The sequence below is a fragment of the Chiroxiphia lanceolata genome, chromosome 4, assembly GCF_009829145.1.
Source record: "Chiroxiphia lanceolata isolate bChiLan1 chromosome 4, bChiLan1.pri, whole genome shotgun sequence".
In the NCBI taxonomy this organism is placed as follows: domain Eukaryota; kingdom Metazoa; phylum Chordata; class Aves; order Passeriformes; family Pipridae; genus Chiroxiphia; species Chiroxiphia lanceolata.
The window spans coordinates 72,406,412-72,694,769 of NC_045640.1; the positions used below are offsets into that span (position 1 = coordinate 72,406,412).

Consider the following 288,358-nt stretch of genomic DNA (forward strand, 5'->3'; position numbering starts at 1 on the left):
GTATATGGGGAAAAAAATTACACTCATTCTTTTACAGTAGCAGAAAAGACAACAACTCTTCTTGGGCATGAATTATTGCAATTTAGTTTTAATGGTGTCTGAGTTATCATAATTTGAAGTGATAAAATCTTTGTTTACATCAGTAGTTTTCTCCTAACGTTGATTGAGGTTAAAAGAAGAAAAAAAAGAGAAAGTAATTGAACAGATTTTTATTTTATTTTTCTTTAATCTAAAAGTCTAAATATGTCTTAAAGCACTTTTTAAAAGACTAAACCATGAGGAAGTTTACAATTTAACCTAAAATAATAAAGTTCTAGAAATTAATTATTAACTTTAACTGCTTAATTATTAACACTTTTTTTCCCCCAAAGCTTCAGAGAGGTAATTTGTTATTCTGACACTACCAGAGTGTTTTCTTGAGACCCTCTAATAAATATAATGATATTGTGAGCTCGGCTGCTAAGATAGTTTGGAGCTACTTTTTCCCATATCTTACTCCAAATCTTTTGTAGCTGGATAAAATTGGCATAACACATCACAGATAACTTCACTGCTTTAACAAATGCTTTAAATTGCATTTAAAAGTTTCTGCAACAGAAAATGTTTAGACAAACCTTTTGGTGAAGAATTTTTTCCCGGTGTCCAGTCTTTAATGATCTAAAGAGCCAGGATATAATTAGAAAACAAAGCAATCTGAACACTGAATATTCTGTTATGACGTGGGGTCTCGACCAAAAGCCAGTACTGATATTTTTAAAGTTAATAGTCATAGAATAATAAAAGCTGGAGCTGCATTTATTTCTCAAGACATTACAGTGCAAAGGCAGAAGGGAGGGATTTTAAAGGACCACCTCTCATTAAGAATATTCCAGTCTCAATGTTAATCAGCACCTCTTTCTTTGAGAGCTTAGTTGTGAAGAGGAACATCTCGATGTCCCTACACACCCAGTGGCTTCGGAATTAACAGAGGCTCTGCTGAGCAAGACCTGCAGGGTCTGTGAGATCTTTATTCTGTTTTCATACAGGAGCCTGTGTTTATATTGCCTGGATTGCTGACTCCAAGAAGTAACTGGTTTTATGCAGCTCCACACCTAAAACCGGGGAGTGGGACAGAGGGTTTTTTGCTTTTGTTTGGCCATTTAAAAGGGCTGATTAAAAATGAATGATCCCAGAGGCAGCTTTTATAGCCTTTCCTCTTGCATTTTTAATGTTAATTGACCAATTTCAATATGAATGAAAAGTTACTCCTAAATAAATACAAGGTCACGTTTTCTGCAAGGAAAAAGTTCCTCGTGTAATCTTTCCTACCTCTGTGGGGAGAAGGTAGGTCAAGTTTTCTACTTGCTTATTCTGCCCAGTTTGTGTGAGGGGATGCAGCCTCCTCCTCTCAATTGCCTTTGGTTCTCTGTTAGGGATCATATTTAATCACGTGTTCTCCTCCTTGCTCTTTTAAACTGGCTCCCTTGTGGTATCATGCATCAGAAAGGGCTTTGTCTGCTTTTCCTGGGGACTTTTGTGGCTTAGCTCTATTTTAATTCTCATTAAAATGTTGATTCCATCTCCAGTGGACCTGTGACACCAGCCTTCAGCACCCACTTATTAATTGCTGAAAATAAATATGCTGTTTCCACCATTACCTTTCTACATGTCTGCAAACTGCTCTAATTACCTTCTGTCAAATCCTTCCCTGTAACTCATCTCTGATGTCATGTCCAAAAGAAGCCATCCAAAGGCTCAGGTGGCTTATGTTTGAGACTGCATCCCAGCCCTGGGACCACTGGTGTCCTATTGTTTCCTTGTGCTTCCTAATGCTTATTTAATCCTTGGCTTTAATTTCAGTAAACTCTGCAGTGGGGACTAATTTTTTTGTGGGTTTTTACAGCAGAGTCCAGTTAGGTACTGGGGATAGACTAAAGCAATCCCCACAGTAAAACAAAACAGGTGAACTGGAGAACTCTTACAGCTGTATTAGAGGGATTATTAGGGATATAACTGCAGACCTGCCTGTTAAGATTTGTTTGTGTGGTTGTGAAAATTCAGTGTCTTTCAGCCCAGATACAATGTGTTATAGAACTACTATTTAAATATCGTGGAATTAGTTCAGAATGTTTACTAAATCAAAGGGAAAATTCCTAATATCATGTCATAAAGCAGTTAACTCCTTATGCCACAGTCGTGTATTATTTGGAAGTCAAATCATACACACAGTCCTCTTTGCATCCACAGACTTCTTGGGAAGTCTTATTGGAATCTAAGGACTCTTGAGGGTCTCCTGAGAGTTGTGCAGTTGCTCTGTTTGGTATTTCAGCATATTTCCCTTTTTTTTCCCCAAACTCATATGTTGTGACTTATTGCTCCAAACGTTTCTGATTGCTGTGCTTTGACTGAACACTGTAACTATAGCACTTGGTATGTTAGAGCAGACTTAGAAAACTTGAGGATGTTGGTAGGATGCAATTCCTCTGTGTAAATTCTCGTTAAGGTTAATGTCATATAAGCTCCACTGTCATCCTTTCGAAGTCATGAGCCATGCAGTGAAGACTATTAGCAAAAGCTTCATTTGGTCTTGGCTGTTGAGTCTTTGGGGAGAACAAATAACAGGGGATTGAAAGGAAAAAGTGTGTTGTAAGAATTTGGCAGGAAAATTTGCGTCCAAAGGCTTAAGTAACTTTTCCTGGTGAAAGAGAAGCAACAGAATGTGTCTTTGTGATTGAAAGACAGAAGAGGTAATTTTATTCTTTGGTAACTAAAAAGTCAGTACTCAGGTTGAACACCAAATACAGTGTGACTGGAAAGTGATAACACTTGGATAGAATAGGTTCAAATGCTGTTGCAGTGGTTCTATTTCTCGACCCATTACTTCTTGCTTTTAGCTTGGTAATTGCAAGAGAATTTGGACTTTCTCATCTCTGTCTCAGGCTAAATGCAGTGAGACACCCAAACTGCCTGGCTTTCTGAAGTATCTGAGCTTTCCTGGATATCTGTGTTTGCAGTTCACTGTTGCCTGCAGAGAAGGATTTCTTAAACCTGTCAGCAAGAAAACATAGAAACACTCTGTATTTAGCAAAATGGTAAATGCCTCTAATTGAAAGGGATGACTGTGAACGGCCAGTGAGGTAGGAACCTGCACATCAAAGTATTCAGACTAGTTAAAAATATTTGCTGTCCCAGTGTGTTGATAATGCAGCATGAAGCTGAGTTACATCCCAGCTGGCAAAGCGTGGGGCTGCACTGTCAGCTGGAAAAATCATCAGGGGAGTTACTCAGCCATTATCCTGGGATCTTCAAATAGTCTCTTAAATTAAAAACTTTTGGAATATGTTAATAACTATTTTGTATTTTAAGCAGTATTCTGATTATTTACTGTCAACTAATGATGACTTTGAAGTCACTTGGGACATGGCAGAGCTAATCATTGCATGGGGCTATGAAAGTGTAACACAGGAAATGATTGTTGAAATGGAGTTTATATGTGTCTCCGTCTGTCTCTAACTCTGCCTTACCAAAGCGCATCACAACCCCCTTTAAGTTGTAATGGAAGGTATGGCTTGATTTGCTTCTAAAAAGTGCTGATTTCTAAATTTATTATTGCCATTGAATGCAAGTCTTATTCTATATCACAGTCTTGTAGCTGTGTGTTGTAGTGAATGACAGTGTTGTCAATGCAGTGCAGTGCAAGAAAGTTGTGTGAGTGCTTCTTCAAGTTTGTAAATGGATATTCTTAGTGCAAGTTTCTGTGCTTCTGATCTGTAAATAATGGTCTCACAGGTTTTAAATACAGTTTTGAAGCTGGCTACTAAAAACCTGATTCCATGAGCTTTGCTAATCTAATCAAGGAGCAGATTTTACCTTGTAATCTGTGTCACTTTAACATTAAAGAAACTCGGTTTTTACATACGACAAGTTCAAAAGAAATAATTTCTGTTTAATATACAGAGGAAAATGAGTTAAGAGATTTTTACCACAGGATTTGTAGCAGGTAATTTTGAGAGTTACTTTTGTTGTGAGCTATTTGTAAGCAGCCCACAGTCTTGAATGTGTCCCTGGGTTCATGTATCCATCATAAAGTCTCCAACTGTGTATAACTTCTGTCAGCTTTATATCTACTTCTGTGGTAAATCAATACCTGAGGATCACTCAGATCCTCAAGGAGATTGCCACATCTCACCCCTTGTCTTGGATGCTCTATTTCCATCTGTAATTCAACTCATTGGAGTGTCTCTAGACCACCAAGGATGGTAAACAACAATTTCACTATATACAGTAAAATATGTCTTGGATCCCTTGTTCCAGAGCCTTGTTTTCTTTGGTGTGTTTTTTTCCCCTCTGCCTTCTCTGGTATCTCTTTTCTGGGAAATTCTCTGGACAAGTTTGGCCCAGAGTCAGGAAAACTCACCAGAGCCATTCAAGAGGATTTCTTTTCTTTTTTTTTTCTGTTGAGATGTTCACGTTAATACACTTGAGATTCTACTCCTGACTAAAGAGTTGAGAGATCACACAGCTATGACCCAAACTTTGCTATCTTACTTTGACCTGGAAGAAATCCACTTTTGTCTTGTTTCATACTGTCTTGGACCAAGACAAGGCCCTTCATGAGTGGTAGATACAGGGCAGTGAATTTATTATTAACTAAGCCCTAGGGAAGTCAAACTGCTTGTCAAGAAGTTTAACAGTCTGTCCTGTGGTCAGTTCTAAATTGTTTTGAAAGTGCCACCCGAAAGGCCACGAAGCACAAGCCGTGTCAGAAGGAACTCCCAAAGTAGCTGTGGTGAGAGCATTTTGTCCTCAGCCATGTAACACTGCCCTGTGAAAACATCCCTACATCCCAGCCTGTCCTTCCCAATCAGGGAACGAGGCTGCTTCCTCAGCACACTTACGGAGCTGACCTGGATATGGCATCGTGACTTGTTGAGATGATGGATTGATTCTGGTGTTTCTGCTCTCCTCTGAATTTTCCCCAGACACTACTTCAAGCCTTGGGGGTAATCATGTGAAAGGAAAATCTTCCTGAGTGATTATGGATCCTGAGCAATCTGCACAGCCAGCAGAAGGTGACGGTAACGTGGCTGAGATTTGATTTGCACAACCCGCTGCAATACAAGGGTTAATTGTCTGTGGAACTGCAGCAGGAGGGTTAATTTGAACAGATTAGATTACCATGATTAGCAGTGCCTGGGGAGCAGCATCAAATGATTCCCCATTTAGGCTGGTTTGCTGCTGCTAGAGTGAAAAGGACCTGTTCAGAAAAATGAAATTATCATTGCTGAGGACACAGAACATGAGTGCCAAGTTTGAGGGGCTCAGTGTGTGCTTCTCACATGTCTAACTCAACCCGGCTAAAACGATTTACACATTTCTTCTGTATTCAGAAAATACACCTAAAAAATAGCCTCGAGGTGTTGCACAGAGCTGAATTATCTGGAATATCACATTTTAAAATGAGAGGTTTAAAGCATTCAAGTTAGTTTACTTTTTTTAGAAATGTGCCCAAATTCACTGGATATTCATTTAAAATAATAATAATGGCAATAATTTCTTAGAATAACAAATGTTGAAACCTAATGGAAGTCTTATTCTTACCATATATTCTTCTAAAACTCTAACTAGAAACAGAATAATATTTCTGAGAATACGGACTGTTTCCAGTCTGTATTTTCAGACAGAACTCTGGTCATACACAGTAGAATTTTCCACAATTTTCAATTTTTACCTGAAATGAGTTTATTGAAAATGGATGTGTATAGTATGAACATACATTCTATTTATTTCTATGTATACTCTGTTTTCCTACTTGTCAACAGTAAATTTCTGTCTTTCAAAGCTAATACTAGCTATGAATTTTAGCTCTTAGTCATGCCCACTGCATATTATGTTATACAAAGATTTAATCAGACAAATTATTTTGTGTTATTTAGAAAGTAATGCTTGGACATTACAATTAGATAAACTCTTTGAGCTCATAACATTTGTAATTGCTGTACATATATATTACTGTTAATCTGATTATATAAATTAATTGCTAGTCATTTAACTGTCTATAATGCCTTACTATTTATTAGCGTGATTTTTTAAAGTAATTTTCCTAGAAATTATGTTTTTCATTTTAGGTTTAAAATTGCTCTTATTAAACTTTGTTTATTAGAAGTTGGGTAATGTATATTTTACAATTAGGAGTCTTCTGTAACATTAATTATCAACCAGGATTCTCTTAACATCACCAAATAACCTGACAAATTTCAAGTTTGGAGCCAGTTGTCTAATGCTCAGAGCAAAGCATTGGGAAATAGGCTACATGTACCTGGTACTCAAAAATATGTATTTTTTTTTTTTAATGAAGATGTAGACAGGTTTTGTTCTTCTACTTTAAATGTTTCATTTTGCTTCTTAAAGACAGACAAAGTTACCAGCTTATTATTCTAACAAAACCCTGTACAAAGCAACTAGTTTTATTAATATTGTATGCGTCTAAACCTTGCAGTCAATCAAACAAAAGGAGTGTTCATTGTCTCTCTCCACCACTGATGTTATGAGCTGGAGTTATTTACAAGATGCAGACATGAAGCAATACTTTAGAATATTTTTTTATCTCTCTAAATATGCTGGAATAGTGAAGGATTATAAGAAAATACTTTTTTCACAAGGTATTTCTTATTAAAAGAGACTGTGTTGCTGTTTTGTTTGCTCTTGACACCATTTGGAGTAAATCTGAGCTTCCAAGACGTGCTCGAGACAATTAAATATTTATGCTCCCCAAACTGAATTTTTGAAGAACATTTTCTGTTTGCAGGAATCAGGTTTGCTTTGTTTTTATGGCTTTCCTCACAGCTTATAAGACACTTTTTCTTCTTCATGGGGAAAAAAAATATGTATTTATGTGTTTGCAAAGTCTCTGCTCTGCTGAAAAAGCAATAGGCAACCTGACCATAACATTTTCGTGTTCTTCCATATTTCTATTTCTAAGTCCAAATACCTATGATATTTTCCATTTTGTTTTCTATTAGGCCTGAAATTGGAAACTGTTTAAAACCTAACAAACCCCAGAGTTTTTCCCTGTTCTTGGAACAGCAACAGCAGTGTGGCTATTGTGGTTTGACATATACATGAAGTACAACCTCTACTTTTCAGCAGGTACTCAGCTGGAACTTTTGCAAGTGAAATATCCTAAGAAGTGAAACAGCTGCTGACTCTGCTGCTTTTGGCCACAGACTGCTGCTTTTTTGACTCATGTTTGTCCTTCTGCCTCTTTTGTGGTTTCTACAGACTTGATGGAAAACAAAGCACTTTTCCTGTTACCTTGGAGTTCCAGCAGGTCAGTTGGAGCAGGAGTAACCTGGAAAACTGGCCACTGGTATGTGCAGATCCATTACAGGGTGTTCATCCAGTGATTCAGACACATGCAGGGTACAAAGAGTGTTGCATTACCCTCCACGTGCAGTGCCCAACCAACCTTCCAAAATCCACAAGCAGAAATACCAACACCTAATGAACCATGGAGACCAAGGTGTTAAAATGGATAGAGGTAAGATTAGGGTTTACCATGCACTCAATGGTCCTGAACAGCTACAGCACAAATATTCTTTATTTACTTGTGCTAAAAACTTTTTCCTGCATTATTATTATGCTTTGTTTCCAAGGAAGAGGAAGGATGTTATTGCAAGTTTCTGCATCAATTACTGGTAATTAGCAGTCAAGGTACTATTTTTCAGATCAAAATCTCCAAGGGAAGTTCAGACTAGATACCAGAAAAATTCTTTTCACTTGAAAGAGTGGTCAGGCATTGGAATAAGTTGCCCAGGGAGATGGTGGAGTCATCATCCCTGAAAGTATTCAAGAGGCATCTGGATGTGGCACTTGGGGATATGGTTTAGGGGTGATTATGGTGGTGCTGGATTGGTAGTTGGATTAGATGATCTTGAAGGTCTCTTCCAACCTTGGTGATCCTGTGAATACCCATGACTTCAGCTGACTCCCCTCAGCCAGCTCTTCTCTTTTCCTTCTCAGATCCCATTTTTGCGTGGGATGTTGAAGAAAACAAGCTCTGAACTTTTACAAAATCATTACACAATTGTTTATTTCTTTCAAATTAACACTTCTAACATTCACTGCTTTGAGTAATAAAGCCTATAAATGAGAAGCTCATAAAAATAGGAATTTTGAAGCAGAACTTCAGTATTTTATAGCTTTATCCTCTGCCTTATGATTTACACCCATGCAAAGATGTGTGTGAAACTCTTACCCTGTCAGAAGGACAGAGTTTTCATATCACTGTAGCTTCACTGACATGAGCTAAAACTTCTTGAGTAGTCCATGAATGGTAGGTCTAAAAGGCACTGAGATGGTGAAGATCCTGTATAATATGATTTTTCCAACCAGCTTTTAATGCATTTCTCCTGCAAACCAATTAATGTATCACAGACCTGCCCATGAAATGGGAGTTGTTGCTCATAACTGTGAAATTATGGAATGATACAGTAGATTAATACTGTTGTAATACTCTCTCAGCTTTATCAGGGTATTTTAAACTTGCAGCAAGTCTTATTAAAGATGATAATGTGCTGGTGTACATAAAAAAAAATGGAGGCTGGAGAAATTAGCCTTGCAGTACTCTTCTTTTCAGACTCAACATTGCCAATGACCACATGTGGCAGTGAAAGTGCTGGTTTGTATCTGTAAAGAACAAACTGCCATCAATTAGCCAAACTGCCAAGTGTTCAGTGATTTCTGTAAGTCACTTCCTTCAGCAATTCTTCCTTACAAAGAGGCCTGTTCCAAATCTACTCTGTCTTCTTAAAAAAAAAAACCCTAACCATAGTAGCTTTATTTATTTCTTTACAGTCTGAAGGATGAGTCAAGCAGCTGTCGCAGTACCATCAGCAAGGAAAAATGCGATTGCTTAAATATTCTTAATTAAGGTTCCAATTTTAATGAGCTTGCAGCCTAGTGAAGGAGATTAGACGATTCCAGGTACTGGGTGAGGGGAAAAATAATTAGAAAGGCACTAACCACTGACATCACAGTAAATTTTATGTCAGCTATCTCTTCAGGGATGAGTTTAAATCCCAGAATGTTAGAGGAATCACTGCACAAACAAGTTCCAACTGAATGAAACCAGAAGTAAGGGACATGGCAAATTCCCCGATCAAAGCAAAGGTACAAAAATAATTTAAATTAGTTGGGGCTCTGAATCCTCATTTCAAAATATCATTGTTTAAATATAGGGAGAAGGTTGGGATTTTACTTTTCTGTTGTGTTTTTTTGTTTTACAAGACTGCATTCAAACACGTAATATTTAATATATGACTAAAATCTTGTAAAAAACATGCAATTTTTTAACAGTCAAAAGTATATTGGTCACCTCACTGGATAATAATTGAGGTCTTCTGTGTTCCTCAAACAAATATTTTCCTCAGAATGCCTTTTTGTGTGATTTGTATCTTACCTTGTGAAGGTGTAAGAGACTTTCTCATTTTAATATAACCCACCATTTACATGGACCATTCCGTGTTTTTCCAGCCGTTTGAATCTCCAGGATTTGTTGGGCAAAGAAAAATGGTGATGAAATCAAATTTTTACTGTAAAAATTAGGACCTTCCCATTTGTAAACACATACATAAACTTCCCATGCTTTCACTGGTCATAAAGGACAAAATTTTAATAAAGATGCAATTTATATAGAAAATTACATTAATTCCTCATTCATTTTTTATTTTTCTGAAGAATGGAATTCCTGAGAGGCAGTTGAAATCATTCCAGGTTATCCTGGAACAGCTTAAAAATCTGATGAAGTCACAGCTAAACAAGTATCAGGATAATCCACTGGATATGTCAAACTGTATGAAATTCTCTTATGGTTGATTATGGTCAATTAAATTAAAAATTGTTAAAGTTAAATTATAGTTAAGTCAGCATCCAGCTGTTAATAATTACAACATTCTTCCACAATCCAAGTCCATCCAAGTACTTGAAAAGTTGTAATGAGACTGCTTAGGAGTTAAAAGCTGCAAATTTGGTGTGACTGCAATGTACAGGTTAGAAGACAATTTTTAAAAGTTCTGTTTCTTTAAGTTCTATTGAAGGATTTATCTCACTCTTTAGTGTGTTTTTATTACTATCCTCCATGAGTTTTCCTCAGTGTGTTTTTTTTTTTTTTTAGATTGAAAGTGGTTTACTGTGGTACCTTTTCCATTGCAAGACAGTAAGAAACCATCATTAGAAAAGCATAATTTTTTTTGTACTTTGCAGGTAATGGGAGCTATATTCAAATAGAAACTTTTCTCAGCTTCCCCTCTTCCTTCCCCCCCTTCAAATACTCTTTTAAAAATTACGGAACCCTGCATTCTCTATTACAGACAAATGTCCTCCCCCAAGAAAGTGTAGATCATCTACCTGGATGAATCTGGAAAGCACTATTCCTTCAAGGATCTTCAAGGATGTTCTTCACCCAAGAACCCCAAAGCACAAATAATTTCAGTAAGGTGGGTAAGGAGGCTACTTCCATCTTCTCTTACAGTTTGGCAGCTGTTTGATTAGCTCACATGAGGTTATAAGGATTTGGGCAGGAAAATAAGAATTGAAACCATGGAATAAACTTTTCTTCATGTTTCAAGTGTCTCTCCCTGTGCATTTTTGAGGACTCTCAATACCAAATGGTGTAACTCAACACAGTTGATAATGGAATATTGCAATATTATGAATAATTTTTAATATCACAGATAAATAAAATCACTAACAAAAGTCTAAAATCCCAAGTTAACCTCCAAGATTGCAATTAGTAAGAATTCAAATTTTCCACTCTCTGAAAAATCTGAGATTTAATGTTTCCTCTAGTTTTGTGTCAGAAAGCCACACACAGTGGAACAGTTTGTGTGCTGAGGGCAACCTCCTTTATGGTTTTTTGGGAGCTCAAGGTCTTCAAATAGTATTAGTGAGAAAAGTAGCTGCTTAAAATACTTCTTAATCTTAAAGGAAGCATAAGTAACACACTGCTTTAAGAAGGTGTTTTGGAAGCAGCTTTAGCAAAGTGATTTGCCTTTTCCTGTGTTTCACTTAGATTTTTGCCTTAACACTGAATTGGTTTAGCACTGGAACAGTTCAGAATATTCAGCACCTACATATATGGTTTACCAGAGGAAGCAAGAATAAGGTTTCCAGAGGTTTATTCATGGTGCTCGTTATGAAGTGAGTTATGTGGCTAAACCCATAGTAATCTTGGGAAATTTTAAATTCTGAGGAGTCAAGGATTAGGTTTTGAGCTGGTTCTGTTCCTCTGGTGCAGACTAGAACAGCTCATGTGCAAATACCGTGCACATGTTATATAACATCTGCAATAAGTGAATCCCAGAAGATGTTAGGATTTATTTTGAGTCTGTTTCAATCTTGAATATAAACCCAAAATGATTTTTATCTAGTCCCTGTAGATTAAAGCATCTTTGAGAACTAATTACACTATGTTTTGGGGATTAGAAGAAATGTGAGAATTGGGCAGAGAAAATTATTTTCTTTCATTCAAGTAACTACCAGCCCAGATCTTCTCATATATTATAAATGATAAGCTCATTTTTGCTGGAATCCCTTTCAGATATTCAAGACATTATGGCTGGTTAAAATCAGCTGCTGAAGTACTTTTAGGTACTTTTGTACCAGAAGGTGGAGCTGGAGAACCTGGATTCAAGATCTCATCAGGATCAGTTTCTTTTAGTAGTGTTGACCCGAGTTTTGTAATGTCCAGAGATGAGATCAAAAAAGGGAAGTTGTGATCGCAGCTATTTCACCATTTTATAGCTCTGCAGCCTTTGCAACTTAGTAAATCTGAGAATAAAACCAGAATCTAAGTAAATTCAACCTAGAACAGTTAAAGAGCAAGTAAAAATTTCAATGGGAAATATCCACAAGATAATATATAGAATCTTTTTTTCTAAGAAACACATAGAGATTAATTTTAAATCCCAGTGGGAGAAGTCTCAAAGGTTAAGCTGAGTGGAGTTATATTTATACAGGATTATTCATACCTAATTCTTGACAGGACATGTATTAAATTATAAAAAGCAAGGGATATGATTCTGCAAACTTTTTACAGGCTGACCTCCTACAGGAACTGATGCTGTGGAATTTTTAAGCAAGATGCCTAAAACCACTAAGTAAGAAGAGCTAATCCTCTGATGGATGGATGGCACTAATGGTCAGTATTTTGCACACTATTTTATACCTTACAGAGCCAGAGTCATGAAACGTGCCCACACGAATGCCACATAAATACCATTTTCAGAGTTTCTCAGCAAAATAAAGAAGTGTACGTTTTATTAACGCAGATGGCAATATTTTTAGCAAGAATCCTAATTATTGAACATAGCAACCTCCCCCTTTCCCTCCCACTGATATTTCAGTCACCAAGGATCTAACTAACCCTGCAAAAATAATCTTAGAGAAGGATCGAAATAAAATTCATAATTTTGTTTTTCTGATAGCAACACACCACCAATGTGTACATAATGTTGCTGCCACTTTATGTACTTATTGTAAATATCACATACAAATCAACAGCTTTTTTCTTTTCTGTTTTCAAAACAAATCTTAAATGTTTGAGAAGCACTCGGAAGATGAGTACTATTTTGATATTTAACTTAAAAAGTAGTATATTCTCTACTTTTACACAAAATTCCTATTGACTTATTAAGAACTCCTCAGGGAGTTTTGCATTGCTGGGCATTAATTCATTGGAAATGACCAGAAAAAAATGTGCAGTGGGAGACTTTCAGTGGTTTTATATAGTCTTCCTTGATCTATTCTGTCTTCTAAAGCTTGATAGACTTGAAGTTGCTGTTAGAATAACAGACAGCTATTTGGTCTCTCACAGGTAATACCTTCCATGTTTGGCCATCCTTGCCTTTCATTATTTTCCTTGCACTCATTTGTGCTTTGAAACCCATGACCAAATAATACCAGTAGTTTTAGTGCCATTGTTTGGTTTCTGTTTTGTTGTGACACGGCACGGTGTGGGTGTGATTAACTGGTATGTTATTGCAGATTTTTGAAACAAGTGCTTAGAAATCAGTAGAATCAGAGGTAATGTAGTGATGAATCACCACAAAGCTGGAGTAGCAAGGCTGGAATCAGCCTGCACATAATTGTTAAACAATTTGTGATTATAAAAATTAATCCATTTCTTGCAGAATTATTAAATAAATGGACATGCCTGGGGAAGGGACTGAAAAAAGGACTCTCAGCTGTCACCATTGTGAGTATAAGTTGTGTTGAATAAGAACAAAACATGGAAACTTTATCCATGGAACTTTGTTGTAGTAATCTTTTGTATATCAGCTGTTTCACAGTGCATTGAAAGTTCTCCAAGAAGCAAAGAGGTGCACCATACTAAAGGACAAATCATATTTATGCTGGTCATATTCAAAAAGCAGTAATTTTATGAAATAATTACAGTCTTTGAGTCACTTTGCCAAGTGACTTGAGTGACACGTTCTGTTACACTGAGTGTTTCACTCAGTTATTTCATGGGGTGCCTAAATGTTTCAAGCATTTCTTCAAATGACTGTTACATGGCTATTACACAGAATCTATTGCTGTGAGTGCTCTATTGCACTGGGTTTTGTGAATAGTAAATGCTTCCACAGAGAAGCAAGAACCTCAGGAACTTCTATACAAAAAGGATATTAAGTGACAGAGCTTATTAGCGTAGATTCTTTCTACATTATTAGAATTCTATATTAAGCCCAAAGTGTGATTATTAAAAAATAACAATAGCAAGTAATCAATCATGACCAGCTGTAAACCAGCGGACTGGAAAATTTGGGAAAACAAGCTTCTCTTAATTTTCTGAACTGTAAATCTTGACCATGGAGTGTTTTTATGGCATGAACTCTCAGGTAAATCAGAAGAAGAAGCAGAGCACTGCAGATTTACCCAATAGGTCTGTAATTTACATCTGGTTCTACCTGACTCGCTCTCCTAACTGTGTAATGTCAAAACCATCCAGTTCTCCATCCTCCTGCTTGGTAAAGATGACTAATAAGCCAAATATAGGGTCAAGAAAGGCAGAAGTCATCTTTTTAATCTAAACCCCCAATACTCAAAGCCATACCTGCTTCTTTTTGATGTAGATTTTTAAATCTTCTAGTTGTGCATAAAATTGCTGGGTAATTTCTAATGGCTTTGCTATTACATTAATTCCATTTAAAATTGGTGGGGAGGTCTCAAGTGACTCTTCTCATGGGTTTAGTTTCAGAACCTTGCACACAGAGAGCAGTAATACTGCTCAGCCACGTGACCAAATGAGTGACTGCTGGAGTGAAACGTTATCTATGCTATTTTTCCTTGGGGAAAAAAATCATTGCGGTAATGGAATCTGCTTAGGCCTACTAAAGGGAATTTTTCCCAGATCATTAATACCTCTGGTGGGATTGAGGTCCTCAGAACAAAGGTTTATGTTTGCCTTTTATGCAAAACTGTGAAAGATGAGAATCTGGTGATGGTTTTCCAGTTTATAGCTTCAACTTGTTGAGCTAGTGTTTATTGTAAGACGTTATATTCCTAGGGCTATTACTCTAAAATTCGAAATAAGAACACAATTAACTTGTGACCTCATTAGAACCAACAGTTGCATTGACTGTTTTGCATTTTTGCAGCTGAGACTCAGTTGGGGGGGGGGGAAGCTAATCTCAAAGGTGAATGGATAATAAATCTTGCAGACCATTAATAATCTGCTAAAGCCCGCGGTGCTTTATCTTATGTACTTTTTGTCAAATGGTTATACTCTCCCAGACATTTCCTAATTAGCCCCTTTCAATCTCCTTCTATCAGTTCCATCAGCTTCATTTCCCTGTACTACACTTAACACATTTCAAAGCTTGCATTTTTATGCTAAATGCTCCTGCTGCATAATTAATTTGTCTTAAAAGAGAGTGTGTATGAATCAAACAGATTAATATTCTTCCCAGTCTTTCACAGTCTACACTTATTTTGAAAAATTCTTACGAGAGATTTTTCTCACTCTATTTCTGTCCTTGAATATAATTCCCCAGGCAATATTGAATCTTTTCTACACAGAGGAGGGCAAAGATTTCAGTTGTTGCTGCAAATTCTCCTTGAGCATCTCTACTGATACTGTATAATTCAGTGTAACCTGACTCTATGTTTAAAGTACAAAGGTTATAAATAACATTTCTGCAAGAGAAGAAGCAGCATAGTATTTCTTTGGTCTGGACTCAGTAGTTGTGTGATTCACTCAAAGGACTGTAATCATATAACAAAAGAGGAGTAATTAAATATCAAAATTATTCAGTGCCTCTTAATGTGGGGATTTAGATGTGTTTTGTTGCATTGTAATGCTTTGGAATATTTTATGACGCTTGCACAGGCATAAAGTCTGTAACCCATAAAGCAGGGAAAAGGCCTAATTGCTCTATGCATGGATTATTTATAACTAAGTGGTCTATGAAGGAACAGGAGTCCATAAAAAGAATGCCACTGAGTGTTAAAACCAATCTGTTTGCTGCATTTTAATTGGGAGGAGAATATTGGCTCCGTGGTTGCAGAATCGTTGCATTATGAATATGGTGCTCGCATTCCAATTTTAAAATGGAAATACGAGAAGTAAATATTGATTAAGAAATCTTATGTATCGGGGTATAGTCACTGTATGACAGATGAAGGCACCAAGCCCTGGGAGATTTATATTTGTCTTATTTCCTCAGAAGTTGAGATTTACTGATTCATTTGAGAGGAGCAGGGAGGACCCTGGGTTTGTTCCTGGAATAACTGTCTCTGCATACGGATTCACGGGGGCATAACCAGGCATAACTCGAGTATGCAAACAGTGTTTATGTCAGCCTACCTCTCTCTGTTCTAATTTTTTTCCTTGGTTCCTTTGTCCTCTCCCCTGTCTTACTGATCCCATGGATTTTGACCTCTTAGGACACATGATTAGACTTCTTTTTCTGGAAGACACCAGCATAGGTTATACCAGTACACGGGTTTTGTAGAATAAGCCTGGGACAGAACTGGCTTAAATTTGGTGAGTGGGGATGTCAGGAATGCAAAATATATTTAATTTTGTTGAATGTGTCAAATAATTTCCTCCTGGATTCCCTGAAGTGCCACAATTCAGCCCAGAGTCAAGTTTTACATCCAAGTGGCTAGAGAAATGGTAATAATTCAGTCATATAATGGCTCAAACAGCACTGTTACAGTGCACAATTAAAATCTGTCCCTACAGTGATACTAAAATCCATTATCACCCTTGAAAGCTCCTATGGACACTTGGCACTTAAATTGATGTATCGATCCATTAATGCTCACCTTTTGCTAACCTATAGGTTAGTTAGTCTCCTTTAATTCTCCCCTGTAGTGAAGCAATTCTGCTGCTCTACATGTAATTATGGTCCAACATGTGTATGCCTCTCAAAAAGTGCACTTTGGGAAGCTTGTGATGGTCTTTGTGTTGGACAAGTGGGGAAATTGGTATTAATCATATTCTCCGTGGGTGCTATCCAGAAAAGGAAAAAAGAAACCAACCCAACAAATCCAAAATTGATGTACTAGATCTGCCTGGTTTATATTTCGTAGAGACTAACATTTGCTACCTATGACTGAAAAGAAACAACCAAAACTTACCAATGAATAAAGCTGAATAATGGAAATAATGGAGAGAGCTGTACGTTGTGAAAATCAACAGGAAAAAATGGTACTTGCAGTTGAATTAAGTGCAGCAGGACAAGGCTTGCTCTGTTTTGACAAACTGGAGGTAGATTAATATAAGAGATTAAGAGTAACATTAACACTCAAGGCTCAAGAAACAAAGTATTTTAATTATTTTAGCAGCATATTTTGATTCTAATTTTTCTCTGATAATTGGCAGCATAGCAGAATCTATTTTCATTAAACTATTTATATTTATCTTTATTAGCAGTGAAAACAGTGTGTGCCACATTCAGTTTAAGAATTTTACTCATACACTGGGAAAGCAATGCTGTTTAATAAGGGTAAAGGAGGTCTGAATTGTTGTTGGAAACACTTTTCTTTCATAGAGTATTCTGTTGAAATATCTTAAAAAATAAAATAACGCTGTAGCAGCCTGCTCTAAAAATTATATATGTATTTGCTAAATACATACATTCAAATAACTGTAACTTTATTAAGCTAATAGTGCTCTCTCTGGAGACACTAGGGAACATAAAGAGGAAAAATGATTATTTTTCTTGGAAGAAATAATTTATCTTCAGCAAATTGTCTGCTGATGTTGGGGATTATCAGACAACACACACCTTCCCATACCTTGATTACCACCTGCCTTGCAATCCTGTTTTCAATGCTTTTCATTATCCTATACTTAAATAAGAAAACCTGAAAGCCCAGAAAGGATGTAACACTAATATTATGTATTCATATCTGTATGAAGAGTGGTTATTTTTCTTCTATTTTTAATAGAACCTAAGTAGACATTATATGACTCCTGGGAAATCCAGCTATTTAATTGTACATCACTGACACTATGGCAGAATTCAAATTACTAAAAACAAGCCAAAAATCTATTAAGCAAAAGTCCTATTTCATTTACACTGTGTTGCAATCTTATTTTTGACCTATGACCGTGGCGCATTGCAGATGTTCATGGTAAAATTTCTATATAGGTAACAAAAGACACTTAAATTTTCATAAGTCTTCATGTAAAAGCCAGATCTGAAGCTGATTGACTGTTGTGATTCACACTCAGCCACTGGAGCTCAGAGCAGAGAATATATTCTAGCAATGCCATGTTATCAGTGGATTGTCAAGTCATTTCTGATTTAGCCCATGGCTCTAACCAGACTTGTCCTGCTTTCTGGGAGAGTAATAAAAAGATAAGCCTTGAGAGATATGCAGGGAAAAAAGCTCATTTGCATTCAGATGAGCTATTCTTGTGGCATCTCTATTTTATCTTATAAAAATTATCATAGATTTGATCAAAAGCAGAGAAAAGAAGCATAAATCCAAAGGCAGGTTAACAGAAGTTTCTTCAGTAGATAACTGCTGCACACAAACCCATCTTTCCACTCACTAAAATCCAGTGTACAGTGTATTACATTATTGATCAGGAGTATTAGTTGTGACACTGAAATGTCAAATTACTTCACTGTGAGCTGAAATACAGAATTTCATCTTAACAAGGCTTCTCTTAAAATGCTGATATGGTCCCTTAGATTTGGTGATGTTTAATAAGTTTCATTTTGACCACCATTGCATATAGCATGCAAAACATTTTATTGCTGCACACTGTATTTAAGGGATATAGGAGTGTGTTCATAATATAGACACTGCACACTATATCTTCAGCCACATTATCTAAAAATGCCTCTAAAATAAAGCCTGTAATAGAAACCTATAGGCCAATCTGTTTGTAATTTTACATTTATAATCTTCTGATGTCAACATCCTTATGTTTGTTTAGCACAAATGAGTGAAGACCCTCAAGTAGTATAAAGTCATTTTGATCCACTAACCCAAGAACATTTTACAGCCTTATTTACCAGGGTGAAATCTTGGTAGGATTCTCAAATGTAGACCTCTCTCGTGCAGAGCAGACCTTTTTCCAAGGATCCCTTTGCCTGTGCAAGTGAGTTTACAGGTAGGGATTAAAATCTGGTGGCAGAGAGTGAGCACTGGGAGGGGAAGTGTGTTTGTGATAACATTTTTTTTGACCCAAGACATAAAAGTAAAATTTAGAAAGTGAGTACCTTTGAGCACACATAAGGTAAGAACATGGTTTAAATCAGCAGATTTATACAAGATATTTTTCTTTCAAATATTTTTTTATGAATTGGAACATGGAGAAAAGGTCTTACATACTCATTCTCAAGACATTTCCTTTCTTTTCCCAAACTGGGGAGGAGTGGATGCAAAAAAGGGGTCAGGGAGGGAGGAGGACTATATACTCTTCATATTTGGCTTTGGAGGATCAAAGTGTTGACTGAAACCCACCTCAACTGAGTATACTTGTTATGTTATGAATATTTGTCTCTTGGCTGGATACTCAACACCTGTATTTGCAGAATCCTTCATGGTACCCTTTGTCCTCACCTTGCCCCTTTGCGTTGCCACTAAAATATTTTCCTTTCATTGTAAATTTAATGAGATTTTACTCAGGTGGAAATTTGCAGTGTTAGGAAACGTAGTTTTTTATGCAGCTTCTGAGTGAGCCTTTCATAAGGGCTTCTGTGTTATGCAGAGGCTACAGATATTTGGGTGTAAAGGCTGATACAGTCCTAATCACTTTGATTTTTATAAAAGGCAGCTATTCTCCTTATTACTGACTTTACAGAATAGTTCACTCAGGTTGAAGAAAATAAATGTCTGTTGGGGGTAGTTGAGAAAGTGCATAATGATGATGATCACAGGGATGGGTAAGAACTTCATAAAAACACCATCCACTTCTTCATACCATCAGACTAGAGATCGATATTCAGACTTGCAGTAACAGTTTCATTTTAAGCTACAGTGATCTATAGTAAATCTTTAAATATTTAAAAAAGTAAATGTTACAAATTACAACTTAATTTGGAGACAAGTTAAACAAAGCGAGGAGGAGTTGGGGTTTTTTAAATACTCTTGTTTACAGCCTGATTGGAGAGGTTTTGCCTGTTATGAAAGTACCTTTTAATTTCTGGGCAATAGTGACCTAGGAAATAAAACTTGGTGGTTACATGGTCTCACTTGCAGCAGCTGCATTACGTCAAAGCGAGTAAAAGTACATTGTTCTGACTTCTGGAAGCATTGGCTATAATTGCCAGAAGGAAGTGGTGTAATGGCAGGACATATGTTGTGTGCTATTAGTCCACAGGCTGAAAGGATTTGAAAATAGCAGTCAAACCCACATGATAGGTGCATGTATGTAATTAAAAATCAGTTCCTTGCACCATCTGTGCCAACCTATTCTGTATCAGTTTGGTGACTGGGTAGGTGAAACTGTGGGGGGGAAATACTTAAATCTAAAGCAAAGTAGTTGATCTATTGTAAGTTAAGGAGATAAACCTGAGGTAACCAAATAAATCTTTCTGTGGCCTCTAGCAATAATTTAAAACTGCTAGTAAATATATGCTGCATAACTTGTTTTTAAAATATTTACTTTGAAACATCTACATATGACTGTATGACATTACTGCAATTTCTTTACATGTGCAACTTCACCCCTAAATGGCCACAGGAAATGTGAGAGCTTTGGTTTTCTGTTGCTTCTGTTTATTAATTCTTCAAGGTGTTGCTTTATATTTGTACACAGCTGCTGTGGCACTAGAATTAGAATGTTCCAAAAATAGGAGTAAAAAACCAGAGCTTATCCTGCAGCAGGCACAGACAACATTTGATCCTAATTGTTTTTCAAAGCACCTTAATTGAGAGACATCCAGAATGTCAGGGTTAACCTAACTAATATATATATCAGGCTAAGGCAAAACCAGGCCCATCTGCTAAAAATGCAAGTTAGAGCTTTAGCAGCCAAATGATTTGCAAATAAATGGCTTACAGGTATTGTGGAGTATTAAGCATAAAGTTTCTGTTTCATACAGTTGTTTGAAAGCAATGGGGGGCTGCAGAGCTCAGGGTTTGAATTGCAACTTTAATTTTCTTATTTGCTGTAATTTAGACTTAAAACGTTCTGAAGTAATAATGAGAAAAAAAAATGAAAGGAAATGTTATTTGACAGGGACCAGGCTTTTTTTCACAGGCTTGAAATGGTTTTAATCCATTAAAATCTCCAGGTGAAGGGAAGATTGTAGCAGCTCCTCTCTTTTTAAGCTAGATTTTCAAAGAAGGTTCTAAAATTGCATTTGAAGGTTGGGGTGGCTTTTTTTATTCCCTCCTTTCATGACTAGTCTAAGAAGTCCAATTTTACAAGCCTATTTAACATTTGATCTGAAAAAAAGCGCAGTCCTCTGCTTTGTATTTTGGGAACTACTTAACCTTGGGAATTTCTTAATCTCCTCAGGCCATTGAAGGTCAGTCAAATGCTGCAGGTTTCATTCTTCCTTTAATATGATTTGTTTATTTGGGCTTTGAGTTTTAGTCAAAGAAATAGATTTTTTCTGTTAGCAGCTTAGCAGTTGCATGGTGGAACTCTGTGCAAGTAAATTCACTCAGGAAAGACAGGTAAATTAACTCCTCTGAAGATGTGTACTGCCTCACCCTGATGCTTCAGTTTGGTTGTCTCTGACTGTCTAAAAATAACCTATAATATGATTAAATATTCTTTTGATTTGGCAATAAATTAATTTTTTCAAGTTAAGTCTGTTTGATCAGTGACCTCCCTGACTTTATCTTGAAGCAGCTTTCTAGTTCCTGCTTTTTTTATTGACTGGGTGGAAGGTTGGTTGCCAGAAAGGGCCAGGCCACCCCAATAACCACATAGGCTAAACCTTGGAGACCTGGTCAAGAATCTGCTGTTTGTTCTTGGTTAATGTTTGTCAGGAACGTGTGGCATGGTAAGAGGCAGATGATAAACCCATGCTCAACACCCACTTTTTGTGTCATAAATGGTGCTTTGAAAACAATGAATGAAGTTATGAAGAAAAAAGTTTGAGAGCATTTGAGTATTTTCTCAGAGGAATTTGGGTCTCACAAAAAGCTCTTCGGGAAGAGTCTCTGAACACTTTAGCCACTGATTTATTACACCAAGGGAGAAAACTTTTATCATCCCCTTCTCATCCTACACATCCAGACATAAAATTGGTATGCACCATCTGCTCCATATTTGAAAGGAGGTATGTACACAGCACCCACTCTGGAGTAGGTTTCCCTGGATTTGACTTGCTGTAGTTAGTTCACAGGGTCAGAATTTAAAACATGTTTTGGTCACCGTGCGAGACAAAGCTGTACTTGGCTCTAATCCAGGATTACTGATGTTGTTTTCCCAGCCACTCTTGCTTCAGCTCCTTAGTGAATAGGAGAAATCGTCACTAACTTGTAAAACTATCTTTGAGGTGATCACAGACTTCAGAATTATCAAAGAGTAATTCTTAAAATGGATTTATTCTGAAGACTGACCATGCTGCCATTCTTGTGTTTTAAGAGAATTTTCATCTGTTTGATCAAACTCAAGAGCATACTTAATTTTAAAGTAGAATTCTTTGTGGATGAGAGTATGAGGAATATGATGTTTATACCCACAGCAATAGAGTAGAACAACTTATAACCAATCTGGCAATAAAACCTTATTTTTCCATCACTAAACCTGTATTGACACAATTCCTAAACTGGTGATATCTACCTCTATAGTGGAAAATATTTATTGACTTTATTGACAACTTAATATACTTTGTCAAGTTCTGTTGCTTAGTTCCTATTGATCCTCAGGCACATGGGGTTACTTTTGTTTCTGAAGAGAATGAATGTGCAAGCACTTAGAATTAGATTTTGGGAAGATCAGTGCATATGATTTTGTAATTCACTTCTGAAAAGCATCATAATGATGAATATTTCAGCTAGAAATGATAATATTTGGCATAAGAATATGTGAAAGGTTATTATGTGAATTTGTTTTTTAAATCCTGGATAAATTAAATGAGGCTTTTGGGGAAAGTCTGAGCTGGATTTTATATTGAGTTTGGTAATCTCTGATTCTTCCCTCCTTTCTCTTTCCACTAGAACTTCTAATGGATTTATTATGCCCGAGTATAATTTTGTAATTATTTTCTTTCAAATCAAAACCTTCTTTTTTGGTGTTGATATGTTTTTTGGAGCGGGGGTGGTGGGGGGAGAGAAAAAAATACCCACTTTTGTGAATACAATTTAAATTTCAGATTGCTGATTTGACCCTTTCCAAGATTCCACTGAGCAGGTTAAAACTGAGGGGATAATTCATTGTCATTTAGGAATAAAAAACTGCATTTCATTCCCTGTATTATGAGCTTTCAGTTGCCTGAGCTTTTCAGTTTACTTGCAAGAAAGTAAAAAAAAAAGTTCTGCTGAAAATCCAGAGAAATAGATGTAAAATCTTCTGTGCTATTTTTAGTCTACTCCCCTTTCTGCACATGTTTTACCAACTGTAGAACATCTGCAAAACTTTTAACTACATCTTCTTTATTCTTGGGACTATATTTAACATCATGTATTACCACGTTCTTGTGTCACTGAATTTATCCAAGGACTCTTAGTATCAATAATGACTGATAAAGCTATGCCTTCCTAATTAATAATGCATTTTTAATGATTCAAAGCATATATTTCCTCATATATTTAATCATCTAATGACTATAAGTCTGTCTTGAATGAAGTAAATACCAAGCAGATTTAAAGAAAGAGAAGGGTTTAGTGTGTTTTAATAATATAGATTACGTACAGGCAAATATGCATTTATTTTGAAATTTCAGCTACCTTTAACTTCATACCCTGTTCATATTGAATTTCAGATTGATGAATCAAAAGCAGACATAAAATAGTTCCTCTACATTTCCTAATTCAGAGGCAAACTTTTTATAGCTTTTTTTTTTTTTCCTGCTCAGGAAATGGCAAGTATTTATTTATCCAGCTACATCCACATTTTCCACCGTCACTATTCCCAGTGATGCCTGCAGGGATAAATGGTCGGTGACCACTTAGGGGGAACTAACTCAGGCTCACAGACTTGCCCATTATTCATCACAGAGGTAGAACCACTGCAGCAGCATGGTGACATTTTGCTAAAAGCTCACATTTTTTCCCAATAGGTTGTTATACAGGCAGAATAAAATGTCTTCTTAAAGACCAAACCACGCCTTTTCTCTGCCTGAAAGGTGGCTTTGGTTTGCTCTGTTTCATTTTGGTGAAAGTCAAAGTTATGAAACAAGGAGAAGACTCAGAGGAAATGGTAGAACTACCAACTGGTGTTACTTTTGTGTAAATGTCTCCATTTGCACACTCAAACTTGCTTTTAGAGACCTTAAAACTGGATTTAAAAATTGGCTTGGTGGGTGGTGTTGGCTGCTGGTTATCTAATTGAAATGAACGTTTCTTCTTCCATCTGTTTTCTGTCTGGTTTGGCGTCACTTCTGAATGTTGCCAGCAGTGAAACTGCCGTATAACGGCTGAGGGAGTAGCTTTTGCATCTTTGAATTTGTGAAGCTAATTTGTAATTTTTTGTCCTACTGGATTTGTATGAGCAGGTAACTTTTTGGATAGAGCACTGAGAAGTTAGTTATAGGTCTCTGTTAATTAACAGATGTTTGATGGTGATGTAAGGGAGCAAGATACAGAATAAGTCACAGAGGAGTCATTTAAGCAGGGAGCATGCATGGTTAATTCTTCAAACTAAAATAAACTGGTTTTTTTATTCTGAAGGAGAGTGATTCCTAATGCCATTTTGAGTGTTGCAAAAAGATAATTAAAAAGAAACAAGTGTATTTCTTGTGTCTGCTATGGGCAGGAACATTTGTCCATATTGCCATTTCTTACAGGTGTTCCCCCAGATTTTCACTAGTTGAGCAGATGTCCTAGTGAAAGCAAATCTGTTCTAATAAGTATTTGAAAGGCAATAGAGCACAGAGCCATCTCAGAAAAACCATAGTTTTAGTTTTATTGAAGTTTGGAGGTGGTCATCTGGAGCGTATCTGTTAAATTATTATGCTAATATTGTGGTAATTGTGATGTCTGAGTAATGAACAAGCCAACACCTGATTTGTAGTTGATTTTCTATCTTTAATGTAGTGAACAGATTTTTAAGAACTATGCCTTCTCTCATAGCTGAGGAAAGCGTGGTTCATGCTAACAGGATGATTATTCACATCCCTTTGCTTTTGTAGAAGAGCAGTTTCACCTCAAGATGATTTTCCTTGCCCTCATTTTCATTTTTATTTTAGGTATTATGGCCTGGCAGGTTGACCTTTTCAAGTTGCATGGTGTGAAATGTTGCTACTAAGGACAGTTGATGTCAAAGTGGGTTCTTTTCTAGCTCTTATTAAAATTATTGAAAGATGAAAGGCTTCTAATTAAGCCCCAGAACTGTGCAATATTAGGAACTTGTACTTAAAAAAAGAACAGATACTTCTTCTCTGCCTGTATCTAGAAAGACAGTTAGTGTCAACTGAACTCCTGAAATAATATGTAGAGCTCATGAGTGGCCACCACAAATGGTATTCAATTCCGGAAAACACCATTTTTGTTGGAAAAAAATAACCACCCCACCCCCAAAAAGTTCAGCTGCATCAAAGTGTGCCAGTTTAAAAGACTGATATGTTCAGAAACACCTGTGCTTCAGCTGAAATATCCACTACTGTAGTCTAGTGGTGCTGGAGTGTTTTGTTCTGTCAGACTGTGAGCCCATATTCTACGCAGTATCGTTTGTCAGAAGTCCATTTCACTTTTACAGTCCCTCTGTTTTCCCACTTCTGAGTTATTATTTTCTCCAGTCCTTTTATATGGGAATTCTTGGTGATAAAAATAATACATGGTACATAATGTTTTATGGTTCTGATTGAATTTTTTTCAAGTTTTAAAATAATTACCTTTTGTTTCCACCCTGTGGAGAAATGCATTTACAGTTTCAGTGGGTTTTTCCTATTGCTAATCTTACTTATGCACTAAATTAGGTAAAAAAACCCCCCTTGTTTCAGGGAAAATATTGTGTTCTTGGTTACCCTTAAATTAATTAAAACATGGTTATATTGTTCTCTGTTTAGTTTCTTAATTCAATTTTGTAGAGTTTGGAAATCTCTTAATTTGAAATATGTAGTGAAGAGTGGCTGTTTTCCTGTGTTTAACTGCTAGGTGAGAATCACAGGCTTAGTTTAGAGATTTGCTTTTAAACATCTCTTATTCCTTATAATTTTTTTTTGTTTGTTTGTGGTTGTGTTAGAACATAAATAGGAAGGGGATCCTTGTGGAAAAATTTTCATCTGAACTGAATTTGTGTCCTGGAGCCCAACAATGAATTCCTTAATTTTCTAAAGGCATGAAGGACACTGGGAATTCCTCAACAGACTGTTATTTTGGGACAGCAGTCATTCCTGTTTGGCATCATGAAATGCTCTGCACGGTACAGCTGGAGCTCTGAAGGGCAGGGACGTTCCAGGAGGATGAATAATACATAATTTATATAACTTGAACTGTTTCAAACCTGGCATGGAGATTAAAATCAGAAACAAATTTATCGCTAATTCTAAGTATAATGACACTCTTCAAAGTTTTGCTGTTCAAGGAGCACCAGTCCAAAATTGTGTATGTGGGGGGGTGTTCTGTGGGGGAAAAGCAGTTTGTGAGACACAGCCTTGGTCCTGTGGGCAGCCCTAGGGTTTTATGCAGGAGTCTTAAGAGGTAGAGGAATCTGGAATTTAATAAGGATTTGGAAGATTAGTAGATTTGTTGCTAGAGGGAGGGGAAAAAAAAGTGTTCTAAGTCATGGAGCAATTATTAGATAAGATACTGGAACAGCCTCTGAGAAAAGGTGCTGCTGCAGCATATGGTTTTTCTGGAACTCCGTGGATGCACACAAGACTTGTTATGACTAATAGGATTGCATCTAAACAGAATACAGCCATTTTTCTTGTAATTTAGTGAGGCATCTTTTGATCCACGGTGAGCTGAGGGCTCACTGTGCAAGGCTGAAAGTAAACGATATGCTCTGAAAAGATTTTGGTCTTTGTGACTTATGAAAGGTGGACTTATGGAGCAAATTCCTGTGCTCATTGGGACTGTGTATTTTAGTTTTATCTCCTATGATCCTAGGCAGTGTTAAAAAGGTATTATTGATGGCAGCGTAGACTCAGCTGATTAATATGGATCCATGTAAGGTTTGTAAAACAAAATAAAATTGTCTGGCAAACTTTTAGGCAACCCAGTAATCAATCTTAATAGAAGGGGAAGAAACTAAACTTCCATCTTAATTTCAGAGATGATTGCTCTGTTTTGCCTGTTTTCTTATACTGGATGTGTAACCACCACACTTCATTTTGATTCTCACCACTGACTGCACTACGTTACCTGCCCTCTGCTGCACACCTTGACTTTCTTGTCAGGTGGGATCACTGAAATAGAAAAGATGGTCTTATTTCATTTACATCATTAAAATGTCTTGGCATTTTTTTATATCTTATGCCAGGCTGAATGTTAGTGCTGGCACATATCTAAGGCAGCAAATAGAGATGGAGATGCTGAACACAATTCAGTTAAGAACAGTCATTGCTGCACTGCTAGGAAAAAAACTAAATTGAGCCTATGAAACAATATGCTTGATTATGCTAATTGGTACCTGTGTTTGTAAAGCTTAGTAACTTTTCTTCCCTCTAAACTGTGAGAGAACACTTGGCTGTGTAATGTGGCTACGCAATCACTGCAGCCTCACGTTGCCCTGCTGGGACGTGCACAAATGATCAGTCCAGCACTTAACCCTCCATTTATGCATGTGGCTGTTACATTCCATGGTTATGGTGATGACAATTTGGTAGGAGAGCTCTTCTATTTCAAAAAATCATTAGCAGAGTTGTCACGGTTCTCAGAAAGCTTGTTTTAATTTGGTACTTTCGTGAAATCTAACTGTGAGCTACCTTTGGTGTGAAAGAATTTCTTACACTGGATAGCGAAAGGTTTAGTGTCTCTCTCACACACACATGATCATTCACTGTGATAAATTCATTGTTTCTATATTCCTCTGGTAGATTATGAACCCTAGAAAAATACTGGTGGGTTTTGATTTTCCTGGAGCAGAAACACAGCTTACAGAAAGACAGAACTATGAATCATTCTTTTTACCCCCAAATATTGACAGGAAAATCTTCCACAGCTTGTATCTCATTTTCTAATGTGGATCAAACCAGCCTTGTCTCATCACAACAAATGTTTTCTTCATCAAAATCCCAGAGATGACCAAACAAAGCCTCTTTTCTTCCATGCTTGGTAAGTACCAAGGTCAGCATCTGCTTTTTCACCATTGTTTTAGCTCAGGGTTACTTCTGACTTTCAGGTGGCTAAGCCTTGCTCCACTTACAGTGTATCTGTCTCACTTGCTCCCTTAAAACTTGATTATTTATTTGTTAAAATTAGCAAAGTCCATTTGTGTAACTGGTGCCTTGCTTTTGCAACACACGAAGAGGTTTATTGTAAGAAGTTTATCCACACAGGGTATAGTAAGTTATTAAGATAAAATTTTGATTGTGTTAGTTTTGTATTCTTTTATCTCTGATTGGGCATCCAAGTGGCCAAAATTACTAGAAATCTATAAATCATTACCAGTTATTTATATGATTCAATGCTGAACAACTGGTCAACAAAATCACGTTACCTCAGTCCTCCACTTCTTAGTATTGGTCTTTATTTCCTTTAGTGAACTTTACCCAGGCAAGCAGAGCTAGTTTCCTGGGACTGACATCATCTGTCTCTTGACATTTGTTACCTTCTCAGGTCATGTAAAGAGGCACTATGGTAACTCCAGTCTGCTTTAGGCCTCTCTTTATTGATTTTCTGTGCATTTTAACGATAAAAATTCTCAAATTGCTAGTCTGACTTATAAAGGGAAGTGAGATGATCTGCTTGAATTAACACAGCATCTTCAGTTTCCCATTAGTTGCTGACAGGTTCGTGTTGAAAATTCCTCTTCATTTGGGACACAAAGCACAAAACATAATTTTCATTCCAAACCCCAAGAAAAGGACATGTGGCATAGAGGAAAAGAGCTCTTTTCTTGGACTAAGCCAGAAAAGTTATCACCTAGTGAGGCCAGTTATTAATCCCCTCACTGCAGCCCTAATGCTTTAGCAGGCCAAAGAAAACTTAACTTCTTGTTGTGTTTTTCCTTCTCCTCCCTGCCTTTCAAAACAATTTCCCAGCTGGTTGCCTTTAAAACTTCTGTCATCCTGGGCATCTGGCTTTGTATGTATTTATATCTAGTTGCTCTAAATCATCAGAAGTCATTCCAGCTACAACGTGGCTGGATAGCTGGAAAACAAGACCATAAGACATCTAGAATAACTCTTGTGCAGCAGGATGCCAACCTTTTTTCCAAGTATGTTCTTATTTCTTTCCCTCCCTGCATACATTATGGAAGGCGCCCATTAGAAAAGGTTGCCTTTTAAAAATAAACACCTCTCCCCTAAAAAAGCCATACAAACAAAAAAAAAAACAAAGCCCAAAACCAAACTAACCAACACCCTGGAAACCTCAGAGGAAGATATTCTGAGAACGTGTTGAAATGCTACCTTTCCACTTAAAAATTAAGGAAATAAGATGAACCCTCCTCAAAAACAGGAAGCCTCTGGACTTTATTATATCTTTGACTAGAAACAGAGAGGGTAAGTGGATGAGGAAAGATGTTCAGAAAGGTTAAATGAAAATAATAGGAAAGAGCTTTAGCAGACGAAGATTTGGATTATTGTAGTGGTGTTACTAAAATCTTTACTGTGTTATTAACAGACAAGTCTGTTAATCGCCCTGGGACTTTATTTCTCATATATACAATTGAATATTTAATCGCTTTTTCATCATAACTCATTGTTAAGACAGGCTTAAAGGATGGGAAACTGGGTATATAAATATACATATCCTTCCTTAAGACTTGTAATGTATTTACTAGGTCTTTTTTCCTCCTCATTCATGATACAAGGATCACAATATAGGTTCATTGTACTTAAATTATAAGTGAAGCAGAGAAGCAAGGGATTTTTTTTGAGCAGTCTGTAGTGTTTTTTGCAGAACAGAAATGAAATTGAGGGAAAGTTGTGTTATTAGATAGTGTTTGCAATCTGTGGCTACACCAGTGTCCAGCGTTTGGGGCAGATTGTTTGCAAGCAGTTAATTTTCTACTCGAGTGAATGCTCAAGAACAATCAGGCTGATTATGTTCAAGTAGTTGAAAGTTCAATGTAGAGTGAGAAATAGGATAGCAATTATCTTCTAAATTCCTTTACATGAACCACAGGATGTGCTTTTGCTCAGGACTGGAATCCTGGATAATTTGTATCATCTACACAGTTCTGGTTTTAGTTCCTAATATGTTTTGGGAAAAATCAGCATGAGGATGATTGAAGTTGATTTTTGTTAATCTTCAGGCAGCCCTGAGAGGGAGATATGTGTGATTTCAGACTTCTAAACCAAAGGAAAGTCAAGTAGTTAAAATTCTGAAAATACAAGACAACTGCTTATTTCAGGTATTCGTTAAAACCAGATCCTGCTATAGCCCAAAGATTGGAAATGAGCCTTGGCCGAGAAAATTAATTTGCAGCTAAGACACAGAAAAAAAAGCATAGTGACTGTAGTATATTTAGGACCTCATTCTTAATTAGGGAAGACTAAATTCTTGCCTCATGTATCACACCATACTCCTGTTAAACTTCTTACTACATATTGAAGGTGTTACTCTCCAAAAATTTTTGTCTGTGGAGTGATGGGGAGATGGGGAAATATCTCCTGTATCTGAAACAGAGAGCCTGGCAAAGAGGCAGCCTGTGAATTCCCATATGAAAAGCTTGGAAGGTGCCTGTGCAGTTAAAGTCTAGGATTACATTAGGCTTTTTAAGCACTTTGTTTCATTGGCCTTTGAATATATGCGATATTTCAATATCTGGTATGTGTATCTTTTAAATCTTTAGAGTTTTGTGTTTTAAATGTATGTTCTTACCGAGACTCTTTCGTAACATTTGTATTTGATGCAAGGAATGTGCTATCAGAATCAGTGATTTGACTTTAAAAGTTATTATCTTTGTTTTCTAGAAGTTGTGTGCAGGCAGAAGAGGTAAACCCTTGCAGGCCTCATCAGGCTGAGCTGTTCATGTTAGCAGAGAAGTGGCCTGAGTAAGGACTGAAGGAAAGAACTGCCAAATTGGTATGAAAATTAATTTCACAGGATTGTCTGATGACAGAGGTGCAAATTTGTTTGTTGTTCCTTCACTGCAGTTTGTCTTCTAGGTGGAGAATTGTTTTTCGAGTGATTATTAAAGGAATAGGCTTAAACTTAACAAAGGCTTAATACATTAAAGCAATAATATGGGTGTAAACATTGCTTATTTTTCTTATTCAATTTCAATTCTCTGTTTTCCAGTAGAAGAAAAAAAACCTTATTGTTTTCAGGGAGTTAAAATGTGATTTTTTTTTTCTAATTAGAACTTTAAAAAGTTATAACTTTTATGGTTTTATTGCAGAGAAATATTGTCTTCTACAGGTCACACCCGAAAGCTATTAAGCACTGAGGTCCCAAATGCATTTAAATGAGTATCCTGGCATTCCCATTTAATATCATAGCTATGTGTTATTTTTATTTTTTTACTTGTTTCATTAAAAAGGAAAGCAAAAAAGTTGTTCCACTCAGACATGCTCACATTACAAACCCTGCTGGATGCTACTGCTGAGAAAGAAATTTGACCCTACCTGGTTTGAACCACCTTGACTTGGTTCACTCAAAATCTGATGAAATTCAGTTTTGACACAAAGCTCGGATAAATTTAAAAGAAAACAAAAAATCTAACCTGCTTTTTGTCAATACATCTTTATGATTTATCCTCCACAAGAGGCTCATGCTCCTTTAATAGATAGTGGAGGAATTGTTCTGCTTCCAAACTGATCGCACAAACAATAAAAGATTAATGAAGTCTTGTAACAGGTTTAAAAGCAGCTTTTATTTCACAGCACTTTTAAGATCGTGCCTCAGAAAAACTGCGAAGTTTTTCTGATGATGCTGAAAAAGTAGATTGCTTGAGAAGTTTGAACCAAGCCCTTATTCCCTGCTTTCCAGACCATTCTTCATGTGTTCTTCTGATCCTTCCTGTTGATGGCAAGTTGCTTGGTAACAGTTGGTGATGATCGGTAGTATGGAATTTTTCCTGGAAATATGTAATTTAAAACATTATCTTTTAGTAGACACAGACTCTTGCTGCTAAATATTAGTTGAAATATTAGTAGAGATTTAAGAACACAAAAAAGTTAAATATAGCAGCATGCTATGATTCCTTCCATACCATATCATGGATTACAGTGAGGATTCTATGCTGCTCTGCTTAATGATCATCATGCAAATATGAAAAATCAAGTGCATATGTATTATTTCTTTTGCAAAAACTTTTTCAAGCAAGTGATATACAAATTCTCACCCAAACAATGATGTTTTCTGAACAATGACATTTGAAGGCATTTGTCTGAAATGTTTCTTCCTAAATTTCATTGTGCATTAACTCTTTTTGGTCTTAGTTCCCTAAAATACCTGATATTCACCATCCAGCCCAAGACAAAATATACAATGCACTATAATAAAGTCAGCTTTCACAGCAAAGGTGTTTGATGCCTGAGAGGAGAAGTGTTCCCTTTCTCTACCTATTGATTGAAAACCCTTTTTGTAATTGACTGTGTTTAACATTTGTGAATCCATAGATGCCACTAGGAATGTGTGAAAGTCACTGTTTTGAATGAGCTGAAGATTTCAAAAGAAATTACCAGGAACAGACCTGATTTAGTGTTGTCCAAAAAACCTGAAGTGACCTCAGAACAATTTGCATATGGTTTTTGGGGTTTTCTTTAGCTTGTACCTATAATCAACTGCTTTTACTTGTTTTAATTGGACGTTTTTCTGCAGCTTCACGCCTTGCTTCCTCTTTCCTCACCTATTTCAGATGGGTCACCTCTCTTCCTAAAAATCAATTTCTCACACTCCTCTTATTATTTCTCCAACTTAGGGATCTCCTGAGCGTAAATGACTGCTCTGACATGGGGGTTCCCACCTGCTCCAAAGCCTTTTTGGTTTTGCTTTCAGCGCAGGTTTTATTCGCTGAGGAGGAAATGCCTTCCCAGAATTGTTCAGTGGGTACCCCGACACCTCTAGGAAGAGCACTCCACTGCTGAATGTGAAGAATCCCCCTTCCTTTGGAGAAAGCACCATCTGAAGTTGTTTCCCCACACAAACCTTGCTGGTACATTCCCCATCTTGCTCGACAGCTTCCAGCACTCACCACAAACGTGGTGAGAATACCAAGTACCCCGTGTTCTCAGGCAGAGAGACACTGTCAAAGCCCAAATTGTCAGAAGAAAATTTGCTAAAACACGTCGATAAGTAAAATAGCAACAATCACGACGGGCAGATGGTGCTCACCGAAAACTTGAAAGAATTAATCATTATGTTCCGCAGGCTGGTAGCAGAAATATGTTTGCTATATTTAAATGGAGATACTTTACTGAAGAGTGTCAGAGTAATTGGAATTTTCTTAAAACTCTCTGTCAAAATTACACTGAAAGACCTGTGGGCCAGATGATTCAGTTCTAGGTAACTTGATTCAAGCAAGATGGTAACATAGAGGTAGAGGAGAACACAGACATAGCTGGGAAAACAGTCACTCACAGCTCAATGTTTACTCCAAACTTTACTCCCTTCCTTGTCTTTCCTGTTGAATATTTTAGCCCTGGTGGCATCATATGGTGAAGTATTTGATAGAAAATTTTAATGTAAGTATGAAATCTAGACTCTGCAGTATGTTTGAAACTAATATATATTTTAGTATTTTATAAATTACTGCTCTGAACCCTGATCTCAGTGATACCCTCATTAGTTTCAGTTGAGCCGTGATTTTTTAGCTTTAAGAATCCTATTTGTTCACTGTTGTTTAACTATCAGATTACAGTTTAAATGGCTGTAAAATAATTCTTTGTGCTTTTCGGACAGTTTTCTGTGTTTTCACCTTAAAATGTATTTAAAGATTCGCGCAACAAGTTGTGAAGAGTTCTGCTGAAATAATTTGGATACTTACATGTTAAAGTTTATCTGTTCCTGGGCTTTATACTGTCTGCTAGGGCTTTATCAGAGCCACTGCTATTACTTTGAATTTACGCTTTGCTTTTCAGCCATTTGTATTTCTGGTCCCTGTTTGACGGAGAAACATATATTCTCCTCCTCAGAAATGAAAACAAATCTATGCTTCCTGAGCAAAGGACTAGGAATCATTCTGTGGTCTCCTCTGGATTTTCCTCATGATGTCTGGATGAGTTCAGCCTGGAATGTGTAAGATGTGCTCATTGCCATGTGGTGCTTCTGCTTGCTGCGTTCACAAATGTGATTCTCCAGTGGTAAATTCATCTTTTTCAGTCTTGTATTGCCTGCTAGAGCCAAAGGAAACAAAAGGTATGATTTCCTACCATTATAGACAGGCAGCTCTCTTTATTTGCTCACATAAATGCAGTTTGTCTCCCAAGAAAACCCAACATTACAAGCTGTGGGCCTCGAGTACTCGGAGAAAGAATTATTTTCATCTGCAAGAGTGATTCATTCTGAGTGCTGTAAGAAGAAACATTTTTAAAGATATTATCAAAAAAGAGAAGTATTAACAGAAGTTTGTTGGGATTGCTACTCTCTAGTCAGAGTAATATTTTTAATGATGTTGTGTGTAATGAAGCCTCTCATGCTTGTCAACAGTAATAGAGTCTCTAAAGGTCATTTTGTCAGTCCTTTGTTTAATTATGGGGACAAATTTATTACTACTTTTACTTATTTGTGGATTTAGGAAGAAATGTGTGCCTTATGCTCACTATTCCTTAATGACAGCAAGGGATTATTGAAGGCAGATAAACCCCAATTAAGATAAAACCTCCCAGAAATATAAATAAAAATGGTATGTCGTTTGTCTAATTACAGTTATGCTGAAGTATAAATTTATGTAACCAGTGAGATTATATCAGAATATAACTAGGCCAAAGCAATCAGCTTAGGGAGAAAGACATATTTTTTCCTTACATTTAGCCTTTTCTACACTTCCAGTTTCTCTTTTTGTGCCTCTTTTGCTCTTACCACGTTTCTTTCTTTTTTTGTAATTTTTCTTTCATTCTTCCATTGTCACATTTTCCACTGAAATCAGTGAACTCTGCAATGAACTGCACATTTCTCTCAATTAAAAAATCCCAAAGAAACCACTCCCAGGCAGCTTCAGCAATGTCACACCTTCCTTTCCATAATGAGCAGGAGTTTCTCTAATTTGCTTTTGCCCAACTTACAGGGGGAAAGGATGGGGGAAAAAAGGTATTTGTTGATCTTCCTTCCTTCTTCCTTTGCCTCAAAGGAGAGGACAACAATGTTTCTGATAGATTTCCCCTTGGAAGACAAATGGGAACATCCAGAGCTTTGTGGATTGGAAATCAATGTGCATAAAGCAAGAGAAATGGGCAATGTTATCAAGCTCAGAGTTTGCACAGTCAGTGAACTTCAGAAAAAATAGCCCATTTTCCTACCCCTGGCTAAGCTGGCAAGCTCCAGCAAACAATTCCAGCTGTTTCCCAACCTCTCTTTAAAAACATTCACCTTCCTGCCCCAACACACAGTGTTTGTGCTGCCATCTGTATCCTGAGAAAAGTTAGTGCATTTTTTGGTGCTATCTAGGGGGGTTTTTTTAAAGGGTGGTCAGCAGTTTTCCCTCCGGATCTGAAGTGGTTACCCACACCTTATGTGTCAAATCTTTAATCTTTCTTTTTTAAAACCTACTCTGAAATTCTCTCTCTTTGCTACACTGAAGTTCCATAATGGGAACGGTATTGGGGAAAATACTTGTAGCTTAGTGCATTCACCTAAATCCAGTAGAGCTCTTTGGTGATGATTAAGTCCCACAACCAATTTTAGGACAGAGTATCAGCTGTTCTTTTGCATCAGGGATGTGACTTTTGCAGCAGTAAGGCTTTGTACCAGCTTTTTTTGTGCTTTTTAGGTATGAAAGTGGCCATTCTAATTCTTAACTATTCTGTCCTGGCGTGTTGCATGTGTAGAACATAACTGGGTTTATTTGGAGGACTCTACAGAATGTCTGTTAAGTGAAAATGTGTAGGTGGAATCTTGGCCCTATTGAAAGAGATGAAAAGTTTCCATTGCCTGGAATGAAGTTACAGTTTCTAACTGTGGTTTTGTACAAAACCAGCTAAGAAGCAGCAGGCAAAGTCCATCAGCTGTGGGTGTTTTTTACCTCAAAAGTAAGTTGTCTTAAGAAACAGCCTGAGCTGCACAGTTTCCAAGCCTTGGAATCTTCTGACCTCTAAGTAGCAAAAAATCTCAAAGGAACAAAAAAGATACCATTAGAGCCAGTGAAAAATATGGATATTTGTAGGAAAAATAAAGTGTACATTTTTAGAAAATATTCTTTTCAGTCAAATTGAGTGAGATTTCTTGGCAGCAGAGCTCTCATTCAGTATTGGAAAATGTTTTTCTTCACTTATGCAGCTAAGAAATTCTTTCATTAATACAGAAGCAACTAGGTTAATTTTAAAGGTTTTTGCAGTCAAATTATTTTAATCTACTAGAAAATTTACCAGGATCTATACAAAGATATTACCTATTCACATTCACTTGAATGATAGAAATTCATGCTATTTTCTTATTTAATCTATGAAGCAGTATTAGGCTTAAATCCCTAAAAGCACACTGCTGGCTTTAGATTTGTACTTTATACAGGAAGCTACCACAGAGGAAAGTTCTGGACTGTTCTCCATGGAAACAGCATTGGTCATTATCCATGGGACATGGAAGATTTTAAAGCTAAACCAAACAAACTCTGCCTTCTTTCAGTGTTTTTTCTTGAAGTAGGTATCCCAATTAGGTTGAAAAATTTATGGGATAATACATAGATAACCTGTTAACATTATTCCTTTGCTTGTAAATAATGCTCCAATCAGCTTCCCAAATTGAGTTCTATTCTCAGCTTCTCTGCTGTTGTCAAAAGAATTTAAAATCTACCAAATGGAAAACAAGCAAGTAAAGCACACTTGGCTTATTTTGCCTTGAGTATATAATAACTTTCCTCAGTCTGCTGGCTGTGCCACTCTGAAATAAATTATCCTTATTTTTGCAATATAGGAGAGTATCTGTTGATAGTATACCATCTTGTCATCCATTTCAAAAACATTCATGGCTGCTGACAGCTCTAGAGTCTTGAATTTTGATTAAGGAATTAAATTTTGAAATGACTGCCTTCTACTTCTCTGAAATGTTCCATTACAAATGCCTTCACTGTACTTTGATTTTTGCTTCCTTTAATCACACTCACTGAACAAGGTAAGAATGAAAATCAAACACTAAAGGCTATTAGGAAAGGAATCAAGAATATGAAAACACATGTCCACATCTAGAACAAGGTGTGCAATTCCAGTTTTTTTTATCTGAAGAAGTGGATCAGGAGTATGAGAACAGAGTTCCATCAAATCATGTGTGTTCTTTCAGGAACCTGAGATTCTACCACATCTCCTGTTTCTTCCTGTTTGCTTCTTTGGTCAGTTTTGTATATTTTGTGTCTCTAGAGATGGAAATAATCAGTAGAGATGAATAATGCAAAGATGAGCATTAGACTGGGCACTTGTAACAGAGCTCAGGGACAGTATATGGGAATGAAAAAGAAGCTGAGTAACCAATGAGGAGAGAAAGAAAAAGTAACAGAGAAAAATACCGGTACACATGGTTCAAACCCATGAGTACACCAAGGAGGAAAGCAAATTTTTGGATGTTTTCCAGCTGTTGCTGTTCTAATCTCATTTGATTCTCTTCATCCATGTATATGTGAAAATACAGTACCTAGCACTGGTCGAAATTTTCTTTGCATGTGTTAAACACTTCTGTAAAAATAGTCTGGATTTTGTCTGAATTGACTCGTAGAAAATTTTAAAAAATTATCTTTCTGTTGTCCTTAAAGGGGAAGAGTAAGGTATTAATGTGTAATCAGACCAGACTATTATCAGCATCACTAAGAAAAGAGTCAGTGTAAGTTGAATTCAGTGGTAAAGGAGCTTAGCAGCATTGTTTCCCTGATAGTGCAATAATTATGTAAACAGATCACGGGATTCACAGGAAAGGCTGTTGTATTGTCTTTTTGTAGTAGAGTTTTGCTTTCTTGCTGATAGCTTTTTCTCTTCTTGCGGGCTTTCCAAATTCTAGTGAAAACCAAATTATTTTTTTTTTTCTTTCACGGATAAAATTATTTTTCAGCTCCAAACTAAACCAAGAGAAATAAAATTACTTTCATGTGTTGTATTAATTTTATCTCTGTTTTCTCTTTATAGTACTAGTGTTGTGACAAGAACTAAGTGGAATTAGCTTTTAAATGAGCACTATTTTTGACTATTGTTGTTCTTATTTTTTGGAAATGTCAATAAGAAATATTTAGTGCTTGTGGAAATGCATAAAAACACGGAGAAAGCTAATTGGGCTGTTGGAAGAAGCACTAGAGAAATGATCTGTCCTTGCATATGGGCTGAGAGGTACAGGCCGTGTTTGGAGGCTTGTCACTGGCAGGATATTCAGGATATAAAGGCTGATGATTGTGGAAAGTTTTTCTTAATTTCTGTATCTCTTGATGACAATAGAAAATGAAATATTACTGGATGGGAGAAGGAACGACATGGAAACAGCACCAATTATTAATAAGGAGAATGGCAGTCAGATAAATAGTCCCACTGATGTCAGCAGGAATAAGAGACTGCTTTTTCATTCAAGGACCCTGTGCAACAAAACAGAGGCACTTAGTCAATTCATTAAAATATACAGTATTATACCACTGGAAAAAAAGTAAAATGATGGAATAACATCTGTAACAGGAGCGTCGAAGGTTTTACATGGCTCAGGAAAATGGGAGAGATAAAAGTATACAGAATTCAGATTAAGTATGAGTTGGCTCATTTTAAGTGAGAAGAATTATGGGCAGGAGCATAACTGTGATTGAAGTTGTCAGCTTTAACAGGACATATTTTGGTTCACAGGAGCTCTTAGTGTGAAGTCAATTGGGCGGATATAAATGGGGAAAGACCGGAATTTCTTTGAGTCAAAAGAGGAAAATCTATTACAAATGTATATAAAAAGTGTGGGAACGGGGAGGGGAAATGTTCGAAGAGCTCTAAAAATAATGAGATGATCGTTTCCGGAGGAGTGTAGGATTCAAGAAGAAGAAGAATCCCCAAAGAGCAGAAAGAATGGATTGATGAAGAAAACAGTTACAGTTTGGAGATCAACAAATACAGGGGTAAAAACAGGTTTGACAAAAGTTAAAGTTAGATTTGTCAAAGATTATTAAAACAATTTTTCAGGTATATTTTAATCTAATAAATAAACAGTATATAAAAAGGGAATAAAATCAGGGGTGTGGTCAATCAAATAGAAAATTGGAATTTCATTCATAGAGAACTGAAATGTCTTCAAAACTGAAATAATGGCATTTATAAAACTAGGCAATATTTTCTTGTTGACAGGTAACAAGAATTTATATCAGAAACTGAACAGATGATCTGGAGGAAATGACAGAGAAGGAGAAGGACCTGCTACAAATGCCAGAAGGGATATGAGAGGCCAACAAGACACAACAGTGAAGAAAAGGCAGATGTGGTTGTAGAATGTGTCCAGCAAGGTAATTCCAACAGAAAAATATTCATACTATTGCACAGGGTGGATGAGATCTCACTTGGGGAGCCATATACAGTCTGAGTGCCCCATAGAGGAAAGGTGGGGCTGGGGAGATGCAAAGGACATTAAAGGGAATGCAAAATGTGTTGACAGGCTTAGACATGGGGGAGACTGACATACAATATTTTGTACATATTAAAAGTGCATCAGAAGGGTGGACACTAGAGGCAGAAGACACATACAAACATGTTTCAACAAGCCATAGATACTACTCTGAATCTACTCTGAAAATTAGAAGTGGATTTCTAATTGTTAAACAGGGCAAAGTTTGCAGCAGTCTTCAAATAAGAGCAGTGAAATAATTGCAAGAATTGTCCCAGTCTGAAGTCACAGAGCATCTAAAAGATTTTATATTTTGCTAAGTAATTGTCAATTTCCTGGTTTAGGTTTTCCTACTATATATATTTAACCTTTTACGAGTAGCGACTTAAAAATTAAGGTTTTCATCTTCTGAGACTCATTTTCAGGCCCTGCAGTCAGGCATTTATTCATTAAACTCTGTGATGCATTAGAGCTACTTGTCTGCTCTCGGATATTATGAATACAAACATTCCCCATCAGGTTGTTTACAGTGCCAGCGCTGAATAAACACACAGGAATTACCAGGTGGTTACATTGTTTTACGTATGACAGATCTATGGCATGCCATTCCTGCTTTATTATCTGTTTATTTTAAACCACTTAATTTAGTGCTGGGGGAGTAGGCTCCTCAGAAGCAATAAACATCTGTTGCTGCTGTTAGTCTGAGCATTTGCAGTCCATAATGTTCTTGTCCCCTCTGGTAGCCGAAGGTAAATAAGGGAGCATCACACAAGTTGTCAGCATGGAGGAAGCAGGGTGGGGAGGGGACAATGCGTGAGTACAGAATTAGGGATGGATTTCTTTTCCCCCGTCTGAAAACCTCTCACACGTAATATGAAAATCAAAATTTAAATGACAGTCTAATATTAAAAAAAAAAAAAAAAGGATTTCTAAATGTATAAATTAGTCTTGCATACATATATTTCTAAAAAAAAAAAATACCACCCCAAACAACCCTTGTCAAAACCCAGTAGTGAACATTGCTAACTTTGGGTCAATGTTTTCTAACCTGAAGTTAGATTTCCACTCAGACTGCTTCCTTTCGGCCTTTAAGCCTGAAAAGTCTCTAAATGGTTATATTTACCTCAGGTAATTGGTATTCCATAAATAGGAATGGAAGAGTTTTTAGTACTCCTTATTGGTACAGTCCTCTATCACTTTTTACCGTAAGACCTTATTTTCAGGTACTTTTGTAGCTTTAAAATGCATGTGACCTTTTCTCCTTCTCTCTACCGTATACAAACTGTCCCCTTTGAGATATCTTTTTCCTGCTATTTCAGCTAAAATAGCCATTTTCTGAATTAAGGAAAAATTCTTATTACCCATGCTAATAAAATCATATAAGCATTTAATCCAAATGGTCTCATATCCTCTGTATGGTGGAGCAGAGGCTTAGGATCAGAGGAACAATCTTTTGCCTGGGATGAGTTTTCTCTATCTTTATGAAATTTGCCTATCAAGTCACTAGTCTCTGAAAAATCCCATTTTACGGACATTTACCAGAAACATATGAAGTTTGGGAGCTGAAACCCCTGAAAGTGCCCTCGGCACTAAGCCTTCTCCAGAAATCCAGCTTCTGAGTGAACTGTTGCTGTTATCACTCCTCCCCACTGCAATTAATTTTCCTGCAGGGAGCGGGACCATGGAGACCTCACAGCCTGAATTCCTCACTAGCTCTGTTAAACATCACCTGCAAATGGTCCCTGGGGTGCCAGAGGAGAAGAGCTCATTCCATCTTGACCAGAACGACTGACCTTGGTTGTTCATGCTGTTTTCAGTTTTTTACTACAAGATGAAACGTTCAGGGTCTAATTTTGATAGCACTGGATACCTTTTTTTTTTAATTTTATTTTTCTTCTGGGAAATATTTGTAGGGAAAGGAGGGAAGTTAACAGAAAAAAGTGTTCTGGCTTTATTTTTTATTTTGTGGGGGGAGGTTATTTTTCTTTAAAATGTTAATCGTGATGTTGATCACTATGCAAGAACTTGGAAATACTAGAAAAGAAATAGTGCCCTTTCAGGAAACACAAGACCTTTATTCAGCCCTATGTTTAGCTGTATAGGGAGGGTAGATAATTAATTAGTGAATAGGTGCTCCCTTACAACCACAGACTATAGAGACCTCCCCACCGCATCCCCATGAAAATACTCAAGCATTCAGATCTCCTTTAGTGTGTACCTCTTCACATCCCATACTTACGACACCTTTATATGATGTTGTGTCATAACAAATGGGAAGATAACCTCACTTTTCTTCTTGTTCATTTTTCTTTTCTTCTGTCAAATTATTAAACAGAAAGTGATAAACACAGCAACTTTAGCATTGGAGGAAACTGCCATTTTTTTTTTCACTCCATCTTTCTTTCAGTGATATTTCTCAAGTTCAATTTTCTTTATGCATGTGAAAAGAATACAAAGCATAAACCCTCCTGAATCATATTTTCTAAGCCTTTTTTGTCATCTTTGTTGTTCTCATCTTCTTGGTTTTCAGTTTGTCTTTTTAAAATATCATGTCCCAAACTGAATCCAATCAGTCCTGCTGCTGAAGCCCAAGCAGAAGGATTATTGTGCTGGTTTGACACATGCTCTTACTGTTAATATAATCAAGCATAGCATTTGTCCTTTTTCAGTGTGAGTATCTTATATTTGATTCTCAGGAAGTTTATGATTTAACATATAATAACCATGTCTGTAGGAGTGTTCCTTGAGCCACATTTCTCATAAATGTTTACTTGGGGTTCAACATTCACTAGCACTGCAGTTTTTTGGACTGTAAAAATATATATCTAAAAAAAATACATCTAAGATGCATTAGGCAATGGAAGAATGGAACAAAGTGAGTCTGTGTGGCAGAGAATATGCAGAGAACGTGTTACCGATTAAAGCAGAGTTTTAAAAATGGCAAATGAAATACATTCTGAATGTCTCACTGGAGGTATGGTTTCAAGGTCCCCACCAGAGTGAGCTGTTTATTCAGAGTGCCAGAAGCAGTGACGAGGTTGTTGTAAGTGGATGCAGAAAACTGAAGAGTTTTGTATCTGAGGAAACTGCAGGCAGGGCATTAAGCAAGAAAACGGCCGATATTTTGTAGAACAGCCACTATTTTGTGTTTGGGGAAGTGGACACCATTTTGTAGAACAGCTGCCATTTTGTGGAATGGCCACTATTTTGTGTTTGGGGAAATGGCTGCCATTTTTTGTTAGGGGAAGCGGCTGCCATTTTGTGGAACAGCTGCCATTTTGTGGAATGGTCACCATTTTGTGTTTGGGGAAATGGCTGCCATTTTGTAGAACAGCTGCCATTTTGTGGAATGGCCACCATTTTGTGTTTGGGGAAATGGCTGCCATTTTGTGCAAAGGAGTTGTTTTTTTTTAATAGAGTTCAGATAAGAGACTCCAGAAAAAAAAGGCACAACCAGATTAGGTCAACTAGCAGGCAAGTTACAAGATAGTTGTACTGAGGTGAAAAGATGCTTCACAGAAATAAGTTTAGCAAGTGCTTATGACTGAAAAGAATGATCTGCTTAGGAAAGCTGTGGCCTGGCAATAGGGAAGTGGGTAAGATCAGGAATGCAAATAACTGGATGCTAAATCAAAATAATAAGGGTAAGTTCTTATCCATTCACTTGTATATGTAAAGAACTAGTGAGTCTTGGTCCATCAATGTAGATTAGTTACAGTTTTTTATGGCAGATTGGCACTCCAAAGGTATTTTTTCACTGTTGTTTAATGAATCTGCAGTAACTTGATTGTCATGGAGAACACAACCACAAGTGCTGCATTTTAATAATTTCTGACATACTGAAGAAAATCATAGTGCTATTGCTGTTAATTCAGGGAATATGAGCACAGTAATGGTGACATTTGAAACAGAAGGGACAGTAGGTACTTTCTGGTAGGGTGCAAAAATGTGCTACCAGGATGTCTTAGCTACAGATACCACCTCCTAAGTGTTGAAATGGATGTTGAAATCAATACTTGAAATAAATTGAAACTACTACTCTAGACCATTTTGCTTTTTCACTACCAAATATTTTGCCGTCTTAATATGTAACTTCTAAGGATGTGATGGTCAGTTTTCTGTGACCACATTGACCAACCTTCACATCTTCCCAGAGGAAAAGAAATTGTAATATTAGAGCTCTTCAAGTCCTCTTACCTCTTAGAGCAAATTATATACAATTTTAGTAATTCCTCCACAGATCAGAGAAAAAAAAAAATCAGTCTTTTCTGAGATCCTTGGAGTTCAAAGTGGTAAAGTAAGAGTATGTGCTTGGCAGGGCAAGGCTGTAAGACAGGCAAAGCTCACAGTTAAAAATATCAGACCAGAGATATGAGATAACCACTCATAGACTGTCATCAATGAAAAAACCCCTAACATATACTTTGAGATTAAACATGTTAAAGAAAGACGTTATCTAGAATATGATGTAATTACACAGATCCAGTTGTAAAACACACTGAGCAGCCCCAGTTCCCACTGTGTGCAAAATTCTTACACTTGTTTTTTAAAATAATGAAGAACAGCAATTCTGCAGTAGCTCCCCTGTGGGCACTGCAATTTCCACACCAGGAATATTTTTGTATGGACTAAATGTGGCCTCATATGGGGGTAGTGGAGAACAACCACTAGACCTGAAATTTCCTCCCTAATTTATCCCATAGTGGCTTCCACCTGCAAACAATCTGGTATCATTCCTTATGCCTCATTTCTGCAAGCTCCTTCTGCGAGAGAAGTCAAAAGAAGGATAAAAGCAGGTTAAAATTTCAGCAGGTAGATGATTTCTCTGAGAGTTGTGGGCATTTAGCACCTGCAGGATTGAGCCTCAAGGTACTTATTTTTCCTTCACATCCAGACAAGTTTTCAGTTCCTGAAATGAGACCGCATAGTGTATAAAAATGAATGTTCAGTGTCTCTGTTGCTGTAATTCTATTAGAGAAAGTATCTGGCATATGAGGGAAGCCAAATGTTACATTAACACCTTAACTGGTTCTAACGCTGTCAAACTTCCGCTACTTTTCATTAAAAGTGGTGAAGTCAGCTTTTTATGGCCCTTATCAGCATTGTGGAATGAGGGGTAAGACATCCACTAAATTCTCTATTGGGCCATTTTCTCTAGGTGAAATTCAGCATAATGATTTCAGCAGAGGAAGAGAATTCTTGAGAGCAAAACCTCTGCATAACAGTTTGATTTTAGTGTGGAAGAAAGCGCACGTGGACAAGAAAAATGGGCAAGTACAGGGGATTTGAGAGTTGGACTTTATTCACTTGTATGCAGACATGTAGCACAGTGGAGTTTTGACCTCTGCAGTGGCAGGAGAAACCAGGGGGAACCATATAAAATCAGATGAATTATTCTGAAATATATGCAAAAAAAGTAATTAAAATTGTTTATCAGAAATTATATGTATAACTTATATATTTTATATATATAAACCCAAATTAAGGTTTTATAATTTTAGGTGTGGTATGCCCAATCAAAATTTTGCCTTTTGATTACAGTAAAAGGTAAAATTTTATAATAAATACAAAAAACCCTATATAGATTGATCTATTTTGATAAGAATGCAAATATTCTGACTTTGGTTATGTTACCAATTTAAACCTCCAGTTTTTTAAGGAAATCTAAAGTTTAAAAAAATGACCCAAACACCTCAATGGCAGTTAGGAGTTTAAAAGTTATGCTGAGCCTGGACATACTGGTCAGGCTCTGTACTGTTCACTTGTATTATTCAAGATGAAGAGCAAAATGACTTGCTTGTGGCACTGTGAATTTGTATTTTAGTCAGGTACAGGCTAAATATGCTTTAAGTATCCCATGCAAGCTTGAAACAGGCTGACCTGTCTTGCTCTCAGAGGGAAAATCTGATACTTTCACATGTCCTCTTTGAAAATACATGTCGTTATGGGATACATTTTAAATTCTACTTACATTGGATGTTGCTGTAAGGCTTTACCTGCAGAATAATTCCTGCACACGTTTTTAAATGAGGATATTATGAAAGACACTATAAAACACATATTTTTTTCTGTCAGTAAACCTTCAGTTACATATAGTGAAAATTTGAGTTACAAACTATGAGCTGAAATGTTTTTTTTAGATTATGATTTAAATAAATCTTTCACCAATAAACTCAGTGTACTTTGAGGAGGGATTATAAAGAAATGGGAGAAAGTTATAAAATAGAAATTGATAAAAGGCTTATTTGGTCTTTGGGAGTCCTGTGCAAGCAGCTAAAAAAGTCTTTGGAACAGAACCAATCTCTCTGTGAAAGCTTTATTGATTACACAGAGAAAAGTCCATTTTAAACACTTTCATAGCACTGTGTTGCCTGAGGAAGCAAAATCTATTACACTTAGATTATGAACTTTTTGTTTATGAACTCAGCTGTCTTAGTGGACAGCTGGAAGAAACCAGCACTATTATTTCTTCTGTCTATAAAGCGGAGTTATTAAAAAGCCCATATTTTCCCCATGTTTGTACTGCTGCTGTTTTCAAAACCATCTGTAGTGTGAAGCCCTGTGCTCTGGGTGGACCCAGAGTGTGCTGCTGTCTTTTGGAATGGTTTTCCAGGTCCAGAGCCTCAGTACAGAGTCGCTGCTACACACCTCTGATGGATCCCATCTGGGTTGTACTCCCTGATTAGTATTTCTGTAATTTCTCCAGTTGCTTTAGGCATTTTTCAGGCTCCGGGTTGTTTAGTTGTGTTAGGAGAATGACTCAGATCTATCTATGGTTAAATAAGCTGTGAAATAAGCTGCCCAAACAACTATCCCTCATCAGGGTGAATGCTGCTTTATAGGAAGACTTCTCTTTGACCTAAGAAAAAGTCTAAGCCAGAAAAATAATGGGGAAAAAAGTGATTGCTTCTCTTCCCCTTTACTTAAGAGGGGTGAATGTGGGGCTGCAGCCGGGGATGGCGTGAATTTGGAAGGTGCAAGACATTTCCACCTCCTGGGGAGAGTGACAGATGCTGCTGGAGGGATAGGAAAAGAGCAGGGAAGGGCATGGCGAGAGGCTCAGAAAGACAACAGGGTCTCAGCTGAAAGCAGCAGTGGCCGTGAAACTCGTGGGCTGTGCAGGTCATCTCTGCCCGTGGTGTCTGAGATTGGAGCCAGTGGGACTGAAAGAGCTCGTGGAGAGCGGGAAAGGGGAAGCACATGTATGCTGTGTGGTCACGTATTTCTTCTTGTCTCCAGTGATGGGCCTGACATTTGGCATCTCATTGAGGGTGACATGATGTGACCTGCTTGTTCTAGCTCTGGGTTTTTATCAATTTGTGCTCGTATCATCAATCCAGCCAAAGCTGATACCTGTAAGTTCTTAAAGTCCCAGGTACTGTGCAGTTGATTAAACTGACTCTGAAACAGCATCTTCAAACCCTTTTTTCCCCCCAAAGGCTCAAAGCATGTAGAGAAAAGGGTGAAAATGATAAAACACCTTACTTACTTCCACCGAAATTTTTCCTTGGAGCTTACAGATCTTTTCATTCCAACTGACCCTCATTTCTGATGGTGAGAAACAGACTGTGCTGTGCACAGCATGTTTTCCCTCTCCTCTTGTAATACCTTACCAGCCTGACAAGTTTTAATGACTCCTTGGAAATTTTTTTAACAACAAAACAGAAAAGGATGGGAGAAAGATTTCTCGCCTGCAATATCAAAAGTTAGAATCTGCTCATTTGTACAATAGCACTAGGTGGTTGCTCTTTTACCAGAGATTTAAGTCTCATAGAAGTTGTGGATAAACATAGAAATACTGGGAAAATGCCTCAAAACATTTGCAGTCCTTTTCTCTTTTACTCAGTTTCTCTTTTCAATATAACTCAGAATGGAAGCTTCAGCAGGAGAATTAGAGAACAGTACAATGAAACGATAGAATGCTTACAAAATTAACAAACTCTCTACGTTTTAGATCTAGGAATACCAGCTTTAATTTCTGTTAGCTGTGAACTTGCAGGGTTAAGATTATGGTGTGGCAGAAGTATGTTTAAAATGGGTGTTTATGACTTAAAACTTTACAAAAATAGTGCATTAGAATCCTTTAGCCCTTTTCTCTGCACAAGTATTAGTCAAAATTAATGCAAATGTTTGCTCTTTGTATGAGCAATAAGGACTTGTAAAAATTGCTACAAATGTAGCTAAGTGTGTGATTGGATGAGTGGGAACTGATTTTGGGGAAAAGAATGGATTTCTGTGGATATCCCATTTTTCTTACATGATAGAAACTGAACAAGATCTCAGAGCTACCCCTTACTAAAGCATCTTCTTTTAGGTTCCTCTCTCTTTTGGATTCTTTAATCATTTTTCTTAAAGATCACTGCACCAGTGTTCTACTCCTGATCTAAAGGCCCCTGAAGTTAATGGGAAAGTCTTCCCTGGATGGGTTTGATTTTCACCCCTTACATTAAGTCATTTTTGAAAGCATTCTCAGTGGTGCTGGTGGTAATCTGGGAGCAGTGGTATACAGGAACACAGTCAGTTCAGTTTGGAAATACCTGAGAAGCTCTTATATTCAAGTGCTGCCATTCCTATAACTTTCTTTCTGAATAAGAAAACACTGCAATGTCACATTTTTGGGATCCAACTGCTTTTTTACCATTAGCAATACCAACTTCTACTACTTTATGTCATTTTCTAAAGCTCCAAGAAATCGACCTTTCCTTTAAAGATGTTTTACCTCAATTTAGAACTTGCCAAGTACTTTACTGCTGCTGAAACAGAGCTCTGTGATTAAATAAGGGCCTCTAAGTAAATGTTTGTGATCTTTAAACAAATTACCTTAATTCAAGGTTTCTGTCTCACGATACCTGATGTATCTGTGTTGTCTAAAACTGCACTACCTGAAAGGAGAGATGGTATTGACAAGCTTTAAATTGGGCTGTTTGGTTTTACTGAAGTTTAATTAAAAAAGAATTGGACTTCTCCAAAGCACTCAGTGGGAAGGGAGATTGTATTGGTGAAAAATCATGTGGTTAATTTACAAATGTGCCTACAAATACCAGCCAGACATTTTAAATGCAAATAGACTTATCAGGCTACATTCGTCATATTTAATTAATTTGCCTTCATGTATCTTTTGGCATAAAGTTAATCTTCTTAGGCTTAAACAGACCTTAACAGCCAGCCCAGAAACAGGTATATGAACAGGTGCTATGGGCTTGCTACAGCTTTGAACAACAGGTGTGTGATGACAGGAAATGATAATGGCTCAAATTACTTTTCTGAGCTTTCCTGCTCGGCAAACATATAGTTCTAAAAAAACCCACCCCCCTTCCTCCCCAGTGCCTGCAACGGAAAGGAGCAGAAAGGGGTTTTACTCATTGTCACTCCCTTTCTGCTCCTTGTAACTCAGTTGCCTCATTCATGTAACTACATGCATTAATCTTGTGCTTTTGCCCCAAAAATATGGGAGCAGAACATGGCATCCCCTGCAGCCACTCCCTGCAGCAGAACTGATTCCATTTTGTATTCTGTGCAGACGTGAGCCTCAGACTTTGGTGGTCTGGGAACCAGTATCTTTCAGGTTTCTAAGTCTTCTCTATATCAATTTTTATCAAGAAACGCTTCAAGATAATTACCTTTTTTGTTCCATTTGTAATATTAAGACTTCAGGTTAGAGTTTGGTTTAGTGAGGAAGGAATGGTATGTGTGCTGTTATTTAAAAAACTGCATCAGATTCAAGACATGAAGAGCAGCAGTGCAAACAGTGAGGTAAAAGAGAAAAATCGGTTCTCCATTTCTCTCTGAAAGTTTACTTAGCTTCTTTTGCCTGGACAGACTTTTGATAGATTGTAAACATGGAACTGTAAAAATAAAACTTACAGGCAGACAAAATGCTATTAGCAATGTGGTGGTAAAACCTTGCTTGTCCCTCCTCACCTACCATATCACCACACTCAATTATTATCCACACATAGCAGCCTAGGTCTTCCTAGTGAGTATCAAGCTTGTGCAGCCATGCCAGTTTATGCAAACTCTTAAAAAACAATTTCAAAATTAAGTACATGCCTTATCAGTCTGATCTGCAGGAAATGGAGAATTATCAATCATGAATAGAATTCTGTAAATAAAGCTTAATTCCATGTCTGAATGCATTACCTAAATATGGTTCTGCTATTATAAAAATAGTGCTTTAGATAAGCTAAATGTTTCAGCTTCCCTTTCAAATTGGCATCTTTATACATCGTCTCTGATACCTTTGAAGCTGGACTTCACTCAGTGACTTCATTCCCTTGCTACTGGGTGCAAGGTAATCTTTTGAAAACTGAGCTCCTGACTTTTAGTTGCACACATGGTGGCACGTTTACTCAGTTTGGCTAAATCTGGTGTCTTTGAGACACCTTCATCTCATACAGCTTATTAATGTTTCAAAAGATCTGCCTTGGGGTCACAGGTATCATCATCTGTGGGAGAAAAACCTGGACTTTGTAGGAAGGTTGTTGTTTTCTCTGCTCTGAAGCTGTAACATGTTTCCTCCGAACCAACAGCTTGGTTTCCAAATTTCAAGTTCAGTGATTCATTTTGAAGATCAAAACCAAACCCCATGAATTATAACAGAATTTACACCCTTGTGCAAATCTTTGGACAAACTGAGTACAGGTGCAGTTGGTATGAAAAGGGAAGATTGAGCCTAATGAGGCACCTTAGTGAAAGCTGGAGGGGCAATAAGACAGGTTCTGCAAAGGGAGAGTTAAGAGAACAGTCAGGTTACGGACAGAATAACAAGCAAAAGGTGGGGTGAGAGAAGTCAGGCTAGTGAAAGAATGAAAAGAAGTATAAATAAGGTAGAAAAACGTTAAGGGTGACTGACAGGTTGGAGGGTACGAAAATGCAGCAGTGGATCGGAAAGTGCAAAGGAGAAGGTCATTGCAGACTGTCGAGAGGAGTTTCTATTAACAGCTGGATTTCGGCTGGTGTTGAGGGAAAGGGACCTCAGGCAGCTCCTGTAAACAATGAGCTTAGAGGTGAGAGGGAGAAGAGTGATATTTAGTCCATGAAGTGGGGTTGAAGGCCAGCGAAATGGTACTGGGTCAGAGAGGAGGTGCAGATTTGAGGGGAAAAGCTGATTCTGGTGTACTAGTTCATCTTCATTGCATTTTAAGCCAAAGCAAATAGGAAGTTGACAGGAAGTTTACAAAATATGGCTGGAGGAGTACAGGGGTGGGGTGCATTTACCAACTTGTTCAGTGTCCCTGAGACACCAGCACGGCGTCAGCTTCAGTTCCACACTTAAGGGAAGATGAAGCATAGAATTTGGTCATTTTGAAGAAAGAGTTTGAGGCTTATAATTGTTGGATCCTGTAATCCATGGACATACACTTTATGTAAGTGTTATGAATATATTAATTACATTTAAAGACTAAACTACTTTGACTCTGAAGGAATGGTTAGGATAACATGCCAATGTTTCTGTATGAAGCAGGTTTTTATCTTTGAAATTCACATCTCAACTACTATGAAAATAATGTTTTTTCTTGTTTCTTCTTAGGGATAGATTCTTTTTTATTGTTTTTTTTCTTGTGAAGTTCTCAGATACTGAATTAGACTTACAGAGAGCTGTATTATTGTCCTTCATTGTCTGGACTTTTCAATGAAGGTACTAGGCAGTAAGGACAATCATATCTATACTGTATTCTCTTTTAACCAGATCACATTAATCTCTCGAGTTTTCTTTATATAATTTAGTAATGTGATTAGAGAAGTAAAATGCCAGAGCTTTATTCGTCCTTTTAGAAGACACTAGATACTAAAAGAAAGCCCTCCTGTTAAATGAATTTTTATAATGTAAGCTGGGCATGAATTCAAAGCACTATTACACTTGGACCATAAATGTGTTAAACTGAAATAACAAAATTAGAGGGGACAATAAATAAAACTTTGGGGGTGTGCTTTTATGCCTTAACAAAGTGAATTCCTTATAATCATGGAAATTATCACATCACTAATGGAAGAATTTTTCTGGGAAACAGCCCAGACTATCTGTCTCATTCCAGCATGTTCAGACATTATCCATAGGGTTCAGTCAGTGCTGTTCCTTTATCTGTTGCCAATTGCCATATACAGTTGTGCTGAAAGCATTAGGTAATAGTAGCAAACCCCAAAAAAGATGCCTCCAGAGCAATTCCTTCCCAGTTTATTGATGCCACTGAAGAATGGCACACTCTTCTGAACAGATGGAGAGGATTTAATGTTATAGCACAATAAAAAAAATCCTTAATCAAAGAACAGTACATTAAAGGAATTAAAAGGGGGTTAATATTGGTTGCTTAATGCACGGGAACAGCTTTTTTATTGAATTACGCTGGAACAAATTTTGCCTTTCTGCACACTTCAGCACACAGCATTTAGCAGAAGAAAGTGGTGTTGAGTACAGGACAAGGACAAGAGAAGCAGAAGATAAAGAAAGAACGGATGTAAATAGAAATCCAAGCTTAATTTCCTAAGTCTCAGACTTGGATGTGTTGTTTGATACTTAATTTTAGAGCTCTTAATTGAGAGGATTCTCCCATATCTTTAAATACTTCTGTTTGCAAAGGAGGATGTTTAAACTCATGTGATTCTGGTTGAAACCATAGAGGCCTCCTGATACCAGAAGGGTCATTTGCTACATTTGCTGTTGTGTATTGTTGCAAAATCAGAGTATATATGGATACGAATTCTTAGCAACTCTATTTAGAAATGACCAGGAAATTGGAATATATATCTAAGTCTCTTAAATCTGAAAAATTGGTTGGTAAAGTCAAGAGGCTGTATGTGAGTGTAGATTCAAGAAGTGCATTTCCACTAAGTTCCTGGCACCTAATCTGAGCTTCTGTAATGTTCCTGCTAAATCACATCAAGCAAAAATATTCCTTAAATTGTTTCTCTTATTTCAGCACTAATTTATACTTTTTCAGCCTCCTGTGGCAATACAATTGTACTCTATTTTTAGATTCTGCAAACCAATCTCTACTATTTCTTGTTTTCAGGATTTGGATGCTAATGGCAAAACATTACGAATATCAGTCCTTAAAATGAATTTAATTCTCGTGTTTTAATTTTGCTTATGACTTTTATTCTGCATTAGTGCTAAGTTTCCTTAGATACTGTCCCCACTTGGAACTGAGCCCAGAACCTCACATATACCTCTTGAATGGTCTCATTTGAAACATTTGCAACAATCACAGGGGCAAGACATTATTAAGTCTCATAGCCGTACAGCCTCCCTTTGGAACCCAGTCTTTTTAATTACTGACCAGAGTGTTTAGAAATTAGGAACTTAAATCCAGGAGTTTGGGTTGGACAATTTTATGTTTGGTTTTTAATGTGAGAGAGAAGTTCATCTTAAGCTTTCCTTGATTGGCTTTATCTGAGTTAACTGTGGCCAGACATTTTCTTGAAATTTCCCCAGAGAGCATACATACAAAGCTTTGTGTAAAATGTATTTTTAATAGCTATATAATCCTAATAATACTGGTCAGGAGAAATGTTGTGTAATGTCCCACAGAGAACCTTTCCATAAATTGTTTAAGAGTGATTGCAGACATATACAACTAATTACCTGTGCCTATTTGAACAGCAGGGATTAGATCAGGATGTATGTATCTCTTTCCCATCCCTTCCTCTGATTTTCAGAAATAAGAGGCAAAATACTCTCAGTGGTGTCCACTGATATTAAATTGCTGTATTTTGCAGCTCAAAATTGAAATTCAGGGAGCTAATTTTAATATTATTCACCCTGTAGGGCTCTTTGCATCTGATATTGAGGTCTGTGTTTGTACCGAGTCACACTGATAAAGGCTCTGTAGCAGGGTTTCCATAGTGCTCTTGTTTGCTCCATGTTGGCATCTGTGAGCTCTCGAATACATTGAAAAAACCAACCAAAAAACCAAAAGGCCAAGCAACAACCCCCAACACCAACCACCAACAAAATAAATGATGTTTACAATCTGTGCTTCTACCCATTCCTCTCTGATGATCATTAATTTCATGATCTAGTCTATGTAAAATCTCTGGACTGTAATCAAGTTCTGAAGTCCTATCTGGGTGCCTACTTTGCAGAAGACTTTTGGCTCAGTCTTCTCTGCTGAGATGCAGTTTGTACCAGAATCATGTCTAGTTTCTTGCATTGCCTGTGTGGTTTTTTTCAATCACCTGCTTTATCCAGGACTGGGATGGTCAGGAGTTGATTAATACCGTCCACACTGTATCATCTGCAAGTCTGGGGGAAGTAATTTGGAATTAAGACCGACTAACTAATCTGCAATCCTACCCATAACAGATGCCAACTCCATTGAAATAAACTCTGTAACAGTCTGGGGGGAACTGACATACCTGTGCTACTCCAAAAATTAAAAATCTTACATGCAGTTACTTAAAAACCATTCAATACTCTGATTTTGACTTTAAAAGCGTATGAAGTTAAGCATATTTCCTGATAAACAAATAGAAAGAACCCTGATGAAGGGACACTGACATCTGAAATTTTGGCTAAGGCTGAGATTTAAGGTGCTACGTAAGATTGATGTTTCAGAGAAGTAGGAGATTCAATACATGTGCCTGATTGATGCAAGTTTGGGTCTTTTTTTTCTCTGTGTCAGGAGAGCCTGAAATCTCAGTAATCCATCTCTTGCTTAAAATAACATTCTGAAAACAAAGTCAGTACAGCACAAATTGCTTTACTTGACCTGTAGTAGAAGAGGCCTTTCTAACAATATGCTCTGGCACCACTGCAGCCTTAGGAGCTGAATTTGCAGCCTACATCTGTATTTCCAAAAAAAAAAAACCCAAAAAATGAATTCAAGCTGTTTGGCACCCAGAAGCCAAAAGGTAGGATATCACACAAGTTCATGGAGCTGAACTCTCTTAACCTCATGAATAGGAGGCTGCATCCAGGCTGCCTGAGGGGAGCAATCCCTGGGCTCTGCTAATGCCTGATGCACATCAGGAGCACCAAAATCTGGCTGTGGGCATTGCCCGGTGTAAGAATAGAGGTGAGGGTGTGCCAGGGGCTCTGCACATGCCCCTGACCTGGCACTGTTTGGATTCCAGCACAATCCTTAAGGAGAACGGAAAATGTTCCTCCTTGCATTGCAACTCTAAAGCTTTATTTCCCCTTTATCACAATGATGTCTCTCACCATTAAATGAACTCCTTCTCACACGTTTTCTCACTCCTCAGTTGCTGGTGGGGAGAAAAAAAAAGTACTTGTGATATTTATTCTTTCTTCTGTGAAACAGAAAATAACACCACCCAGCTGCCTCCCAGCAGTTCATTAAGCTGTACAGCTACGCCCTTCTCACAGGGGAAGGATAAGTCTTGATATTTATGTTTTGAGAGGCTTTTTAGCGTGGTTTCTTAGGGAAACTAAGCTTGTACCATCACATGGGAAGTGGCAGAGGAGATGGAGGAAAGGAAGGAGTGAGTCTGTCTGTGTGTGTGACCCCAGTGTTGAGCCACTGGCTGTTCTTTCCCTCTTGGTTGAGAGAGATCCCTTTTGACACTTTAATAGATGGCAAGATGCTAGCTAGACCTTCTCTGGCACTGACATAAGCAACCAGCAGACTAAACCTATAAGCAAGTAGAATTCATTAATTCACGTGATAGCAGAACTGCTTCTTTCACTCTTTCATATTTTTTTTTCCATGGGAATGACAACAAAACCCATATGAACGTGAAAAAAGCCAGTTTTGCTAAAATAATTTTCTCAAATGGAAAACCTTCGACTGTTGTACTACACACAGACATACACATGTGAACACAGACGTGCCATTTTTTTCTGTGAAACATATGCACACACATATAGACACAACAGATGTTTTTATCTATGGAGAAACTTCCATAGCTTAAAGTTACATAATAGTCCCATTATTTTCTTGCTAGGGTTTTCTTTCTCCATCTGGTAGATTGGCATTTTGCAAAGCAGTTAAAATAGCCCAGCTCTTAAAAATGTTTTAAATTGTCTGGTCTGATAGACTTCAGCTGAAGGTAGAATTATTTTTGTGATAATAATTGTTGTGCTGAAACACAACTGAAATTCAGTCCAACTATCTGAAAGTCCAAATCTCTATAGATCATCTTGTTGATTATAAACAAATCAAAATGAGAACAGCTTTTTCTTCTCATAAATCTACATTATTTTTATGCACAAAAGAAGAGAAAAACAGCCAAGTTTAAAACTGTTAGTGTTGGAAATATTCTGCCTTTTCCCCAAACTAGATCCAAATTCAGTCATGTAGATGGCACTAAAACATGGAGAGAGTCTAGATGCAATACCATGTACCACAGCTACTGTGCTGTGCTTTTGAAACATTACACTCTTGTTTAAACTGCAAAGATAATATATAGAAATGGAAAAAGAAAAGCAAATGTCTCAGCCTCTCTTCTATTCTTGCTAAGGAAACTAGCATAACATGAATCTCAGATATCAGTAAACCAATTTTTTTAGAAGCTGTAGTCCAGCACTATATGTTATTTCTGTTAGAAAAAAAAAAGTTAAACTCATATTGTTTACCTACTGCAGTTATCAGTCTATAGGAAGTAAAAGTAGAAAATATTTTTGTAAAATAGCTTTGAAGTAAGTATTGAATGTCTGATAGAATGAAAAATGACATACATTAGTTACATCAGGTTTGTAGGTGACTGGATGGATGGACCTGCAAACATATAAAGGTTCATAATACAGCAGAGATACTGCAAATGTTTCTCTGACTCATTGGTAGCACTGAAGCAACATCTCATATTGGACATAAACCCAGGAGCATTTTAAGTAGAAAAATAAAAATGTTGAAACATTTGCAAACATCTAGTAAATCCAGTTTGTGATACAAATTGAACCTCTTTGTTTGGTAGAATTTTTACATGCTTTGTGCTTTGCACCTCTGTAAAGAAGGATGGTGTGAAAGCACTAAAACGAGTCCCTGAAGTTTTGGAATAGCAGAATTGTGTGGGGTTTAGGACCCACATGCATGTTGGCAAATATTATGGGAATGCGTAGATCCCTTGTACTAGAGTTCCCAAAGAAACAAAAAATAAACAAGGTTAAAAACGTCCCTCTTGCACACAAAAGACAGGTAACTTTGTTATCCTAAAATAGGAAAAAATTTTTTGAAGCAATTCATTTTTCAGTGAAGCTTCCCCTTTTAAAACCCATGAGCTAAAATTATGAGGGACACTTGTGAGGGTTTTTCCCCCAGATGTCAATATGCAACTCCTTGTTTGTTTAACCGGCTAAATGGACATGAATCACGCTGACATTTGGGATGGGTATTCAGAGCGGAATAGTGCTTAGCAAAGGGAGCCCGAGGCCACACATTAAACAAAGGGAAGCAAACTGAGCGCTGCCTGCCCATTTATCTGAGCATTGACTGCCCCGCGAGAGGAGCTGAGCACAAGCTCTCGAAGAGAATTTGTCCCCGGGCACTTACATTTGTATTTAGAGTAGCACGGGCTGCCCACATTTTGCATTTCCCAGTGTTTCACTGCTTGTGTTTGCTTTGAGTTTAACACCTTGTTAATGCTTGTCGGAGGGAAAAAGGGATGGGAACTTGGTTGTGGTACTTCGTTGCAGTCTGTTATTAATTCTATGAGAGACTTAGACCTTATGCAGCATAAGATAAAAGGGGACACCTCTGTCTTGCAGGAGACCCCTTTGCAAGGAGGGGTCTAGCTGGAGGACATAGTGCTAATGCAAATTTGCTGGCAAACTAAAAGACTGTGAGTTTTCTCCTGAAACTTCATAATACTTGAAGGAATAGTCACCTCAGGAAATCTTAACAGGCTCTGTGACAGCTCGCTGACCTTTGTCCATACAGCAGAATTCATGGAGTGATGGGTTTATGATGGAATTACGAGTAAGGCTGGACCATATGATGAAACAAGCATCAGAGTTTTGATCCATCAGCATCCACATTCCTTGTGGAGCTGGAAATGGTATTTTCACAGCAGTACATGCCTGTGCCTAAGATAATAAGTGCCTTTTGGTCTGATGAGAAATATGATGTGTCCTTTCTGCTCTGTGGTGTTCCAGCTGGGTATATACCAGAAGGGAAACAGTGTCTGGGTTCTCTGCACTGCATAGGGTAGACAAGTCATTAATTTATCAATACTGGTACTGATTTTCCTCAAGGATCTAAATTTCTCAAATATGACAAGAAAATGGTGATGCTGACTTTTAGGTTTTTTTTCAGATGCAAGGCTTCCCAAATGCTATAAGAACACAGGACCTGATTCTATCATAACTACCTAGCACCACGGCTGAGATTTTGGCAGGCCTTCCCAAAGTCCCTGGGAAAGTCCTTCAGGGTTATCTTGGTGCTGCTGGGTAACTCTTCGTTGTGATGCTCAGACATAAAACCTGGGGCATATATAGCAATAGGTAAGAGATCACAAATATCTCTAGAATTCATGGACTTCAGAGCCTGTGCCATTTTGGGATGCAGAGTTGCCTGGAGTACATCATTCTATTATTAAAATCCACTACACTGACATAATCTCTTACATAACTGGTGAAATACACATATATATCATGGTCTAATCGCACTTGCAGGTATCTAAGAATGACTCTAACATTACTTTAAAAGCACACCAATGATTTTTTTTTTACTTTTCTACTGATTCATTCTCCTTTCTTGTGCATGGCAGAGTATGATTTATAAGAATTGGTATGTCTGCTGGTGATATGTAGTAACATGCCACTCAGCAAGGAAAAAGAAGTTTCATCTTGTTAATATTCCATATTTCATTTTGTTGGCTCAGTGAACCTTTACATATGTATTCATGAGACTGTGCCTGTAGATGAATGTGGAGATAGAATTAGCAACAGAACCAAATGCAGAATGTTAGAAATGATCTGTAAAAGGTTTCAAATTCTTCATTTCTGAGACAAGGATTACAACTAGACTGGAAAAATGGCACCAGGTAAAAGAATTGCAGTGATACTTTACTGTAACAATTGAGAAGAAAGGTAGAAATCCTAGATATTATATTTAGAACTTCAAGGTCATAATATTTTAGTTGTTCTCAGATGTTGCAACATGGAGAATTAAATAATTGTACCAGAAATACATATAAATTAGTTAATTTTATATGATTTTTCCATTAGGGTTTCAATTCTCTTTATTAGAATTGAACTCTTAAAATAAATTCCTTCTACTAATTACCTTTTTAAGACTATAACGCAAATAGATTACATTGAACAATAATAATTTATTTTCATTCTTTCTTGCTCTGTCTTCATTTGAATGACAGAAATCATAACTAAAGTAGAAAATAGTGCAGATGTAATCCATTCTAGTGTCACGAAACATAAAAAGAAAAAAGTAAGGCAGCAATATATAATTTTGGCATGCCTAAATTACTCACAGGAGTTAATACTTATTTTTCCCTGTCAAATTCTTGCCTGAATTTCACGGTGGATTAGAAGTAATTTATGTGCAAAACATTGTAGCAGGCATATGAGATGGGATCTAATTATTCCATTCAGAGAAATTTTAAAGCTGCAAATTTTAGGCCTTCAAACATGCCACATGTCATGGTCTGAATGCAGGGTATAACAAAAATGTTAGGGATACTGACTTTATAAGTTCAGGTTTTCCAACACAAAAGTGTTGCAGGATACATGGAGTAAAATCCTGTTAAATTTACAGGACTGACCACGAGGAGGTTTGGGACATTTGCTATGCGCCAATCAGAAAGAGGGAATTTATCAAGCCACTACTGTAGCTTGAATTAAAGTACCACAGAACATGCATTTTAAACAACTTGATATTAAAATGTTTTAAAATGTTTAAATGTTTCACTTCAAACAGCAGAGAGGATCTATTAGGCTGATGTTGAGCTCTGTCATTGCAGTCAGCTTGGCATTGTTCAGTTTTACATGGGGTAAGTGCTAGCTGCTCTTTAATCCTGATTTCTCCATGAGTGCTGTTTTTAGTGGAGCCTTTTTTGCATTTCCAGTAACATGCAGGAGGTAGGGAATAGAGCCATTTTTAGGTCAGTTAAATCCTAAAAGTGCTGTCAGACACAGCAGAGGGGGAGAGCAGATTTATGGAACCAGGCTCTGGTAGTTCGTGCCATGCCAGAAATGCCATCAGTAATCAGGAGGTGGGGAGCACTCCCTAAAATACATCCCTAAAACACATAGACTCTGAGAAGTGACTCTATTGTTCACTATTTTTGTGTTTCAGTGCTTCATCTCAAACTGTGATTCTACCTTTATATGTAACAAAAATGGGATGTGCTTGCATGTATATTGCTTACAGTGACTTTGTTTTAAATATTTTTAATTGTCAGAAACGAAAGAGAGGAGAAGATGTCAGCAAACCCTTGGAAGCTTTGTCTGCAGTCTGAAAGCCAAAGCTCTGCTTTTTCTGGTTTATGCCTCATCAGTCATGAAGATTTTGCAGTGAGAGCTGAGTTGATGCCAATGCTGGTAAGCCAAAATTGAACCCAGCTCACTTTTCTAGGACTCTATTAACTTTGCAGCACTAGCAGGACTAAAAATGAATAACCATTTATTTCAGTTACTAGGGGAATCAACCATGTCTTCGAATTTACACCGGTAGGAGCTCAGTTAAATAAAAAAGGCATTGAATGCAGAGTAGAATTGTCCTTTAATGGTGAAGGAATGCTGTTCTGGGGTTGTTGGCTCTTAGTTCCATTTCTGTATGTACATGCATCCATCACAGAGACAAGATGGCCATGGGGCTCCTTCACATCATGTGATACAGTATTTGGCAATGTACTGATTGTGCCTAACTCAGAAATGTGTGCACAGTGGTACCTACCAGCACTATTTACAAAGCTCCCATTGCCAGAATGTACCTTCTCAGCCTTACTTGCATTACCTTCTTTAAAACACCTGCTTTGCAGCCATGGGAAACACTACACTAAAAATCAGAGGTTTAATCAAAAATATCTTGCACTGATTCAGCCTCTCCAAAGTGCATGGTCTGCTGTTCATACTACAAACAAATATTTGAGGATGTCTAAATTAAGTCTGAAATATTTAGTCAAGGTTATTAAGAGAGTAATATCAAATTAGGTTCGTGCTCCTCCAATATTAAACTATTCTGATTTCAGTGAGGTTTTTCAATGATTGCTGCAGGTTTCATCCATTATCTCCCTGTCCCATATGCATATTGGCAGATTGCATTTGAACACAACAGGGTGAGGAATTCCATTCTGAAAGAAATACATGATTCTTTCTTTCTGACATACATGTTTGAATTCTTGTATCTTCTCAAAAGTTTACCTTATGTTCACAATACCCTTAGTCTATAAAGGCCTGATTTTAGTAACTGTAAAAACAGGTCAGGATATGTGAAGAGATCCTAATTTCTGAAAGCTTTATTTCCCCCCACATTTACATTATAAATGGGTACCTTCCTCTTCTCAGTCTTAAAGATCGGTCAAAGAAGTATCAATTTATACAGTTATGTTAAGCTACTTAAAGAATGAAAAGAAAATAAGAAGAAATTTAAATTGGTTTTCCACACTCTTCTTTTATTTGCAGTATAAAGTACTGTTTGCTAAAGTAATCAAATAAATATTCTGATTTAATCTCCTCAGATAAAGAGAATTTTGCTCCCATTCAGCAAACTGGTGAGTGTTGTCTGGGTTAACAGGGGAGCAAGGTTTGTATCTGACCCACTCTTACTTGGCATGCACGTGTAACTCATGCACAGAGCTTCTAAAGGCAATAAAAGCACCATCAGCTGACAGTGCCCTTCATTTTACAGATGGGGAACCTGAGCAGGAGGTGCTACAAGACAAAAGGATGCAAGAATTCTGGCAAGATCCACGAGAAAAAGGTAATTGGAAAATACTGTAGTGAGATCTGTCGAAATACTCAGCAGTGTTTAATCCTGGACCTCTAGAAAGCTCTACTACAGAGACTTTGGAATAGAAGTTTCACAGGTTCTGAAAGCCTGTTTTGGGGCCTGCCCAGATGTCTTTCTTACCTTAAATTGATAGCTCTGTCCAGGTATGTTAGGGTCCCTTTTGGAGCTGCACTGCTGCTGTGCAGTGTTCCTACACTCACTGAACCTCTCTGCATCTCCCTAAAGTAAAAAACACAATCCAGTGTGTCCCTGTGTGTGCTGTTGAACAGAGAAAGTACCAGGAGTTCAAGCATTCAGCTATTGGTAACAGTATGAAAATCCAGCTCAGTAACCCACAGTGCCAAAACAGATATTAAATCAAAGCTGCATCTGAAGAGTACAAGTTTCTCGCAATAAAAGATGTATTTCTCTGTTTTCTGGCATCACATTTGGATTATCTATTATACCATTACACATATAAGAACAGGGCTCAAAATATTTTTGTGTCTGAATAAGTTACATTTCTTCCATAATAAACATTAAAGATATGCTGCTATATTTAATTTCTGGAGAAAATGAAAGGCAAGAAAGTAGTGAAGTGGTTTCAATAGGTTGTTAAAAACTGCTCATGCTGTGCAGAATTGGACAGCAAACAAATGAAGTTTTATGGAAAATCAGTTAATATTCAGTGATGCAAATTTGGCTTTGTCAAGGACATTTCATAACTCACAAATATTCTACAATATATTTGTTTAATTATTGCATGATGAAAATATGGAGGCTTGTAACCTATATAATGTCTAAGCGGGAAACAAGTAAGGCTGGTCTTGAGTTACACTTGGGTCAGTTCATCCTTTCCAGCCTAAAGTTCAGTACCGTGGAAAAAGGTTCAGATGCTCTTTCCTGTCTACTCCAACAAGATCCTCTTCACATTAGGAAGCCTGACCAGGTAGATTGGGTATCAGATTGACCTTTTCTCAGATAGCAGGAGGCAGGTTTTGGGATCAGCTGCCACTCTCAGTGACTGAGAACTAAATTCTCTGGTGGTGGGGGGGAAAGCCATTTCTTTCAAGTTGAGCTTCAAGGGAAAGAAACTAAAAAGAATTGGATCAAAGGCCAATAAATGCTGAAGAGACTTCTCTGAGGATCACGGTGCTGTGCCAGTTTTTGGATGCCTGTGGACAGTTAAATAAAGCAAGACACAAAATTGCTCCACAATGTCTTCTTCTGCCTTGTGCATACCTTGAATCCCTCTCCAAGTGAATTCTTCACTGACCCGCTCAGGCTCTGATAGCTCAAACAAGGTGACTCTGCATGAGAGCAGAACAGAGAACTGGCTGCCAGCTCGGTGTCTTTGGTGCTATTTACAAATGAAAAGAGGACGATATGAAGCTTGCATAGTCTGCTCATGATTTTCTCTGTTCAGAAATATTGTATTATTGAATAATATAACAAAGAAACTGAAAAAAATACCCAGGGCACATATTACCCTCTTTTCCCCCCTACTAGATCAGATAGGGAAAACCTAGCAAGGCTGGAAGAAGGCACAGAGAAATGAAAGAAGGCAGGAGTCCCCTTGCAGGCTTTTGTCACACAAACTTTCTAAAATTGTCCTCACTTCTGGAAGGGACAGATGAGTTGTAAAGGCTGGAGGCTGAGTGCTCACAGAGACCCAGTAGCTTATTTAAACCCAGAGCTTCTGCTTTGCTGAGCACACCTCCAAGGGAGACTCTCCAAACAACAGCTCTTCTAAAGTGAATTATGTTCTCTGACAATTTCCTACATGGAAATCTGGCCACAGGAAAAGGTAACACTTCCAGCTGCCCAGGCCCCAAACTCTTCCAAAACTCCGAGAATCTGTCTTTGTGTGGGGCTGGTGCTTTAATCCCTCCTGTTGTAAAGGCAGCAGCTAAATACATCCTTCCTTAAAATCTGTACATCACATGGAGATCAAAACAGACCTTTGAAATAGGGGTGATAAACTCAGGTATTTCTTCACTATGTTGCAGGTTGCAGGGTGCTGCCCCTCCTGTTGTGGTTTTCCTGTGATAGGAAAAGCTCCTCCTTTTATGACTCTTTTGCTTCTGCCTCTTTTTTTGCAAGCTTGTAGAGCTGGTCATGGCAACCTGTCCCTAGGTTTTCAGACAGGTCAGATTTGTTACCAATTATTTTGCTGAATGATGGTCTGTTTATGATTTCTTAGAAGATGTCAAAGTGTGGAAAAAAATAGTACAGGCATATTTAAAAACAAGTGTTAAAGGTTCAATTTATAGAAGACCAAACCTATGAATTGTGTAAAGCTCGAATTTGACAAAGAATTTATTATGAAAAGATTTTAATGAAAACCTACCTTCACCAATATTGTCTCAATTTCTTCTTTATTTTGAGGCTTAGGATATCATTAGCTGATTTAGCATCATTTTGGAGTCTTCCCAAAGGCAGTGCTGACTTAGAAGGTGAGGTTTGATGTAAGTCATTAGGAAGGCAAAGCATTGTGTGTGTAATTAGGTTGGTCAGTATTTCCAGGGCCTAGCATAGGTTAACTCATTTGTGAACATTCTACAGCGCTCTCTGCAACAATGACCCCACAAAGCACAGAACAGGAGTTACAAAACTAGTTAAAGGTTCCTGAGGAAATGGGTATTAACCTGGTGAACTAATGTTTTTCTCCCAATCATAGATATAAACCCAGTTCTGATTACTTCTTTTGTTGTTGTTGATTTTAGTGAGATTGTGACATGGATGGCATTTACTGCTAAAGATTTCATTAAAATCTATGATCACTCATGCATATATATAAAATTTGAATTAATACAAGCCATAGAGATGAGTCAGCATTGTAGATTTATGTCTGGTTTAATGTAGTGAGAAGGATCTTCTGAGAAGACAGAAAAAAGCGATTTATATTCCCATAATTTAAGAAGTGAAGCCCCTCTGAGCAACCCCTGAATACCTTGAAGGATATACAGGAGGACTTTTCATAAATTACCTGGTGCATGTAAAAGAAAGGTTATTCAGAGTAATTGTGTAGGACAGTCTAATATAGTAGGGCAGGAATTTATTTGAGTCCATTAAAATCATTTGTGTCCTGCCAGAGAAAAATCAATGAGATGTGTACACCAGGGGATTGCACTGGGCTCAGAAAAGGTGGAGCATGTGTAAGATCCCCTTGGATGTGTGGGTAAGTTCCTCCAGATCACTGTTTGCTTGGGGCACTAATAGAACTGAGCTAACTGGGTACTGAAATTTTGGTCCTGGATATTTAAATCTCAGCCACGAATCAGTTTATGTATGTAACACTTACTCTGGATTTCATCCTAGATGGACTAGCAGCAAAAATCACACCAGAAGTCTGTGGAAAAACAGGGGTTATATTCACTAGGAGATCTGCTGGTTTTGTTAAGGGAACAAGCAAAATATGTCACTTCCTTTCTCACCATCTTTCTCACCATCTCAACCCGTTCACGTCTATCTACAAATTCTTTGGGAATAATCTTCTCTGTAACTGCATCTCTGAAAATCTAAGCAAATAATAAACTGTTAGTGCATCTTCAGATCATGTGGCAACAAAACAAAAAAAGGAAAACAGAGTCAAAAAATGTCTGTTCTGTGCTGCATGCCCCGGGTTGTGCCACTAAGGAATTGTGGGAGGATTTGACACTGAGTGCCTATTGGCACAGTGTTGCAAGAGAGAGAGAGAGAACCAAGCTTTTCTTTCTTAGGGATTCTTCCTGGAGTGGCTCCAGAGAGAAGCTGCATATAGATATGAGGGAATTTTGATAACCTGCTACTGTAGGAGTCACCAACATATGCCATAAATCACATCCTTCTTTTGCCCTGCCTGTTGATGCTTCCACACTCCAGACAACCACGTTCGTTCTCCACTCCTATCAGCTCCAACATTTCTGTCACAGCTGAATATTTGTGAATAGCCAAGTGCTTCTGTTTGCTTTGCTGCCCACAGTTATGTAAGAGCCTATACATACCCAGAGTGGAGGTTTTTTTAATTCCTGGCTCAAGGTGCCAAAATCTTGGAGGTGTCTGCAAGCTAATAATTGAGAAAGTTTTAGGAGTTACGTCAACTGTGATATCTCATTTCGATGCTGACCTTTCTGAAAAATACTAGTCTAAAAATACTATTATTGATTTAACTCTCTGAGCAAAAAAGTAATCTCAGGCCAAAACTTGGAACCTGTCATTCAGAAAGTGTCTTGTTGTGACAACTGGGAAACTTCTTTTCCTTTAGATGGAAAAAAAAAAAAGCATTGAAATCATTCAGATACAGGGAAATTTTGAGTGTTACAGTTTTGATCTTACTGAGGGAAGGTTCTTGTCACACATATGTGGGGTTTCCTTGACGTTGCACTACGTTGTGTCCTACACAGGGTACCTGTGTGTGGGAAGAGCTGCTGGTTTCTATTTTTAATGTACAGGACTGTGTGTGGCAAATATGTCAGCAGGAATCCCTTTCTCTGTGGTGTGTGAGCTTAACACAGGTAAATGGGGAGATCAAGAACCCTGCAGTCTTATTGTGTGGATCAATCCACCTGTAATTTTTCTGTGGTTTTTTTTTTCATAGGTAATTTTTTATGTTTTATGTGTTGTAATATTTTGTGGGTTCAAATAAGTTAGCAGAATAACAAACAAGCTAAATAAAACAATGCTGTTCTCTGACCTGCCATTGAGAAAGCCCATTAAGACTACAATTGATTTCATAATATGTATTTTCTCATCTTAATTCCATTTTCCAAGAGTCTCTAATGGAAAAGAAACACCTGAATGAGAAAATAAGCTTGAGATAATGATATGACAAGAAGAAAGAGCATCCACATACCCCAGTGGAAAATTCCTTTTGTTCCAATTCTGAAGCTACAGAGGAAAACTCTATAAAAAATAACTGTCTTTCTCACTCTTATATATCATAGCAGAAATGAGTGCCTCTTTTTTCCCTAAGCCATGAAGTTCTTTCACTTGTTTATCTACAGAAACTTTTTACATTTTACATGTCCTCTTAGAGAATTAAAATATTTCACATCACACAAAGGGCTGGAGTTTTTCATGGGGAGTTTCAGGCAAGCGTCTCTTGTTAAGAGTGTTTTAGATTTTGGGGCTTTGTTGTGGTTCCAGGGGCTTCACAGAAAACCATGGGGGTTGAAAAATGTCATGGCAGGTTGTATTTGAAATCCTCAAAGGGGTTTTGTCTCAGGGAATTTCTCAGTTATGTCCTTTGCTGCTGTTGGAAAACCAACTCCATTTTCCCCGTGACATCTCTGTGAATGAATAACTTCTGTCAGTTTAGCGTGTTCCACTTCCTAATTTTGCAAGGTAATATTTTCAGTTAAGTTTTTCTACTGTTTTCTAAACAATTTCCAGTTCTTCAGCTTCTTCTTGAGAAATAATAAGTTGTCTTAGCAGCGCACTGGCTTGTACCCTTTTAATGTTTAATGAAGCCTGCAAAGCACTTCTACAATTTTTCTAATCTGGCATTATTCTTGTAAGCTTCTATATAGTCCTGTTATAGACATAGTTACTGAACAGTAGTTTAGCTGAGTTCTTATTAGAATATTAAATGAGTGATGAAATCAACAAACATTTTTTACTGAGCTTTCTTCAGCTTGGTTAGTGGCAGCTGCCCTGCTAATAAATAGATGGTGGCATAGCAGACAGTGAATATCACCACACCTTGAAGCTGCATTTTAAATTCCTTACAAGTCTGCCTCTCATTTTAGCAGCACAATTTTTATCTTCATTACAAAGAAAAAAAAATTAAGTGTATTTTTAAAGTCTCATTTACATATTCCTGAGGAAAGCAGAATCAAAGAAGTGTTTAGGAATTACTGAAGCATCTGATTAATTGCAGGCCTTTTTCTCACTTAGTTGCACATTAATCTTGAATTGCTGCTTCAGTCTTTCCGGTGACTGAAGGCTCCCCATTATTCAGGGGACATTTCCAGCTGTCTGTGTTGGTAGCAGCAAATGACACTCATAGGTCTTTGCTAAGAAGCTGCCTAAATCTGAAAGCAAACAGCACAACAGCACCACGACAGAGCCAGAACATCCTTTGGGGCTGTCTAATCCATCACTTGCCTGTGAGAGGAATGCAATATTTTCCCAAATTTGTCTCCAGCAAAAGGAATTTGTGTGTAAAATCCCAGTGGGAGAAATTTTGTTGTAACTAACAACACTGGTAGGACTTGACTGTGCAGTTACTGCTGATTTACCCTGTTGTAAATAAAAGGGGAATACGAGCTGATGTCTTGATATAACAGAGCATAACATTGTCTGTAGCATGTTCAGCCACCTCCTCTCTGCCAGGGAAAAGTCTCACCTGGTTCTTGGATAGGAACATTCTGGGGATGCCTGTGTGGGGACACAGGGAACAAGAATGAATGCCAGGGATGTGCAGGGAAGAGGGCGATTGTGCGAACATGTGTAATTTTAATTACCAGGTTTTACCAGGTGATTCCTTTTTTACTGCTTTCGTGATAGTGCTCAGCAGCAGCACATATTGTTATCGTGTTTGTGAACTCCTGGTTATAAATTCAGACAATATGTACTGAGATAAAGGGAAAAGATCAAGTCTTCAAATGAAGAGATGTCTCTTCATACTAGTTCAGGCCTGACCTACTTTTACCTAGTTAAATTTAGATTAAAAGCAGTGTATTTGTGATCATTTTGTTTCAAACATACCAGTAAACTATTGAAAAATGTAGTGTTAAATATAATTCCTGACCCTTATCATTAGCAGCATGAATTCATTATTTAGACCTGCTTCAGTGAAATCCACTGAAATTTAGTTTCTGAACTCACTGAGGCTGGGATTGAAAGAATCCATATTGATGTGGGAAACTAAGGTAGCCAAATTTTTGAATGTGATTGAATATGTGTAATAAGGCATAATGCCATCATTCATCTTAATAGGCAAGATTAAAAAAAATAGTTTTCATACAGCCTTCAAGTAATACAAATGAATTAAAGTAATTCAATTGCAAAATATTTTAAAAGTCACGATGATAGCTAAAAAATAACTGCTATGCCTAATTTTAATAAGAGAATGACAACTTCATTAGCTTTAAAAATGTGTATAATTTACAGGAATGTTGTATTAGCATTGAGGTGACATTTTCTATTTTATCCAGATTAAAATTGTGTAAATAGTCCATTTGAAATGCTCCTATTGTATATTAAAATTAACTGTCAAGGAATTAATTCTTCAACTTCATGAGAGTTATCCTTATTCACACCAGAAGTCCCATTGACTAATGGCATTTTTCAAGCATAATCAGATGACAGTGGGACAAGTATAATAATTACTCATGTGAAAAATACCAGCTCCATCATTCTTTGTTAAAATATTTGCTGATAATGGTTCTTTTCCTGCAATTTGCTGTTTCAGTGTTCAGTGCTGTGCAGCAGACAGAGGGAAATTCTTTGGTGTTCTCTGTGGATGACCAGTTTCTTCCCTGACAGAGAACAGGAATTAAAATGCTGTATAGACAGCACAGAGGTGTGGTGGGGCCCAGGGTAGTGGAAAGGTTGTATTGTACCTAAATAGATAAGGGATCTCACCTTCCACTTTGATTTAAGATTTATTCTTATAAAATAGTCTTAAACAGTTAATACTTCGGGTTTGGTTTTGCAGAGGGGAGGAAAATGTAGCAAGTATATGCTGGAGTGAAGCAAATTAATTCAGTGATGAGGACAAAACATGATCAAGAATATAAATTTTTAATATTAGTATTTTCTGCTTGCTTTCAGGTAATAACATCTTTTCTGAACAGTATGGGGCTTTATGCACTTTTTTGGCCTTGACTGAGGACAACAGTGGAAACTCAAGAGTAGATGTCTGTCCACATGGCTGGCCGAAAATTCAGCTTTATGGTGTAAGTGCTGTCATGCTGTTAGTTCTGGAAACATGCAGGTCATCAATACCTGAGATAACTAAGCAGTTGGCCAATTTAGTAATTCATTCATTCTTGCTTTTATAAGCAAAGCCTTTCTTGGGACTCCAAAATCAATTCATGGGACTCCAAAATCAACCCATGGACATCAAAGAGTCTCCGGACCACAGACTGGAAAATAGTGGTTCAACTGTTGCATTGTACCAGTTAATTTCAAAATAATTTGTATTCCTAAATCATGTGGCAATGTTTCGATAAACTTATTGGTGACCTAAATACGAGCCTTAGCTTTTATTACGTATTTCTGATGTTTCCTAGTTTTTCTAACCATGCTTTCTTGCAGCTGTGGCTCTTTGAACTGCTCTTCATCATGTGCAATATCCTGCCTGTGTCAGTGTTTCTGTGGCTCATTAAAAGACACACATTTGAAATGAAAACTCTCTCAAGCATTTAAAAATCATCATCCGGTAGTATATTGAAAAGGATTCCTTGGGATTTACAAGAAGCACTTGTTAAAATATGGCAGCTACTCATCCTGTAATTTATAAACAGATAATCCTCATCAACAAGAGAGATGGAAATGCTTCCTAAAGCAATTTTGGTGCCTTTGTAATAGATCAGATTTGTGCAATATGGTACATAATTCAAGAGAATATTCGAAGAGTAAAGCCATAGATCCTCTTAAATGACTCTTTCTTCTTCGTAATTCTGGCTTGAAGACTACTATCTGTCTCATATCCTACTATATTGATATTCAGAATACATTAAAATACTTTCTGAAGTTTTTTTTTCCAAACAGCAACTTGCTGCTCTAAACCTATTTGTTCAGCCTTCATAGTTAATCATGAAAAAAAGTCTTGTTTTTAGTATTTGCGTTTTTTTTTCAGAAAGACTTATCTCTTAGTACTCCCCAGCCTTTCTTTTTGTTTGCATGAGGTATAAATAAAAAATAAATTATTAGCAGCTATTACTACCTCTTAATGCTGGATCCAGAATCTCATATCAAGAGATTAGAAAAATAATATCCAGAAATTTAAATGTTCTGGATTAATTGTGTAGCTTCTTTTGTATATTCAGCTGCTTAAATAGCACAATCTTTCATTCACCATTAAAAAAAAAAAAAATAAAGATTTGGGTTGAGTTATTCCACTGAAGGGCAATAACAATGTTAATTCATGGGAACTTTATTGATAGACAGTCCTGGTGTGAAGTGTTTGAAAGGAGGCAGCACTTTTCCAGGAGCTGAAGTCAGAAGACTTTCAGAGATTCCTAAGGAGATGATGCATTCTTTTCAAACACGGTTTTGATGATTATCCCTTCAAGCAGGAAAAGAGAGGGAGTTGTAAGAGAATGAAAATGGCATTGGGGATCAATGTGAAGAAATATCAAAGTCAGAGTACAGGGCCTTGTAAGGAGGCCAAAACTTTTTATTAGTATGTGAATTTTTTACAAACAGGATGGAATATCTCTAAGGAGAGTTGAAATCACTTTTGTCACCTATATTAATTTACCCCTGTGTCCTGTAAATCATTTCATGCCACAAATAATTGATCAGAGAGAACAATTCAGGCTGTGATTTAAAGGGAATTAACTCTTAATTAAGTTGGCTTACTCTGGATTTTCATCTTTAGGGAGAACGAGTTGCTAAGCATTCCCAATGCCAACACTTAATTTAATATTGGGAAAATGCTTCATGAGAGATTAAGGAACTCTTCATATTAAGGACATGGGATTGAAGTGCCCAAATTCAAGACTCCTGGAAGTGTGTAGGGGTCTGATGTCATCTACTGAGTGAGCTTCAGATTACCCTGAGAAGCGAGGCAAAATGGGAAGCTCAGAATCCTGTGTTTGCAAGGGAAGCAGGCAGTTAATCCAGAAATCTTTACATGATGATCTTCCCTCTGCTGCCTTTCTCTGATATGGCTTTACCAGGAATTTCCAGTAAGAACAATCCCTTCTTTGTCACCTAATTGCAGCTTCTTATGGGTACTTATGGGTTCTTAGGTGTAAGAATACTGATCTTCCTCCTGAATATTTCTAGAACTGTATATATTGTTTCAAAAGCTCTGCTTCCTCGTGTCTGTGGTCTTTCTCTTCTATGCCAATTGTTATTTATACTATCCTGCTCCTGGGTTATTTACTCTCAGATGGAGAAGTGTTTTCACAGTTTGGAACATTAGTTGAGGCAATCAGTATGAGGAAACTTCCTTATTTATTTCTAGGGACTGAATCGTTAACAATAGTCATTCTGTATACATAGAGAAGGTGCTGAAAACAATATTTAGGTAGTTAACATGCATTTAAAAAACTATTTGAATTGTTAGTTAAAATATTTTGTCTGAGTTACTTACATTGTAACAGACCATTATGAGGAAGCTATTTTAACATTTTAAGGTTTTTCAGAAGCCTAAATGTTGAGATGGCTTCCAAGTAGGTTCTTCAAAAATGTGTTGGTGTTTAACCTCCACTGTTTGGAACTCTGCCTCTTAATTTCTCGTTGATAAAAAACCTGAGCTTTGCTTGCAAATTGTTGAAATCAAATCAATTTATAAGTTGAGATGTTTGTAAGCCAAAAGCAATGCTTCACTTTTTAAAATGGGGGGATCTTTTTTCCCTGAAAAGCAATTTAAAAAAAAAATTGGGTTCTCCAGTGTTTAGTCTTCATAAATGAAATGAATATCATAATGAACCTTCAAGGAGCACTGTGTTTTAGAATGCTGAAGTGTAGACTGTTCTTTTTTGGGGCTCTGAAGAGATGGGACCAATTTGTCAGTGATTTTGAAAATCCGTCAAGCACCAATTAGAAATAACTTCAAGTGGGGCAGAAGGAGAGGGGAGCTGTGTGTTGTGGCAACATTTGTCACTGGATTCCTGTATCCCTGTCATTGGTGGCTTGATACCATTTTATTTATATGTTGTCTTGTGAGGCCTCTTTCCAAAACTGAGTCTCTGCTTCTACCAGTGGAACAAGTTACAATTGATTGCCTTTGTATGTGTGTTGGTAAGATCAGTGGGATGCTGTTCCTTCTCCAGAACAAGAAACACTGTTTCTACCTGATGACTTGATCTATTTTAGAATGTTACTTGATTAATTGCTTAAATTGCTCACACAATTCAGGAAGTGAAACCCTGTGGTCAGCACTACTGATTTTATTGCAGTGGCTGTGAAGTCATGTAATTAGATGAATTTCTGCTGCTATGTTTGTAGCCCTTGAAGCTACAGAGAAAAGGCAGGAGATGTGATTCAGAAGACTGAGGGGAACAGAAAGCATGAGGAAGACAGAATACACACATCCCTTATGACTTTAGGATGGTCTTACTGGTTTTTAGGGTCTTGCTTGCAATTTGTCAGTCTGAGGGCAGGCAGCATTGCTGAAGATACAAACCCAAGTGTGGCTATTTTTAAAGATTAGTTGGTCACAAGGCAGGAAAAAAAAAGGAGAAAACTAAGAGAAGGAAAAAAAATGGGGGAGGAAAGTAGAGAAGCCCCCGCCCTTGAAGATAAGAGAGTGAGCTGTGCTATTTTTTTGTGCTGTTCTTTTGGCAAGGATGTTGTCCTCTTGACTGACAAAGTTCTTGTGTTTCCCTTGGAGTGTATCTGTTCATTAGTGTCTCCAGACAGAGGTAGTTTAGCTTTTAATTAAAATACAATTTTCAGGTGTTTTAGTGTGTTAATGAGACAGCAAAAATGAATTCACTGAAAGAGGAACAGATATCTAGGCCTTACAGCAGTGAAAGTTAGAGCCTCATTAGTAGCTAATTATGCAGAACATAGTATATAAATAGAGCTGTTATGGCATTAAAAACAGCCTCAGTGCATTACCTAATGACATAAAATGTTTACAGTCTGTTCGGAGTATGGTATAATGTCTTCCTGAAGTAATTAATGGCATATTTAACAGTGACACAACTGGAATCACAATTGCTTTGCAGGTACAAGTCGAGGGCAAGGGAAAGCAAAAAAGTCTTGAGGAACAGATTATTTGCTCGCTAATAAACATGAGAGTATGAGAAGGTGCAGGAGGAACACATGATTTATGCAGGAGGTGGGATAATGTCTCTTTCTGATAAGGACAGAGTACACTGGCCTTTATTTTCAGGTTTTGCAAAAGTGAGAAGTGAGATGCCAGAGGTCCAAACTGATGCTTCCAAAAAGGGCTGGTTCCCTGAGAGGACCAAGACCCTTCTTCTGATAACTAAAAGGTGGAAAGTATTTTGGAAATCTCGCCTTTTCAGTATAAAAATGGCAGATAATACACACAAAGTGAAAATGGAGGGTTTTGTTCCACTATGAGGGCCCATGTAATCAGACAGATGCACTCAAAATAATGCTTTAATACCAACTTAAATGACGTTTTTAATAAACTAAAGCATACATATGATTTTTTGCTCTGCCTAACAAGGACTGCATATGTAGCTTAACAATTCTCTTAATACTGCACTAGGGGAAACATCCTGGCCTGGCACATCAGAGGTGAGACGAGGAGATGTTTATGTAAATAGGAAAGGCCTGTAAAATGATCTGTGCATTAGTCATGATGATTCCAATTACTGTTGTATCGACGAGCAACCACAGAGCCACAGAATCAATTAATTGTTTAAAAACACAGAAAGCTATTTCCTGGCTCAATTTGTTCAGCAGTCAAGACATGCAGAGGTTTTTTTTCTGGGAAATTATTTTGGTATGATGACCAAGTTAGAGACTGATGAATGTTTAGCTGGGAGTAGGTGAATTGAAATGATTTTGCTATCAGTTCAGTGTTTTATTTTTGAGTTGTGATGCTCAGTGAAATAACACAGAGCGATGGAAAACCTCCTTCTGCTGTGTTTCAGCATCACCACTGCTGTGTATGTTAATGGCCTTATCAGCTCTAGCGGGAGAGGAGTTAATGACCTGCAAGTTTGTGCTAAGGCAGGTAGGAAAAAAAGCTACTTATTAACTGTGGTGGGATTCTTTTAGTTCATTAATGAAAATAATAATAAGGAGGTCTAGGTGGGCCAGTGCTGAAGGCCTGAGAAATCTGTTACATGTACAATGGGTGCAGGTAAATAAATGTCAGTGCCAGCATTGCCGAGATCCCACCAATTTGCCTGATTCCTAACTGGCAAAGGAAAGACATTTGTGTGTGTGCACACACGTGCATTAATCATTTTTGCTGATCACTGAGGCTGATTTTTTCATTACTGTGGTTAGTGTGAATTTATCAGATTTGCTGTGGTCAAAAAAAATTTAAATTTGTCTGTGGTTATTCTTTGATAGAAAACTGTGAGCCTTGTCACCAGCCCAGCTCAGAGTCACCAGCTCACACCCACAGAAGCCAAGGACCCATGTCCACAGAGTCATCCAAAAAGGAACACTTTCCTGGATTTTAAAGTTTGCATTTCATATCTATAACCAGGAGGGCAAGCGACTCAGAAACTTTCCAGATTAATAGTATTTCTTACAGTGTTACAGATGGTTTTTTATCTTAGAACCCTGGGATACTACTTGTACCTGTATAAACAAGATTTGGAAGATGTTATTACAAAAGGAGCTATTAAATTAGGGGAATAGCAAATGCAGAGGAATTTAAGAAATGGGTATGATTTTGGATGTTTTTAGGTCATTAACTGGCTGTATAGTGCAATAATCAGGAAAGAATAGTTAAAATGACCTGTTTGGTGGAAAAAAAAGAGATGAGGGAGGGAACTTAATGTATTTAAAATAGAATATAAGGCAGAAGTGTGCCTAGTGGACAATTTTTCAGCAAGGAATAGATAATCCTGTATGGACACATACAGGCCAAGTGGAAATAAAGAAACTAAAAGTAGTTCCAAGGGGCCCAGGGGTCCCTCTGTTACTAAAATATCCATAATCCCTATGAAAATCTGTGTGCAGAACCTCTTCTTAGATAATAAAATACAGCTTCAAAGCAAAGCAACACAAGATTTCACATTAGATCTCATCAGAGGGACATGTGAAAACAGATGTTCTGTGCCTAAATTAATCCTTAGAATGTTAATTAGTTCATTCTCTTTTTAATTTTTTTTCTTTTATCTTATTCTTTAGTTGTTTCCTTTATCTTACAAGTTTTCTCTACTGGTTCCACTGTTTTCACTTTGTACTTTTTTTTTTTTTTTTTACTATCATCCAGCAACTAGATTTTAACAGAGCCTGGGCATATGGTCCATGAAGGTGTACAGTGCTATGACATAAAAATTCAGCAGAAGAAAGTGATGGTATATGTTCTTTCCTTTGTTTATTTTTTCCCTACCAGTTAAGAGAAGTATCCTCACAAATTCTAATCATGCAGGGGGGGGAAAGAACATTTTATTATTAGATTTCATAGTCCTGGCTTACTTTACAGAACCTGAGAATCCCTCTGAAGGCTTTAGATTTGTATTACCAAATAGGTATAGTTAAACTACTTTACAGCTGTTTAAATGTGATGCTTTAGAAACCTTTTAATATCAATATCTGCCAAGGTTTTGATATTTTTCTGCTTTCATTGTAAAATAAATAATGTGTATAATATTGTGGTTATGAATGTAAATGGCTTCATGTATCAGATCAATGATGGAATCAGTTAGTGGAAAAAAGCCCTGGTAGATTAATCTCGGTTATAGCATTTATGGATCAGAATGGTTTGAGAGACTGTAATGTAGTGGGGCAAATCTCGCCTTTATTTTTATAGCTACTTTTTAATTGAAAATCCTACCTAAGTTGTAATTCAAAGGCTTTTTTTTATTCCTTTATTCATTCATATGTTTACTAAGAAAAACATGCCTCTTATATGGCTATGAAAAGTATTGAATTAATTCTTTCCCACCCCAGCAAAAAATGACACACAAAAATTGAGATTTCTTGCAATTGTCTCAGTTACCCACTGGAGCAGTGGCTGGTATTTTCATTCCTTAAATGTCTGCTTCCTTTGGAAGTGTTGCTAAACATTGCTAGTAATTGCCTGAAGACACAAAACACTGTGGAAAATAAACATTCATCTAAATTTGCATTATTTCACGGAGTTCACCTTCTGAAACATCCCAGTCCTCTCCCAGCTGGTTCTTCCTGTACCCAGACTCTTCCAGGTCTGCCCTAATCAATTTATTCTCCTTCTCTGTCATCTCTTCTGTTTTGACAACTGTGTGCCCATAGCCTGATGGAGGAGAACTGAAGTAGAGAAACCTCAGGCAGACATGGAAAATAAAATTATGTTGCTGATGGATGGACAGAACTGAATTCAGTTATCATCAGGAGCAGCCACAATTAATTTATAACTTCTGTTTTGTTAGTGATACAAACAAACCTGCTCTTGGCTCACAACCACAGCTCTGAGCAAGTGTTCCTTAGCTATTGATGGTTCAATTGGTTGGAGTGTCTGTTGTACGTGTGTGAAAGGTTTCTGCTGCCTTTCTCTTTGCTTATAAATTGATTTGGTGCAACAGCTGTTATATGAAATCTGTTGATGTCTTTTCTAGGTGGGCTTTTAGATCTTAAATTTGTGTCTTCCCCTCTTCCCTTTTTTTTCCCCCTGTTGTTTTGCTGTTAAATCCATGAAAAAATTTCTCTTTGTGGTGGCTCAGGGACACCAGTAGAGCTGTGACAGATCCATATCTCACCTGCCTTTGGTTTGGTTTCTATATAGCTCTGAGTGAGTCACTTCAGACAGATGAGCATTTTTTACACACTTTGACAGTAATGCAGAGCTGAATTGCTCCTTTGAGGTGAAGGTTATCACAGAGAAGTCAGATGCATCCCAGCTTCCTGCACTAAGTGGAAGGTGATCTGTAGCACCAGTATAAATGCAGTCCAGTTCCTGTGCTTTCTGGCTAGAATTGAGTTAGGATTGTCAGCATCCTCTTTATCTCCACTCCCCCTGGAGGAATTGCACGAAAAAATAGTGCAGTGGGAGACTGATATAAAAACAGGTGCCCATGTTGTCGCCACAGTTAGATGTGAGTAGATCCCATCAACTCTGTGTCCAGAACGGAGGACAATGCAGAATTTAAAGTGGAAGGGCAAGAAGAGAATAATTAAGAGGTCATCTACTTTTAGTGAAAAGATGCCCAATTGGAATAAAGCGAACTATAAAAAAAAAAAAAAAGAAAATATACGTAAGTATATTACTAAACTTCTCAGAGTTTCTTCATCTTGTAAATATTCCTTACACTTTCCCTCTTCAGCAGAGAAAATTCTGGAAAACAAAGTGCATGATGCCCTGAATGACAGTGCTGCTAAACCGTGGTGACAGCCTGGGGCTCGTGCAAGCAAGAAGTGAAGGGGGCAAAACTGCAACCATTTCCATTTTCTCTGAGGCGAAATATCAAATATTAAAGCAATAATTGTGTAGAGGGTTTATACAGTGTAACAATGTAAACCAAACGAGCTAAGCTATTCCAGCACTGTGACTTTTCCTGCTGGGCACCCTGTAGGAGGACAAGGCTTGTCAAGGGCTTCCAAACACTGCAACCTGCACGTGTTGGCCACTTGGAAAATGCTCTTATACTCCGAAACAGCACCTTCCATCCCCTGCGCTGTGGCAAACATAGGAGAGACTTTGTGACATACATAGAAGAGTCTTCATCTGCTTTATGAGCCATATAAAACTGTGATTAAATGTGCTGTCCCCTAAATGGGAGCAGCACCAGGATTTCAGCTAAAGAATAATAGGATTAATCTCAAGAACATAAAATGTGATACTTTAGTGAAATGTGAGTCCTTCCTCTCAAATAATTGCAAGAGGTGTTCAGTTTTTCCTTTTTTCCATCATATGTGCTTAGGCCACTCTGGCAAACACTTGATTTATTCCTGTATATATATAAAATAAATTAGTATATTTATTTTTGCTGGCTGGGTCACCTGTAAATAAATTGGCATGTCATACTTTCCAGTAAGCATAGCACTGACTCCAGCATTTTGTCAGCATTCTTGACTTTTATAAGCAAAAAGAGCAACGGGAAAAAGCCCTACAAAAACTGCAGCAGTGGGGTAGAAAGCTCTGAGATAAAATAGAAGTTAATTTCCTATTAAATCTACCTGGATGTTTCAATTATTAATTGCCATCTATAGTTATTTAATTCTTGGGTGCCCCAGGAGCACGATAAATGGGAGTGTGAATGATAAATGGGTTTTTGAGAGAAATTAGATAGAGCTGATTTCTTGCTTCATTTTCAGCAACATATGTCCGGGGAAAGTCCATGAATTCAAAGAAGACTTTGACCCACTGAGGGAATGGGAATCAGCTTGGAGAATTTAGAAAAATCCAAAGATTTTGCATAAATAGATACTTCATAGTTGGTATGACTAAGCTAAAGAGACCAGTGCCTTGCTTAGTAAAAGAATCATGTTTTATGGGGTATAGATTCCAGTTGCAATAAATACACCTCTTTTTTTTTTAACATAAAACAGAGTGCTATCCAGTCATTATTAGAATTAAATCCATTATGATACAGCCAATAGTGTAATTCCTGCAGTGATATATTATCTGAAATAGTTGGTTTTGTCTTTATCAAAATTCTGTCCCTTTTTAGGGGAAAATTGTTCTCACAGTCCTCCTTTTTGCTTCTTCTAAAATTGTGAGTTAGTAATAGTATTGATAGTATTTAATGGTGCTGTCAACTGCTGATGTTTCACTTAGAAATAAGGCTTGAAGTAATTTATTTTAATGTGTACTATGAACCTCTTTGTTTAGCTGTATCCAGGTTGTCCCCAAATATGTCTAAGTTTCATTTAAGAAGGAATTATAAACAAAGAGGTATGTTCACTTCTGCTGTTGAGCCAGTAAATTTATTCAAAAGAAACAAATATGTGTATGACAAGTTGGGCAACAAAAGCATTAACGGGCATTAATCCTAAGGCAGCTTTTTCTCCTTCATTTAAGATCAGATTTATTGGGTCTGTCTTGCTTTCAGGGTGGTTTCCATTAGCATGGAATGCAGGTTACATGACAGAGCCCTCCCTCCAGGATTTGTGTTTCTATTGTAGGCATTGCTTCCTTCACGCCCGCATTTATTGTGTTAAATTCTATTTTATGTGCCTGTAATAACAGAGAATGTGGGCTATAATGTGACCCTTCTTTCTGCATTACAGCACATCAAACACCACTGTCTGCACAGAATGCACAAACACAGTGGATTGGCATTTATTTCAGCGTGGATTTGTGGAACTTGGGGGTACATTCTTTGGAACAGTGTTGCTGAGATGCTGTGATCTGGTATGGGCTAGGATGTCATAAAGCTTTATCACAAAAGGGGTATTGATTTAACTTTTGGATTTGGGCTTAATATACACATGCAGATCCATTTTGGAGGCTGTAAGGTAGTTTGAGCAGAGAAGGCACAAAGCCACAGTCGGGCCAAGGCAGCGCTTCAAATCAAACCAAACTGGATATTCTCCATCAAATATGGTGTGTGCTCACACTTCTTAAACTTGGGACAGAAATTCTCTTGTTATTTGTAAGATTTATAGAGATATTCTACATAAAAAATAGAATTGCAGCCAAACTCAGGACAGCAAACTGGAGAAAGCAAAGCTGGTGGCTCCCATTCGTAGGTAACCCACTGTATTTCAGAGGATGCACATACTCCTCTTATCCATGTAGGGAGGGAAAAATAAAAGTTGATGTTTGGTTCAGAACAATGTTAGACCTTTAAATTGTTCCCAGCCACGAATCACATCTGCTGCAGTGTTCCCTGCAGCATTGCAGAGAATGGACTGCAGAAATACTCTGTGGCTGTTGGAAGAGGTTGCTAAAGCAAACAACAGTATAACCACTGGGATCAATTTTTACAATGCACAGGGATATTCAATAAGTCATTAACAAGATTAATGAACTCTAATAAAAAATGCAAGCTCACATTTTACTCAGTTCACTGTAGCTTAAAATTGCATTTTATGATTTTATTAGACATATTACTTAATTTTTCTCAAACTGGTATTTTTATTCAGGTTAAAACATAATAAATAGATTTTTTTTTCCACAGAGAAATAGATTTTTTTTTAGAAAAGACTTTATACAGTAAAATACCTTTATAACATAAATAGGTGTGTGATCAATAGACTCAATCTTAAATTGTAGCCCATGAGAAGATGTCACTCTAAAAGGGCATCCATAGAAACATAGCTCAGTGTGCTCCAGGATGGAGAGGACTAGCTTTCCACTGAAGGCAAACCTGTGTGATAAGACCTTCAGTACAAGTTGTCTGGGTGATGTTATATGACACAGAGAAGTATATTTGTTTCTCTTGGTAGCAGCAATGAGATTCTAAACTAATGAATGAGAAGTGACTCACCAGGAATCAATAACAGAATACCAGAAGCAAGTTCTTCTTTGCCAGTGATTAAGAGTGAAAAAGGCTTAATAACCATCCTCTTGCATTTGTTTTCTCTCTGACCTTATTACTTCTCATCTGATCCATTTTTGGGAGTGTTTTATCTGGTCTAAATAATTCAAGCTTTGTGCAGCATCTGAGAAGCTGCCTGTCTTTCATGTCCTGCTGCTTAGTGCTCTTCCACAGAGAAATTTCTCCTAAGGATTTATTGTAGCCCTACTCCTTTGTAGTATGATGTCTCTGAAGACTATCGTTCTTTCAAAAACACCAAAAAACTCAGAAGCTGAAGAACTCCAGGTAGGAGTAAAAAAGTTGAGTGGAGATAGTGGCCATTCTTTCAAAATGTAGTTTTCAATGAGTCAATGGCCTGGGAGTTTGTGCTGCATCCTTGTGTACTCCACCATGATTCTTCTGAGCAAACTTGACGTAGGGAAAGTGGCCTGTGTCAAAAATTTCTCCTGTTGTGCAAGTTTTACTTAATAACTACCTTGAGTCTTCTTTTATACAGCTTTGCTCTGGAGACCAGATCCAAGATAGAGTATTTTTGTGATTTAAAAGTTAATTTAAAGGACATATAGGGTGCTGCAGCACGCAGGAAACAAAGCTTATTTTTGATTCATTGAAGTCTTAGTTCCTGGATTGATTGGTTAATAACATTTCTTAATAAAGTAAACCAAATGCATCTTATTCCTGTGGGCTCATGGGATGGAAAGTAGGAAGTTTCAGTCTCTTATACTTGTTAGCTTTGATTTCACAAAGGATATTAGAGTGCTATGCTCTGCAATTATTGTTTATACACCCAGGCCTTGTTTGAAAAGACATCTCCATTACACTGGAAAATGCATATATTTACAGGACTGTGAGCTCTCAAGTTTAGCTCTGAAGTATCATCTGGGTATGTATTAAATGATCCATTTACAGCAGTTCTTTGTACTTCCAGTGTTTTTTCTCTGGAATTGCTGGTCCTGAGGCAGTACTTAAGGAAAGCAATCTTACTGGGAGGAGAAGATTAATAGCACACTCAGTGGTTCCTCAGTTATCAGTCAAGTTAATGTTTGCTTCTTAGTAAAATCTCACCCCCAAAAAATTTCTTTCAACAAATACTTATATTCTTCATCTGAACTCCATTCCACTATTTTGCCTTATGTGGGACAAGGGAGACTTGCTGCAATGATTAAATATTGTGATAAGCCATCTGGGAAAGTACGGACTTGTACCAAGTGTTAACTTATTGTATTCTTCTCAGAAAATATCTAGGAAAGCTTCCATTTTATGGTTTATGGGAAGGCCTTTAAGAGGTGATAAATGTGGGCAGTGACCTTCAAAAACTACAGCTGGTTTTGGAACTTAAAACTCGTTCATTTTCAGCAGAACACATGCTTCCAAATGTGATGAGCTGCTGAAAATCTCTTATCCACTTGAAATCTGGACATGAGAGAAACACATATTTCATCTTACTGAGGAACAAGTTCCTCCTTTAAAAAACCAAAAATCATTAGACAGCATTTGTTAAGTTTAAAGGGACAGTTGTTTCTCAGTTTCTAGAATTCACATTTGTATATCTTTTTGTATATCAGAGGCTGAATGGAGAGGGAAAAACCCATACAACCTGTAACTCAATACACTTCTTTAAAACTTTTCTATGCAGATATATTAAATTCTCTCATTACAAGATTCAGGAGAATTTATTTCATATTGTACTGAGATGGAATGAAGGTAAAATGTAGACAGGATAACATACAATTTTGGTTGATTCTTAATATGATCTTATGTATTCAGGAAGAAAAGGTTCTGTTGTTTATGAACAAAATTGTTCTCCAGTGGTGCTATGGTTTGAGAACAGAAATCATTCAGAGTTTTTTGTAATTTAGAGAAGGAGAATTTAGGGCTCCCTTTCTTGAAATCCTCTGGAAGACCTTTGGAGAATTCAGAGACAAGCTAAAATGTAAGATTTCAAAATACAGAAACAAAGAAGTGAACAGAAAAGTAGAAAGCAGAATGAAAATCCAAGTTGAAAGTGATGCAAAAAACCCTTTGCGTTCTTGTTGTTTGAGGTCAAGCCCATTGTATGTCTTGTTTTGCAGAAATTTCCCAAAGAAAGGTTTGTTCTATCAAATATGTCTCCAAATCACAGTTAGAATCTATGAAGAATAGAAAAGCCTGTGTGTAGAAATCATCTTGCATTTAGCTTTAGCTTAATCAGCTTTATATCTAAAAAGACTTGGAAGCTTTTTTAGGTAGAAATAATGTTCCTTCCTCCTTGCTTCTTCCCTGATTTAAGCACGTGATGTCTCCCCTCTGCCAGCCTGACAAGCCTTGGAGAGAAGATGATCACTTTGCCTCCAGGTGTTGCCTTCTCATTCCTCCTGTGCAAAAGCTGAATACACGGGGCAGAACAGCAGTGTAATGCCGAGAGCCCTCAGGAGGAGGGTTGTTTTGCTTGGAATTTATTCACCAGAAAGGTCAACTCCAGACACAACATCTGTTTTCCACTGTGATTCTGATTTCACTACATAATTTGGTATGCTGCTGAAGTTTTCAGGGGATAAAAAAAAAAAAAAAAAAAAAAAAAAGAGATTAATTAGCTCTTTCAGGAGACTTTCAGAAATATTCTGAAATGCTGTTACCATTATGGGCACATTGTGAAATTGTTCCAGATGAGATTGAGTTTGGTGTCTTACAGGAAGAAGCTTGGATGAGGTGAGAAAACAGCTAGCTGGAAGGAGAACCATTATGGAATAGGATGTATACAGTTATTAAGTTGGAGAATAAATCCTTCAGTAAGAGAAGGATACAAAGTGAGTTTATAGCCTAAAAATGTGTTAGTTAATATTTATGATGTGCATCCATCTTTCTCTGTTTCTTGGCTGTGTGCTCGATATTGGCTGGTCTCGTATCAAGTGCAAATGATAATATCAAACAAAGTGATTAATGTCTGTTTGAGACAATTGGAAGGTTATTTTCAGCTTTTACGGTGCTGGTTTATGTACAGCATATAAGAACAGTACATGAGGTACTCTGCTAACAACACAGATAGGTGTTCTATTGATCTCCTCCTGTTCCACTTCACTAAATGTGCCCATTTTCAGCACCAGGATAATCAAGCAAACATTTAGTGTTAGGAGTGCATGTAACTATCTGCAGAAGTGAGGTCTGGTGAATTCAGAGAAATTCTAAAACTTTCTGTAAAGAGAGGAAGAACAGGGGAAAAAAACCCCCACTTCTGAGGTAGTGAGGTTAAAATGATTTAAAGCAAACTGGAGGCCTAAAAATAGGAGCCGTCTTTTAAAATGGCAAATGCGAGTCGTGCTCTGAAATTAAAAGACAGGTTTTGAAATGAGAGTTGTATGTTCCAAGCCATATATATGCTCTTGAAAATGCTCACCCAAACCGACAGATTTTATGTGATGCAAAAATAAAGTAAGAAGGGAGAATTATTGAGTAGAATGGTGAGAAACGAAGGGCTTGTGTCTCTATACATTTTCTACACATTTTTCTACTGGAAAAAAAAGTGCTTTCTGTATAAAAATATAACTACTTCGTAAATATTGAAAAACCATAAATGTTCGAGATGGCTGGAGACGCAAAAAACTGTGATTAATATCTGATTAATTATTAAATAACAACTTTAGTAATATATTTTCCCTGTAGACACAGTTGGTATAACACATATTAAGATAATTGAACAGAGCGTGTCTATGTACAAGAATATACATATTATCCAAATGGATTCAATTAAATCCATATCAACAGTCAGTGCCTCAAAAATTAGGAAATAGTTGATATTAGCAGTTTGAGGGCATATTTAATTTATCCCCATTTGGATTTTGGTAATACTAATTTATTCTGTAGAAAATATCATAAGTGCACAGTAATTTTACAGTAAGTTGAAATGTACAAAGGCGAATGAAACTAATTAAATGAGCAAAAGAGTAAAACAAAAGGTAATGATGAACACTTTGCTCAGGAAGTGGCCTCGTTCTAGTATGTCATGATCAACTGTTAGATTCTGTATTTATATTTTTCTTAACAATCCCAAGGAAAAAGCAAAGGGAATATTAATTAAATTATTAATTAAATTCAGAGTTCATGCTGCATTGTGAAGCACTAAGATAACAGTGCGAAGAGAAATAAATCCATTAAATGAGATGCAATGAAACTAACAATACTGAAGTGAAACGCATTATAATCCATGATTTTCCTTATTATTATCACATCATGGAAACCACTTATGGAAATGTGGCTGATGTATCTGATCAACTGACAAAATAACAGTTCCTGGGAAGCATTTTTACCCCCTTTTTACAGAAGGAGTGCTTAAGACATGGAAATACAAAGTTATTAGCCTTTGTTGGATTACTGCAGGAGGAATTTCTTAGTAGTGTGCATGTTTTGATAAGAATAAGCCAAATTTACTCTAAAACTTACATTCTGATAAAGCCTCTCATAGAATGATGCATGATACTCAACACCAATTCAATGCTTCCAAGATTAAAATATGCCATTCCTTTAGTTGATATAAAAATATAAGTTAGAAGTTTAACATCTTGTTCATGCTAATTGGCAGTAAAATATTGACATAGGTTTGTCTGTTCAGACCGTAGATTTTTCTATCATGACTGTCAGAACACTCAAATATAAGGAAAAACAGAATAAACGTATTGTTCTTGTTTCTTGAGACTGACTTGTTTTGTTTTTTGTTTTCGTAAGGTGCTGCTGCTGCTCTGGCCTGGTTCTAATGACCCCTTCTTCAATTGCTGGTAATATTCATGGATCAAGACCCTTTGGAAAACCACAGGTTTTTTTCATACAGATAACTAATGTAAGGGCACTGGCTGGTAAGAAAATTACACTAATGTAACAAACTGATAAACACTGCACATCTACTCTTCCTTTAGATCCTGCAGTACTGACTGAGACAGCTTTTCTTTCCCATTTAACTCCCACCATTAGGCTCAAGAGTTTAGATTTTTCCTGCCATAGTAACCAGGTGAGGTTATGATGTGTTTTGTCAATACCTTAAATAGTGGGTGCTATTGTGTCAAAGGCATTGAAAGTCTTTGGTGTTTTCACAGGAAAAAGCAGTGCTTAATCACAAAGCTATCAGGAAAATTACTTTAAAAGGTGTGTTCTGCAAGATCCAGAGGTTCTCGCAGAAGGTCACCAAAACGTGCAAAATGAATCAATCACATATTGAAAATTATGCACTTATGAAAAGTCCTAGATCTGAGAATTACTGAAGTAAACTGGTGTGAGGGGAGAATTTTTGTACAGAATCAAAATATTGTAAGTCGATATATGAAGGAAAAAATTTACTAAATTATATTGCAAAATTGCAATTAAGACTGTAGTAATGAATCAGTAAGTAAAACTGCTCCAGTAGAAATTGATAAGTTAAAGGAAAAAATGTTTGAGAGTCAATTTTTTTCAGGCACTTTACACAATCAGACAGCCTTAAGTGCATTTTTTCAGCAGCTATACAGTCCATGGGTGGTAATGGTTTCTAGGCAGGTGCATATTTTTTTGAGATATGTGTACTTTGCTTTTTTTTAATGTGTTGTGTAAATACTCAATTTAATAGTTAGTTAATAATGACAAAAAGAGTGATTAAATAAAGGTGCTGGTTTGGTATAATTGGCACAGCTGTTCATGGCTCTATTTCAGATAATGTTTATTTCATGACAAACATACAGGGCAGAATGGAGCTGTTGGGATTAGCTTGAGAATCTGAATCAAAGGAACTGCCTCACCAGCAATTTCTTGTCAGAAGTAAACCAGGAAGGACATATTCCTTAAACAAAGCAAACCACTGCAGCATCCAAAGATGCTTCTTAGCAGCAACAAGCCTTGATGTATGTATTTTTTTTTTTTGGTCTGGGAGAGGCAGGCTTAGTCTGTGATTGGAACCCCTAGCTCGAGTTTTGAAGCTTGACAGATTGGACTTGTCTAGTTGCAGTACCCTGCAGATAAGAGACATCCTTCAGCCAGCCCAGTCTCCAATAATTAGTACCTGAGCTCCATAAATATCTCATTTTATCAGTGCTGCTGTGACCATCCATGCGTGAAGCCATAAGCTACTCCTGGTGTAGATCATAAATGAACTGATAATATTAACTGGATGTGATGTAAATCAGGGCCCTTCAGAGCTCATCAGTGAGCAGGAATCAGTATTAAGGAAATTGTAAAATTTCAGATATTTTTTGCTCTGGTAAATAAATTGATTACTTTGGGCTCTTAGGGGAGGAAGTGTAGCACAGCAGTTCCACTAGCACTGGAATGGAAACCTGGATATCTGCTTTTCACCTTACTCTGCTATAAAATAGTCACAATACCAGTAACATACATTTGCCTGAAACTTTCTCTATAAACACAGTCCAGGTTTTAGATCCTTACGGTCTAATTTCACTTCATGTTCATCATTTACAGGCACAGATAAGTATCTCCTGGAGATACATCCTAGCTATAATAAATAAATAGAAATATTTATAGTTAATAGTTTGGGGATTAGAATAGCTCTGCTTTTTAATCCATATTTCTCTCTCCACTCACTGCTGAAAAGCCTAACAAGATTAGACTCCTAATTTAGGGAGCCATGCTAGACATCTTAGGCTTGATAGAGCAAATACTCCTAATAATGGAATTTGAATATATGATAAAAATAACAACAACTAAAGAAACATCCTTAGTCTGGTGGTAAAACCTGCTCTCAACAAGTCTCATCAATGCACACCATAACTGGAATCCTGCACCACCTATGCTAAGGCTCCCAATATTTTTCATATCCAAGTGGCTGAAGTTTTGTCAGCAATATTAGGAATTACTGCAAAAAATTCAAAGGCAAGGAAGAAGAGCATTGGGAAAAGTAAAACCTTGTTTACAATGTTTAAGTAACAGCTGTAAAGACTTGAATTTTGTTAAGGTTTACCTTCTTTCCCCATCTGTTCTACCCTTTTCACTACATATTTTCTTTTTTCATTTTGTATTCAAGTTCTGATTGTAATGGAGTCTTCTGAAAGGCTTTGGAGAAAACATTTGTGTTGATAAAATGAGGAAACTTGCGAAAATAAAAGTTTTGAAAGTAGAAGTGAGTTTTCAGTCAGAATGTAAAAAAAAGAGCAATAAAATAATCCCAAAATACAAAGACATTGGTTTAAAGGCAATTTTGATTTCTTTAAGAAAATTCTTCAGACTTAGTGATTCCTCTTGAAAGCAAGGAAAATCAGACTTTTCTATTCAGAATAATTATATAATGAGGAGGTTGAATATACATTCAAATCACTGTTACATACTACTTTTAAGACATGAAGACTTTCTTTATTCATTTATTGAAAAAGCCTGTCTTTTTTTTCAGGACTTGACCCAAACCTAACTACAATCAATTACTCCATCTGCTATGGGGTGCTACTGATTTAAGTTAAAATGAGTACTGGAAAGAAGATTTCAGACAAAAGGATGTGAGAAAATTTCAGCTAAGAAGAAATTTTGGAACTCTGTGGTTCAGAAATGTCTGCTTACCAGCACTTCATTATTGCTGGCAACATTTTCACATCTTAGGCATGTGAACCCCTTTTTAAATGTGTATTCCCTGAACAGTGGATTTTGAAAGCCTGTCAGAAAAATCAACCCTTTTAACAGCATTTAAATCTGTACTCAGCCTTTAATATTACTGAAATCTCTGTGGGACTTAAACTTATCCTTAAATGCTACCCCTAGGAGAAATTTTCCTGAGGAACTAATTTTCTGAAACATGGCCTATAATGTGCCGAAAACAGCAAAGCGTCTTTGTCTTCCCATTTCCCGACCCTCAGACCAATTATAAAAACATTGATTTTTAAAAGTTCTTCAAACGAGCTCTTTTCCTGTCAGAGCGTGTCACACGTGTCAGTCACATTTCAAGCCACGGATTTGAAAACCGACCTGCAGAAGCAGCTACCTTTGTCATAAATTTAACTTGACAGCTTCTCTGCAGGGTTTTCAATTAGGATCCTTTTTTTTAATGAAAAAAGAAAAGAAGAATGAAATGTCAGCCCAAATGCACTGAGCAAATGCTGCTGTATGGGAGGCCTACATATACTGTTTTCTTCTTCAGACTCCAGAATGATCGGGAACATAAAATGCCAAGTTTGGGATGAAAAGAACTCTAAACCCCCTCATTTCAGGCACATAAAATAGCTGGTTTTGCTGTCTGAGGGGTCAGGCGGCTCTGAGGGCCTGGTGGGCTTAGCTGAGGGTTGAGGGCCGGAGGCTGAGGGTTGGATCTGTGACACTGCCCATAATCCCAGGTTTTTCATTTAAGACTCGGTACTCCTGATGGAGGAATTTTAAAAAAAACCATCATAATTCAGTGCTGGTTGCTAGAAGCTTGGATTCTGAGGCGGCAGGAGCTGGTGTGCCTGGAAAAAGGTGAAACTCAGGCTGGGTAAAAGGTGCCTTTGCCTCACAGCGTCCATTTGATAATTGTATCGGCTTGTGGGAGCTGCAGTCCCTGGAAGCTCTCCTCCCCCAGCTGCCTTCCAGGGAAACCAAATTCCTATGGATTCGGGGAATCCCAGAAGTCTGTGATTCTGTGAAAACCCTGGCTAGTTTTTAAGCCAAAAGAGAGCCCATCTGACCCTGCCTCAGGATTGCCGCCATGACGGGACATGTCAGCTGTGGTAAATGCTATTGTCCAGGCTCCAGAACTCCGGAAAGTTTCCTCATGAACTGTGGAGAGAAAATGTGTAATTGAGTGTATAGCTCAAGAAGTGGTAAAACTACCCTTGAAGTAGTCATTAAATGTGAATTGATTAAATGATTTCTGCCTGAATCTTCAGCAAGTATTAAGCACAAACAGTGTGTGTGTGTGTGAGGGGGAGGCAGGAGCCCCACATCCAGGCCAGTTTATGAAATCACGCTGACTTTGTCATTGGAACATGACTGGAAAACTGATAAAAACACTTTGGATAGACACAAGGGATGAATGTGCAAAGGAGGCCCATGTAACATCCCATACAGACTGTCTTCAAATATGTCCCACACCAACATTCCTCATCCACTGCCTCTGGGTCTTCTGTTGAAGCTGTAACTGTGACACCATAACAAGGTATGTGCTGCATTTTTTAAAGATATTTTCTTTTTTAATAGCTGTTAATTATAGATGGGAAACAACTGAGAAATGGGGATGAAATTCAAAAGTTTGTCGGAATTTCTCTGACCTGCAATTATTCCGATGCTTTTGTGTCATATCTATCATGACTATTTTGTGGGGGGAACAAAAAAAGGGTATATGAAAATGTTTCAGTTTTATAAACGTCTCCCATTCAGTATGGGAGTGGTTTGGAGGGCTGAAGCTGAGGTAACTTGCAGGCATCAGATCCTCTTAGCAACTATTTCTCTAAGTGCAGGTATTTTTCTAATTCATGAATTCTGAGCTCCAGGTCCTGGGTAGCCAGAAAATGTCTCTGACTTTAATTGCCAAATTGTCTCTCAGCACTAAACCCCCAGCAAACAACCAGCGTAAGCTACAATTTTAGAAGAGTTAGACTAAGAAATTACCATCCCCTTTTGAAAATATCAAGAGACCCTTTTATTTTTTTCAGAATTGATGTTAATTTTTAAACCAACTGTTTCCAGATAGTATTTACATTTCAAGAGAGAAAGATTTTAAATTAAGCTTTATTTTTTAAATTCTTGTTAGGCTCTTAGTATTTCACTATTTTGAAAACCATGGTACCTGGTGAGAGCCAGTAGTTATGAGATTGGTACCTGGTGAGAGCCACCATCTTCTGTGGAAAGGCTGAGAATCAGAGGCTGAAAAAATATGGGAAATGTCATTCACTTATCAAAATGATTGGTATATAGGTATAGTTCTGAGAACATGATACAAAGGTAGAAAAAAAGGAAGGGATCATTTTCCTCTAAAGAGATTAGTCTCACAGAGTGAAATCTTACCCTTTTGGAATTAAGGTTATATGTAGTGGTGCCAGCAAATAGTTGGCAAAAAGAGATGAACACAGGTAAGTAGTTTTATTTTAAAATAAACTAGAAAGACATCAAAGGATTCAAGTCTCAAGGAGGACTTCTAAAAGCACCAAGGCATCTACTTTTGTGACTCTGCACATCTTTCAGGTAAGAAACCCACTGGTTTCATGTCCTCAGTAACACTTTTGTGGACTTGTTAATTCGGTTGAAAGGAAAATAACCAAAGAAATACTCATGATTATTTGCTTTTGCTGTTGCATTTTGTGACTTTTTGTTAGATATCTTTATAAAAGAGATTTTTAGCTGAACCGGGTAATCAGCTAAGTGATGTTTTTCTGTTTGTCTCTAAAACTCTTTAAAAAGTCTGAATTAGCAGAGCTGAGATTTTCCGAGTCACAGAATTCCAGTTTCACTTGTTGATACAGAGAACTTAGTGGCATTTTCTGAAAATGAAAGAAAATGAAAAATTAGGGACTTGGTTCTAATTCTTGTTAACAAAGTCAACAGATTTACAACTGCCTGTAGATACAGGAACCAGTAGCCAGCCAGTAAACCAGTTTCCTGAGAACTGCCATTCCTCAAAACTTGGCCTTGGTGTTTTGATGCTGTCAATGAGTTAACTCATAGAAAAGAGGGAGGAAAAAAGGTGAAGGGGAGGGAGGAGGTGGAAGCAGGAGTTACTGAGTGGCTTGAAAGGTGGTTCTCAGGTTCCTGGAGGAGTGGAAAGGTGGTTTCTAAAAGTATGAGGGAGTACAGAGAGCCCTGGGTAGATGCACTGAGCTGGCACAGCAGAGGAAGAAAAGAATTTTCCTGGTAAAGAGAGTTATTATGGAAATGCGTTTATAAGCTCTCCCCTGTTATACACGTGTAAGATCTGCTTTTGCCAACCATCCCAGACATGCTTTTCCATTCTCATTAACTTTAGGCCTTAAGCCAGTTAAGAGTGCCTTTAAAAGCTCCCTTGAGTTGCTCTCTGGAACAAAGCTGATTATATGAGTTTTGACCCTCTCATACTGAGCCAGTTGTGTCTGAAGGCAGCAGGAGGAAGTGGCTCCATGCCTTTCCCACTGTCACTCCCCATCAGGTTGGTCACATTTCACTAATAGTGCTGTAATTGCCTACTGTAGTTCTGCAAATTGCTGATATTCTGAGACCTAAAAAGGAAAATGAGGCACGAGAAAGAAGCAGCTGACAAAGTCTGATGTTCACCAAGCAGTGCTTTGTTAAACCAGGCATCAATATTTATTGTGCATCTATCTGGGATGTAAAGCTGAGAGAGCACAGTCACACTACTATCAGATTGCCATTCTGGATTCAGTTCACTTGTGTCAACGTTTTCCTGCTGCTCCACACCTCATCTTCAGCTGTTCATCACCCCTTCCCTGAAATCAGCAGGCTCTCTGATCTGTCAGTGTAACTGCATTTGTAATCTCTCCACGGGCCAGTTTTGCCGAGCTGAGCTGTGTTAGATAACTCCTGTTATTAGAAGTGTTTTAGCTGTTGGATTAATTTAGACAGAACTGGGTTAGAAGCAATTACACATGCCATTAGTTGACAGTTTGGAGAAGCCTGTAACCTCCAGTAGTGATGAAATGGACGATAGGATCAGCAAAAAGTAGAGTGATAACCCCTTAATCTGGCACAATTGCTGCCTAAACAGCCTTGCTTAGCATCATGGACCCTACATGGGCAAGCTGCATTCATTAATACTAGAAAGCAGTGCAGTTAGTACACTTGAAGGACTGATGCTGTTGCTTTTCTACCTGCTGCTCCTCAGAAGTGGTAGCACCAGATTTTTTTCCCCATTCTTAAGAACCTCTTAATATGTGAACTGAAAAGTGTCCGTGGTTTTGTGCATGACATTATTTTCAGTTTGGACTGTGAGCAGGGGTTTTGGTGTCGTCTGCTGGAAGCGCACAGGAGAGTGTGAAGACCAAACACATGTGTCCTTAAATCAGGAGGCAGCCTTTAAAAAACTACAGCAATTTTAAACTTTGGATTCTATGATCCTGTTTAGGGCACTGCAGTGCTAATGCACGCAGAGGATGGGATTATAGATGCAAATACTATCTAGTACAGCATAGTAAAGTTTAGAAAAAGTCTAAATTCCTGTTAAAAATAAACCAGATTTCCACTGCAAAACTGTATTTGCACTTTTAACTTGATGAATTCTACGAACAGTTGTGTGAGGGTGAATGTTTTTCCTGATTTTATACCTTTAATTTTCTCAGTCCAGATCCTTTTTATCCGACCTGTGTTGTTGCACAGATTGAGGCAGCCTCTCCCATCCTAAATGGGACAGGAGCTGTAGAAGGTGAGATGGCGTTGAACATGGAAAGGAAATTAAGTGCTCCTGTCACATGGGAGACTTTCATACAGGCTGAAAGATAAATATAAAACAAAACCTAATTAATTAGGTGCAGGCACTCGGAAGCATATTAGCATTTTCGTGTTTACTTAGACTCGTGCCTAATTTGTTTAGTTGCTATAAACTTGTCTCAAGAGAATAAATTACTGAAAAAAATCCCCTCCCAAATACTGTACTTAGTGAGGTAAAACAACAGATCTTAAAGTAACTGCAGCATTCTCGTGTAAAGGATTATCCCATTTTTTTCTGGTAGGAAAACAGTTTTGTAACAGAAAAAAAGGATCAGAACTCCAAGAAAAAGAGGTCGCTTCTAACATTTTAAATCAGTATTTAAGTGTTGATGTGGTAAGGCATTGGTTTGCCTCTGAAGGTGGCTAAAGGACATATGAGAACTAGACAAAGATACTGATTTCACAGTACAGTTTCTTCTAAGTAACAGAATCCTATGTAAATCCCACTGGCAATATGCAGTGTCTTGCACATGTCCAGATTGATTAAAATGGAATTCTGGGCACTAAGTATGGTACATTCCAGAAGGATAAGAACAGTGAAACATCTGATTCTGGGGAACTTGAAAAAAAACTTGTATATGTTTCTGACTGACAGTTTTGCCTTGAGGAATATAAGTTTTAAAAGTAGCACCTCCCTCCCATTTTAAGAAACGTAATTAAACACAAACCTAGTCCTGGACTAACTGAGCAGAGCACCTGAGCACATATTTAAACCCAGCGACAAGGACATGTTTTAGCACATGTGTTGAAGTTTATATGCTTTGGAGGGTACAAGAACTGTTCCTTGGGCTGACAGCAATGGTAGGAGAATGGAAAATAAAAATGTTTATGGGAGGGCTGAGTTTCTTTGTACTTCCACGTACTGCATTTTGTAGCTGTGTCCGAGTTCCATGAACAGATGTTTTGTATAAACCTAAACAAACAATGCAGAGAGCACAGGAACACCTGGGATGGTGAGCAGACGGGTGGTCATCTGTTTGAGCCTTCCATTGCATTTTCTCTGTAATTACTTGTCTAATTGCTTGTCCAGAGCTGTTGCTGCTGCTAATGTATTTACACACGTAATTAATTGTTCTTTAAAAAAAAAAAAAGGAAACAACCATTTTAGGTTGTTTGTCCTTTTTTCTTCATTTGTGGAGTGTCTAACTATCACACTAGTGAAATATTACCAGTTTTATTCATGGACTAGACTATGACTCCATTCTGGATGTGTCTGTAGAATTATTTCTCAGGCTAAATAAGGAAATAAAGAATATCAATTGCAACTAAGTTCAGCATTGTAGGCAGGGCAGGAGTACCTCCAGAGTACCTCCAAGGCACATGTTAGCAAGCCATAATTTTTATTCTATTTTTTTAATTAAGAAATGGGACCCCATTGACATGTAACATTATGTCCAACTTTCTGAAAGCTGAAATTGCAGAGGGAGCTCAGGCTCAGTAGATTTGTGAGACCCTTGGTAAACTTTTGTTAGTGGGTAAAGTTTTACTATTTGCTGTGAGAGAGCTCTGATGTTCTGAGGTGTCCAAAGAACAGCTTTGCAATCGTGCCTTTGTGTGGTGCAGATGAAGGTGTTCACTGAGACCGTGGGACAGGGCAGTCCATGCTGCCTGATCCCCAGGAAGCACACCCTTGTGTTTCTGGAGCCAGGGTTGCTCAGGGCTGTGTCTGAGCTGTTGTTTTTTCCTCTTCTCAAGTTGTCTTCTCTCATCCATGTTTAAAGCTGTTTGTGCTTTCATTTTTGCTCAGCTCCAGGATCCCCGGGGACATGCCCTTTTCCCCTTCCTCCCCATGCTAGAATGTGGATATCACTCACTGCTTATTCCTCCCACGTTTCCTCCTATTTCCTCTTTTGTCAGGAACCCGTGAAACAGCCACAAGTCCCACCTTTCCTTCCCTTTGTCTAGGATATGTCATCCTGTGGCCAGCACTTTTAACTGCAGTGTTAGAGAACAGAGAGACCAGGCAAGCTGCTGCTCTGTTATTCAAGCTTCTCATCAAAATCAAAGGCACATAAAAGAGAAAAGAATCACTAACCATTTTTTCAAATCTGTCCAATGTTAATGTAACTTGAAAAGAACTGTAATTTTGTTTTGAAGACCACTTCAAATGTAGATCAGTTTTTTTCAGAATTAACCGAACTTTGGGGAGAACTAACAGGGTTCACAGATTTTGGTTTTGCCTTTAAAATGGTAAGTCACATTCAATTTGTTTTTCACTCCAACTCACCAGTGACTAGAATACAAAGACTGAGGAAGGAACATCATAATAATTAAGAAATATTTACAGCTGTTGAAAATGGGGATTAAGTTAAAAACGGAGCCAGAAGTAAAACCAGCAGGACTAACTCACTGAACTACTAAAAACGAGGACTTAAACTCTGTTCAGTTAATTCCTCCAGGTAGACTTATCAAAATTAAAACCACTTCATTGCCAGTTGATTGTCTCCATTAAGTTTGGAACTTTAGTGACACATTAAGTGGTATGTTTCAGAGTTTAGCAGGTGTATCAAAAGATCAGCACTCACAGACTGTGAGCCTGGTAATTACAGTAGAATTAATTTTTCATATCTTTAAAAAGTGATATCTATATCAAAATGTTCCTAACCACTAGTTAATTAGTACAGCCCCACTTTGAGAAGGAAATGGATAAATTACAAGGGAAATGACTCCTTTAACTTGTATTGCTCTGGACTAAATCTTATAGTTGTATCTAATAATAGAAATAATGAAATATGGAAGTCTGTTCTTCAGAAAACTTCCGAAGAAAATTCAAAAAATGAACCTGCCCATCAGCAGACAAAAAGTAACAATGGGCAGGCTGTGAATACAGCCAAAGGAAATGGGCTCAGGGGCAGAGCTGGGCTACGAGATCACTGGTGATGACCAGAATTAGATCGTTTGGGAAGAGCCACAGAAATCCTGCAGTAGGCAATTACAGATTCACAATTCAAGAGGATGAATTTCTTTCAAACCTTTGTTACCTAGAGACTGCAATTCTGTAGTATGAGACCTTTATATTCTTTCTAAAGCTGTTTAATGATAGTTAAGAGTTAACTCTGGAGGCTCCTATTATCTATAGATAGATCCTATCCGTCCTTGCAGCCTGAGAAACCATTAGCTCCAGTAATACACTGTAGTACTTAGATGAGAACTGCCTTAAGAATAGAAGCAAAAAGGAGAACCTTTAGGAAGTTAAAGAAATTGGGATTGATTTTGGTATGTACTTAACTCACAATGCCACTGGCAAATAACATTTCATTAGAGAAAATATAACTAGGTCTCAGCACACCAAAAAAACCCCACCACCCTTGCAGTGATTTCTATGGACTTCAAATCAGGAATAAAAAGAAGAAACAACAGAATAAGATGACTAAAAAAACATACTGGCTTTCCAAAATTTGAAATAGCTTCCAAATAAGTGGTGAGGTAATAACAAAGGTGCCAGACAGTAGCTTCAGTGGTGTGGAAAAGACAGAGAACTGGATTAATTTGCCCAAGCCCAGGCATCCAGCTCAGAGGGGATGCTCTGCAGTACATCAGTGGCTGCCAGGAGGTGATGGACCCACAGCCCCAGGTACCCTCAGGGGCTGTGTCCACACAGAGCTGGTGGCCACCTCCTGACCCTGCTGAAGCTGGAAGCCACTCAGGACAAGAGAAAACCCAGATAAACTCCTCTAAATATCTGTACAGCAGATTAATGACCAGTTTCAGGTGACACTAAAGAACCATTTTCACTGCAGAATATTCTACAGAGATTTCTGCACTTCATTATTTCAAGTTGCTTACACAGTTAGATGCAAAATCAAAACCCAACAAGTTGATTCTGTACTGAACTATTTATTTGGTGATGATAACTAATGCTCATTACTCAAGGTAAAGTTCACTGCATGGCTTCATTTCTGTCATAGTCATTAAATACTGCTTTGCTTCCAATCTGAAGTGGGGCATAAGCTCATCTTCTTTCCATCAGATTTTCTTCTGGATATGACTGTTTCTTTATGCCATTCACCACTGAGCTTTATGTATTATTCTCTCTGTCTTTTTTTTTGCTAGATTAATTAATATGATCCACCTGGCTTGTCAGAAACGACCCGTACAATATTCATGAATCACCTTTCTCAGTCAGTAAGCTTATTTTTGTAGTAGCTTAAGGCACAGTGCAACAGCACTGTGTTAAAATAGGGCTGGCAAACTTTAGGGTATGAATTTGCTGGCATAATATGGAGCTGGCAAACTTTAGGGTATGAATTTGCTGGCATAATAGGATAAATCAGAAAATATTTGATAAGTTAAAACCTTGTTCTTTTGTCCCGTTTCCAACTGTAGGATTTCAAAATGCTTTTGGCTATGGCTGCTTTCAGTGATGGATGCTTTCACAGTGGCTCTCCAGGCATCCTTATTCCAGGCTCTTAGGTGGGGAAGCCAAAGAAGTGGAGAGGGGAATTGTCTGATACCATTGAAAAAAGTCTGTCAAACGCTCAGCGCGGAACTTTGTGATTTTAACAGTGAAAAGTTTCATCTCACTTAAAGGCAACTGTCTGGGGACTGGCAAGGGGGGCAGAGAGAGAGTGAGTGCAGAGAGTTTGTAGTATGTGGGTGTTTAATTGATGAAAAGCCTCAATTCTGTATCCCGAGAGTTGTGAAGACATATTTTCTGCATCTAAAGCTCATAATGTTCAAAAAAATTTTTTAAACTAATTAAAAAAGAAGCTACAGCTTTAAAAAACTGGCGGGGTGCGGGATGGGGGGTGGTGTTGAGGTTTCCAGAGGTTTAAATGGAGAACATGGGGAGGATTTGGGGTACTAGAGGAGTCAGCCATGACCTTAAGCCCTTGTTCCTTTGACGATGCAGTCCCCACCTTGTGTCTGTCTAACGCAATTCCCAGTGGGAGGACAGACGTTTTGCCTGCACAATAACAGCTTTTCCAAAGGCAGATACCTTGGGCTGTCTCTCATTATTTTTATTTTAGAATTAATCATTAACTGTTGCCCTTTATAAAATAAAAATCAGGCACAGCAGCTGGGTTATTTGCCTTTGAAAAGCTGCTTCTGTGCACACAGCATGCCTTTCTTCTTGTCACTAATATTATCACAAAGACATAAGGAGGGAAAATGCTACACTGACATCGTGTCATGTCCAGTACAAATGAAAGTGCCATAAACATTTGAAAAACATATGAATAGGAAGAGCTGCATTGGCAAATGCTTCCTCTGGGCCATCATGAAGGATGATGTCTGGTACGTGGTTAGTGTGCACAGACAGATGTTCAGGAAATATTTCTATGGAACTGCCGAGCTATTTTTTAAATTTCTCTATGCAAGTCACCTATTTGCCTCCATATTTTTCCTATATTTCTTCTTCAAAGAGCAATTGAAAGAAGGTGGAATGCATTAGTGGATACACAAGTTCAGTAAGCTGCGCCCAGCAGTGGCTAGGAGCGGGTGCTTAATGCAAGAGAGACTGAAAATTTGTGTAGCCCTCCTGCAGCCCCCTTCTAGATCTCACTGGGAAGATTTTGAAGCCTGCTCTTGGGCATGGACAAAGAAACCAGCCCCTGATACTCTCTCACAGTTCTGGCAGTCAATACTGGAGGTCTCACCTGCCTTGCTGCTCTGCACCTGCTGCTCAGGGCAGGGGAAGCGGTAGAGCCACCCTCGTTTCTGGGGGGTGGCACGAAGAGGGGGCTGAGGAATTACACAGACTGGGATTTTGAGTCCCTCCTTCACCATGTGTTCGCGAGATACCTGTGTCCTCCTGCTGCCTGATCCTTGGTTTGTTATAACTTGCCCTGCTCAACTGTTTCCTTTAGATACATGTGACACACGAGTGCTTGCGAGGGCAGAGAGGCAGGGAAAACTCAGTTTATTCCTAATAGTCCATCTGCACACACGCAGAATCCTAGAAGTGTGTAATCTATTTTTAAAATAGCCTAGTCTATCTCTATGAATTCTTTTTATATTGTTAAATAAGTTTAAAGTGTGATTGATGATCTCCAGATCCAAATCTGGGTTTCTAAACTATCCAGCTGCGTCTACAACCCTGTGGTGAGAGCACCCTGTCATCAAATGCCACATCTTTTCAAGGCAGCTCATCTATTTCTAAAGCTCTCCTTAGTAATTAAATGACTTTATCACTATTATAACAAATGTCACTCATACTGTTAATGAAAGCATTAGGATAGTGTTTCAGCTAAGAGCTCAGCAGGGGATGTTAGTATATTTTGGATTCTATATTTTGAAATTTTTGCCTCTTTTGGTTTTTTTTTTTCAATTGGAAGCCTAATTTGAATATAGAATATGTAGGGTTTAAACAGTTGTTTAGCATTTGAATATTTCTTTGTTTTCCCTGCAGTGGCCCTTTCACACCTGTGCTTAACACATACGGTGCAAATATCAGTAATATATTAAGAAGATGGATGGAGGGATGTAGAACATTAATGTATGTTGGTGGTGGCGAGCTTGACAACTGTCAACTTTGCCTGTATGCATTTATCTGGTACTCTGTATTATTTATTCATCTGAAACACTTTTGCAAATGAAGCAGATGAAAGGGAATGTTAGGTAAATTAAGCCTGCTTAGGGCAACTAGAGATCAGAACAGGATAAAATAGAAGTAGGAATAGAGCACCTGAGCATTGGTGGCTGCTTCCATATGTGAAGTGTTTCCCTTAAAAACACTACTCGAATTATTCAAGAGTCACTAGCATCTCTAGCCCCAAAGCATCTTTAGTTTATTCTTCTGAATGTGCACATAATAAATATTTTATAGTTTAAAGTCTGAGTTTCAAATGATTGAAGGAGGCAAAGGGAGGAAAAAAGTTCAGATAAGAAAGTGAGCAAAGAAGGAGGCATCTAAAGAGAAGGAACGGTGCATCCCAGATGCATTTATTGCACCAACCCCACACTGGGAGAATGGGAAAACACAGTCCAGCTGAGGACATTTAGGCTGAGCATAACTGGGGGCAGATGGTGACTAAGCACTGTTGTGTGTCTTTTCAGGCTGAGCTAGACCACAAAGTAAAACTACTCAAATTTTCTCATCTCCTTGTGTTTGAGTTGTACTGGATTTCATGTAGTTTAGCTCACAGCCATGGAATTGTTTGGGGTATCCATAATTTTCAGCTGCTGCTGGGAGCTGAGCTGGTGCTATTGCTGCTAAATGTTGCATGAAGGATGGTGAGTTGACCTCTGTCTGCATAGCTTTGTGCTGTAAAGTGTTCTTACCACTGTGATTTGCATTCCCCTTGCTCAATTTTATCCCTGTTCCATGGTAGCAAATGGCCTGGGAAACCTGGGTAGAGTTGTATTAATCATAACAGTCAAGGGTTCGGGCTTGAAAAATCAACATAAAGTGCATCAAGCAGGATTTCTTTTTAAATGGCTGGTTAACTAAGTCGATTAAGGGCTCCTCTACTTATTATTTTGCTGGTTCATTTCTTTGGGCAGCAGGATTTCAGGCACTATACAGCACACAAGTGATGGGGAGTTTGATTTGTTCTCATCTTTTCTGTCCTCGCTTACCACCTTCAGACCCAGTTGCTCTTCACGGAGCAGTGCTGTCTTAGGAATTAATCAATGACTCTACAGACTCTCTGTAGATTATTTGGTTTGATTATTGATATGGTTAAATCAACATGAATATATTGCATAGTCACAAAACCCAAAGCATAAATCAGCTTCTTTATTTGAGTGCTTGCTTCTTTTCTTGCAGAAAATCAAGCAAGCCTCTGCTGAGACATTGCTGACTACAGGTAATAATGGCATTTTTTAGACTCAGAAGTCTGTAGTTACAGCTCTCTCTCAGGGTATGTGTGCACTGTTTTTCCTGAGCATTTTGCTCTTAACACCTGTGGAGACAGGGAACCCTGTCAGAAATAAGTGAACTAGTTTCAAAAGGGTTGTTTCTCTCTGGTTTTGATGGGACCCCCACAGGTTATACAAAATATGTGAATATTTATTAGAATGAATGAACACCTGTAGTGAGAGGGACCTACTGACACAAGGGGAAGATCTGGATTCCAGTTGCTAATTGAACTAATACTTAATGATACAGTAGAAAATATCAATGCATTTCTTTGAGCTGAGTTATGAGAGACTATTTTACTACTCAGCTGTTCCTCCCCCTCATCGCTGAGTGTGTTAGTGGAGCTGTGCTGCCTTTCTTTGCAGTGGTTGCTCCCAAGGAGCAGTGGGATCAGTGATGCTGAAGGGGTGACTTCTGGCAGTAGAACTGGCAGTGGTGCCATTACAAACCGAGCAGCCACGGTGCAGTGAGATGAGGGTGTATTTTTCATGCCTCTTGACCAACTTCAGCCTACTGTAAATGCACCCCCAAAATTGTTTGCTTTGTGGTTGTGGGAGTTACTTGAGTTTGACATGAGAGCAATGCAAATCTATGCAATGTTGTCTTGGAGAGTAGATCAGTGCACACTGGGAAATTAGCAGACTCCCCTCGTGCTCCAGGACAAATGAAGGCAATGATATTAATCTCCTTACCTTTCAGAGAGTGTCGCTCATCCTTCATCAGCAATTTTAGGCTGCAAGATAGATGCTGTCATTTCAGTAATTGTATTAGCTTGGTTATTCTTCTGTACATTAACCAAACTCATCACTTAGTTTACTCAGAAGAATAGGGACCAGCCTTAGCAAGGTACACTCATGAACACAAACAATATTTACTTGTTTCCCTTTGTTTATTAGCTACTTACTGTGTACTTCTTGGTGCAATTTTTATTCTTGAGACGGCGCCTTCATTGAGATACATAAGAACAAATATCTGTGGGCAAATAGAAGTCTTCTAAATACTAGTGATGTTACAAAAGATAGTTAAAGCTGCCAAGTAACAACAAGGAATAATTTCCAGAAGTTGGATCTCAGTAGTTTGGAAAGTTCCAACTCTGTGTTTAATTTTTCCCCACTCACTAGAAAGTGACAAAACCTGAAGTATTATTCCAATAATCGTCTTGTTTATTGTTGTTTATAAAAGGGCTTCTGGCTAAATGTTCATTACCTTTTTTTCATGTCTCAACTAGTATAGATCATTGCTTTATGGATGTACTAAATTAAATGACCCATTTCAAACCTTTGAAGGCTACGTAAAAAGCCGTCGTATGATGCAAAAATGGTATATATGCTGTATGCAACAAAAGCAGGTTTCCTATTGTTTTCCTTTGAGGGAGAATGGCAATATAATAAATTGTGACTGGCGACATTTCCCCATGCTCCCATCTATCTGTAACACACTTACTTAAAGGCTGTGTTGGCCATATCCATTCACCTTTTCTCCTGGGTCAATTATGCTGTTTGCATTCAAATCAATCCCTTAATCAAGCCCGTTGATAATTGCAGCAGTGCCAGGGAGATATTTGTCACAGAAATGTAATGAAGGCACTCTGTTGCAGTGCAGCAGAGTCTAATATTGCCCTGCCACAGCGGACCATTCATGTGTCTGTGTGGAGTTTATGTTCCTCGTCACCAGTTTCAGACACAGGCATGCCCAGATCTCACTGGTGGGGTGGGATGGGATGGGGCAGCATTACAACCTTCAGACCACCATCTTCAGGGTCTCCATGTTGTCTCTTGACTGCTGATTTCAGAAACCTGCTTCTTGCTGCAAGGGATGATTTGTGCAACTAGTGGGAATACTGTTTGTGGATGGTAGTGTGAGGCTGTGAAGAGGTAGGGATTGTGAAGGGAAATAATAACTTTGATTAGATTAAAGTACATAGCTGGGAAAAGCCCAGTCATATTTTGATCACTAACACATTTCCTGTCTGAAACAGAAACAGCAAGCTTTAATTTGAAGGTAATACTTAAATATTTTAATTCCTTTACAGGAGAGATGAAAGGAACTCAGGTTTTTCCTTTCTGGTAAAACTGTTTTAAAATCTTGGTGTTTTTATTTTTGTTTGCATTAGGGTTTGTTTTTTTTTTTTTTAAAAAAGCATTTGTAGTAGCTACCTCTTGTTTAACCTGCTATGAGATTCTAACAAAAAGAAGTTTAGATCCCTTCTTGGCCAACAAAGGTCAAGGCCAGTGAATTTTAGTTTCTTATAAGGGAATTCAGCAATGTTCTTCAGCATTTCAGCTAACACCATTATGTGTCTAGATTCCTTGGTGTCCTTTCAGAATTTTCCCCCTGCAGCTTAAATACTGAATATTGTATGTAAAGTTGTCCCTAATTAAAAACCATAATTGTAGATAACTACTGTCCTGGGAAAGAAAAACCCCCACATTTTCATTGTAGAAAACCAAGTAGTCCAATTCTACAAAGGGAATATGGTTCCTCAAAACATGCTGCCATGTGCAACATCTGAACAGAACCTTAAATGAACGTGATGAAACCGCGCTCACAGATATTAATTCAAAAGAAATGAACATTGAAAAAATTTATTTTTGATGATTCAGGTTATTAGCACGTATTCTCTGTGCAGCCAAGCCTAAAACAAAACTGTGTTGAAGTTTTTATACATCATTTAGCCAGGGTTCTTTGAACTGCCATTCAGCTCAGCAATGTTCCCAAAATGCCTCAATTCCAATTTCACTTTATATTTCAATTCACCAGCCTTCACCCTCCCTCCCCCCTGCCATGTATTCTCTGGGGATCCTAAACAATCTACAAAAATGCCATTTTATTGCCCAGGTAATAGTGTTATTTGAGGCTTCAGATTGTTTAGGCGCATCCCGAGTGAAATACTTTCCAAGCACTGAAACTTTGAAATCGTGGTTAGATGAAAACCAGGGTCCTTGCTGCTTCTGTTCCAGACTGAAGCTGAAATTCTGATGGGTTTTGACTTTCCTGACACTTATCTGGGTTTTGATTTGCACAAGCAGCCCAAATTTAAACACAATTCCAGGTTAGATATACACATGCAAGATCTCTGCTGGTCCAGCTCTAATAAAGGGTGTCATTAAATACCTGTTCAGGTATATCTTTATGGCAAATGCAGGAAAAATGCTAATTCCCTTGACAGCCTTTTGCGACAGTTATGGTATCGAGTAGAACACCTGGATATTGATGTGACAACAGGGCTTGGCTTTTTTAATCCATTGGGACAGTTTGGAACTGTCTTATTGACAGGGTTTTTTTCCTACCTTTTTTGTCATAAATCAGGTCATGAGCAATGTCTGTGTTACTAACACATAACTCACACTTGTTAGGAATATCTGTTTTTAAGATTTCTGGGCAGAGAAACTAACTGGTAATCATTAGTTCCTACTGATGGTCAGGATTTTGTAATGCCAATTTGTAACATGTTTGTGGATAGCACATACAAGGAACTGGGAATGATAACGTTGTTTTAATTCATTATTGACCTCCTTTTGTAGTGACACTCCTAGAATAATTTGTGAATACTTTCATTTCTGAAGTGTGTTATCTTGCTGTTAAAGCAAAATAAATACCATGCCACCAAATATTGGTTGGGTCCAGAAAGCAAATCGAGACAGAAAATGTTAGCACATGATTTGATTCCTGGAAAAACAGAACAGCAAGGCTTTCTTTACTACACTCAAATAAGAGACCCCTTGCTGCCTGAAGGGAATGATCAGAGAGTTCCACATGAAAATGATACCAAATAAATGATAAATAAATAGATTTTGAAAGGGAGCAAGTATGTAAGTAAGTTAAAGTTGCTTAAGTTTAGGTAACTTATTCTTCAGGTACTTAAATATTGGGAAGCATTGGCAGGATGATAATGAGGTGTGTTTTTCAATTCAGGAAAGTGCAGTAAACCAAGTTCCAAGAGAATTATCTCTTTAAAAAACATTGCACTGTACTGTTCTCAGCTAGTTCATGATGCTTAATCCAGGATAAATTGTGATTTTATATCTTAGTACTTACTTATCATCGATTATCCATGTCATACCTGGGATTAAACTCTGCCTGCACTATAAATAACATGTGCACTCATGCAAAGACAGTGTAGGTCATTAGTAACAACTTAGAAATCACATTGTAATAAACTTCTTGGTATCAGCAAAACAACTCAGCTGAACCAATTGCTTATAAACAGCAGCCCTTTACTCTCTTTAACCTGTACCACTGCAGTGATTAACTTTGGCTCAACCCTGTCTACTACCAATAGAATAAAAAAAGTGACAAACAAGATGATAATTTGGAGGGTATTCCCACTTCCTCCATTTAAGTCTCTTACACTTGGTTGTTATCTGCTACCAGAGACAGCATCCTGGACAGACTTTTGCTGTGGTTTAGGACAGCCATTCTTATACTCACAGAAGCAAGACTAGAGCCCCTTTCCTGCTCAAGTCCCTCTCAGAAAGTAATCCCAGCAGACAGAGACACCGGAAATGTAAGGTGGCTGGGAAAAGTTCTGATGAAAGAACGAGTAACTGTAAGGGATTTTGAGAGAACAGAGCCATGCAATTACTTGATTTTTATTTATTTGTACCCGAGGACGTGCCTGTGGTTAGGGAAGGCCTGACACAGAGGTGTTTCTCAGTTATATTGCAACAAGTTGTACACAATAAGAGTATTTTGGATTTGAGAAGAGTTATAACCTCCTTAACACCAGGAGGGAGGCAGTTACACTGAGTGGACATCGGATTGCTTTGTGCTGACTTCTTGTGTCAGATCTCAGCCCACCCCTGAGGGAGGTGATGGCTGGTGCCTCTTTCAGATACCCAGTCCTCTCTGGGTCAGTGGTAATGTGGAGCAGCCAGCTCATGCTGAAATCACGCTGATTTTCCATAGGGAAAACTCCTTTTTGCTTACCTGAGGTATTAGCTCCTTTCCCTATGGCTGGGAGGGATATTGCGATACCTTTCAGTAAATGTTAACTATCACAAATAATTAATATCAAGCACAGTGGAGAGCACCTGGGGGAAAATGAACTCTATGAAGGTATGAAATGCTTCTGTAACGTGATAGGTAAAGACCTCCCCTGAATAATGAACAGGAGAAGAGCAGTTCATGCTGCAGTATCCATGGGTCATTCTTGCCTTTAGAAAATACAAGGTTACCGTGTCTTTGAGGTAACTGCTGAGAGGCTTTTGTGTTTCTCAATATAGCAGGTCTATCTTCAAGGAAAGCCCACTATTTGATGAGCCCTTTGCCTACAGAAAAGATAGCCTGACATATTTAAATGGAGTAACCCAATGTTCCCATATTTTCCATACTAATCTAGCATTAGGAATACTCACAGGAAGTGCTGACAAATGCAGAGCAAATAGGCAGTCTTTGAAGTAAACTATTTAGTATTAGGTATGCTACAATTCATTTCAAAGGACAGATTTCTGTTCCAAAGCTGTATTTGTTTCTGAACATTGGTTACGGCCAAAGAAGGTTCCTGCTCACTGTGGAAGCTCCTAGGTTTGATTTGGCAGTGACATCTACTAAAAGAAAGCCATTCAGTAAAAACTAAGCCCCTTCTTTCACTCCACTCTTCCAGAGGCACCAGGCAAGGGTGGGTTTGATTCCTGTGAGAGAGGAACATGCACATTCATGGTGGTGACTTCAGTTCCACCTTCTGAAGACATACCCCATCTACTCACATCAATCCCAAGCCTCCACTGCAGTCTGCAACTGGCTTGTTCTGCCATTCAAATAGTAATTTGCCTCCTTAAAACCAAACCCAGCTGCCTTTCTTTCATTTTGCCTTTCCCCTGTGTCCAGCAGGCAGTGGGGTGGAGGTGGGCTGTGAGGGCCATTTCAGTCTGTCCTAGGAAATTGCCGTGTCCCAGGACCAAGGTAAACGTGGGCTCGATGCCCCAGCTGCAGGCGGTTGAAGTAAATGAGGCAAATGCTGAGACAAACAGACAGGAGAAAGAAGAGAGATATCCCCAGTCTATACAGGCTGTTTTTTCCAGCTCAGCAAAGGAAATGGTCCCTTTTCCTGAACAGCACTTCTGTGACTAACACTGGGAGAGGCTGAGGCTATTAACAGCTCAGGGAACTGGAGGTGGATATGGGGCAAGCACTGATCCATCTGTTCAGGCAAACGGTTCTCCTCCAAACATAACTCCTCCATCAGCTCCACTAGCTCGCTTCCTCCTCCTTTCCCTTTCCTGCCCAGAGTGGCAGAGGTGCTCAAGGTGCTGGCTGAGACACTCTGGCAGCCTCAGGCCACCTCTGCAGGCCCAGGGGATGACTGATGTCAGCTTAACCTGCTGTGAGGAAACAGAATTTCTGCCTTGCCCAGAGCTGGCGTGATCTGGGACTGGGACTCTTGGCAGTGATCAGCAGGGCAACATTATTACCATGTCCACAGTAAGAAAATGAGGTCCTGATGGGCTGTGCTGTACAGCTCCCTGCTCTACATAGCTGTGATTCATTGGCTCTGTGTGAATGAGCTGCAGGGGCTCCTGAGCCTGGGAGAGATCACATGATTTATTTAGTGGAAGTCTCGTGTGCCCCGTAAATGCTCATATATCTGGACACAGGCACTGACTCGATTCTGGGGAGTTTTTAATACATCCAGATTAGAACAGAGTTCGAGTTAACTGGGCATACTGAGAACTGCTCTACCATACATAGCATTATCCGTTTATTCTGTGGTTTTGGTGTGATTTTGGGACTTACAGCAAACCCAGGAGTGCCTTTGCAGCACGTGGCCTAAAACCCAGTGATTTTTCAGCAGGCTGTGATTCTCTGCATTAGCTTTGTGAAGATCTCCCTCAGGACAGCAAAGGGCTAGAAATTGTGTTTGCTTCTGGTTGTATCAAACCTAGGTCTGATTCTTTCACCTACACATCAGCAACACCCCTTTATATGGAAACCCTCCAACATGTAGGTACTTAGACCATATTCTCCATCCTGATACAGCAGATTTGCAGCCAGTGTTACAAAGTGCCTGATGAGAGAAAACAGGTTTCTGCTCATTGTATTTCATGTTCTTTGAAATCTTTCTCAGTTCCCTAGTGAGAAATCACTTCCATAGCAAAAGAGAGTGTGTGTGGTCTAAGGGGGTGTTGGAAATCACAAAATATTGCCATTTCTATTTCTAGCAAACTCATTATCTTGAAGACTAGTGAAGGGTGAGAGGTGGAAAACAGCACAGATGTGGTTTCTTTTGCTGAGACTGGATTAATAAGAAAATTAATTATTTTTGCTTTCAAGATTGTCTTCATCATCCCAAGGGTAACTCAGTGTTCCTGAGGTACATTTAGTTATTTCTCCTTTCATCCCACAAGTGCAGCACTGATGGACATATCTGGACACCCATCCACCTGCAGCAGCAGTGGTGAGAAGTTTCAGTAGAAGCATCCCACCAAACACACAGATGAGCTACCTTTCTCTTATAAAAACCTCATTTACAGCTTGGGAAAAATGAACTGGCACCGTTAATCCATTGACAACTGTTTAGGGAAGACACTGTGAGGATGTGCTTCTGTTTAGTCTGAATCTTTGCTCCTGCAGGTGTTGGAATATTTGCAGTGGCTGTGTTTCTCTACAGGGTGCATGCTAGGAACCCCATTTTTTTTTTGGTTAAAATTGGGAATATGTAGGCTTGAATAAAGCCAATCATGCTCTGAAATATATTCTGGTTGGTTTTACTTAAATATTTATTTTTGCTATAAATCTTTCATTGAAATAAAACAGCCAGGCCCAAGGAAGTCCTTGGTTCTTGTTGCATTTTGTGACGAGCGGCAGATTTACATTTGCTGTTAGCTTTGCTTTCTGGTTCACCCAGGCTGAAGGTGGGGTCTGAAAGCTCCAGGGCCCAGCTGCCTTCACTTTGGCAGCTTCACCAGCTGGAGCAGTGGCACAGCCTAATGTTATCCAACATGGAGGTTTTGCAAGAGGCAGCAGCACAGCAAGCAGGGAGGAACTGGCAGAAGGATGGAGGAGCTCATGACATTTGGGTAGGTGTTGCTGCTGGTTTTTTTTCTTTAAAAGATGTGGGCATGTGTAGTATTTGGGAAAGTGAAGAACAGTTACCAGACCTTCTGCTGATGCATCCCAATTGGAGTCAATCCCCCACTCTTAGTCTTACTTTATGCCCAGACAAATCCCCCGGCTGCTAAATTTCTCTGGAGCAACAGTGACACCTTGTGGGTTCATTTTAGTTGTGCTCCATATGGAAATGTTCGTTCCCATCTTCTCTGCTTGCATGGAAACCAGCAGTCGGGATTCAGGCGGCATCCATGGCCATCTGCTCAGCACAGCCCCAGAGCTGACAGCACAGTAACTGATGGATGGCAGAACTGCTCACAAAGTGGGATGCCAAGGGCTCGCATGGAAATTCAGTTAGCAGGATCATATTATTGGGAAATAGTATTTTAATTGGAGACTGACTGGTAATTGGATATTACACGTATTTCATTAAGAAGACACACAGAAAGTGTAGTTCTACACGGACAACAGGATGCTGAGGTATTTGTTAACAGGCAGGATTTTGAAGATGAAAGTGTCCTCGTTTTAATTGGTGAGAATGCAATTAGGTTAATGTGTTTCAGGTCCCCCTTCCCATCATGGTTACACCCTTTTTTATTTTGGTTTTCATCTCTGAGCACAACTTTTGCTACTGTGTTTGCCCGTCTGCTTGCAAGACTTTATTCTATTCAGACCTACTTTTTTTCCCTGGCATATTGAATTTGTTGCTCCAGAGGATTTTTCATTCCAGCTGGGCTTCAGTTATTCTCGGATTCCCCCAGGGCTCCATTTTGAGTCCTACTGTGATTTGCATTTGTAGACTTTCGATGAGTAAACATTAGAGCTCCTCAAACTCTGTACTGTCACATCCTTTCCGATGGCACTCAGCTCCTGCTGATCTTGGAAAAAAGCATGATGCTTTGCATAATATTCTGCATGACATTCAGTTATGGAGATCTTCACATTTAAAAAAACCTGGAATCGAGAGAAGAGCGATCTGCTATTAATTAGCTGTCTGAGGCCCTGGACTCATGTTGATAGTAATGGTTCCCCTTAGCTATGGTTTTATTAATCCATAGGAAAACATGCCATTATGGATATCAAAAATTCATTTCAAAAGAATACTGCCAGCTTGAAAAATGGAATTCAGTCTTTTTAATTTATTACTGCTTTAACAGAACAATTTTGAATAACAAGTTCTAGATTTAAAGTACTTATTTCCAGCAAACTTGAAGATGGCATCTTTATGTTAGTACGTATTTGTGCACACAAGCACTGGAATGACTGCTTAAGAGAGCTTTGAAATCTCTGTTATTGAACATACTGGCACAAACTTTGGGAATGGACGAGGTTTCTAAAGATGAGCCACACAAGCTGATGGTCAGGGTCCTTTCCACCTATTTTTTCCCAATATGTGCCTACTCAGACCTACACATGAAAACATGCCCACATTTGCACATACATACAAATTTTAATGGGTCTTTGAAAATGAATGTTGGCACCACACATTTCCTCATCCCCTCTTCTTCCTCATCTCCTGGCATCATCCTCATTTTAAAATCCAATCCCTCTCTTGCCATAAATACAATCTATTGCCCTGGATTAAGGACTGTACCTTGTACCTGGTAGTGTTTCCTCCCAGGTTTTCCATGGTGGATAGCCAATATACTGTTTTTTTGCCCATGCCCTCAAAGAGAGAACCATGATTTTCAGTACCACCACACATTGCCTCTCTTGTAAAATCAGTGACATCTACAGGGATTTTTTTCTTGGAATCATAGCTTTAAAAGTGAAAAAGTAGAAAATAGAGCCCACAACCCAATAATCTACTTATCTTCTGCAGTGGTAATTCATCACAGTGCCATCTATTTAGAAACATTATAAATCAAATGCCTTCCCTGTACCTATAATGATGTCTATAGCAGATTGGTGGGTTTTAATTTATTAAAAAGAAATTAAGGGAGATAACAATCCAGCAATCTATCAGTTTCAAAACTACATTCTGTTGGACATTAGACATCAATTAATAAAATCATACAGGTGCAGTCTGTCATTACTATAATACATTTTTTTAGTGCAATCAATGTTTCCACTTTATAAATTTCTAAGGATTGTGAATTCTGTTCTTTTAGCCATATGTGCATGCTATCAGGGCAAGGGGATGCATGTCAGAGCAAAATATATTGCTGCATTATCCCTTAGAATTTATTCTACTTTCTTTGAAGGAACATTATTTTTACCCACAATGCAACTATGGGTTTTTTTCCCCAGGTTCTTCTGGCCTTGTTAGTGTGTATTCACTAATTTTCCCACCTGCACTTTTGCATGGTTACTAAATCAAGCACATAATTATGCTGCTAGTGTTTATTAGGTGTAGGAGTATCCTTAATCTGCTGGATGTTTTCCATGGGAAGGTAGTTACTTATATAGGTTATACCCAGGAGTTACTGATTTGCAGCCAAAAATGCTTAAATCCATTTACTCTCATTAATACTCATATTGTGTGAGTTACAAAGACAGAAGTAGGTTCTGAAAATTATTCTCTAAGTGTTTTTAGGTCCTGTCCTTTCTTTCCTTCCATGGTTTAAGTAAGTCATGTAGGAGAACTTTCTTCCAAGGCAGACAGAAGGCAGTTCCTCCAGAAACCCCGTGGGCAGAACAGCATCTTGTCCATAGCTCTGCCCACACATCAGGGCTCAAACCAGTCCTTTCTCTGGCATGAAAGATCCACCTTCTAGATATTTCCATCCTTTAAATCGTGATCCAAGAAACGTCTTCCATTGAAATGGAACAAAATTATGAGGAAAGATATTGCCCACGTGCTTGCAGTTTCTCTTGAAGGTCTGTCCAGCTGGCAAACTTTCGCTATCTTTGGAGTGATTAGTGCCTCAAAGTTCAATTATTTATTTCATTTAAGTGATTTTTAATGACTTAAAAGCTAACAGGAAAATTCAAATAACTTTTCTTAAGAGTTACACTGCTGTGATTCACGGAAATCTCAGTATACATATTTTTTCCAATAAGTCTCACACTCTCACCTCCCCATATTCTAAACTTTTTAATATATGGTGTTGAGGTAATTTTAACATATTTTACCCTGGAATTCAGGGAAGTTTGGGGATTTGCCTCATGTAGCTGAGAAAACAACTTCCACCTACATGGAAAATGTAGTGAATTAACACAGCTCTTGGCATTTAAAAGGAAAAAAGAGACTGACAGTTGTGTCCGGAAGACCTTCTTAAGGCTCCCTAATAATTTTCCCGGTTTTCAAAAAATGCAAAGGCCTTGACAGGTAGTGAGGGATGACATTTAACAAAATGATGGGAAGCAGCAGAGAACCTGAGAGCTCTGAAACACAAACGGTGATTGCATCTAACTACATGCTTGGAGAAAAGAGAGGCGCTCGATTCATGTCATCTTCTTAAATAGGCCATCAATTTAAAATCTGAGGTACGAAACTGAGTGACAGCATGTTCTTATTACAGACTTGAGGACCCCGCATCACATCTTGATTAAAGGCAATCCTAAAGCGCTTTTGTTCCAAAATAGCAGCTCTAGCATGAGGGCAGCAGCAGTGACATTTTCCAGGGTGAGGTGGCCTTGTGCACAGTGCACAAAGATGGGCTAAAAAAGAGGGAGAGCAGCCCTTCCTTCCCCAATAAATCCTTGTAGACATAATACCTGGAAAATTAGGAAGTAATTTTCAACAATAACAGCCGTAAACTTCTCAGAAGAAAATGTACGTAGTTTTGCTGTGTTTGAAAGGATAAGAGTGTGCCTTGACGTAACTTTCTGGGGGGATGAGGTTGGTGGGGTTTTTTTTTCTCTTTTAAATAAAGATGTGGCATTTAAATAATGGCAAGTAGGAGGCATTGCTGTGTACTTTTCCATGTGTGCCAGCTTGTATCTGTTTCGGGGAGGAGAGTGGGAAAGGCGTCTCTTTAGTCTGGCATTGCAGGCAGTGCTCTAAACCGGGAGGAACAGGGCTCATTATAGCAGGGAGTGGAAGCAGACAGGGATGTACCTGTGAAGGGTGGGCGTCCTCTCTCTAACAGAAACAAGTGGCAGTTTTTCACAGTTGCCTCATCTTCTTTGCAAGTGCTTTTTTTTTTTGGGAAATTAAAAGTGAAAAGCAGCCTCCAGATTGATGCATCTTTGGCATTTACAATAGAAAAGACAGCGGGGTGGGACAAATCCCGCACATCACCCTTGGTGAGTTATTCCTCTGCAGCTTGGCCATGCGTGCAGAAAGGGCAAGGTGTGTCTGCAGTGTCACCAGAGACACTGTTGTTCCCCTTCAGGTGGTGGAACCACAGCAGTTAAATGTGACACTGCTTGGTCAGGATAGACAGTAGCTTGGAAGGTTTGCAAGGGATTGTGCAGGTGTTGGTGGTACTGCCTGCAGAATGGGGCAGAAATACAGAACAGGCTTCGAAGAGTTGTGACAGTCAGTGTTTATTCTGAAACAGCTGTCACTAGTTTATTCCCGTTTTCTGCAAGAGGATTGGAATCCGCGCTACGTAAGCTGGAAAATGAGAGGGAGAAGTTGTGGATAAAAGTGAGAAATCAAGGGACAAAGATTGTGGAATGTTTCAATTTATTTTTTTGTTTTTTTGGTCATGAGGAAGAACTGACTGGATTCTGGAGAGAAACCAGGGTGTGCTTTACGGTCTGCTAGCTGAGTACACAGGAAAAATAACACCACCACCACCACCACATCACCCCCCATGTATTTGTCAAACACGGGATGCTTTTGACACTGTCTTCCTGATTTAAAGACACAAAAGAAACTAAAAGAGGCAGAGAACTGAGACTGCTGATTGTAGTTCACCTGCAGCCTGGTGCCCTGCAGTCAGTGACCCAGAGATGAAAAACTCTGCTGTGATGTGTGCAGAGCCTTCATACGGAAATCGTGAAGATTTCGTGAAGATCACTGTTTCTGATGCTTGAAATAACTTGTAGGACATTTTTTGTTGCTCTTTGCATGCAATTATTCCAGTGTATTTACGTGTATCTTGCACTAAGTGTGGTTTAGTAATTGAATCCCCCCTACAACTCCATGTGGACATTTCAGGAATACACATTTCATCAGACAATTTGACTTCTGATGAGAGAATTTGCAGTGTACAGATAATCTAGGAGTCACTCCTTGTGGTAAAATTTGTGTTAAGACTTCCCAGATTTTAAAAATCTATTGAAGCTGAAGTATTATGCTAAAGTTAGCATTACAGTAAGAGCTGTAGTAGGAGCCAAAATCTTAACAAGTATAATATCTATAGCTAAATTCACATCTGATACATTTCCCTTCAAAGGGAGGTGGGGGAAAGGATATTTGTAAAGCCAAAGATTTCTTGGGCAATATTTTTCTGTAAATCAACATCAAATCAAAATACTTAGTTTGGGCACACCAAGTCTGCTGTTCTGGGTGAAGATGTGATGGTTTTGATATGTGGGCTGGTTTTGGCTAGGAAAGAGTTCATTCTCTTCAAAGTAGCTGGCACAGGGCTGTGGCTTGGATTTGTGCTGAAAACTGTTGATAAATCAGGAGTGCTTTCGTTATTGCTGAGCAGTGCACTCACTTTTACTCTTTGATTCTTTCCCCCATCCCACTGGGGGGAATAAATGAGTGTGAGGTTCAGTTGCTGGCTGGGGTTAAACCACGGCACACGTTTAAGGTCTCTTAACGTCTCTTTCTGCACTTCCGAGAGATTTATTTATTTATTTATTATGATGTTATGATTTCTGAAGAACTCTCTGGCCTTTCACGCCTGACCCCAACCACAGCAATGCCTTAATGCCGTGTGCATCCACTAAAGTGCTCTGACAAAGTCCCTTTTCCCTCTTTATTCACCATTTAAAAGTCCCTCCTGAGCCTCCAGATTCCTTCAGCAGAAGGAAGCTCCTGGGCCTCCTCCCTCCTCCTCAGCCTCTCAGCGGGTCCAGAGGAGCCCTGAGCAAGGCATAGATAGCAAGTTGCACCATGGAAAATTCATATGCAGTTTTGAGGCACTCTACGGGCTGGTAGATGAAAAAATAACAATAATCTCTATAGCACAAAACCACAGAGAATATAAGTTAAGATGAGCAGTCTTTTCCTGACTAGTTGGCCTCATTTCCAATTCCTTTTGCTAACTGTTGGTGCAGCCAGTGACATTCTTTGGAACCTGGTCAGAGATCATCACTTAATCCAGCTTCATTTATTCATTTCACATAATTATGACTGTGGATTATGATGACTTCAGAGTTCAAAACTGCTTATATTCACTATGATTTGTCTACAACATTACTGAGGGATATATTTTCAAGGATTGAGCTTTTCTAACAGGGTCACTGAGTGGTGTCAAGCTGCACTTAGCAACACAGTAAAGGACTTTTTTTTTTTTTTTTTTTTGCAAATGCTGGGGGATTGCTGGTCACCACACGGTACTGGCAAAAAGAACCAGGAAAGCTGGAATAAGAGAGTCAGGAGCAAACTCCAGTTAAGCACTCAGTGCTGGTCAGAGCCTCGAGCCCCTCTGGGTGTCAGTAACTTGCACGATGCATTGCCTCACGCTGCTGCTTTGACTAAGTAATGCATTATGTACATCTTGGGGGATGTGGTTAGTGTGGTATTTATGCACACAGGTATCTGTGAGAGTCACCCTGAGCACAGCACAGCCTGCACAGAGCAGATAAACAGCATTAGTGCCTGCAGTGAGTGCTCAGGTACTTCACTGCAATCCAGCACCTTGGCTTTACATAAAAAAAGTTATAAATGATGGAATTTCACTCCTCAGTTGGCTTTCTAATGATTCCTCTAGTAAGGAGAAAGAAGTGTAATGTGGAGTCTCATTTAAAATGCAGGTTTTTAGTCTTCAGCAGCAATAAGTATTTTGGAGACACATAGGTGATCATTTAAACCACTTGAACTCTCCTCACCTGTTTGAAGGGCAGGAAGAATGAGAAAACAGCAGACAAAACTGGTGCTGATAAATGATATAATGAGTTCTGTGCATAGCTGTAGTGTTACAGCTTTACCATTTTGAGGAAAGAAGGTATAGATAGGTGTGACAGGGTAGCCAAAAGTGTGGTAAACTTCTGTGTAAACAGGCTAAAATGTTTTAAGTCTGCAAAAAGGGATATATGGGAGACACAGGTAGGAGTGGAGGGGGGAGAGGGGCTGTAATGGGTTTCTACAGCTCTGCCACAGAAATGTAACCAGGCCTACTTTTTGTCTGCCTTGTGTTACATGAACCTAGGAGGCATCTAAGAAAAATGGTACCAGTATCTGAGCAGCAGAGGGACACAGCCACAGACAGGGCTGCTACCGCTGCCATCCCTTCGAGCAGTGACCTTCTGGTCTCAACATGAGCCAGAGCTCGGTGTGACAAAGTGTGGGCAGGCACAGCCCCAGGCATTTGGTCATTGTCCTCATCTTGTCCTTTAATTCTAGAATCTTCTTTACAAAGTAAGCTGAGTGTTGGTGGGATGCAGGGACGCTCTTGCTGCGGGGCTGGCAGTGGCAGTAAGTGTTTGAGCCCTTCCAAACCGATCTCTGGCAACAAAGTGCACCCAGGCACTGAACAGCATGACAGTTTATTGATCTTGAGCTGAAGTACCTCCATTGCTCCTTCAGCTCCTGAGGCTTTTTGTGAAGTCTTCCATCCAGATAATGAAGAGGTGCAGCCCTCCTGAGCTCATAAAACCTGATGATTTCATGGTATGAATCAAGCCTAGCTTAAGGCTCAGCTTTGCTATTCCAACTTCATTATCGCTACTTGTTTTGGTGTGTGTGTAAACCATCTAATTTTCAGCTACGTTATTCTCAGAGTAGAATCAATACTGGCTTGATCCTGTTTAGCAGAACAAGGGTTAGCTTTTCTGATGAGGATGAAGCAAACAGAGACTTGCCCTTTTATTTTCAAGAGTGAAAACAAGGCAAGTTTGCCTGTGGAAGTGTGGACTTTCTTGTGTTTAGAGCAACTCCCACTCCTTAGGTTGCTTCTTTTTTTCCTTTTAACATAAAGCAGTATTACTTCCTGGTGTACAGCACAGAAAATGGAAGAGGCTCAGTGGATAAAAGCTGGGTGGTTTTCTGCTGCCTTCAGCCTTGCTCTGCAGTGTATTTTCTGTGCAAATACCCTACAAAGGCACCTCAACAAGCTGCTGATGGGAGGGATCCTTTTGTCATGGCAATGGTTTGTAAACCCCTCACTCCCACTCAGATCAGCAGATTGACTCATGTAATTAATGGCCCCAGACAGGATTCAGTATTGGCCTAAAATAATTATTCCCATCCATCTACTTGTTAAATATGTAATTTTTCAATTCCATGTAGTTCTTTTCTTACTGCTGGTATTAGCCAGCAACCATCAGGCTGCAGCAATTTTCCCTTATTTTTTGCTGTATGTGCTCCAGTCCTGTGCATTCCGATGGGGTTGCATTAGGCACTGACATTTAGATCACATAATTTTTCCTAACAAGGACCAAAGGTAGTTCAGTAGCTGTCAGCACCACGCTAGTGGAGCACCTTTCATCATCTGTTCTGCTCTCTCCTGAGCCATACTATTAGTGCTGACAAACAAAGAGGCAGGGCTATAATTGTTGGTAATGGTGGGCAAGAAAAGGCTGCTTTTCTCCTTCCCAGGAGAGAGCATTTCCCGGACAGAAATACCAATTCTCCCTGTTCTCTCAGGGCCATTGAAGGCTGGAGATGCAGACACAATGGGCAGGTTTTGTGGCTGAGGCCTGCAGGAATATACACCACTCTGGCCATGATTATTGCTTAACAGGGTACTGTTGGACTCAGTGAGGTAGGGATGTTTTAAAAGGGGCCCATTAAACACCACCAATAATTGGACTTCCTCAGCCTGGACACCATTACACCGGCTTAATGGTGGTGAGCCTCCAGGGAATACCTGCAACAGCACTGGCATCAAATAGGGGCCAGTGTGGAACTGGGCCGCAGGGATAGATCTTAATAGGATGGGGACACCAGTGAGTGGGGTTTATTCATCTTGGAACACCGTGCTTCGTTTTTCTTTCCCTTCAAATCTGCTTTTCTTATTTTTCTCCCCATTTTCGGGTTTGCATGTGACAGTGCCTGCCTGTTTCTGCAGTACCCGTCCTGCATCCCCCTCTGGACTCCTGCTCCCTGCCATCCCAACATCTCGGCTGCTTCCCAACCCAGGCAGTGCATCGGGGGTGGGGAGTGCAGTGGGTTCTGGGCATCCCCAGGGATCCCAAAGGAGCCGCAGTGAAACGGGCTGCTCCTTCCATGCAGGGCCTGACATCCCCAGCGCACTCCCAGCGCACCAGCGGTGTAGTTTGCCTGGAAAATCTGTCAGGCAAAATTTGTTGGGTTTTTCGCAGCTCTGATTTCTCTATCCCCGAGAGTGTCTTTGCTAAGAGAAAGCATTGATTTTTGCCATCCAGCACACACACGTATGAATATGATTCATTCCACCCCATTCCTCAGAATAACTTTGGTGAGTTGTTATCCCTGCTAAAATGAGCCTTTTCACAGTTCTGTATTTCCACCTAGCACACCCACAATAAAATTACCAGAGGTGAAATAAACTTTCCTTGGCTTGAGAAGAAATTTTATGTTGTTGTAGGGGACTCTTTCTGAAGAAATAATAGTTATCTTTATACCACATTAATTTATATGTAAACCTAGCACCATATTTATTTGGGGTCAATATAGGGTCAACAGAAACAAGAACAAGCAGTTGGAAACAAAGGTCCACTCGTACCATTACACTACATTAAAGTTAAAAGTATCTATTAAAGGCCAGATTCCACCACACTAACTAAAAGTTTCAAAATCTGACTAAAAAAATAAGCCCCCATTCAAAAGTAAATGCTAAGATCAAAATGTTTCTTAGCATTAGGATTTTCTCAAGTACCTACTCAGTCAACTTTTGTTGCTAGATTGAAGGGCAACATTTCAGGAACCATTTTTAAAGTGTACACATTTTATGTGTTAAATTGGTGAACAGGGCATGGGCTGCTGAAGAAATCCCATAATATTGATTGTATGCTGCAGACCTGAGTTGTCATTTTGTCTTATTGCAATGTCTCTTATTCTTTCAGTTCAGTTAAACCTGCAAACAATTCAGCCTTTAGAGCTTTAATATTTTCAAAGAGACATTCATGTCCAGAAGATGTCTTAGGGTGTTTGTTCCGTCAGGCTGGGTTTGATATTCCCATTAAAAAATATATATGGCTCGCTTGATGAGAAAATCTTCAGAGAGAAGGATTTTTCTTCAGCTTAAAAATCTGAAATATAACATTGAGTATAAAAAAGTGAAGAGACAAGTCTTGAAGCAAGGGATAGAAAAGAAAAATGACTGTGAACTTGTTCTACTGAAACTATTTGGATTTATTAGAAAAAGGCTAAATCCTTTGCTAGTAAGCTAATTAGAATTATTTATTATGTTGAGGGATTTTTGTGAGAAATCTGAAGAAACAACTTGAAGAAGGAAACTTACTTTGAAAGCTGCAATCATAAATACTTCTCTTTTTTGACTGAGTAATGAAGAGGTAAACAGACAGGAGCGTGGTGACTTTAGGTCTTATGTTTTACCAGAGCAGATTATGCTTTAGCTTATAAATAATCATGATCAAACTCTGGCTGGTTTTGTTCTGGGCGAGGCTGGGCAGGCACTGGTAGCAAAATACAGAGAGTGGTAGGAAAACACAGCGTGGATAAAGTCCCGGGCACTGGAAGGGAGGACAGGGGTGCTGCTGTTGGCACACTGCCAACTGAAGCACCACAAATCCCAGCACAGGTGACAGCTGGGAACACAAGCTGGGAGCTGAAGATTTTGGCAGCTGCCCACTGATCCTCTCATGTATCTCTCTGAGTGTGGATACATTCACAAAGCTTGAATGAGTGTAAACACAAGTCCTTGCTCTGCACCCTGAAATCCTGGAGCATGAACCTGACTTGCTGTGCTCTTCCCTTTCCATGCATCACGTCCTTAGGGGGAAGGGTGACATCAGGTGCTGGCCCCGTGCCCGCTTGGTTGCAGGAGACCTTTGGGGTGGGACGCAGGGCTGGGCCAGGGAGCCCTCCCGGGACAGGTGTGGGGCAGATGGGCTGGCAGCCATCCCACCCCACCGACTGGCAGCCTGGCAGCTGGGGCTCCTGCTCCAGTGACAGCACATATTTCATGGAGCTTCCCTAGCAGGCTCTGGGAAGGGATGTGCTTGTACACAACGGCTGCAGCATTCACAGAACTCGTACAAATGAGGGCAGAACTTTAAAGGATGAAGCTTTGAGATGTTTGTCTTTAAAAAAACCTTGATGCAGGTTTTTCCTTCATATTTTCCTCTTAAATCCAGTGGCTGCTCTGCCAATATTTTTGTTTGGTGCTACTACTTCCCACAAAAGAAATGTTCTCTAGATTCAGATTTGGAAGAGAAATATATGCTCTATTCTAAATTATTTTTTAAAAAGCTGCAGTTATCACAGAATTAAAAAGCACGGGCCTAGGACGCTGCTGTTGCAGTGGTACATGGGAGGAACTCAAGTAAATAGGAAAGGTTATTCTTCCAGCTGTTGAGAACTCTGGTGCCAGATTTTGAGTGGTGATGTGACTGAAGCAGTTTGAAGGGGCAAAGGTTACCTGTCTCTAAATGCATGCCATATTGCTGCAGTGATGATCTTCATCTCACCACTGTGATACACTGAGGGTGGAGGTACCTCCTCTGTTTGATGGACATTTCCTGCTCAGAAAACTCCATCCCACATCTCCTGAGCTGGGCACAGCCCAGAGCAGGTGGAGACATGGGGAAGGATTATGGACTTTTGTGACACAACACTCACCAAGAACCATAACCAGTGGCAGAAATTGCTGATTTGTTGGAATTATCTGTCAGCAGCTCAGGCCTTCACCAGAGATACGAATTTGGGTATAGGTGAAAAACAAACCTCGTATCTTTTGTGTTACAGGAATTCATAGCTAGGCCTGAGCTGAGGGCTGACTTTCTCCAGGACTGGGGCTCATATTTTATTCCCGGGCAGAGGATTGTCTTTGGGGCATGGTTTGGGTGGATGAGGAGGTGTGCGATTGGTGCTTGTGAGACAGGCCTTCAATTTTCAGATTTGTCATTGAATTTCAGTGTGATTCTGAACCAGTTCTGTATGAGCTTTATCGATATAAGGCTTGATCATCCGAAGTAGGAAACACTAAATGATCATTCAGCAAATTTGGAAGATGGGTGCAATTACTCAGAAAGACAAAGCCATGATCCGTTCAATCATGATGGGTGATGTCATGAAATAAAAGCTCAACACTAGTATTTCAATTTCTCATAGATTCTTTTCTAGAAATATTCTGTAAGACAGTTTTCAAAACCATGCACTTACCAAGTACCACATAATGAGGTAATAGTGAGTGTTGTATAAAAAAAGAGTTCAATCTTTCAATTCAAGGAGAAACAGATTATATCCACAGAAACCTGAGGGTGTATTTAACTCAGTAATACCCATAGCAAGCAGAGTTTTTCCATGTCAGCTCATTTAACTTACTTTACAAACTCACTAAACAAGGCACACAGCAATCTGCAGTCCCAAAGCCGAAATCTTCCAAGGTTAAAGTGACTAAACTGCAGAAGGTCAGGCCACTCTGCCAGTGGCAAGAGCTTTGTCTGCACCAGTCATTGTCTTATTGTTCACCCTTTCCTTGCAAGCACATTAAAATTCACCAAAATATATTTAAGTAAAGCAGGTATTTGTTGGTGTTTGGCACTGCTGTTTCTAGAATGGGGTTTTTTGGGGGGGGGGGGGGGCATAGGGAGTGAACTCTCACTCTTGCAGTCTTGGAAATGCTGTATCACCTCTATTTTATTTGAGTTTCTGATTCATTTTGACATCATCTTACATATTTCTGCCTTAAAGGTCAAACCTGCCTCTTGCCAGGGACAACTGACAAATGAGAATATCGGTGTTTGAGAAAAATGACATCCATAATAGGTTAATCTCATCTTTATCAACCCAACTTGATAGGATGCTCTTGAAAAGTGATTGGGGATATTCACCAGGAGCATTTCTGAGTCTGTGAAAAGCTCAGCTTAAGCTTCCGCCATAACAGGCTGTAAAACTGATCGATGTCATATCTGAAAAATATTGGTGGATCCAGGCAGATGCCAAGTTTTCCCAGTCACTTAGGATTACTCTATCAATGAACTCGAGCGCATAACTAAATCTGCAAAGGTGCCCTCCAGACAGAACAGTTTTGAAAGGACCTTATTGTCAAAAGAGCTCCTTATTGTCAAAAGTACATCGTGTTTTTGTAATATGTGTTTTTGGAGCTGAATAACAGAGAAAGAAATTTTAAAATACTTTAAAAAAACCCTGAACAAACTCAGTATATTACATGTATGTCCACAGTGGCACTGCAGGTTTAGCTGGTGTGTTTGGCATATAAAACTAATATGGATAAAAAGACTGAGAACAAGGTTGACTGGGATAAGGAACAGGAAAACTAAATGGCCCACAGCTCTTGACGGGGAACATCTCTAGGAACAATGGTTCCCTGATTCCCACAGTTCCAGAACTTGGGGTCACCAGATGAAATTATCACGTGACAGTTTGAAAAATGAGAGGTACTTAACCCACTGAACACAGCACCACAGGCTGCTGCTGATGCAGGAAGCTCCCATAAATTCCAAAACCAATCAATCCATCAGACACCCATGGAAAGGGAGGGGGGGGGAAATCAATACTCACTAAACAGAATTTTCTGCTATGACCCGGTAAGCTCCCCCCCAAAAAAGGAGGCTGTAGCCTGAGAGAGACCAGGCCAGTCCTCACAATAAGGTGGTTGTAGCCTTAAACTCTCCAGGCATCTCTTAGGGGCCAGTGAAGGACTCATTACATGTTTTTCTTTGTTTCTTGTTGGCTGCATTTTACTGCTCTGGTTTAGGATGGCAAATGACATCAGGTAAATTACAGCTTTTGTGTAGAAAAACACATTCCTTTTATACCAAGTAGGAAATAGCCCATCTGTGGGGGGAAAAAAATAATTGTGATTTACATAATACAATGTGTCTGTCTGGGCTCCTCAATAGCCAAATGAGTTTGGGAATATGGAATCACAGAATCATTTAGGTTGGAAAAGACCCTTAAGATCCTCAGGTCCAATCATTAAATAATTAATGGGTTTTGGGCTGCCCACAAAGAAAATAGTCTTGGGTCTTGGGAGTGCTGTGAGCATCAGGCTGTTCCAAGTTTAGGCCAGCTCAGGAGTGATGTAACACATCATGCTGTAAAATAAGAAAAGTAATCTAACTCTGTAAAGGCTCGATCTAAAACTGATGAACAGAAAAAATTAACTATGCCTCTTCATAAATAATGTTAAAGAAAACAAACAGTAAATTGAAATTATTCTTTACAAATGCAGTTCAAAAAGACTTACTGTCAGAGCAGTACTCTTCTGTTGCAAAAACCAGTCAGTGTAGATGCTCTAAAAATGCTGAATGCAATTTATAGATTCATTTTTATGCTAAGATGACACTAACACGGTACCATGATTATTAATTACAGCAGTGTAAAAGCCATCTGTGACTTGGCTTCTCTATGCTGATAGAAAAGCTGTGCTGAAAGCTGCAGCAACGTCTGAGTAGTTTCATTCAGCACCATATTACTCCAGTTTTCGAGTGATGTCATGCAATATTCCACAGTGGGGAGTCAGTCCTCTGCTCTGCCTCATCCAGGACAATGAGCAGGTGACATATGGGCAGCAGCATTATGTTCCCTAGGACAGAGAGTCAAATGCAAAATAAGGAAGAGCATCTTCTAAGCAATCCCACAAAGCTTAATTTCAAAGGTGTGAGCTTAGTGTGATCTAACAGCTCTTCAGCAGGTGCCCACTAAGTATTAGAAGTGCAAATGATCCAAGTCACCCTCCTGCTAATTGGGCAGGATTGACAGTCTAAAGTGAATTCCTGTCCTTGTCTAAGTCAATTCCAATTGATTTGGAGGGGGGAATGAAATCATCCTCCAATTCCTCTTCAGTGCAGTCCATCACAATTACTCAGTCTGCGTTTCACATTGTGCAGAGAAGTGCCAAAGCTAAAACCTTGAGGAGCAGGAGGAGCAGACCTTAATAAGACTATTTAAATAACTTTAATAATCTCATCCTTTAATTTATTTTTTTTCTTGAGGAAATCCTAATTGACTTTGGTTTTACTTAACCAGAGTTAATCCAAACTACGTCTCTTCAGGCCACTTTCTGGCCTTCCATAGATCATAATGCACTTTTTTTTTTCTTTAATCTTTCTCCTTGCTGGCAAAGAAATGAAAGGAGTGAGAGATATTGTAAGTGCAGCTCAGTGAAGGTCAATTGCAGAGTTCCTCGCTCTCACCTTTGAAATAATGAGGGGGAACAGTGCCCAACAGGTAGAAGATTAAACTGATGAAGATGCCTTGTGAGGAAGGCATGAGGAATTATTATCTAGAGAAACCAAGTGAGTGTTGAGGCTGTAACTTGGAGATTCACTATAAGCATTTTCCCTAAAATAGGAAGAAGCATTTTCTGATATTACTGAAGAATATTAGTATTCCTATTACTGCTGTTACCATTATAACTTTCACCCCCAGGGCTCAGGTCAGCAACAACAACAATTTCTACAAGGTTATCAGGATTGCTGAATGTTTCCTTTTCTGCTCAGTGATGCTCAACAGTCTTATTTCTGGTCAAAATAATTTTAGTGGGAACTATGAAGCATAAAAATAATTAGATCAATTTTCATAAAGACATCTTTCCCTCGTGAATGCAATGTGGAATCCCAGCAGAGCAGGGGCAGCAAATCACTGTCTGTGCTTTCTCTCAGGGACCTAAATGAGCCTCAGTTTTTAGCAGGAAAGGGGTTACAATAAACTGTGTTCTCCCCTTATTGGATTCCCAGCTGTAGAAAGAATTAAGCAATGAGGTGAAATAATTGTTTAAAATTACTGAAAATGAATCTTGATCACAACCTCAAAACTGAGAATCATGATCATTATATTTGCATTCTCATGAATGTACATGAAGTTATTGTTGTGTACCAGAGGATATATTTGTGTATTAACTTTATCAAATTTAAGTGTTTGTGATATCTCAGTGAGCATGAAATGTAGTTACTTGGTTGCACCTGTTCATAATAATTGGATTCAATATTCATGAATGATTTTCCAGTAACCATGTGCATGAGTAACGATCATTAAGACAGGCTTCCAGCTCCCCAAATGTTGCACTGCAAGTGATCTGTGAGCTCGGGGAAAACAGAGGTTTATAAAATATCAGCTGACACTTGCAAATGCATGCACAGGTGATTGCTCCTCTTGGCCAGGGTAAGAAATCCCTGCTTGCTTACAGGTGGGAATTCACCTTCATGTAGCAGTTAGGAATGATGGCAAATGGAAAGGGACACTATCTAAGGCAAAAAAGATCATGATAAAACTAACAACTGTTAGGTGAGCTGAACCAGAGGCAGCCTGGAAAAGGCAGAGGATGAAATTATTGAAAGTTAAATGTGCCAAGACTGGAAAGAGTCAAAGAGCAGAAATTCAAGCAAGCAAAAGAAAACATAAACCATGAAGATAAAAAGATGATTTAATTTGCCTTGTCGTAATGAAATACATACTTTGTCTTCCAAGAGACCTTTGTTTATCCCTGAGCTTATCTGTCCTCCTCCTGGACTATCTGAAAGGTTTTGGGGCCAAACCAGAATACTGTTGGAGCTGACAGGAGTAGCACCTTAGGTTAGGTGAGCTAATGGAGCTGGGGGAAGTGTCCCCACCCCTCCCCTGGAGGGGTCACAGGATATGGTGATTCATTCAGCCTGTTCCTGTCAGACTAAAAATCTTCACTTAAATCACAACTGTTTGTTCTTGTGAGATCAGGTTATTGCAGTGCCTGGTGAAATGGTGTCCAAACAATGCTTCTATTCTCAGATCTTCCAGGTCATTATTCCTGATAACTGTCACAGTTCAGATGAAAGTAATTACTTAAAGATGGAGATAATCTGTCTAATAAAGCCAGCAGCCAGGCTGGAACATCACTTACCTTAAAATTTGCATTGCTCTGAACACATTTCAGTTATCAACACTGCAGATGTAAAATAAATATGAAATATTAAAGCTCATACTAAAGGTTTGCACAGAGGACCTATTCCTTAGTGCAGTATGAGTCAGCTACAGCTACACAGCCATGCAAGAGCAGACTCCTAATCAAAATCAGTCACAATTAGTCTTTCATTTGACTTCAAAAGGCTCTGAGCAGGTGCTCAGCTGGCTTACATTACGTATTGAGGGAAGTCTTCGGCCCTAAAAGTACATCCCAGTGCTGCTGGCTAATTAGAAACTGGCACATCTGAGTCACAGCAAGGCTAAAACTGAGTCTCCAGGTTATTATCCCATGGCTTTTACTAAAGATGTGACAGCCATGAGATCGCTGTGTGTAACAGGAGCACAGCTTCCCCTAAGTTTTGCCTATGGACAGGGATTACAACAGGCTCCATGGCTGCAGGCTTTGCATCGTTGGCACCCAGAAAGCAGGATGAAAACCAGCCTTTTTCTCCTCTCCTTCCATCTCTGCTTAGGTCAGCATCTCTCTAAGCATATCTTACAGTTCTTGCCTTGCACATGTTGAATGATTGCCTGGGCAATCTGTCTAAAGTGTTTCACCAGCCTTTAAATATCCTCTGAATCCCATCTGATCTCGTATCAGATGGTACAGGGAATAGGCAATTCCCAGTGAGGTGCACAGCCAAAGATCATACAGACAGCTGGGGTTTGGCTCACCTCTGCTTTACTAGAATTTCACTTGGCTCTGATTCCACTAAAAAAAGATCAAAAGTTATCAGGAAGATCTAAATGAACACATAGGTTGATCCAAGAGCCGCAAAAAGCAGGAATAAGGCACTTTACCCCCCCCAGAGTGCTCTTCCCTTGTGTGCTAAGAAAGGGCAAAGAAAGCTTAAGCAGTAATTTCTGTTTTGGTGACATTTTACAACAGTATGTGTTTTCTACAGGTGAAGACTTGAAAAAGAGCAGCTCCATGTTTAGATCTGATAAAGACCAAAGCAATTAGCAGTCAGCAGTCAGTTCCTTAGATAAGCAATTGGCCAGGATAAGCCTGCACATTGGGGAAATTCAGGGGGGCTTTTACAACTTCTGGGGGTGGCTAAGTGGGACCGTGCTGGGATTACTCAAAGTATCTAATGCAATGGTTATCCAACACTTATGGATGGAGGAAGCTCTGGAAATTCAAAAAAATATTTAATAATCAATTGCTCTTTACATGGGCAAAGAGATATTTTTGTTTTTCTCTTTTCCCTGCTGTAATGTGACTTCCCCTTATCAAAGGTAGTCAGACTCCACAGAAATGAGGATCTCAGAAAGCACCCCAAACATGTGGTCTGCTTTGTTGCCCCTCACTAGCTATAACTGTGGCTCACAAAAATAGGAGGACTGATAAATTTTCTTTAAGGACACAGCCATTTACTGACCACGAATTCTGAAAACTCACAAGTCTGGAGCCACAACTTACCTCTGATTTGGTATTCATTATGTTGAAAGCTACTACTCATGAGTTGTACCACCTCGTTTCAGAGCTTCAGCTCCCCAAGTTATGCTATTTATTGTAGAAGGAGCAAAATGCAATTTGGTTTGCCATTATCTATTTCATAAAAACGTGTCCCATGCTAATGTCAGGAGAAGAGATGACAGCAGTCTTCAGCACAAAAGGCAGAACAGGGTAGATTTAGGGTGTCATAATGAGATTAGAGTGAGACAAAATAGCAGATAATACAAGCAGAAGACCACGTGGATCAATACAGGGATTTCTGTAATGGAAAGCTGAATATGCAAAGATCGGGCATCGGTTCTAATTTATCACTTTCATCTCTTTCTGCTTTTGAAATCTAGTTAAGTAGCATAATACTGGCCTAGAGATTTAAGGAAGAAAATGTCCTCAGCCATTATTAATCTTACTTATGTATAATTGCATAAAAGAAGTAAAGGAAAACAACATTGTTTATCTTTGTTTTGAAGCCTGCAGACATTGCGGCTATTTTGCATAATGCATATTGGTATCAGTTGATGGGAGTTGCTTTTAAACCTAAAATGAATATTAAATGCTTATGGCCAGTCTCTTAATACTGCTCCAGGAACACAGAGCGAGTTCTCCCCCTCACTACCAGCCCTGCCAGCTGTGCCCGTGTGGTTCTGCTCAACACAGCCAGTGCCAGGCTCCCCTTGGGCACTCACATCTTCCTCCTTCTCTTTGCAAAGCCCACTGTGCCTGAGGAGAAACCCCACGACACGGAGCCCAGGGGCAGGATCAGGTAGCATTCTGTGCACTGGATGCTGCCCAAGCCCTTGACTGCTTGGGGTTTAGTTCTTCTTTCCAAATATATTCTTACCTGAAAAGAGCAGGGCAGCTGGCATTGGAATGGGAACGCAGTCATCCTTGGGGAGCCCGCTGGGGCTGTCCTTGGGAAGCGGGTTCTTCCTGGCAGCAGCAGGTGGGAGCTACCTCATCCTGAGCTAAGGGACGTGGCAAGGAATGCCCGGATCATCACCTGCTGGTGACTGCTCAGTGCTGGTGATCTTCCCTCTCTTTTGCTGGGATCAGACCGAGCCAACCCGGGGGTGTTCCCCGTGCCCCCGGTGTGCCTGGAGCGCTGATGGGCATCAGTCAACGAGCTGGAGGCACCACAACAAACCTGGTATTTAGATAATAGGATACTACATTATTAGGGTAAATACATAACGCAGATAGGCCACCTCGCATGGCTTCGTTTTGGGGGATGGGGGTGGGAAGTGTTTAGTTACTACCTGGAATTTGTTGGTGTCTGTGGTACAGTGAAATCTAATGACCCAGCCCCACCACAGCAAACCTGCTCATTTCTGTGCAGAGGGATTCCCAAAACATACTTTACCTGTGCTTACTGAAACTTCTTCCAGTGATTAGCTTGAGCCACCAGAGTGAAACAGTGGGAATACAGTGGAATAACATCTGCACCTGCTTATGGAGGAGCTTCTTACCTTTTTATCCTAAATGTATTTTTCTTGGTAGGCTACGGAAGTTCTTAGAAAAGAATCAAATGTGCAAGAAGTAAATTGCCCTGTCACCACCTGCAGGGATGTCCACAGTCAATTCCATGACCTCATGAAACTCGGACTAATAAATCAGGCATTTTTGGGGCTCAGAAATGAAGACTAAACCTGGTGGTTTTTTTGGTGGAGGTGAGGGTTTGGGGGCCTCAGGGATAAAGTTCTGTGTTGCTGGCACTTGGAACCAGTCCCAGCGGGCCAATCCTAAGGCTGTGAAAGAGACTTCAGTCCTGTGTTTTGGGAGTGCAAAACGAGGCTCATCCAAGCAGTTTAAGTCTTTGAACAGAGAGCCCAAATCCTGTATTTTGGGGGCTCAGGAACAGAATCCAAACCCTGTGTGTGCTTGGAACATGGAGCCCTGGCCCTGCGCTGTCAGAGTTTGGCCCCTCTCAGCTCATCAGGGCAGGTTCAGGGCCCAGAACGCAGGTCAAGCCTTACCTTGTTGGGTTCTGCAGCCCAGCCACTGTGTTGTGAGGCTCATGTGGCCGGTGCCTGGAGGATCCAAACAAGTCCCCATCGCTGTTTCAGGCCGTGGAGCCCCCACCGTTGTTCCTGAGACGGGCAGGGTCCCTCCAAGGTGGTCCCGGGGGCACGAGGCGGTTCGGGAGGCGCCGAGATGACCATTCCCAGGCTGTTCCCCGGCTGGGGCTGCTCAGGGGCTGGGACCCCAGTGCAGGTGACTGGTGGACAGCGCCGGGGCAGCCCCAGCACGGCCGGTGATTTCCAGCCTTTATTCGGTACCTGCGCGGAGCCGCCGCGCTCATTCAGCGCCCCCGGGACCGGCAGAGCCGCGGCGGGTCCAGTGACTGGAGCCCCGGACAGGAGAGGAGAGGGAACGGCGGACTTAGCGGGGCGGGACTGGGAAGGTGACACTGGTGCGGGGTTCTGGGGGCCAGGCCAGGGCTCGGGGCGCCGGGAGCTCAGGAAACCTCGGAGCCGAGGCACCAGTTCCACAGGGCGGGACAGAGCCCTGGGACCCGCAGGGAACTGCGGCACCGGCCGGATCTCCCCTGCCGGCTCCATAGCCCGAGAGACCCGGCCCCGTGCGCAGCTGCGGCCCCAACGCCGGCCGATCCTCACCGTTCCCGGGCTCTGCACAGCACCAGGAGCAGCCCCGCGCTGGGGCTCTGGCTCCGAGCGTTGATGCCTCCACGGCCCCTGGAACAGCACGCGCGATCCAGACCGGGGCGGGCGCGGCTCGGCCGGGAAGTACGGGACGGGGGAGGGGCGGGGCCCGAGGGGCGGGGCCGGCACTGGTGGGCGAGGGGCGGGGCCAGGACAGGTGCGCGGGGCCACAGAGCGCCTGCGCAGAGCGGGACCCAGGGGGCGGGGGCGCACAGGTGAGCGGGGCGGGGCCGCACAGGTGAGCGGGAACCAGGGCGGCTGCGCGGGGCGGCACCGAGAGTATTTAAGCGCCGGAAGTCGCCTACGGCGCCATTTGCCCGGTCAGTGTGCGGTCGGGGCCGCTCGTTCGGGGCCGGCTCCCCCGGGGGGCCCAGGTGAGACGCGGGGGCTTCGGCCTCCCACGTCTATTTCTCTATATTCCTCTATACCTCTCATTTCTCCCCTCCCTTCCTCCCCTCCCCCACCCCCTACTCCCACCCCCCCCCCAAACCCCCCCCCCTCCCTCTCCCCCCTAGCCCTCCCCTCCCTCCCCCCCAAACCCGCTCTACCCCTGCCCCCCTCCCTGCCCGCCTCCGGCCCCTGACCCACCCCTACCCTCCTTCGTCCCCCTCCTTCCTCCATCCTACCTGCCCTCCCCATTCCCTCTGCCTGCCCTCACGTATCCCAACCCGCCCCTCTCTGCCCTTCCTTCCTGCCTTGTCCCTCCCCGCTACCCAACACGAACCCCTAGTCTGTGCCACCGCTACCCCTTCACCCTCCCTTCCCCCTTACCCAGCCTCCTTCTACCCCTGTCCCCCTACACACCCCGACCCTTACCCCTCTACTCTTCCCTCCTTACTCCACCCCACCTGTCCTTCCTCACCCGGCCTTCCCCTTCCTTTTTCCCCTCTCCCCCTCTTTCCCCTACACCCTCTGTCTTCCTGTACCCCGCTCCCTCTTTTCTCCCGCAGCCGCGGGGTTCGGGGCGCCGGTTTAATAAAGCCTCCAGGGCCAGACCCGGCGTCCCTCGCTACAGTCCCCACACGGGGCCGGGCCCGCTCGGCGGGTCCCCCCTGCAGTTCACAAGCACCGCCCGACACCACCGGGGCTCCGGCCCGTCCCGACATCACACGGGGGGCTCCGCGGGCGGGTTCGGGCTGGGGGCAAGTCCTGCGAGTTTGGTCTCAGAAATAGATCGAAAGGTCTGTTTCTGGGACCAAACCCAGGGGCCGTTTGGGCCGCGTCTTGGGGTCGGGGGGAGGCGGGTGGGGAAGGGATGAGGGTCCCCTCCGGAGGAGGGGGCCCGGGGGGGGGGTGGGAGGGAGGGCCCCCTCCGGAGGAGGGGGTCCTGGGGAGGGGGTGGGGGTGGGCCCCCTCCGGGGGAGGGGGCCCGGGGGGGAAGGGGGGGGCGGAGGGGGGGGGGCTCCCCCCCCCCCTCCAAACCCCCCTTCTCCCGCGGGTCCCCTCCTCCGGACGGGGTCTACCCCGACCCCCTCCCCGGGACCCCCTCCTCCGGACAGGGGCCCCGGGGTGGGGGGACGGGAGGGGACACTGCGTTGCAAAATGATCACAAGTCATGCTGTAGAGTGACGTGACCCATGCTGCTGCCCCCCCCACCCCTCCCTCCCCACCCCGGGGCCCCTGTCCGGAGGAGGGGGTCCCGGGGAGGGGGCCGGGGTAGACCCCGTCCGGAGGAGAGGACCCGGGGGAGAAGGGGGGTTTGGAGGGGGGGAAGCCCCCCCCCTCCGCCCCCCCCTTCCCCCCCAGGCCCCCTCCCCCGGAGGGGGCCCACCCCAACCCCCTCCCCAGGACCCCCTCCTCCGGAGGGGGCCCTCCCTCCCCCCCCCCCCCCGGGCCCCCTCCTCCGGAGGGGACCCTCATCCCTTCCCCACCCGCCTCCCCCCGACCCCAAGACGCGGCCCAAACGGCCCCTGGGTTTGGTCCCAGAAACAGACCTTTCGATCTGTTTCTGAGACCAAACTCGCAGGACTTGCCCCCAGCCCGAACCCGCCCGCGGAGCCCCCCGTGTGATGTCGGGACGGGCCGGAGCCCCGGTGGTGTCGGGCGGTGCTTGTGAACTGCAGGGGGGACCCGCCGAGCGGGCCCGGCCCCGTGTGGGGACTGTAGCGAGGGACGCCGGGTCTGGCCCTGGAGGCTTTATTAAACCGGCGCCCCGAACCCCGCGGCTGCGGGAGAAAAGAGGGAGCGGGGTACGGGAAGACAGAGGGTGTAGGGGAAAGAGGGGGAGAGAAGGGGAGTAGAGGGAAGAGAGTGATATAGGAGTAAAAAGGGCATGGGGAACAGAAGAGGTATGGGGGGGTCGAGGGTGAGTAAGGGACCTGGGTGTGTGTAGCGGGAAGCCGGGTGAGGAGGAGCAGGCAAGGTGGAGGAAGGAAAGGTAGAGCGGGAATAGAACGGAGGCTGGGGTGGGTAGCGGGGGAAGGAGCGAGGAGGAAAGAGGGGTAGATTGGGGGGGTCGGGTTGCGTAGGGGGGCCGGGAGGGGAGGAAAGGAGGGGCTGCGGCCAAAGAGAGAAGGAATAGCGAGAAGGGTTGAGAAGAAGGGGTAGAGCACGGCAGGCTGAAGCCCCCGCGCCTCACCTGAGCTCCCCCGGGGGAGCCCGGCCCGAACGAACCACCCTGACCGCGCACTGACCGAGCAAATGGCGGCTGCGGCCACTTCCGGCGTTTAAATACTCTCGGTGCCGCCCTGCGCAGCCGCCCTGGGGCCCCGCGTACCTGAGCGGCCCCGCCCCGCTCACCTGTGCGGCCTCGCCCCCCGTGCCCCCGCCCCGGCCCCGCCCCGCCCCGTGCCGCGGCCGCTCCTCCCGAGGGGCGGGACCTGCGCTGGGGGCCGGAGCCCGGCCCGGGGGCTGCTCCCGGCGCTGGGCGGAGCCCGGGGGCTGAGGCGGGCACGGGGCTGGGGCAGGGGGGGGTCGTGCCCGAGTTCTGCTGGTGTCCGCCGGGGTGCCGCGTCTCCTCCAGCGAGCGGGGTGGGGGTCTCGGGGTCAGAGGACCGAGGCCGGGCTGGGACCGGGACTGGGACCGCCGCGAGCGGGAGGAGCCGCTCCGGGGCAGGCGCTGGGGCCGAATCCGGCGCTGCCGCTCCTGCTGAGACTGCGGCCGGCGCGGGGTTGGGGGCTTCGGGCACGGTCCCGCTCCTGCCGCGGGGACCCGGGGCTGTGCCGGTGCAGGGGCAGCCCCCAGGATACCTGCTGAACCCGATGCGCAGAGCTCTGCCAGTGCCCCCAGACGCGGGACTTGGGCTCTGCTCTCAGCCCTACAACCGTCCCCGGAGCCCGGTTTGAGTCCCAAAACACGGGACAGGGGCCGTGCCTCGAGCCCCAAACGCTGCACTGAGGTGCGGTTTCTGAGCTCTCGATGGGGCCGGGTGAGCCCGAGTTCAGACTGTGCCAAATGCAGGACTTAGAGCTGAGAAACAGAGACTCGCTGGCCAAATGAACCTGATTTGAGCACCAAAACAGGGGATTTGGGCTTTAATTCAAGCCCCCCAAAACGCAGAACTTTCTCTTATTTTGAGTCCAAATGTCTGAGTGCCCCTGGTTTCAAGCCCCCAAAACACCTGACAGTTAATCTCCATTTTTACACTTGTGCAAATTAGCCTGGTTTTGAGCACCTAAATTCAGCATTTGGTCTTCATTTCTGAGCCCAAACACACAAGACGTGGTCTCTCCTCAGGCCCCCAAAAATGCAGGAATCGATCACTGCTTCTTAGCCTAAAATGTGGCCACCTAAGGCCGGGAGGACTTTTAGTCTCCATTTCTCAGTTTTAACGCTGGTCACATAAGCCTGGTTTCAAGGTCCACATGCTGTACAAGACTCAGTCTCTGCCTTATACCACCAAAACGCAGCACTTGGTCTCTGCCTTAAGCCCTGAAAACACAGGTTTTAGTCACTGTTTCTGAGTCCCAGAATTGGCCATATGAGTCTAGTTTCAGGAGTCCAAAATGCAGGATTTAGTCTGTTTTTAAGCTCTGAGCCTGAATTTTGAGCACCCAAAGCGCAGCACTTGGTCTCTCTTTTGACTAAGTGATTCTGGTTCTGAGCCCCCAAAACACAGCAGTGCGTCTCTGCTTGTGAGCCCAGAATCGCAGGACTCTGCCTCAGTTACGAGCCCCCCAAACGCAGCGCTGGGTCTCTCTCCGTAAGCCCCCAAAATGACCCGGTGTGGTGGTCGAACCTCAGCCGGCAGCTCCGCACCGGCAGCCCCTCGCTCATCCCCAACCCATGCGGTGGGATGGGGAAAGGAATGGGAGACAAAACACAGCCCGCGGGGTGAGGTCAGAACAGTTTAATAATGGACACCAAGACAAATATGACAGTGTAATATCAATGACAACACACGATACTGACGGCAGTAACAGTAACACCGATCGCTGCCCCAGCCCCGCGTTCCGGAGCCCCCGCCCCGCCCCTCGCCCCGCCCCGGCAGAGCCGCGGGATCGCAGAGCCCCGAGCCCCAAATCCAGAGACAGGCACATCCCGCACAGCAGTCATGTCCCCGGCATCAGTCACAAGGGACAGACGTCCCTATGGATCCATCCCAACCGCGGTGACGTCTGTATGGCCCCCCCAGCCCCGGCCCTCACAGAGCCTTCACCGCGGGGACCCTGGCAGGGCGAGTGATGGCCACCCAGCTGGGCCCGACGTGTATTCTGGTTCCACAGCTCCTCGGCGCGATGCCAGGGTGTCCTGGAGGACAAAACAGATGCTCCCGGAGCTGTCAGGGTGCACACACAGAGCCCCAAGCCAGGGCCAAACCCTCTGCCCTGGACTGGGCTTCTCACCACAGCCAGGCTCCTCACAGGGCCACAGGAGACAGATCCAGCCCCAGAGCAAGGCCAGGGAGGCTCAACAGCATTCCCTGCACCACAACTGCCCAACAGTTCCACCATTCCATCCCAGCCCCTTCCCTCTCCACCCCCAGCCCAGCCCAGCCCAGCCCAGCCCAGGTATGGGTCCTTTCCCATCAGCCAGAGTGGCCCCAGCTGTGGGGTTGCCCCAGTTGCTGCTGTTCAGGGTCTGGGAAATAGGCTGCTGCCTCCATGGGGGGCATGGATGTGACTGGGAGAGCATGGCTGTGATGGGATGGCAGAGTGTGCCTTAAAAACACCTCTGCCTTTGCCCCAGGGGATCTGATCCAAAGGGGAACATCTGGTCTCCAAGGGAGCGTACAAGGAGCTGGGGCTCAGGGCTGTGGATGAGTTTCCATTCCTCCAGACCCACTCATCAAAGCTCTCCCAGGGACACGGTTGAATTCCTCGGAGCCAATTAGGTGCCTAAAGAATTGGGAATTCTAACAGAATGACACATAATAGCCTGGAAGGGGCACCCTCAGCCTGGGACCCACTTCGGTCCTTTCCTGGCTGTTTTCCAAGGAATATGCTGCTATTTCTCACAGTGCCACAGCTGCCCATTTTTAGGGAATGAATAACAGTAGAAGGGACTTCTTGAAAATCAGAGACCATTAAGGAGAACACGGAAGGCTTACTGGATTTCTTTAGCTGCTGTAAGGAGATCTGCTGCGCTACCACAATGGAGAAAAACTACAGCTCTTCCATTTAGGGACTGTTCAGAGCACCAGGAGAAACTTGACTTCTTTTCTGCACAGGGATAAGTTTGTTTTAATACCTTTGTGCCCATCTTCAAGTGAATATATGGAATGGTGGGGCAAGCAGGTACAAATAACCCTTCCCACATGCAAAGGGGACAGTGGAGCTATTGGGGGAGTCAGTGTGGTCACCAGCCCCTTGCAGAGCCACCCTTACCATGTGCTCTTGTCACATTAAATACCACTGTCAGTGACTCATTTATTTGTCTTCATAATTAAAATAACAATAATACTCTGACATACAGAAGCACCTTGAGTTCATTTGTAGGAAACATTATCAGACATTATCAAAGCTCAAAATCCCTATGTGGCTGCAACTGCACACGAGTATTCTATGGGTGAACTCCTGATAACATGCATGTTATCTTCAGCTCTTAAAGGAGATAGAACAGCCAGCACTCTCTGGTGTTAACTGCCACTGTTTAGTGCAGGGGACAGCTGCCATTCCTTTTCCCCTATGAAATGCTGCCCTTCATCTCAGTCTGAACTGTTGGGGTACGCTCCAAAGCAGGACTCCTGAGGGTGACGGATGACTGATGTTTCAGGTCTGGGTGCCCAAAACCTATGGCACTTGCAGAGAAAAATTTGGCTTTCCATTTGTTGAGTACTTTTTATTTTCCTTTTAAGTTATTTTAAGCATGTGATCTTTCAATCTCAATATCACAATGACATAAGGATGTGCTTTGCCTGTTTGCTTTGTGCTGTTATATTTAATGTGTTTAGAATGACCTTCTACCTCCATTAAATTACGTATGATCTGGTTTCTCATCAGGGCCATTTATGATCATTTGTCCTGGATTTTTATGTATTGCTTTTCAATGTCCATCTCAGAAATTTTCGTACCTGCACTGAATAAAAAGTGACAAGAACTGATGGAGTATGTTGTCAGAAACACTTTGGAGATTCCTGATTCCAGAAATGTCAGTTTAGGATCCGCAGGCCCTCCTGGGATGGACAAGTGTGGTCAGTCCCACCGTGGGGGACACTTACGGGGCACTCAGAGAGATGGTTCAGTGGTGGCCTTGACAGTGCTGGGGGAATGGTTGGATTTGATGATCTTAGAGAGCTTTTCCAACCTTAGTGATTCTGTGATTTTTTTCTCTGTTTCACAGATCAAAATGAACAGTGTAAATATGAATTGAGGCTTGCTTGTAAATACAAAACCCTGGAGCCACATCCATAAAAGGCTCCAAACATGCAGAAAGTACCAATATTGACACTTGTGTTTGATGTCATAACTGACAAATAATAATAATGTGATAATTGACAGTGCAGAATTAAAAATGACCAGGTAAACAGACCAGGCAGTCTGAACACAGTCTGAGAATATTGTCCACCAACACGGTAGGAAGAGAAAAACCCAACCTAACAGTCTTAGCAGATGCTTTGATGATTCCATGGCTAAGTAATCCTTGTTACGCTCTCCACTGCTCTTTGGTGGGACCATGCAAAGCCAAAGCATACCCTCAGCCAAAAGGTAAAAGGATTAAATAAATCAGTGCAGAGTCACTTTGCTGCTTCGGGACAGCATTTGTAATAAATTGAATCAATAAAGGTTTTCATAATTTTGGGAGCTGTTGGCTGTAGGGTGTGTGAGAGCTCCAATTTCTGTGTTAATTTAGTTGTCTTCAGAGGTTAGAAAGACTGAAGGAATAACTGTTTCAAGATTACTGTGTCTATCCCATTTCTGGCAAAGGCTGCGAGGGTTGAGGGGTTTTTTTTTAAATCTTAATAACTTCATTTATGACAAATGATGCAGCAGAAAACATCTTTCTCCTACAGGTTTATCAGGTTTTTAGGCCATTGAGTCTGATATTTCATTTTGTTCTTCTTTGCCCCTACCACAAATAGCAGGCAAAACAGAGAATTTGTTTCTTTAAGGTTCTTTGAGAGCACCCTAACACAGCATAGATAAATCCAAAAGTAAGTCTGAGTCTCATCTAATTTTTCAAGGATCAATGAAAAATGCACGAGTGTCATTTGCTTCCCGCTATTCTACCATAAGATTTCTTTTATTATTTTTATCTCCTGTAAAAGCAAAATTGGATATGTCCAGAAAATAAACACAACACGGCAGAAGAAAAACTCAGAAGATTGTGAAGTGAAACAAAATCTGGAACGCTGGTTGCTCAATTATATAGAGCTAACATAAACAGGAATGGCAGTTTACTGACTATTCTTTATGCAACATTAGGGAGGAAAAACTATTCTCTGGTGCTTGAAATGCAAATGTTTCAAATGTACATCTGGGCGTATTCCCCGTTAATCATTACTAAGGTCAGTTCTTCTATTTTTGCCAGGATGAATGTGCAGTCAACATTTGTTTTAATTCTGAAGCAGCTAGTTGCAGTTATTAAAAAATGTCTCTTCTTATTCAAGGCCAAAATGTTCTCAGTTTGCCATTGAAAATTTCGATTCAGCACAGAAATGCAGTTAAATCAAAGTTTCAGTGGTGTCCAACCACATCTAGGAGATCTGTGCACATGCTTTGTTTTACAAGAAAAGGGAGAGGGCATTTGCATCTCAGCTGTAAGAGACCCTCAGGTGGCTCTTTTATTGCCACTGTCATCTCAGGAGACAGAGCTGATCTGAGTAGGTTTAATGCTGACAATATGAATATCCCACTGTATGTAGACATTAAAATATTTTCCCTTTAGAGCAATCTGGCCCTTTACCAACCCCCCAATGGCCATGAAAATAAACTGCAGTGCAAATTATGCTAAAAAAAATCAAAGGGTGAGAGTAAAATTCATATCTGCAGAATTTTTAATTTGTGCCTGTGGCCATCTGGCGTTGCTCTCCCTCGGGACAGTGACCTTCCTCTCCTCTCTGTTGGTATTTCACTCACTCACCTCTTTGCTTGCTACACTGGCACAGAAATGCTGCCTTCTAGTTTTTAACTTCATTTTTTTTTGTCTGTATTTCTCTCTCTATGGAAGTGCATTGGAATAGGAATTTCCATTACAGCAGCTCTGCTAATAGAAACATAATCCAGTCTCACTTACTAAACTCTCAGTGTGGGTGAGGACCTTCAAATCCAAGGGAACTGGGGAGAGCAAGGATTTGGTCTGTCATGAAGCCTGGAGTTATCAGTCCCTGTGTCAAGAAAATATTAAACAAATGCTATTATCTGCCCTCAGCATGAAGATTCAGGTTGTGAAGCCAATGTCCTGTGATAATTATATTTATAATTGTAATATAATTATGCTTTGATAGTGCGAAGTTGGCAGAGACTTTGGCTATTCCACCGAGGCTGGTGAAGTTAGTTAGGGGGTTTTATATCAGTCTAATGTGTCTGAGCATGATCAAGAATTAAAAGGAGAATTTCACAGAAATATTTTCAGAAGTATTGCTCCAGACACTGAGGTAAAAAGCTTCTTTTAGGGGCCCAGAAGACTGAAGATTTTTCTGTTGGATTCTTCTCAGCTGTTGAAGGGATACATGATGTGATACATTGATATACCATGGAAAGAGACAAAAACAGAGAGGTAAAAGGTGTATCTCATATCCTTCCCTGAAAATATTCTAAAGAAAAAAATCCATGGGCACCAAACAATTAAATTGATAAGACACTGGTTACTATCCCTGGAGTTCAGTTCTACAGTTAATTGGAGTGCTAACTGAAATTATTTTGGTAGTGGTGTGCAATCCTCGTCAGAGGATACTCCACATTCCGAAGCCGTTACCTATAATCTGGCACCAGTGTCAAAATGTGCAAACCCAAGGTCCAACACATGGCTAATATGGAAAAGGAATTACCACTGGCCACAGGAGACAGAAGCTGCTTATCAGACAAGCCGTGAGTGTAGTGTTGCCTCTGTGGATAAATTAATAGCCTCATATTACAGATTATCTGGCATTTTTCCTTTTGGATGAGTGACATGGTTTAAATGGTATAATGTGTTTATCAATATGGGGTACAGCATTGGCATCCCTAGATTAAAAGAATTGATAGAAATATTATATATTATGGAAGGGCAGAAATATTATATATTATGGAAGGGCAACTATATCCTGAAGTCATAGAAATATGTAAAAATTAAACTATTTACAAAGGGAATGGAAAAACTGCCATTGTTGCCAATCCATACTATAGAACATGAGAATACACAGCTCCTCTGTCAATATCTAAAGGTCAGAGCACTTCCAGGATGGAAGTGCTTCAAGGATGGATCCTCTGAGGATCTCTAGAAGCCTGCTGAAGCAACAGGTATGTATGTAGGTAAATATATTTCAGGAGAAAGGGAAAAGGAAGGAACTAAGATCATTACTCAAGCTGAACCCTGTCTAGTACTAGTTCTAGATCTCAAATCCTGGTAAAGCACCATTTGTGCTGTAATCCCCTTTCTCGTGGTCTGATATGTGTTTTGTGGCTGGAAACGATTCGTTCTGGGGTTTGATTAAAAGACTGTACAATGTGTGAGGCAGCAGAGAACTCATCCCGAGCCCTCTGAGTTATTCCCATTCTGCTGGAAGCTGACATTCCACTGACAACCATCCCACACCTGCTTTATACTCGCAGGCTTTCGGTTTCTCATCTTAGGGGCACAGACCAGAGGAATGCATTTTTTTTTTCCCTAGTTTATGTTCTTTGTTGGTTTGTGAAAGCATATCTCAGGCTGTTTGGTATCTTTTGGTTTTCTACTGCAGGCACAGTTTTTTTCCTTTATCAGCTCCTCTAAAGCCTGAGAGATTGACTTTTTTTCCTCACTTGTTAACCTAATGTAGTTGCCTTTCTTCTATTCACTTAGATTGCGTTTCTGCAGTGTTGCATAGCAAGGAACAAAAAGAAGAGGAAAGAAAGCAGAAAGATCCCCCCAAACTACTGCTGTTTCTCATCCTATGATATTCTATATTGCAAAGAAAACAATTCCCATAAATCATTATGAGAATACCTAAAAACTGGGGCTTTAATTTTAACACAATTTTAGAATTGAGACAGAGGCTGAAATTATATGAACCAAGTTGTTTTGGACTTCCTATGATGCATGAGCCTGGATTCATCATGTGACATGAAAACGTCACTCAGCTACACTTCTTTATTTTACCCTTTAGCCAGTAAAGTACTGCAGGCTTCAAATTCCAGAATCACATCTTTTTTCCTTAATTTAAGGTCAACAAAATTATGCTGCAGCCTACAAGAGTTAGTGGAGGTTATTACATTAAAAGAACGACACAAGGGCACAGGCAGAGCGACATAAAGGTGAATCGAAGCGTTTAATCTACAACTTGTCACCTTTTCCAAATCATCTTGACAAAATGCTGATCACTGCACTGTAGTTCACTTGTCTCTCAGTTTCTGCCCCATTAAACAGCATTATGTCCCTTAAAGTCTTTTCCAGTTTCTTATACTTTCCACTCTTTCTTTTCCCCCCTCTGCCTGTTGTAATACCACTCCTCTTGCTCCATCATTCTCCCTGACAGACTCCTCAGCCTTTAGCTTTGGCAGAACACTGCTTTTTGTTGTAGTTCCTGTGATCTGTTTTGGTGCTCAGTGTCAGCTTGTTCCTGAAAAGACATATCTGCTTGAAAGTGAGGATCTCTGCTCGCTGAATTCCTCATGTAAATGATTTAAACTCCATTTGTGTAAGAACTGGGAGCCAGAGCCTTCCTCTCCTTTTTTTACTTTAATTATTAATGGAGGAACTCAGGTGCCTGACTCCCAGAGATGTCTCTTCCTAAGCCTGAGGGCAAGTACCCAGCTCTCATTTTGTGTTTGAGCTGGGTACCACACTTTGGAAACCACCCACATACGGCATGAGCTGATGGAAGGGGAGAGGGACAGGTTCATATCAGAGCAAAGGAAAAACAAGATGTTAGGAATAGATTGTTCATATTAAACAATGGCTGGACCCTGTAGAGCCTGCTTACCATCAAAACAATTCTTTCTCAGATAAGTCTCAAAATATACAACACAAAAAGTGGCTGTTATTTACCTCTAAATGCAGCAAAACATTTTAAATAAAGGGCAAAATCCTGTCTGCTCTTTTTATTGCATTAGAAAACAGCGGCATGAACAGATAAAATGTTCAGGCACCAGATGAGAGCAGACAGAACCAATAAAATCAGAAATAAAGAAGGTGTTTTATTGTGCTCTGGTGGATGGGTGAATTACACCTCTGAAATATATCTCACCAACTCCCTGTGTACAGGTTTGATGGTAAGTAACCCTTTGTGTAATTGCTGCTTGGCGTTTGCTGAACAGTTCCAGACAGAGGAACATGATAATAACCTGTGTAAAACTCTTCCAACGACCATATAAAGTCCAAGACTGAGGTCTCTAATAGTGCTTTAATGGCTGTATAAAGATTACAGCACATTAACAGTGATCCTAGGACATGCAGCAAGCCATCAATAAAAGAAGCCACGTGCCAGCCTTCTCCAAGTGCAGATAAATGAGCGACAGAGGAGAAGGTCAAGAATATTATGTAGATTGAGAAATTTTCTGGCCATAAGATCATTAGATCATTTAGACTCACCACCTGTACAACACATGGTAAATAACCTCACTGTGTGGCCCTGGAATCCATCCAGGTACCCCGTGTGAAAGATGCAAAAAGGCACCAAGGCCTGGCCTAGAGTCCCTCAGAAATGGAAACCCTGACACTTCCTTCGGTGTGTTGCCTCCATGATAAAACGTGTGTTGTTACCTCAGCCTGAACTAATTCAGAAATGTTTGAATATCCTCATGGCTGTCTTTGGAGAGCAAAATACTTCAGGGGAATATACCAGAATGACTTGACATGTTTAGACCTCATTATAAAGGAGGAACCACAGGAAACAGGAATACTAATTGTTAAAAAGAAGCACCAGGACTCACTTCAAAATCGATTTGTCCTTCCTGAGATCTTCAAGTGGTGACACCACATCCCTGGGAGGAGAGAAAAAATAAAAGGTATTTTTTGGTACAGGTCCTGGAAGTCATACAAATATCTTAAGAAAATCATGATTATATATTCTTAAAAGGACTAATAAAAAGAGAGTAAGGAATCTTCTGGCTACAAAAAAGGGAGGTTCATGAATTACAGACCAGACACTGACAGAATAAACTTGGCTACTAAGTTCAGCTGCAACTTCAGCAGTTTAATTTGCAGAATAAAATCTACTGCGCAGAAAAAATGCCTTTGAGTAGCCTTGTGCCACAGTTTATATTTTGTTGAGGAAAAAACCCCCATACCTAGCAATATAAACTGCACATACACATGTATTTTGTAAACATATTCCAGATCAACACGGAAGAACAAAAATCTGGAAACCTGAAATATCAGGAGAGAGTTATTTGTACAGACAGGCTGCTTGCTACACTGTGAGACTGTATAGCCTGAGGTGCCCAACTACAAATGCCCCGATGCTGCTGAATGACAGATTTTCTGTGAGAACACAAACACAACCCAACAGTCACAAGTTGCTTTGATGTTCACAGTCAGATGTCCTCTTCACAGGAGTGCACTCATTACTCACTTCTAGGTTCTGCCAATGAATTTTCATATTAAGGAAGCACTTGCTTCCTAAGAGAGATTATATTAAAAAGATTAATTTGCTGTCCCTTTTTAATGTTTATATTATCTCATATATTTTACTATCATAGAAATTCATTAATGATATCAAAAGTCATAGAAGAGATTTATGAAGAATTAGACTGGTCCAGCATAATCCAGTGATTGAGTTTGCAAGTCCTGCTTGAAGGTTATGGCTGTTGACATTTAATCCACATGATTTGATCTAGCATGAAATTTTGGCTTCTCTATGCCAGGAAAACAGTTTATGGGTATATGTTTCCCCAGTTCTGCAACACCACTTGAACTTAGGTTCGAGGTTATTATAATATGAATGTCGTCTTTGCTTCTGCATGTAAGGGCAAAACTGAGATGATGAAGGCTCTGATGTGCAGAGGGATAACTCGATTTGCTTGGGAAGTTCTTCTGGAATAGCACTGTATAAAAAGTGGGGATTTTGCCAAAGCTCTGTAATGCACTTTCCTAAGTTAGCAAAGAGTAAGGATATCTTTACAGACAACAAAATTCCAGAAGAGTTCCCTTATTATCTGGTAATAGCATTAAGTAATTGCATTGCAGCTTTATAAATATGTTTATCCCCAACACAAATTTGAGTGTTAATTCATCATTTGGGATCCTGCCACAAATTATTCCCATTCCAGTAGCCAAGTCAACAGATGGTGCATCAGTAACCCTTCAGTGACCTGCTGGCTGGGGGAGGATGCACCTACCCTGACAGGAGCTGACCCACCTGACATTGTCCAGGGCTGCACCAAACCAGAAACAGTGCAGGAAATAGAGAACTTCCAGAAGAGCTTGATATCTATGGCAGCAGTCACCTCTTAACTCAGGCACTGTATATTATTGCTGGGAAAAAAAAAAGTAAATAATCCAATTAATTATTTATCACCCGTGGAGAATTTTTAGAGATAGACATTTATGTAACTAATATTTCATTGCTTTTTTACTTGTTCACAATCAAAGAGTGAAGCAAGGCTTACTATAAATATGGTTGAGCTGCCAGATTTAAAAGAGGAAATCAGAAATGTTGGGTTCTGTGCAGATATCAGGTAGTAAATCAGCAATAAGTTCAATTCAGTGTTCTGCTCACTGATTCATTTCAAATATCCCAACTTCAGTGTCATTGTAGCAGTCAGAATGTCTGAGTCAATCACTAAATCTGAGTTGAGGAATAAATATCCTCATTCATCATTGTAAAAAGTGCTTGGGGTCTTTTCTAAGTGTCTGGGTAACTTAAAAACTCTTGCTAAATCTCCCTTTCTTGGGAAGTACAACTGAACTGAGGAAAGCACAAACTGTTTTCACAATTTACTGGCAGATATAAGGCAGATACTTTTGCAGGACTCTGAAATAAAGCAGAAGTCAGGTTTGGTGGAAAACAGTTGCTTTGATTTATAAAACAGTGTTTAACTTTAAAGCATTAACTTTAAACTCCTTGTGTTTGTTAACAGAAGCTGACTTGTGTTAACAGAAACAGAACTGACAGAGACCTACTGAAACAGATTTTGACCAATTTGAAACATCTTTCATTCTTGTAAAGGAGAAAAATCTTTGAAACTACAACTTAGATGTTCTGAATATAATATTCAGAAACATTGTCATATAAAAATGTGTAAAAAACTCAGAGATTCCCTAGTAATAAATTAAAGGATTTGGCTTTTTTAAGGAAATTCCTTTTCAATTAAAAAAAAAAATATCTCAGCTTCACTAAAACACTCATGAATATTACCAACAAAAAATTACTTTTTTTCCTCTGCCTATAAATAGCACTATATCATTCAATGGTGTTTAAGAAAACTTCCAGCAGTCTTGGAACACAGTCATTTTTGTTTCTCAAATATTAATATAAATGCATACTAAAATATTTAGCTGCACATGCATATATATATATATATATATATATATATATATATATGAATATATATATATGAAACATTGTGCTGCATTTAACAGTCACTCACAGCACATTTTGTGACTTCACACATCCATTTTAAGCAGGAAATCTCATTTGACCTCACTCCTGTCTAGTATAGTTGTATTAGACACCTAATGGTGTCAAAATGTGAAGCAAAACCTGGGCAAGTAAGAGAAGAAAACATATTAAAACATTCTTTTAAATATTTCTACAACATAAGGGCATCGATTCAGCTACTTGATAATTTTCTTGTCATGGGACACGATATGAATGAGAAATTTAATTGGGCTGTGTCTTGCTTTGAGCTCTATCAATGATCTACAATTTAGAATAAAATTTCCCACACTGAGAAGGTTATTCCAGTGACCTGTGCTGGTAAGAGGATGGATTAACATCAGCACCCAGTTCTGTACCACAATCCAGTATAAAACATCACACCGATTCCAAACGTGAAAATACTGACTGGCAGGAAAAGGTATTCAGTGCTACCAAAAAAAATCCTCTTGTCAAATTGCTCCTGCTGAAAGGATGCCAGGAAAATTCAATACATTGTAAGCAGAATATGAACTGGAAGTCCCTCACTGTGGGTTTGATTTACCTGGATGGGTTCCAGGGAAAAATAATAGTACAAATCACGGTGGATGTATACATCAGCTACTGCATTTAACACATTTTGCACTGAGTAATTAAAAAACTCACCCTGTGTACATTATGTAGCAGGAGTTTTATACAGAAGGAATTAAAAGTACTTGTGCAATTTTACATACTGTTATAATCCATGCTTTCCTAGTAGCTACATTCTAACGATGGTAAGTCAAATATAAATAAGGAAAACATTTGGTTAAGAGTCCTTATTTTGTTTCAAAAGTGGGCCTTCTAAGTACCAAGTTGTTAGTAACTGGATTACTACTACTTGGTAGCAAACTGTTCTTACTATGACAAACAAAAAAGATGGTACCAAAAATAATTTTTCATGTCTGCTTTTAGCACCTGCCATTTGGGGGTGTTAAACCTTGGGAGCTTGTTGCGTTCAGACAGATAAAGTCTCCTCTCCCCTCTCTTTTACATCAGTGTAACTATATTGACTTTGTGCGCTATTTCTGAGTGAGAAAAGAACCATTCCCCGGGAGTAAAATTCCAATTTAAGGGTAGGCTTGTGTACAGCCACTTATCCATATGAATTATGTGGGAGTCATGGATACTCCGGGTGTAAATCCAGGTGGAACCGTGCCACCAGTCTAGAAACGTGCTGCACTCCCGAGAGAAGACAAAACAAACCTAAAGACCTGACAGCCTTATAAAAGCATTCCCATCGTGGCATAATCCTTCAGAAAAAAAATAAATCATAGCCCATCTTTTTGCAAATTGACCTGTAAGTTACTGGCAGCAAATCAATAGGATACAAATGAAAAATAATAATGCAATAACAATGCTCTGTATTATCTTGGGCCCCAGACGAAGGGCTGTGAAACGATCAATATGATAAAGATTCAGAGCTGTTACTCTCCTGCAAAGAAATGACAAAATAACATACTGATTTCAAAAGGTGGCTGTAAAAAACACCAAACCCATCTGCCATGAGATGAAACAAAAAACCCAAATATAAAACACTTCCTTGTTTGTTTGTCTGTTCCTTCTCCCCCAGACTTTCATTAATTTGAACTGGAATTTAACGGAGCAATTTTTTGTTGTTGTTTGGAGAAAAAGCACAAGGAAGGGAAGGAATCAGCTATTTATCATTAGCCCAAGAAGCTCAAGGATGAAAATTCACAGGAATAAGAGAACTGGTGGTTTCCATAAAGTAGCATTTAATTTTAACTGCTATCTCCACGTTTGAACTGAGGAATTTAGGAGAGCAGAGGTGGGATTACAGCAAGGCTTCATTATGAAAAGAATAAGATTGGCCATAAGCTTCACTAAATGAACTCTAAAATAAGTAGACTTCTTTTCTGTACATCCATGAAAAATGCCAACTGTTTTAACTGATTACTAAGGAATCTTTGCTTTTTTATACATTTTTATATAAAAATGCATCTGTAGCTCAACAAAAATACCCCCATGTGCTGCTGCTCTACACCCATCCTGTGGGACACCACACTGGAGGCTTCACCACAACTGCAGGGCTGGTTTGTGCACAAGCCAACAAAGCCAATGCTGAGGCCAAGAACTACAAGATAACTGATTAAGCATTTATCACTAATGCCATTTATTTATCCCTGTAGGTTTGCAGGGTACTTTTCGGACAAGCAGAAAAGTAAAGACTTGATGAAGTCAGGCAGTAAAAGGAGAGGGAATGAAGACAGAACTGGAGGAGAAGTGATAAACCCACGTGAAGAAACCATCTACACAAAACAGCCCTGCACACACAAGGTAAGGAGTTGTCTCATGCATTAGTATTAATATCTGCCCACAGCCACCTTATTGTGCAAGATTTTTATAAATGAAAGCACAAAAAGATTGTGGCAACTTGTGCATTCCCAGAACTATGTAAAGTAACTTCTACAATCAATGCAACATGGCACATAGTAGTTACCCTTCCATCTCACTTAGATTTTCATTTTGGATTACCAAATGCAGGGTGAAAATAAAATGCTTTTTTTGAAAGGCAGCCAAAAGCCACGGTTTTCAAATTCTGGTTCATGTTCTGAGCTTTATCACAATTCCATATGAATAACAATTTCATATGAATAACTTCTTAGCATAGAAATTTCCACAATTGCTTAAAAGTGCATTTAAAGTCACCTATCTCCACATGGGTGCAATGCTGTAGGAATTTTAAGGGCTATTTCAATATTAATCCACAGTTTGTGGTTAAGAGGACAGAACAGAGACCCTCACGAAGCACCAGCCCCAAGACAGGCCACCACCCACGGGGTGACAGGTGACAATCCCCTCTTGATCCCATTAAAATCATGTGCATTGAAGTTACTGTGACCTTGAAATAAAGGGTGAAAGTCTCACTAGATGTCAAGACTTTTAGTTCCTGTGGCATATCAGCCTATGGAGATCTTGGAAATTATTGCTAGAAGGCTCTCTCTGTCAGGGTATGGTAAGACTCTTCCATCTTAATTCTGCGTTTTTTTAAAAAGTTGTGTTTGCACAGATTTTTTTACTCTTTTTTCATAGTGTCTGTCACTCTCTGTCTTTTAAACAGCATTTTTCGCAAATCAGAATCACCTCAAAACTGAAGAATCTCACTTTGGGGATGATTAAAAAAATAATCGAAATTCTTCCTGGGAATAAGATGAGGTTTTTCAGACAGCTGCACTTCCCACCTGTTCGCAACATTTACAGAAAGAAACACAGAGGCATTTTTTCCAGATGTGCCAAACTGATTTCTGCATTATTCAGTCCTTCTGTTCCCTCTTAGCATGCTGTCATTGTAAAATCTGAAGGGATAAGTATGAGAAGGGAATATCTCACTCTGAGCTTACAGAACAGTCATTTTTCTGTGCAGACAGGGAAACCAAACCATGCCACTCCCAGGAAAACACTGTGACACCAAAGAGGAGCAGCAGCAGGTTGTTTCCACGCTCTGCTGGGCAGCAGTGCATTTATAACTGTACCCAGCCACCCCTTGTGCCAACAGGAACGTCTGCTGAGGGCTGTGCCAGCCCCTGCTGTTCCTCATTGCTCCCAGTTCCTCGGGATGGAGGGTTTGTTTGGAGGAGGAGCGGCTGAACCTGCTTTAATCTGTGTTGGGCCACAGTCCACGGCTGTAGCTTTGCCTTCACGTCTCGGCCAAACAAGCCTCAGACATGTGCCCTGAGTGCTGCAAACAGGGGCTGGTGCCTTTTCCCTTTCTGCGTGTGTCAGTCCCTCCCAGCAGGGACACATCCAGCATTGCTGGGTTTTGCCTGTGGACTTCAAATAGTGAAAGAAAAAGGACGGGCTACAGACAAGATAAGGAAATACCTTCCAGTAGAAGCGACTCGGTTTCAATTTTAAAAAGCCAGGAAAAGATATCACACAAATATTCTTTTCTACAGTCAGGGCTAGTTATTCCCTTGAATACTAAATCAGAGCTATATATAATTTCAAAGACCAAGAAACCAACTCTCTTTCTCTGCCATAAAACTAAACAGTATTCTGTTTTCTGTTTCCAAGTAGGCTGCTAAATCACACAAAGCATTTCTTATTTCTTTTACTTTTTCACTCTTTTGTTTTAGCTGCTGCACTCCTTTCTGTACAGCCATAAAAGCAGCCCAAGCTCAGTCTAACAGGCAGCCAAACATTACACAGCCCTGACTGAAGAAACACAATTAGTTTTGAAATCTCTATAGGATTCATACTTATCAGCATCTGATTTCTACAGCTGAGGTGTCCCTGACTATTTCAAGAGCCAACATGCTTTAAGTGTAGCGGAACAGTTTCTTAATTTTCATTTTTGGTGCTCAGGTGTTAAGATTAAAAGTTTACTAAGTCATAATGTGAAGCAAAATAGTGATAATTCCAACAAAACATCTAAACCCAAGGAAAGCCGGGGGAATAAAAAAAAAGACATGTCAAAACCAACCAGGAGTGAAATATTTGAAAAGCTGTAGATCAGAGGCAGTTTCTTAATAGCAAGCCAGGTTGTGCCACAAAGCAGCCAAGTTCACGTGCAACATCATCTGTCAGTCTCAAAACTCTGAGATAGTTGAAAAAAAAAGATAGTTGTCTATATTAAGAAAAAGGAAAGGGAAGATGTTTTCTGAAAATGTTTTACATTTTGTCCTCAAACAGATGAAACAAAAGTGCTACATAAAAATCATAGTCTGAAAAGAAACCCCAGAAACAGAGCTAAAGACTGTGCCCCCCTTTCATTTGATTTATTTCCAGAGTTATTCAGCACCAAGATATTTAATCCCTAATGTAAACCTGCAGGGAACATTATTTATCTTTAAGAAGACTTGAAGGCTAAAATCATGAAAACTGAGACTTTTACCTTTTCACTGTGTGGGGTGGGAAGAAGAGATGGATTAAAGTGCTGTAGATATCAATAGATAGTTTAAGAAGGTAGTAGGGCTGTGATTCCTTGGAATGATTCAAGTAGCACGTTCATTCTCCCTAATGAAAGAAAGCTCCCAGTTTACACCGAAAAATGACAGAAATGGGGTCACATAGTGTTGGGTCTGTGCTCTTCTGATTTGTTTATTTGATGCACCTGAAGTAGGTATTTCATTACAGAGGAGACAAACAACAGCTAAAAGGACCAGGTGTATTTGTGCAATAGTAGAGGACTTTGCTGCCTAAGGGTAATTTTATCCCACAAATAAATGTTCATAATAAAAAGAACCCGCATACCTTCGTAGTTATCACATTAGGTATTTTCCATCCTTCCTAATAAAAAATTATTAATAAGAATGAAACTGGCCTCTCAAACATCTGATCACTGCTTTCAGGGAAAGGGATCAAGGGGTGGTTCTCATTATTTTTTCGGACTTAGAAAAATGCATTTTAATGAGGCTGTTTTAAGCTCTACACCCCCTGTCCTTCATCTGTCTGGCTTCTGCCATTCCCTCTCATGGTATTTCTGAGCTGAGGTCACAGATGCCTTAGCAATGTTAAAATACATTATGCATATAGGCCTCAAATATATGGGGGCTGCACTTGGAATAAGTTTAATTTTCAAGGCTGTAGGAATGCATGATCACAGTACCTGGAACAGCTTTTTCAATAATCTTTTCACAGGAAAATTAAGGGAAAAACACTACTCAGGAAAGATTCCAGCTTCAAACAATTTGCTTCTAATGAATAAGCTGGACATTGTTTGACTGGTGCTGGCACCTTTCCCTCTCCAGGGTAAGCAATTTCCAAAGTACTGAATCCACTGTTGTCTCCCAAGGCTTCATAAAACATTCTGGAGAAACACTGGTCCAGCTGACAGCTAAATAGGACGGGATTGCACCCTTACCCTTAGCACAAGATTATGTTCATCCCAGACCATCTCCAGCCTGAAGCACTTGCTCCTCCAGCTACTTCTAAGGCTGAAAGTTAATTTTCCTTTTGATATTCCTAAAATGCAGTCTTTCACAGATGTAAAGAGAGAAGAGGATCTGGTTGGGGTTCACACCCTCCCCTTCCAATTCCTGCTGTGCCCAGGCCTTGATATAAATGATCTTTCCCTCTGCTCACTATGGAGCTTCCTGCCAGGATCATTTTCCATGCCATTCACCTCTTTATTTTTCCCGTTGCCAGCTCCAGCTTCTCCTCTCTGTTAGATAAAAGTTATTTATCCTCACTTTCAAGATTCATTATAATTCACTCCCTACTTATTACCTCTCATCCAGAGATGGACTTTCTTCTCTGGTTAGTGCACAGTGCTGGTTTCAGGCACTGCTGGAGTACCTGTGAGATGCAGCCGAGCATTTATTCCCTGTCCTTTGGTTCTCCTCTGTGTCTTTGGCACAGGGGAATGGACAGATGGGAACACAGGAACGGACACAGGAGCCAGTGCTAAGGCAGTAAAACCCCTTGGATTGGACGCAATCTCTTGTCACAGGCCTGAGAAGTGATTTGCACAAAGTACCCACAGCCCTTCCAACCTAAATAATAGAAGGAAATAAATAACAGGGAAATAGTGGACATGTAATATGTAAATATTTTCTGAATTGCATCTTTCTACAGAAAATGTTACCCCATGCTGGCCAACAGGAGTCCTTGTACTACTTTCAGTGCGGTTTGGAAGAGGCCACGAGGCCACACACATTGGGAAGTTCTGAAAAATGACATATTGCAAAAGTAAAAGACAAACCCAGATGTTTTCTCCCTCCGTTTTCCAGGGGTGTGAGAGCAGAGCTCAAATGAACACACCTGGTGCAGTGTACTAAACTAAGGCTTCCCAAGCCACTAATGCAAAAGATGGATCCTCAAACACCAGGCACAGGTGACAAGATAAGAAGCTCGGCACATCATGTATAAGATATAAATGGATCCATCTGTCAGCAGTCATTTTATGAGGGAATTGCTCCCAATTATGCCAGAAACAGCTTTTAATGAAATGTGATTTGAAAGTACTACAGAGGGGAAGAAAATGTGCAAAGTAAATTCCTGATACAGTGAAAATTGAAAAGAGTGATAGATTCCACCATTATAATTGGCAAACAGAAGGGAGGGTTTTGATAGAGGTGGCACTAGAACAGCTTTTGGGGCCATGTTTGGCTGGGATAGCAATCTTCTAATCATATGTCCAGCCTGTCTTCAGAGGTCATTTTCCAGGTACATGTTCAGATGAGAAATAGAGGTGTTATATGACAATTTCACTGATGGCTGCAAAGAAATGTTCATTACGTTGCCTTCTTGCCACAGGAGGGACAAGCCATGTATCAAACGGGGGAACAGGTGTCAAGGAAAAACTGGAGTTTAGGTATTCTGAATCTAAATCCTTCATACAGTCCTTTCTCTTATGACAGGAAGTCAATGAACCCATATTAAGTGGCAGGCAAATATTTTTTTCTCCCCAATTTCTTCTGAGTTTTGGATTTTTGGTTGTTTGGTGTGGGTTTTTTTCATTATTTCATATTTATTATCTCAGTCATCATGAGAGCTGCTCTTCCCACAGCCTGGCTGCTGGAGGCATACCATTTATTTATTTTGGCAAAGCAGTCACCAGTGTTCTAGTCTGAGAGACGGGGTTTAATAATACTGAATTTAAAGTTATTAGAAATACCATTGCTTTCACAAGTACACAAATATTGAATTACTACATCTGTTGGAGATCGGCTGAATTACGAGTAGGATTTCATTGACTGATTTATGCTGGAAATTCACATTTACAAATTATATTCCCCAATAAACCAGGCTTAGGTATGACAGAGAAGTTATTGCTGTTACTCGTGAAATGTTTTCTACTTTGCTCTTTGTTCTTGGGAATGCTGTACACCCAACAATATATTTCCCGCATGAAATAGCTTTCCTGAAACATCTGCTGCCAGAAAGTTTGTCCGGAACTTGCAAATGATGGATGAATTTTTGACAGGTAATTGCAATTCAGATCAGATGCAGACAGATTTAGTACCTAGAAGCTCCCAGTTTATTAAAATCACCATTGATTTATTTGAGCACCCCCCTCTCTTTTCACCACCATTCAGAAATTAATCACTTGCGTATGGTGTTCAGGGCTCATCCAGCTGCTCCTAATATGAAATATATCAGTTTATCCCAACTTTACCTATCTCTCAGCACTTCTGGAGAACCTATCACCACAGTATCTAGTCACCACCACACCCAACATCGACAATTAGAGGAAGCCTTTAATGAAGCTCCAAAGAAATTCTAGAATTTGTATTAGTTAGAATGTTTAAACTCTTCAGACTTCTCTTCAGGCTTACTACAGCAAATTAAGTGTCATCACTATCCATCCCACCTATGAAAATTATGTTTATCTTTTTCTTAGTAGCTGGAAAGATTGGAAGGCTCCATTGGTTTGATTCCCATCAGTACAGTGTTCTTCTTTTTGTAGCATATAACAAATTCATTACTGAATAGACATATGCCACTGAAATATATATATATATATATATATTATACATACACATGGTGCTTTCACCAGTTCTCAGTGAAGTAAGCAAAGGTTCACTGGAAATATTTCACTCAGCTCTGGCAGTTTCCAGACAGATTTCCATCAAACCTTTTGGAAATTCAGACATTGACTTTCTTTGCAGCTCACATCTGTTCCGATAAAGGATTAGTTATGCATGGATAACAGCCATATGACCTCCAGCTATTTTTCTTATACCTTACCCAGACTAAACAGAGCTAGGCAAGTGTGGGACATGCGTGGAAAAGAGCCATAGAAAGTTGAGGATGCTGAGGTAAAACGAGCATGGCAAATGCAGACACTTAAAGCATTTCTACTTGATTTAACCCAGAATTGTCATTACAGTTATTCCAGAATAGCCACTGAAGTGACTCAAAGAGAAAAATGGCAGAAGGTGATGTAATTCCTTGGATAGAACCTAAAAATACACAACTGCCAGCACCTGATCAGAGATCCCAATATTCCCCCCTGCAGTAGGCACAAGCAGATGTCATAGGACAAGTAAGACCCAACCATGGTACTCCTGTGAGTACTATTCCACCTGCCAATTCCTTCCAGCCCAGAGGGATTTTCTCAGCCAGATGTAATTTTGTGCATTTACTGTCAAAGGTAAGTACCATTTGGCTCATGTGGACATAAGTGCCTGCTCCAATTTGTTTGTCATTTAAAGTCTATTTTGGATGTTGGTCTTGCCCTAAGCCATTGAATGTTGCTTTTATTATTCCATATGCCAGTAACTGTACTTAAAGAAGAAACCTAAAGGCATGTCTACTTTTGTGCAGATACCATAATCTCTTGTTGAAAACAACAATAAGGCTTGTTTTAACAACGACTTAACCTGGTTTAGCTGTTTGGCTGAAGGGAATGGCCATTGCTTGTATGTGCAACAAATGAATTACAGAAACATTATGCCTGTAGTTTATATCGTGCTCTTACAAGAATAGCTTTTCTTGCATAAAAAAAAAGGACATATTAAGAGTTTTAAGGTCAGTTTGTGCTTCTTCAGTCACAATAACTTAGCCAAATTTCTAGTGTACTCTTTTCTTAGTTGGCTATGAATAATGCCCACGTCATGGGTAAAACTGAGCTTAGGTAGAACATTCCTCCTCAGTCTGACAGGAGTTCGTCACCTTTTCTCTCTACGAGTGGTGACAAGACCTGGGACAAAAAAGATCCATGTCGTTCCTCCCACCAAGGAGCTGTTACTTGGTTTATGTGATGCCTCTCTTGTTCTCTCCGCCTCCCTCTAGATGACCAGTGCTGTCCCCTCAGAGGTGTTTGGCTGGCTGGGATTACTCCACCTAACCATGCACAGGCCTTTGTTATCTCACTATAACTCTCCAGGGTCCTACATTTTGATGCTTTCTTAGCTCCTTTCCAGTCTACTGCACATTAAACCCACAGGGCCAGCGTTCAGTACTTTTCAGTGTTAAATCTGAGGTGGTGAGAGGCATAGAATAAAGAGAGGCCTAGACAAGGTGAGCTATCAGGAATGCTTGAAAGGAATAAAATTATTTAATCCAGATTGGAGAATAGAGAAAGGGATCCTGTGTCCAAGTACTCAGTTTGACTATTTGAACCCTGTGGTTTCTGATTTCTTACAACTGACCCACCTGTTTGTGCCATTACAGGAGAGGGAAACACAGTTTTTTAAGATGTGATCCATCTCTGGTGAGTGGAAAAGGAGGGTAAGGAGTAATGTTTTTACCAATATTCATTCTCTCCTTAATTACACAGGTTGCTGCAAAGAAATTATTCTTCTACCAGAATTTTGCTGGTATGAATGCTCATCAATCTTTTAATGATTTTAGATAGAATATGTGGATTCTCTCTCTCTTGCTTATGAATAGTGGTTTAAATTTTTAGCAAGCTAATATTTTAAAGAAAAAGGTCCCACAGTGTCTCTGACAAAGTTGATTATAGAATATCAGAATGAGGATACACCTCTATTAAAAACAGCTTTATAGGGAGTGAAGATTTATAGTGGTGTTCTGCTGATTCATGAATACTAGATATGGAAATCCATTTCTGGCAGCCACTCAGTGATGAAATATGTAGCATATAATGCATTTGTCTGTAAGACAAATGTGTGCTTTGGCTGATTAAAGAAGATATACGAACTTCTGAAAAAAAAGGAGAGAGAATTATTCCCAGGAACAAACCAGCTAATTATAAAACCAACACAGAACCAAACATATATGTTGAATAACTATATAATTTTTCCTAAACAGAAAACTTTCAATGTTACTTTCTAATATACTCTATATGCAACTTCAGTATCTAAAGACCCATATATACTATTGAATATTTGAAATCTACCCCTCTGCTGGTTCTAGGCCTGTTTTCAGACAGGTGGCTCCTTGCACAGCAGGCACAGAAAGGTGGGTGAGGGTTTTTTGTTGATTGTTTTTTTTGTCATCACAAGGATCTGTCAATCTAAGAAACAATTTTCTGAGAAAAAACAGTTCAGCCTCAAACACTGAACAAATGATGAAGCTTTTCAAAAATAGAAGTGCCTACATGTGTTGATAAGACAATGTGTGAATTCTGATGAATAAATATAATCTGCTCGAGAAAGCTAAATTTCAGCTTGTCCTCACATATAAGCTATTTGCATTCCTACAGATGTGTTGATTTTACATGCCTCGTGGACAAGAAAATAGAAATGTTAAAAAACAGCTCTTCCCTATCTAAGGTTAGAAATAAATGACTCCATTGTTCTGTCAGGTTCAGAGACTTGAAGCAATTGATGCTGTTTGAATAAAAAAGATCAAGATCCAAATCACTGAGCTTATATTTTAAAATTTCTGTAGTGCTCTTGCAGAAATAAGAGCAAACTGTGTAATGGGTCCAGGCACAAAACCCTGAAAGATGAGGGCTTTGAAATCTGTAGATTTCTCTGAAACTTAATGGTTCCAAACACATTCTGTTAAGATTCAGCTTTGCTAAAAGAAGAGATAGTAGGTCTATGTATGTCTTTTAATTCGAAAAGGAAGACTGTGTGATAGCTCAGAACTGACAATTTTTCACATTTTTCCCCTGGTTTTGTTATAGTGGGTTTAATGGAATGCATGATGTTCAAAGGATGTTATGCTTTTCATATTTCTTTTCTCCATTTTCTCTTCTATCCCATAAGAGAGAAAAAGATAAATGGCAAGCGAGAGAGGGAGTGTTTGTTGCTTTGTGGCATACAAAATAGAGAGGGGGAAAAAGAAAGACACAAACCCAGAAAATTTCTAAATGTAATAAGGAACACACTGAAAATAGTTGTTACAAATGTCTGTGAAGTAGAAGCAACTATGATTATTTATAGTTTCTAATTTTAACAACTCCTATTTAAAAGTGCATATGTCGTTTTCTTTGCACATCCATACCTTTTTTACCATGGTAGGATGGGATATAAAAATACGTGGTGCAAGCCAAAACTACAGAGCAGCACAGCAGATGCATTGCATTATGTTTACTTTGAAGTGAAGAACTATGACATATTGCAGGAAAATTCCCAGTGGCAGAGCTGGCAGCAGAGCCTGTGTGGACAAGGCCCTATCCTGCCTTGTTTGTTAGGGGGATCAATGGATACTGGCCACAAGGAGGTAAGAGGGATGATTTTTTGGCTATTCCTCTCCTATCAGATTGCAGTGGACAGTATTCCAGCCCTTAGACATGAGCTTGGAGCCATCCTGGAAAGCTGAATGAGGACCAACCATCTGGTGAGGCAGAGCAACCTGGTAAATCTCCATTTCTCCCAAGGGCTGCCCACAGATCCACACCGTGAATATCCCTGGTCGTGGTACTTTCAGCATAAACAGTCACCAATTGAAGTTATGTATCTTGACCTTTCTAATCTTCTGACATCACATTCTCCCCACTTTACTTGCTACCAAGCTCTTGTCTGACCCCTCCCTCAGCCATGGGCAGGGGTCACCCTTTGGGCTGCACTGCCCTTTGTAGCTGGAGATTACTTTCCTTTAATCTGATCCTCCATGTCCATTCTGTAAAGTTCACGTCCAACAATCCTGTTTTCTTTTAAAATCATGACAGAGTGTTCTCCCGCACAGTTGTTTACTCATGACTTCATTCAAGTCTTGAACTCTTCCCTCTCTGGCTGTCAGGCATGAATGATCCTTAGGATCAAAGCCACATAGGCATCGTTTAAAGTGACAGTGACTCCAGTAAGGACAGGAGAAGGCAGGACAGAGGAAAGAAAAGGACAGGACAGGACTAAAAAATTTGATTGCATGACTGTTTCTACACCTGATAAGAGGGGTCACTGGAGTAGGGCTCAAATATACAAACCCAACAATTTCTCTCATACTGAGAATTTTTTGGTCAGCTGTAATTATTTCTTAGCCTCTTAGTAGTGGGGACACAGAGGCTGGGACATTCTAATTGCACAAAACTGTGTTTGTTACACAAAATATTATAGGTCCTTCATTTAATGAATTTGTGCTAGCTTGGCTCATGTACTCCAAGGACATTGTGCCTTTTCAACGTCCCTTTTTGACACCCTCTGGCTGAGAGGACAATTCAGCAGCAGCAATTCCCTATGTCACAGTTATGGTCTCGGTTCAACAAAAACATTAAAGCTGTGCAGAAACCTGGAATAAGGGTTAAGTGGCATGCTTCAGGTTTTCCTCTATGAGCCCTTGAATCCTACCATGCTACTGGAATAATCAAGAAACCTTGCCCAGAATGTACACACTTGCTCAGTAATTGCATCCTTTTATCTTCTTCTCTAGCCTTCCAGTATTGGGATTGAAATATCCAGCCTAATTATTATCCTTCGGGATATCCTACAGGAATCCCATCAGATAAAAAAATTGTTTCAACACCATAAAACATTAAACCACCATAAAACATTAAAACAGTGCAAAAGATCTGAGCCCAGGGCAGAGGTAGAAAGAAAACTGTGCCTGTTATTCAGAGTGTTTTGGTTTCTCGACTCTGCTAAAGAATAAACATATTTTCAGTAGCTTGAGGGAAGCAGATTGTGATGCCATAGCAAATGTGGATCAAAGCTGAACTCATCATTTGGATGATTCTCTTTGCACAGATAATAAAAAAAACTAAAATAAGGAAATAGCAAGTTATAAGTCATTGAGAGAAGGTGATGGGTTTACATGTAATTCCAAATAGTCCTTGTAATCAGTGTTCATTGAAGAGTCAGCTGAAACAGATCCCTAAAAGACCCCAAACCTTTTGTCATTTATACCAGAACTAACCATAAGAAGGGATCTGGTGTACAGGTGAAAGATGAGCTACAAACCTTTTTCACTTCTCTTCAAAAACTGACATTGTATAGAATACAGCTTTAAAAATTAATGGGACTGATCCTATTTCAGTGTTGTCTCATTAAACAGTGCATTAATATAATAAAAAGATCCTGCAGCTTTCATAAAACACGGCATGCTTTGTGATTCTTTTTACACATAATGTCAGAATTATTTGGAGAACAGTAAAAATGGTTTCAAAGCTCTAGGCTGAAAATAAATCCATCTGATGTCCTTCTTTCAGAAGTTGTCCTTTCCTTGGCCATTGTTAATGTTAATATTTTGAGCAGAATAGTTCACACTGCTCTATCCAAAAAGGACTAGAAAATGGAGGTTCAGTCAAATATTTGAGCATATTTTTTCACCAAGAATAGCCAAAGATATTAAATGTAAACACCAATGTCCAAGTCATTTTAGGCAGGAAAAGGGCATAAAGTCTCCTAACCACTTAACACAGACCAGTTAAACAAATCTTTAAGGCATTTAACTAAAAGGGTTTATTCTCTTAAAATATATCTATATTTAATATGAACTAAGGAGATCTTTTTGACGAAAATACAAACAGAAAAACAAATTCCCTTCCAGTTAAATTCTCAGAGATAGAATTAAACTCAATGAAATGGCTTTACTACCTCACCAATGGACTTTTGCATTAAGTCCCAAATGGGAAAAATTTAAGAATAGGTTTAAGTTAAACTCTTTGTATGACAAGGAAGAAAACCTAACCAAGGATTGCAATTAACATTTTTATACCCACAATTCTATTTTACACATGACTTCCCTTACAACTCTTACTTTACTGGGAAGTGCATTTTTTCCAAGTAGAAATAAATAATTTAACAAGTATTCTTACTGAGAAGATGGTTTGATGTCTGTTGAGAAGTCCAGGTTATAATTTACAGAAAATAGGTTTACCTAATAAAAACTCATTACAAAAGCAACAGCATTGGAAAGGAGGAAGATGGGTCATTTCTCACAAGGAAGTGATGCATTGCTGATCCTAATGATGTTTAAAAAAAATCAATACTTTTCTTATTTTTGCCTTTCCTAGGCTGATTGATTAATATCACTGTTTTTCTTCCTCCTGCGCTTCCACTTCACAGCTGATACTGAAGAACACCCCATTAAAAACCAGTATATTTGTGCTTTAAGACTCCCTATGGAGGGTATTGCCTATGTTTCATGAGCCACCAGCTGTGGGAATAAGTAAGAACAGGCAACCATGACAGGGCATTTGTAGGAAGAACAAACAGAACCAAAGAGGTTAATATGGTTGTACTTACAATTTAATAAAAAAAAACAAACCAAAACACAACAAAACCCAGGTAGATTTACTGCAATTGGAAAGGTTAGAAATATTAGAAAAATTACATTAAAGGCTAATAGAATACATGATGTCATTTTAGGTGCCTCCTGCAGCTTGTCCTTTAAAATACACAAACGTCTTAGACATGGAAGGTCAAGAGAGGGGAAAAAAAAAGCTACATATGTACCATCTCCTGTTTGTTTTCCTCTCTCACTGTTTTCTGTTTTCTCTGCAGTGACCTGATGAGAGATCATTAGTCTGAAAACTGAACCTGAACTTCAGAATCAGGATTGCAATGGGAAAGAATCACAGCAGAAGCTGCTTGGGTTTTTAGTCTGCACTTACACCAAAGAAAGAACGAAGTTTTAGAGTCATGGAAAATTAGAAAGAAAAGAGTACAAGATCATGACTGGAAAATGAGCACTTCCTTCTCACCATAAACTTGCTCACTAGGCAAGTATTTCACCTCTAATAAAAGTTAATACATGCTAAATCTGCAGTGAGTGCAGTTAAACATCACATATTACAATTGATGCACCACCCCCCACTCAATAATGTCACTGAAATCAAACTTCAGCGTTTTACATTAATGTAATTTAAATAAGCAATAAACAGCATATGGTAATGCTAAAACAAGGAAATGAGTCACCACGTAAAAAATTATTTCTTTTTTAAACAGAGGAAAGATTAAGCACATCTTTAGTGGTAGAATCATGGGAATAACTTAACCAAACAGAAATATGCCTGGCACAGCCCCAATATCTCCTGTTCCAATTAAGTATGACAAACCACTACAGAAGATGTGCAGCAAGTCTCTTACCTAAGCAGGGGTTTAGGATAGGACCAAGAGGTGACTTTTTTCCCTTATGCTTCTTTTCACTTTGAGAAGAGGTGCTGCAGCTAAAAAAAATGATGGAAAAAAAAAAGATCCTAATGGGCAAAATGCTCCGAGCTCATGAATTACAGAGAATTACACTGACTTTTCAAGTAGGCAGAGAATGATAAAGATTTTCATATAGAGAAAACTGAAAATAGAAAAAACCTATTCATCCTCATTAGAAATTATTTTTACAGTGGTTTGGGGGGACATGAAAGGAGAGAGAAGCCCCAACAGAGAAGTGTTAATGAAGGAGAAGAACTATCAGCTCCAGACCTACTGAAAGATTTGAGGTGAAGTAAGTATTGCTTCCCTCTCTTACATCATTCCACCTCAGCTGTAAGTTTTACTTATGTTTTCTTTTCTTCTGTCACGGTACAATATGTCAACATAAACCAGGCTTTGATAATACAAAGAGCACATCATGTACAAGTGCTGTACAGTCCTTATTTCTTCAGATTTTGTTTCGTTTATGTTTTGAAAAACAGCCACATATTGCTTCCACACATTTTCTTTCATCCTGACAGCTCTTGATTAAAGACAATTCAAACTTCTCCGGGTTGGCCGACAAACTATTCTCCCTCATGGCTTAACATAGATTCTGTTACGGAGCAATGGTGTAAATATGGCAGGGAATTTATGAGAGTCTCCAGGATGTTATTTTTCATCTCTTTTTCCTAGGTTTTTAAACAAAGTGCTGGCTATACCATCAAAACATTTGGCAGATGACCAGATATTTAAAAAATGCCAAATCCTGATCTAGTTATAATCGTTATAATCCCACAAAAGTATTCCCAAAGCTTTTATAACAATACCTGAGTTCAAGGTGGAAAGACTTAAGCAAAATCCACTGTCTTCCGATGCTAAAACCTACACTATTTGATAAATAGGGATTTAGTTCAAATTAAACAGATGATTAAAGAAGAAAAAGCTCAGAGAATAATCAGCACTAATTATAGTGATGTTGCTAGTGTAATTAATCAGTTTTGCAACCTGCAAAATTGAGATAAAGAGCTGGAAGATCTAGAGATGAAAACTCACTATGTAGAGATTATGGAATGTCTTACCCAAAATAATACATTAACACTAATTTTTCTTGGGGATGGGTTGTCTTTTGTCCCCTTTCTCCTGGCTGCTAAAGGGAGGAACCTGCTCTGTCTCCTATGCTCCTCAGCCCATGGAGCCACTTAAAATATCTGCAGTGACCTAAAAAGGACAAATAATATTAACCTAATCCATGCATTCACACCCATATCTATGCACTCAAAGAACTTATATCAAAAGCTGTTGTTGTTTATGAAGCTATTTTTCAAAAGCATATAAAGTTCTCTTGCACCATACACTGGTAAAATGAGCTATAAAAATAATTTTACAGTGACATGAAAGCTATAAATCATACGGACAGAAATTCATGGATGTACCTTTATCTAACGTGCTGTCCTTGAGTCCTCCTGTTAAGCACTGCATACAAGAATATAGGAAAAACTCTCGAATAATCTGTGATTTTACATATTAACTGTAAAGTGGTGTTTGTCATAATGAATGAGTAAATACTCTTCCTAATTGTGTTTCGACATTAGTTTTATGTTGTCCTGGTCCTGTAGGTTCAAGAAGTAGCCTTAGCACTACTTCAGAGTAGTTTTTGTGATTTAATTTTATATTTATGTCTTTACTCAGCTGTGAGAGATTTTTCCAATAAATAAAGAGAGAGGCCATGAATCTTCCCTTCCAGCTGTAAATTCTTGCAGCAGGCTACATTTTTAGTGATGCAAAGGCTGGCGCTCGTCAGCTCTTTCGCGATAAATATATCAATGTCCCTCTGAAGCCCCCGGTGGAAATATGGCTCCAATTTTTTTCTTAAAAACATGGATCAATCATTGTTGCCCTTGCCTATTCTTTTCTGTCAAATGCTCCAAATGTGCTGGAGTATCTGTAAAAAGTTTGAGAAGCACTTTGGCTGCACATCTTACGATCCTGTTGTAGAACACAACTTTGGTGTGGCTCTTGCTCGCTTTCCTGGAGATATTCAAGGAGCAGGTCCCCACTCAGAGATGAACATGATTAATGGCAATCCAACACATTCAATAGACTTTATCAAGCAGTGGAAGTGCCTTTCTTGCCTGCAGCAGATCCTGAGATCAGGATCTAACAGCTCCCTGTGCCACTGGGCTCTAGGTTGTGTATTCCATACCCTTGGAAGAAAGCACCAAATGTCCCACCAGTAGGTACAGGGCAGAGAAAGACTATAGGTTTACATGGTAAAGTAGCTTTCCAATTTAGTAAAATTTAAACATTTGAGTTAAATTAATAAATTAGAATTAAATTAATTAGAAATCTAATCTACTAAAATTTAGAAAGTAAAACTTCCCGGTTTACTGCACTGGCTAGAAATTTTTGTTCTGTGCTTAGTGAATTTATTCAGATTTGTTAGCTAAGTAACCCTTACTAAAAAAAAGGCAATTTCAGACCAAGGAGATTATTGGAGAGACAGTAAGAAATAAACACTTTATGATTTAACAGGGTATTTGGGTTTTGTCCACTAGTGATGAAGGAGACCCAACAACTTTTCTGATGTCTAAGTCTCTTATCGTAGTTATATCAGCCCTTGCAGTTGGATTTAAACATCAGGGCTTTGAAATTCCAGAAGTTTATGACTCACAGAAAGGAAATTGCAAAGGAGAGAAAGGCAGGAGGAGTGAACTTCCCCTCCTGTGAAGTTCGCTACTCAAGCTTTTTTGCCAGTGACACACTCATGTCCACCCAAAATGTAACGTGTGGAAGTGGCTTTGATCCTTTTCTCTCTAATGATCTGCTCAGTCAGAACCTTGTCATGAAAATGTGACACCACCATCTTGTTAATGCTCACCTTCTGGAAGAGCTGTGCTTTGAATGAAAGCATCAAAGATCTTCCTTAATCTACTTTGTGGCAAAGTCTCTGTTTTATGGCCATATACACTAAAAAAACCACAATATTTGAAGTTACAGTATTGCATAGATGAATCCAGCCCAGTACAACCCATCAGTGACTGCCTGGACAACCTCAAAGATCCCACAAACTGACAAAACCTATTTCTAAAACACTATTATCAATATTGGCTTTTTCTCAAGAAAAACCCAGACTGAAGGAAGGGAGTCTGTATGAAACTCAAGCTGATAAATACCACAGCTAACAAAGAGAGGACACACTGTTTCCTGCAAGTAAGAAATTACTATAGTTTCTTAAATGAGTTGTCATTGACTTCACAATAAGTTGCTTCTCACTACAGAGAAGCAATTCTTGTAAGGAAGATTATAATTCTCAAAAGTAATTTGTTTAAGTAGCCTTGTGATGCACAAAAAAAAAAAAAAGAAAAAAGGAAAAACCCATCCAGATCCCTGACCAAGAGCACCACCAGGGCTGCTGGCAAGGCTGTACCACACTTGAGTCCAAGGGAGTAGGGGCTGGCTCCAGAATTCAACAGGAGAAGCCAGGACTTTGGCTCAGCAGGAGCACAGGAGCTGTTATCCACCAGACTTTGCAGAAATACCCCTTTCCTATTTGTTCCCAAGCCTCAGGCTCCAGCCACATACAAGAATCTCCACCAAGCACCATGAAAGTAATTGTGACTTTTCTTGGGCAACATGGTATGGTATTGCAGTCACTCACCTTCCTCGTCGGGACTCTCCTCCTGCTTTATGAGTGTGGTTCTCTTGTGTCCTTGTCCCTGCAGAGTGTTTCAGGCACCCTCATCACTCCTCCTGGTGCAGTGGCAGAGGGATAAATTGATGTAAATCATCCTAAAATTCCAGAAGCACTTTGCAGAAGGCAAATACAAGCTCCACAGCACCTGGAGCCTCAGAGGGTTTTCCATATGCCAGCAGAGGTGAAGCTCTGGAACAGAAAGGCAAACCTTTGGTACCTTGCCTGGTTTGAGCCAGCCTTGTACAGCCCAAGCTGCCTCAATTCATGCTGCAGTGACAGATGCCAAAACCTGTCGCAGGTGCTTGGCATTTTTAATGTTAAGACATGCCACAGGCAGCTGTGCTCCTCGGCATATGGGGCAGCAAGTGCCCTGTCTGCAGCTGTGCATGGACAGCAGGGACACTTGGCTGGCCAGGCAAATTTCACCTTCATAGCCAGTGCTGCGGCTTGGGCTGATGGGATCCTTGCTGCAACAAAAATGGAGTAAAATTAGGGAGAAGAAATCACAAAGGTTTTTAGTGGACTCTTACACTACTTTTTTTACTCATCATCCGTCTAAAAATGCTAATATTGCATTGGTTATGTGTAGAAGAACTTGAAAAATGTAAGACAAGCATAGAAGTCCTCAGAATTCCAGTTCAGGGCTGATCTTCTTTTCCCCCTCAACTGTCTGATCTTACCAGTTACCCACAGCTCATAACATGGAGGGTACAAGTCCCTCGTACCCATGCATTCCTATGCAGCTTCCAAGAGCTTGTGAACCTTGTTTCAGTTTCTAGGCCACATTATTTGTTGCTAACAAGCCAGGATTCAAGTCCAAAGACTTAAGGGGGTTGTAATACAACACACTCGTAAACGTTTTAGATTACTCTGGAAGCCAAAACATGGATTCAGTGCCAAAGGAAGCCAGAGAAGCATTTCTGGGATGCTCTAACTCTTATGAGACACCTCAATATGTTTTGTAGCTATGCTTTAAATCAGTTCTGCCCTAAATTAGTGGGACACAGGGAGACAGAATGAGTGGAGTTCCCTGCCAGTCCAGATGTTTAAATTATCTATCTGTGAGTGGCTTCCTGCACCACAACTGTAGGAGACTGGAGGAATGCTTGGCTGGCTCAAAACAATGAGGTAAGACGTAGAGGGGCACTGGGCAAACTCTGTGTAGATGGGATGGCCACTGCTCCACCCTCAGCGCCTTGAGCTTTAGTCAGCCTCTGGTCCACACCGGAAGGGGAGCAGCTGACCCCACAGGCTGTCACAAAATGGGGGAGTGACTCCATGGCCTGTCATAAAATGGTGGACTGACCTCACTGACTGCCCCAAAATGGCAGACTGTCCCATGGCTTATCACAAAATGGTGGAGTGCCCCCATGGCCTGTCTCAAAATGGTGGTGACTGACTCATGGCCTGACACAAAATGGTGGACCGGGCTCATGGGCTGTCACAAAATGGCGGAGTGACCCATAGCCTGTCACAAAATGGTGGACTGACCCCACACCCTTACCCAAAATGGTGGACGCCCCCCTCCCACCATGCTCTTACCCAAAATGGTGGACAGACACCCCCCCCATGCCCTTACCCAAAATGGTGGACAGACACCCCTCCCATGCCTTTACCCAAAATGGCAGTGACCGACCCCATGGCCTGTCACAAAATGGTTGAATGACCCACAGCCTGCCCTAAAATGAGTAAGTAAAATTAAAATTCAGTAAATTACTGGCATGGATTTCTTCCTGTGAGCTGCTCTCCTGCCTGTGGCTGCTCACTAGCAGATGTTCCCATCGGATCCTGCTGTTTGGCACATATTGCCTTTATCAAATGAGTAATAATATAAATGAACAAGCACAGCACTGTAGTCTATAGCTGAAATATTCATTTGTTAGCAATTAATTAACACACTAAATGCTGTGTGGCAATAAGTATAGCCAGAGAAGTAAGGAAACTTTGGAAACACAGTCAGGTATGTCTTATTTTGTGCAAAAGAGAAAACTAATTGTCAATAATTAAGATTTTAAATGAGATGACTTTTCAGTGTGTCTGTACTTTTGATTGCAATAATACAAAAAATGGGCGATAATATTCCGTATTAATCCATGTCATATGTCTATTATTTCAGACATAAGCCAGCCCATTTCCAGGACTGGATGTCCCGGCTTCAGGAGAACAGTATTACACAGAACAGCCTCAGAACTGACTTTGGCAGCATCCAAGCTCGCAATTTGGACACTGGTGACACTTGTTCCTACAAACAGGCCTAAAAAAAATACTCCAATTACAAATATGCACCTTCCAACACAAAACCCGGGTTCTCACCAGACAAAACTTACCTGCATCTTAAAAGCAGTTTAGTGATATATGCATACACACATAAAAAAGCTTTAATTAAAAAAAGGATGTAATGAAGAATGTAGCTACTAATTACTTTACTAAACCTATAAGAAATAAAGAAATGGTGCCAGTTTATGTACTTGTTGACTCAAAACCTGCCCTCAGTTAGACCTAGCAGGAGCACCAGCTGCTGTGGGAGTCCAATGAAGGCAGATTTTAGACCACGTAAATTTAGATTTTTTTTCCTCCTAGCAACTTAATACTCATGAAATTATATAACAAATTTGTAAACCAATTACCAAATGTCAGAAGGTGCCCTGATTAAAATACACACATCCCCTGGAATGTGCCATATTCACAAATTAGCCATGTGTTATTTATAGCTCCTCAAGGCACAATAATGAAGAAAGTGGTAATGAAATCTGAAAGCCTGAATATCTCCCTTATGTTGGAAAGCAAATCCCATGAGACCCATCTGTGGCCCAAACTGTGGGAAAAAAAGTATCCTTTCTAAACCAAACAAAAAACCCCTACAAACAACTTCCCCTGCCTTCACAGTTTCATATTTCTTGTTTCAGTTTTAATATTATTTAAGCTGCAAATCAGAATCCTACCATACTATTTTCATTCATTTAATCATAATGATTCCTTGAAATCCCTTCTTTATTTGTATTCTCCAACACCACAAAGTGCAACCCAAATGCTTAAAAAAGACGGTCTTCTTTATTCCTCTTATTCTATCTTTTTCTGTCCATGCGAGGCTGAACTTGTATGCACACCAATTCCTGCTAAATGTTCCACAGCGATATTATTCAGTTTTAACTTAAAACTCTAATTGCTTCAAGTTCAAAAATTGCATATTTACACCTACACTTGCTTCTTTCTTCTGGGAGATAACACCTGGTTCAATTTTCAACATCCATTAGTCAACATCTGCAAGGCCTTTGCTACATCCTCTCTGCCTCTCTCACTTCCCAACACTGACTTCTGACTCTATATTTTTTGTCCCATATTTTCCCTGTCCATCAGAACTGTTATGCTGCTTCCCATGTAAGTTTTTCTCCTTAAAAAAGTCATGTGTTAGTATTCTTTTTTCTTCTTTACTTATGGCCATACATACATCATGACATATGCAGAAAAGCCTTTTTGGAAGCATACGGTAATTACTGCACTGAGATATTTTACACTCATCCAATTTGATGCAGTCAACCTGTAGCACTGTAAGACACAATTAATTCATCATGCTGTAACATGAGTTACAATAAGCATAAAACAAGGATGAATGAAGGAGACTGCTTCTTTTTTGGCACATTTACCAATTCCCAGGAATGCATGATTATTTTCATGGCAGATGCAAACACTGCAGAACTGTCAAAAACATTTGAAGGTCCATCAGAATATTTAACTAACTATATTGATAAAATAACCAGTACTAGTGACTTTCAACCCTGAGCTCAGTAACATCCTCCTCCCTCCCCAGGCCCTTCCACAAGAGCCTCCATCCATCTCCATCTATTCTCCAACAACAAACTGCTGGCTTTTCCCCTCTTTCTTTTAACCTGCCTCTCTGTCCCCCTGCATTAATTACCTATTTTCTTGTGTTGTTGGAGAACTTAATATAGGCAGATGAAAAGCTCTTAGAGGCACCTGAAGGGGCAAAAAAAAAAAAAAAATCAGACAAGAAGCAAGGAGTTGCATCTTTATACTACTTTTGCAGACCTGACTCTCAGCCAGAGGGGTGGCAGATGGGCATGTGTTGCCAGAACCTGTTTTGAATTTAAACAAAATTACTTTGGCTCTTACTGGGTTGCTGCAGCAGTGCAGTGACCTCAGGAGGTGTCTCTCCCTTATGCCCTGTGCTCAAAGGTGAACCATGTTAAGGTTTAATTTGCTTGATTTAAAGCTTCTTTGTACATAAGAGAATAAGATATAAGTCTAAAAAAGGTATATTAAATTTTTTCTCATCTTCCCTTAACCTTCTTTTCTCCGATTCTGTTCTTTATTATTCTGGCTCTTGAAGAGCTCTGAAATACAAGTTTTTGAAGTACTTGTAATTAATACAACCCTCTGACCTTTGCTTTTGAAGACAAATATGTAGCTGTAAACAGCAAAATAACAAAAAGCAACCCCCAAAACACTTTTGTCTCTTCTGGTTTCAACTACAAATACAAAGCAGGAGTCCTCCATGGGAAAAAGTCTCCAAAATATGATTCCCGTGGAGAAGCAACAGATGAACAAAACAGGAAAAGCATGATTTTACATTGATAATTTAAATTTTGAAGTTAAGATACTTGATCTCTCACCTCTCAATAAAAAGAGAGACTTCCTCTCTCTGCCAACATCTCAATGTGGAATGATGCCCAAGGCAGTTTGGAGTCGAGAATAAGTCCCTGACTGCATCTTGCCTTTCCTATTTTGTTCATTCCAGAATGTAACTACCTTTCTTTTTCAGACTGAATGGAGATAGTGGGCACTAAAGATTGCCTTTTGTTAGCAGAAGCAGATTCTATAAGCTATTGTGCTGTTAATTTTTTCAGTTATCTTGGCTTCCTTAATATCATTTAGCTATTTCTTTTCTTTATGGGCACCTTATTCTGCTTGATTCTGTTTCACTTTGAACCTCCATTGATGATGAGGATTTAACACATTTTTTATCATGCTGTGCAAAATGCTGATGGAATCTTTGTACAGACTCTCTGGTAACAGAAAAAGGTTATTATTATCATCCCCTTTGTATTCTATCTCCAGAAATCTATGCACATGCTTTGTAGCCACCCATTTTGCACAGGAGCATGAAGAAATCACTTTGTTTTACTCACTACAAAAGCACTTTTTAAAAGATGTGTCTTTATAATTGTCCATTTTTAAAACTGGTGCATGCATAATGCACTGCTTTGAAAAGGGTTTTGAATGATTTGCTCCAATTATCCAAACCTTACCTCTCGGGCTGCTGCTCAGCTCAGAGGTGAAACCATCCACAGCGAAATCTGAAGGTCTGTATTAGATTTAAATGTAGAAGGGAAAGAATTCCATTCACTGGGGGCAGTGATGAAAGAGCTGCATCCACAGCCTGTACCAGTCATCCAATTACTCCGTTCCTGGCGTTTTCAAGGATGCTAAACCCACACGGAGTTTTTGTGACCCCAATCCTCTATCTGTAAAGGCAGAGAAGAAAGTGTGAGCTCCTTTTCCTCCCCTCTAAACAGTTTCCATACTTCCATTAATTCAATCTGCTTTCTCTCTGCTATCGTGACTTCTCAACAATCTACGTTAGGGATCAGCAACTATCCCAATTAAAAGGCAATTGACTAAAATTATTCTGCAATATTTCTCTGGAAGCAGCAGGTTCATTTAGGGTACTCCAGCCAGCCATGCAGCCAGTCCCCATTTGCACACAAATAGCAGCTGGATATTAAGACATTGTTGTGATATCTGTATACTGCCCATATGCTCACTTTGAGAGGCTGGAGAGACTTGGAAATGGGATTAAATGAAAATAATGAAATAAACCAGCAAAAGACTAAAAATACTGTCTAGCGAGTCGATTGGCTTATTATGCTCTGGATTCCTACAAATTCACTTTGCAGTCAGGACACATGGGGTTTGAATAATTTTCTGCCTTTACACTTTCCCTGCCACAAAAAGTAACACGGTGATGATTTTCAATAAACAAATCTGCTCTTTTCTCTCAGGGTTTGTGTACGCTCTGAATGCATTTGTGACATCAGATTTTCACTGGGGAAATGAAAAAAGACAACAAACCCGACAACCCACATTTATGAAAACCCAAGAAACCAAGCTGGCCTTTTTGAAACGTGGTATGACTGGGGGAAAAAAAAAGAAAAAGAAATCCCTATCATGTTCTTAAGACATCCAGTACAAACTGGGAAGTGAGTGAAAAAGGGCTTTCCTACTGAGGCTGTCTCCAGCTACCATTCCTCTGAGCGTGACTTTATCAGCTGTGCACTAAGGATGCTCTCGGGCCAAAATCTAGAAGGTCAAAATGAAGGAAAAGCATCACAAAAAAGAGCCTATGGAAGAAGCCTTCTGTAAACTAAGAAGGAGCCCTGGGCCATATCAGATTTTTTTTCTCTCTCCTTTATTATTATTTTATTTTTTAAATTCTTTAATTCTCTTATATTTAGACAATAATTGCTGTTCCCCTTGTTTTGAATCTATGCAATGAGCAAACTCTGTTTGGTCATAGGCAGGCTGAGAAGTGTAGGTGTGTATTAGACCTGTTGAAGCTGAAAGACACGTCTTTAGTGAGTGAAAACCATACTTTTATAAATTACACACAAATACTATGTTAGGGCTCCTTTGAAATAGAGCTCTGAGAGCAAAACTATCACCTAAATTAAAACGTTTCCATTTTTTCATAAGGCTTGAGAGATGCAATCACAAATATTTGTCATATTCAGTAAAAGCCTTTGAAAAAAACTCGGTCTGGAGTCCATTACCTTCACTTTTCCAGATGCTTTTAGGTCACTTGGAAAGAGCGAACACTTTCTTCCACCTGCAGCCCAAAAGAACAACAAAATCACTTCAGAAGAAAAATCATACCTATAGAGCCACTTCTCTGTCTGTTTATTCTGTTTATTCTTCCTTTCAGGCAGTGACAACACCTTTAAGAGAAATCACCTCTTCTGCAGTAAAAGCCCACTTTATCCATCAAAAACACACTGTCACTTGCTCATATATTGTATACTCTCAGTTTAATAGTTAGGTAAATATTGCAGTGTGTGGATACTCCAGAAAAGTATATTTTCAGAATGCACTCAATAGTAAAAGACAGTAACAACCCTGAGAAATGCTTTTAAGGAAAGCCAGGCCTTATCAAACTCTCCTGGCTGTAGGTGCTCTTACTGCCTCGGCAGAAATTGGCTCTGACACCAGTGAGAAAGGACATTCCAATGCCTTAAATAAGATCACTAGGCAGGGCTGTCACTTCCACTTCAGCTGGACTGGCTCAGGAGAGAATCCCATGTCAGAGAATTTCCCTGGAAAGAGTAAACTAACAGTTTGTATCAGCTATAACAACTACAGTTACTGTTTCTATTAAAGATTGTTAATATCTCTATTAAAGATGAGGTGGAGACAAACCAGGATCTAATTATATTTAGACCTGGGTGCCTAGATAGATAGGAAAAATGTTCACTCAATGGGGATTTTAACTTAAGTCCAGTAGAGCCGGGATTTCCCACTGAATGTTTTAATTTCCAGGATACCAACTGCAAGCACATCACTGCAAATAACATTAATGACTTTCAGTGCAGTGCAAAAATAATTAGAAGCAAAGCAATTGTCCAACATACATGCTTATACCAAGAAAACACTGAGTAAAATCATGCAAAGCTGCATAGCCTGAGAGGAAAAAACAGAAAACAAGCAGAGGGGTGAGGTCTAAATCAAATACGAAGCAATCTATATTTTCCATTAAAGCCATTGTGAAATTGGGCATTTTGCAAAGGTCTTGATTGAAAACCATGTGAAAGTTAATGGGTTTGACTCAAATGATCCTCATCACTCCAATAAGAAACAAGGAGAAAGCAGACCCACAGGAGCAGAACTTGAAAAAAACCATAAGCGCAAAACCATACAACAGAAAAGAAACAATTTTAATAGCTCCAGAAAAGAGTATAAATTGCTTTGTTCCCATAGCTAGGAGAGTCAACAGTGCAGATTCTCATTAGAATTTCAGCATTATATTTCCTTTTTTTTATAAGTAGCATATCAGTAAGATTTACCAATATTGTCTCAATATGCTGAAAGCTTTATTATCTATTCTTTGACACTTTTTATTTTTCTAATTCCTTAGTTTTAATAAAAAACAACAGAGATGTGTACTAAAGACTTCATTTTCTTAATGTGGCTGAATCGAAGGCTAATTAACACATTCATATCTGTCAACAAATCCAATATCTTTGGTATTCATATTTCTGGGTTCTTTTGTGGTCAGTTTAATTAAATTTGTTGATAAAATAAAGGAGAAGAGAAAAAAAAAATAGTTTAGGCTAGGTTTTACAAAGGCAATTAGTAGTTAGTGCCCCTTAAACTAGAAAAGGAATCAACACAATAATTTTCTAGGGTGTTTTTCTTAATGTTATCCTTGAAATTTTAGCATAATCAGGAGAGAACAAGGAGTCATCATGATCCAAAAGAGCTTCCTGTTCTCTTCTCCCCCAAAGGAAGAGACAAAAAATATCACTGAGGTGCGGAAAACCAGGAGTTCAGAGTTGCAAAGGCTGCTGACAACCTCTCATGGTGCTCTGTCTCAGAAGCTGTGATTTCAAGAGGAAGCAAAGTGGGTCCTAAACGCTACCGATAGCTGAAAATTAGGAGATGAAGAACACTTCAGAACGTTTAAGTGTGGTAGGTATGATTACAGCAATCAAAGTGTTGCCCCATTTTGCTACAGTTTATTTTGAACAGCAAGATTAAGGACAAAAAAAAGCAAAAAAAAAAAATATCTCTGGTCCAAAATTGTGCAGGATGCATAAATGTTAGAAACACTCCTGACAGGGGTCCACAGAGGCAGTTGACCCTAAAAGTAACATGGTATTTATCTTGTCTTGTGCTTTCACCCAAAAAAATTCCTGCTGCTTCTTCAAGAGAAGTTTCTCTCTTACCTTATGGTCTGAACCAACCCCTTGTCAGTTTGGTATTTTAGACTGACCAGTTTATCACAAAATACCTGCAAAAAAAAGGTTCCACCAAGGTGCTTGTATATGTAGTTCACTGGCCTGTAATGACCTGGTACATATTATATGACTGGTAAACCAGCAAAGTGATGTTGGTCCTGAGACCTGAATTTGGTCCCACGACCATGAGTAGAGTCCATGCTGAGCCCAGAGAGTGAGCACTCCCCAGGCACTTCCTCCTGTGCAAACCTTCTCCTCGCTGAAGACACAACATCTCCAAGGATCATTGTATAAACCTCTCCACCTTCTCCACAAAGTGCCAAACAAATCCATAAATACACAGCGGCACTAACAATAAAAGCTCCAATGGAGCCATCCACAACTAGATCTCCTCATACAGCAGAGGCCAACAGAATAAACAACAGATGACAAATGTTAGGTCATTCTCACCTTAAGCCAAAGTAAGTCTGTGCTGCTGCCAAACTCGATTCCTCTCTTCCTTCTGTCAGCTGACTCAGCCAGCTCATCCCAATTCAGCAGGGAGCTGTGCTGCACTGATGAACTGTGAAGGGGTTCAACAATAGCTCAAGTGTGGTGTATTAAAGGCACTAGAAAACAAACAAATAAACAAATAAAAACCCCACAAAGAAAATAAACAAACCTGAGTATTAATGGTAGTACCCAGCTCGGATTAAAAATACAAATAAACAAAGTAATTTCATGTGGTTTTAATCCTAATCCCTGGGAATGAGTTGAGCATGAATGTCCACAGGCCTTGTTTGGTATCCTGTGAGGTGAGAGGATGCAGAATTGAAATAAAGTCTTATAGCAAATAATTAAAACAAAAACTACAGACCTAGAAATTTTAATGAAAAAATATTAATTAAATGAAACCCATACAGTTGGGAAGCAACTAAACATCATTCTCAACTTCTTCCAGGAATTGAAGGCAAACCAGCAGAGGTGTGTGAAGCTCTCAGGACCTGTACCCCAAGCACAGCAGTTAAATGGCAGCAATCTTCCTTGCAATAGGCTGGAAGATTTTAAGACCCAAAGGGATCAGTGCGATCCACAGATTTGATCTTCCATATAAGAGAGAACAGAAAATATCATGCAGTAATTCTTACACCACATCTAAGAAGTTTTAGGTTACAGAAGAGTATATATTCAGCTAAGGCATCCAGACCCAGCTTCCAAGATTTAGAGATATGGAGTGTTCACTGCCAGCCTTTTAAAAATTTATCTACCTGCCCTTATTGCTAAGGAGGTTTGTCCAATATCCAGTTCCAACAGCTCTTTCTTCAGCAGAGGAAACCACTGCTGTTCACCCCCAGCTTTTTATTACCCTCTTCATCTTCTCTGAGCAGTAAAATATGAAGCATATTTTACAAAGTGAAGTAAATAATGAGATTGAAATAAATTGCACAAAAAAGGAGGTGCTTGACAGTGTTTCTGACTGCCACTGTCTGGGAGAATCAATGGGAGACAGTCACAGTCAGATATCCATTAAGCACAGAGTGCATTAGTAATTGCTTTAATCATCTTTCATGCAATAACCATCACTGCTGTGTTCTCCTCTGCTCAGACTGTTTTCCTTCCCTTCCTCATTGGAAATGTTCCATCACACAGTTTCCCTTGGTGCAGACCAAGCGCAGCAAGCAGCAATGCTTTCCACTTTATGCTTCAGGAATTTCTACAGGTTTAACAGTTTTAAAACAGACATTAAGCTTCTCTTTCTTCTGTGTTTTTTTCAGCTGTGAAAATGCCTTTAAAACTCCTGAATATGCACCATTTGACCTACTGAGCCTAATAATTTAGTGGCATAAACCCTTAAACATGAAGTCAACACTTAGTTTAGATGAAGTGTCAACAGTGTGTAGGCAACAAGCTGACACAAATCTTAAAGAATTCAGCTTTTAAAAAGCCTTAATTCCTTCTTTACTCCAATTCTCTGCAAAAGAACCTTTCCACAGCTTTGTATGGCTCTTTAAGCTATGTCAGCACGAGTGGTAGCTTAAAGGTACAGCAATTAAATTATGAGCAAATGTATGTAAAAACACAGTGTAAGAACATTTCCAAAAACAGACTTTACAGGAAATCAATACATTTTCACTGAGGTAGATTGCCCAGCATCATCAGTGAATGAATTTTACTAAACCAGCTGTAGCAAGAGAATCAAACCCAAGCACCACCAAGGAAAGCAATTGTATTCATTAGGAACCCACAAATGACACAGCTTTTCACAAGCAGCTACGCAACTCCAGGGGGTCCCATTTGAATCTCAGCTCTATCATGCTGCAGTTCCACCTTTGTATACTCAAAATAATAATAATAAAAAAAGCTAATTCTTGGAAAGTATGAGGATTTTTGTTTTACCCGGGCAATGAGTAACATTATCATAACCTGAGGGGAAAATACCGGTGAATCAACATTTTCTTAATTAACTTTATTGTAGTCTTGGTCTTACGCTGATCCTTGAGGAAGGGCAATCTTTTTTCAGTGGCTGAAGCATTAGAACAGGAGCACCTATTGCTGTATTTAATGAGGTTGAGAGATACTGCAATTTTTTGAGTAAAGAGTTGAGGTCTCCCTTTAAAAACAAGTATTACAGAATAGTATTCTTTCTTTCTGAGGCATACAGCATTTTACAAGGAAACTTAATGAAGTAGGCTCTAAGGTATTTCCTGTAATATATTTCAATAAAAGAAAGTATAAGCCAGTAAAGTTGCTCATGTAAGCATTGAGGATTTAAGGAATTACTTAAACAATGAATGCATGAAGCTATTAACCTTCTTGGAGAATTAAAATGTGCCCCTACGTGATGAATCGAAAGCAGCAGTCATTTCAACTCTGAAGGACTGGTTTTATACATGTGACTGAAACATAATTAAAGAAATATGAAATTGTGCTGCATCCAGAGAAAATTAGACCAGACTTCTAGACCATGAGAACACCTTTGCAACAGCTTTTATTTGGTACATTCATACACCAGTTACCTCTTGGCAATGGCACAGGCCCAGGAAGGTTATATGCTAGCAGCTGGTCTCAAGTGAAGGCACAACCTAGTGAAATGAGTAATTTTAAAGTTTTATTTCTTTGCAATATTCTGCTATGCTGGAAACATTAAGAGGATCTTCATGACTAAGTAAAATTTTGCTTGTGCGCAGCTTATTGCATAAAAGCAGTAGCAACAAAAAGCCCTGATACCAGACTAATCTGGGTACAGGTTATCTGCATATGTCAGGTATTTAAAGGGAAATTTTATAATAGGAAAGGTTTAGAAAATTTAAAACACTTTCTCTCTGACAGAGGTCACAGGAATGTTCTCTGTTTAAACCAGCTGGAACACTGATAGTGTGAGATTAAATAAAACATAAAAAGGATAAAAGAATTACCATATACTTTAAAAAGCCACAAAACCAAAACCCAGAGAGCAGAAATGAGAACAATAAGAGGTATTTTTTCAACTCACTGAAGCGTCCTCCTGCTTAAGGAAGCCCTTCCTGGTGCCCTTTTGCATGTCACCAGTTTTGTGTGTCCCCATCAATTCATTTTCCACTGGTATCATGATTATCTAATTAGTACCAATCTGTCACTGTCAATTAGGAACTCAGGAGATCTTCAGGTTCTCTAAAAGCGGTCACTTGGCCATGAGATAATATCAAAACATCATTACCATACCATTTATCAGGTTGGCTTTTTTACCTTTTACTAATTTGTTCAGCACCTGAGTCTTCTGGATGTTTATGAATATAACATGTTCGTATTGCTAATTATATCATATTTTGCCTATGCACTACCTACACAATTAATACCATTTTTGTATCTGCATGGAGCTGGCCAGGAGCTCCTATACAAATGATAATTAAACAGCATGTTAAAAAGATGTGCAACTGCTCAGGGGCTGTAGGCAAACAATTTGCAGCTCCTAGTAATTGAAACATAACAAGCTGACTTTTAAAGTAAATCTAGATCTATTTTGCCTCTTGATGAAAGATCTTCCTGAATGACTAATTTAAATAATTTTCAACCCCTCAACAAGATAGATGCATCTGAACAGGTGAAAACCTGGGCATCCTCTAGAGTTTAATGAGTGTCCCTCTGTCCCTAGTGCCTGTGAAAGCTCTGTAGAGACGGAGATCAATCATTATTTGGCATCAGCCCTGAGTTGTGTCCTGTCTCTCAGAGCAGCCTGAGCGGATGATACAAGCAGGTTTATACTAAATCTATAACTGAGTGCACCAAAGCCATAATTTTCTTGAGGAATGCGACAAGAGCACAAACCAATCTAGTGATGCATGTTAGTGCCCACAGACACATGGCAGAGCCGTGGCCTTGGTGTGAGGTCTTGGAAACTTTTCACCGGGGAAAGGAGTGAGGGTGCTGGACTGGCAGCGTGGGATAGTCAGAAAGAGCTGAGTGTTAATTCATGGAGCAGAGTGCTGTGTCATCCCAAACAGCCTCTTTGCACATCTGCCTTCTTTCTTCTAAGCATTTTCCAATGTTTACTTCACAAATTTCCTGCTTTTAACCCTTTTCCTTAGAGGGCAGTAGGTCAATACTATCTTGCATTCCCATCACAAACTTTGTGAGGTAAATACTGGGAACTTCTCGAACTTTTTTTTTCTTATCTTGATCTCCATGTCACTTACCAAGCATCTCTAGTGAGAGAATAACGCAAAAGTAAAGGGAATTTCTAGTAAATCCAGTGAAGGCTTCCCTGGGAATCACAGCACAGAGCTGTGCACACCTCATGGCACTAGTTGCACTATTAACCTCAAGCACTTATAAATTCCCACAGGCTCCAGCCCTCCAAAATGCACTACAGAGCCTGTGAGAAACCCTGTTTGGCAGATAGAGGGACATATGGACGCATCAGCCCCACTGTTGCTCGAGCCAGCAGATGTGATGCACAGCACCCACGTGCCTCTTGCAGCCTTTAGAAAGAGCAGTTGGAGGAGTGATACACTCAGCAAGTTTATTTATATTTTGAAACGCAAGTGAAGTGCTTCACTTTCCTCTGAAGCCACCAGGGACACTCAAATCCCATTTAAACATCTACCTCTCTTCTCTGCTGCTACTATTTTGATTGCTGCGTTATCTTTTGTATAAATCTGCATGGAAGCAAAACCTCCTGTATCTCCCCCTTCAGGTCAGCCCAGATCAGGTCACTTTTATATTTAGCTTACTTCTCAAGAACTAGACATTTTTGTTAGCACAGCTTTATATCCTATTCTATTAGTTCTGGCTTTTCACAAATCTACCCAGCTCAAGCTGAAACATATGTACTAAATCTACCTTTGAGTCCTTTCCTATTTCTATTAGATGGAAAGAGGAATAATTATGATTATAAATATAATTTGCAATAATATCAACACCAATCTGTTGCTGAGGTAATAGTGTTGGCCATAAGAACATGGGGGTTGATTGTGACAGCTCATGGATAGTAACAGTGAACAGTAGAGTAAAGGGTGAGTTAAACTTCTCTATATCAGGGTGAACAAGGGCTGGTGAAACAAATATTTAACTCCTGAAGAGTTAAGTTCTCCAAACAGTATGTTGTGTAATACGTGAGGAAAACCGGGTTCTGCTTGGGAGTCAGCAAAGAATAAAAGGCACCTCAGAATGGGAGCCTGGCATTAGGCCTGAGAGGAGAGGTTTCACATGAAACCCAGAAAATAAGGATGGAAAATAAGTCCAGAAAGACAACCATTTCTTTGCATAGAACATTGAATATTAATGCATATTTTATAAGCACACACCAGCGGTTGTTTCTTAACTTCCACTGAGTGCTGTTGTCCATAGTAAGCTATGCCTATAAACAAAATCCATGAGGAGGAAACAGCATGAAAAGACAGATAAATTAAAATGTTTGATCCCTGAAATCACACACCTTCAATTGGAAGGGAAGATTTTAACATACCCGCTCTTTTGCTGCCAGGTCAAGTGGCAGTGGAGTCACAAAGCACAGTGGAGTCACAAAGCATTCCACAAACCCGACCGGTCTACCTTGGAGGGCAGGAATAGTTACAAGGAAGCCACCTGGAAATCACAGGCTGAGGTCACCCTGCATTCAGCAGCCATTTTCACACTCTGTAAATGAGGGCTCGTGGCTATCAGGCACAAACCTTCCCCCCAACCCTCTTCTACACTGAGCACTAAGTGCAGCTTAATTCCAGTATTCCTATTCTCTGGGTAGCAACATGTCATTCCTTATACACGTCAGGGATTTGGGCCAACACATACTTGAGGCTTTTGCCTGCAGTAACAGGTAATACACAAACCCAGCTCTTGGACAAATCTGCCACACTGAACAAATTTGACAGGGGAACCACTGGTGCAGAATGAATGCAAATCAGGATGCCAGTTTATTTTCCAGTCAGTTCTGCATATAACTAGAATCTAATCCAGTTATGGTAAATAGTGAAAATCTGGATGTGAGGGTGAAACATATGTAAATTGCCATTGTGATTTTTTTAAAGTAAACTAGAATCCAGCAAATGCATCTTGTTTCATTATTCTATGCAGCAGAAAATTTAGTTGCCAAAAGAAAATTAAAAATAATAATACTAGCAACACACATTTTACGAATGCATCCTGCTTTGTAAAAAATAAGGTCCCTGGATGCTATAGAAGCCAAAAAATTATTGCACAGGCTGTATGCAAAGTATCTCAGCACAAAGCAGAGTATCTGCTCACATATGAAAAAAATGAAATCGTGCCACTTCAAATCTGAGCACAGCACTGTCAGTGTGCTCTGCACTTTTAATGAAGCTTTAGAAGCAATCATTGATGACTGTGCAGAAGCCATGTCTGCTGCCAGAGCTGTCAGGTTACATAAAGGCCTAGTGGGAAACCAATATAAATGGCTCCGGCTCCTCCGTGCCCAGGAGCTGTTTGGTGGGGAAGGCAGGATAAGCGGGAATGCCCTGCTCCCCTGCCAGCCCCTGACACGCCTTTCAGGAGCGCCAGGAACAGACACGAGGGCGCAGCTGCCTCCTCAGTCAAGGTTCTTAAAAGCAAACTTGTTGAAAGCTAAGTGGCTGTCTAGCCAAAATTACACCGTGCTGCTGAGGGCATTTTTAATGGAGGAAGTGCTGAGAGCTCACTTTTCCTTCTCGCAGGGCCTTGCAGATCAAGTCAAGTGACAGCACAATTTATGCATTCAAATGGAAACACAGCACATGGACTAAATAAAGCCCTAGGGAGGTTTTACCAAACCACGGCTGGCTTTGGGGGTTATTTACTGCAACCAGTTTTAAACCAAAATATTATGCAGCTAAAGACCAAAAGCGGGAGTTTGCTCTCAAAGAACTCCACAGAAACTGAACAAAATATTCCATGCTAACACATAAGTTAGGAGCCATTCCAGAAAAAAAGCCAAGGTTGTTTAACTGCAAGACATGAATTTAAAATCCTTTCAAAGGTTGGTTGCTTTTGTTTTGTTTTTTTTTAAATTTCATGGCACTTTATCAGCAACTCAGTATTTTGTTAGAGAAAATGAGATGATGCCTGGAAATATAAAGGATTCCAAAAGCATAGCGAGGACAATACAGTGTAGCTCCTGAGCCTTTTCTTGCAGAAAATAAACTTGTTTTTCTGTGTAACCCTGTTACATTGAAAACAAAAAGATTTGTGAAACTCTCACTAATGTGGGCACCTACTGAGCGACTGCCTTTCTCTGATGTATTTTTCTGCATTGCCCTCATTTCACACTTCCTCAGTTCTATGCCCAAAACCTGCAGAAGCCAAAATACCAATTCTCAATGGCTCCTCCTGTGCCCCTCAGGCTCCTACCACTATCATCTGATTTAGTATCCTACACTGTACACTGTTGTACACAAAGCACATTTTTAACACCTGAGTTAAAATTCAAGAAACTGAGAAATTACTCCAATCATCAATAATGCAAAAGATGTAGAACAAATAACAACACTCACCTTTTCTAGCTGCGTGTTTATCAGAAGCAGAAAGGAGCTCCTTAGCTTTGAGAAGCGGCCCCCAAGTACCATGTTTGTGACCATCGACTACAGGTGTTCCTCCCTGTTTGTGTAGCAATCTCCATCTGCTTTCAACTGCCATAAATTGAAAGGTTACAGGGTTTAAACCATTTCCTAGTTATGATTTGTCTATCAGGCAGCAACAGCTGGGCAATAAACTTTTAGCCATAAATGTTTCTGAAAGCGGTAAGTTCACGGCCAAAGCCATAACTACGTAGCATCAATTGATGTCCAAAATTCAATCTAGCCACATAGTTCCCTTTAACACCAGACCATATCTTACATTGCAAGGTACTTACCAGCAGCCTCCAGGTTAAATAAGATGGGTTAAGGTCAGGTAGGGATGGCTCAGAAAGGCTTCGTCGAGTCAACCTGAGATTTGTGGCCTCCTCTGAGCCTCCAGCGCTCCCTGATTTCATCCCCGTTCTATCGAACACTCTCAATATCACTTTAGACTGGATATTGAAATCACTTAGCAGCAATAAAAAAGAAAAGTGCCGCAGAATTGAATCACATTTTGCTCAGCACACGTCTCTAAACTATTACCAGTGTGAAATGAAATCTAATGTCTCCCTTAGCAATCCCATCTTCTTTGTCCCTTTGTTTTTCTAGGAGCGTTATGATACACTAAATCCATTTGGACACACTATAGTACATGGGTTATACCAGAGATTTCAAGAAGAGTTTTCCAAATTTATGTAGCCACTGCATCAGGTTGCTTTTCAGCCATCACACTGTCACATAAAAAGCCGTTATTAAAAGTAGAAAGAGACAATGCAAACACCTCAGTGTGCTGCTTTGGGCTGGGGTCCTTCATTTCCTTCCCGGTAGCTGCTATGGGTCTGTGTTTTGGATTTGCGCTGGAAACAGTGCTGATAATTTGGGGATGTTTTCATTATTGCTGAGCAGTTTTCAGCAAGAGTCACGGCCTTTTCTGCTCCCCTGTGACCCACTTCCTTTTCTCTTACTTAGGTTAAGTCTCATGGTAGTAAAAACCAGAAAATATGACTGAATCTCTGCAGTTTCATCTAAGGCCCTCTTGAGGGGCGTGAACTCCACGATGGTGCAAACACTGCACAGAAAATGTGACCAGCTGAAATCCAAATGCTTCCACTTCAATGGGAAAAACAGGGCGACTGCTGTGGGCTTGTGTCATCTGAGCTGCACCCTCTTGGTACTGCCAAATGCTCCCTGATATTCACAGTCTTGTTTTCCTGTTCTTCGTGATGACACCTCTTCCTCTCCAACCACATCTCCTCGTCCACAGCATTGGAAGTTTAGCTGAAACAGTGCACAAGGCAGGTGACTGATCTGCAGAGCCAAGCAACTGATGAATTTGCAGGGCAAGTGAGGATACAACATGCCCCAAGGAGGAGTTTTGGGGGAGGATTACTGTGTTGTCAATTATTGAGAACAGATGTAGCTTACAGAGCTTGGGCGGAAAGCTCATCTGATTGCTCTTGGCCAAGTTTAGATGATGGCTAGTCAACAAAATGCCATGCCCAAGAGACTGTGAAACTAAACCCTCCGGAAACATGTCCAAAGAATAAACCAAGTGTAAGGCAATACTGCACTAATAAATCAACTGAGCCTCTTAACAGTAACAGAGTCAGATGTGCATGTAACGATTCTGTTTAAACCATCTGAGGAGCTTGTCAAAGCTGCTCTATCAAAATAATATACATAATTACTTGCATCAAATACAAAGTATAGTCACCTTCTAGTTTTTCTCACATTTAATAAATGCTGTTACTTTTTGTATTAATGAAGATTGCAGTCTCTTTAGGTAGCTGCCTGTTACAGAGTCTTCTTGGATAGCATTTTTAACTCCTCACTATTATTTCTGGAGTGCACCAGTTCCAAAAATGTCACGAAGACAGGATCTGGCGTGGTGAGCCTTTGACGCAGCTCATCAGAATCCCAGACTGACTGGTTACAAAGTAAAAACTCCTAAATAAAAATAAAACACTGTTGGAAGGGAAGCTTGCTGAATATCTGCACTGCTAATCTTGGTGAGTCAATAAGAAAGGTATAGAAAATATAGAAGTACACAAAATTAGCAAAATACAAGATAAAGGTGAATGCTGTTTAAAATATATATCTATTCTACAGAAAACAACAGAGTGAATATATTTCCTATTACAAGGTAATGAAGTATTTCATGGTAGGATCAGCACACAGGTTTTTTCAATCTGACTTTCAAACTGAACAAGTCAATCAGTGCTGGATCAGAACATGAAGCTTCACGTGCACTAAATAGTATCTTATGGTGTTGAACAAGATAACTTCTGGCAAGAATAAGAATATCACAATTTATCCTTTCATTCGTGTTCAAAGTTCAGCAGAATCTTAGTGGAAATTATACTTCCCTCATTTTATTTTCCATCTGTTAAATAAAATTGCTGCTTAAATGAAAGCACTCAATACGGTTGCCCCAAATCATTTTGGATGTGGAATATGGATGACTTTGTGTATTCAATTTCTCCCACTGGCATAAGGCATGATTTAAGCAAAGAGAAGACCTATATTAGCACAGGAAATGGAGTACACTGGCCAATTTGACACTGAACATCCAGAACCACGAGGGGTCGGGAGTAAAGCTCTACCCACAAGGGGAACTCCCAGCTAAAAACCTAAGACAGCAACAGCCCACATCACATATATTCCCTGTAGATGCACCTATCTCAAACATGGGAGGCCTTTCTCTGCCCATTTTTCACCCTGGACTTCACCTTTGATTCTCCTTATCCCAGGTGACAAGTGAGTTTTTCTCCTTCCTGAGATGGCTTCCCTTTTTCCATTATTTTCTATGAACAAACAACAAAGTCAAGAAAACGAAAACAAGTGCCAAAAAAAGAAAAAGAGTTCTTGTTTTCCAGCCCCAACATAGATTGTAGGATGCAAAGTAAATGTTTTTACTTACTTTTCCCTGATTAGACTTGAATCACTCGTATTAATAACCACTGCAATTTGCAGTTAGTCCCCTGGAAGGAAATTTCACACAGAAGTCGTTCATCTTCAATTAGTTTTTCTGTTTCCATAGGCACAGGAAGCAGAGCAAAAAAGCTCTCAGGATTCCTTGGGTGATGAACAGATAGATGGAAGGACAGGCAGAATATGCCTTTCCAAAATGCAGGTGTGGGGTTCACACCTACACCAGTTCTCTCCCTTCTCCTGTGCCATATTTTCAGGAAGTGGATGTTCTAGCTTAATGTATGGCTTTTTTGCACATGTATAGTCTGGGTGAAAACCTCTTGTCTCCATTTATATAATGATAATACTCTCACTTCAAACAAAGGTGAAAAGCTCTTTAAGTGGAAAAATATTGTTTGATCAGGTACTAAAAGTTAGACCCCAGTCAAGATTCCAGTCAAGGTTCTATTTGTGTCTCGAAGTTGAGCTATATAGCAGACAATCATCTAAAGTCATCTACAGGCTATGTAAGTTATAACAGCATCCTAATGTCAAAATTCAATTTATTTCATAAGGCATTGCCTCTTGAAGTACCTTTTACACATAAATGTAAAGCGAGACTATTAGCATGGCTGTTAGACCATAATAAAGGATGTTCATGACTTGTCTCTTAATTATGCTTTTTCACTCTCATACTGTGGCAGTACAATTCCCTTTTCAACCACAAACCATGTTCATGACATACATATAATGCAATAAAATCGGTGCAGATAAGAGCAATGGATCACATTAATCTGTGTGATTGAACCAGGGAAGATGCAACTACAGAAAATTCGTAATCCAGCGAGTCTCTCTCAGAAGGTTTTGAAAGGTCCTATTGCTGTAGATAATGTTTGCTGTTGGGTTTATAATTTACAGAATCCATGTTTTCTATAAAATGACACACGAGCTTCCCTTTAACCACAGATGAAATGAGATATCCCTGGCACCTGTTAACCAGGTCAGTGTCAGGGGCAATTTAGTGCATGTGCCTTTTCATGCAATTAATCTGATAGAGAAAAAAAAAAAAAGCATCATGTCTTTGATTAATGGTAAAGCTGATTTCAGAAGCTCTCCCCACCCCAGAAGTACATCCAGCTGGATTTTAGTAGGTGGTGGAATGATGTACACGGAAGGGTCTCTAGCCCTGGAGTAGGGCAAAAACATCCTGAAGGCACAAAGGAGATTGTCTGAGGAATGTGGCCATGAAAAATCTTTAACCTTGTAATATTAACAAAAAAAACTTGCAAATGTAAGAAAAAAGGTAGTTGTTGGGCTTTCCCTCCCCCCCCCCAATAGCTCCACCTTATCATTAGAAACTCTGTTCTCTCACTTTTCTTTACCAAATCATATTGACAAAAAGCTGTTGAAATGTGGACAGAAATCAAGATCTTAGTTATACGTAGGCTGTGTTTCGTGCTTACATGACAGGCATTTGTCTGCTTAGGTAGGAGAGAACTGTTCATTGAATTCAATAACATAAAAACTTTTTCTTATTAAAAAAACAATTAGTCTTCCACACCAGAGAATATTCTATTAAAGCTAGAAATGTAGGGGGGAAATTAGAACTACAATGTATCACATGCATTTGGAATTTTTCTTGTTCCACACTTGTTATTGCAATGCAGCGTTTTGTTCTGCAAACAAATGTTGACAACTTCACTTTTTTGTAATCTGAATAATTTCACATCGGTCTGAAGGAGTAATATCCACACGGGAATTGGCCTAAAGCAATGAAGGAAGCTTTTACCAAATGCTCTCCAAGAAAAGCTGATGTTTTGAATATAACTGGGAGACAGGCACAGCACTGAACCAGATATTTCGGGTTCCACATGGTGCAGTCTACAGAGACAAGCCAGATGTTTAGCACTACCCTAGTGTCCATGGGGAATTTTGCTATTTATTTGGAAAACAATTTATTAAAAATATAAGAACCCCCCCAATGCATCAGCAGCAAATGGATTGTTATAGCAAATGTACAACCTAAAGTTTTTAAGAATATCAGATTTCTCTTTATAAAAGAGGGGTTTAAAAAGCATTCACACAGTTCAGCTTTAAAAAGCAGTCTTTGTTATCTAAAATAGATGGGGCTGCTGTAGCTCAACTATTTCTGAATAAAAGCAGGTCATTATTAAAAAGAGAAGAATTGTAACACCAGACATATTACAAAAGAGACTGTCAGATGTAAGCACCCATAGGAATAATGTGTGAGGTCTTGCATGCTCAAGAATAACTCCCACAGAATAAGATGATGAATATGGGGTTGGATTTTTTATGCTATTATGTTTTGTGTTCTGTGTGAAGACAATAACTCTGGATTTTCAAAGAGTGGACTTATTTTCAGCAGGCTAAAGATAACCTGCAGTTTTAAAAGGTCGCTGGAACTGGTTGTTCTTTAGACTACAGCCATCTTTTAAACAGACAAAAGCCAAATCATTGGCATTGTAAATTGGTCTACGGCACCATCAGCATATAAAAATAAAAGCAGACTGGCTGGCCACCCTCCAGCAGTGACACAATTTCCAGTGATACACATACCACCTGTTATTTTCCTCCTTTAAGTCTAGAAACTTACTGCTATTTGCTACAAACCATTAGCCCAGCCTACCTTGCCTAAACACAGGAGTTGGAGGGAAGCTCACACAATGACCCCTGCCTTCAGTGTGCTAAATACTGGTCTGAAAAACAGTGGAAGGGATATCCAGGATGTCTTCCCTTTCTGTTATTTGCTGTTAAAATATAGTTCCCATTAGATATGATAACATTTCTATTCCAGGCAGGATGAAAGCTTAGAACTGATGATGTGAAGTCAGGGAACTGCAACAGCACTTCCAAGTGCCAGGCTGCAAACAAAGCCGTACCTGCAGTCAATATAGGGCTACAATAAATACAGAATTTGAGCTCCTTTTTGCAGATGAGACTGGCTGTAGCCTTCTCTTAAGCAGTCACATAAAGCAGGATAACTGAGCCAGTCAATCCTACCTGAAGGCACGTAGCACAAGCAGGCAGTTCTTGCTGAACTCAAGTCATGGTACAGGCCATCACTGAAAATAAGAAAAAACCAGAAAACCTAAGAAAAGTTGAGGACTGGTTTGGTTTTGTTTTATTGAGGGGTGGGGAGTGGAAGAGCGGAGGAGGAATAACAACCTTACTATTGGTTTATTATTGTGCTGTTATGACTACAAACTTACCTACACTGAGTACCTGTACTGGGTGCCCATATGATGCCGTTCCCAATATTTGGATAATTTCATTGCTGACAAAAAGTTCCCTGACAAACTTAACAGCTGTGGTTATTGTGGCTGGCACACATCTCTCCAAGGGGGCTGGATACCACACCACTCTTTTAAATATGATATAATGGAAAATGGAGCTGGGATCTCAGATGGCCTTTAGCTGTTAACCTCAGGAAGCAGCTTGAAAAATATTATCTCTGTTATTGTAGTTGTTAATGCTTTCCAAAAGGATGACTCTTAGGACTGCAAGAGCTCACTGACTTCACACATGCACATCCTTCTCTGAGGTTAAACGGGGAATGGTTCATGAGCACACAGCTGAGAGCAGAATTACCTAATGAAGTGCACTTGCCTAAGCACATCCAGCTCACACACAGCTTTCTTGCAAACATAAAAAGGAGCTTTTAATGTGAAAACCTGTTTTTGTTCCAAACTTGGAAATGTTTACGGGAAATTGTGCTTCTAGGCTCCAGGACACGAGCATGCATAAATGCACAGAGTACTGCTCACATTCACATCACTGAGGTCTCAAGGGGCAAAAGGCCTGAAAAACAAACCTGTTTTTACAAAGGGACACAAATGAAATTATCCAAGTTAGAACATCTTAGTAACAGTGACAGTCAAAGGTACTTACCAAGGCAGATTCTTAAATCCATGCTGTCGTTGGGCTCTCCAAGTAACCAGGCATCAAGGTCAAAAGGAAGCATTTCCAAGTCAATCCTGCAGAACTCAGCACTGAACTTCACCAACCTAGTTGGAGAAAAAAGGCCATTAGATAATGACATTTCTTTTGGGAACTGGAGAGAAAGGATGATAGGGAAGTAATAGTTAGTGTAACAACCACAATAGCTAATATGATGATAAATTCACGTATTACCACATGACAACTCCACAGCATATGAAAACATTAAATAAAGATTGCCCTGAAAACCTCAACTGAAATTCCAGGTGTGACTCATTTGACTTACACAGTGATTTTTCAAACCGTATCTTAGAATGAGGCAGACATCACTTTTTTAAAGTTTCATTAGACTTATGGAGTTTGGTTTTGTGCATAGTCCAAGCTCCCTTTCTTCTCTTGTCATAGGTAGTGTTTCAATGAAATATCAACCCTGGGTAGAAGTTAACTTCCCTCATAAGAACCATTGACAGCTACAAGAGCTCACCTCTTACACAAAAGGGTTCCGTAGTGCGTAGAAGGGAGAACTGAAGAGAGACAATCACAGCTGCCCTGGAGAATAAGATTCATGCTCTGCAACAGATCTTTCATGTGATGCTAAATTACACATCAAGGGAAAAAAAATCAAAAAAGACAACTGTTTGTGTGCTTCTCATCCTCTGGGAGCCTGATTCCCAATCTGACTGACAGATCCTCAAAATGCCTCTCAAGAGCTTAGGGAACTGCTAAGACCTGCTCTCCTGCCTTCCTGCATAACACAAGCCACGGAATTTCAACCAGGCATTTCAGTATCCAGATAGAACACAATCTAACTGAACTAACAAAATCCAACATTTCTGAACCTATAACAGCCCTCACCTTGGAGGTGCAATCAGATTGGCTATTCAGAAAATTAGGTAGGAAAGATCGTGCTAAGCAACGCATACAATTTTACATTTGTGTTTCTGGAACTTCTTATTTCTTATTGAGCTCTTGAGAATATGTAAGATATGAGCAGACAAATACGTTATCTTCTGCCTCTTTTCCCACTATGCAACATGAAAAAAATAACAATAGCAACACTCTCATGAACTGTACAAAACAGGAGATTCATAAACTATTGTCTATGCTTAAATCATGAGGGAATGAAACACAAAGACAAAAGAGTCATCCAGTCAGTATCATTATTAGATTTAAAAAAAGCAAACACTTCAGACCTGAGTGTTAAGCAGTGCTGTTTGGGAATGCTCTCCTCGCTTTCCTAATTGCTTCCCCATTGGGAGGAGGGTGGAATGCATGTGTTGATTTGACTAAAATTTCCTTCTAAAAGGGCTGTTTAACTTCTAAGCAACACTGAAACACAAATAACCTCACTCAGTTTACATACAAACTACCCTGACAAGCCCGACGCCTTCCCTTGGCAGTAGCTGAAGCAGCACAGCCTGTGTTTGAAGCACTGTCCTGCTCCTTGGGCTGCTCAGACACTTCACATGCTGCACTAAATGAGGGTATGATTACTTACAATCAAATTGGGGAGAAAATTCAGTAAATTTTAAGTCTTTAAATGTCCATTACCAACTTCCTTCGTAACATTTTGCTTCAGTGAAGTACTTCAATATTGATGACAGCGATGGGAATTGGTGGTGTTTGTTATTCACCTTCTTTTAGTTGTTCTGTGAAGTGAAAAAAGTTTCCATCTAGAAGCTGAATCTGATTACATTTTGGTTTTACTTCTGGTAGATTTCTAACTGAAAATGCATGCTCCTTTTTAATTACTCCATTCAGGGACCCTAACTCTGCAGAGAAGCTCATGCTTTTTATGTAATTACTTTTAAAGGTTTTTTCCATCACAGCATGGCTGTCTCTTTAGATCACTTACTGTGTTTCTTTTCCTCTCTTAGCTTTTGTTGATGATAAGTCAGCTTTAGGTAGTGAATGCTGTAGGACTGTCTGTTCCTGGGGAATCCCCTCTGCAATGAGAACTAAACAGCTTTACATGCTTCCTCCCAGGGGGATCTGTGCAACACAGAAAGGGTTACCAGCTTGATGTGCAGGTAAAGTGCCTCTCCGTCCTTCCAACTGTTGCTCATAGCTGTGTGTTCACAGGCAGGAGAGTCAAATCCCTACCGAGAGCATTCCCTAAACAACACAAGTGTAGCAAAAACTTGGACAATTCTCTGGTGCATTAGCTGCAACGGTTACTCAGGAACCATCTTATTCAATATTTAATGCTAAGGTTCTTTTAGCAGCTTGTTCAATTACGGGATGAAAGAAAGAAAGGAATAAAAAAAAAGGAAGGAAAAAAAATCCCCAGCATAGATACAATTAGCCCAGAGTTCCCATCACCACCACCATTCATCACCAGCATTGAGAAATCAAAGCTCTTTATTCCTTTCCACTCATTCCACTCATGTTTAACACTTCTATGTTAAATGCAGTGGGTTCAAAAGGAGTGATTGAGAAACACTTTTTCCTCAAGTAGCCCAACGATTTGAGTGCTGTTCTGAGTGGAACCAACTCTCTTTTGCCTTAGCTAAGCTACACACAGGCACTAAACCAACACACTCAGTGAGGCAGGAAAAAAGCCTTGCTCTTTCTCTGCAGATTATGAAAACAAAAGTATAGAGAAAGGGCTTAGCTACGTAGTCCAGGAAAGGCTGTTGATCCATCAACATGGAAGGGGATGTGTCTGTGCTGCTCTCACAGAGACCATGGCACTCACAGCCTTTACGTTCCTCCAGAGAAGGCTCTTCAAAATGTGAGCTAATAAGGCGCTATGTTTATGTGTGGTGCCACAGGAGTGTTTGTCACCTGTGGGCTTGATCACCCCTGTGAGCTAGGAATGATGCATTATGCACCTCTGAAGGATGCAGGTAAGGTTTCCTCAGCAGAGCTCTGGAAAGGAGCAGCTGCCATTGTCACTGTGTATCATCCGCCTTAACAAATACAAGGGAAACACTGCCAGGATTAATCCCTCTCCCGACTGTCATAACACGTACAATGAGGCTTCTCCTTGAGCAGCTTTTGCTACTTATCTCTATTTTTTGCTGCAGAAGCCAAGTCTACGCAGGCAGGGGATCATGTGCAAGAATGAATGGGCTCTGATTTATGTGGATCATATCAGACAACCTTTCAGAGGCTCCTTCTGGGTCCCCGTGCTCCATTAGTCTGCAAATGCCACATAAAGGTATTTAAATCAACAGTGAGGACAGTGGGGATTAACAAGCAGAGGAACACACAGCTACCAGAGCAGTCACTGCAGTCATGGTAGATACTGCACACCCTGTCTCCACTGGCCCTCTCTTAACAGTGGTTGGGAAGTGTTCAAGCACACCTATTTGGGATGGGAGCTGTGGATGCCAAGTGGACCTGCCGTGCTCACAACTTTGACAGCTTTGAGGCCATCGACACCCACAGCAGGACCTGGAGGCCTCAGCTCCAAGACCACCCACACAGCCTCTGCAGCACCAGGCTCAGGAGGAAGGGGCACAAGCTGGGACACACCAGACTCGCAGCTTCTCCCATTCCCTGTTCTCTCTTTATGCCTCTCCCATGTCCCTCTCTGAGAAGCCCTTTTTGGGCTGTCTGCACCTCCTGTCTGACCCTGCTGGAGGATGTTTCAACTCACTGACCTGACAAAAGCTCTGCAGCAATAGAGAAGAAAAACAAAAAAGTAAGAAAAGAAATAAAAAGCAGGAAAAAAAAGCAGCTATCTCCTGCTTCACGGGTGAGCAGCCCATCCTGAACAAATCACAGCAAAATTGCAATGCTTAGAAACTTCATCCCCTGCTCCCCCAGCTCTCCTTCCCTCACAAGCACAGCGTGACTCCCCAGCTTGCCCTCCACAGCTGTGCCCTGTGCAGCTCCAGGGTTCTCTCTCTCCACGGGTGGCAGCTCTCCAGCCTGCATGGGGCAGCTCCTGATTTTTAGTAGTTCCTGGTGGGTTTGGTTTGCAGTGTGGTTCCCTGCTTGTGCTTTTATTTCTGCTGTCTCAGAGCGCCGCTACTCTCCCTTGTTCCTGCTGGCTACAGCATCGTCTTTCTTCCTATTTTTGCAATATGAAAATAAAAGCTCTTCCAGCAATGTTACAACAAAAGGCTTGTAGCAATATTTATAGATTTATAGAGTGAAATGGCTGTTATGCCTCTAGGTTAAGATCCAGGGTACTACTTACTGTTTGGGTTTCTGTGTTCCCGCTGACCCACCCAAATCCTCGCTAGTAGGGATAGAAAGCAAGTTATGATTAAAAGCATATTGGAGTGGGTAAAGTGGGCATCTGCTGGGCACTGAAGGTCCCATCACTGTCCACCACCAACCTGCCCACCCCCAGCCCAACTCAGCCAACAGCAGGAACACTCATGTTGATTTTATTTCCAGGCATGAGGCTTGCAATTGTTAACTACTCTCACTAACTGATTAGACACTGAGCAGTTCCAAAAATACCAGTCTGGGGGTGATAACTTTCTGTAATGTAAAATCTGACATCTTAGAAAAGAAAATGATGCCTGGACACATGCAGGCATTTCATAGCTTTTAAATATTAGCAACAATTATTTCTGCTTCACTTCTTACACTTTTTGCAAGTTTTAATTATTTAGAGTTCAGCTCATTCAAAGATTTATTTTACTTTATTTTTGATATTTCCTTTTTAACTGTCACACCTTCTTTGTCACAGCTTTCGACATGCTGCAACTTCTAACTTACTGAGAATGCATCAAGGGACTTGGTGCTGGTACCAATACACAGATTTACTCACCCCATAGATATTTTGTTACCTTCAAATGCCATTGAGATGCCCTGGTTGCAGTCCTCTTCTCAACCATTGCTCAGGTAACCTGTTCCATTTTTCAAAAACCCAAACCAAAATTAGTTTTACACATTTTTTCAGATCACAGTGAACAAAGGCTGTGACACACAGTTCTTGAGCTCCCTTTCCATTTTCAGACAAGCTAAATTTCTGCTTATTTCACAGTAAACGTTCTACTGGTAGCTGCTTTTCCAGCATTAACCCAACGATTGCACTACCTGATATATGGTATATTGCAATGCATGAGAAGTTCAGTGTTTCAGCTTTGCCACCCTTACATCCTCCTGGATGTTAAAATACGGAAGGGTGAGCCTCTGGCCTCAAGGGCTGGCCTGCTCTTCCTGAAGGTCCATAAATCAGCTGCCAGGACTGAGGCTCAGTGCCAGCAAGACACTGTTATTTATGGACTGGAGACATGTTTCAGGTGCAGGGGGAGTCTGAGAGCAGATGAAGCTGTCCACATAGACAGAACAATTCTGCAGAATGAAGTTGCTTCTGCAGAAGAGCCTTGGGTACTCAAGGACTGTGCAGTCCAGCTCTTAGTCAGGTGTCTGAATACAGATTAAATGGTGCTCACTTTTGCAAATATTGTCTTTGTTCCAAGTTTCTTTACCACCACCACCATCCAGACAACACACTGTCCCCACCAAAACTGCTGCTTGGGTTTGAAGCAACAAAGGGGAGAGATACTCCCAAACAATTTTTGATTAAAACAGAACATAACACCAACTTACATTAAAATATAATTCAGTGCTTGTTTGATATTTTTGTTTTTACTCTAGTGGAAAGGCAAACATAATCTTCCACAGACTGTCGTTCCCCCAAAAAAGTGTATAACAATGTGCACCGACAGCAAATGCTGTATTTAAATATTCAACACAGCCGTGCTTGCGGAGACCTGACAGAGAAAAATCCCCTGCTCTCTCTTCCTCCTCATTCAACAAATCAGGCAGAGGATTTTGAACATAAATTCAGAAAGTATTTTCATAAACAGAATATTTCAGCAGTTAAGACTGTGGTTTTAAGCAGTTCTGACTCTTCACAGATTCTCTTCCTATGCCTTGGTGGAAACAAATCAAACTCTTAAGCTGCTGCAATAATCTCTAAGAGTCAAAACAGATGGAAAAAATAATGGGATAAGGTACCTTATGAGTAAGATTTTGGCAGCACAAACCTAATGCCTCTGTTCTTTACCTAAATGTTTAGACTTGCAGCTGCCAAAACCAAAATAAAATTGTGTGTTTTTTTTTTTTTTTAAATATGTGGTGCATTTTATATATGCCATACTTCACATATTAAAAAGAAATTGCTCAGGGAAAAATTACTCCAAGAAGCAAAGTAATTCAATATTATTCACTAGATTTTGCAATAGAGCCCTAGAAAGAAAGAAGCCCATACATACACACAGAAACATTGCAGTCCTTCAACGTCTGCAGCCACAGATCCAGGAGCCTCATGCAGAGGGTCGTGAAGGGAAGGTGATGCTGTGCTCCCCGAGTTGCTCCCATCCATACTCGGTGCTGGGATGAGCTCATGGGGATCCCACAAGGCCAGGGAAGATGCACTGTCTCCCTTCTGGATGGAAGAGAAAGTCAGACAGGATTATGGTGGGAACGACTGCATTGATCAGGCATGGGGCTGTTGAAAGGAGCCCTGGAGCAGCACCAGTTTTTACTCCTTTTATTACCTTGTCCCCTTCCCATGTTCACCCCTTGTCTCCCCATTACATAGCTTACCCTGTGTTCTCTTACCCCAGTGGCCCTAGTTTTGCTGTCCTAATTCCCCTTTTTTTGGTGTTTACTGTACTTCTTTCTTGATCATCCACCATAGCAATTTCCAAACTCCTAATTTTTTAATTTATGAGATTTGCCCATTTCTCACACAGTTGTCTTGTTATTGCAGCCATAAACCAGGGTTAGCCTGGGCAGCCTGGGCATGACTTTCTCTTTGATTTCTAGATGGTTCAACAATTTCTTTTATTTCTATTCTCTTTGTGCAACTACATGACCAGGGTAGGCCACTCACTTGGGCACTATTTGCTTTGGATACTGGCAGTTTCTTAACACTGAGGTCCCAAAGCACACATTCAGGACAGGCCCTTTGTGTGCCTCGACACAGGCACAGCTCATCCTTTGCCACTTATGGGTTTTTTAGGTTTTTCACAAACAGCCAAGCAATTTTGCCAAGGAAGAGGTATTTTCTCAACATTCACTCTGCTGCAGTACAGGCAAACTCAGCCCTCACAAGCTGCCTCTGGAACAACTTCAGTCATTGAAACCATTTTTAGTTTTATAGGAGGCCCAATAATGTGTCTGCAAGGACTTTTCCAGCAGAGAATCTGAGAAGAAATAGGTACAGCTATCAAAATTCAAATTTAAATACATCAAAAACAACCTGCACCCTTCTGAGTTTTCTTGACTGACAGAGAATTATCCTCCTTTACTAGAAAACCACATCATTTTTGGAATTGAACCACTCCATGAAAAACAACTGAGAGCACACTTTAAAAAACCTCCAGAACAGGGCTTTTATGCATTTGTATAACTCTAATGTGTATTATAAACTTGCTGTGAGATATATCAACTGGTTGAAGGAAATAAAACTAAAAAATTGCAAAGCCTATACCCAAGGATCCCTGTGCAACCTGAGTCCTGCAGACTTCAATTCTTGCAGAATGCTTAAAGATATGCAGCTAATGCCTAGAAAGAAATACATTTTCGGGAACCTACTTTGACTAAGAAGGGTGAAAAAAAGAAATTAGAATTAGGGAAATCACAGCCCATATTGGTGTATAAGTAAGAATGTGCACATATGTTTGCATGTAGAATCATGCAGCTTAAAAGCACACACAGCTTTGGGGGTTTTTGGTTACTTGGTTTTAATCTGTTCCAAGTCATGATCCTCAAATTGAGTTTTCCGTAATTGGTTTTAGCTGAGCTATAATGCATTGAATTCAGAAACCTTAAATCTTCATCATCTTATGTTGTTTTTTGGAGATTTTATCTCATGCTAGTAACAAGTGCAAGACTTGAGCTAAATATTTACTATCAGGAAAAATGCAGTGCTTTCTTTTTTGAAACAGAGCAGCTACAACGTCGCCTGTAAATGTTTTTCATTTTTATTTCAGTATTAATAACCACGTTTTAATGACCTCATTCAAGAAACCCACAAGAATCTGGCTGTTCTTTTTCTGCCGTGTTGGTGCCCTTTACATCATTTCCTACTTCTAATAACTAATGATGATAGGTAATTACTTAACAGATGGTAAAAGCTCTTTAATGGCTTTAAAGGACTACTGAGCTCTGCTGTATTTCGGGAGCATTAACTTCTGTGACTTTCCATCTTCCTTGGGTCACTCCAAGTTTGTTCAGCTATCATTAAACATTCAAGGGCTTGGCATTTTTTTTTTTTTTTTTTAATATCCAGAACTGGAGGTTAGTGACATGCTGCTTCAAACCATTGTTATTTCAAATACATTTCTTCTGTGAGGCCACTCTTAACACTGAGAAGCCATCACTCCTCTCTTTTCTCCCCGGCTCTGATCAGCACAGCAGCCTGTGCAGCCCTGGGCGTCTGACCTTTACTTACCAGAGATGCAGCTCTGTCTCTCTCCTGCAGCAACAAACTGTCACATTATTAAGAGGAGGCTGGGCGGGGGGGGGGGGAGGAAGTCAAACCTCAAAGCTAAGAGGGTTGGTCTTGTTAATGTCCTACACTGCATTGACATCACCTCCCGAGTAACACAGGCAGGAGAAAGTCCACTTCAAGGGGGGAAAAGTGAGGAGTGAAATTCACAGTTTAACACAAACGCAGTTAGTGACCCTCTTTATCCTTCTCTTGCACTTGGAATAAATTGCACTTCGTCCTAATTAGTCAAAGTACACCATATGCCATCCACAATTCTGCCACTGTTCTTCCAGTTCTAACAGTTGCTTCTCTGGGTCTGTATGTAAATATGAGGAGCTGTGGCAAAAGACACAAAACTGACTGAAAAAAATTTACTGCATCATGAATTAGCAAAGAGTATGTCTAGAAACAAATTATTCAGTTTTATGATTGCTGCTAAAATAAACTCTTGCATTTTGCGTGAGACTATGAAATTGGAAATAATAAACAAAGTCATGATGATTTCTTCAGATTTAAGATCAAACAGCCCTCCTGGTATATAGCTACAGTTACAACTGATTAAGTTGTGCATTTTTCATCTGATGCAAAGAGCTGCACGCAGAGTACTGGACAGACCATACATGAGCTCTGCTTAAGTGTGCCCAGAAGTGTGATTCATTGCTAAAAATAAATGTTTATAACTGATTTGTTACTCCAAATAAAATAGGTACATAATATAACAAATGGATCATAAAGCAGAGGTTGTGAAACTTCTATTTGAAGTGAACAATGGAAAGGTTTGGGAGAGGCTGAATTCCTCCCTGCCTCCCTCCTATTTATCATCTCTGTACCTCTGTGAGTATTTACACTAAGGCAGGTGTCCATCTCTGCGTGGGACTCAGTAGCATTGCCATCTCTTAGTGTGTTTGGTCAGTGTTTTCACATTCAAGTAACAGCTCCTGAAGTGAAATAATACACTTATTCTCATAACTAAGAAGTGTGATGTGCTTGTTTTCCTCTGCATAGCTCTGAATCGCTCAGAGCACAGGTATCAACTTCCCATTTGTATCCACCAAACCTGAGTGCCTCCTGCAACATTGCAATTTTGTTTCTGATTGAGAAGAAAATGATAGTTATTTGCCCAATGAAGACCCAAACGTGACCTCAACTTGTATTTTGTTCAATAATCTCCAGTACATTTAGTAAACTGCTGTTCTGAGAGGATTATGTTCAAACACAGAGTGAATACTTATAATCATCACCATAAAAAAATGGACTCGCTAGGTATTAATTTTTGAGGTACTAAGCACTTCTTTTGCAATTCCATTGTCATCTGGCATCATTGTACCATAAATTTAGAGTGTTGCCTGGAAGAGAGCTGTGTTGTTTTGCACCATGACTCCTCATGATTTAGCAAGTCTAAGCAGATACAGCTGATTGTATTAAAGCCATTTGCATTTTCTACTCTTTAGGAAGAGATACAATCTAAAAACTTTTAAAATAGCACTATCTTTGCACAGCTTACTAAATTGTTATGAATAAGCAAAATCCTCGATCATGCTACACTCTAGATTAGCCTGGGCTTTTACATGAGTTTGTAACTGAGAGGGAAAAAAATGAACAGAACAAAGGACAAACCAGCTGTAAGTCTTGGAAGGTTCCACTTGAGAGCGAATGGAATGAGGGATAATCACACGTTTGGAGAGTGTGGTTTGTTCACCTGCGACCTGAACTTTGGATCCTACGATGCCTCCCAAAAACACTCTGGCATTTGGCTCCTGTTTTCCTGAAGATGGATAAAAAACACTACAGAGTCCAGCAGAGTGGTGTGCACTTCAAGCTTCCTAAAACACCACGTTGCTGCTCTTTAGAAGCAGAGGTAAAAAGAGAAGCTGAGGGATCAGCTATTTGTGCTTACAGCCTCCCAGCTGGGATGTTTCTCCCCAGCCTGCCAAACTCTTCTGCTGGTGTTGCCCACTTCACTACCCTCTCAAATCCCTCAGAAAAGCCTCCTTGTGTGAAGGACTGTGTAGCACAGATAGCTAAACTCTTCTCCATGTGGGCTACCATCCAAGCATGGATCTTAAGGGATGAGCCAAGCTTATACTCAGAGCTCGAGGAAGCATCCCTACCTGAAACACAAGGGAAATTTCATGCCTCAAAAACTCTTCCAGAATGCTTTTTTAAACTATTTTTTTTATTATTTTTTAAACAAATCTCAGAAATAAATATTTTTACACTTTTAATATACCAGTGAATCCTGCAAATTCATTAGACTGCATAAATAGTAGTTAGATGTAATATATAGTATTTACTCTTGCAGCCTGAGAAAAGAAATGCAGTCCCTCTTACACATCATATTTTAAAACCTGAAACAGAAAACAGATCCTTTCCCTGCCTGAAAAAAAATACAAGGGATATTGCTGGAAAACTGAGTTTTCTTCTTCAGCAACGAGCTGTACCACACTGCCCCTATTTAGCAGAGCTGACAGGAAACAATGCATTTGTATTAGGAGATGGGTACTTTTGCTATATTTTCTTCTTCCCCAAACCTGGTGTTCTTTGAAGTCCTCCAAAAGGCACTAAAAGCAAGCACTTTGCAGGAGGCTCCCTGAACCTCACAGAATGAAACCCGGGAATGGTCTATTGCCTTAGTTACAGTACATGATTCCCAGTCCCAGCAAGTGCACTGAGCTAATTCACAGCAAACCACAGGCTTGCCATCATCCTCAGAGCGCCAGGTCAGAGCCATTTCTGAGGCAAAGCACAGCCCTGAACCATTTTAGGCTTTCCACCTTTGTTAAAAGCAAAACATATGTAGGAAGGAGAAACAAAGAAGCACCTATGGTTTAATTAAAGGTCGAAAAGCCACAGGTTTCTTTTGATATTTGAACGAATCACAATAGCAAATCATCATTTGATACATTTTTTTTTTAGATTGGTTGCCGTTTCATGGCTCTAGCAGAAAGCATGTACATGAATGTGTTTTTAAGGTTTCTTTATGCCTTTACCGTATTTGTTTGGATTGAAACAATACTGCTAGACTGCTTCCACAGCCTCTGGGTACCCCAGCACACAACTAGCACTACAGCAAAACTCCCTCAGTACTAACACAGGATCTCTGTGAATCTGTATTATAAACAAAATGTATTTTCAGAAGGCAAAATAAGCATACTGATGTTATTAAGCATGACAGCGGGTCAATCTGGGGAGAGGTCAAAAAACTGAGCTGGAAAAAACATCAGTAAATAATACATATTCACATCACCTGTCTGGCTAAAATTGTTTAAAGCACTCCTAGAAGTCATCTTTGAGCCAGTGGTCTAATTTATTCTAGGAAAGATAAGAGAGACGTCAGCACTTCACTGGTAGAACCCCCACTGCATGCTCCAGGATCCTGTCCCCACATCAGGCACATGCTTGAAGCATACTTTGATTTGTTGACACCCATCCAAGGACAACTGGGAAGCAAGAGGAAAGGAGATCTCATCTTAACAAAGAGCTGGTTGCACCTGGGATCTCCAGGTTCAGGGGCCCTCTGGATCTGTCTGGTGCAGAAGTACCCACAGAGATCAGGGAGAATTCCCAGGGATGACCTGCATTTTGAGAAAGAAAGAAGGATCCTGGTGTCTTTATTCTGAGCTTTTTAACTCAGATTGCATTTACTCTATGGAGATTTCTACTAGGAGCAGGTCTGTGTGGACCTGGTCCATTGCTTCAAAATCTTAGTAGAATCATCAGAAATTAGGTCAGGTGGTTTGAGAGATGAGAGTACAGGAATGGCTGGGTTTTATCCTCTGTTTGGAACCTAGAAAGTTCTCATGAGTCGAATAATGCACTGAGTGGATACGGACAAACTCAATAGATCTTATTAAGGTTTTGTCCTAGTGACCACTCATGAGTGTAAAGAAAGGCTGAAATAATGCTGCTGTGGAAGGGTATCTGTCTTGGAGAAAAACATCAAGGAGTGCTGCCAAAGTACTGTGAAAGTTTGCAAATCCAAATGACTCTGAGAGAAGACTTAAAGACTGTGAAATAAACTTCACAGCATTTATTCATCATCCCAATAATCCTCACAAAATAGAAGCTGTGAATCTTCTGCAGACTAGGAGGCCAAGGAGAATAAAAAAAATGTTGATAATAATATCTATGTTTCTTCTGTATTTTTATACTCTTTTTTTTTATTTTTTTTAAACTTGTTTCCACTCTAGTGGAAGGAAAAATAATTAGAAAGAGGAAAAAATTAGATTAAATTAAATCAAGACTGGGTTGTTAGCTAGCAGCTGGGATTCTGATGGTCTGGTGCTTGAATCTACGCGGCGCTTTCGGGAACTCCACACACAGGGCAACCACCATCTGTAGCTCCACAGCTAAAAGAACAGCAGGATTGGAAATAGATGATGTGAAGTAAAGATAACTCACTGTATTATAAGCTTACCCCCTTTTTTTTTCTCTATTTAATTTTCTAGGGCTGAAGTGACCAGTGAAGAGAGAAAAACAGATTGACATTTATTTTGGGTTTGAGTTTTGGGGTTTTTTTCCAGTTAAAACTTTAAACTTTTATAAAATGTACATTATTGTGTCTGTGTCTCTTACAGCACCACCTTGATCCCTGAACTACATACACTTGCATTTACATTTAAAGAAGCGATCTTTTTTTAGTCCTGATGATGTGAAATGACATGCATTTTGGAATTAAATGATAGTTTTCATTTTTAAACACCTGCATGTAGCATTACACCCCACAGTCTTAGCCAGTACAGTTAATATTATTCACCTGATGAAAAGGAAATCCTATTTTTACTGGCAATAACAAAAAAATTTAGACTAGAATAATGTAATATGCATTTTTGAGAATGGTCCCAAATATGGATGAGAATTTCTTACTGTAGTAAAAGGTTTCTAAAACCCCATGACTGAAAGTACTTGGAAAGAATCTGAAAGAATCTTGGAAAGACTGAAAGAATCTTGGAAAAAAGGATCAGGCAATTTTCTTTAAAGCTCAGCACCATTATGAAGTGTGTTTGGGTTTTCTTTAATCCCTGGAAATTCACCTTGTCCTCTAGCAGCTTGGGGATTTTTTCTCTTTATATTAAGTAAGGATAGATTTTGTTACTTACACGGAATGGCTGTGGGAAAAAAAAATCCTGCTTAATTCTTCACAGCAGATCTTTGAGTGCAAACTTGCATCGAGTCACTCTGCATTGCTCCGAGAAATGGGTGCAGCTCACAGGCCCGGGCTCTGCTCCAGACAGATATCTCAAGCAGATAAAGATGAATCTTATTAAGCTAAATCTCTTCATTTCCACCCTTAGACTTCAGTACAGGTCGAATGTGATTTCAGGAAAGATCATATCTGAGCTTTGGACTTTCAAAGAACCGAGAAAAGCACAGGTGTCACTTCAAACATCGCTTTTATCTGGGAATACAAACTGCGGCCCACGCTACTGTGTGAGCAGAGGAAGGGGCACAGGGACACGCCTCTGGAAACAGTTGACTGTTCCAGTCAAAACAGTTGAGAATTTAGACTTCCACGCAGCTGAAAACAATAATATCATTTGCCCAGCGGGTGCTCAATTTTCTTTGAGCAACGTTATTGTTCCTTAGCTTCTCTAAGGTTTGATTCAGGAAAATGAACTACTGTGTGGCTGACAGATGTTTGAGTGAAATCATGTATCATGATCTGGGGAAACTGATAGGTAACATTCTTCTCCCATTTTAAATTCTTTTTCATCATCAAAAATGCATCTTGCTCAAACTGAATGTACCGTATCATCTTGTAGATATGCAAGTAAAATTCACATTTGGATTAAAATTACATCTATTTAGCTTGCATGCAGAAGCATGAAGCATGAAGCATAAATCTTAGTAGCTTTAGATTGTAAAAGAAAGAGGGAGCAGAATGAGAAGTGCAAAAATCATTGTATAAGTAGATATATATGCAGTACAGGTGCATTCTGGCTGACCTGGAGATTGGAGTGGACAAGAACATGTGGTCAAAGCCTGAAATAATAATTATTAATCATTATCAAGTTACCACTTTAAACCAATACAGCAACAAGTAAGTAGTTTCATAACAGCACACAAAAATAATTACCCTCACACATTTTCTATCCAGAGAAAATGTACTTTACATATCATGAAAAAATTGGTTCTTTCAGACTGCAACATGGTTTTGGTAATGCAAGGCTCACAGAACTTAGATAATATTGAGCATAAGCTTCCAGCATTTTACTATCCTCTGAACTCAACTAGAAATCTGAAAATATTGGTTTGCCAATTACCAGGCAGTGCATTTCCCCCGACTGCTCACAGAATAAATGTCACAAAAATATATCTGTTCTGAATGTTTCTTACTGGAGCATCACTTAAACACTTACAGAAAGGGAGAACAAAAAACCTTTGAATTATAAACAAAAGAATTTAAATAATCACAATCAAGACTTAAAAAACCACTGTGCTTGCAAATAAGCACAAAATATTTCTACAGACCCAGGAATTCAGATGATAACAGTGCTCAGAAATGTTCTGCCAGAGGGCTCTGTTTTTCCCATCAAGAAGTTTTGATACATCAGCAGCCATATGCTTTAATTTACTGGCTTATGCTAATTTCGGTGACATTCTGCTTCTGATGAGAAAAATCTAAGTGATCTAAAAATCCATGTGATGCTTCAAAATGAGTTTTCACTGAAGATGTATAATACATATGTGAAAACAGATTTTGATTTTGTCAAAACTTTTCCAGCAATAAAATAACGAATTGTAAATTTTGTACTACAGGAAAATAAGTAGGAGCCACGAAAGGAGAAGAATAAATTGTCACTGAAGGAGAACTGGGACTTCCAAATTTTTGAAAATTAAATCAAAAATGTGAACATCTTGAAAATGTGTTGCAGACACTCGAGTTACTGATTAACAGACTAGCTTTTTGGACTTACTCCATTAAAACAATGGTGATTACAGAGTACTTTGAAATTTTGCTTTCATGTAAACTGGAGACATTAAAATAGATGTGTTCACATACAGGATACTACAAAATAATGAGATTAGATTGTATTTACAAGAGTGCTACAGAATATTTGGATTGGTATTAGGAAAACATTTGGGGAAATTTCAAAAACAAGCTAATCCACCGGGGATGCAGGACTTTCTGGCTCCAAATTTTAGTGCAGGTATTGACAGTCTGTTTTGTAAGTGAATGTCATGGCCATGTCATCAGTAACAAGTTTCCAACCCAGTTCCAAGGAAAGACTCATGGACTTGAACAGATCTACGTTTCTGATCCTGTTTTTGAACCTGTGGAGTCTTTCAATTTACGGCTTCCAGCAAACTGGATGCTGTTTAAAGCAACTTTTGCTATCAAAATTTTTGAGAATGAAAAAGGGAAATTGTACTTTGACCCTGATTTATGAAATAACTTGCATTTCTTTCAATCCGTAAAGTGTGCATTCATTTTTGTCTTACAGAAAAAGCCAATTATGACATTTTTACAGGTATGTTCTTTCCAATGAGATTCAGCTACTGCCATCTATTGATATATGCTGTGAAGGGTCACTCTGAAAGTGCTCATCTTCACTGCACCTTTTCTAAGAACACTGTAAATTATCAGGGGTGAGAAAAGGACACAGAAAGAATGGTTCTCCTTCCCAGTGGTGAAAAAGAGGAATTAGAAAAGGGAAGAAAATATAGGAGTAAGTGTGAGGGTGGGGTAAATGTATAAGCAGCTTTTGTTTCACAGGTAAATCTTCTAACACGAGGGCAATATTCAGATGTATAGGGGTGATCTGTCAGCAAAAGACTTTTATCTAAAAACCAGTCTGAGATGTGTAGTTGTGTTATCCTCATTAGCTCACATTAAGGTGAGCTGGCCAACATTCCTCTTTTTAACATCAGCCCAATCTCACTGGACATGCTCATTCTCCAAGCCTTTGGAAAAGAGCCTGGTTCCAACCATCTGAGAAGGAAAGCACTGACCTGAATTAATTACCTGAAATCAAGACAGTTTTTTAAAGGAACGAGACCAAAGGAGGAGGTGCACTGAATTGGAATAAGAAGTGAGTTGTGACTTGCAGCAAAGCCCTGACTCTGTGATAGGGAGCAAAGTGCGAATCTGAGGGAACTGCAACTGTGGTTGAGGAAAGCGGCTCAGGCAGAGTGACCTCATGGGAGTGGAGGAGAAAACAGGGAAGGGGCTGAGGTAGAATTTAGCAATTTCTTGTTATTGCATATCACAGCAAAACACTGCCATCCCACAACCCTTCTATTGGTTTCTCTTGCACTGAGCAGCAAACACAGTCATTATCTCCTCCAGCCTCAGACCCAAGGTCTGACAGCTGTATGACACACCTGAGGGCTTTCTCAATGTTATGGCTCTCCCTTTCTCAAATGAACAACAAGGTTATTGTCAGGCTTTCTTGAACATTTCTTCTCTCACTGCCTCTTTTGTCTTTAGTTGATCATACAAAAATAGGAATTTGTTCCTTCTGAAAACAAGCTTAGCTTGCCTATACAGGAATCGTCTTTTTTAATTTGTTTTCATCTGAGATACAAAATATCCACTGCACACCTCCTGCATTTTGTCAGCATCTCACTAATTACTTAAACAAGACAGTTTTCTTCTTTTTTTCCTTCTTTTTTTTTTTTTTTTTTATATGAGACATATCAGGGAGAGGGAAATTCTGTCTTTGGTTACTCATTTCATTTATTCAAATTACAGCTTTCCAATCCAATACTGCAGAAGAAGTGCTCCAGGGTAAATTTGGAAGTCTGTTTCATTATGATCCCCTAAGTATAATGCAATTAGAATCATGCCCTGAATGACTAACAGTTTAGAAGCAATTATTTTATGACTAGGTGAATTTCTACCTCACAACAAATATTTCTCACGTTTTTGTGTGCTAGTCTTTTCAGTTGGTGCTAAGAAGATTAGAGAGATTAAATAAGCATTTAGAATCATGAAAGGAAAACCAGAGCAATCTTACTCTTGTTAGAGGAAGCTGAACTGGGGAAGTGGAGGACTCGAGCCAGGTGAGTGCCCTACAGCACGAGCTGGAAGGTGATGGAGGCCTGAAGACTCCCCGTGTCCACTGGATCAGGCTCTTCAGAGATTGTTGATCCTGTTATCCATGGTCAGGCTCTCTGGGATGAATGTAAGGCAGGAGGCTCATGGCAGAAAGGTGGATGCACGCAACACCCTCACGGTGCAGTCCAGCACAGGAGCTTGATGGACACTGAGAAAACAGAAGGGAATTCGCATTAACAACCAGCTTGCTGCTCTATTAGAGATGCTGAAACACATGGATATCCTACCCTGTGCCAGGACTGGTCCTCAGGGAATTACAATTACCTGTTCTCTGCTAGGAATACATGAGTCATACATATCATTACCCAGTTTGACTATGTTTTTATCTGCTCTGTTGTAGTACTTTGACAACATGGGTTGTCCAGAGCTGTCATTTTTGCCAGCACCTCCTGCTGCTTTCTCAGGCACATGAAAAGCTCTGTGGCGATGCCTGTGCTGCACACCTGGCCCACTACCATTAAAAAATCCATCCCTCACATCAAAACCATGGATGGAATTATGCATATCATTCCCAAATCTTGTGGCTCGCACTAACTCCATAAAAACACCAATCTGTGGAATTCAGGGAGTGGTGCTCAGAGCCTGAGTCCTGAAATCAAGCCTTGAGTCTCTGCTGAGATTTCTGACTTCCAGGTAGGAATGAACAACAAGCTGAGCCAGCGATCAGCAAGCTGTTCTCAGAGCCTCTGCCTGAGTTATGGTTCCCAAAGCTCCTGGGTTTCCTTGTGTGAAATATATAAATAAAAATAAATAAGTGCATTATTGCTAGTTGCTTCTTCCTTAAAACGCTATGCAAGAACAGTAACTATTTTCCAGTTGAAAATGGAGCTCCACACTTTTGGAATGGCACTGCCATTTTAAGGATTGCAAGCTCACCAGAGGCACGTTCCTCCTTTCATTACTACCCTATTTCCCTTTCAAAACAAAAGTTACACTAGTTACTATTGTAACAGCCTGTATATAATCTGCTGAGAATAAATACCCATGTAATGAGCCTGAAATGATATGGTAATTTCTTAATTCAAAATAATTACATGGCTATTTGTGCCCTCTAAAATAAAGTATTACTTACTCAGCCCAAACAAATTGCTGTTTGCCCAGGTTTTGAACTCTGGTAAACAGTAGCAGAGCAGTCATCTGCATATAGAATCCTGAGACAATTTTATGTCAGATGTTTACTTACACAGAAACAGAAACAAATATTTGTCAAGGCAACAAGCAGATTTTAGTACAACCAGGGGAAAACCAGCAGAAAGCCCTTGGAAATAGGACTGAAAACATGTTCAAGACAGAGTGCTACAAGGGCACCAGCTGGCTCAAAGTCACCAAGGTGCCCTCTAAAACGTCTCACAAGCTTGAAAATGTTAGATAAGAGGATGAGAATTGTTTAGTTTATTTTGGCTTGGCATTTGTGTCTGAGTTGAGTGCCTACATCCCTGTGCTGCCTGGAAATACAGATAGGACAGCCACCACATGAATGCAGACTGGAAGGAAGGAAAGGAGGAGTGAGGGCAGACAGACCTTCAAGCCATTGATTCCAGCCAGCTTTCCTCAAGTCAAAAAACCAGCTTCCACTGGCTTTGAAGAAGGCTGAGGAGGCCTAGGTTTCAGAGCACTGATGGAATATTTAAAAATCATCTCACTCTGAGCAGCAGTAGAAGGCTTTCCACTGATGTGAATAATGTGAGCTTGGAGCCATGGGTGCTCATGACCACTGACTTCTCAAAGATAATTCTCTGCTCTCTCAGACTGGAAAAAGGACTGTTAAGGAAGGGCTTGGAATTGGACTGATGCTGTTTTGTGGATAAAGGCAGAGTCCTTCAACACCCAGGGTGGAGATCAAGTACCTCACAGACACCCATTGAGTGAACCATGAGTGGACTAAATTGAGTGCACTACTTTTCATCCCAGATGATTAAATATTTGAGCCTCGAATGCAAATTAAATTCACACTTGATTTTATACTCCTGTATTACACAGTTACTCCTCCTCTATTTCCCTTGTCACTTAAACACATTGGATTGAGTTTTATACCTGCATTTATATTTTTGGAGACTTTGCTAAAAGACGTGGACCTATATGCAAGATCTGCATGCAGGTTCCTACTTCCAGGAAAAAAAAATAGTGAAATCACCTGAAATCTGGTCTATCCCGATTAAGTATGCCTTGGGTGAGAAATAAAACTCAAATTTTTCCACTTAAAAAATAGGCATTTTGAAGAAGCTGGATTTTCAGAGGCTCACAGATCACAAAGAAATAATACAGGCTGTTTTTACAGATGTTTTAAACCTACGGCATGGTGATCCAAAAGGTATGATGAATCATGCAGAACCACTGCTTTGCTTCCAGAAGCATCTTGGGTCTGCTAACAAGTCACCTGCTGTTCTAAGCCTGTAAGAAAGAAAATTATTGCATATTTTCTGCTAACATATATGCAAAAATAGCGAAACTTTGCATGACTTCAGTGGTAGAATTCATTTTTATGCACAATTTAAAATTTGTTATTTCAGCATCAAATATCTCTTACTCTATTTGTATATTATAGTTGGACTATTCCAATATTTTCACTTAGCATTCTTGCTGCTGAAAAATAATGATAGTTCACTTTGCTGCGTTTGCTGAAGATGTTAAAGGTGTAATTTGGAACACTTGACCTTACAAGAAAAATTGCAGCTTGTTATAGTATCAATAGAGTCATTGTAAAAATCCCTCAACACAATGTTTTGCATTGTTTGAAAACAAGCTGCATGTAAGAGTGCAGCATAACACTGTGTGCTACACCATTTAATCATTATTTTTTTCCCAGAAACCATTTGTTTTCTTTCCTCTCCTTATTTGTATTTCTTAGGTAGATGTAGATTACGTGCCCTGAAAGGTTGCCTCCCTGGAAGCAGTTTTCTGGTTGTTTTATCCTATACGACCTTCCTACGGCCAAGTGCCTTCAGGCTGCTTTGTGCTCTTTAATGCCAGGTCAATTTAATTCAACCTTGCTCTTTGCTAAGGTTGCCTTGCCATTCTGTGTACCAGTATTGTTTTAGGTGCTCTTCATACTAAATAGTTGCAATAGTTTTCATGAGGACATTATGAAGTTCTCTACAGTTTTCTATAGAGATTCTCTAAGCACCACAGAAGAAAAAAACCCCAACAATGACAGGGTTCAGCAGTTGAAATTTTGATTCTAGTAGCAGTGCATACAGGTGCTGTTGCCCATTTTGAGTGATGATGTCCAGATTAGCTTAAACAGATCAGTTAAAACTTTGGCTTTTATTCTAATGTAGGTGTCATTATATCCACTCGAATAAATTTATTTATCCATCTCAATGATATTGCTTGTTTCAGCTTGTTTGGTTTTAATTCAGGCCTGAGCTGCTCTGTAATCATTTGTTCAAGTTTATGACATTACACACTGTTGACTAATAGCTTCATTTTGCTGAGTTTCCATTTATTACTGTCACTATTACAGCAGGATTTAAATTTTTGTAACCTGCCTATCCTAGCATGAATCTCATTTCATTGACGTTTAACACTGATCCTGAGGGCTCCTCTTTGACTGGTTGTCACCTAAGGATCAAATACTTTTGCTGCTGACTTTTAAAATCAATTATAATCTTGCAGGATTTGGCTGAGAGGATAACCCAAAGTGAAAGGCAGGGAGTCTTAAGAGAGAGAGTTTCCCAATGCATTATATAAGATTGATTTTCCATGGGCAGAAACAAAAGGTCAGCTAAAGGGAAAAAAAATAAACCAAAAGCCATACAAAAAACCTCCAATCTAGAGTCAAGTCTTTTCTATGATACCTGAAAAATATGCATAAATCTGTTTTTCAGTCACTGAGTTTTAGGATTTGATATAAAAGAGAACACCACCACAAAGTGCCAGAGGGATGCTGTTGAAAATCACGTGCACAAGTTCTCTTAAAGGGCATGTACTGCAGGTACCACCTGCCAAATGTTAAACAGACTGGGATGATCATATCTCTGCTACCAAAAGAAAAAAATATTGAATATCCATCATTAAATCCCTTTATTTAACCTAATATGACAAAAATAGAAACTTAAAATTGAATTAAACCACAATTTACCATTTCAGCAACAATATCCCTCTCTCTGCTTTCCAATATTCGTAGTTTCATTAACTGGGTCTGAGCTAAATCTCCAAGTTCAATAAAAAAATTGAGGCAAACTGAAATACTGTGCTAGGTGATTTTCCATCAACAGATAAATAGATAAATGCATTCACTTTCAGAGTTGTTCCTTGTCTGTATAAATGACAAATACAGATTAATGGAATCCTCAGAAAAAGAACAATATGGTAACTTAATGGAATGAGCAAATGTTTTCTTGAAACTACCCTTTCACACAGAATTAAGAATAATTCTTCTTTAAATTCCCAGCAGGTACATATATTTGCCTCCCACTCTGAATTAGGCTGAAAAGGCAGTGAATTTGAAAACTGTTAGAGGAATTACTCACATATGGATAAGCAGGGGGGCCACTAAAACCAGATTAAAACTAAATATATTTTAAAGGTAGATTTTAACAACATCCCAAATAATCCCACAAAACAGACATTAAAATGCATGATCTTGCCCAGCAATTCTCAGTGACTGCTGTTCTTTGATCAATAATAGGGAAGAAGTTGGGGGAAAGGCAGAGTCAGAAAGTAGGAAAACATGATGGGGAAGCAACTCTGGGGAAGGTGGAAGAGCTGCAAATAGAAAACTTGCAGGAGAAGTTAAGGACCAGGCCAGATGGGCTGGCAGAAAACACTACCCAGAGAAGCCCAAGGTAATATAATTGCTTAACTGGTGAGCATGTCTGAGCCAGGAGCTGCAGGATTGCCCTTTACTTGCCTTTCCAAGCTGCACGTTGCTACAGGTATCTTCTCTTCAGCCCTTCTGCTCTTCGGCTTCTCCTTCCCACACTGAGAATCTCCCCATTATCGAGAAAACAGTCATTACAGGAGCAATCCAGCGGTTCCTGGGAGACACAGGGTGACCTTTTCAGATGCAGGTATTGACAGAGAATTCAATTTCTGAGCTATTAGCACATAATTTTACCTAAAAACTGTGTCTGGAAATATTTTCTTAGTGCCAAAATTTTCTTCAGAAAATCGAGTATTGGGTTTGTTTTAACCAAATTGAAGCAATTTATTATATTAAACAGGACAACACATTTTGCTTTAAAATCAATGATTGCCAACTGCAATTTTTTTAGAATACTTCCTTCTGGGAATTCAGACATCTTTAGCATAAGTGAACAAGACCTTCAATTTGCTGCAGAGTTGTGTATGTCATTATCTAGCTACACATATTCCAATTATTTCATCCTGGGAGGAGCAGTTCTCAGCCCCACAGAGAAAATTGGAGGTCAGGCAATAATGGCAATAGAAAGGCTGAGCAGCTCACGACCAAAAGAAAAGGAACCAATTCAGTTGCAGGAATGCAGTGTTTTAGTGCAATCAAAAACGACCCCCCAAAAAATGTCAGTGTTTCCAAATCAATGTTCTTTGAAGGCAGGTGTTACAACTTTGCCTTCTCTGGAAACAAAAGCAAACACTGAAATATCCAAAGGGAGGAAAACGTGCAATTTCTTCTCATCTGCTTGTGCCTGTTCCCCATTTTAGGACACAGTCTAAATAATGGAGGCTAAAAGGTTAAAATGGTTAAAAAGTTATTATTTTCTCCACGGTAAAAGTTACTGTGACAGACATCAGTCTAGGGAACTCTGCCAGTGCAATGAAAGTTTTTTTTGGGGTAGAATGTTTCTGATTGAAAACTAAATACAAACAAGCATATGTATAATGTAACTGTTCAGGCACCTACAAGGCACTAAAAGCAAAATCACAAAGATGTCCTGTCATCAGAGCTCAGCATTAATTTACTTTTTGATTCCAGTCAATTTGTTATCACAAATGTTCTCAATTAAAATGTTTTATTTGATACAGGGTGAATTTAAACAATCTTTTTTTATTCTGGTGATAGAAATGCACTTAGCAGCATATAAAATAGTGATTTAATGGGTACTTAATGGTCTGAAGCTCTAAACGAACAAATCATAAATTAAGGCTTTTGTAGCCTTTTATGCTTTCCCATTTGGATCCTAAAAAAACAATTTGCATTCATTATGTAGGTCTAATATACAGTACCTTGCCTTCCAATGACATTCAGCTGCATCCCAATATTTGCCCCCACAGTATGACTGACATTGTTACCTTTGGAAGAGCTTCTAGTCTAAGGTCTGGGACACAATCTTTCCTTGCCAAGAGTGGACAGAATGGTTTCAGACTCCTCCAGGTGACTCTGAAATTTCCGTAATATCCAGATTGTGAGCAATCACTGACAAAAAAAATCCATTTCTTTGTCTGCAGTTCACTTCATAATTTCAGACCAGTCAGTAGGGAGGGATTTTGAAACCCTATGAAAACTGAGCAGAGAACCTTGATAAGTAAATAAGTTTGCAGTGAGACTATACGAAAGAAAATCCTTCTCAAAAATTAACCTTAAAGGAAAATGTAACTCCTTTTTTCTTAAATATTTTACCTGTGTCCAAGAAGCCTGAAGTGCTTTTGTGTAAGTCTTTCACACCTGATATGTGCTGTAGAGAACCCAGCAGTCTCAAATGGCAGCACCTTCCCAGTATGGAAAAACCTCAAAAAACAGGGTCTGAGGAAAGAGGAGTTTGTTTGTTTGTGGGGTTTCAACCTACAATTACACCTATCATAAGGCTCTTTTTTTGCCTCAGAATACTCTGTGGCTGGAGGGAACCAGAGCTGCCTTGTTGAGGTGCCATTTATGCATTTACTTTTATGTATAGGCAAATATTGCTACTTCCTGAGACACTGTGATTAACAACACATCAGTAATGTAGCAACTGGGAAAAAGTTAAATTAAAAATAACATAACACACATACACTTTATGTGAGAATGTAAAGATTCATCTTGAGTTAAACATATAATTTTTGGATAAAAAATATTTACCAAAATATGTAATTCAGTGCACTCTACAAGCAGAAAGAATTTTAATGCTACTACCAAACCAAAAATAAGTTTTCTAATAATTTTAGTCTTTTTCCTCATTTTTTTTCCCCTATTCTCAACACTCTGTGCTATTACCTTTCTCTTTCCCACTAATATCTGCCAACGAGGCACTTGCAGCTGCTCTCAGTGGTGCCCCAAAAACAGGACCTGTCCATTTGTTGATCTGTAACGTGGTGTGTTTGCATTTTCCCCTCTGTCCTGCATCGTTAGCACTCACTGTATTTTTACAGGCACTGTCATCTCTAGGTCATTTCACTCATTTCTGCCTCCTGTGCAGCTTCCTCCCATGAAGGGCCCAGGTTTGCAATAATTCTCTCCTGACTGATTGCTTTTGGAAGCACCATATTGCATTTCCTTTTGTGCTCGCCCTCAGGTCCATTTTCAGCTTTTTCCATCTTGCAAAGCCTAACAGGGTTATATAATGACAATATTAGTATCTCAAATGGTACCTGAGAGCTTACATCCTCATATTGTAAAGCTTTATTATGTTTTTTAAAAATAAAAAGAAAAAACCCCCTTTTAATATCACGTAAATTTAGATGTGAATCTTCTGGCACAAAAAAATTCGTCCAGCTGCCCCTGGGACTGTCAGTACAGTAAATAGATGGCATCAACAAAACAAAATCAACCACATAATTCCCCACTTTCCAGAGGGAAACAAAAAAGCAGCAGCAGCATCTCATGCATTCTGCAAACCTACTAATACTAAAATTTGATTAAAAAATCAAAACCAACCAAAAAAACCCCGACAAACCTTATCATTAGACCTTCAGAAATCGATCTGCTTACACTCTTCATATTTCTGTCATCTTTTAGGGACTTTGATATTTCAAATGAACTGGTCTATGGTAGCCTGCAAAGAAAGATAGTTGTATAAAAATCAAGTGCCCTCACCTTCCTTAATACAAATTCACTATAAGTGGTCTTTTAAATGTTCTGACTGGTGTTCATGAACTTTTGCTGAATTTATATATCATAAATACTAGAACAGACTTAATTATAGATGTGACAGGCTGAACTACTATAGGGGTGTTAATGCACACCAATCCTGGAAATTAGTTTTCTGTAGAGGTTAAAGCTTAAAACACTTTTTACAAAGAGAAAGGCTAACTGCATATTTTGTGGTTTGCACCTCCATCACCAGACAGGTTTCCAGATCACATCTGTATGGTGTTCTTCACATAATACAGAGGATTAACCCTAAAAGACCCCAAACTTTGTTTGGGTTATCTCAAGATCCAGGTTATATGGAGACTTGTTTTAAAGTACTGGAACATGTCAAAGTGGTTTTTTTCTGACATGTGGGGTTTATGCTCCTAAAGTATTGCAATTACCACAGCAAACAATCCCTGGTGAGTAAGAAAAGCCAAAGCCCAGTTAACATGCAAACAGTCCCATTTATTGATTTACCAGAAAGTGACTTGAACTCTCTCACTGACTCCTTTTGCACACTAAATATTACTATGTTTAGCATGGTTTAAAAGCACCATTTTTGTCTCTCAAGTTGTTCATGAGCTAATAGAAAATATCACTTAAGCCTTACCTTAACTTTAGACCAGGTTCTTTCTGAAACAATTGTGCATCCTGCACTCAGGGGAATCCAACTTCCCTGTCTTGATCTTGTTCCAGCACAATCAGACCATGCCTGGGAACTCCTCCCCGGTTCTACAAGACAAAATCCTGGCTCCAGAAGTATTTTGGCAAGAAATTCTAGAAATCAAGAAAGCTTTGCAGAAAAAAAAGCTTTTTCATTTAAATCTTCAACAGCACCATTTAATTGCAAGTTCTTTGCCAAACACTCTTTCGTGCAAGTCCATTTGCATTTTTCTGCTAAATATTGTCTCAAAACAGGAATAAGAATGTTCTAAGAAGGCTCCAGACACATGAATGCTAGAAAGCCAATGAACACTTTCAAAACTGTCCAAGATTAATATAAACATAAAGAAGAAACAACAAAATGCTGCAGTGTAAAGTTCTGACCAAGAACTCTATCAACCACATCATGGATTTGCGAGCAGACATTAAGCAGCAAAGAATACTGAAGGCATTTCAGCTCTTATTTAGCTACGTGAAAAGAAAAAGAGTTTATTCATGTTTGAATCCTTAATCTTGTCAATATTTGCTGTTTCTGAGATATAGAAACATATAGAAATAACATCGAGATGTTATTTTGATACTTATGGTGACATCAACTCTCCACTAATCAATGGAAAAAAATTAATCATCAGTGATGAAAATATTCATTCCTCAGTGTATTGAAGAAATATCACTGAGAGCAGATTACAGCATTGTGTTGCATACATTATACTATTATAGATTTCCACAATACCAGGCAAATTTATGAACAAGATAATTTTACAGGCTGTATTTAACATTTACTTTGTCATTTATATTGTGTGATTTGGAGATTTCATTAAATGCAAACTGTGGGTACAGACATATATGAGTTAAATACACATGTAGCTAAATATCAGTGGTTTAGAGTTTTACATTGTCAATTTTTAGATTTTTAGGTTATCAGTGTTTACAGTACAAGAGAGAACCATCCTAGTAGCTCTACATCAGAAGCTTTAAACTAGTCAAAAACTGGTTTTGGTTGTGTTTTATACCTAACATTATTTTTTTTCAAGGGGTAATATTTGGGCAAACAATCGGTATTGTATTTCATAAAAGGTATAAGAAAGCCACCACTTCCCCAGTTTTTGTCATCATATAAATTAACAGCCAATTAAAACAAAAAACTACTGATACAACAGTTCAAAAGCAGAAATCATAGAACTATCTAAAATATTCTGTGAGCATTTACAAATGATAACTGCCTAAAAATGATCAGTACAAATATTATTCACACACACAAGAAAACACAATAAATAAAATCACTCTTCAGAGTTCTGTATGTGTTTCAGTCTTTGGGAGACTGTGACTAAAGTTTTGTTACATAACTTTTTTTGAAAAAACAGAATCTGACATGAATACTGGAAAGTTTTTAGAAATGATCTAAGAATTTTGACTGATACAATTTTTAACGCAGATTTTAATATTAATGACACAACTTCTGTAAAGGAAGTCCTGAGTTATCCTCAAAAGAGTAAATAGAAATGGAAGCATCTTTAAGAAAATATAACATTGTTCATTATAATCCATTATTCAATTAGGGGGTGTGAGGTTGCTTTACTTTCACTACCCACTACATAAGTTTTATTTCAGTGCTTATCAGTTTTACTGTTGTGAAAAGAAAGAAAACATAAATATACCCTTTGTTTCAAAAGTTACTGATTACCATTTAAAGATGGAAACCCCCCAAATATTTAAAAAGTTATATCATCCTGCTCCTGTCCCTTTAATAGTGACTGAATTTAGTAAGTTTCCAATTTAAATAGACAACTAAGGAAAATGCAATTAGACATTCGAATATAAAATTCCCGTCAAGTTTTGATGTTGCTGTATTGTCAGAAAGAAAATTGTTCTTCTACAGAACTCTAAAATCTGCACTCAGAGCAAGGGAGAAAATATGCTGAACAATCAGCAACAGATGCACTGAGCTGGATTTGATTTATTTGGGGAGCTACACAATCAGATAAAGTGTTTGGGATCAGAATAAGCACCTTCTTCAAGGAGCCTGCACAGTGTGCACTGTGATTTTGTACCTCCAAGTGTTATGAAATGGCATCTGACAAGCATTAGGCTCCATTTTTCATAAATATTATTGATAGTTCTTTCCTCAGTGATTACTTCCCGCAAACCTCGAGTGAATGGAAATGAACAGACTTGCAGACAAGCCATGACTAAAATTTTTCGTGAGGTTTACATAAAGCAGGTGTTTAGCAGTGAAAAGACACATTTAATAGAAGCTCCAGGAATATTTCTTTATTCACAAGTCCTTGTACTTCCCCAGATCCTGCTGAAGTTTTGGCAATCCAAACCACTGGACTCTAATTTAGACATCAGCTCAGCACTCGGCTGTTCAGTAGTTCAGTGACCTGCATGTTTTCCTAGAGGGGGAAAAAAAAACCCCATCAAATATTGTGGTTTTCTTTCTTATACTTCATCTTAGGCTAAAAATAATTTTGCCATTCTTATCTTTCTAGACAGTCACAAAACTCCATGTAAAACACCATTTCCAAAAAAATCTTTGCTTAGTAGTAACTGATATGTCAGTTTTGCGAGTGCTCAAGATTAATCACTCAGGACATGACAGAAAAACTCAAGTTGTAAACAGTGGCAAAGAATATTTCACAAGCACGTCCATATCTCTCTTGAGAAATCATAAGTATCTGCCTTTTTTTTTTTTTTTTTTTGAGAGAGGGTTATGAGTTTGAACCAAATACTCAGGTCAAAAGCTTAAACATTAGTTAGAAAAAATGGGCTTTTTTTGGATTCAACATCAATTTTTGCAAGAATTTCGTAAAGCAAATAGATGGGTTTACGTCACTGGATTTCTTTCAGTATTGATTCTAATCCACCTCCACAGAGTCATATGTTACTCCTGGCAAAACATATTTAACACAAGCACAGTTTTTAGACTTGAGGAATACATATTTTTAAACTGATCTTCCACGATCAACTTAAAGGCAACCTAAAAATACGTTCGAGTTTTTCACAGACTGATTTCTACCCTTTTGCAAATGAGCTGTTTGGGAGCTTTTTCTGTCTGGGCTCAAAATACCTGGCAGACGTGGTGCGATGGTGCACAACTGCATTCCCAGGATACAGCTGTTCACTCGGAGGCCTCAATCCCAAACCATTAACATCAGTGAAAGGTTTTTATTGATTGCACTGGATGGCAGAACAAGCTGAACCCAGGACGTGTTGCAAATTGCATTTGATCTGCTCTGGCTTTTTCCCTTCAGGTACTTGTGTGATGATAGCAAAAGGCAGTTTAGCTTAATTCCTTACTGATTTAGAAGCGGGGTTTGGTTTTTTTCCCAAAGAATTGCCTAAATTGAGTTTCTTCTGATATCCGATCAGTTCTAAGAATCAAAATTTCCTCTGGTTTGTTTCTTTTTCAGTTCATCAGATCTCTCTCAGGGGTTCACACCATGATGTTTGGTAGAAGTGTGAGAGAACCTGAAGATCCTGTACTGCTGAGGGATGAAAGTAAGATAAATTAAGGAATTTATGACCTCTGTCGCTCCAAGTTACTAGGAAAAGTTAAAGGATTCAAGTTAAGCATTATATATATATATATATACATATATGAGCAGACCTTTCAGTCAGTCTCTTCACCCGGTATGGAGATGCCATCATATTTCCTTGCCTCTCCAAAGCCAAAATGCACAAGCTGCACAAGCCACGAATTGCTCACAGAAAATGATTTTTAGCTTTCCCAGTGAATAAGTTAATTGCCCTCGCACTTTAAAAATTAATGGGATGTGTGGGGGGTTATTTTGGATGCTGCTGCTGCCCACATAAGTGTGATTTATCAGTGCTAGATGCAGGTAACTGTGTATTTTACATTGTGGGGCCAGGGCTTTGCAGTAACAAGCAATTACACGTTCCTGCCCGCTTTGCACCTGTGTTAATACCACTTCCAAAGCTATTAAATATGCATCTGTGTCCAAAATGAGTCCTGCCTGCTTGGATGTGATAGATGAGAGCCAGAGCCTTTATTTCTTTCCTCTTTGGGACACTGATATCCTAAGTAGCTATTCCTCTCATCATAAGGACTGGTTTTCTCAAGTTGAACTCAGTAAGGCTTTAATGGCCCAAAAATACTCTCACTAAAGTTGCCAAAATGAATTCTTAAACATTCAGATTCTCAAAGACAGAAAAGGTGGGAGCCACACATGGAAAGGCAACACACTTTTTGGGTTAGTCTACAGGGGACTTTCTTGCAATTTTCCATATTTTCATTCAAAACAAAAAGAAATTTTATTGTTATGGTGCAATATTGCTTTCCTTTCTCTTCTCCTGGGAGCTTTGGAAAGGGATAAACATGCTTACTTTGTAAACTTTACTTTGGATTTTCCAGCCCACCCTTCTCTTGTCTGAATTTCCCTTTACTGGGCTGAAATTTCAGGATATGATGCTTGAAAGAGCTCCTCCTGCACTGCCAAACACTTTTTACAGGGTCATAACTCGTCATTTTGGGCCTAAAGTTCTTAATTAAGAGGGACAGCAATAAATAAATTTTCTTTTAACATTTAAGTATATACTTTTCTGTTTGTTTTTTTTTTAAAATTGTATTTAATTTTATTTTTCTTTTAACCATAGCTGCAAGTTTTAAGAACACACAAATAAAGTGAGAATTTTGAATAACAGAATATTTTGGCAAATATGTTCATTCCATCTTCTATGTTTTGCCTAATATAAACATAATTTCTGTTTCTTCCATGGTTAATAACTGCAGGTACATGTGACTACATACACACAGAGCTGGGATTTTGTGTTTTCAAGTTCTCTACAAAACAGATAGAGGCATTTGCCAAAGGTTAAATATTCCTTATCAGGTTCAACCTCTGTTATTGATCTGGAGATTTATGGCTAAAATTGAGTAAACTACGTGGCCTTGAACTAGAGCTCCTTGGATTTAAAATGCAACTTACTTCAGCCCTATTTTATATATTATTTACAAAAGCATATATTTTGACTTCTAAATCCATGACTTCCCCTGTCTTTTGAGGGAAAGGGTAAAAAGGTCACATCGTGATTAAAGCTGAAAACTTTCAGCACTTTCTGTTATCCAGTTTGAGATGGGGCTCAGACATTTCAGCCTGATTTTTTTAAATGGTTTCCCAATTCCACAGAGGTGCCTGCAGACACTTAAGATATTCAAAGGCTCTTATACAATGCAGTAGGAGTCTGACAATTCTGCTGCTGATGTGCTTATTCCCATAAAGTGCGAGCCACTCCGAGAAATCTCAAGGGCCCACGGCTGCATTTTTAAGCAAATTCGTTGTTTTGACTAAAGACAGTTAAAATTTTAGAACAACAGCAGCAACAACAACATCCTATGGTGCCACTGCAAGTTACTTTTTACCCACCAAACTGCGTGTAAGACATGACCATATGTGAGGGGAGAAGGACCAGAAAATATAATTTTGCTTATACAGGGCTGGTTCAACCCAAAGTCTGAGCTGTGAACATTTTGGTGCTGCCAAAGGGCCTCACCTGTTACCTCCCAGGGACAGACATGGAGTCATGGCTCCTTCCAACCTTCTGTCAGTGACCGCTTCCAGTGGCGCTGGGATGGGGTGCTCAGGTGAAAAGCTCTCAAGGCGCTGCCTGGCCCCTCAAACCACCCAATCCTCCAGCCCAGGGCATCTCTGAAACAAGAAGATACGCCATTAAAATTTGTGTGTGTTTGTGGAAAGTGTCTGGCTGAACAATTAAAAATGTATGATGCTGCATTCCCCAGAAGAGCTGAAAATAAAGTGTAGTAATGATGAAATATTCATATTTAAAGTGGAGAAGTACAACCTCAGAACATAATATATCACGCTACAGTTTAGTCACTAACAATTACTATTCCGCACTTTTGGACTAAATGTGCTGACGTACAGCAGGGAAACAGGTAAGGACTCTTATGTTTACTTCCACATATCCAAAATAAAATTAATTTCAGTCAAACTTTGTCAAAGGCTGTTTTTTTAACGATTACTGTTCACCTCGAGTGCAAAATTTACTTCTCATTTAAAGCAAGCTCAAAGAAACTTTTAAAACAAAGTAAGCAAGAAAGGAGGCCTGGGTGCTCTCGAAAGATCTTCACGTGCTGTTGCACTTAATGTAGAATTCACAGAATTTCAAGAGTTACCTCCTCACCTGTACCCATTATCTCCTAACTCAGGAGTTTATATATGGTTTATATATAGCAAAAGCCCCAGAAGGAGTGACAGAGCACAGAGCTCTGGTGAGAGGCACCGGAGCTGGAGGCGTTTCTCCAGCTTTGCTGTGCACAGGCCGGTGCCTCTGCTCATGCAGATAGAGGAAATTAATCCGGCGGATCCTCACAAGAGTATTAAGGTTTGGTTTTCACATAAGAGAGGATTATTGTCAAGTCAAATAATTTTATGTGTCGGACTTATCTCAGCAGTATGACTCCTTGCAAGTTGCCACCTCCCAGCACCAGGGAATGAGAAGATAAGACAAAGGCAAGTGCTGTGGCCACCCAAACGTGATTTATTAAAAATAGTGAAGATGAGTGGGATAGTAACTGAAGGAAGAAAAGTTTCTGTCTTGAATGTCTTGTATAATAAGAAAAAACCAACCTCTTCATGACTTGGTAGTTTAGCCATCAGATTTGACAATAATTCCACAGAAATTTCACAGCAACTTGAGATAAGAGCAACTAGAGCATCTTGTGGCTCCCAGTAATAACTTGTGAATTAGACACGTCAAACACTCTTTTGCTGAGCTGGTAGTTTCAATTGTTCTGCTTTGGGCTTCCAGGGACTTTGTATATTAGAGAAGTTGTAAAGTTTGAGTACTTAGAAAGCCTACACCCACCAAGATATAAAGGGGCCAAAGTGATATGGTTAACACAGGATAGCAATAGGATCAGATAAAAGAGATCAGGAGTAAGATTTACAGTGAGGCAGATACAGCCTGACTCAGCATAGCAGTGATAAAATCATCATCACAGAGGAAGTGTCTGAATTTAAAAAGTACACAGGCTAGAAATGTCAGCAACATGCACCCTGAAACCAGAAAGAAAATCAGGAAGGGGAATATGGAGACCACTTAGAACACTTCGAATGCAGCCTTTTGGAAGGTAATAGCTGTTGTTAGAGCTGTCAGCTATAAACCAGTCAGAAGACAGATGTACTTGAAATGTCTTGTCCAATAAAGATCCCAAATGTCACTCAAAATGATCAGACTATTTATTACAGAATTTGTAATGGAAACATAAAAGAAGGCACAGAACGATAGAACAGAGACAGATGGACTGTTTGCTACATGTCATTTAATATCAATCAGTGACAAGAATTTATTAACACAGTTGCTGCTTTAATGCACTGAACAAGCCTAAAAACATTCAACACACTAGATGGTAGGTGATAATTAAAATGCATGTCACAAGGCTTCAAAAAGTGTAAGTCTTCTGAAAATATCCAGTATGACTTATTTATTAAAAAAAAAAAAAGTATACCTCTATTGGATTTTGAAGAATTAAGGTTGTTTTTCTACCAGTAGCCACTGAAAGATGAACTGAACACTTACCTCATACTGATAATACTGTTTTCTGCTTTTTCTTCACCAAAACTTAACTTCTAAGCATGATCCTTGCAAGAGATCTAATGGAAGCAGGACAGAGGGACTGAACAGAGAGAGGAGAGCTCTTAGTGAGGGAACACGAAGTTCCTGGAGACAGCCCAAATACCATGTTTTTACCCACGCATTAAATGCCACATTTTTGTTTTTCCATTCATGTATCCTACAAGTTATTTCTCAAAGCAACTCTAATTCAGCAGCACTGTGCATTATATTTACACATATTGCCTGCAGGAGAAATTCACCAAAAAACATTTATTATACTGGAAATTACTGGAGACCTTTTCTCTTTCCCTCCCTTGACATAGTTGTTCATCCAGTTTAGAGCTGCCAGGTCCAGGGAGCTCTTTTTGACATTTCCAAACAGTTATCTATAAGCCAAGTTATTTGTGCAAGGGCATTTTCTAGGAAAAAAAATACTTGAAAAATATTCAGACAAAAGAATACGATGACCTCACTGTATACATTTAATCTCTAGGTTATCCCAAAATACAGAAATCTAAACACCAGTGTCCATTTTTACCATGATGAAGAAAAACGTATTTATACATGATATATTTTTGTAACAGTTTAAATTATTATGAAAATCCCATCTGAAAATTGAATCAGAGCCCAAATTTCCTGGAAAATTTAATATTTTCACAGAAGTCCAGTGGCAGATATTCCAACTATTTCAGAAGCGAACTCAAGGATGGTTTGGTGCCCAAAGATAGTCCTTTTGCAAAGTCCACCTCTATTTGCTAAGTTAGTCCCATATTTCAGGTGAAATATATTCCTGGTTTCTCTTTATATTAGTCTTCCATCTTCCCAGGTGCAGTAGTAGGAAACATAAATATACTGTGATTACGAAATTAATTACATAATTAATATCGATCACTCTTTCTTTTTGAGGTCACACTAGCCCTCACCTTAACACCAACCTGAGTCATGTTTTTTGACAAGAGAGAGAGAATAGTCCAGAAAAAAAAAAAAAAGAGAAAAAGAGGCCTTTTTCCACTCCTTCCCCCAGTATTCATAGCCTTCTAATGAATCCTTTCAGCAATATTTATATACTAACACACCTAAAAACTAAAAAGCAGAGACCAAATAATTTCAAACACGTATTCCAGCAGGATTCTGGAAAACAGAGACAGAAAAATTTAAAACCTTTGTAATTTTCCACAGGAGATATTTTTGTTGTCGTACTGATGTTGCCAAAATGTTTAATGTTTGCCTTCTCTGTAAAATCATTTAATCAGTTGAATTATCTGTCCACAACCAAATCTGCCCAACAGCCCCTAATCTGATCCACAGCTTTGAAGAATAGAGGGGATACTATATTCACACGTATACTTAGAAATCTTCCCCTTCACATAAACTGAGGATCTGGCCTTTTTCTCCAAGCCCAGTTGCTTAGCAACTCATGGAAGGGTTTTTTAGAACATTTTTAGAAAATAAGGCCCAGTTGTTTAACAACAGAGTTCTAAGGCTTGAAATTGTGGGGTTTTTAATAGCTGAGGCTCAGTAACACAAATCTTAAGGACAAAATTATACTCCCTCTGAAAACTTTTCCCTCATTTCAAAAGGTAGGAATTCCTGGTTGTTGCCTTTCCCGTTTCTTTTTATTTTAAAGCCAATACTGATCAGGCTCTGCTGCCATTTCCCTGCCCTTCCCCTGAGCACGAGAGGTGCTGAATGTGTTCCCGGGTTCCAATTCTGCCTCCTCTCAGAATGATCCTTTCACGAGCACTTATGAGGAATGACAAATGAGGTCCATAATGTGCCATGTCACCGGAGCCCTAATCAAATTAGACTTACTACCTTTGCAATCACAAGTGGGCCTTCATGTTTTATATCCCAACACAATTTGAGTCAAGTTAGCTTGCCAGAACATTGCTCCCATCCTCATAAAAGTATATGACAGCTATAACCAGCATTTTGGGAGCAGGCAGGTGCAGTACAATACAGGCACGGGAAGTCTAATGAAAATACACAGCAGACTGTTTGCCTCACTAAAAACTGGATTTCCATTAGCAACTCAGACAAATACCAATGGCAATCAATTAAGAGTGATTTGGGTAAGACATTCTGCAGGTGTATGAGATTAATTCTGGTGGCATTAGTTCACTGATGTGCTAATTCTGAATATTTATTTAGGCAGCATAGTGTGGCTTTGCCTCTAACGTTGCTGGCTGGGGTTTATTTCCTACTGCAAGCAACCAGAAAGGCAAAATGCTACAAAAATTTGTTTTGCCTAATGAAAAGGCTTGTGCTCGAGTGCTTACAAACTGCGATTCAAAATCCAGGAAAGAAGGTAGTCTGAGATATACATCATTTACTGCTTGATTAAAACACTTAAATAAGTCCTGAACTGTTAAGAATAATATGTAGCATCTCGGCGCATGATGTCTAATCCAATTATTTTTAAGAACTGCTAGAAATATAATTAAGCATTATCACCTTTGACCTGAAATCATTGCAATCACACAGCAAATGCATAATTCAGGCAAATAGTACTAGGAATTTGTTTATAACTATTCCATGAGAGTCTAGTATCATGAACTTAATAGATAGATGAAAAAAAGATAAAGTTCACCACTCTCTCACCAGGAAGACATTTTGAGTTGCAATGTTATATGGAGGGATAAATGATGTGTTAACATAGGACTGCAATATTTGAAATTCATTGGAGAGAAGATTTATTATGGCTCCTAATGGATATTTGTGCTGTGCCATCTGACAGAGCACTTCACAAATTTCAATGTGTTTGTAAACATTAAAAAATTTTAGCCTCAATCTGTGAGATTCCATTTCCTGATGGTTAATGGGTCTTGCTTTTTACCTTTATGGTTATTGTTTCAGAGTAAGACCAAGCTGGATCTGACACAAAGCATCCTAGCAGATTCCTGACTTACATATTTTGGTCAGCTTAGGTACCTTTAGCTCCAGGAAAAGCTTTAGTTTAAATTATGTGACATTTCTCAATATTCCACAATGAATGCTGTATCCCAGTCTGCCTACAAATTTCACCAAAGAGAATGGAGGAAAGGAAGCAAAAGCAGAGTCTGATGTTCTGAACAAAATTAACATTCTCAGAATTATACAAGTTTTAATTATTCACATCCAGTGGAATATAGAACAGCTAAGCAAAACCAAGATATCTGTACCCAAAGGGACAGAATAGAGGCCATACCAGTGAAAAGGCTTACAATTTCAAATTAAAATTATACCTGTGCTGGTAGTGTCAGGGACATCCAGATTTCTTCTTTTTCCTGACTTTTGCATGAAGAGCAGTAACTTGGAGAAGGCAGAGTCAGAAAAAGTCAGCTACCCCAGCAGGGTCAGGCAGATTCTCAGTCATAACTAGATCATGTCTTGCAGCTGGTGTGGTCACACAGGTGTAGCAGGACAAGAGAACAGGTCCTCGGAGCAGAAACAGCACATGTGCTTTTATTAGAGGGCAAAAAAAGAAAATTTCAGGTGGAAAACCCCATTAAGCAATGCTGTCACTTTGCTTTGAAACCAGTATCTTACTCAACTCTTAATTTTACAGGTATATTGAAGTTAATCCTTGCTGCAAAAAACTACATTCCCTACTTTTTCTCTTTACAGACTTGCTCACAAACAATAAAAATGTGGGTAATAGATCCATGTAGAAGAGATCAAAACAAAGCTCCCTCTATTCTTTCAAACTGACTTGAAAAACTTACAAGAACTGGACATAGAATGTCTGAATAAATCTCAATAATGAAAAAGAAATGTTAGCTATTGTTTGTATTGCTATTACTAAAATGTAATGCTCAGGGATAATTTAAGACTGAAAGGATCAGACCAGAGCAAGGACATCAGAAGTTTAAAAACACAGAGTAATCTTGAATAGAATTAAAAACTGTAACTAAATAAAGTTGCTCAGTGATTTACACGCTGTCCTCAGTGTTCTTCTGGAACCGTGCCACATTATGGCTCCGTTTTTCATTCAGAAACACTGTTATACACTTACCTAATTTACATCATTTAAAAAATAAGTGCAATGAGCTACAATCGTCACTAGCTATGGTTCTAAAACCCTAACTGGTTTTTTGCTAGAAACTTGTGTGATAGTGCATCAAGTACAAGAAATTATGGGGTGACAGTCATCAATTGTCATTGAAATAATCATTTAGGCATCACTTGTTCCACATGTTACTCACATCTCAGCATTATTCCCTGTTTTGCAAACTTTTAAAACCAGTCCTGGCACATCCAAACCTTGCTCTAAATTCACAAGGATTAGATTTCCCATAAAAACATTGAGAAAAAGTACAATGTCTGTCACATTCACCTTCTCCAAATACTCAGCTTTTTTTGTTACAATCTTGAGGAAAAGCTGCATCATTACCCCAGTTTTAGGCACAGATCAACCAAGAGGCACTGGGAGCAAAAAAAGGATGTAGAAATATTTACAAATTGTCAATACCCTTTCCCATTTCTCAGTGTAAGCAGGTGAATCATAACAGATGACCATTTTCTCACTTTAAACCATGATTTCTTGGAAAAGATGGCCTATGTCAAAGTGATGCAGCCTACATGGATACCTTAAATCCATGTAACCCTGATGATGTTAAACAAGTGAAAATTTTAATGTCAAAACACATGAATAGATGCTGTTCCTATTATTTCTTTCAGCTATTCTGTAGAAACAGTTCAGTGACCTGACAAAATTTACAGATGACCCAAATTTTTTCAGGTAGCTCAGGAGGGGATAGGATTTTGAATAAATCCATAGTGATCTAACAAGGCAGAAAACATGAGCATATGAACAATCAAAGAATGTGAGCATTGCATATGAGCCACTGCATATGAACAATCAATAAGCAATTATTAAATTTAACCCGCATAAGAAGCAAATAAAAATATCAACACAGAAAAAAAAATACTTTAAAGTCTAATCTTATTTTATATGTAAAAAAGATTAGCCATTCTCTGCAGAGCAAAAAACAACTGTACCCTGAAATTGTTTCATAAACCAGTGCATCTACCATTTAGCTATTTTATTTGCTTCCCAATTTCCAATTATTTATGGCAACTTTTAGTTGTGGAATTCTGAACTTGTGCTGGCTGATCATAAGTAATCTCTAATATCTGATTCCAGACAAGGATTAATTCTATAATCATGGCATTTCATTCAATACCAATTCATATCTAGACATTTTTCTGCCTTTTTTTTTTCCCAGATCAAATCTAGAATCAAATTAATGGCTGTTTTAATTTACTCATTCTGTTCCCTAGCTCCATTTTCTTATTAAGGATGTCAACTACTATTTCAACACTTGTCTGAGAAATGCCAACCTCTTGGGAAAATATATGTAAATCTCTATGTATTTCAGGCTGACAGGGCACCAGCAAGATGAAAAGTTGTAAAGAAGACTTCACTGTTCTCAGCCTTCTGGTGCTTCATCAAATATGACAGCAAAAAATTAAAAATTGACATAATTCAAAAGTATCTATTTTTGAAAAAAAATCAGGCTTTCCATGTGATTAGTTTGATAATAATAGAAATTGCAGTTGGTGTTTTCCCAAGATCAGGGCTGGCTAAAAAGACTGGCACCTTTTCAGTCCTCCTTCAAGCTGAAAGGGCTTCATTGTGATCTCTGCCAACTTCCAGAATCATGGGTTCCATGTTCTGCAGGCTAAATGCAGCAGATCAAATGCTTTGCCAGTTTTTAAGAGAAGATCCTCATGATGCTTCATGGTGTTACACAAAATGAAGCTCTCAGACAACTGCTGGTGATGTGAATGAAGGAGAGAGGGGCACAGAGAGAGATCCCCAGTACGTCCCCCATGCCCAAGTTGTTCTGCTGACAAGCAACAACTAAACAAAGGGTCATGGTATTTTTCTGATGTATGAAAACTGTTTCTCAGTCCTTGTTCAGATGTCACACGTGTCATTGGCTAGAATGTATTAGCAACTCCATGGAAATGAGTGGAGCGTGCACTGGCTGACAGGATCAGAATGAGATTTCAGACATGGTGTATGGCACCATGGTGAACTACTGAAATTTTCATATTCGTGTTTTACTTTTCTCAGAAAATATCCATTACGTGAAATAAGAAAAAAGATTTTTAAGCCTTCTACTAAGATGTCGAGAATGCAACCCGTATTTTCACTGCTGGTGTATTAGCTATTCAGGTGACATCACATCCACAGTCCCACTGAAACATGTGCTTACCAAAAAGCAAATCAATATGCTTTGGCACAAAAATGTAAAAATATGTTGAACAATTTCTGAATTTCTAATAAACTATATTCCCGAGTTTAACACCATTCTAAAAAGAAATCTAAGTTTGTTTATTTTTTAATTTACCTTGAATTCTGCACACAGATCAATGGTTCGCAGAACAATTTCCTTTGCAAGGACATTCTTCCCAGTTCCCAGCAACAGCAGATTTATGTCAAAGGCTGCCAACAGATGAAGTCGTTGGAGGAACAAATTTATATTTATCAGAAAACGAAACAATCTTGCAAACATCTTTACATTTAATCTCAGAAGTCCTGTTCTCCTGCCTATGTTCCAAACACCCAGGAGGATTAGAGCACTACAAGAAGAAATGCTTTGCCTAAACAAATTATTCTGTTTCAAACATAGAAGAGAAAGAACACCAGATGTTCAAAAGGAATTGGGTATAGATTTAAGAATCAAAAAGGGATGATGAATATGGACCATGAAATAGAGCATTAAGCAATGTGATGAGCATCTGTTGAGTAATAAATCCAGTCTTTGCACAGTTCTCTTTTCAAAGTGAATGTAATGGGAAAGTTTTCTAGCCTGACGAAAATGTTGCCAGGGCAGAAAATACTGGTCCTTTTAAGAATGGTATTTTATGTGCTAATACAAATAATCATCTACCAATAATAAATAAAATTTTAAAATTAATACAAACAATATAATAAATGAATTAAAAATAAAGAAATATAAATAAATAAATAAATAAAAATATAGAAAATAAATACATAAAATCATAATCATAGATAAATAAAATAAGTCCATGAAATAGAAGTCTTTCACTTTTATGAATAAATAAATAAATTGCTGCTTTTGTTGTTATATAATCCAGATGGGAAGCCAGAATGGACTCACCTCGTGAGAAAACACAAGCAGACACAGAACCCTTGAAAAACACATGTGCCTCAAAATGGCGGACTGACAAGTAGCCTGACATAAAATGGTGGAATGACCCCATGGCCTGCCACAAAATGGCGGAGCAAGCTCAGGGCCTGTCACAAAATGGCGGAGTGAGCCCAGGGCCTGTCACAAAATGGCAGTGACTGACCCCATGGCCTGCCACAAAATGGTGGAAAGACCTCATGGCCTGCCACAAAACGGTGCAGTGATCCTATGGCCTATCACAAAATGGTGATGAATGACCCCATGTCCTGCCAGAAAATGGTGGAATAACCACACGGCCTGCCACAAAATGGCAGCAATTGACCCATGGCCTGCCACCAAATGGCAGAGTGATTCTCTGGCCTGCCACAAAATGGCAGTGACTGACTCCATAGCCTTTCACAAAATGGAGGACTGACTTAATGGCCTGACACAAAATGGCGGAGTGACCCTGTGGCCTGTCTCAAAATGGTGGACTAGCCCCATAGCCTGACACAAAATGGCGCTGGCCGCCTTCATGGCCTGTTTGTGAAGTGCCCTTCTTTGTCTAGACATTGTTTTAAAATTTGCCAAGCACCTTATTCTACCTCAATGTTTTAAAGTTTGCAAGTAAAAATTTGTTGTTAAACCTCCTGAGAATTTTGTCTGAGAATTTTGTTGTATCTCCTGCACGCAGCCCAGAGTGCATCAAGCAACCTTCCCCTGCCAAGTGGGACGGGGGTATTACAGTACACTTTTTGGTTTTGTTTGGGTTTTTTGTTTTGTTTTGTTATGAAAAGTAGAGTAAAAATAGTCTTGGGAGTTGTGCTCCTGAAGCAACTTGAAAAGCATTTTCAAAGAAACAGTGTGCTAATTTTAGCCAAAGTGGTGTCTTTTGGTATAATGACAGCTAAGATTTGCCTTTGCTGTATGGTAGAGAAAATGGCTTCAACAGGGACTACGGGAAGTGCCCCAGCTGACCTGTCTGGGCTCTACACAGAATAGGAGAACTCAGCTACAGTCCAAGACACAAAACTCCTACATGAAAAGCAACACAAGTGCTCTTTAAGATTCACATCCGAGATAAAAAGGCATACCAATGCTTTTGAAAACAATCCTTGTTTATTTGGCGTGCATTTTATCAGCACCCTGGGTTCTGGTTTGAAGTGGAAAGGTTTTGCCTAATTGCCTCGGCCGGCTCAGGGTCTGTGTGGGAGCCGCTTGCTCTGGAAAATTTCAGGTGAATAGCAGAAACCCTGCTTTTGTATCTAGCTTCAAGTGTTTGTGCTTTATTCCATCTCTGTCTGCCTAAATATTAGGACTTCTGTTCTAAAAGATAAATTCACAGTCTATATTTCCATGTTGTTATTTTAGAATAGCTTTTATCCGCATATAGCTATACTCTGAAGTGACTTGCAAGCAACATACCTGGGAAGTGTAGGTTTGCAGTTCCTCTATTAGTATTTAAAGTCATTGCTCAAGTTTTACTAACCCTTTGCTCTCAGCAAACCCTTCCATCTTTACCTTTTATTTTAATGACTGATGAGAATTTCTAACTTAACTCATAACACCAGAATGTGTTGCTGCTCATCTTTCACCTTCTCACCTTTGAATGTTCATTCATTATTTAACTTCACACTTCCTTATTATTTTTAATCTGTGCTGTGCACGTGAATAGACCAGCTTTGTTCATCTCTCACTGAATTGCAGATCAGCAGCTGCTGCACTGCTCCCAACAGGTGTAACAGATTAATAAAATAATTTTTCATTATTTCCTAGCTTTTGGAAAATATCCCAATCACATGAACAGTGACTTGACATGAAAACCATAATCTCTACAAACACAGAATTAAGCTGCAGTATTGTTCTAGGTCAGACCTCACATATTTTGTACTAATCAGCAACACAGAAACACATGTACCTGCTACGCTCACAGCAAGTTTTATCTTCCAACACATCCAAGTGGAAGATACAGGCTGCCCTGCATATTTTAACATATACTGTTTAATATATTTTAATAGATAATATTTAATAGATAATATTTGAACTTACATCTTCCTAGAAATTTTAGAGCTCAATTACAGGCCTGCTGGCACAAATTATTAACTTGCCAAGCTTCAGAGAATTCTCATATGTAAACAGGGTACTGCAAAAAATGGCATTTCCTCCTCCAAAAATCAATTATGTTTAAATGAAGCAGATGAGCATACATTTTAATGTTAAAATATTCCATTATTCTATACAGAGCCACAATATTATACAGCATTTCTGGGGGAAAAAATTAAATCCATAACAAAGCAAAAAATCATCTAAGATATTGCTACAAAAGTGAAGAGGACATGTACCAAGGACTCTTTACTGAGCTTGAAGTAATTATCTCCAGAGGTTTAGGAAAAGTAGTTTAGTGCTATATCTGTCATACTACCCCACTGATATTTCCTCCCTTTATGCTTATTAGTGTCACTGAGGGAGTGATTGTAAAGTCTTTGGAATCAATTTGCTGTGATACAATTAGCAAAGAGATCAAGTGAATTCCCTTCGTTCACCCACACTGCAACAACACAGTCTAAAGAACAGAAACTTGTCTGAAACATGATTTATCTGAATGATTACGAAAAATGAAAATATTCAGCCAAACACCCTGAAATGCAACGTCACGTGGAAGGAGACAGAGATCCAGCCCATAGCAGGCTCAGTTACCTGTAGAGCTCTTGTACAGCCAGAGCACAACAAAGTTGCTCCCTCTTGAAGGCAAATATGAAGTAAAAGCTGCTGTTTGAGAACTGTACAAAGAAGATAAAAAGGCAGTGAACATTTAGATTTGAGTGCAAACTCTCTCAGCTCTTTTCCTTTCTTTCCCAGAACCATTTCAGACCCAGCTTTAGATATCTTTATGCCTTTTGAGAGTACTTTCAAGCAAAAGACTTGGTTTAATTTTATTTTTTTACAAAGTACTTTACAAGTGAAAGGAGGAAAATGCTGGTCAGCGAATCGTGCATCTCTCTACATTTTCAGTAAACACTGAATAAAGTCTCAAAAACCTAATGAACCTTTGCTTGAGGGACGTTGCTCTTTATAAGGGTCACGTGAATGCCCCATCTCTTTTCCATATTTATTAATGTGATTTGAACAGAATTAATTTAGTTTTCAAAACATTGCTTCATCCTAAGAGAGTGCACACATAGCATGGTTTGGAAATATATTTTCTATTACTCTTGCTAGATCCCAAGGTGTAAATCTTTGCACAGAAATGGCAAAGTTGTTTGTGTGGGTAGAGGCTGGGTCCACCTTCAAGGTATAGACTTCCATGGCAGCTGAACTTGTCTGACTGTCTGTTGCACCCAGGTTAACACTGTTTTAATGGATTTGCTAATGCTAATTCATTGTGCATGAAAAGAGAAAGGTTGGTTCATTCTGGTCTTTTAAAGAAATGCTTCTTACATGATTTTTATAGTGAAATTAGATTCTGTTCACACAGGGACCCAAAACCTGTACTTCTATTTATGTATCCTAGCATAATTATACAATTTAAAATGTCAGGCACTGTAAATGTTAATTCTCAAATCATACATACAGACACACAGGGTTCTCCAAGTGCAGCTCAGGGCAGGCATGGTCCACATTCATTAATCCTCTTCTCCCTTACACAAGAGTTCCACCATAACTCCATTGTTAAAATTTTGCATAAATCAGATGAAGGAAAGTGAGAATCTTTGCTTACAGGAAGAGAGAAACAAAACCAACTACTGGTTACTTTTCAGAGCTTCAACCCAAATGCACATTTATAGTATTCATGAAGAGAAGAATAATGTTATTGAATATTAATATTCATAAGAGTGGGGCTAAACAACATCAAATTCTTCCTACTGACTGCTGCCTTCGTCGAGAAGATTAATTAAATTAGGTTCTATAAGGGCAGTGGGTTTATTTCAGAAGTCATTTGTAAAGGAATGATCTCTTTATCTAAATGTTATCTTTGGGCAATAAATTCAGCAGCGTCACTGCAGGCGACACTATTCATATTAAATTAATGGATTTGAGAGCCTGATACTTCTTAACGAGCTTAATGCATAGGGAAATTATTTAAGTGAAGATTTTTTGTTTAATATTAAAATATGCTGAGTTCTCTTGGAAAATGAAGATGGTAAACTCCCTGAACCAGAAAAAAAACTTATAGACTCCCTGCACTATGTTCCACAATGAGAAAAGGGCTGATAAGTAATGTTTCATAGAAAAATACAAATTTTTTAAATGAGATACTTCATCATGTTTTGAGCAAGTTCCTGGATAGGACTCAAATGCCCTCAGGCTGATGGAGGAATTGAACCCAAGTTTCATATTTCTGAAACAAGCATAAGTATCAGTGCTGGCCCTACAGATAATAGTGCAGTGGCACTACCATCTTATCTCAGTTTGTTAAGCAAAAACTTGGCTTATGTGATTTAATGAATACTTTAAACCATGCAGCAAATATTTTTTTACTTTTTTTTCTTTTTATTTCATTTGTACATTTATCAATCCCTTTATCAGAAGCATGTTTGAAACATGTTCTCAATTTAATCTTTTCCATAAAGGCTTTCTTAAATTGAAATGTGATTTAGAAAATTCTCACTCCAAATGCTTATCCAATTCTTCCTACCTTTCTTCAGTTATTTGTTTATCCCTACTCAATGCAGGGTAACTGTCAGGGTCCGGGAAGCAAATTTTAAGTAATTCAATGTCCAAATTATTAGGTGATAAAGTTCACAAAAGCTTCATTTCCTCCTTAGACAAATTAAGAAGCTTTTAACACCTCCAAAAATATTTATTACCTGGGAAAATCATTTCTTGTCCTCTTTTGGTATATGTGCAGGGATGAAATCTTCCTGTAAAGAGAGGAAATTATTTACAGCTAGGCCAACAAATTTATATGCCTCCAAAATGTTATCGTTTTTCATGTCACCTTGAGCTCATGCAGCTCCAGTTGTTACTCCCTCTCCCTGAAGAGCCCAAACAGGTTGATCTGCCTGGGCCTTGAAGGAGACTCATGTAGCATTTTAGGCTGTGAGGCTTTAGCATCTTTAATCCCTGTATTAGTATACACGGAAACACAATCTATAACATGTTCCACTTCAAGATTAAACAGCTCCCAAAGTCTTTAAGTAACCCAGATACACGTCTAAACCTAATAACTGCTTCTAGCTTAGGGTCCTTCTCCAGTACACACCCAAGTAATATGTAATGGGGGTTTTTATCATCATAACTCCATCAGAGCAAGAATCTAGGTCAGCAGGCACAATATGAGATGGCTCTTCCAGTGGGACTTTTTTTTTCTTTTTTCCTCCTCAAGTTACCCCTCCTGTTCAGAGTCCCAGGGAGGAGGATCCGCAGACCCCATCTGGCTCTTCTGCTCCTTGTCCCGCAGGAGCGCATTCGTTTTTCCCCTCCTTTTAACCTCACCTTTTCAGTAAGCAAAGCCCTCAAGGAACAGACTTTCTCTTCCCAGATATGGCCAAAATAAGGCCTTGAACTCAGTTTAGCATCTCTTTGTCCTATCTGAGTGAGCCACTATCTCCTACTGCACACAGGCTTGCGGTGGATTTAAAGATCCCTAAATCAGCCAACCTGTGCAATGTGCCCTTCAGACATGAGAATGGAGAGAAGATGATCAGGTTATCATGGCTGACTTCAAGCTAAGTAAGAAAAAACTTTCAAACTATGAGTTTCAACTCACTAAAGCAAATTCTGGTTTATACTGACCTCATATTATTTATTTTTTTAATAATACAAAAAATATCTCCGAGTTAGGTCCAGCTATGACTAGTTTTAATGGTTACTCTTCTAAAATTTTCCTAATACTAATTCCATCTGGAATTTTTATGAAGCAGCCATGATGGGCAATGAGAGAAAAAAAACCCATATGAAAAAACTGCGCTGTAAGTATATAGATATATCAGTAATTACTGCTATTTTAATAGCAGCTTCCATTATTTATCATTCTCCCAGCCAGTACTGATTTTTCAGCACCATGTACAAATCAACCTTTCTTAATGCTTTTCTTAATCACGCTGGTACCAAAGATTACAATATGAAACTACTCTCTTTGCAGCATTACATGTTCATTTTGGTTAGTGGGGAAAGAGATGGAGAGCTAAAGCTAAAATCCTACTTAATTCTTGGAAACATCAGCATTTGTATTCATTTCTTTGACATTATGATGTGCCATTTGTAGTTGAAATGCATTTTATAATTTTTTTTTTAAACAAATATCTCTGTGCTTGCAGAACAGCGTATTGAAAACATACATTGGCTGCATTTGTTTCCTAATGTATTGTAACATATGCCTACCTAACTAAAAATAAAACTTTATGTATCTAACCACGAAGATATTGGACACATTTGTAAACTCTCAAAATCTGCCTATACAGAGAAAAGATATTCTACTTTTCTTAGTATCTTGCCATCCCCCTGATGGGAGTTTAATGCTCAAACTTTTCATGAACCAAATTCCAGGCTTAAGGGTTCCTTTCAAGTCAAATGGATGCAGCTAAATTTATTGATATAAACATATCGTATTTTTCCCGTGAGAATTTCGCTCTGACTAATGTTGTGTTCTATTATAGATAATTAAAGTGGCTCTAAAATATCATTTATATTAAGGGAAAAGTTAATTTACTGTGAATTTTTAACTAAGGGTCGCTTTCAATATTACTTAAATAAATATGCTAATGGCCTGAAAACTAATTTCTGTTAAAAAAAGAAAAACATATCTTCTTCTTCTTAGATTTCAAAGTCTAATTAAAAAACTCCTAACTCAAGACAATAAGCCAAGATACAAGACTCATTGTGTAACTACGAAATTTGACAGCTGGAATGTTTTGATGTGCTAGCTTTTTTAACATTGCTTTTTCCTTCTTTTTATTTTTTTTTAAGATGCAAGTCATATTTCCATATTTCAGAGTTTCTATTCTTTCTGAGTGTTAACAAGACTTTGCAAGCACTTTGGAACTATCCAAAAATAAAGATTCTGAATTCCCAAAAAAATCCCCAACAGGTTTCCAACATATACCTTTCAAAACATAATCTTTTTGGCAGAGACACCACAGTAGTATTATAATATTTGAATTTCTGAAATGTAGTTTGTTTGTTTAAGTATTATCTAGTTGTCCTAGTCTTTAGTAACAATACCATGATATTCTTGATATGTCACAGGGGAAAACTGATCTGTTCCTGTAGTAGTTTAAACCAAATCAGGATTGAAGGAGTTTATTGATTTACTAATGACTCGTAATTAACCTCCCTTCAGGATCAATATCAGCCATGCTATGAACACACCCCAGCACCAGACACTTGTGAAATGTTAATAATTATTAGTGCAAAAGGAACACATAAATACAGGGAGAAATAAGGAAGTGTAGCAGTGATCAGAAAACCTGTCAATGATGACAGGGAACAAAAAAAAGGCCCAAACTTAAACCAGAGCCCCGTGTTTAACCTCTGCAAACACTTTCCCACCATCTTTCCAAGAAGCTCATTAGATGTAAGAATATTTTGTCTTTGGTTTTAAACAAAGCTGCTACTCATTTCCACTGTTCACAATTTAATGGTGGCTTATGATACATAACACAGCTCCAGTACTTGGTGTTATGTGATCTTTCAGTCCTCCCAGAAATGTGTGTGTGCAAGTATCTTACCTTTAACTGGACATGGTCGAAACAGATCTCCCAAAATGTGCAGAGCCAGACTCGTCAAACCACAAAACAGCATTCATCAACAAGCTGACCAAATTTAACCTTCATTACTTAAAAAAAAATAAGCTGTAATACTACAAATATGTATTATAAAAAACTAAGCTGTAATACTACAAATATGTATTACACCCAATGCTTGTTATGGTAAATGAAAAATGTTATACCCAGTGTAGGCTGCTTGGAAAGGTGCTGCTGGAGTTTTCTGGATCCTGTGCAGACCACGAATGTCAGAGTCACTTGGAAAGCACAGCCGATCTTCAGCACGCTCAAGATAATCTAGAAGTTGTCAGTTATTGAGTGGTACAGCTGATAAGTGGAAAACCAGTCTGATTAGCACCTGATACGAAATCACTCCCAACATCCCATTAATTACCGATTTACACCGCTGTCACAGGCTCTTACATGTATTTAGTTTGACACACTGCATATTGAATTTGAGAAATCTAATTTTTTACCCACCTTAAAACTCAGTAAGGAGGCTTAGGTTGTCTGTATGGCTCTTGACTGCTTCTTCCTGCAATCTAATGGTGCTTGATACACTTCCATTAAAATATGTTTTGTGCTAAAGTCCAAATAATTTCCTACTGCTGCTTGGCAATGTTCTCACCAATGTGACATTTATTTGTATTTTGGAGGAAAAATTATCAAGCAAAGGTCTTATACTGAAACAAAACATGAGGTAAAAATGACTGAATGTCACATTTTCCTCTCTCCTTGTTTAGGGAAGCAACCCCATCACACTGCAGAGGCTCGTGGGTCACTGTTGTGGTTCTCTGCAGATTGCAAGATCCTATTTTACTTTCTTAGAGGAAAACTAGAACCCAGAACTACTATTTCTAAATTGCTTTGAAAATACCAAATTTCAAGAAGAGCTTTGGTCATGACTTAAAATATAATCCATAAAAGCCAATGGTATACAATTACACATTGGAGAATATTATAAAAATTTTGTATGGATTATATCATGACTCCATTCTAAGATATGTCCATAGAAGGACATAGGATACCTTATACCTAAATGAGGAAATAAAAAATAGCACTTACAACTCAGTTCAGCATTGTTGCCAGTGGCAGGCAGATCAGGAATACCTCAAGAGTAAGGATGGGGAGAGAGCTGGGACATGGTAGCTAGTCACATTTTTTATTCCATTTTTTTGAAATTAAGAAATGGTCCCACTGTCTTTAACAGTACTGATTCTGAATTAAGTAGATTAATTATTAGGTTAATTTAATTCAGAAAATGGCCAGTGCCAGAGGAGAAAAAACCCTCAATAAACCCTAACTAAGATTCTGCTTTTTGAGTAACGAGAGGCTCTAAGATGACTTCTAGGAGACTAATAGTTTTCCAGAGAAAGTGGCATGGATATGACAGATCTGCCATGGTTCCTCTGTTCATCCATCTTAGTGAAAAGGTAAAGGTTCCTGAAGTGATAGATGCTAAATTAGGTTGTTCTGCATTTTTCTGAACCTTTTAACAAGGGATTTGATGCTGTGGTTGAGTAATTTTTAAGACCATATGGAATCACTCAATTTACACCTGCCACAAACCTTGACACCTAAACTGTTTTCCCTAAGAAGCAAATATTTGTGAGCTGTTGAAACCCCTTCTTTCTTCTGAAGTTAATGAAAATAGAATGGTAGAAAAATACTTTAAAAAGGTTATGCTCAATTGTTTCCTATGAGCTTGAAAAACTGTAAAACAAAATTATCACTCGCATACAAGTTTAGTACAAGAAATAGTGAATAAACTCCATTCCTGTCTTGATGTTGTTCCAGGCTTGTTTAATATCAGGTGAATAACTATAGAAATGGACTGGGTGTATTTCAGTAAGAGGGTTTATAGGTGTCTTACAAATACACAAATATTGTCACATCTTCTTCCAAGAATTCTGTGTTTCTTCATAATGTATGTGGAATGTATTTTCTCCAATCTTAACTAAAATCATATGTCCTATTTCCCAGAGTTCACATGGTAATGCATTTTAGAGGATTTTTGCATATTTAAAATGAATAAAAGATGGGAAGGCAAATTAACGTCATATCTCACCAAAACAACGAAAAACAAAACTATAAAGTGAACAGCGGGAACTCTGCTGTAAATGGATAACGATAAATCACATTTTTAAAAAAAAAAAAAACAAAAAAGTGCAAATTGCTGAGATAACATGTTGAATATTTCCTGGAGATCTTAGCAGGCAAAACCAGAACTCGAACACAAAATTAATTTTCCTGGCACCTTCCCCAACATGCTCAGGTTCCTTTAACCCTTCCCCTCCCCTGAGTGCCGGTTCGTGGGGCACATCCCCTGCAGTGGCGGGGGGACAGAGAGAAGCTGCTGCCTGTGGGGACCTGTGATGGATGGGATAGATCTGAACGAATCTCACAGGGTGACAGATCTGACAAAATGACAGAATGCTGATGGATGCACTGAATCTTTTTGCCAGATCAGAAAAGAGGGAAGCTCATAGTTGTAGCCTCAGCAGCATCATTAGCCTTTCGTGTGTCTCCATCTTGATGCCACACATACACTAAGAATGACTCAAAATGAGCCAAGAGAGTGGGCATGAAAAACATTTCTAAATTAATTTTAATTAATTCTTCAAAAGTTTATTCATTTAAATCCAGATTTGGGTTATTTCTTCTGTAAAACAACTGAAAAAATACTCACTCCATTTGTATTTTCCGAATGTATTGATCTTTATAAAGACAGAAGCCTAAAATTTAAAGCCTCAAATCTTAGACAATTTCCTGAGTAAAAAAACCTCAAGTCAGTAGGAAGCACTGCATTTTCATGGCCCTTTCCAAGCTAAAACTGAATGTTTAATAAATGCTTATACATGGACATAGAAACAAAATTTTTGAGTTTTAAATCTGGCGATTAAGTCAAATATTTAACTTTTTTTTGCTTGCTTTGATTTTTCTTTATCAGACTAATGAATCTTTGGGGCATCTGTTGTATTTATTAAATAATTAGATGATTTTATATATATATATATATATATATATATGTTTCTGGTCTCCAGAAAGATCATATTACCTGATGTTATGATTCCCTCCTTTCCTCTCTGTTACAGACATACAAATGACTGGATTGGTCAGAAAGATGCTATACTTTCATTTAAATTTCGGAAGAGCCTAAATGTCCCTCTGACAGACAGCAGCCCTTATGGAAAACTTGGGCAAATAAACTGGACCCAAACGGTGCACATGAAATATTTGACCTAGAAACCTGCCACTAGTGAGCAGCAATTTTGTCTGTCCCGGAAGAAAGAAGAAAAAAAAAATCAGTCTGGATAAAATCTGAAGGTGTTTGATTTTTTTTTTCCTTCCATATTAATATTTAAACTGCTTAGAACAATATACTGGAAACAATTCTGCTGCTGATGCACGTACTCTGTCATTAATGGAAGAGTTTAATGTATGGAAATCTGAATATTATGGAGAATTTTTGTTTGAAAGGCAGTGAAGAAAAGGAAAGGAAAAAAAAAATAAGAAGAGGAGGTGATTACTAGTTCTTCATAAACATTTGAAGGTGTGTCCTGCCCATACCATCAATCATTTGAGTCTTGCAGTGTGGTACATTGCTAATGAAATGCTAATAGTTTGCTACTTTGCCCTGTGCACTGGGACTAATCTCACATTGATCTGAGGAGGCAGCAAGGCAATTGGCTGCACAGATTTCCTCTGAAAGTCATTTCTGGGAAGTCCAGCAATTATAAGCAATTCTAGTGCAATTATAGTAATTACTTAGGGGTCCTTTTACCTCAAGGACGTTTGTAAACATTTCTTACTTCTAATTGTAACAGGAACAGTGCTAATCACTACAGCACCGATGGCTTCAGCACATCTATGCTCTCCTAATTGAATTACTGGCATGGCAGATACACAGAGGGGTGGAAATAAAGCTTCTGGGTTCTGACTTGGGTAGAGGAAAGTCATGAACTATCCTGTTAATCATGGTTTGTGCTCACATTCGCCAGCTACCCAAAAAGTATTTCTCTACACACACCACCTCTAACATGATCGATCAGTTGTAGCCAGCTCTCCAAGGGTGACAAAAAGTCAGAGTTTCCAGAGCAAACAGCCAAAAGCATGGAAATAGGCTATTTTAAAAACATTGTCTGAAACACCACTGTCACAAATCTGGGACTGGGGGGGAGGCTGAGTAACTTTCATAAAACATGAGGGAGGTGCTGAGTAGTTGCATCTCCCATCCAAGATCATACAACTGCTACCAACCTCTTTCCAGGGAATGAGTGCAGATCCAGAGGCACAGCTGTACTTTAACGTGGTACCTTTTCAGAATTGCATCTTTGTGGATGCTGTCTCTCAGACACATGAAGTTACATGGCTGGGAGAAGGCTGGCTTGCTTACAGCAGCGTTAGTGTTATTCAAACTCCCCTCTCTGCTCCACGTAAGTGCGCAGTAATGAGGTCTCCTGCAGCGTTGTGCGCTGGAACTGGGAGTTTCCATGGGTCATAAGTCTTGTTTTGCATCTGTGTCACCTGGCATTTGTCACCATTCTGCAGGTTGATCAGCCTGTTTTCACCACTGAGCCAAGGAAACACAAAACCAGCAGGTTTCAGGAGTAAAATTGCAACGCTGGGATATTTCTGTTCTGTCTTTCAGCCTCAGCTTTGGAGCAATCAGAAAGATTTTGACTCTGAAGCCCAATTTCAGAAGCAAAATCGAATTTTACACAAGGATGTTCCCGTGGAAGATGCCAGTGCTGGGCTGAGATGGTTGGTGGTGGTTGGCTCACCTAATCCAAAGCATTCAGCACCAAGTGTCTCTCGTGACTATGTCTGTCCCTGTGGCTCAACTTTAAAGTATCTCACTCTTCCTGTGCATTAGGGGGGAAAGCTACTTAGGAAGGAAATGTGTTCTCTACATATAATCATAAATAAGCTTTAAACCAAAAAACAAACTCACTTTTATAAAAATAAATTAACATAAACTATTAATGAGCCTAGATGAGGAGCGCTGACAAAAGCAAGATCAAAAGAGGAGCTCTTTGGATTCTACATCTGGGAGCAGGCAACTGAAATATAGAGGGTTTAGGCTGCAACAGTCCAATGGCAAAACATCTGGATGATTTTTGCTGTTGAGGCAGTGGATAACTGTTAGGCCACAGCTCCTTAGCAGAATACATCTGACTTGTAACAGGACTTTGATACATAAATATGCTGTGGAACATAGGGAGAACTAAAACAGAGCTGCTATCAGCCTCAGATATGACTCCTCAGACAATATCACACGTATCTTATCAGTGTTTTTCACTCCAATTTGGTGAGGTGCTGTAGCATTTCCTGAAGCACTTTTGTACTGCTACTGAAGCCAGTGATATTCCTGCATTTAAAATCAAGCACATGCTGAAGCACCCTGATGATGGGTCTAAAAGACACTCAGAAACATCAAAAGTACCACACTAAGAGAAAGAATTTGTCATGTTTAACTATTTCTAGCAGACCAATCTCCTTTCCAAGACACTTAGTATGCCTGGAGCTGGGGTTTTTTGTAATGATATAAAACTGCAGTTGTCCTTACTTCTCTCTCACTTCATTTTATAGCAACTACAATATTTATCTGTATTAAAAGGTGACTCTTGTCTTGCTTTTATGTTTGAAGGATACTAAAATTACTACAGCATGATATTTTGTGGCAACTGGTAATGTTGTGCATATGAAAAAGGAACATTATCTGCAGATACAGTGCACTAGTTAAGACTAAATTATAAGGTCTATCAAATCTCATGGCCAAGGGCATTGACTGCTGTTATTATGCATTTATGCAGATCCAAAAATGTTCCCTATGCTTCAAGGCACAAGCAGATATTCATGCCTGAAAAAGGTTACCATGCTGAAAGAATCATCAGCATCAGAGATGAGATGCATTTCCTGCATGCTGCACAAACTTTCTTGGCCTTCCTGAGGAGCATTGGGCTTTCAGTCCTGTTGGGGTAAGGGTACAAGATCAGATGGCCTGTTGATCTTTGCTGGAACTGTAATAATATAATTTATGGAATGGGGGAAAATGGCAGAGAGGAGGGAATGCAAGGGACGGGGATTTTGTGCATGTTTATTTTATTGGCTGTGTTAGTCCAGGGCTGTTAATCACACCAGGAACCCCTCACATCAAACTGGGACTCCAGCACCACACAGTAGGTCAGAATTTATGGTATTTTTAAACCTTACAAGTCTAGGGGGTACTGGCAGTCCAGCTGTACCAAGACCCAAAATTTTGATTTTCAACCTTAACCTGAATTTACCTCTTTCTCTCCACCAAGGAGGTTGGAAGTGCTAGGAGAATGTTAACTCATACATTTGGAAACACTAGGAACTAATGTTTTGACCCTGATCTCTGAGGCATTAATGATGGCTTGTAATTAAACTGATCTCTGATTTTGGCTTTTTAGATTGGAGGGCGTTATCCACTGTTTTGGCAACATAATGTGGTTTTTTAAACAATTAAAATATTTACAGTTTTGAGAAAACATGGGAAAATGGTGTCTTTTAGCCTGGCCAGATCGAACACAAACATTGGTTTAGTGGGAAATGCACTTTAAGCTAAAGGTCCTTCATGCTCAGCAGTTCCCACATGGAGTCCTGGGAAATGTGCTGTTTATATGCCAGATATCCCAAAGATTTTTTCCGCCTGACCCTTGAGAAAAGCTTTTTAACCTTAAGAAAATGGAGTGCCTAATCTTTTAGGTTATTCAAAGTCGATTCTAAGCCTAGACAATAACAAAGAATAAAAACAACAAAGAAAAACCACAACCACACAAAATTCACTGAAACAATAATTGGCATAAATTCACAAAGTTCATAGTCAGTTGTAAGGATCCTGCTTAATTGCTTCAGCATCTCAGGGTCTGTAAAACTGGTTAGTTGCCTTATCCAACCAGCTGGCACTGGGCAAGTCTTAGAGCTGCATTTGCCTTGCTGTGCCTCTTTCAAGAAGACGACTCAGATTGCCAAGAACAGCTGCTTTGGGCAACCTGTCTCTTCTCTACCCAGGGAGGTAAAAGGATCCAGAACAGTCCAACACCACCACACAGACACTTGTAATGAATAACATGTACAGGTAATTACATTCTCTTCTCCCCTGTTCCTGCCAAAGCTGCTTAATTTCTAAGAATCTTTACGGAGTTTGACCTCCACAATTCTCCCCTCACTTAACAACACATAAAAGTCAACTTTTTTTGTGTCATATTGTAGATGTTAACTGTAGTTGTGTTATATTCATAACTACTCTTCTTTCTGCCTCGAGCATAGCAGAAAGAGGAAACACAGCACACAAGACGGTGTTGTTCAGAATGGAGTGTCTACACTAAGAAATTCCCCTGCTAGTTTCAAGAAGAGGAATTTTTGGAAACCTTTCCATCCCTAGGCAACCTTTTCTCCCTTGTTCCCTCTATTCTACCACATCAGTTCATCTAAACACAGCTCGGGGAGTTTACAACAGCGTGAAGCTGGCATGGTGTAATGGGGATTCACATCCTCACTATTTTCCAATGAGGTGAAAAGGTTGAAAGCCCCTTTCAAAACCTAATTAGTGCAGCCACTTATTGCCAGGCAAATTCTCACTTGCACAAGTGAATGTTTTATGGGGTTCTGGCTGCAGGCCACTCAGAGGTTTTAGATCAGTGGAGTCATTTCACATGTATTATTCTTTAATAAACTTGTGTAATTCTTGGAATGAATGCTTATGCAGGATGCTCCACTTGATTTATTCTCCAGCTGCCAACTTAACAGAGGAGTATCAAGTTACCCCTCTTCCTGCTCCTTCATTTCTCACCCAAGAATGTTATGGGATGTAGCTGCCTAACCTGGGAATACCAACACTGCCCAAGACAGTGCTGTGTCATCCACCTGTGTCCTGACCCTGAAAACTCTGAGCAAAGTGTAACTTTCCTGGCGACTCTGCGCTCACTGCCAACTTTCAGCAACTAGAGGAATTTCCATCTCAAATTTCCTCTTTTGTAGGCATTGCTCCCACTGTGCTGTTGCAGATGTTTGAAGAGATTCATCAGAATCCTGGGTCAAAAGCCAAACTTCTCTTGAAAATTTTCCAGTTGGCCCCAAATAGCAAGTTATGGGAGACCTCCTTCAAAGCTCCTGAGAATCAAAACAGAGCCCAAACCAAGCTTAATTAAACTGCTATGCTTCTGTTCACATGACTGGGTGCAACTGCAGGATAAAGCTCTTGGTTTGCTTATTTTTTTCCCCTCTCCATATTCTTGTTTTTATAAACACAGTGCCATGGGGTTGTTTCTTATTTTATTTAGAGATGCACTGATGTGAAGCAAGGGCTCAGCCTGATCAAAAATTGCTTCTAGTTATCCAGAGCTCAGTGGTACACACTTCATTGCTTGTCTTCTTCCCCTGGCTGATGATTCCCTTATGATAAGCAAAGGAATAGCTGTGGTTATGTCACTGATTTTTTTTATATTTACTTTTGGCTGTCTCTTGTCATTGTTGTATAATTTAAGGGGAAAAAAAAGACATCAGCAACAATCAAAAAACCCTGACCTCAAAACCTGAAAACTCGGGAATGTCTGATGTCTGACAAGTAGGGAAAACTTGGTATGGTGGCTTTTTTAGATAATATTTAAATGATTCCTGGTGAGTCCTCAAAACAGGAGATCCTATCATAACAAGAAACCACAGCACCTTCTATTACTAATGTTTAAGGGAGAATATTCCTTCAGGAAAAGCCTTGCTCCAGAACTTGAGAACATGAGTTGTAAATGCAGCTTATTTTCCTATGGAAGACACAGCAGAAGATGCTATTGTGAGTTACTTGCCCTTAGGTCACCTGTCATTGAAGTCAGTGATATAAAGTATTTATATCACTACACTTGTCATATACAAGACACTGTAAGAAGGAGTGAAACTCAGCCATGTAATAAATTCATTTGATACCTAAAAAACTCTCCATCCAAGCTCCAGGGCTGTTAAAAACCTCGAGAATGACATTTATTCTTTTAAGACATGATGGATTATTTCTACTTCTTTCTTGATTTGTCACTCTGCTATAGCAGCAGGCAGCAACTATAGCATTCTGAATTGGTACAAAACAACCCTCACTGTTGATGTACTATTAAAAGGCCAATAAACAATGAAGTAATTATGACAAAGATCCTCTGCCTCCAGGAATTAATTCTATCTCCCCTTCAATCTCTGCTGACCTCAGAGGTCAGTGTCAAAAAGTCTTTTCCGAAGAGCCTCCCAAGCACAGGATAATCAGCCAAGCAAAAGTTCAGATCGTATAATTTTGTGGCTCTTTGGAGCCAGAACTAAATTTATTTTCTTCCCAAGTCTCTGCAAACACCTACACAGAATTTCACAGCTTGCAAATGTCTCAATGCTAGAAGTCAACTGACAGAAAGCTTAAAGCAGAGTTTCTGGCTCTGGTTTGTTCCACATCCCAGGACTATGTCCCCACCGAAGGCAAGGTCTCAGCTCCCTGTCTGACAGGCAGGAGCTGACCTGAAGGATTAGAAAGCCTTTAAGGAATGCTGCGAGCTCTAGCAGGGAGGCTGAGCTGCCAAGACCTAATTCTAAACTACATCTTTTTTTCCTTATGCTCCATGGGTATCCAAATTACCAACTTCGTTCTGCTAAGCTCGGGGCTGGGGTGAGAATTGAGAATGTATAATGAAATAATGAAAAATAGGAGCACAGTAGAAACCTCCAGAAAAAACCAAGTGAGTTTTGATTCCAGGGTTTCCTAGAGCTCCAAGAAGCTGATGTGTTAAGTCACAGCATTCAACACTAAAGGCAGCATCTATGCATGAAGAAGCCTGAATTTCCTGACAGATTAATGTAGTATTTCCATCTGAATAAGGGTGTATATCCTCAAAAGCCCCAATCCACTTTCCACCAGATTGTAATCACTTACTCCACAATGCAATCTCCCCCTGCTTTTAAATGCAGAGCTCTCACAATATTTTTTCCCTGGGAAAGAAAATCAGAATGTGCTTCTTCATTATTGAGACAAAGAGCAGCCTTAGCTGTTGGTGAAGCAGCACTAGACCTGTAAGTACCAAGCAGTAAAGACAAAATGAGTATTTCACTGGATTTAAAACCCTGCCAAATCCTTCACCCTCATCCTGACATACAGAGTTTAGTGAAAGCAAGAGTGTTTTAAAATTACAAAGCCCCTGTTTCTACAAACCTGTAGGGATAGTACACAAATGTAATTTCTTTCATGTATTATTAAAAAAGTTTAACTCAAGTAAGAATTTAGGTCTGTGACCTTCAAACTTTCTTTCCTGACATGAAAGTTCAGTAGCACATGGCATGGGGATATTTGGCATGAAATGAAAATGGCCACAGATTTAATTAAAATGTAAGTTATTGTTAGCAAGAAAGGTCATGCTAAGAAAATGCAATTTCAGGAGTATATTAGCAACAACACTCCAGTGTTATTTGCATGTGAAATATAGATTTTGTACTTGACATTTAAAAAGGAAATTGGAACTGTTTATAATGGAGGCTTGAACACTTTTGTGTTCTTGTGCTGCTTTTGTTCACATTTTTGTGTAATTGGTTGGATCTCACATACAACAGTAGTTACATTTTATTCTCTATGCCTGAGTGCCCAACTGATCTGGGAATTAGCTCACAAAGGCTGATGTAAATTGGAATAGAAAGCAAACTGCAGCATAATCCTTACATGGCTACAGCTTCCAACAAGCATGGATCTTCATAAGAATTCCTTATTTTGGGGGAGTTAATCACCCACCTTACGTAGGAATGGGGTTTTTTTGACGTTCTTCAGGCAGAGTAATTTTAATGGCAGCCAAGACCCTGTCTCTGTTTTGTTTATAGGGCACTCGAGTGCCTGTGGAAAGGAGGCACAGCTTTTCCTTGGAGTGAGTGCATGTTTTATGATCTGCTAATAAAAGTAACGGTGTGTCACACAAATCAGTCTGACTTCAGGGGAAGTGGGAGGTGAAGGAAAAATGCATTGACTTAATTGAAAGCATTTGTTTAAAATATATCAATACAGTGGGTTGTAACTCGAAAGAACACTCTAAATATAACGACACTGTTGTTGACTACAAAGAGGCGTCTGCTCACTCAGAAGAGGTTTTTACTGATTTCTGTACTCTTAGTCCTGCAAAAGCAACATCATTGTGAATGATTTTACAGAGCTGCATCTTCTGCTTTACCCAGAGAGGTCACTACCTGCCAGTGCACTACAGATGTGACCAGGTGTTGCCAAGAACACAAGGAGAAGAGCTGCTGTCCTCAAGAACTTGTAAGGAAAGTATCCTGCAGTATCCAATGGGCCAGTTGAACAGGAAAATGGACACAGAGACTCCCAGGCCTCAGCTGATGTCTGTATTATAGAACAATCTGCTCTCCAGGCTCGGACTTGTTTTAATACCTTGGAAGCCAGTAGTGAAAATCTCTCTAGGCTGTTCCCAGATCCCTGCATTTGCAGGAGTGTTCTTAGCCTTGAACAGCAAGGTTGTGTGCAGTACTTCACCAAATTTGGAGTTTCTACCTCTGGATTAGGGTGACTCTTTTATTAAGAACCTTAGAAAACTACAGCAAATGCTCTGTATGGCAAAGTCAGAATGGATTGTACTATCTGCTGTATGACAGGCAGCTCCAAATAATTGCTAGCACTCAGTCTGGCATGGGTTTTTTTTTCTGCAAATTCCTTCACCTCTGTGCCAGCAGGTCAGCTTTTATTCAAATACTACAAGAAGCTTGTCTAATGCCAGATAAGTAGTTTTGTAGGAAGAAGAGGAATCTATGTGATGGAAACACAAAAGAACAGGCTGTGGGGTTGTGTTGGGTTCCTCAACATACAATAGCTTGTAAACCGAAGTGCTTGCTTTAAATCTGATGTTTTGCAACTGCACTTTTGGAGATCAGTCTTTTGTGTATTAGTGCATTCTCAGTAGCTATCCAAATTAAGAATTAAAACTCAGACTCAGGAAAGAAAAGAGTTCTCAAAAGCAGTAGAAACAAAGGTGTGACCCAGTCAGGTGTCTTCCAAGTCAGTCACAAATACAATAAACTCTGGCAGGACAACCTGGATAGATCTCTTCCAAGCTGCAGAAAAAATCACCACTGATGAAATGCCACTGTAATTAGTGATGGGATATTTTTTAAACTTGCTACTTAAAAAGAACTCATGGTAATACAAAGTCAAAGACTGGATAGGCATCTAAACATATTGCCATCGGGTTACCAGCTACGTCTGTGATGGCCAAAACATCAAGTTCCTTTGACAAACTGCAAGTCCTACAACATCAAGCTACTAATTCCCAGTTATGCTGCCTTTAAAATCTTTAGCAGCTGATTCATGCCATAATTTTTCCATGATCAATTTGCAGGATCCCCATGAATCCAGCTATCCTACCAGCACTTGTTTTTTGTTCCTAGTACTGAATGAAATTCCACTCATCACTGTTCTCTTAGACTTCTCTCACAGGCACAGTGGAAGCATGGTGGGTTTTTTTTCAAAATAAGTTGTTCTGGGCTAACATAAATAATCTCCTTTCCTAAAGAAATTTAATCTTGGGTAAAAGGGGTAAAAGAAAAAGCTGGGATGTGCTAATTCCAGCTACAGCTAGGCTTGAATGTCAGATCAAGTCTGCTTTCAAAGCATCTAAGAATATTACACAGCTAAGAAAAAAAGAAGATAAATACAGGGTAAAAGTGTGTATTTCTGGGGATCATGAGGGAAAAACAGAACTTTCTATATACACTTTTATAAAGCAGCAAGGTACTCAAATATCACAATAACCATTATAAAAATTAAAGTTAGTAACTATCAACAGAAAAATCACTGTTAATAGAACATTCTTACATTTCTGGGGGGGAAAAAGCGCTATATGCCTTAATACTCATGTTGAGGTGAGTGCTTCCTGCTTACTATAAAAAGCAAATGTTCTGAGGACAAAATAATATTGGCTGTGCATAATAGGGAATTAGGGGAAAATACCACAGCAGTATTTCATTTATTATTAATTACTAAATCAGTAGTGAAATAGAAGGTTCTGTATGAAGGGAAAGTAAGACCTTTGGATGCTGTCAGCAGCCCTAAATGTATATTGATGCCGGAGTGATTGATGCCAGGCAACACCAGAGCATGTCCCAGATTAATCCTTAGCCAAAGGCAGAGGTGTGTGGGAATCGTGCCAACCACTGAACAAGGATATTATTCCCTGCTTTGGTATACACAGGCAAATATAGTATTTCAACTTCATTTAAAGGAAAGAAAAGGCTCAATAGACATACTGGAGTCTATTTATGCTGCTTGTTAACAGGGTCCATGCTGCAGGTGCATAATTGCCTAAAGCAATCACTTCCAAATGAAACAAGGCAGTTTTACTATTTGCTTCCTTTCTTCCTTTACCTCAGCAGAAACCTTGCATTTACTTTTGTCCCAATGGGAGGAAAAAGTGCTGCCAGCAACCCCGATGGGACTGAGCTGATTAACTGATTAGCATCCTAAAGTAGAAGGTTAGAAAGTGAATTTTCTATTATGGAGCAATTGCCATTGGAAAGTAATCTTGTTTATTAACTGCCTTTTTATCTTCTCTGGAGGGTTCCTTGACACAAGATAATGGAATTTGCTCACTCTTGAGTGTTTAAAACCATAATCATATACAGAAAAGCAAGCATTTACTGTGTCATTAAACCAAGGGTGGGAGGACTGACTTGGAGAGTTCTTGGTGCCTCACAAACCTTTTTATCATTTCAATTAACATTGCCAAATGTTCTGGTTTATATGGCAGACATAAATGAAGTTTTACAGGCTTTCTAGGTGTGTTTACATCCTAATTAATTTTAGCAAGTGAGATTAGTTGCAAGAGTGAGAGACTACACACAGAAAGCTCAGGTAAAGGGCAGGGCCATGAAAAGCAATTCAGTTGCCACCTACCCAGGGAAAGGTGCTCAAAGGTATTTGCAATATAGGACCTTCAAAACTTGTTTGCATGCTAAGTTTATAATTTCCAAATGACAATTTAAAAGCTTTGTTGCTTCTTCTCCCTGTCCTTTGACAAAGGACCCTCACAAAACTGTGCGTTTGTCTCCTTATTCTGTGTGAGAAGTGAATGACACTGTATCAAAGATGCCTCTTCCTAGCACCAGATTCATCCCTTTTTCCTGTGTAGCAGAATCACTCTGACCAGGATTTAGGGTGGTTGTTCATCATTCAGCCTCTGCATGGGAAGATTTAGCACTGGGCTGAATCAACCGGAGCACATCCTCACGGTGAAAACAATTGCCTCGCTCAGATATTTCCGACCTTTAGTCCAGCTTTTCTTCCTCTTTTTGCCCTCCTACATTCTTAGGAGATCCAGAAAAACGCCATCCTCCCCCCCTGCCCTTGTGCACCAGCTGCAAACAGCACCACGTTCTGCGGATCAGGAGGTTTGGATGCAGGTTCCACAGGAGGGGAAGATTGATGGATCTGAACATATTGGCAAGCCTCACTCCCAGGCTATGAATCAAAACAATATTCCTCAAGTCGTGCGTTATTACTTTTCATTTGGTGCTTATTGATTAACTGCCAAGGGTGAGATCTTACTTTTTAAAACAAGGCAGCTGTGGTGGTCTTTTTAAAACAACAAAAAAAAAGTTTATAAGAGAAAATATCCAACAGCAAAGGCCGAGGTAAATTTTTTGTAGCTATTCTGTTCCCTTCCAATGTATAATAGCAGAAAAGAAAAAAAAAGAAATAGTAAAATTTAAAATTTAACTGAAAGTTAAAATTCCAAATTCTTTTTGGCTAAGACAATAAAAGCCTTTTGATTCATTAAAATCTAAACTCGTATGTCACAATTAGATTTTCAGTGACATAAAAGCAGGTTTAAAATACCTTTGGACAAATTCTGAAAATTTCAAAAATATTAAAATACCCATTTTCAACTATACTGAGAAGTATATATATAAAATTTCTTTCACATAAATATGTGTTAACAGTTTGCCGCTCAGTTTGAAATCAACATTTCTTTGTAATCATGTCTCGTTCAGACATTAACAGTTCACACAACCAGCTGAAGATTAAATGACTGACCTCAAGAGTTGCTGTTCCAGAGCAGTGAGTGTCATTCCACACATTTCATTGTGGGACACCGCAACAAAAGCTACATAAAGCAGATTATGTCAGATGCTCTGCACTCCCTGTTTGCTTTGTTGTAATTAAAATAACTTCGCAAATTCCCAGCAAAGAGCAAATATTTTGAGAAGGTCTGAAGTCCCCTGTGCTGTATGTGCAGAGGGAATTACAGCATTCTAATTCCCCAGAGTTTTCAGCAACAGGCAAATACTGTAATTACAAAATAGCTGTTTTCTCTCCCCACCTCTCCAGGCTATGAAATGAGTCCCGTGGCTTGAATGTGGTGAGCAGTAAGTCAAGAATATTACGGACTGTTCTTTCTTCCTGAAATAAATCTCCCTCCTGTTAACTAAAAACCAGCAGCTTGGATATTCTGTCTTGAAAAATTGGATCTAGATTTCCAGAATAGTTAATTTTATACCTACCCTAATTTGTTGATAATTAAGAGCGTATTTACCAATCGATGCCCCTGAACATTCATCCAGCAAGAGATCTAGGTCAACCCTGATCAAGAAGAATATTGTGTTGTATTGAGAAAGGTATTTTCTCTCCCTCCTTCCAATATGTACAACAGCAATAAATATCACCATTGATTAACAAGAGACTATTTGAAATATGAGTATAGTATGTGGCTGTACAGCTGTATAATGTAGGAGTTAGTAAAGGTAATAAAAGAGTGATTCTTCTCTATTTGTTGTGGTAACATGAAAGAACATAAAGATTTGTCAAGAAATAATGAGAATAAGCCACTTTGGCTAGGACAGCCAATTGTTTTTCAGTTACAAGTTTCTCTAAGTTACTGGTTTTGTAGGGACATCAGATATAAAATGTCAGAGTTAGATTTATCAAGGTAAAATAACAAGTCAGTGCTCGTTTCTATGGAATTTAATCAAGAAATTTCAGTATAAATCAACATGGAAAACATTATCTTAATTATTAAAGTCACCTTGCATATAAATATTCCGTTTCTGAAATGTTACTTTTCATCTCCTTCAGCTCTGGAAATCAATAAATGGGTTGAGAAGCAGCTGTGGGCTGTGGAAGAGGCTCCCTCTTACACACCTGGAAGGATTTATTTGGGGCAAAGAAAAATAAGATGTTGGCACTGGGCCTAACTTATGAATGGACTATAGCAGGGAAGACACTGATGTTTGCTGTCTAACCTTTCTGTGAGTTTTCCTTAAAGGATACATCTCCTAAGGTTTCTCTGAGAGATCCTGTGATGACATTAAAGAAGATGTGGGCAGGTTGCTTGGTTTCCTCATTGTTAAAGGCAATGACCATTACATACTGGTTTTTTCTCTTAACTCTAAAATAAATGCTGGAAAACCAAGGAGAACTGGAGTTGATTTGAAACATTATTCCCAGGACAACAAAGCTGGGAGAGGAGAGATTTATTGGAATTTATTTATAAAACAAATGTGGTTTTGAAGTAACCACAGGCTGACTCTAATGACTTCGCAGGAACCAGGCAGAAACCTTAATCATGTGTATTGAGCTCTGCCATACCATGAAGGGGGAAAAACCATTAGTTTACCCATAGTTTTAAACATTAGTATTATACCCAGCGCAAATTACAGTCTAAGAAGAGATTTCCTTCTACTAAATTAGCTTAGGATTTAGGATCTGGGAGATGATGGAGGATGTACTCAGGGAAGGTATCATCAATATTGTTTTGTTCACTATCAGGTTTGAAAAAATGTTCAGACGCCCACAAAAATCTAACGAGGCCAAAAAAAAGGCAAATGAAGCAGAAAGGAAATTTGAGTGATTCAGAAATATTCGAATGATAGCAATGAACTCAACAGTGTTCCATGCTCCAAATGCCTTTGGAAAAATTTCAGTTGAATGTCTCCTGTTTTTTAATCACCATTTCACTCTGAAAACGTCCTGACCTCTCCATGATTCTCAGAATTTTCCTTTCCCTGCTAAGCTCCAGGTGGTTCGTTTTACTTTGCAAATTCATCCCTGTCTCCCCCTGAGTAAAATAGAAGCCTCTATTCTACTTGTAAAAGACAATGCTTTTCATACATATAAAACATTTGCAGGTGCTACAGTATGATTTAACATTTTAATGGACAGTGAATGATGGATTCATAATACTCACTATACCCTTTCTTATGGATATTCTCCAGGTTTTACTATTAACAAAGGTGTTTCAAACACATATAAAGGGGATGTTTTCTTTCTCTGCATGTACATGAATCAACAGTTAAACTACCTGAGGCTTTTTTCCCAGGTTAGAATATTTTAATGTACTTTTCCTCAATGGGTACTTAGGGGTTTGGTTTTTTTTTAGTAATGGTAATGTGATGGCACTTGATTAAAAAAAAACAAAACTGATCAGCCAACAGCTCCTCTGTAATCCCAAATGCAATTCTCTCCAGTTTGCTTTCCTGAGAGCAAGACTGGCTCTTGGTATCTGCCATCTGCTTCCAGAAAAAAAACCTGTCCTGGTAATTTCCCCATACATGGCAATTTTATTGTTTGTGCTTTCCTCATAAGGAAAAGCCAAGACATCTGAAAGTTTCTAAATGAATCAGAAATTTGTTTTTAAGAGTTATGAGGTTTGTTCCTGCCTACCCAGTAAGAGTTTTGACAGCTAAGTTTTATGGTCTGCCAGGGGTTGCAAAGATGGTCCCTCTGCATAACAATACAAATCAACAGCTAGTGTTTAATACGTATTTCTGCCAGTCAAAGAAAGCCAAGCTTTATTTCCATGAACTCAAGAAATTTCCTAAAGGTCAACATTACTCTTTGTGTAACGAGGTCATCTATTATGTTCTATTGACTCCAGTTGCTCGGGGAATAATTCACTTATCTCCTTTCTCTATTTCAGTAGAGCAGTTAAATTAGAAAGTATGACCTGTTCACTGAAAGAGAACCAGTGAGAAAGATAGTGCTCCTCACCTTCCTACTGAACAGGCTCTTCCCAGTTTTACTGCAGTGGGGATGGGTGTTACATGTCCTTTTGTATTTCAGAGCCCCCAAACAGGTGGGATCACACAGTGACCAGCGGTTACAGGTACAGCCGGGTCACTTGACAAGCGTAGGAAGAGCCTTTACAAACGAACTTAAACACGTTCTGCTGACTGGGGGCAAAGGTTAAGTTTCATTTTCTGACTCTCGGTAGCCAGAGTGAAGAGAAGTGTGCTTTTACAAGAGGAAAGAAAGCAGAACCAGCAGTCACTCAAATGAAGCTGCTGCCAGGTGTTCAGTGCTCGGAGGAAGGCGGATCCACACAAGACACACAACTGAACTAATGCTTTGGACCTGCTTCATTTTACAAGCTGAATATTTATATTTTCCCTCTCCCCACCCTTGCAAACGAAACAGTTCAATTCACTGCAGAGGGAGGACACAAATTAATTGATCTCTCCCAAGAGTTCATTTCTATCAATAGCAAGCTGTTAACCAAGCCCTTGCCAGCCAGTGAAAGGAGGCACACATTAGTACTGCACCACTAATGTGTCCCTAAACACGGAGGAAACGTCGTCGGTGTTTGGAAAAGCAGCAGCAAAAACATGAGTCACGTTTCTGACCAAAGGAACCAAGCAAAGGAAATGTCTCCTTCACCTGAAAGTCAAAACTTTTCAGGTAAACTCAGGCTTAGATATAGAAAGGTGAAGAGCAAAACCCAGAGTGGCAAATGCCAGCTGTGCCACTCTTCTACCAGCCTTGGCTGAACGTCTTACTCAGGAAGATACACTAAAATTCCTGTTGGAAATTGATTGTTCCAATTACTGTTGTAATAACTTAGCCTGCCTAACTAAACAGTAGATGTGTATAATCTAGGAATAAATATTCAGGTAAAATGCAAATCATACACCAAAATGGACTTCTGAATCAAACATCGAGGACAAAAGTCCTACTAAGTTGAAATCTATTACATGTTGACATTTGTCTTGATTAATTGCCTTCAAAAGCATTGAATCCTACAGCCAGGATTCTCATTTCTTGTGGAAATGTTTAAGTTCTGTATCTGCACCTGTGACCCAGAGCATAAAACCTGTTCAGTTTTCCTCTGATTTGTTGCAGTTCATAATGTGACAGTTGGATTTCATTACAGGTCTGATTGTCAAAAGACAACCTTATTTCCCTTTCCCTTTATTCTCATATGACTGATGAAGCAAAATGAGGAGGACAAGATAAAACAGCAGCCAAAATTTCGAGAAGGAAAATGTTCAGTTCAAATGCCTGGTTTGTCAATCACAGTTACAAGCTTGTCCATTTTTCTTATTCTTCGCAAACATTAAATCAAATAAGAATTCTTCAAGCTTGCCAGTTCCTAGATACTCTTCACACAGCAACTGCCAGTTTTGCTTCTAAGCATAAACTGGTAAACTGTGAAGGTATATGAAGCCAGGTTCAGGAAAATATATTTCATTAGAAGCATTTTCCTTTAATAATTTAAAACTGCATTTTTTCTTATCCTCTCCAAGCCTTATGCTATCTCCCTGTACTGTTGCTTCTGCTGAATTCTGCAGCACTAATTTATGTGCAAGTAGAAAGATTCGTCACAAAATTTTTCTGTGGTGGCACCACAGTCTCTACAGAGGTTTTGACACAGTCTTGTGCACAGTTTCAAGTCTGAGAGACGAGGATTTTGGAATTCTGCTGAGTGAAGACAAAGCTTTTTAATTGGCTTTCCTATTTACTGTATTTCTTTGAGAGTGGCTGTTTCTTTGCACCAGAGGGTGGGTGCCAGGTAGCTGTTTTCCACAGCTCATCACTTTTGAATTCCCAAAGTGCTGGAGCTGAGATTGTACCATCATGGCACTTCATCATTTCTCTTGTGCTGCCACTTTCAGCCATCAGGTTCTTCCTAATCTGTTATCTCAGTCTGGAAAGCATTACTGCTTTTATTTGCATTTACCCATGCTTATTAATTCGTTTAATCTAAAATCAAATATCACCTTGTTTTTGTACCCAAGTACTAAAACCTGAAATATGCCTCTACCATCATAAAGCTGCTTGTGAACAACGAGGAGCTTTCTCCCAGCCACCACAATCTGGCATCCAATAATCTCTGCAAGTTGCACATTTAATTAGTCTGAGAAACTCATTAAGGTATCTGGAATATTAAGATGATAGCATTGTTCTAAGTAGCACTGTGCACAATCTAATCTGGCAGATGGCACAGGCTGCAGACACCTGTGCTGCTTTGCCATCTTGCTGACAGATACAAACAGTCAGCAGTATAATTGTAAGATACATAATCATAAAAGAGGGCCCGAAAATAAAATACCCATCAAATCTTCTGTTTCCTGGACGCCTGTTCGTTCATAAAGAAGCATTTTGTATTCAATCACTGGCTTTGAAACAAGAGGTGCACAGGTTGGGCTTTTGTCATTATTTCTATAAACGCCACTTAAGATTTTATGCCCCGCTCTGCTGAGGAGCCAAGCACATCTCCCTTCTGTGGGAGTTACAACACAGTGCCATCGGGGTCAGGAGAAACTTTATTCCTCCTCACCTGAATGCTCAGATGACATATTCACTTTTGCTCCTCATTAGTCCAGACTCAGAGAGTACTTTCAGCGCTCTGGGGGATCTGATTAAAAATGGACAAGCTTTACGATGCCGCAGCTTGCAACTACTTTGCCTCTACTGATAACGCTGATGTGATGGCAACTCTTTTTCCTCTCCAGCAAATTGCAAGGTATTTTTAGGTTTTAAAGAGAGAGGCATAACCCAGACAACCCAAAGTTAATTACCAAAGCTTCAGGCACACGGTGTGCCTGAAATCATATCGAGTGTCGAGAAAAATGTCATTTAAAGTGTAAGGTTTCTTATATGTTTTTGGGAAAACGGTGTTTTGCTTGGACACCTCAGTAGCAAATGTAGGCAACAGCATTGTCAATTCACAGAAAAGGAGAAGGAGAGAACAAGGTGTGTATTTTTGTTAGAATAAGCTTCTAAAAAGAAGCTCTGCCAATAAACATTCCTCAAATACCTAATCCCTTGAAAAGTCAAAAAAACCAACTTATCAAATCTCCTCAGCATTTCCAAAATATCCCACTTCCTTTTGATTTGCTGGTAATAAAGTAGTAGAAAAATATTAGTTGACAAAATGCCTTCTTAAAAAGACTCAGTGAGGTTCAGGACTGCTTCAGTTGCCAGAATCATGTCAGAACTCACACCCTGGTGTTGCAGAACCCGATGAAATGCCATTCCAAAGAGTGAGGCAAAACTTGTCTCTGATTCCTGGGATTTATTCCCTATCATCCAGTTTATTACTGCAGGGATGAAACAGAGCTCTATTCTCATGGAGAACTTGGTGTAGTAAATGTTTCTCCCCTGGACCACGAGTCTTATCTAGTGAAATCACAATTTGTGGTTGACCTTTTAAAAACCATTCACATACTTTTCCATGAAGTTGTCCCAGAAGCTTGGATTGCTGCAGGTAGCTTTGTCAGGAAGTAAACTGCAAGCTTTAGTGCTGCAGTGTTTGGGAGTTCTTTTTCATTACCGAAATAAACCTGGACGGATTCCACTGATCAATGCTGGAAATTAATTTCTTGCATTTCCTGCCATAAATATGTCTCATCAGCTCTGACTCGTTGTACCATAACCCCAAAAGGGCAAAGCATGCCAACCCATGCAAGGTGACAGCTATTGGCAGCCAATGTAATGCCATCATATTTTCATAGAATCATAGAATCGATTGGGTTGGAAAAGACCTCCGAGAACATCGAGTCCAACCCTTGGTCCAAATCCAGTCCATTTACTAGATCATGGCACTCAGTGCCACGTCCAATCTGCGCTTAAAAATCTCCAGGGATGGTGAATCCACCACCTCTCTGGGCAGCCCATTCCAATGCCTGATTACTCTCTCTGTAAAGAATTTTCTCCTGATATCCAACTTAAATTTCCCCCGGCGGAGCTTAAGCCCGTGCCCCCTTGTCCTATTGCTGAGTGCCTGAGAGAAGAGACCAACCCCCACCTGGCTAGAACTTCCCTTCAGGTAGTTATAGACGGTGATGAGGTCACCTCTGAGCCTCCTCTTCTCCAGGCTAAACAACCCCAGCTCCCTCAGCCTCTCCCCATAGGAAAGCCTGCACATTTTCACAAACCTATCAGTGTATGCGTGTGAGTGTGTGTATATATGTATATATATATATATATATATTTATCTGTGCCAGTCATTACCTCTTGTGGTGTTAATGCCATGTTTTCCATTTCCTCAGCTGGATCTTTCATCCTCATGTCCGAGATTAGGCCTCACCAGACTAGAACTTTGCTATTATTAAGTATTCTTTCCCACCAAGACAGACAATTTCCCTGCCCTGTGTGTCAGAGCCACTGCCCTGCAGTGAAGGATGCTCTTGCAGAGGACATGGTGACATACTTCTCAGAAAACTAACGGTGTGTTTTCCTTCCCTGAGAAGACACTGAACACCTCCCGGCGCAGCACAACAGTTTCTAAGCTTAAGAAAACAAAATGCTATAAAAATATCACATTACTCTTCTGATACTAGTTTTTAATTTCCCTTTACTGCAATACTTATTTATTAAGAGCCCATAGAGCTTGTCCACTCAGTTAACTTATACAGGCAATGCTAACGTTGTGTGATTATTCTCTTAGTGAAAGAATCCATATCCTACTGCAAGATGCTTTAAATACATAAAAATTGCGTAGATTTTTTTTAATACAGCCATACAAAGAAAATTAGTATACAGCATGACATGTCTTATCAGTTCCGAGCAGATCTTTATAAATATAATTAACAAATTAAATGAGTTTGAGGCTTGGCCCCTTGCAATAAAACCCTTAATTAAGCTAAACAAAAACAATTGGTCAGATGCTTGAAAAATGTCATATCTCTTCTATCCCGCTTCTGAGGCTGGTCCACAGGTTTTTTTCCCCTTCCAGGACAGGTCTTATTACACTTTGGCTCAACAAGCTTTTTCTCATGAACTCTCTCCACCATAAAGCATTATTTATTTTGATCAGATATACAAAGGGAAGCAGAGAGAGGGCAGTTGCCAAGAAACTAAGTGAAATCAGAAAAACCTAAGCTCTCCCCAGACATAGGTTCATATTAATCTTTGTGCCCGGGGGGGGAAAGGAGGGAGCCTGAAAAACTGCAGAAGAGCAAAGTGTCTGAAAAAAAGAAACAGCCTGTTTCCTCTTCGGAACCAAAATAAAAGAACTCACAATTATCAATGGTCTTTTGCAAATAGTTTCAATACATATGCTCCAGTCAGATTAGGCTGTTTCTTAGCAGGAATTTGTGCTGCTTTATTTGATACAACCAAACACGGATGAGATTTGTTTCCTGCGAGGGTGGATTTGCCAGTTATAATGCAAAATATGCATCTCCTAAGAAAGCCATGCCTTCCCAACTTACAGTGTTTCAATTATTGATAAACATCAAAAGGAAATGAAGCCATGAAAGATCACCAGAACTCACCCTAGTCCTAGCTCTGCATTCTCCACCCACGACCTGTGCAGTTATTTTCTTTTTCACATATAGATTCCATACTGCATCAGGATTATTCCGTAAGGCTTCAATTTAGAAGCTGTCTATCCTTTTAAGAAGAATTTCAAGAATGAGAATTTCTAATTTAAAATTATTTCCTTTTGGGGTACCGTTTGCTCTGTAAAGGTTAAAGTCACCCAGTCTTTAAAAAATAATAAATTAGAAGTGGCTACCGTACTAATGTGGATTTTTTCTTGTGAGAGCTGCTGTAATTATTAGCTGTCCTTCCAACAGAGTCGATTGCAGAAGATGATGTTAGACACATGCCCGAGGTGAGGGCAAAAACCAGCAGTATGCTATTAGCTCCCTACTCTGTCGCATTACTTTTATGTATATATTTCCCTTTAAAACCACATTTTTATTCCAGGCTGGTACAGTGGACAATCAATCCCCAGGCATTTGGAAAGGATCTCAATTTGACAGCAGGACGTACATTCTTATTAGTTTTCGGAATGTGAATGCTCTCTGGATAGCCAATTCCATTCTCAGCACTTCACTGGGAGATTTAGGAAAAGAAGATTATATTTGAACCTAGCCTAGCAGGAAGCTTCCAGCACTGTATTTTGGGGCTTTTCCTCTGGTCTTCCCAATCTCTCACCACTTGTAGAGGTGACAGAACTCTGATGAGTATTGGAATCTTTTGGTAACAGTCATGAGTGTTACCAATTTTATATAAGGTGCTGTGCATCTTAAGGACAGAAAGCTCTGACAAGTATAATTTCTATTTCCAAGGAATTATGGTTTTTTGGGCACTCTGTCTTTTAAAGTCCATACTTTTAAAACTACCAGAGCCTGAAGAAGAACTCTTCAGATCCTGTACTTCCAAGGTTACCAAGAGCAGTGCTCAAGGCATCATTTGTGTTCATCACTTAGCACTTTGATTTTCTGATTAGGAAAGCATTGACGTGGGAATACAATAGCTAAATACCAGAGAAATCATTAATCAAGAATCTCAAGTATTGTCAGATCTGGCTTCTCCCTTAGATCATTACACTCCTGTCCTATTCCTTTCCCACATCCCCTGTCTCTGAACAGGCATCACCTACCACTGCTGGAACCACACACCCTGTGCAGCTGAGGAGAGTATATCTTTTTTGAGGCAATACATTTGAGCCAAGGGAAATTACACAGTTCATTTACCATCTATTTACTTGTTAAGTGACTCAGTCCAATCCTTTCCCATTTTAATTTTCATCAGTGATGCAGTGGCTGGCTATCCTCTGCGTTCAGAGAGGTTTAATATTGAGTCACTGAACTAAGTGGTGAGCAATGCTGAGCTCTCAGACCAAGTTTTCCTGTATGATTCACACCCATCCTGACACCATTCACACATCTGGATTGCCCCTGGTAAGTCAACATTTGTTTACAAAATGATGTGTTTACTCCCAAGAAAGCAAGGGGGAAGACTGAAAAAATACATCATTCCTTTTTCAGTTCGTTCAGATTTAAGGACTTAGTTATTATATCAACATATTTATTTCTGCTTTTATTCTTAGATGCTGAATATTAATAGCTCATTAACAAGCTGTTAACATCCATTGTGACAAAATACCAATAATTTATATATGGATAGAGCATAAAGTGGGTTGTTACCAGATTTTGGGGAGGTGTGGGGAGGTGGGTGAGAGAAGCTTTTCCCAACCTGTAAGGAACAGATGAGTGCATGCTGTATTATACGAAGTCAAATTGCAAATCTTAGTGGGGTTTATTATTAGCAAAAGGACTTGGTTTATTTTCTGACAAAGTGTGGTGGGGAGAAAAAGCAGGAGAACTAAAGGAATACAGCCTGAGATTCAGCCACTGGTATGTATTTTATTAAAGAAATGTGTGAATCTGAAAGCTAGACCTGGTATCCTTGCAGGGCAAGCACTTTAACCTTTCACTGCCAGTCAAAGATAAACTTGTTAGAGCCTAAAACCAGGATGTCTTCTAACGGCTACTTCAGTCAGCTTTTCATCCACCTGCCTTAAAAATCTGGGCCTGTCTCTGATGTACCACAGAAATACACTCAAACTACAAAGAAAGGATTCAGACTTGCATGACATGGAAGAGAACAGACAAGGGAGCACAGCATCACTGGCTAGAGACAAAAGAGAGCCTTCTCTGCCCTCAAACCCCGTTTGTAAGAGGCTGTTGAGGGAATGGCAGACATGAGCAATGGGGGGAAATTACTCTTATTTCACTATTCCTTTGGAAAAGTAACTTAAAACTCTACCTTGTTTGATTTCTTAATTGTTCAGTGTCACCCTTTCCCTTTCAAAATAAAAAGTAAAAAGAAAACAAAGGCAAAAGACCTGTTTGACCTGTTAAGGTCAAATCCAGCAGAACTCACTTGTAATCAAAGATACAATGGTGAAGTTCAAATCTCTGACAATTCACTGATGTGCTTCACTAGGAAAACATACACCAAAGGAGAGGCTGACAACGAAGTTCCTTCATGTAACAAAACCCATCATACACCTTCTATAAGCATTTTATTGAATCCCCCCGTCCATCAGGAACATCTGATCTGACATCAAGACATCGTATCCTCTCTGGTCTCTGTTCCCTGCAAATCCATCCCCTTAGCTGGAATAAACAAATTTTAAAGGTATTGCAATGTAGTAAATGCAATGCATTAAAAATGAGTGATTTCAAGAGGCAACTCATGTAGTTATTCCAGTTAAAGCACAATGGACAATCAGCAGCGGTTTACTTCTCTTTACTTGCCATGGTTAAGGATGCCTCCAGAAGTGAAATAAGACCTAAGTAAATGCAGCATCACCAGAAAAAATCCTTCTACTACTCACATCCTTCATTATTTCCTGGGAGAAGGAGCTGCCTGAACATCTTAAGCTTATAAACTTGATGTACACAGAGGGACTTGAAGGGTACAATCCCTCCTGACTGATGTACAAACGCTGAAAAGTTCAGCAGTGCTCAAAGAGCAACCAAATCCCCTCTGTTGAACTTCTCTGAGTCTCTTTGAACACTCAAAAATAAAAAGGAAATTGTCAAATGCACAGCTTCAGATTTGGAGAGTACCCTGTTATCTGGCAACATATGCACAATTTGCCTGGACTAACAACTGATGAACAAGGTCCTGCTTCCCTGAAAAAAGCACATCTCCACAGAAATATGCCAGTCTCAATGAAATCTTTAATAAAAAAATGGAAAACCTTTTCTTGATGTGTCCAGGGAGCCCTTTCTGCAGAAAAGGAGGCAGTGAAAGCAAGAGATGGCGTCACAGAACAGACAGTGTGATGATTTAAGTAACCCTCTGAGATAAGGGAGAGGTTTTGCAGCTGCTCCTTCCTCCTGGATCAAAACGGGGCATCCTGACAAGGGCCTTAACCACCAGCACCCTTCCCTCTCTCACTTATTTTACAGGAAGTGTTGACAGGAGCTTAAAGATATATTGTTTAACCTCAGCAATTTCTGCCTGCTTTTGCAAACCATTATTGCAATAACTTTATCTGGAGCTTCATGTTTATAAACGCTGTTAATTTCCTTTTCAATTTATTGGGTAAAATTCCCCTCTCTGCTACAATCAATAGCTCTCAAGAGAAGTAAGGATAGATGTGGGGAAAGTCTGTTTTGTGTTGTCTTTGCTATAAATTCTTTCACAACTGTCTATTCTAGTTCAACTAAGAACTCTCTATTGTTTTTTTTTCATTTTAAAGTATGCTTATTCCTAAGTAAAAATCAATTATTTATGTATGAACCCCTAAAGCAACACCACTAAGTCAATTCACATTAGCTTAACCCCAGTCCATGCAATTTGAACACTTCAATATTCATATTGGTTATTAAGAACTGACAGTATTTCTACCATTTTACAGTGGTGTACTGGCACAGTAGTCAAGATGCTTTAACACACTGGTTTATCTAGTAATCTCATGATTTCAGAATTAGAGTGAAAACTACATACCCAGTAAAATGTGTAATAAGACATGTTGGTGGTTTAGTTTTATTAAGGCATATTTCCCACAGAGCTGAATTGCCTGTTTTTCCATGGGCATAATGTCTCACAGCTATCAAGAAAAATGTCTGTTGTGAGCACTACGATGTGTGAACTGTCATAATATACATGGTTCTTTCCATGTATATTTTTCCTCTACTTCTTACTCATAGCATTATTTACAGATTTCACGATGCTCCACTTCACAGCACACACCAATCTCTCCACGTCCCAGCTCCTGACTTTTTCTGGATACGATTGTTCCCTTGTGCTTTCTCAGAAAGAGGGAGAGGAGTGTATTTCTTGCAAACAGCATGAACACATCCTGATTGAGCTGCAGCAACCATGTGGCACAGCATACACACACACTCTCTCTAAAAGAAAGTCCTCTTATGCTGAGCGGGGAAACAACCAACAGAAATACTCATTGAATTACAAATCCTGCATAGATGGTGTTTAGTCCCAAAATGTTATTTCTCTCTCCTGCAATAAAGCTAACAGAGCTGATGTCTGTGTTTTCATTCTTTGCCCTCAGCATCTCTAGGAACTCCTTGTTTCTGCACAGATCTCAACAGTGCAGTAGGACACCATCTTTATTTGGGATAACTTGTGCATAGTTGCAGTATTTTCAGCTTTGTGAGGAGGCAGAAGAGTTGAGTTCTTTCCTGCCTAACAGCATTCGCCACTTTTAAATAACACATAGCAGGAGGTGGAGGAGAAAAAAAACCTCGAAAACTATTGGAGGGAACCCCCCCCCCTTTTCCCTCCTCCTTTTTCTGAGGGCGGGTGTCACCTCCTCCTGGTTGTAGGGAAGGTGTTTTGTGCTTCCCAGCTTTGTGGAGACTCCAGCACTGCCTCTCACTCTCTGTATTAGCTCTTTGATGTCAGCTGTAGGACAGCTACCGCGCTCAGGAAGCAGAAAAGCAGAGAGCATCTGAAGTCAGGAGTTATGGGACGACAGCAGCTAAAACCATTTCCCTAAACAGCCAGCAAAACAGATTTCATCAGAGGGAAAAGATCGCAGAGTTTAAGAGATTTAGTGGAATTCAAAAGCCAGTCCGTAGGACAGATAAGGAAGCTGCTGGGAGACATGAAATAAATTTAGATAATTCCCTTTCACCTGCCAGGAGGGAGAAAACTATAAAAAGAAAATACTGCATAGCTTTAAAAGGCATTGTTAGGTTATATAATGGTTGACCATCAGCCATTTTCACATCTTATCCTCGACAAAACACGCAATCTTTTTTCCCAGTTGCTGGCCCTTGAAAACCACACACCTGTATTTACTCAGATGTCTGCACCACACCCTGTTTCCATTCTGCTGAACTCAGAGCTATTTGCTAACTGAGATCCATGGAGTCCAGAGACTCTTATCTTTCAGGTGGGCTGTTCACCATAAATAATTTAAAATACACTATCTACTTTCAGTTGGTTTAGTTGCTCACTGTGAAACCAGATGGAAGGCCCTGAATACCAAAGCTTGTCTCCAGTCTTGTCTGTTTACCTAATCCCAGATTTTATCTCTTTCTACAGACTTCCTCTGTTACAGGTTCAGAAGACAAACTCTTCGGCAACACCGCTGCTGTATCACTACGTGTTAACAACAATTCTTTCCCAATAACTGTAGCTTCACAATAAACAAACTACGTACAAATCAAATTCAGTTCTTCGATATTCTTCTGCCAAAAATGCAATGTTTTCCTTAGGCCAGGTCCTTAAACGTACGAGGTTAACTGTACACCCATCTTGCCAGTCTTTCTCAATTTCTGGACAGTAACAAATAGTGTTTTCTAATGTTGCTATGAAGTGTAGGGTCACAAACCCCATGATTGTATTGCTCTGGAAATGCACCATGGGCCTGAGGCACTAATCCACTCGGTATATTAGATTAGGTTTCCCTTTTGCCATTGCTCATTTATACTTTTAACGCTGCTCCCAGAGCAAGGGCCTGAAATCCGTCGTTAATTGCTCATGTTTAGGGTTTCTTTCTTGGTGTGACATGAATCTCTGTTGCTATCACAATGGCAGCAAAGAGAAAATGTCCATTATCTTAGTTTACAGGGAAACATTATTTTTCTGAGACTAGAAACCACTGACATTTAAGCCCAGTAAATAGCTTTGATTTAGAAAAAAGAAATGAAACAGATGTGCTGTATTATATAAGCGACATTAGCTGAAGCTTATTTTGGTAAAAAACTTAAAGAGGAGCAGGCAAGGAATAATGTCCTATTTCCTCTTTCCTATATTAACTGTTTTAATTAGCTGGGTGGAACAACTAGTGTTGTTTCAGCTGGTATAACACAATTTATTTTAACTAAATCTCCAAAATGTGGTTAGCTGTTAGAAAGATGACATATTAGTCTTGCCAATGGTCTGTGGTGGGACAAATTACCTGACTGCTTAACTATGGGCCTCAAGGCAAAGCTTGTGTGGAAATCACAGGCCAAGAAGAGAACAAGTGATCAGGCATGTAGATGATGCCTTAAAAAAACACCTACAGAAAAGTCCTGTTGGATACCTAAGCCACAGGACTAACTTTTCCTCACTGCTCTAGTTAAAACAATACTGATTAAACCCTCTCTCAAGAGGAAGGGATTTAAAAATCCTATGCTAAAAATACAAAGGAATATTCAGAGATTGCCTCGATGTAACTATGAGGGTGATAGAGAATGAGTTGCAAAACAAAATTAATATCAACGAGTAACAAATGAAACATCCCGGAAAGGCAAAATCCTAAAGATTCGTTTATAGGGAATAAATACGTCCTTGAAACAACTCAGGGAAAAGAAGAGAATCAGTTCTAGAAAGGACAGATCAGGTACCAATGCAGCATTTGGCAGCCTGCAAGAGTTTGGTCCTTACAGAGAGAAGCCAAGGAGCAGCAAGAGATTTTATATAGGAACTATAAAATGGATGTTGTAAGCACAGCTCTAGTCAACCTACACTAGCTGGAGATAATTTAATTCCAGGAACATCCTTGAGAAGTCATATAGTCAGACATTATATGGGAACCCAACCATGCCTGTGTTTAAAGGAGGTGTTTTAAAAGCACTTTTAAGAAGAAAAAATACAGCCACAATGTCATACGGGTTTTAAATGTTGGGGGGTATGCAGGGGGTCTTTATTTCATATCAGAGCCACTGATACCTAGATTTCCCCCCCCACACACATACTCTTCTCAACATCACAGTTCTAGAAGGATATCAGCCTGGCTTGGAAAGATTCAAACAAGATAAAAGCCAAATACCACATTGCAGCTAATGACAGAGAGAGAGGCTTAATAAAGGCAATAAAGAGTGAGAATAATAATGCTCTTCAGGTGGATTTGAAGCACAGAAAAAGAAGACAGAGTGCCAAGGGAAACAAGGGCTGCACACCACAGCAACGGCATGACTGCTGGTTAAAGGAAAAGGTAAGCCCAATATCAGGAAAACCTCCATAAAAGAGTTTTTGCAGAGGAAAATGTGACAATTTTGTCACTTCAATCCCTTACAAATTGTCTGGAGAAAGCATATGAGCACATACTGCTGGAAGAACCAGAGTGGCACAGAGCAATACAGGGCAGAGGAGTTGATGGAGTCCTTTCCATTCAGGGTCCTCATCCAACACAAAAACCAGCACAGCAGATAAATGAGAATTGCCCAGCCTGGACATTCTATTTTTGGTCAGGTTTGAGATGCTGCTTAGCAGAAGAATAGGGAGAGAGGAGGGTAAAGCTCAGCTCCCCAGTGATAGAGTTCCTGCAGCTTAAGATAAAATGAAATATAAATATAGAAATCGTCCTTATAAACTTTAAAATGAAATCTCAAATTTGGGATTAAGACATCCCTAAGCTTTTCCCCAATTTTCTCCTAAAGGAGATCTTTACAAGCTCAGGCATGTCAAAATGGAGATATCTGCTTCTATCACAAACTAATTTGAGCCAGCATTTTCAGCTCTGTCTAGCACAGAGATTAGATAGCCCAGGCAATTTTTTTCTAGCAGGTCCCAAGCTGGAGTGGGATGATTGCTCTTGGTGAGACTTATGGAAAGTCATTACTGATTAGTGTTACTGATTGGCAACGATTAGTACTCCTGGAAAGATAAGTCTTATCCTGCAGGACATGGGTACAAAATATCAATTACACTCCGGGAAAGGGTGGTTTTACACATATTCTTGCTCATTTCCAGATGAAGGAGTGAAGCTACATCATTCACCACTAGCATCCTGAAAAGCTGAAAGGAACACGTTGAGAAACTTACTCTTTCCACCCAATACCTGTATTTCATTTCCCTGTGTTTTTGCTCTCACGCATCTTCACAGGCACGTGAAGCTGTTCAGAGGAGTTAAATGCACCAGGCTCTAAGTGCTGTCCTAATTGTAAATGTTCTGTGAATTCAGAAAGGCTGCACACTTGTCAAACATGAAATTTCACTTCATGGTGTAGGAAACCATCCTGGCTGCAGACGGTACTGGGTGAACCAGTCAGTTCCAATATTTCCTCACTCTTCAGCTGATGCTATTACAATTTCAGTGTCATTTCTTCATTGTCCCTTTCCTGCTGGCTCACTGAGCACACCTTATATGCTCAGGGTGATACCTGTATGGTAGGGATGTGCCACAGGAAGAGCTCACAGATCTAGTTTAGGATCTCAGCAAAAGTAGCTGAAGAAGTTCCTTAAAATCCGAGTGGTCCTGATCATTCCCCAGAGGCAAATACTTAGTTATCTATGGACTTAATTAGGAAAAGACTTATCTGTTTAGGAGCATTATGCAGAGACAAACTTTCTGATAAGTTCTGAATTTTTAATATGTTCATCACTTATATCCTTTTTGGAACAAACCGTGTTCTTGAAAACAAACTGAATGAACATTTGCAGATAAATTATTTACCAGTTTGGACAGGAAAACAAGCCAACTAAATGTTGGTCAGTAACAAGTCGTTCATGTTCTGCTTCCAAAAGGCAGAGCAGCACCTGTGTATGTAAACAGGAAAGAGTGAACTCTGCTTTTCCTTGGAATAGAACAAAAATTTACTGCCTCGACCATGAACTTTTCCAAATGTGGATCTAAACCTGTCTTCTAGACATTGAACTTGCCAAAACTCTCTTCCAAGCAATAATAAAATACACACAATCTATTTACATGAGGGGTGGTAAAATGTGACTTTGCAAGATAACATGAATTGCAAATTCTTTGTTTATTCAGCCTCTCAGAGCAAAACCATAAGCCTGTAGCTTACACACTGTGCTTCACCTTGCACATCCATTTTAGTTTAAAAAGTGCAATGTTGGCAAAAAAAATCTAATCAGGGCTTGTTTTGCATTGATTTTCATTTTTTGTAAGGTCAGATGTCATGTTTGTGAACACAATTCTAATCATGTCACGCAGATACATAATTTTCTTGGTCTCTAAGAGGACTTCAGTGCAAGAACACCATGAAGACAGCTGTGACTACTTGCTGTCTTCCACAGAGGAAGTTATTATTCAAAAGAGAAGATTTTTATTCAAACACATCCATATCATCCCCAGTCACATATTTGCACGTTTCTAATAACTCTTTCTGAACCACATAATTTGCTTCTTCAGCTGAAAGTGCCTTTATGAGCACTTCACACTTCATTACCCAGGACTTCTTACACATAAGAGAACCAGACAGATGGTCGGATTCCACTGCAAGAAAAATAGCAGGTAGAAGCACCCCCCCCCCCCCAAAAAAAAAATCAGATTATGGTAAAGAACACTTGTTTTACTGGATATAAAATCATGTGTTGAGATAGGCACCTAACTCTTACCACAGCTTTTTAGAGGACCTGGTACCATGAGCCAAATCTGCTCATGATGCAGCAGACAGAGAGAAAAAGTCCATTTAGTTAAAGAACAGTGTAAGATTAGACAAAGTGAGACTGGCTGATTAAACAGAAAATGGAGCCTGGAAGTGTCCAGATGTTCAAAGATGACAGAACAGGTAGAAAATACTACAAAATTATGTATTTAGTTAGTTTAAGACCTGGTAAGAAAATAATGACTCAATTGGGCCCAGAGTACACTTCCCTTAAGACAGAGGGAGCCATTGGATTTGCTGTATGTTCAGAGGTCAGCTTTAGAAACTTCAGGCCCAAAACTGCTGTGAATATATGTCTTCCACTGATGCCATCAGCTCAGGCTCACATGCCCAATTCTTTTGGATGCTGAGTTTTCCCATGGCATTTCAGGCACGCAGAAAGATAAACTAAACTTATTTGCTTGTGCTCCCTTGTTTATAATTTAACCAAAGTCTGTTTATGGTTCAACAGAATTTGGGTCAAAGGAAACACCATCTGTCTTTAGTTTCCCACTTCAGCTGGTGCTGGGGGTGACAGTGAATAGCTCTGTAACATTTTCTGATCGTGACTCACTTTTTCATCCTTACACCAATATACATATTTCGTTTTGTAATATATTGCTTTATTTCCTTTTGGTTTTGGCCTGGTAAACTTGGGTCTGATATTAATCCCAAAACATACCCATTGCCCAGTGAAGCAGGTCCCTAATGAAAAGTACATACAATCTCTAAACAGAAACCTTTCCAAGAGAAAGGAGAGACAACATGTGGGCAGAAACACTGCTACCTCCTGCCTGGAGACTGAGACCTTTCAGGCTATGCTTTCAGATGTTGAGAGCTCTATCAAATGCTTCAGAGAAGAGCTAATGCCAAACCAGCAATGCACATTCCTGTGCCCAAGGAGCTGGAATGTTTCATTTCTGTGTGCTCCTGATTTTCTGCTGTCACCATTTTGTTAGAATCTTTACACTGCTGGGCGTTCAACACGGTCACTTTGGAATGGCTGTTTAAAATAACCCAGCATAGCTTCGGTTCAGTCTGTGCTTCACTCAACCCATGTAAGAGAGTGAAAATCCTTGACTACTCGGTTTTATTTGGTTTGCAACACGATGAAAACCTTTCCTGCTTATTCTTGCAACCTTCAGCATTACATAGATGCACATTCGCTATGAAGTCTTTGCTGTGATTTAACTGCCTGCGCACATGCAACCTGAAAAACACTACATTCCCAGCAAAAATCTTGCTCACTTTGACAGCAGAGAAGAAGCCTCTAATGGGCTCCCAGGATGGTGATGGAATTGAGTTACTGTCTCTCAGCTCCAGCACTGTGTGAGCCACGGCGAGTGGGAGCCAACCTCTGCGGCGCTGTCGGGATGGGACTGAGAGCCAGAGCCTCCCAGAGGGCCTTGCAGGAACCCAAATCCCACTCCCAGTGGCCAAGGACTCTCTGCTGGCGGGAAGCACTGCTCTAGCAGCACTTCATATCCTGTCAGAGTCACATCTTGTACTAGAAAAGGCTTTCTCTTCCCCAGGATCACAGATTATGGATAAGGAAGGAAAGTTTCAGAAGCGAGCTTGCTTTATAAATGATAGTGTTTTTTAAGCCATAATAAAATACTCAAGACTGAGTATTTCCAAATCCTTTCTTTCATAATTATCTCCATCACATATCACCTTAGTGCACTGTGTGTTCATGGTGACACAATAAAACCCTATAGGTTGCCTGCAGCTGATCTATTAGGTCTATTCATCCTCACAATACAGAGTTCCTGAGAGCATTCCCTTACAAAATCCCACCACAGATCCTGGCTTCAATTCCACTGGAATGACAAGAGATCTAAATAAATTGGTGTGCCTGTGAAAAGACAAGAGCATTTGTGTCAAGGTCTTACCTCTGGACTTCTAAAAGGTTCTAAAAGCCCAGTAGATTCCTAACCTTTTTTTATTATTTTCCAGAGAGCAGGCAGAACTCTTTCCCCCCTTTCAACTTGTCACAGACACATCTTTTCCCATATTATGGGAGAAAGTCGAGGTTACTATCATCAGATTCTAGCACTGACTGTTAGAGTAAGAACTCACTTCTCCCATATCCCTTTTCCTAAAGAAGGGAGAACATCAAGAAAGATCCATCAGGGAGGTTCAAAAAACTGAATGATGTCTGCAAAATGCCTTTCAACATGCACAAAATATCTGCATCCACTTAATGCTCTTTCCAACAAACATCACTATTTCTGAAATAAAATTTGACAGATAATTAATTTTGGGACCTGCCTGGCTGTGACACCCAGGTACTTAGCATGCCTGCTTTCTCATCTGTTAGAGAAATGGTACTTTGATTTGATGAAATTCAGTACACAGAAATAAGAAACTAATCTGTAATAAATTCAGATCTCTTCTTGATTATTATTCCCATCTGATTACATATTTGGGATGAGTCAGTAAAGCTTTTTGCAAACAGCTTCCAGACTGCAAGCATATGGGATGTCTTGGAGGAAATGGTGCCAGGTACAGCCATATGTTGTGTTGCAATAGCAGATACATCCCCTACTCAGAGAATCCGTCTTGGAGGACTGCGAGATTATTTATTTTTTTGCATTCCATCAGCAGACCTGGAAGCAGTTCTGGCTCCTGCTTTGTGAGTGGTGGTTTAGAAAACCTAGAACAGCTTCATCCCTGTGCAGGGAATTCACGTACCACATGCCCTTGTTTGGAGAAATCTGTACCTTTAATGAATATCTTCCTTAAGACTAATGATATTTTAGAGCACAAAACAGCTCATTTCCTAATATCCATTCATTCAATATGTCATCTTCACATAGTCTGCAGACGTGTGCATGACATGAAACCACTGATGTAACTTCTCTGGTTCCGGTATTTTGGATTCAGCAGAGTCAGATTCTCACCCTACACATCACCATCCCATCCCAAACTGATCAGATGTTTCCATCTTTGTAACGTTCTGCGAAGTGGGGAAGGAAAACATCTGCTTCCTGGCTGGATCATAAATCCCATTAAGTGATTCACCCTGGGTTATGGGAGACATGCAATCACGAAGGAAATAGATCTCCTGTCTCCCACTGCAGCGTGAGCTCCTATTAGAATCACATTTTGCCTCCTCAGTCAGGCTCAGCTCTATTTTCCTAACCATGAAGGATAACCCACATACTCAGGCTCTCATTGCTTCTTAAGAGAACATCCACAGATCAAAGGCACAGGCTGCTGAATATCCCAAGTCCTGCCAATTCCATCCTCAATTCCACCAGGCCTTGGGTGCTCTTTATCATCGTTTGGTTGATCCTTTGCTCCCTCATGTCTACTGGGGATGTTCCTTTCCAGTTCTTTTCCATGCTGACAGTTAAAAAACGCCTTTGAAGTCTGTGTACAAACACTTTGGAGGCCAGAAATTACATTTTAGGAACCCCAGATTACAAACAAGAGAACCAGATGTGAGTTTCTACTTGTGCCTATTTCTGGGTTATTTTTCCATTAAAATCTGAGTGAGAGATACCTCAATATAACAATTAAGTAATTGTTTTCTCTTGACATGCATTGCCATTCAAAATAAAAACTGAACTGTAAATACACTCCTAGCAGGGACATGAGGCGTGAAATAGTAATTCCTCTTGCTTCTTCCTTAAATTTGCAGTCTAGAAACCTGTATCTCAAAGCTGAGTTACACCTAGTTCTCAAAACAACATGGATCTGAGACAACTGCCTTCTAGACACTGCAAGCAATCCTTCACTTCCTTTCATTGATGTCTCAGTTACACTGCAAGAGGCAAACGAAATTTGGAAACATCCTAAGAAAAATACATCACACTATCTGTAAATAAACTGTTCCAGTCCACAGACTGCCATTCACAGGGTTCTCTGTGAGCAGCACTAATTAGTATCAGATAATTAAATAATTTATAATTGCTTTAGCACTAAAATGGACTTGAAGACTCAGTGCAAACATAAGCAGGAAGATATATTTTATGCTGGTTTGCTGCCCTGAGGTATTTTAGGAAGGATAGAAGTCAGGAGTCCTTGCCTTTCGAAGAAATAGAGTAAAAAAGAAAAGGCTCACAGTAGAAATTAGAAGGAGCATCTCTCTGAAACAGTCAGTTCTTTGTTTAAATTGGACTATATTTCTTCTTTTTTTTTAACTATCCATTGGTGCAAGTTTCCCTTAAGAGTTGATCAGACAAACCTTGATCACCCAAAACAGAGCCCTTACTTTCTAAAATTACCTTAAACTCTTACAATACCCTTATTGCCACCATTCCGAAACCACTAAAATTTCAGAGGATGAAATGCTACCATTCATAATAAATTGCCTATTTCTTTTAAAGAACAAATTTCACTTAGTGAGCAGAATGCTTTCAGTAGAATATGCCTACCTGGTTGAAACAAGCCATTAAGTTCAAATACATGGAATTTCCTGCCTGAAGCACCTCATAATTAGAAGCAATAATAAAATTGGAGATAAAGTGAACCAAGGGAATTTACTTATCTGCTACGGTTTTGTTTGTGTTTGCTTGCACCATATAACAAGATTTTGAGGTGTATTCAAAGGAATGACCAAAAGGATCTTAGGAAAGAAAACATTGCCATGAAAGGAACAGCAAAACCCTGGGTCTGAACCGCTCAGTTCCTCCCAGTCTTAGAGGATATTTCCTGAGCAGCTGCACACACAGGGATGGAGCAGTCAGGTGTCCAATAATCCCAGTAATTAATAATAACCACTAAAGCGTAACAGACCTCATTTTGTGACATCAATTATGTCTTTGGACGCAACAATGAGTAGGTTAAAATAACAGACAGACACATATGGGCAGGTATGAGTTGTAGCAACTACCAGTGACCTCATACACGGGGTAATTCAATTTGGAAGATATTAATGGTCAAACTAATTCACTGTAATTGCAGGCTGGAAATTATTTGCACTTTTAACATTAAGTTACATCTGTTTTTTTCAACAACAAGCATTAATCATCGAGACAACGCAGGGAAAGATCCTGTTTCATTGGAGCCATATAAACAGAGCTGAAATATAAAGATTAATTGTGGAATCACGATGTGGAAACAAGATAAACCCTAGTTTTCATATTTGTCACATAATGAGTGACAAAGGACAATGGCAAAGAAAGAATGAGACATGACATCAGAACGTTTGCTTCTTCAGTTAGACAAGATCTCTCCAAAGAAATCCAACCCACTGCAAGTGCTCTGCAGTATAAAGCACATAGAGACTTTCTGACTACTCAAGAGGAGACCACGCTCCTCTGCAAAGCATCAGAACCCTAATTTAGGGAAGCAGGAGCCAGAGAAATTTGGAGTTACCTCCCAACTATCCTTCTTGTCGCAAGGTCCTGAGGAAAAGCAGGGAAACCATTTGCTTCCAAGTCAGAAATGCGCTTTTAAAATCAAGTTAGACATGTCACTGCTGAATGTCTCGGGAATGCCAAGCAAAATGTGCCTCTGGCATGTCAGAAGTGACAGTATTCCCACATGTAGCCCCAAGCAGAGCCTGGGGAAGGTTCACTTCTACACACCACAGCTACAACTCTTTCTGCACAGTCAGCAGGATTAATTTAACCACAGCAGCAGTAAATCAACAGGTGCTAGCCCTGAATTAAACCAGATGCTGGCCCAAAATTCAAAAGTTCTCCCCAGTGTATTCAAAGTTAAAATTACAGAAACCTAATTTATAAGTATTTTGGTATGGCCTCAACTTCAAAGAGATAAGAAATTTCTTTAATTATAATGATTTGCTGCAGGACAACACACAGATGCTGCTTGGTTGTGTCTCCCTTACACAAAGATTGGGGTATTTTCAGATCAGACAGTGCTCTAACTCCTGGAGAAAGCTGAATGTTTAAGGTGATTTACTTCTCTGCAATGAACTAGCGCAACTTATGTAATACTAGGATAAATACACATGCTTTACAAACTGTTTTAATACATCAATCCACCCTGTCCTTCTCCCAGAGCATGCTAAAACCAAAGTGCAGAGTCTCCATCTCTTCACAGTCCTCCCCTTCCTCATCCAAGGGAACAGATGCTACTTACTCACTTCATGCACCCTGTCAGACCAGTCTTTGACCCAGTACTGGATTTATCCATCATGATAATACTGTAGCATTTCATTTACGCTTTGTGATGAAAAATTCACAATCAGTTACTAAACTACTTGACCACCAAAACATACATTTATGCTTTTAAGCTTGAGCCAACCACTGACAAATTAGCAATTCATAAGCTATAGAGGGGTAAGGTAGGATGACAGATTTACATCTTAAATTTATACCACATTCCTTTTTTTCCACAAAAAGTTTGCTGCAGAGATGTTGGTTTAAGTTCATATTTAAAGCCCTACTGGTAAGAATTGATGCCTTCAGAGATCCCTCCACCCTGATCCTCTGACCTGACACCAATGAGAATAATGACTATTTTCATCCCATTTCTTGCCTCTGAAGATAGCCTCTGATACCAGCAGGAAATCAAAGCCTGCCTTAAAGTCTGGACTAGCACTAGGCAATATTTTCTGTGGGTATAAATTAATGCAGTTTTCAGTGACAGTTTCTGCAGTTACATCAGCCTCTGATCCCTCCTGCTGTCTCCCTTTGCCTCAAAACGTGTGTTGTAACTTTTGGAGGGAGTACAAGATCCTCTGTACAACTAAAGTAGGTCCAGAAACTGCAACCTGGTGATTCAGAAAGTGATGGAGAGGGTAAACAAGGCAAGGTGATGCACCATCTGTTCTCTGGGAAGGAACTGGGGATGATGCTCTGCTTTTCCAGCAGAGAGCTTGGAGCACCTGCAGCCTAACCTGGGCAAGCCAAGTTTTCATTCACCATTTGGGATCAAGGACATGGATTAACTCACAGAATATCTGTTGCCTGTGAACAATAAACTATTTAAAAAAAAAAAAAAAAAGTAAAAAAAAAGATAAACCCACAAAAGATAGCCCCCAAAACCACTCAAGAACAACCTGGCTGTTTTAATAAACTGAAGCACAAGACAGGGTTGTTATAATAATGGTTATGAATTAAACCAGACAAGCTGCTGAAATAAAAGGATTCTTTTATGTTCTCTACTTACATGCAAGGTACATAAAAGATATAACAGGGCAATGGAAAATCCCAGTCAATACTAATACCTACTATAATTTTATTACATATCCATTTGTTTTCGGCTGCAGCTCAAAGAGAGCTCTTTCCTCCCTATGAGGGAAGAAAGACCTTTGGGTTAATACAAGTACAGTTTTGGCAGTCGTTTACCGCGACTCACGACTTTATCCCCCCCTTCGACGCTGACCTGTGTCACCGCTGAAAAGCAGGAGCTCCTGAAGACACGGCCACCTGCGCACCCTGCGACAGAACGTTCCGACCAAGGAGCGAACGCCAGAAGGTGGCAGCAAGACTCAGCTCAAACCCCACGGAGCGATGCTCGGGATCAGCGTGCGCGGCGATTTGTCAGCGCTCAACAACCGGCGAGGATCCTTATCTCGCACCTACCAAATGTATCTCGCCAGAGATCACACAGCCAAAGCCGGGGGACAGCACATATCTGACCTGCTCTGCCGCAGACAGCCTGGTGGGAACGCTCATTGTGCCCAGAACGATCAAATACGAAGAGATCCGCTTTTAACGCAAAGCTATCTACAAGTCACATCTTCAAAGACATCCTAATAAAATTCATCTGATGCTCAGGGCTCTAAAAGTATTTTGGTGGCTGTTTCCAGCACTGGAATTCTGCCAGAGCCTTGACTAGCGCTTCAATGCAATGTCCAAGCAAAGCCTGGGAAGCAGAGACAGAACTCCATCATCCCCCTCCTGTATTTGGGCTCTGCTATTCCCTGCTCTTCCAGGCCTGGATTTTATTTATTTCTCTGCATGTACCCCAAGAATATTCTTCAACCAACAACCTGCTATAAGAAAGGCAATGACCATGTTTCATTTTTTCCTTGCATTTTAGTAAATACAAACAAAGTGTGATCCCTACTTTTTCTAAGATAGCACCTAAAAGGTTGTGTGGCTCCAACTATGGGAATCAAAATCTGTTCATCTAAAACTATATTGTGGTTACCCTAAAGCTGTCTCATGAATAATGGTTTAAATAAGTTTAAGATGAAAAGTAAAGTGTTTAAGGAAAAAAAGTAATTAATTTAAATTACTGGAAACCAGGAGCTTTAACTCAAACGGAATATAGAAGATTCATGGAACTGTTTTATATTGTAGATTTCTGCACAAAAGTTTTTAAGTATTTAAGAGAAGAATAGAAATAAACTAAAGATTGTTAAGAAATGGGAGCCCAATTCTGAAATATGTTGCTAATTTACAATTCATAGAATCTAGTTCAGTGTCAGCAAATACGAGTTAATAATTTCAAGCTTAGAGAGTGATTGAGAGACAGAAGGCAGCAAATAGGAAGATATTTCCATTTTTTCCCCCAAAAACCTGGTAAAAATGAGGTCTGACTAGACCACATTATTTTTTAAATATTACTTAGATAACCATGGAGCCTTATTATTTAGGGTATAAACCTAAAATATGACAGCTCTATTAAAGACTCTGAGAAATTAATCCAATTTATAAAGTTTTCTGGGAAAAAAAAGAGTCAAACAGATGTTTATAGAAAAGCAGATGTAGAACCAGTAATTCCATTTCAAGCAGCAGCAGAGAACTCCTACAATATTTACTGCTACTATTACCTACAGTAATACATGAATATGTTGCTATTAGTTATAAACAGCTACAGGAATAATGTCACCCAAGATGACACACTCCTTGCTGAGGTTTTCCCCTGAGCTTTTAACCTTATCAGTGTTCTGAGTTCCAACACATCTAATTTATACTGTTTTTTCTTTATTTTCCCCATTTCTATGGGTGTTGTTTTTTCTCCAATATGATACTTTATTTTCCTTTTGACTTTTTCCACTTTCCACAGCTACTGGGCTTCCTGTTCATGTAACATATTCCTCTTAAACAAAGTCTAACCTGTACCAGCATTTTTTTTTTTAGCTTCATCTTTTTATTCAAACTGATTTCACTTGGGATTTCCCTCAAATTTATTCCTGTTTGTGCTGAAATAAGTCTTAAGCAAATAGAGTTTGTTGCTTTCAGTGTTTCTGAATACCAGCATTGGAAAATTTGGCATTCATCCACCTGGGTGGTAATTCTATTTCCAGCCATCATCTGTGCTAAATTTTTATACTAACTGTCCACAATTATAATGGAAAAGACTAATAATATTTATGGGCTATTTCTCTTCCTTTCTATCATTAAAAAGAATGGTTTTGGTAGTCAGTCAAATATTTTAGTAAATGATATTTTGGTTAAAATAGTAGAAAAAAGGATACTGCCATCAAAAGCAAGTTCAGAAAACCATTAAAGACATATTCAGGAAGAAAACACAAACCTAAATTCAAAGATGCTTCTGGTTTTCCAGATAATTATAGCTGCCAATTTTAATTTCTTCCATCTCAAATGCGTTCAGAGACAAAAAAGTCTCAAAACAAGTCTGAAAAAAAATTATGCTTCACTAGAATTTGCATATTTCACTTCAATTAAAAATTAATTCCATTTTAAATTGATAGTCCATATCACCTTTTCAAATAGTCCATTTCTTTGTTTAAATTTGTTCTCTCCTGCAACAAAAAAAATAAAATTTCAAAAACAAACTGACTGATTGACTTATGCTGCAAAATCCATCAATCAAGATGCCCTCTCCTGTCAGGGAACCAAGTTTAGTCTTTTATCACTGTAATATAAATAACTGTCATACTGAGGAATAAATAACAAAAACTGCATTCACAGAGGTATTCAGATACCCTCATGATAAGATGCTCCATAACATGATGTGAAATTTCATATAAAATTGGAGAGGTCACAAGTGAAAACAGACTTTCAGTCTGCCAGCCGTGCATAAAGGTTGTATTCTAATGCCATCCTGGTGACTGCAAAAGGGCCAGAACCCAAATTTGATGTGAGCTACACTTAAATGAAAGGCTGTTGAAAGCTGGAGCTGTTCAACCAAGGGTGTTGCAAGAGTATACTCTCTATCTGCACCCCCCAGCATCCCCCCAAAATTCCAGCAGCTGCAGCAGAACTACGCTCAGAATAGAATGTCAAATTTTATCAACGCTGGGATCAGATGTACAATGACAAATTTATGAATTGTGATAGTGTTTGTCTATCCTGACTAACTGTAATCAACAGGGCACAAAATTGAACTGAAAAGTTGCATTAAAATGATTCCCAAAGGCTTTTTTGTACTGAAATACTATGTAACACAAAATAAGTGGGCTCACTGTTCATTATCCATTATTATCCACTTTTTCATTTTCTTTGTGTATTTGCACTGGCAACAAAAAGTTGGTCCTTTGATGTTCCCCTCAGCAAAATCTGCTGTCACTTCCAGCAGCAGCATCTCCTGCTCCTTTCTGATGGAGTTAGGAGCAGTGTGGAACTGCAGAGCTGGTGACTTGTTGCAGTGACTTGATGATTGTGAAGCCTGATAGAGCAGAGCTGTGACATCAGTCAAAACCCAGTTGTCCAAACAATTCACTTGTGCCCACTTTGGTGATGGTGGAAGGCATCGAGGTCTGGCAATGAGGGGCTCTGGCTCCAAACCTGAAAGAACTGGGTCACAAGCACTGGTCCTGTCACTAACATGTTATGTGAGTCTGTGCAAATCAGTTAATCCTCTCCCCCTTCAGCCCCTGTCTAGTTAGATCCAAAGTGCTTTGCATCACTGCCTCTCACTATTGAGACACTCTCAGCTCCTTGGAATTACGTGGAAAATATCTTACATGATATTTTCATTGTCATTCTGTGTAGATACCGTGCTCAGCCCCAAAAGAAATCCCCACAGCACCTGGGGCTAACAAAGTTGTGCTGCAGTAAAAAAACTACTGTATTAAAGAAGAAATGTCTTACAAAGAGTCTGGAAATTATAGGTAAGAACAATCAAGCTTTCAATTACAGCTAAAGCACCACCCTTTCAGTAGAGTTTAGGGACTGCCAGGATTTTGTCAGCCTTAGTAACACTCTAAGTTAGGAGTTAATGATGGCGCTGTGGCCAAAACTGTTTTTCTGGAAGAAAAAGTGCAGTTTTAGCAAAAAGACTTTTTCTTTGAGGGGGAAATACCAGGGAGCTGCAGGGTGGGAATGATGGCAAACTACATCCAATGAGCAAAATCTCTTAATCATGTAATTTTTGACCCGGGACATTTGCAAGATCAGCATCTTTAAATCATCTACATCCTTGGTTCTGACAGTGGAGTTCACAGTTAAGGTCAGTCCCTTCCAATGCATTAACACCTGAATCCACTGGGACATTTCTCTCATATGTCAACTGTTCCTGATTCTAGAGTCAATCCAAAATTTACTCTAAACCAACACCATAGTAAATGGGATGCACTGGCAGAAATGGCTTGTTTGAACCCTATGGAATTGTAGTCTCATTTCAAGAGATATTGGGAAAAGTTAACTCCGAAACTATTCCTAAGCAAAAAAAATCCATAATTCCTTTGAGTTACTGAATTGAAACAGCTGAATAGAAATAATGTCTTTATATATCTTTTTTTTTTCATTTTGAAGTGGATATTTCAGACAGAAAATATTTTCATTAAATGTTCCAGTTTTGACAACATTTGCATTTCCCAAAAGAAAATGTCTGTCAAAATTTTCCAATCCCCTCTACTTCGTAGACTTTGGTAAATTCTATGTATAGATCTGAGCCTTCTCAGCAGTTATTTTCACTGAAAACCTCATTCCCTGATTAGACAGGCAAAAATCAAAATACAACAGCATTGTTAGAAATTAGTATAATGCAATCAGCTGAAAACCAATCTAATCTCTCCAGCATGTATTCTGTAATGAGATATATATATACATATACAGAGAGAGATAGTCTAGTACATAAACAGTGAGGAGGGTCTGTAAACTTTGGTTCTTACTTTTAATTTATAAAAGGAAGGGTTTGATGCTGATCTATATCAATGTCAGACCTTAAGGCAACGTGCCAAGGAGCAAACAATGAAAAGGAAACAATAGCAACATAGTTTCTTGGAGATGGGTGTTTCTGATGTGGAGAAGTGACTCCTGGAAGTGACAAAATGCTGCATTTATTATTAAAACCCCGATTTTGTGGTTCTTTGGAAAATATTTGCTGAGGCCCAGATCATATATATAAATAAATAAATAAATAAATAAATAAATAAATAAATAAATTAATAAATAAATAAATAAATAAATAAAGGAGGAAAAAGAAAAAAAAAGCCTTGGTTCTGTATGCATTCCACTCCACAGTTTAAAACTATAATTCTTCTATATGACATAGATGGAAAAAATTATAATGGTAGAGGCTTTTTTAAACTTGAAAACTCCCATTTTCCAATTTAGAATTTTGCACATTTAATAAAAATGTTCTTCTATGTGTGGTTCTCAGGAGTTTTGGGTTTTTCTTTCCTAGCTCTGGAAAACTTCACTAATCTGGGATCCGTAGCATGTGGGTTTGATTGTTTTTTAAGGACTACAGAGAACTAGAGGCACTGTTAAGACAGTAATACAGTCTAATAACTGGAATAGTTTAATCCCATTTGAGCCATAGATTCTGCACTGGACAAATTATTTCTGACTCTGCTTGCAATTTGCAGCAAATGAAAACTGTATTCTTAGGTTCATTGTGAAACAAATTAGAAAGGAAAAAAAAAGGTCAGATCAAGCAGAATTTACTCTGAAAGGCTGGAAGAGGTATTTGGGGCAGCGGGTCCAAAATTTGAGCTTAGGTTCACAGCCAATTTAGTACAAATCTGTAGAGCTGCAATTGCTGTTTGATCACTCCCCTGGCAGGGGGAAGGAAAGAGCAAAATACATTCACAGACTTGGTAAGTGTCTAAGCAGAAGCATCCCTGGCACACACTGACTTCCTGCAGAAAGAGGCATTCTCACTTTGTCAGACAGCGAGGAAAAGCCCGTGTTGGGAATTCCTAACTTCATTATCAGCTGCCATTTGTAAAAAGGTGCATACAATATTTAGTGGGATTAATGGTTCTCTGCCCTTAGTTTAGCGCCAGGAAGAGTTAGGTGTGCTTAAGAAGTTTACACCACACCTTGAGCCCAGCCATTCGGCACTAATTTAAAGCACAGTTTAATTAAAGCCTCTCCTGCCCCATTTGTCAATCAATGAGCTACAGCAAACAAGGGAAATGGAGCAAGGATTTCAGAGCTTCTGCAATGCTCATTATCAGGGGGATTTATGGTTAACATGTGAAGTCAGAGCTCCTTAATATATTGGCCAAACTAACCCCTGGTTAACACTTCCCTTCTCTTTACTTCTGGTCCTTGCCTGCTAAAGAAAAAGAGGACCAGAAGTGGCAGCAGAGGTGACTTCCTACACTCTGTCTCAATACTTGTTCTGTGCTCAAGAAAAATTAAATGCTACTTAGAAAAATAGAAGATGGACACGGCTTAATTCAGTGTTAACCACTTGCCTTTGATCCCTGCACCATACCAGAAAAGACCAAAAGGTGCAGTGTGTTGGTGGATAAGGTGTTGATGCTTTGAGTCCATTCCCACCTTATTAAACTCAGAGAGGTTCTGCCACAGACTCGAGTCATAAACTGCACATGTGGTAGCTGAGGTGGTTTAAATATTTACAGTTCTTTGGCTGCAGATGTCATTAAAATCTTAAGCTCAAGCTCTTTGTGCATGTGTTCATTACTAAAGTATGAACACTCTGCTCTTGTTACCATAAATTTCAACTTCATCTGATTTTTCTCTGTTTACTAGGAATAATCTGTTGCCATAGAAGAAGTTTTTAGAAGTCCATCCATTTGATATTAGAGTATTAAAACATCACTGGGCCATAATTCTATGGTTATGTTATATGCACAGTTTCAGGCTTGTCACTAAAAGCTCAGAATTGCAAACCATTATAATTGCAAAGCAAATACAGAATTGCAAATGAGCAAAGAGTTTCAAAATAGAATGGTTGAAATTATAATGATGTTGATCCACTCAGTGTCACTCAAATAACTGCTCATTTTCTTTAGAAAATTCTATTTAATTTTCAAAAGTAAAACTTTTTCCTTCCACATATATTATTTGTCCTTTACGTTAAGCTGAACAAACAGGATTTTTTTTAGAAAGTCAAAACATTTCCGAGTTTGTTATGATATTTGTATTATAATAAAAACGTCTGTGAATCTGGCATATAATGAGTAAAAACTAAACACAGACTATTTTCTTTTGGAGAAAAATCATGCTCTGATCCAAGCAAGCAGTAGATACCAGGCTCAGCTTTCTGACAGAAGAGTATTGCCCTCACATGAAACATTTCTACGTCCTTGTGCAGTGACTGACAAAGAGAACTGAGCAAAATAAAGAATTGCCATATTCCAACTCCTTAGCACAGGTTTGAAAAAAAAACAAAAAATGAGGCAAGTATCACAACAGGGGAAGATGGAATTTGTACCTGCTAAAGACCCTGCCAGTATTTTTCCCCTTTTTCCAACAGATCCAGCAGTGTCCATACCTACAATACACCTGGAATTAATCAGCAGGGGACTGAGAGTGCAATAACCACCACAACTTGCATGGTGTCAGAGCCTTTCAGAGCTGACAGCATTTTTGTATTATTTGCTGCCTTCTCTCCTATAGATCACAGCACCCTAAATATCACAAGTAACTTCATTAAAACCAATACCTTCTATTTAGATAGAACTTATGCTTCAGAAAGGAACCTGAGCCCTGGCAAGACAGCAAAAGCAGAATGCTTCTGCTTTATTGGGTAGTTTTCCTTCCCCCACACCCCACAACTCCACGTGTTAACCACCAGCCTTACAATGTTGTGTTCCTCTGTCTGAGACAGGTGTACTCTAACTCCTAAATACTGATCCTTAGGCAAGATCAACTAAAGAGTTTTTTACTGCCTGACATTATGCCTCTTTTACACTCCCAAGGAAGTCAACTCTCATTTACTAACTTTGCAGTGAAAGAGATTAAGCTGCTCAAGCCCTTCTTTCTGTGTTGTCTCCAGCTTTTTATAAATCATGTTTAGAAGTGGTCTCCTGAAAGGCAGGAACAGGGCACTGCTGCAGGAATGTCAGCAGAGCCGTACTGGGAGCCAGTGGTGAAACAGTCACCTTTCTCCAGTTAATTCCAAGTTTTGAGCTTGAGTAGCTGTTCCACAGCTCTTCCAGAGCTTGTTTGCTTACCAAAACTCTCTTTTGCTCTGCAGGTGTGGCCTTCACCCCTTTTACGTTCCCAGAGATGACACAACGTGCTGTGAGATGAATGATGGAAATGTGGAGCAGCACCAGGCACAACCTCTCTCTCTTTGGAACTCAGCAATGTTTTACCATGGACGTGGACTTCATGAAGTCTGGCAAACAGCTAATTCTTAATTTATTTAACATAAGCCTTAATTACATTGTTTTGTAGTATTTTATTAGTGAAATGCCATCTGATACTGCTGATACCTTTATGAAATCTAATTCTGTTATTTCATGCAGGTAACTTTATTAAGCAGGTACAGAACCATTTCAAAGATTTCCTGTTATTGATCATGCTCCTATGCTTAGGTCTTTTTAAATTCAATTTCTCATGAGGCTTTTCACTCTTCTGTTTAGAATAGATGCAACATAACCAATCTATAAGTAGCTGGTTTCATCCTCCTGGCTCTCTGCAGTTTCTAAGCTTTTACTTTGTTACAACTCACATTAAAATTTAATGCCAGCTGACGGAGATTTCCCTCAGCTTTTCAGAAATCTGGGATGAATTCTATTAAAATTAAAAATGTGAAACACAGCTTCTCTGGGGTGGAAAGTTTAGCAGCACCTTGATGAAATGCAACTACATACTCCTCCTTTTTGAATGCATTTGCATACAGTCCTTTGAATGCCTCTATCTTTCTTTTTTTATTAACCTTTTTTCTCTCCCAACAGCAGGTTAGGAAAGGCAACCCTTTCTGAAACCCCTGTGCTGGCAGCCATTGAAAAATACTGAATACACTGGTGTCACATCAGAATTTCCCATCTTTCTCCCAAAGTCTTCTTCCTGCCATTCTCCCTGTCAAACACAGGAGTGGGTGGGGTTGTTCTACCAGACAAGTTTGACTTTCTTGGACTTGGTTAATTTTGGGATTACCTAAGTTAGGGGATGAGATTATTTTAATGATATTTGTTGTTTTACACTTGTAGTTTTGCCGGGTCAAAACATTTCAGAGCAAAGAACATGGGGAAAAAAAAAAGAAAATAAAATTTATTATGTGCCTATCCTTAAAATAATTTTCCTTTGTTAACAAACCAAAAAGAAAAAGCTGACAACATCCAACAGACTGAGAAACAACATCCAATACTGAGAAAGAGCAGCTAAGCACTGCAGCCATACTTTATAGCATTTTTAATAGCTAACTGTGGATTCAGCACCCCTAAAATATTATCATTCTCGAGCCAAGCAATATGATGCCATTAAAATTCTTTATTCATTTATTTGAAGTTGTTTCACTGACTTATTCCATTGCCATCTAAGCCATTACAATATCAATTGCGGTGTCTCCACGTTATGATGTTATGGTAATTGCAGCCTCATACATTTCAATTTTTTTATGCTAATTCTGGGTGCTTCACACAGCCCCTCTTCTGATGTTAACTGCACTGCCTCAGACACTTTGACTCACACAGTAACCATCCTAGGGATACATAACTGCAGTTTATTGGCAAGAACCTGGGCTTAGGCCTGCCATTTACATCAAAATTAATTCCAAATCGTGTTAGTTAAATGAAAAAAATATTCAGCATATTGACAGTAATTCCACTCCAAAGCATTTGAATTACAAGTCTGTTGTAAAGGGGGATGGGGGGGAAACCACATTCCAGATCTTCACCTACAGCATATTAAAAAAAATATTAAATGGGATATATTTTTCAAACTTCTCTAAGTTTTGTAAAATATTTCACTAGAAATACGTCCTTAGGACTGCAAGTACACAGAAGAAATATTTTCATCACATTTCCTGCCTTTATACCATATAAAAGACCTGAATTTTTCGAAATGTTTAAGGTTAAGTTGAGCCACAAGTAGCCCAGGATACATTCACAGATCATGGAACCTGTTAGGCTCTGCTTACCTGAACCCAGGAAGAGGTAAAATCCCAGGTATTGTGTCCTTCTGCATCTCAGCCACGTCGGGGCAGGAACAGCCTTTTGTGCACTATGAGAGAGGGAAAAAAACCCTGTCAATAAGTGGCCACTCATGAGTATAAACGAGAAAACCATAATTCAGTGGAATGAGGTAAGTATAGAAGAAGAACTCTGTAATCCCCCTGTCTAACCCGAGTCAAAATTTTGGTGCTCTTTTCGCATACCCGCCATCGATATTTAGAAAAGACAGATCAATAAAAACGAGGGTCAAACGTTCATTTTGACAATAATAATCAATAATCACATTATTGACCTAGAAATACAGTTTAAAAAAATTAAATGCAAGGAACTCTTAGAGCATCGCTCTTTAATTTTAATTAAAGTGCTACTGCTATGCTCCTCCGATGTCATTTATCTGAATTGTCAGCTATTTTTACAGAAATGCAGAAAAAATATGATCCATTTGTAGGTTTATCTGGAGTTTAAAGGCATAATTTCTTTTGGTAGCAGAGAAATAGCTAAGGTTAAAAAAACCAAAAGCAGCTACATGAAAAAGCTCTATTGTTCCAACAGATTGTTTGATAGGTTTTCTGAAAGTGTCTGATCAATCTCTTTCTGCCTTGTCCTCTGTAAATGGAAACAAATCCTAATAAGAAAATATTAGACATGACATAAATTAATTTGCATCTTACTATGATGACTATTTTTACATGACAGTTATCTCCCCATGGCTTTTTCACCTGTTCTATTTTAGCCATATTTGCTAATTTTTTGGCTAAATCCAGCAGTTTAGATGTGCTCTACCAAATATGTCCCCAGACAAGAATAAAACAGATCAGGAATCTACAGTCTATTTAGGAGAGGTGGGAAATATTTACAATTATCTAAATCAGAAATTGTTTTCATTAGTCATTCAGTCCAGAGGGAGCTCCTGAATAACAGCATGACCAGATTATTACTACATGACTTTATATCTAAGTACATTGGCAGTTATT

At 39.3% G+C, this 288,358-nt stretch overlaps 7 long non-coding RNA genes across 11 annotated transcripts; 3 read left to right on the plus strand and 4 right to left on the minus strand.

Moving 5' to 3' along the window:
- The first annotated feature begins 59,693 nt into the window (after positions 1–59,693).
- LOC116785359 lies at positions 59,694–69,064 on the plus strand. The gene is made up of 3 exons (XR_004356504.1): positions 59,694–59,830; positions 61,140–61,211; positions 68,979–69,064. It is a non-coding gene; the product is annotated as an uncharacterized LOC116785359 (long non-coding RNA).
- A 10,279-nt stretch (positions 69,065–79,343) lies between these two features.
- On the plus strand, positions 79,344–160,526 carry LOC116785354. 2 transcript variants are annotated; one of them, XR_004356496.1, is made up of 8 exons: positions 79,344–79,506; positions 83,115–83,229; positions 85,142–85,253; positions 87,783–89,513; positions 147,080–147,227; positions 153,724–153,987; positions 155,010–155,049; positions 160,190–160,526. It is a non-coding gene; the product is annotated as an uncharacterized LOC116785354 (long non-coding RNA). The 2 variants fall into 2 exon arrangements; XR_004356497.1 differs by having other exon boundaries at positions 153,853–153,987.
- On the minus strand, positions 120,744–129,465 carry LOC116785358. The gene is made up of 3 exons (XR_004356503.1): positions 129,130–129,465; positions 127,998–128,300; positions 120,744–123,346 (listed from the first exon to the last, which is right to left on the minus strand). It is a non-coding gene; the product is annotated as an uncharacterized LOC116785358 (long non-coding RNA).
- LOC116785352 lies at positions 134,245–193,173 on the minus strand. Its single transcript, XR_004356494.1, has 18 exons — positions 189,851–193,173; positions 188,305–188,420; positions 188,088–188,214; positions 187,296–187,478; positions 184,406–184,768; positions 184,215–184,289; positions 181,782–182,763; positions 181,423–181,557; positions 174,144–174,269; positions 173,933–174,044; positions 171,302–171,357; positions 169,781–169,996; positions 164,478–164,702; positions 143,673–143,788; positions 142,246–142,296; positions 139,185–139,359; positions 138,431–138,521; positions 134,245–134,506 (listed from the first exon to the last, which is right to left on the minus strand). It is a non-coding gene; the product is annotated as an uncharacterized LOC116785352 (long non-coding RNA).
- LOC116785355 lies at positions 166,085–184,967 on the plus strand. Of its 4 annotated transcripts, none has more exons than XR_004356500.1 (4): positions 166,085–166,201; positions 171,049–171,106; positions 172,963–173,213; positions 182,455–184,967. It is a non-coding gene; the product is annotated as an uncharacterized LOC116785355 (long non-coding RNA). The 4 variants fall into 4 exon arrangements; XR_004356498.1 differs by lacking the exon at positions 182,455–184,967 and adding an exon at positions 174,423–177,280; XR_004356501.1 differs by lacking the exon at positions 182,455–184,967 and adding an exon at positions 175,237–177,280.
- A 7,073-nt stretch (positions 193,174–200,246) lies between the features above and the next one.
- On the minus strand, positions 200,247–208,210 carry LOC116785357. Its single transcript, XR_004356502.1, has 4 exons — positions 208,117–208,210; positions 205,723–205,971; positions 201,862–202,000; positions 200,247–200,337 (listed from the first exon to the last, which is right to left on the minus strand). It is a non-coding gene; the product is annotated as an uncharacterized LOC116785357 (long non-coding RNA).
- A 2,470-nt stretch (positions 208,211–210,680) lies between these two features.
- LOC116785353 lies at positions 210,681–229,557 on the minus strand. Its single transcript, XR_004356495.1, has 11 exons — positions 229,170–229,557; positions 228,396–228,490; positions 225,282–225,498; positions 222,022–222,118; positions 219,973–220,127; positions 214,406–214,527; positions 213,617–213,715; positions 212,938–213,267; positions 212,365–212,487; positions 212,037–212,248; positions 210,681–210,802 (listed from the first exon to the last, which is right to left on the minus strand). It is a non-coding gene; the product is annotated as an uncharacterized LOC116785353 (long non-coding RNA).
- Positions 229,558–288,358: the final 58,801 nt, after the last annotated feature.